Below are 233568 nucleotides of genomic sequence, written 5' to 3'. Positions count from 1 at the left end.
AGAGAATCTGACAGACTATAAATGAGAATGTTTTAATAAATTAAAAGACAATTCTTTTTTTTTTCTCAGGTGCAGCCTTGGTGGTGTTTAATAGTTTGAAGCATAGTAAAGTTGATACAACAATAAAATAAAAAGTTTGATGATAAAGTTGTTTTTAAGAATTCCTATTTGTCACTGATCATCCGGGAAATGCAAAGATGATGCTACTGGAAAACTTTAGGCCCTCTGGACACAGAGGTCCAAGGAATGCTGCCGCTATTTTCTAGGGAACTGATTGGTCAGTAGACAGTGATTTCAAACCTGCTGATCTTTAGTCTAACCCGCTCTGGAGCAGATAAGGTTTGCAGCATAAATTATACCCTAATAAGACGTGAACCCCCTTCATAGGACAGAAAACCCCGGGTTAACCCTGAAGCTACCAAGATAAGACAAAAAGCTGCTTCAGCCCTCAGGTCATTTACACCTATCAGTGACTGCCACTGAATCTGTAGGTCCAAGAGCTCTGGATTAAAAGTAAAACATGAGAAGAATTATTACAGTGTAAAGAGCAGAGGAGAAGAATGAGTTTTACATTTCCTAGTTTAAACTGAAAGGAGGAAAAGGTTAAATTGCATTAAAACAGCAGCATGTTCCTTTAACTGCCCCCCTTCGTTGCAGAAGCTCTAAAGCATTGTCTTCATTGCTAGACAGGCAGACTGTACCATCTATCAGGGGGTACAACTATATCATTCAGGCTTTTGTTTCACCAGTTATTTGCTTTTCACTTCTGTAATTTTGAGAATGTTACAGGTGAGCAAGGGAAAAACACACATATATTTCCCATTTATACCATTTGTGTTTTTACTATTTATATTTCCTCTACAATTTCTGTCAGTGTTTCACACACAACCATCATCTGGTTATTACTTTTTTGGTGCCTGCCGATAATACTTAGGTAATATATAATAATAGTAGGTATTTGTCTTTCACAACAGTTCACAACCTGTCAAGTTTAGTTTTTTTTAATGGTTTATTTGTATAAAATTTTGCTGGCCTTTGACTCTGCTGATGAATGTGTTAGGACCACTGAAATGGGACTGCCGACAAGAGGCCCAACCATAACCCCAAGTCTATGAAGTTTGGGAAATAACTTGAAATGCAGCAATTCTGATTTTCACGAACTATAACCCATTATCATTAAAATTTAAATTAATTCATTAAAAACAATTTCAAAGTGAAACATTTCACTTTATCTGAAATATATGATGTAAATATATGTAAAATATGTGAAAGTGTACTTTTTGAATTAAAGAAAAAAAAAGTTTTTCACAGTTGTATGATTTTTGAGGTGTTTTCCTGTTTATCAATCTTTGAATGAGCTTTAACAAAGCTGTCACTGTGTAACATATGATTAACTCTAAAATGATGAGTCTGTGATAGCTCAGCTGTCTGGATGTCTGCTCTTGTCTGAGTCATGACACTGCCCTTAGGTAGTGAGTGTTGCATCAGTCGCGGCTCAGCATGGGGCAGATTATAACGTGATTCGTGTAGACTTTGGAAAGTGCTAGAAGGCAATTGAAATTTGTGAATAAAAAGACACAGAGCTGCATTTTTTGGGAGTTAGTAGTGAAGATATGCATTGATTTACATTAGTTTTTATATAACAGTGAAGTGGATGCTGTTAAAACTATGTATAGATAAATATTATAGGATTAATGTTAACGGAACGCTTTACCTGCCTTCTTGACATATTTTAACCTTGTAACAAAAAAAGAAAAAACAAATCCAGTTCTTCCACTGCCTAACAAAACAAAATTGACCACTTTAAAGCAAACTTTAAAGCAGTTTGTTAATTATTTGATCCCATGCTGAATTTGTAAGTTTGGTCACTTACAAAAACAAAACAAAAGAATATAATCCACCCACTGTTATCATCTTCAATGCCCTGTACCAACATAGAGCAGAGCAGCTATCTGAACGCTACTCCAACAGAGGTCGATTATCTTGTTAATAATTTTACCTCCTCACTACGTACGACTCTGGATACTGTAGCTCCTGTGAAAACTAAGGCCTCAAATCAGAAGTCCCTGACTCCGTGGTATAATTCTCAAACACGTAGCCTAAAGCAGATAACTCGTAAGCTGGAGAGGAAATGGCGTGTCACAAATTTAGAGGATCATCATTTAGCCTGGAGAAATAGTTTGCTGCTTTATAAGAAAGCCCTCCGCAAAGCCAGAACATCTTACTATTCGTCACTGATTGAAGAAAATAAGAACAACCCCAGGTTTCTCTTCAGCACTGTAGCCAGGCTGACAAAAAGTCAGAGCTCTATCGAGCCAACCATCCCTTTAACGTTAACTAGTAATGACTTCATGAACTTCTTCACAAATAAAATTTTTATCATTAGAGAAAAAATTACCAATAATCATCCCACAGATGTAATATCATCTACAGCTACTTTTAGTACCATTGATGTTAAGTTAGACTCTTTTTCTCCAATTGATCTTTCTGAGTTAACTTCAATAATTAATTCCTCCAAACCATCAACGTGTCTTTTAGACCCCATTCCTACAAAACTGCTCAAAGAAGTCCTGCCATTAATTAATTCTTCAATCTTAAATATGATCAACTTATCTCTAATAATCGGCTATGTACCACAGGCCTTCAAGCTGGCTGTAGTTAAACCTTTACTTAAAAAGCCATCTCTAGACCCAGCTGTCTTAGCTAATTATAGGCCAATCTCCAACCTTCCTTTCATATCAAAAATCCTTGAAAGAGTAGTTGTCAAACAGCTAACAGATCATCTGCAGAGGAATGGCTTATCTGAAGAGTTTCAGTCAGGTTTCAGAGCTCATCACAGCACAGAAACAGCTTTAGTGAAGGTTACAAATGATCTTCTTATGGCCTCTGACAGTGGACTCATCTCTGTGCTTGTCCTGCTAGACCTTAGTGCAGCGTTTGATACTGTTGATCATAATATCCTATTAGAGCGATTAGAACATGCTGTAGGTATTACAGGTACTGTGCTGCAGTGGTTTGTATCATATCTATCTAATAGACTCCAATTTGTTCAAGTAAATGGAGAGTCCTCTTCACACACTAAGGTCAATTATGGTGTTCCACAGGGTTCAGTGCTAGGACCAATTCTATTTACATTATACATGCTTCCCCTAGGCAGCATCATTAGAAGACATAGCATAAATTTTCACTGCTATGCAGATGACACCCAGCTCTATCTATCCATGAAGCCAGGTAACACACACCAATTAGTTAAACTGCAGGAATGTCTTAAAGACATAAAGACCTGGATGGCCGCTAACTTTCTGCTTCTTAATTCAGATAAAACTGAGGTTATTGTACTCGGCCCTGAAAATCTTAGAAATATGGTATCTAACCAGATTCTTACTCTGGATGGCATTACCTTGGCCTCCAGTAACACTGTGAGGAACCTTGGAGTCATTTTTGACCAGGATATGTCCTTCAACGCACATATTAAACAAATATGTAAGACTGCTTTCTTCCATTTGCGCAACATCTCTAAAATTAGAAATATCCTGTCTCAGAGTGATGCTGAAAAACTAGTTCATGCATTTATTACTTCCAGGCTGGACTACTGTAATTCACTATTATCAGGATGTCCTAAAAACTCACTGAAAAGTCTTCAGCTAATCCAAAATGCTGCAGCAAGAGTACTGACAGGGACTAGAAAGAGAGAGCATATTTCTCCTGTATTGGCTTCCCTTCATTGGCTTCCTGTTAAATCCAGAATTGAATTTAAAATCCTGCTCCTCACATACAAGGTCTTAAATAATCAGGCCCCATCTTATCTTAATGACCTTGTAGTGCCATATCACCCTATTAGAGCACTTCGCTCTTGCTCTGCAGGCCTACTTGCTGTTCCTAGAGTATTTAAAAGTAGAATGGGAGGGAGAGCCTTCAGTTTTCAGGCCCCTCTTCTGTGGAACCAGCTTCCAGTTTGGATTCGGGAGACAGACACTATCTCTACTTTCAAGATTAGGCTTAAAACTTTCCTTTTTGCTAAAGCATATAGTTAGGGCTGGACCAGGTGACCCTGAATCCTCCCTTAGTTATGCTGCAATAGACATAGGCTGCCGGGGATTCCCATGATGCATTGAGTTTTTCCTTTCCAGTCACCTTTCTCACTCACTATGTGTTAATAGACCTCTCTGCATTGAATCATATCTGTTATTAATCTCTGTCTCTCTTCCACAGCATGTCTTTATCCTGTTTTCCTTCTCTCACCCCAACCGGTCGCAGCAGATGGCCGCCCCTCCCTGAGCCTGGTTCTGCCGGAGGTTTCTTCCTGTTAAAAGGGAGTTTTTCCTTCCCACTGTCGCCAAAGTGCTTGCTCATAGGGGGTCGTATGATTGTTGGGTTTTTCTCTGTATTTATTATTGTGCTATCTACTGTACAATATAAAGCGCCTTGAGGCGACTTTTGTTGTGATTTGGCGCTATATAAATAAAATTGAATTGAATTGAATTGAATTGAATTGAATTGAATCTAGTTTTGTGGTAGTTTCATTTTAATGGAGAGAGACAACACACATTACATAAAAGTTATAAATCAATTTGCGTGTCATTAAGTATAACTATTCGATCCCCTGCAGTCCAGCCAGAATTCTGTTTTTTTTGTTTTGTTTTTTTCCTCTGTCCCGTTTGGTTCTTTTGCCATCAGAATTATTGTCTAAAGGCGAAGAAAGATGCCCAACGGATTTACTTTACCAAATGGACCATCCCAGCCTTGCCGTAATGGTCCATTTGATTCACCTTTTATTGTTTATTTTATTTTCACTTGCTGAATACGGGACAGACTTGACTGGTGGAAAGAAAGGGGAGAAAGAAAGAGGGAAAGAAAAAAAACTGAGAAGAGGGACGGGGAAAAAGGGCAAAAAACAAAAACCAACAGAATAAGCAGACAAAAAATACATATATCGATCACCTGGATCACCTGTTGAGAAAGAAAAAAGAAAGCAAGCAGAAGAAAACAAGTAATAAACAACATCACAATGATATATGAGAATATAACACTAAATACTTAATATTAAACATTATTGTGCAGCACGTGAGATCGACAGCGCACAGTGTGCTTTGAGGTAGGAGCCAAAAAGGGTGTAGTTTGTGTGTGTGATCACCTGTGTGTACACCTGTGAGCATGGACACGCTTGTTTTTTTTTTTAAAAAGGTTCCTTCATGTAATGATCTGCTAGAGGGTGTGGGGGGCCACTGCCCCGTCCTCCAGGGCATGAAGCAGGTATGGAGGAGATCAAAGCTCCAGACATCCAGAGGCCCCCAGAACACAAGAGACCAAGGAAGACCAACAGAGGGGCAGCCGCGCCACTATCCCAGAAAGAGCTGAGGAGAGTCCCAGATGAGGGGTCGCTCAGCAGCCGCGGAGCAGAAGCCAGGGGGGGTTGCAGTGACGTGCCCGTGAGCTCCGCCGGCAGCCAGCTGCGCCTGAGTGACCGAGCCCCAGGCCGAGAGGCCGAAGGCACCCCACCCCCGAAGTGGCCTGAGCGAGCCCCAGGCTCCAGGCCCCGATAAGCAGCCGCCAAGGAGTGAGCCGGTGGGTACCTGGGCGCCCACCCCCGGACACAAAGAACCACCAACGCACCGATGTCTGAGGGTGTCCGCCACCGGCAGGGGAAGTGGTGGGGGGAGATAGGCCTCCAAACCTTGGAGGGCCTGATATGTCCCCAGAGAGGTGGCGTCTGATACCCAACCTGACATATAGACACAGACATACAGGCACACACAAATACAAACATCCATTCCCACCCTCATGCTCTCATATACAATTACTCAACACTCACCCAACGTGGAGACAGACATAGAGAGACACTGTACACACAATCACACTCCCCAAGCGTACTCTAAGCCCCGGGTCTAGGTACCCTTGCCCCTGGAGGGGGAAACTGCGCCCAGACCCAGGTGGTGTTACCCTTTTCCCTGCGGTGGGGAGAAGCAGACCGCCCCGACTCCGCAGCAGCAGGGAGGCCCCACATTCCAGACCCCAGTCGGACGGCCAACTCCTCCTCCTAGCCCCCCCGCTCCAGCAGGCCGCAGAGAACGGGGGTGTAGGAAGACTCCAAACCTCCCTCCACCCGCTCATATGTAGTGTTGATGTATGTGTGTTCTAAGGTGCATTTAAAACCCAGGAGGGCATGGAGCTACCTGCCAGAGAGCAGCAGGTAAGCGTATAGCCCCTCCTGCTAGCCCTCAATGTATACGTGTATTTAAAATTGAGAGGTGGGCAACGACGCCAGGGGTGAGGTGTACACCCTGATGGTAATTTGGATCCGTGTAGCATGCCCACCCCCAAGATCCTATATGTATGTGTAATGAGAGTGTGAGTAATGTGAATGTCTAAGTTGTGAGATAAAATTGAGGCGGAGGCAGCCAGAAGGGGACAGAGGGGGGGGATGCCTCCTCTGCACCCTGGTGACACACCCCTACCCTAAGGCCCTGCATGTGTGGGTGATTGTGGTGGAGCGGGAAGAGGGAGGCGGCTGGAGAGGGGGAGGGAAGGAAGGGAGGGGCAAGTGACCCCTCCCTGGGGCCAGCTCCCCCGCTGACCCCAGTAGGCACCCCCATACTCTGCGACCCGCCAGGGAAAGGGGGCCCAGGCCCGTCCGGACCGGGGCCCAGTGCAGCAGTGCCGCCCGGCCCCACAGAGCCCGGGACAGTCCACCCGACCCCACCACAGAGAAAACTGCACCCACCCCATCATCCACTCATCTTCCAGACTACACAAGACAATAGACGCCCAGGCTGAGATCTTCCTCCACCTCTCCTGTATCTCCCCCTCCTGCAGAGAGAGTTCCTGAGGAGAGGAAAGCTCCTGCAAGATGTGACAACCTCCCCCACCGGTTGAAGAGCCCCCCAGGTGGCTCGATGCACCGGCGGCACCCTGCGCCAGGGCCGGGCCCCCATACACCCACCCGCCCACAACCTCGGCAACACACCAACCAGGAGCCAAGCCCCTGAGGCCCGGCCAGGGCCCCAGCCCAGAGACGGAGCGCCCCCAGAACCTCACGCCCGTCCCGGACCCACCCAGGGGCAGCCAGGCTACCAGGTCAGTAACCCACGTCCGTCAGCACAGACCCTCCCCTAGCCCCGCTGCACGCAGCCACGAGGAAACCGTCACCTAAGAGCCAACAGAGCCCCTAATTGGCCATGACCGCTACCCCGGGTTGAGCCCCCCAAGCAAGATGCTCCCGGGGAACCCCCCGACGCCCTAAGCCTGTCCCTACCCCCACACCAATCACAACAGTGAAGGTGGGACCAAACTATGACCCCCCACCCCCACTAGGTGATGGAGCTGATCAAAGGAGCCCAGAGCAATTGATCTGATGTGGTGGCAGAGGCTGTATCAAGACTAATGTAATCTAATAGATAATTTCTATATTGGTTAGAATTGAGATTATTTTTATTTTTCCAGTTCATAAGGACTGTTTTCTTGGCTATGCATAGGGCAGTGAAAACCATATGGGCTATATTCTTTTCCGTAGTGACATTATCTAAGCTGCCCAACAAACATACTAAAGGCGAAGTTGGAATGTTACATTTCAGACACTTTGATAAGTCTTCACATATCTCACGCCAAAACTTCTGAACTGGTGGACAGAACCAAAGAGCGTGGATATAATTGTCCGGTGAATTGGTTTAACAGTGTGAGCAGTTGTTGGTAGACGTAAAGCCCATCTTGAACATCCGATGACCTGTATAGTGCACTCTATGTAGTATTTTGTATTGAATTAATTGAAGACTGGGATTTCTAATTAGATGAAAGGTTTTTAAGCAAATCTGAGACCAGAAGTTTTGGTCTAAGTTAACTGATAAATCCGCTTCCCATTTTGCAATAGGAAGTGATATTGATTCATCTATTTTAGAAAGCATTCTGTATATTTTGGATAGTAATTTGGGGGTTTTAAGAGTAAGAAATTGAACCACACTTGGTGGTGTTTGTAGTTCAACTTGACCCGGTTTAAATCTCTTTTTTACTATGGATTTAATTTGTTGATATTCTAAAAATCTTTTCTTGTTGATCCCATATTGTGTAACTAGTCTGTCAAATGAAATAAATTCTGTTCCTTCTAGTATATGTTCTAAATATTTGATTCCTTTACCACTCCAATCTGAAAAGTTTATCATATTATTGTTTTGTAATATGTCAGGGTTGTTCCAGATAGGTGTACGTTTGCATGGGATTAATGAGGACTCTGTCAACTTCAGAAACTCCCACCATGCTGTCAGAGAGGAGCTGATGTTGATGCTTTTGAAGCATTCATGTCGTTGGATGTTTGAGCTGATAAATGGTAGATCTGAAATCTCTAGATTATTGCAAAGTGCTTGTTCTACATCTAGCCAAGGTTCATCTAAGAGGGTATGTTTTTGCCATCCTGAGATAAACTGAAGCCTGTTGGCTAAGAAGTAGTGCTGAAAGTTAGGTAGATCTAATCCTCCTTTATCCTTGGTCTTTTGTAGTGTTTTTAAGCTTATACATGGGGGCTTATTTTTCCAAAGGAATTTGGACATATATGAATCTAGAGATCTGAACCAATCTTGCGGCGGTTTAGTTGGGATCATTGAGAATAAATAATTTATTTTTGGTAATACCATCATTTTTATAGCGGCAACCCTTCCCATGAGTGATATGGGTAGACATTTCCACCTAGCCAGATCACCTTCTACTTTCTTTAAAAGTGGAATATGGTTTAATTTAGTTAGATCTGCAAGCTTGGGAGAAACATTAATACCTAAATATTTTATATTTCCCGATTGCAGTGGAGTAGAAGAGGAATTATGGAAGGAGCAATTAATCGGAAGGACTGTAGATTTTGACCAGTTAATTGAGTAATCTGATATTCTTGCAAAAGATTTTATCAGTTCAATCACCCCAGAATTCTGGCTCCAACAGATTGGTTGTGTGCCCATCAGGCACTTACATTATAATCAATCAGTCAATCAATCAGTTGCAGACACTCCTGATCTCAACTCGTTATGTGTAGAAAGCATCTATCCTAGAAACAATTTGTTCCATTCCAACCTCTTCACCACCATGGGTAAAACTACAGAGCTGTCCAAGGACATGAGCGACAAGACTGGGGACCTGCACAAAGCTGTAAAAGCTACCAGACATTCAACAAGAAGCTTGGTGAGAAAATGACCACTGTTAGTACGATTATTCAGAAATAAAAGAAATGTAGAATGACCATTTGTGTCACTGTCCTGCATTGGTGACCAAGTGTTGATTTCATCATGGTTTATCACTGTTATTTTTAGCTCCCTAAGTTTTCTAGTATTCCTTGAATTCTAGTTCTTGGGTTGTGTTCCTGTGCCCCTCATGTTTAGTTTAGGTTTAGTTCTGTCTTCATGTTTATTTTCTTGTTCCCCAGTCAGTTGTGTCTCATGTCACTCCTGTCCCTGTGCTCCGTGTTCCCTCAGTATCAAGTCCGTTCCTCTGTGCCTGCCATGTGTTTCCTGTTTTACTTTGATAGTCCCTGTCCTGTGTTCAGTGTTTTGAGTTTTAGTCCCAGCTGTGTTTCCCCATCCTCTTGTTATGCTGTGTATTTTAGTCCTCAGTATTTAGTAGTTTAGTTCGAATTTCTAGTTCCTCGCTTTCAGGTTTTGTTTTCTGTATGAAGAATCATTTACAGTCAAAATAAAGCTGCTTTCTTTATCTCAGTCCTTCATTGTCCATGAGTCTTGCTTTTGGGTCCTACATCCTGCCTGCCACACAGCAAACCATGACAATTTGTCTGGAGATTTGTGCAAGACCTTGCCTCACGGGGTAATGATGATCATGAGATCAGCCCAAAACTGTGCCATTATGGACTGAAATGTTGAAGTGCTTGCAAGATCCCTCTTCTCAAAGGGGCACATGCACAGGCCTGTCTTAAGTTTTCCAGTAAACATCTAGACAAACATCTTTATCACTGCTAAAATATGAGAACCAATAAAACAAATATAATACGCAAAGCTGTCATTATTAATGTTTAAAGCGTGTTGTTTGATTTGATTGACACCTTTATTTGTCACCATGTCAAAAAATAAGTGTGGTTTGTGACATCTAACTCATCAGCAGGTGAGTGAGGTTGATGCAGCAGCATTCTGCTTTACAAGCAGCACCTGATATAAAAACGACTGAGCACACTGTTGCATTTCTTGAATTATATATTTATTATAACACGGCATTATAACATAGAATAGCTTTATTAATGGTGTATGTGTGAGGGAGAGAGACAGAGATGAAGAAAGAGAGCATCCTCTCAGCTGGTCCAGGTGAGTCTGAATCCTGAAGGCAGGGTGGAGTACTGGCCTTGGAAAACAACATAGACTTGGTGGGCAGTGGCTGTGAATGGAGCAATGTTGGTTTCCTGAACAAACAACACAGAAATAGAAGAAATTTACATTTTTATACTGAAACTATCAACAGTGACTCACTCTAAATAGCTAAGAAACAGGAAAAAAACAACACATTACCAATCGTAGTTACCAAAGTACAATGTCTGTGCTTTATTCTGACAAAGGATTCAAAGAAAACATTATATCTATATGGAAATGAACACAATAGAACTCTAAATACTGAAGAAAAAACCTGCATGAAATGGGAAATGGACCTGTCAAATTATATATTATTTTTGCATGACATAATAATCTATTGCAAAATGAATAGGTAAAGAAGTACACTAATTACCTTATACTACACACTCAATCTGAACTTTTTGTTATTTTAATTTTATAAACAGTACAGCTGCACAATGACTGTAACTAGCAAAACCACCTAAATATGAGACATTAGCTCAGTTTTGTGATTGTTAATATTCAAATTGTCAGAGTTAAAGAGGGAACAGCTGCAATCACAGCATTTTTTTTCAGTTGGTGAAAGATGGACTTTCAAAACGTGCTACTTTGGTGCAACATGTTTTGGGGTTTGAAAGTCACAGAGACACTGTGTTTTGAAAATATGTATCTTATTTGTTTTGATACTGTTATCCTGGTGCTTGCTGTTTTTTTGAATTTTAATAAATTTGTGATCTGGACAATATTAGCCATAATAAAGACTTGTCTTGTGTCAACTACAAGTCTCAGTCTGGGTCCTATCTCTCTGCATTTCATGACAGAATGATACAACCACATGATGGACCCAGTAAGTGGAGTGTTCAGTTATGAGGACTTTTTTACCCCAAGTAATCAATTTATAGCTTTTTCTGTTACAGATATAGTAAAACTACATTACCATTGAAAAATTTATGCCTAATAGTTTATTTCTACATTGTTAATACCCTGACCAGACTCACCTAACCTATTTTGTGAAGCCCTTATAATGCTCTTTAAATAATAGCATTATTATACCACACAGGTCCATAACAAAGACAACACCAGACACTAGATGTCAGAGGTTTGAATAGGACAGGTTTGACTTGTCTCTGTCTACTGAGCTTTTGATCACTCGTACCTAATCTGGAACGCTAAGTCCGTAAAATTTTTCTGACATATGCAATGCAGTAAAATGTATAAAAACCGTATTATGTCAAGATTACAATAATGCTCTTTAACATACCACACCACAGTAAGGTCCAACAAACTGTGAAGAGGTATCTGGGCCATCGTACAACTTCAAGAAGTTGTTCTGACAATCTCCAGGATCATCAATACTGATCTGGTTAAAGGTAATGGTCACAACACGGCCTCTTGGTGCCATGATGCTCCATTCACAATGGGTGTTATTGGGATAGGTTCCAGGGTAGTTTGGACTTGCGAATGAGCCTTGGTCTCCAAATAGAGTGCCACCACAACCTAGTTACAAAAAAGACAGGATGAACAGAGTGAACAATCTGTATTCCTTCATTACAAAAACTACTACTACTAAAAATATCTTATAGTTCCTAAATAGAGCAGGATTTAAAATTCTAAATACATGTTGACTTAAAAGCTTAAAGGAGGGATGTCAAATGTATAAAAGAGTAAAAGTAATAGTAAAAAATCCTGTTTAGTTGGTCATACCAACAAGAAAGAAATGACTTGTAAGCCCCTGATATTTTATAGGAACTGGTTAAAAATGATATTTTATTCAGTTCAGTTCAGACCTTGAGGGGAGGATGTCCATGTGGCATCAAAGCCATCACGAGAAAACGAAAAGTCACTTTTGAAGCGTAAGTAGAGTTGGTTGGATTGTGGGAAGACAGGGCTTGGCAGAGTGCTTCCACAGAACTTGCCAATCAGTGGTGAGTCTGCTGTACTGCCGTTACGGATCTGAGAGATGAAAATCATGGAAACGAGGATAAAACATATTACACACAGAATACGGTATCCAACCGACATTTACACTGAATCTGACACTTCTATAATATATGAAGGAATGAAGGAAATCATTGGAACAGCATGTTAGAATAGAATAGAATAGAATAGAATAGAATAGAAACTGTGCACCTCACACCCCCTTTCTTCTCCTTCTCCTCTTGCACTCAGTAGGAGATGCTCTGTATCTCATTGTGCATCTGATAGTGACAATAAAGGCATTCTTTTCTATTCTATTCTGTTCTATTCTATTCTAAATGACACATGGCACATGCAAGCATACACACACACATACACACACAGTTTCTGTGTCTCTGCATTAACATTGCTTGGTTTACCTCCAAATAGTCAAACTGACAGTCGCTATGGCTTTCCACATCAAAATTGTTAAAAAAGAAAGAGATGTAGTTGTTCTGTGGTGCGTTTAGGATGATGGTGCAATCCATGTTGTTGGGATATATGTCAGGCCAGCCTGGACTCTTCAGGTAGCCATATTCCTGCTCATATGTTCGGCTACAGCCTGAAAAACACAGAAACTACGTTAGAGTACTTATCAGAAACCAGATACAATTAGTATTCACAATATTCACCACTTCAATAAGTATGGATGATGCAGACAAGCAAGTACACATTTTAAAGTAATTTGAATTTTATTAATAATAAAAAAGGATGATTTGAATAGGGTATTTTGGGTCTATTTCTCCTTCCTTACTGGCAATTTGAAAAGTGAAGCTGAGGCCATTTCCTGTCACAAAGGTGTCGGATTTGAACTGCACATGCATTGTTCTGCCATAACTGTAAAAGTCTGGTAGATGACCATCTGATGGACAGAGCTTATGAGACTGCCCATAGTCTCCCTGAAAAACACAAGAATCTTATTAGAATGATACTAACGTCATATGTCAACATATTGGTACCGTAAGGCGGTTTCATACTGAACATGATCAAAGACACGCTGATGAAACCTTTTAGTTTTGGTTAATATATAAATGTCATGACAAAAAGTTCACACATTTCCCAAAATACATCAAAAGCTTAAAAGGGAGAGTTTTATGAATGTGTTACTATTGAGTAATTTTGGGTTGTTACACTGTATCCCAATCTGTACTTGCACTGAGGTTTAGGGATGTACAAACAATTTTATAAATAGTTTAACGTATTTCAATTATTAATTTCCACATGATCTATGCCTCTCTGCATTTGACTTTTGGTAGACAAAAATTATGATGATAAAATGTGGTCACAATTCCTCTTTTCTCAGACTGGCTTCCTGACTACTCAGTGCTTCTCAGCCTGGTCATCTGTGATTCTGTTCAGGTGGCACCGACTTTACTCAAGTAAAAGTCCTACATGACAGACATAGCAATAGCATAGCATACCAATAGAAATAGTTTTGATAATATGTGCTGTCAGAGCCACCTTCTTATTAGTGCACCTCCTTTCCACTGCATATTCAATTTTACAAGAGTTCATCTAATGCAAGTGACATTTACTAATTTCAAATTTTAAAAAGAGAAAAACTATTGGAGTAACTTCATCTTAAAGCTCTACAAAATGATAAGAGTGATAGTTGCTTAGGAGGTCCAGTCACCACCTTAGTATTAACGACACAGCACGTGTTGGTCTAGTCTCTGTCCGTACTCACCATAGGCCAGTCTTTCAACTCTAGATAGTTTGTAGAGCAGCTCTGGTCAGGCTGGAGGACAAAGGTCTGGATGGACATTTTGATGGTTTCTAGGGCTGGAGCATCCAGGATCCACCGACAGGAGGTGTAAGGAGGATATTCATTAGGGAAAAAGGGTGACGTCACGGTCTGGACAACAGATGTGGCATTCAGTGTCCCTCCACAAATTACTGAGGAAAGACAGACACAATTAGAAACAAAAACCCTCCAAAAATAGCCAGACTTATTCTGTAACAGTAGAAGAGCCATTCTCTAAAACATACAATATAGTCTGGAGTTTGGTTTTTTTGTGAACAAAGAGCGACAATAGCACCGTGCAGATGGTAGTAGTTTAAAGGAAGAGGCAAGTGGATGCCTTACATCACTCACAATGTTATTTGCCTTGCTCTACACACAGTGCTAATGCAAATCCCAACAACTTCCTGGCTATTGTTACTACCTTTCTAATTGGTGTCTTCTGTGCCACAGAAGTCTTTCCAAAGCAACAAATAATACAGAAAGCCAACACATTTTCAATGAATGTACAATGTGTAGCATTTTAGAATCCATCTTGAAAAATAAAAGTTACACAAAAAACATATTATTTGTTGTGTCTTGCTGCCCAAGAATTAGTTTTTCACTTCAAGATGATGAAAAAAGATGTATTTTTTCACAGAATGATCAAAACATTTCATGACCAGCGATGTGAGTTCAACTGGGCTGAAGGCTTTTGGCCTGAAGGTCTAGCTGACATTGCTTGCCAGATATTTTCTGAAAATCTAAAAACCAACACGATCGTACGCTCATGTCTTCAACCCAGCTGTGTCGGTGGCATAACAAACTTTAACAAATCACATTTTTTGTAACCTAGAATCCATGTATAGCTGCATGTATGTAAGGACCTGAGAGCCTCATCCATTGAAGATTGTGATGGATTAAAAAAAAGTGTCTCAGCCAGTCAGCCACCAGACACAATGCCAAATAAAAAAGAGGGCAGATAGATTTTGTACGTAAAATATTGTCTCATGTCTCTTCATGTGAAAATATGACTTTGAATGCAATGCAGTATCAAAATGTTTCTTACATGGTACTTCTCTGTAGGTAGCATTGAAGCCTCGCCTCTGTACCGAGCCATCAGTGACAAAGTGAACAGCCAAAAAGTTTCCACTTGATATGAAGGAAGCAGGGACAGAGGTTCCACAAAATGTCCCAAACAAAGGGAAGTTCATGTTGTCACCATCATAAACCTGAGAGAGATACAGATACAAATATTAATACAAGCTTGGCAGAAATACCAGATAATAGCAAGTTCATTTGGTCAGTGTATCTGGCCACAAGTGGAGTCAATTGATCCACTTGTGGCCAGATGTACTAACACACTGTGCCAGTGTAAACTGGGTTTTAGTATAAAAATAATACTGTTGATATTTGAACTCAAAAATTTTCAATGAATTAAATATCTGCCCTTAGTATACTTACTCTGACATAGTCATAGCGGCAGGTAGTCGAAGTCTCAAGTTCAAAGGAGTCAAAGGTCAGATTGACTGCCTTGTTGACAGGCATCTCAATGGTCCATAGGCAGTCCATCCATGGTTCATAGACACCATCTAGATTTGGATCTGGTGAACCAAACATGCCCATGGGCATGGAAAGGTATCCACCACATCCCTGTGCTGGACCTGCAAGTAATTTAAGCATGTCCACTTGTTTATTCTGGATAAAACAGCAACAATAGAACTTGTCCAATGTCTGGAAAGTTCAAACTAGTAATGTAAAAATAGATAATACTGCCTAGATAGTACTTGTAACAGTTGCTGCTGGGTACCCAGTCAGAATTCAAGACAGACTAATGTTATTGTTTTAGTTATCACCAGCCAACTGCATACAGTAATTGTACCTTAAATCAATTCCTACAAAGAGTGGACACATGCCCAGAAAGCACAAAAAACACCAACAACACACAATGCAAATCAAGAAAATGCTCAAGTTTACAAGTACATAAAATCTAAACATTCACTGTCCCTTTTCACTCAGTTGCACCGAAGTCAAATTCAGTCTTTAAGAGAAGGTTGTTTACAAAAATTGTCAGTGTATGAGAATGAAGAGTCATTATCAGCCAATTTTCATTCAAATTTACTCAGTGATCACTTACTTCAAGGGGATCTTTGGAAACTAGCCTGGACTGCTATTTAGGTGTTACCTCACATTTCAAGCAGGGTGAACAGCTGAGCTGATGATCTGTGGATTTCTGGGTATGTTGTGTGGTGGGTGAAAGTCTGTCTCTTAGTGAGAGAATCCTCCTCCCCTTTACATTGTATTTGACTGTCACCATTCTTTGACCCAAGGTGGGTTTGGTCCATGGATTGATACAACTGATGTCAAATTTTGGCTCCATGATCTAAAGCCTTAGGAAAACTGAGACTAGGCTTCCCTTTTCCCTGCCTTCAGCTGTGGAAAATCCACTGCAGCCTCAGATTTGCTTTTATTTGATTTGATTTATTTGATTTTTATTTGATTTTTGTTTTGTGTGACCTAATGTAGCGACTGTGGCCGCAGTCGCCCGCCACAATCAGAAGCTTGGTGGATGAATCCCTAGCTTCTCCAGACTAGGGTTAATGTCTTCTGGTTTTTTTTTTGTTTTTTGTTTTTTTTTTGTTTACAGGCCTCCCAAATACTGCACAGACTTTTTTAATGACCTCAGTGAACTGCTGTCTGTGATCTGTGTTGATTTCGACTGTGTAATTATTGTTGGGGATTTTAACATCCATGTGGACAACCCTCAGGACAAAGGGACTAAAGACCTGAGTAACACTCTGGGCAACTTTGGGCTGACTCAGCATGTAACAGAGGCCACACATAATAGAGGACACACTCTTGACCTACTGATCTCCAAGGGCCTGAGCATTTCAAAGGTTACTGTGTCTGATGTGGGCCTGTCTGATCATTACTGTGTTTTCTTTGAAAGTAAAATCTCAGCCCACACAAATATATCAACAGCAGTGATCACAAAACGGTGTATAACTGAACACAGTAGTGAGATCTTTAACCAGGTCTTCCCATTAACACCTGACCTATCCAGAGGTTCAGTCAATGAGCTCGTCACTAGCTTCAATGCTAAAATGTTAAATGTAATGGACACTATTGCTCCCATTAAGGTGAAGGTTATCTCTGGAAGGAAAAAGTCTCCATGGAGAAACTCCACACTGGTGAAAAATGAAAAAAGAGAGTGTAGGAAAGCTGAGCGCAGATGGAGAAAAACAAACCTCCAGGTTCATTATGACATCTATAAAGAGAAACTTCACAATTATAATTTACAACTGAGGAGTGCAAGGAGGTCCTACTTCTCTGACATCATCACCAAAAACAGTCATAATGCTCGGGTCTTATTTGCTACAGTTGACAGGCTAACAAACCCTCCTGTGTCAGTGGCAGCTGAACTTCATTCGACCATGGCCTGCAATGACTTTGCCAAATTCTTCACAGAAAAAATCCAAAAGATTAGACAAGCAATTGGTACATCAACAGCAGATCCAGGATATGTACTGTGTCCACCAAAAAACTGTTTAAACACCATCAAACAGTTTCACCCTATTAACAGCAAAGACCTGGAGGACATCTTAGGCCAACTGAACTCCTCCTCTTGCTGTTTAGATGTCCTGCCAACAAGTTTTTTCAAAAAGGTCTCAAAGACTTTGGAGTCAGACCTGTTACAGATCGTCAACTTTTCTTTAATGTCAGGTGTGTTTCCAGAATCACTAAAAACTGCTGTAATAAAACCTATACTGAAAAAGGACAATCTTGACAAGACACAAATGAATAACTACAGGCCGATCTCAAATCTCCCATTTTTAAGTAAGATCATTGAAAAAGCAGTTTCTCAACAGCTCAATTACTTCTTAACACAGAATAACTGCTATGATGCCTTCCAGTCAGGTTTTAGACAGAACCACAGCACTGAAACCGCTCTGACCAAAGTGTTTAATGACATATGTCTGAATACAGACAGTGGAAAAATGTCAGTATTAGTTTTACTGGATCTCAGTGCAGCATTTGATATAGTTGACCACAACATATTACTCAAACGACTGGAGAACTGGGCAGGTCTTTCAGGAACTGTACTAAACTGGTTCAAAACATACTTAGAAAACAGGAAATACTTTGTATCAATAGGTAACTTCACATCTGAGCAGACAAGTATCACATGTGGAGTTCCCCAAGGTTCCATCTTGGGACCCCTTCTGTTTAACATTTACATGCTCCCACTGGCACAGATTATTAAGAACAACAAAATAAACTATCATAGCTATGCAGATTACACACAAATATATATCACAATGTCACCAGGAGACCGAGGCCCTGTACAGGCTCTTGGTAAATGCATTGAGGAAATTAATGACTGGTTGTGCCACAATTTTCTCCAGCTAAACAAAAACAAAACTGAAGTAATAGTCTTTGGTGCCAAAGAAAAACGATTACAGGTCACCAGAGAACTTCAATCTATACACCTACAAACCACAAACCAGGCGAGAAATTTGGGTGTAGTGATGGATGCAGACCTTAACTTAGAAAAACACATTAAGACAATAACAAAATCAGCTTACTATCACCTCAAGAATATTTCAAGGATAAAAGATCTGATGTCTCAACAGTACCTGGAAAAACTAGTCCATGCATTCATCTTTAGTAGGCTTGATTACTGTAACAGCATCTTTACAGGTCTACCTAAAAAATCAGTCAGACAACTACAGCTCATTCAGAACTCTGCTGCTCGAGTCCTCACTAAGACCAAAAAAGTGGACCACATCAGTCCAGCTCTGAGGTCTTTACACTGGCTGCCTGTCCGTCAGAGGATAGACTTTAAAGTTCTGATGCTGGTCTATAAAGCTCTGAATGGTTTAGGACCAAAATACATCAGTGACCTCCTGACCCAGTATGAACCTTCCAGATCCCTCAGGTCATCTGGACCCGGTTTTTTATCAGTTCCCAGAGTCAGAACCAGACACGGAGAAGCTGCATTCAGCTTTTATGCTCCATATATCTGGAACAAACTCCCAGAAAGCCTCAGATCAGCTGAAACACTCAGTTTATTTAAATCCAGGTTGAAGACTCACCTGTTCTCAGCTGCTTTTGAATAAAGCACCAAATCCACACTTTTAAGCTTAAATTTCAAAACTTACATTTTAACTACTGATTTTATCTACTGTTCTGATTTTATCTACTGTTTTGATTTTTGATTTTATATACTGTTTTGTTTGTTTGTTTGTTTGTTTGTTTGTTTGCTTGTCTTAATCAATTTCAAATCATGCTTTTTATTTGTTTTTGTTTTTAATGTCTCTGTAAAGCACTTTGAATCACCTTGTTGTTGAATTGTGCTATATAAATAAACTTGCCTTGCCTTCTGTTGGGCAAGAGACTGAACCCTCACGTGCCCCTGATGCATCCATCGTGAATATGTATGTGAATGTTAGGGAAAGCTTAGGCATACAGTGTTGTATGAATCTGTGTGTGACTGAGTGAATGAGACTTGTAGCAGGAAGCACTTTGATTGCTCAACCCGAGTACAAAGGTACTATATAGTAAGTACCAGTCCTTTTACCATCTTGAAGTGCAGTCTTGTACCCCAAAGTTGGGGTTCCTATCAGCTCCAGCCATTTTTCCTTTACTTCCCTTTTTAAAGGAGTCTTTCTATCCACACACTCAGCTGAACAATTTTTTTTTCTGAATAAGCTCTAGAGACTGAATGTCCCAGGAGATCATCAGTTGTGCGGTGCAAGTGCATAGTTTTATGAATAAGTGGCGTTCACTTGTTCTTAAAATAAAATAAAAAAATACACTGTCATTACCACCTACCGAGCGTTTCACTGTAAGTAGCTCTCCAACCAATCCCATTCACTGTGTTATCTGTGCTGAAGACAATGAAGAGCTGATTTGTGGAGGAACGGAGATTGGGTGGGAGCACTGTGCCACAGAATTTCCCCAGCAAGGGTGACAGAGTGTCCGGTCCGTCATAAACTGCCACAGAGTCAAACTGACAGGAAGAAGATGCCTCCAGATGAAAGGTGTTAAACCTGTGGAAAAGAAACATTTCTTAAAGCCCAGAGTACAAGAGCACCAGTTCGTCCGGTTATCAGATGAAACCAGCTCAAGTCCTATGTATCCAAGGCTTTGCTTTTTTCAGAACGTTTTGTTCCCATTGTTGTGTGAAGGAGGTTCCACAGAAATATGTGGGAAAAAACGTTTTGAGTTGTTCTAGTTTTAAGACAATGCACTGATGTCATGTAATTTTTTAAGTAATCTTTTTAAAAAGTCAAAGCTAATTGAAAAACAACACTGCATTCAAGTTTTTCAAGACAATAAAATAATTTGTGAACAATATCAGGTCATTTGTGAAGTACTGCAGTCAGGTTAAAGCAGCCAGTGAAGTCAGTGAAGTCTTACTTAAGATCCACTACTCTATTTGCTTGGACCCATATGTGGTAGGTACAGTTGATGTTGTGGTGATAGTTGGTCATGGACAGCCCCGGACTGCTCACTGTACCCGCGGTGCTGTTAAAGAAACCACCACATGCTGTACATGCACACAAACACAAACACACACAGACACTTTAGATGTATGCATCTACTCCTCACACCACACCCTTTATAATAAATATAACTAACAATGCCAAATATAATGAAAATACAAAAAAGAAACAAACCAAAATAAAATCTGTCATTTAGTTTTTTCCCTTAAAACATTATATTGACATTGACTAATATGTATTTAACAAATTATCCTCCTTAGAGTAAAGAAGATAAACGCCAAAAAAGAAAAGTAGAACTGATTGAAAAGTTTGACAAAGTAACTAAATGGAAAAGTGGTTCATTACATAATTATAATAATTTTAATTAAAAATACTGGACTTTATTCCAATTTCATATATCTAAAATGTTCTTTGCCTTCCCATTCTTCAATTTTGTTTAAAACAAATGGTGATGGCTCATTAGGGTATAACAATAATTTGACTTTGAATTGCTTACGAATAGCTGTGTATTCTGCCATGAAGCCAGTGTCTGTAATCACAGAGTCAGAGTAGAAGTGGAGCAACATGGGGCCAAAGGTGGAGAAGCTCCCTGGGATGGTGGTACCACACAAAGTAGCAATAGGAATGCCACTTGTAGCAAGACTGTAGATCTTCAGGCCATCGTACAGACAGGTAGAATGTGCTAGACAACAGAGAGAGGGGGGAAATATTCAACAAACTACTGAATCTTATTAGATATTTTGCATGCAAATGTGTTAATTGTAACACTTACCTTCAACTTGAAATGTCTGAAAGGTCAGGATGACCACAGTCTTTTCTCCAGCATCTATGGTGTAGTTACAGTTGGCTCTGGGTGGGTAGTCTGCTGGATAATTTGGTGAAACCACACGGCCGCTGTCAGCTGTAAAGTTTGCACCGCATCCTAATGAAAAGAGCACAACAGACTTTCTTTGTATGCTGATAGAATGACCATGTCACTGCAAAAAAGATCTGCCGACCAACAAGTTAAAAAAGTAACTTTTAAAACCTGAAAAAAATAGCTTTTTATCCCTAATAAAACATATTGGGGGAAAAAGAGTGGCCTCCAGAAGAAGTTTTTAAAGGACTACAACCCTGGCTAAAGCAGACCAACCAGTCTGAGAGATTGGGGTAAAAGATGACCAAGTACCCGATAGTAACTGTAAGTGTCTCTGAGCTTCTGCTTTTCTTGTGGAGAGAGAAGAACCTTCCAAAAAGACAACAATTTCTGCAGCACTCCCCCAATCAGGCCTTCATGGTAGAGTGGCAAGGTGGAAGCCACTCCTCAGTAAAAGGCACATGAAGGACTCTCAGACCATGAGAAACTCCCTGGGGCAATGAAACAAAGACTCTCTGAATGTCAAACATCATGTCTGAAGGTAACCAAGAACGCCGCATCATCTGGCCAAAACCATCCCTACAGTGACGAATGGTGGTGGCAGAGTCATACCATGGGATGTTTTTCAGAAGCAAGAAACAAGAGAGAAAGATGAATGAAACAAAGTACAAAGACATCGTTGGTGATAAAAAATGGTGTAGTAAGCCCCTAGCATCATTATGAGGTGCCGTAAGGGACATTATTACTGAAACGCTCTCACACACACTACTGAAACGCTCTCACACACACTACTGAAATTTTACCTCTCACACACACTACTGAAATTTTACCTCTCACACACACTACTGAAATTTTACCTCTCACACACACTACTGAAACGCTCTCACACACACTACTGAAATTTTACCTCTCACACACACTACTGAAATTTTACCTCTCACACACACTACTGAAACGCTCTCACACACACTACTGAAATTTTACCTCTCACACACACTACTGAAATTTTACCTCTCACACACACTACTGAAACGCTCTCACACACACTACTGAAATTTTACCTCTCACACACACTACTGAAACGCTCTCACACACACTACTGAAACGCTCTCACACACACTACTGAAATTTTACCTCTCACACACACTACTGAAATGCTCTCACACACACTACTGAAATGCACTCACGCACTCCAATGAAACCAGAGGCATTTCCGCTGAACAGGAAGTTGTTTCCTGACAAGGAAACTGATGGAAAAAGTGGTATATTTCAAAACACTACAAGGATGTTTACTCAGCAACCTGCTAGTACAGCGGTCCCCAACCTTTTTTGCGCCACGTACCATTTATGGCCGACAATAATTTCATGGACCGGCCTTTAAGTTGTCTTGGATAAATACAATAAAATAAAACCAGTACCGCTACCAAAAAAAGATTTATTCATAACACGGGAAAAGACCCAGGGAAACCGAGTTAACAATATAAACGATATAAAAATAAAAAAACGATAAATACCCTGAAAACCATAAATTTCAAACTCAAGCCTCAACTCTTGCGACCCGGTACCAAACGACTCACAGACCGGTACTGGTCCAGGACCTGGGGGTTGGGGGCGGCTGTGCTTGTAGCCTAAGTGAAGCAGCCGCATTACTTAACAATATTTTAGCTTCCTTGAATCAAGGAATGGATTCAAGGTGCAACAGGGAATTCGGCAAGTATGTCCTGTTTCCCCTAAGCTTTTTATATTGGCAACTCAGTTGTTAACACTATTAATCAAAAATTCTAACGACATACAAGGAATATCAATTTTTAATAAAGACTTCAAAATAAGTCAATTCGCAGATGATGCATCTATTTTTTTTGAAAGATAAATACGTGGTAGAGAAAACTAAATTTTCTCTAAAGCTTCTCGTTTATCTCTCAGTATCAAAAAATGTGAACTACTCCCGATTCATACAAGCTCTGACTCCTCAATAGCTTTGGTTAGAGTTGAACCTAAAGTTAAATATATAGGGCTGATAATATCTAAAAAACCCAATTAGCAGAGAAGACACTAATATTTCTAACTGTATCATGGAGATGAAGAAATCACTTAGCCACTGGTTAACCAGAGACCTCGCTATTTTTGGCAGAAACATCCTATCTAAAGCTGAAGGCATCTCCAAATTGATTTATCCTTGTCACTCTCTATATATCTCCTCTAAAAACATTAATAAGGCTAACACAGTTATTTTCGAATTTTTGTGGAGGAATAAAACCCATTACATTGAAACATCTCAGCTTGTGAAGGAATACAATAAAGGTGGTATCAAAACTCCAGAATTAGAATTTATGGTTGGCACCCTTAGAATTAAATGGTTAAAATCTGAGATAATGAGATATACCCACAACTTCTCCCCATAATTAAACCTTATGGAATCATAGGGTAATAACACTTAATCAAAAATCAATTTTCAAGAGCGACTGGTTTAAACAAAAAGATTATATTCATAACAGATTTGTTGGATGATAACGGTGTCATTCTAAGTTACACAGACTTTTCAGAAAAATATTGTCTAAACTGTTCTCAAAGAGAATATAACAAATTTTGTGAACTGGTCCCACTGCCTCTGCTTCATTTGATTAAAATTTTTATGATATACAATAATTTCTCATCAGTGCTCCCAAATTTATTGCTAGGGCAATGTCAGCTGTTTGATAAAAATGCAATAATAAATTTATTAGTAGTTTCTTCAAAGACAAAATATTTCATAGTTACAACAGAATGGTTACATTGCATGGTTCTAATTTAGTTATTTCATATACACTGGATAAAGCATACTAAAAATTTATGAAATAGCCTATTCTACCTAAAGTTAAAGAAACACACTTTGAAGTAATAAACAAAATTAATCCTGTGGCAGAATTTTTAAAAAAGAGATTTGGTTTTGAGGTGGTTCTTTTTGTACTGATGAAAATGAAACCCTAGAACATCTTTTTTTCTATGCCCTATCACACAATGCATTTGGTGCAACTTAAAAAATTGGATTTCCCTAAATATTAATGATGTGCCACTATTTGAATTACATCATAGATTTTTTTATATGGATCATCTAGCATTGGGTGTCTCAGACATTATTAACATCATCATACTTTTGAGTAAATATTATATCCATTGTGCTAAATGGAGGAACGCTAAGCCTTCTCTCCCTGGTTTTATTAATGATTTTAAGATAATTTTTTCTTTGCTAAAAAGACAAAAAGCACATATGCCAAAAAAATTAACCAGGATAATGCCCGTCTGCTATTCTAAATTTTGACTTATGCTGAGGCTTATATATTGTTAAGTAATGCAGCTGTTTCACTTAGGCTACTAGCAGGTTGCTGAGTAGACATCTCTGTAGTGGTTTGTTTGAAATCTACCACTTTTTTCTTCAGTTTCCTTGTCAAGAAACAACTTCCTGTTCAACTGAAATGCCTTCCTGTTCAACTGAAATGCCTTCCTGTTCAACTGAAACGCCTTCCTGTTTAACTGAAACGCCTTCCTGTTTAACTGAAACGCCTTCCTGTTTAACTGAAATGCCTTGGTTTTTCAGTAGTGTGTGTGAGAGCGTTTCAGTAGTGTGTGTGAGAGCGTTTCAGTAGTGTGTGTGTGAGAGCGTTTCAGTAGTGTGTCTGAGAGCGTTTCAGTAGTGTGTGTGAGAGCGTTTCAGTAATAATGTCCCTTGCGGCACCTCATACATCATACTCAAAAAGAACTTGAAGCAGTAAATAGTGGGAAAGGAGCTTTAGCAAAGTATTTTGCAAAGGCTGTGAATACGTATGTACATGTTATATTTTTGTTTTGTTGTTTTTTGTTATTAGATGGACAATTCTGAAGTGAAAAATGAATTTATTTTGGAATTTTGGAATAAGGCTATAACATGACACAATTGTTCCTCATTGTCTTATGTTCAAGAAGGTGTGAATGCTGTAACACTGAGTAAAATACAAAAACTGTTTACAGTCTGCAAAACTGTAGAATCTGAGAGTATGAGAATCAAGTTTCTCAGATGTTCATGCAACTCCTACCACTTTCTTGTAAGACAACAATGAATGGCAACTACTTGTCAGAGGAACAGACCTTGAAGAAAGAGCAAAATACTTTTAGTTTGGAAAGTACTCTGAGACTATAGAGTGGCTTCGGGACAAGTCTCTGACTTCTTCTGACCAACTAAATCCCACAAAGTATGTGCATAGAGTGCAAAACATAATAATAAAATAAAACAATACATGTGTGTAAAGCTTCTAGAGCAGTCATTCCCAAAGTCAAGAGTGGGAATGGCTGCTTAGAAAAAACAAAACAAAGCAGAAAATGCCATGTGACTTATACTCTAGTCAAAATACAAGCGAAAGTGAAGTACTTCTTTGAAAATTTCTAATGCTACCTGGTCATATGCAAAGTGTTAAGGCCAATGTGTGTCCCAGCTGCACTAGGACACACATTTCAATATAAGAACAGTCAAAGTAATGAGTAATATCACAAACTAACCACCCCCTATCACCTGTTTTAATTCACTTTTTATATAAATAAATAAGTCTAAATAAATATGTGACTGTACATATTTCTGAATAATTTCAAACTGAATTTCTGTTATTACTGCAGCCCACCTGCAGCACCTTTGTGGTCCACCAGCCCACATTTTGGGTCACTGTTCTAAAGGCTTAACCGAGAATCTGCAATGGCTTCCAAATGGGCAAACGTGGAATTACTGGGTCTTCCCATGGAAGTTTCCAGAGATAAAATGGCATTTACATAGCAGTAGTAACATTTCTCCACCTTCATATTAGAAAAGATTAATTCTAAACTTATTTAGAAGAGGAAAATTCACCAAAGCGTGTGATATAATAGCCATTACAGCAAAGCTTTAACATGAAATTGTACTGGCTGTCTGGTTCTTACTGGTGTTGAAGGAGGCTGAGAAACCTTTGCCAGGGGCTCCAGTGGACTGGAATCGGCTTGTGATGATGTTATTTGGAGCAACTATGGACCCTGGAGCCACAGAGCCACAGCCTGTAGACAGCAGAGCCTCACTAATTTGACTGTGACCTGACCACACCTGCCGAAACATGCACAGTTTTAATCAGGTCCTGTTATGATAGCATTCTGCAGCCAATTTTATTTGAAAACAAAAAGGTGATTGGGAAAAAAATCAAAGCTAATGTTCTTCTGCAGTCAAAGGTCAGAAAGCAAATATACTTGATTAAAAAAGGAAGAAAGAAGCTAAAAAATGTTTGTTTTTTTTAAAACATACTACTAATTTGCTGCAGGATGACTTACAAAATAATTTTGGGTCTACACATAACTGCAGATATAGCCTATATAGCCTATTTTCATTAAATAACCGTATTCCATGCATTTTCTTGGCAACCGGTTAAACAAGAATAATGCATTAAGTGATTTATCCTTTGGCCACTAGTATACTCAAAGTCTTAGACAGAGATTTGATGATTTTAACCTTCTTTTTGTAATTCAACTAATTTATAGTAATGTTGTCTAATGATTTGAAATATATAAGTATGACATATAAGCCAAAAATAAATGAAAATGAATAAGCATCGTAGTTAGCTCTGTTAGCTCAAAGTAAGATGGATCTGAGTTTGCCTCCACCACCTGGGCAGGGCCTTTCTGTGTGGAGTTTGCATGTTATCCCCACGTCTGTGTGGGATCTCTCCGGGCAGTCTGGATTCCTCTTTCAGGCCAAAGACATTCAGTTAATGGGGTTAGGTTAATTGGTGATTCTAAATTGCCCATAGGTGTGAATATGAGTATGAATGGTTTCATTCTCTTTGTGTTAGCCCTGGGTCAGACTGACGCTCTCAGGGTGTTCTCTGCCTCCCACCCTATGGTAGCTGGGATAGCCACCAGTCCCCCTGTGACCCTGATAAGTGGAAAAGCATGAACGGATAAAAATGAAGACAAGAAATCACAAATTTCTAGTTGCGCTGCTTCTATTTTGTCTTCTTTTCCCTGCAATAAACGACCGCTGCTGGTGGGGCTCAGAGAGCTTTCTCTGCATGCAACTGCAGGTCAAATGAAAACGAGCTTAAGTATTGCATATTTCCAGATACAAAGTGTAATAGAATAAACGGAGACAAAACAGATTATGTCTTCTGGATATTAAGATTTTGTCATTTATTGTATAGTTTTCATTTATTGAGGTTTTCTTATTATTTTTGCACTGATGCCAAACAAAAACACAACCCCCTGCCCCCCTTCCAAACTCTTACTGTAGCGCTGCAGACTTTTGATGCCCTTCTTGACATAACCCATAAGGGACTTGTGTCTGACATGGAAGTAATAATAATAATACATATAATAATAATCTTATTATTAATATTATTACCTATGCCACTCAGTGGCACCACAGTGTCCTTGTTTACATATTCGCCTAATACATGAAAGACACAAATCCCTTTTAGGTTGAATTAAGACGGGCATCTGGAATAAAAATCTGCCAAAAAAAAAATACGAAGATGAATATTTCTGATATGAATATGAAGAAGAAGATTCGATAGGAATTTGATTATCCCTGCCCTAAATTAAAGCTTAATTTGAAATGAAAAAAGGGGAAAAAATCTCCTGCAAGGTGCAAGTGCTTATACCTTGATATAGCTGCTCTCACAGGTCCCGCCGCTGTCTGGAATTTCAAACTCACTGCTGAAGCTCATCTCAAGGTGATTTCCCTCATGGGCAATGATTTTCCAGGTACACTCCACATTGGCTGGGAAGTTCTGAGGATAGTTTGGAGACTTGATTGTTCCTGCATCAGCATGGATCACCCCTCCACATCCTGGAAGCACACAAAAATATTTGAGTACACGAGCACAAAGTGTATGTAAGACATTAAATAACTCAGAGGTCGTCCCATAGCTCTTCTGCTTATGAATAACCATACACTGAATACTCAGGAAAATATTTGTACACAAGGCTAAAAACCAATACTGAACAGTTATGACCTTCTGACATGTTGCATATAAAAAAATTATATAACTCAGTGTTCAAAGTGACAGCATCATATTGTATCATATTGTATTTAATCCTACATATTCAACTATGTCTTAGTTTAACTTCACTGAATTTAACTCAGATGTGAGATCCTGATAATACAATTGGAGTAAACATGGAATAGGCAACTGCAATGTATTAAGCATATTCATAAAATGTTTAATTAGGCAGTGCAGACCCACCTGAAGAATCAGAAGACCAGGAGGCCAAAAATCCTCCTTTGGACACACTATGATCAGCCAGGAAAACTATAGCCAGTTTGTTGGATCCTGACTGGATGGTTCCTGGGGAGGTGGTGCCACAGTACTGACCAATAATGGGAGAACCTGGGGATCCTCCATTGAAGATAGTGAGAGAATCCCAGCCACATGTGTTGTGTGACTCCAGGTTAAAGTAGGTGAAGGTTAGCTGCAGCATGGAAGAGAAATGGATATCAAGAAATCTGAAAAGTATAAGAGGCTCCTGGGTATCGTTAAACACCTCAGTCTGCACATGCAAACAGTAATCTCTACCTTGGCAGCTAAAATAAACAATAAATCAGATGTACATTTCAGTAGTGCTATTCAGAAGTGGCTAGCTTGAAACTGAAATCAGCTGAAATCAGTCATACACAAGTGACTGCTTGGTGAGGACTGCAAGAGATCCATGCACTAGAATACAAGTTTGCTTTCGAAACTGGATTCTGCTAGGGAGAGTCAATGTCATCTTTAACAATTTGTAGTGCAGAGGGAAACAAAGAGGAGTGGCTGTAATGTGACAGGTCACTTTCAATGCAGTGAAGCCACAAACTCTGCAACTGACAAGTTCAGTTAATCGTGTTACACCGAGTTAGCACTTCATCTTGGACAATAAATTAACGTATTGTACAATCAGGCCCTATCTTAACTTAAATACCTCATAGTACTGTATCACCCCGGTAGATTTGGGAGACAGACACCGTCTCTGCTTTTAAGATTACACTTAAAACTTTCCTTTTTGATAAGGCATATAGTTAGGGCTGGATCAGTTGAGTCTGAATCCTCCCTTAGTTTTGCTACAATAGACTTAGGTTGCTGGGACTTCCCATGATGCACTGAGCGCTTCTCTTTCTCTCACCCCTTCTCACATGTGTTTGTACACCTCTCTGCATTTAATATGATTATTAATCAATCTCTGGCTCTCTTTCACTGCATGTTTTTCTCCTGTCTTACGCCCCTCCCTGAGCCTGGTTCTGCTGGAGGTTTCTTCCTGTTAAAAGGGAGGTTTTCTTTCCACTGTCGCCAAAGTGCTCGCGTATAGGGGGCATTCAATTGTACACTGTAGTCCGCATAGCTGTTTTAATGTAGCAAGCCACTGTGCACACTTACTGTAATAGTGTGTCCCTCTGGAGCCTCAAGCAGCCAAGCACAGCGACTGGGGCTTGGATAGAGGTTAGGGTAATCAGGACTGGCTAACACCCCACCGTCACCTGTCTGCCAGCCTCCACATTCTAAGAGAAAAAAGAGAGAATGATGCATCAAAGGACAATGTTTATTTGCTACCTGATTGCTACATTAGCTAAATACTAGTCTCGAATTCAAAGAAATTGTGGCATAGGGTAACTAAGGTATTAGTGTGAGTCGTACCGGAAAACAAGTACTTAGCCTTGAAACCCAAGTCTCCGTTGGAGTTGTCTGTCTGGAAATGGACCCAGAGTTCTGGGGTAAAGACCACAATAGGAAGTATAAGAGCTGTCTGGCCACAAAACTTGCCCAGCAGCTCTCCATTTGAGTCACCTGCAAAAGGTGAGACATTGATTAGAAAGGACTAGACTAGATTTCATATACTTTTTCTTCCACTCTTGAACACACAACACAGATACATTGAGTTTTTAGGTTTTTTTTATCTGCTACAATAATAATAATAATATCATAATGCAAAGATTTATTTTGAAATCATAACGAAACCTGGAAACTCACAGCTGCATAATTTATTCACAAAAGAAACAAAAACTTTACTTTTGAGGTGGTGCCGGCAATTTTGCCTGGCCTAATCTATTTCAAATGGCAATAATGGTTAATTAAAAAATACAGAAATAAAAATGCTCTCTTACTAAATTCTATTTGTGTTACAACCAACTAGCTGTCTGCTAAGGCTTGGATTATTTCTTATAGCAATTTGCCAAACTGACTCTTTTAATAACGGCAGCACAGTGGTGTGGTGGTTAGCACTGTTAGCACCTCACAGCTAGAAAGTAGCGAGTTCTACTCCACCGTCTGACCGGGGCCTTTCTGTGTGGAGCTTGCATGTTCTCCCTACGTTTGCGTGGGTTTTCTCCGTGTACTCTGGCTTCCTCCCACAGTTTGAAGACATGCAATTAATGGGGTTAAGTGTGAATGATTGTCTGTCTCTATGTGCTAGCAATATGTCAGACAGGTTACCTGTCCAAGGTGTACCCTGCTTCACGCCCTATGGTAACTTGTAATAAGCTCAAGCCTCCAAGCTTATGTAATTAAAATAAAAATGCAGCTATAGACTTCATTGCACACATAATTTATACGTCATATTGGTCTGGTATCCTACTTAGGACTTACCTAAGCGGAACTGGAGATAGTCTGCTTCACAGGTTTGATGGTCCTCCAGGTGCAAGTCTTCTATCAACACCACAATAGAGGAGTTGATGTGCTGTGGGTTCTGAATCAGCCACTCACAGTTGATGTTGTTGCTGTAGTTGGACACCAGGTAGCCAGGAGAAGTGAAGTTGCCACCATCAGGGTTAGTCAGGATACCGCCACATTCTAGCAAAGTACAGATTAAAATAGCAGATTAGAGTAAATGTTAGAACACAATACGGAACAGCACTTCATTAAAACACAATGAAGTGTAGGTGGTTGAGACTATATAGAGTAACTGACTGACCTGTTACTGATTGGGAATGATACCTATTAATAATTATTAATAATTAATACTAAGGTACAGACAGGACAGGTAATTGGACAGAGTAATTGGATTCTTCAGCAATTACAAAAATATCATCCTCCAATAAGGAATAATCTTGTATGACTTTCATCTTTCTTTGGGTTCCAAAAGTCTTTTTTGTGGTTAAAGAGGTGTGACTACCTGCTGGTTCCTTTTATGTTTCCCGGCCTATCCACTTGCGGCTCATTACTCACAAGCTGACATAACACATCCTTCCTCACTCTCATTGCAGGTCATTTGACTAGCTAAGATCTACAGTCGCTCAGGCTTCCTAATAGTGGATTATGCTTCTTGCATTTTTCAGTTGGGCCTCTTATTCTCTCTGCTCAGATCCACCGCATGTGCACATGCTCCCTGGATTTACCTGCTGGATCAAAACAGCCTGTCCTGAGATCAGATACAAACTGTGCTTTGTGTGGAAACAGAGCTAGCTAGCATTAACAAATAGATCTGCTTCAGTTATCATCATAACAGAGTTTTCTGTTACTAACCACCTTGCCCAACATGTGTGATGTAGATAAGAAGATGGAATCCAGTTTTTTTCAGAAATATCGTCACAGGAGAGCCATTGCAAACATGTATCTATAGTAATGATACAATAGAGTATGAAATGTTTTAAATATTTTAAATATTTTAATCCACATAACACTGACAGGGAAGATTTTTCTGCAGAGTAATTAATTCTTGTTTTGAGAAATTATGTAGAATTTGCCAAAAAAAAAAAAATACAGTTTTTGTGTAGCGATGTCTTTTCATAGTGATTCATTGCTTCTTTTGGTAAAGGAATGTTTTAAAACAACCCTCTGCCAGGTAGCATTATCAGCTAATAGAAAGTCATTTTTGGCACTATCATCCAATAGAAATTAAATTGGACCATTTGAAAGAAGACGTGTTAACACCTGTCATCATATTCTCTATACCTACCACTTTATACTGGTCAGAGCACAAGCCATGGGGGGATCTAAAAATTGCTAAACACCAAGACCTCTGATTTAGACAAATACAACATGAAACTGCAGCAGAATACTTTTTGATAACAGAATGATGTTTTTGATATCTTACATCCCTGCATTAATAATACAAAATCATGTATAAATGTGGTTTCCTGCATTAACGTGTTTAAGAAACTGCCATGGATAAAAATGCATGGCTATTATGATTAAAGCAATGTGAATTATATTTTTCTGTAGATAATATTTTAGTTTTGCACGCAGGAGAATCTAACCTGCAGGCTCATCAGAGGAATACGTAGCCAAGAATCCACCACTGGACACCGCCGCATCAGTGCGGAACTCAACAGCCATGGTGTTGCCAGAGGATCGCACCTGAGTTCCAGCCGGTACTGTACCACAGAACCGTTGTAGGTGAGGGGCATCGACTGCCAATCCGTTCATTACCTGAAGGACATAAATTTATGCTTGATATGTGATTTTTCTTACATGCTCATCAAAAAGGTAATAAACTATATTTCAGTATTTTCAATTTCACAAAAAGAATTACACAGATAAACTTTTGTGCAAATTTTGATTTTTTTAATTTCATTTTTCAAGGGTTCTAGATGGCTATCAGAGATTCCACAGCATTTAAGGGGAATTAATTTGATTTGTGGTTCGAGCCAAGCGAAAGGGATGACGACTACTGGCAGAAAGGGACTCACATCAACATAGTCAAATACGCAGTATGTATCAGAACCTTCCAGTCTCAGGTCATTGATGGTGAGGGTAACCCTGCGGTCTGGTGACACTACCAGCTCCCAGCGACACACTCGGCTGTGTGGATACAAGTTGGGGTAATTGGGAGAGGAGATAGTTCCTGAGGGAGCATTCAGTTCACCTCCACATTCTGTGGGAAAAGAAAAAAAAGAGAGATTCAGCATAACAAATAATGTTGTAAATTAATTTCATGTATTTCTGTAAGCCAAAAACTAAATTAAGCATTTAACCTGTGTGTTCATCAGATATCGCCACAACCCATCATTGCCAGTGAGTTAGACTGGCTTTGAGTTTGAGGTCGCTAGAATGAAGAGTGGCTTAATTCTTTTTTGTCTCCTTTTGTTGCTTGGAAACAAAATCAAAAGGCACTATAACGAGGCAGATAATCAACCAGCCTGTATCTCCTGTTATCCAGTTTTTCTTTTTGCATTTGGTCAAAGTCGCAATTTCCAGGTTCCCTTTATGTCACTGTTTGTAGGTCAAGGTGTTTTATCTCCATCTTCATGTGAATCACTTTGTTATTTGGTTTATTATGAAAAAATGCTGTTTTCTTGAATGACTGACACTTTACAAATAAGATAAATTAAACATTGCAGTGATTATTCTCATCAGTATATTATTATATAATACACTGAACTTTATTACTTGAGAACAGAAACAGAAATTTAAGAAAAGAAATGTCAGATCTTACATATTGATGAACAGGATCTAAAGCTTGGACTTTAGCATCTCTGTGTGATAAAAACATTTGTATTTATTGTTCTTTTACAGGTCATTAAAAAAATAGAATATAAATAACTTATTAACTTTATGTTTTGTGTTTTCTCCATAATATTGTAACATACAGTGTAATGGTTTGTTAATATGCAGGACTATATCTGGCTTATTTATGACCTTTTGCTCACTGAAGAGCTGTCAAATACACAAATATGAAAGTATGAGAGCAAGTTCTAATAATGTTGACAACATTTTCTATCAAATGCTTTAATATACGTATGTCAATTTTTTATTGTACAATTTGGTTCTCATCCATGCAGTCATTCAAAATGAAAAGGAAAAAAACTGAACCTAATGAAACAATAGTTACCCACAAAAACAGGTCTCTATGATAATTATGACTATCGTGGTGATATTACTCAAAGATTTACTTCATGTGTAAATATGACGTACCATAATGATCATCCAGCAACTATTCCTTGTACTTTTCAAAATGTACCCACCTTCAACACTTGCTTCAAAGAACAGACGGAAGCCAGCTGCATTTCCACTGGTGTCACTGACAAACCGGACATAAGCAAAACTGTCAGACGTCTCCATGGGAGCAGGAAGGTTATTGCCACAATGTCGGCCCAGTAGGCGGCCTAAACAAACATTAGAAAGGATGCAGGAATATCTTGATCACCCCACTGTCTCAACATGAAACACAGACACATGTGTTGTGTGTAATTTACTTTCCTAAGTTCAAAACTGTTGGGACTATTGGGACAGAATGCAATTATTTGCAAATCTTATGAACAATCACAATAGAATATTTAAAACACATCAAATATTTTAACTGACAAAAATGTACCATTTAAGAAAAACATTAGCTAATTTCAAACTGAGAGCAAAACTTCTCAAAAGAATTGAGATGGGGCCATGTTTACCATTATGTAGGATCCCCTCTCCCTTTAAAAGGTTGCTGTACTTTTGGAAGAGGACCGCTATCGCATTTTACTTTCTTACACTACAAAGCTGTTGTAACAGATTCAGTATGCATTATCCATGTTAGCATTGTCTTGCCGAAATCTGCAAGGCCTTCATTGAAAAAAGCATCATTTGGATGGGAGCCTATACCATTCTACTTTTATATACCTTTTAGCATAGATGGCGCGTTTCCAGATGTACAATCTGCCAATTCCATAGGTACTACTGTATCCCTTTACTATCAGAAATGTGGGGTTTGAACTGATAACTGATAACAAGCCAGATGGCCCTTCTTTTTGTCCAGAGGATCCATAGTCCATGTTTCCCAAAAACCCCATCAAACTTTAATTTGCATAACCCTAGAGCAGTTTTACACTATTCCTCAGTCCATTTTAAGGCAGCGTTGGCCCAGAGAAAACTGTGACATTTCTGTATCATGTTCATATATGGCTTCAATTTTGCATGTCAGAGCTTTAACGAGCATTTGTAAAGGAAATAGATTTCTGCAAGTGTTCATGAACCTGTGCAGATTTTTTGCTGATTTGCGAACTTCTGTGCATCTTTACTTCTGGCCTCTCTAAGATGCTCTTTTTCCAAACAATCAATCAATCAATCAATTTCTTTATAAGTGCATTTACACAGGTTGACCAAAGTGCTGTACAAAGTTCAAACCAATTCAATTTTATTTATACAGTGCCAAATCACAACAACAGTCAATGTTTTTTATATTGTAAGGTAGACCCTACAATAATACCTACAGAGAAGAACCCAACGATCAAATGACCCCCTATGAGCAAGCACTTTGGCGACAGTTGGAAGGAAAAACTCCCTTTTAACAGGAAGAAACCTCCAGCAGAAGCAGGCTCAAAGTAAAACAAACACACACAAAAAGAACAAAACAAAACTCTGTCACAATTTAAAGCTAGGGGGGTCAAAATTTTGTTGCATTGCGTCGGAGAAGTCCTAATTTGAAGAGGCAGACTGTATATAAGTTTAGGTGCAGCAATCGCAAAGGCCCAGTCTACTCTGTGTTTCAGTCAGAAGCAACTTATCAGCAGACCTAAGAGTTCTATTTGGAGTATTTTTAGTTAAAAGAGCAGAGCGGTATGAAAGAGCTAATCCATTTAGAGACTTAAAAACAAGCTCTTAAGTCTTAAAATTAATTCTATAACGTACAGGAACCCAGTGTAAACGAGCCAAGTCAGGCCTCAGCATTCTGAACAAGCTGAAGATGAAAGAGCAGAGCCTGACTGATTCCAAAATAAAGACTATTAATCAAGCCTGTATGAAGTAAATGCAAGAATCACTTTCTCAAAGTCAGCAGATAACAAAATACTTTTAGTGTTTGCAACGGCCCTGAGCTTTTACAACAGAAGTTATTTGTTTCTCGAATGAAAAACTGCCATTGAAGTACTGTGCTAGTACTTTTCGTAAAATAATATATATTTTACTGGAACAAACACCTTAGTTCAAACATTTGATATGTTTTTATTTTCCAAGGGTTTATGGGTTTATGAGGTTTTTAAATTATATATATATAGGGGTTTGTTTGTTTTTTTACACAGCATCCCAACGTTTTCATAATTTGGGTTATAAAGTCAAATCAGATAAATACATTTACTTAAGAAAAAGAACTGAGAAGGAAGTCCAGTTTTAGAAAGTTGCGGACAGTAACACATTGAAAAGATTTCAACACAACAGACATTGTGATGGTGTAGAGAACGTATCTTGTTTTTTTTTATTACTTATGTTTTTACCTGAGGCGTTGTACTCTCTGATCTCCACATAGTCAGCAGAGCATCCATCAGTATTCTGCAAGCTGAAATTCCCATAGCTAAGAGTGAGGTAGTGTCCTGTGGGTCCCTCCAGGTACCACTCACAACTGGAGCTATCAGGATAGTTGGAGCCTGGGAAGCCTGGACTGTAGATCACACCCCTCTGACCTATGTAGGTACCTCCACATGTTGCTGTGAGGAATTTGAGTTACAGAATCAGAACAGGGCTTTGAAATAGGTCATTGTGGTTTTCTATTACCACTCTGCTACATAGTCAAAACCTCAAAGGTTACATCTCTATAATTATCCGAATCAATGTTTTAATGTGAATTTCAAATGGGATACAGTATTTTAAGACATAAACAAACAGCTAGGTCCAGTAATGCTTTGATACTGGCACAATTTCCCATAACTTTCCGTCTGTATGCCACAAGAATGCTGCCTCTGAAGGCACCTTACAACCAGACCTAGATAAAGACAATTATATTGCTAGTTGATCAAAAAATTGCCACGGCGGTCTTATGGTGAGACCGTCAGCTTACTGGTTTACAACTTCCAATCTAGACATTAATGAGAGAAGAACAGACACAGTCATGAGTTTCAGACTACATGATCATGATGATTCTTTACCTATGGAGTATTTTGCTTTGAATCCTTGGTGCGTGATGCTGGCGTCAGTACGAAACCTAAGCCACATGGAGGAACCTGTCGAATGCTGAGTAGATGGTCGGGTGTTGCCACAAAGACGGGAAATGATGTTATTGTTGGATGTTGAGCCATCACGCAGCTCCAAGTAGTCGTACATACAGCTGTTGAATAAATGGACAAAAACATGTTGTAAGCCCTGAAACTTGGGGCACGAATAAACGTGAAAGTGTTTTCAACTCTTCTAAGTGAAAGAGTTTCTAGATAGAGTTTACATATTGTGTTCTTCAAACACTAATAACACCACCAACCAATTTAGTAAGATTGTAATGTTTGTTTGTTCTTTAGTTTAGTTTCTTTTGTAAAAATATAGATAGGCTTAAATGTATTTACCAATAATCTTGGGATCAAACACAATAAAATGACAAAAATTACTATATTTACGTGGTAATAAGAAGGTATAAATACAACAACCTGAAGAGAAAATAAAAAGGTGTACCTGGAAGTGGGTTCAATGTAGAACTGATCCTCAAAGTCAATCTGGACAGCTTCCCCATTGGGCACAGTAATTACCCAGATACAGTCAATGTTCTGGGGGTAATTCTGTGGATAGTTCGGTGAAGTAATGTACCCTGGAGGATCATTATCATTCAGCTCAATGAAACCTCCACAACCTGTGGAGAAATAGAAGGATCAAGGTAAGAAACGTGACAGGTTTTCCAACATCTACGTAAATTCTAAAAGATAATATTCTGTGTTTTTTTTTAAACCTACTTCAGAAAAGGTTTGGATACCAGGAAAATTTGTACAAAACAAACAAAAATAAGTTAAAGATTTGCAATGGACACAGCTTGAACACAGTCAGCAAAAGCAAACTCTACCATGCAAAAATATACAAAGATCCAGAAACACATCTTTTCTGTTTAGGTTATTCAAGATAGTCTGAGGTAAAGGGCAAAAATGTCCTGTGGTTTGACAAACCAAAATCAAAAACAGATTTAGGAAATTATGGATATAATTATGGATATAATGCCAAATTAATGCTTAAACAATATATGCAAACTTTGGAGCAATATACTAAGACAATGATAAGCCTCATTCTATTTGTATTCTAACAGCAGAGCTTTATAGCACAAGGGTCCATTTGCTAAACTGGCCTGCATACAGTACAGACAACCTTATGACATTATGACTAGTATGAAACCAAAGAAAGAAAAGTATAAGTTATTTTTAACTCACCAAAAACCAAAGTTTTCAATATTTAATTTATTCTTCTTTTAATTAAATACGGACTTTTAAACCATGACATTTTGTTTTTATTGATATTTTACAGAGCAAACATTTTTGGAAACAGGCTGAAAACTGAAAAAGAGGGACCTATTACTTTTATATCCAACTCCAAAGTTTCTCCTGGACTTTACTACAGCAGCTTTGCATGACTTAAAGTTACAAAATAACCTTTGTCTTATGCTGGGCATTAACGTAGCTCCCCAATTAATCTTCTTTCTGAGCAAGCTATTTTACACCCACCCCCTTTAAGCCAACTTAGTTCCTTTTGCCTCTCGTAAGCATAAAACTCAAAACATTGTTCCTAAATTAGAGTTCTGTTGGCATCAAGTCCATGTTTCAACAGCACAACTCCAATTTCGAAACTTGTCAACCATGACTAAACGTCTAGAAATGATCGCTTTTCTGCACTGAAACATTTCCTGTGATATTGATGAAGTGAAGATTCTACCTTGACTGTGGGCTTCGAATACCAGCTTAAAGCCGGAGGCCTCATTACTGGCATCGGACACAAAGTGAATAAAGAGGTGGTTGTCAGTTGTCTGGAGGACAGATGGGGCGCTTGAACCACACAGCCGTCCTCCAAGTAATGGAGAAGAGCCATCTGGACCATTCCTGAGCTGTGGAGAAATGGAAAGATAACTGTGAATAATGATTGAAATAATTTACCAAAAGATCAGTGACTTCAGGAATTCCAACCAGGGCTCTGAAACAACAAAAAAAGACTTTCAGGAACCTTAGTACTCCCATCTACTGTTGTTGTTGTCACTGTATGGTTTATAGAATAAACTTAACCACAGCTTTTAAAAAACACCACAGTGTATCACAGTTTCTTCTGCAAACTTTTTTATTAATCAAACGCATTAATAAAAAAGTTACTGTCCTATCCAGTTGGTCCATTTCGACAGTGCACAGCAATCCAAACTGAGAATAGTTTGGAAGGATATAAATTTCCTCTTAACATGATTTATCTGTTAGTACATTAGAGAAGAAGTAACATAGCCACCATCTTTTGACATATGACGTTTTGCCCTATCGGGTAAACCTCACTTTGATAATGTGACGTTACATATGCTTACTTGTCTGATGTTCAAAAACATGCTTCGTCAAATATGAACTAAATGGGAAAATTTTCCAACAAATAAAATTTTCCTTCAACTTTCTTGGGGTTTTATGTGACTCTAAGAACGTGTTGAGATGCTCACTTTAATAATTTACTTCAATTTAAATTTGTTTCTTGTATGCTATTGTTTCACATTTTTGCACATTGCATTGTTTTTAGAATTGTTTTTTTGCAAAAAGAAACAAACAAACTTGTCAAATATAGCTAAGCCTGTTGCTGGTTTCACTTGACATCATCATGGTGTGACTTAAGTGGACAGTACATTTGATCAAACTATTCCCTGCACACTGTCCAGACTGGACTGAGACTGGATCAAACTGAATCGAGCTGAACAACACACAGTGAATTTCACTGATTTCTAGCACCTGTAAATGTTAATTCTTTAACAGCTTTAAACAGCTGTTAATTGCCAGTAATCACGTCAGTCTATGTGCATCCACAGGGCCAAAAATCTATTTTCTCACTTATAGCAATGTGGATTTTTTTTTTTTTTTCAAATTTTAATTTTTGCAGCTTTTGCTATCCATATGTTTACCTCCAGGTAATCCCCTGTACTGCATCCAGTTCCATAGCCTTGGATCTGAAAGGGGGTTTGGAAGGTGACAGAAATTCTAAAGCCAGGTGTCACCATCACGTGCCAGCTGCAATCCAAACCTGGCCGGTAATTCTGTGGGTAATTGGGACTGCTCATTACACCTCTGTCAACATGCAGGAGTCCACCACAACCTACAAAAAGAAAAAGTAACACATATAATTTCTCTTACTAGTATAATTATTGTTGTAGAGTAGTGGCAGTTTGTGTCTGGCAGTTAATATATTGATCATGAAAAATGACCTGAGAGGAAGTGTTTCTGCCCAGAACACCACAATGTGTCACAGAACATCACATGGATGTTAAATCTGGATTACCAAACACAATTCTCAAGTTAAGGGAGTTAGCAATAATTATTATATAGTATAATTATAATGTGACTTCTTGGACTGTCTTATGTTCAACAAGTGTGGATTTGTTTCTTATTTTTATGCCTTATATGAACTTTGGGGGTCCATCAAAAACATGTATAGAAAAGACTCGAAGGTTACGGTTACGGTAGTTTGACCTAAAAGTGTGACCAAAAACAAATGGGAGCCCATCTGTTTTAATGGGTTCACATGGACATACAGGAGAGAATGCTTCAAGCAGTTATGGTAGGTCCGCACACTGAAAGCTTGTTACAACTTACTTTATGTTGAAAGTAAATGACCTCTTTCTTCTGTCACAGCTGAGAACTGTGATTCTCATCAAGTTTGAAAACACCCTGTGGTTTCCGTTCTTTAAAAAAAGGACTACCACCTAATTTGCTTTTATGTCTTTTTAAGACTGAAGGGTGTAGTATTTCAGCGTTTTAGTGTTTTGTTTTGTTTTGATCTTATGGTTATATGTCGCGTAGTTTAGTAATTAACTGCTAATGTATCACCTTTTGAGTAGGAGGCATTAAAGCCTTGGCCACTGATGCTGCCGTCTGAGGAGAAATGGATATACATGGAGTCTCCTGTTGAGTGAAGAGATCCTGGATGATCCCGACCACACACATTGGCCAGCACAGGGGACTGACTGGTTGCACCTGGGAATAACCAAAACAAAGGACATTCTAAGCTGTCCAGAAGGCCAAACAAACTGACAACAGTCAGGTGGACATATAAATGCTCTCTACAAGTCCAGAGCACTGACTTTAGGGTCTTTCATGTTATCTGGTTTAAATAAGCATCTGCAGAAAATAATTTTTACTACCTTATATAAAAGAAAGCACTGCCATGCAAATACTTTATGTTTTTTAAGTGAAATGCAGATTTCAAATCACAAGATTTGGACAGTATATACAGGCATGTATGACATCACACAGAAAATAAAAATATTTCTGTGCCAATCATGTTTATAGTTGCACTGAATTGCACAATCAAGGTAATGTCCAGAGAAGTTCTAGCAGTTCATGAAACAAGCATCTCAAGTTGGATGTTGCAACGACATCATAAATTTCACAATGATCATTCCTCAAGGCAAAGAATTCTCAATTAGAAAGCTGCTGTTTTGATATATAGAATCCACACATAAATAATGATGGGAGAATTATCAAGAGATCTATAACAATACTGCACAGTATGTTATTAGATGCTGTTATTTGCCACAAATGAAACAAAATGAATAATATATATCATAATATAACATAACAACATTACTGTTGCATCACTTGCTGAAATTTTCATGAATGCATTTTTGTGCTTTAATATTTTTTTTTAAACACTTTATGTCATTTATACATAATTTAGCCTAAAGCATAAGACACACATTGTGGAATCTAAGCTCTCCATTACAAAAGCTGTCAGTTTTCCTCTTACTAGAATATTAAGTCTGAGGCTGTGGTCTGCCTCTAAACAAGAACATGAATTTTTCAACAATTCATTTTGGGAAAGCAAGGCAGGTGCCATCACAAGTTTTGGATATGTTACTATCAGACACCAAATCTTTCTATAAACGTCAACTTGAAGGTGTTAGATTATGTCATTTTTGGGGTGGGGGAATGTCACATTGAATTTCAAAGAAAACTGTTTTTAATATCTTTAAAAGCAGGGAAAACACAAATGGTCATTTCATCAGTTGAAATGGAATGACCTTAAAAATCCATCAGCACTATTATTCCTTAATGTTGGCTTTAATTACTTACCATCTCTGACAACAACGCTATCAAAGTAGCAGGTATGGCTGTCCTCTATGTCTAAAGACAAGATAGTAAGCTCTACAGTTGAGTCTGGAGAACGTATTAACCAGGTACACTCCTGATTAGGAGGGTAGTTTTCTGGCCAGCCAGGAGAATAGAGGAAGCCAGGAGTCTCTCCTGTCATTAGTATTCCACCGCATGCACCTGGCACACATACAGAAAAACAACAAGATGAAGGTTGTAGTTAACATTTCGGAAACACAGTGAGTAATGCCAGGCTCACACTGTGCGATTTTTTCAGTCGCGCGATTCAGCTCCTGCTCAAACTGTACGATTGACTCGCAGGGGTTAGAAGTTCACAGGTCACGATGCAGGGTCTCACACTATACGGCCCGATGCTCTGATGCGACCTGAGTGCTCACACTGTGCGTCCATAAAATGAAGGTTATAACAGAAAATCTGTCGCTCCCTCTCCCTCTCTGTCTTTCACTCACATAGACACGCACACCACCACCATCAACTTTGCTAAATTGCTAATGAAAAACATTGATCAGGCAGCTGTGATTGAGCAGCAATGTAAATCCAACTATTTTCACGGTTGTTGTGGTCCTGATAATTTTGTGAGGCCACATCGAAAAGGCTCGGGTGAGCTTGCCATAGTTCTACAAGTTGTGCCTCCATCGGATGTGTCCAGATCACACGCTGCACTCCCGTGCTGCGCCGTCTTTTTCGCTGACATTTGTGTTTGCGCGTGCGCAGTGCGAGAAGCTGCGGTGACACCCTCACGACGGTCGCGAGGATTTCAAACAGGTTTGAAATCCTCACGACCAAGCGATTGATGATCGGGAGCTGGTCGTGAGGTGTTAATCGCCTCTCGTTACCCCACGTATACTACACGATGCACGACGCACGATGAAGGCCAAAATCGGGCCGATCGCCAAAAAGGTCGCACCACTCAAAAATCGGCTCAAAATGGGCCAAAAATCGCACAGTGTGAGCCCGGCATAAGTCAGAGACCTGGGTATGATTTTGGACAGTGATTTCATTTTTGAAAATCATATTAATAAGGTCACCAGGACTGCTTTCTACCACTAAAAAAATACATTTCCTCAACTGACTTAGAGTCTGATAGCAGCAGTCCGGGTCTTTACATGTACACAGAAATGTGAACATCTTACCCAATACTGAAGTCACTACATTTGGAAAGAAAAGCATCTGGACTTCTTTAAGTTGCTTGAAGACGTTTCACCTCTCATCTGAGAAGCTTCTTCAGTTCTAGGGTCAAATGGTGGAGAGTCCCAGATTTGAGCCTGTGGGAGTGTCCCACAGGAAAAAAGCAAACTTGTCAAAAATAACATTAAGGCATCTGGGAAGGGATCTATAATCTAGTTTTGAGAGCCCTTCCAGACGCCTTAAAGCCCACTCACACCCTGGGCCATTTCACCTCAGGAAATCACATGATAGGGTGGGGTGAGCTTTCACAATGAGCTCACCCGAAACCTTGGCTGATTGTGACCTACACCCATCTTCACACCTTGGCTGGTGTGATTAGGTAGAGGCTCATTAGGGGGTCCATTGTCCCTCTTGAGGGGATACTCCCACAGGGCTCAAATCTGGCACGCTCCACCATATGACCCTAGAAGAAGCTTCTCGGATCTTCAAACAACTTAAAGAAGTCCAGATGCTTTTCTTTCCAAGCTCCTTAGACTAGGATGACCTGGATGACTGAGAACCTTCACAGACAAGTCACTACATTGCCTTTCAGTTCAATAAATAAGCGCAAATAATTAAGCACAAATAAATAAATAACTAAAAAATGCTATATAAATAAAAAATGCCATTGGCATTCTCTGTATTTAATTTGTTTGCCTAGTGTGTTTCCCTGCAGTATTCTCAGATATTCTACTTCAGCCACAGTAAAGGTTAGGTTTTTGTTTCCTCCCAGCTATGAGTCTGCATATGGGTCATGCATGGGTTTCTGTAACAGGGCTGCTGAGAAACTACTGTTTCTCACCTGGTGTGATGGTGGGTGGTGGTCCAGAGTTCTGAATAGCAGTCCATTCTAAAAGGAAACCTTTTCCTCCCAACACTGCATCTGACTTGAACTGCAGAGTGACAGTGCTTCCCAGACTTCTTACAGGAGGGGGCAGATTCAAACCACAGAATGTCCCAATAGGGTAGTAATGAATACTGGGACCATCAAATATCTGCAGAGACACAAGGATTGAGAATAGAAGCTGTGGTGAGGCGTGGTCGGTGGTGCCGTGGGGACGCACCTGACTTTCATGTGCGTTAAAACTACACAATGTATTTCCAGACACTTGGCACAATATTATAAAAATGTGACTGATATTGTTTGTAGATTGCAGTCTCTGAGCATTCACAATCTTACTTTCAGGTGGTCATAGTAGCAGTCATAAAGATCCTCGATGTCCATGTCCAAGAAGCGGATCTGGATGTAGCTGTCTCCATCTACAGTTATAGTCCAGTGGTAGTCAGCGTTATTGGGGTATGTCCTGGGATACAGTGGGGATGCTATCTGACCAGATTCCCCAGTCACCTCAACACCATACACTGTGGAGCAGTGACACAGAAAAAAGAAACATTTCTCATTATATCCTTTTTTATTGGTTACACAGAACATAACTCAGTGTAAATAGCTGGCTGAACTGACACTGACTTTCTTTGATGCACAACACACCTTACCTACAATGAGGTAATGACTACAACCCACATGTAAAGAAGGTTGAAACTGTATATATAACGTTCCATCTCTACACAGTCTCTTCACTAAAACTCGAGGTATAAAAAGCATAATCTCAAATATCTTATTAAAAATAATATGCTGGTTTTATTCTTTTCGTGACAAACATATTTAGGATCACAGACCAGTAATACCCTTATCCATCCCTAGTACTGACCTCAGGAGAAAAATTTGAGAACCTGAGAAAAATAACGATATAGAAGATGGCTGGTTAACTCTCTCATACACAGACACTCACAGTGTGAGAAGATGGCTCTGAATCCTGCTCCGCTAACTGAAGCGTCTGAGACGAACTTGACCCACATGATATGAGCAATGACAGAGGTGTAGTTGGAAGGAAGCGAGTTTCCACAGAAGCGATCGACTAGAGGCCCAGTGGCGTTGCCTTCTCTGATTTCCAGGTAGTCATTTTGACAATCAGTGTCTCCTTGGAGCTGAAATGTACTAAAACAAAACACAATAAGATTGTTTGTCATATTTACTAATATAGGTTCCTGTGTGTATAGAAAAGTCATAAATTAACAGAGGTACAAGAGTGAATTATCTAACTTTAGTTCATGTAACACACACCTAAGAAGAGGTGTAGTGCTATTTGTTTAAGTAGCAGAGTGTATCAGTTGTCATTTGTTTCTAAGGCTATTTTAGCACAGTGGGAAGTTTAAATTATTCTGCTGAATCATACATATAACATCACCATCCTTAAGGCCAGCATTGTGGAAATGGAGATGCACTCTCTGAAGGTGGTTACAGATAGCCAGATGTTGTCTAATATAAGGACATTGCTGGACAATACCTCCCACCCACTCCATAATGTGCTGGCCCGTCAGAGTGAGAGACTGAGATTACCCAAATGCACCACTGAACCACACAGAAAATCCACACAGAGAATGGTTGTGACTATCTCTTTACAATTTCCCTATCTTAAAGGATACACTGCATTTTGTTGTACACCCTTATCTGCACATCCTCTCAGAGAACATAACTGTCAGTATGATAAGAAGGGCACCTCAATTTCAGATTTATTTTATATTTCAGTTTTGCGTAATATATCAGGATATTTATACATTAGAGCTATTTATATTAATAAAGGTATTTTGTAATAGTTTGTAACAGATTGTATTACTTAATCAGCTCTCCACCCGAGTCTCAATCCTCAGGACCTCACACAGTTAAGCTTTTTCTAACAGGCAAGTTTAACCCCATATGATACTGATTCTTCTAACTTCCTCATTTATCTTAAGTGCCACAGTGTTTTCAGAGAGACACACTTGTAAAGCCTTTAGTTATTCTTATTATTTTTGTTAGGACATAAATGGTTGGGTGTGTTAATTTTTGAGACACTAATTTGTGCTCCTTTTAGCAGATGGTCCTTAAAAAAATATGTTCTAACTACTATCTAAAATGTTATAGTCAAACCTTTCATGGTAAATGATAAGGTCTTTATACATTGCTTTTCTACTCTACTGGAAGATGTTATACAACATTCATCCATTCATACAAGCACCTTTTTCTATACCTAATGACTCTATTATGATTCAGCTGAAAAACTATGTTGTAACTTACAACATAACCATAAGTCCGTAAGCCAGAAGTATAAATCAGGCATAAGTGCTTCCTATCTTACATTCACACACATTTATACTCATTAACACATCAGATAGCAACTTGGTATTCCTCTTTACTCATGCAGACTAGAGAAGCCAGAGATTGAACCACCAACCCTCTGATTAGTAGATGACCCCCTAAAGCCACTCCCACTGATAGGCAGTCAACTAGTAATGCCTGTCTGTGGAATACTGCTGATAGGAACTTATTTACAAGCTAACTCTGATAGATTTTTCCAAAGTCAAAAAAATCATGCTTAAATTGACTAACATAAACGAGAGCTGGATGCGGTTTCCTGGTGAACTGCGGATGGTCCACACACATTCCACATTAGGTGGATAAGCATCTGGATAGTTAGGACTGTTAAATGCACCAGTTTCCATCACAAGATCTCCTCCACAACCTGAGTAAAGGAAATAAAAAGAAAAAACTTGGATATCTTGTCTGTAAGAGTGTGTATGCATGATAGTAACATGATTTTTAATTGGTTTTGATCATTTCTTATTGTGTGTGGATATAAGCAGTGTGACCCAGTATGACTTACTAGAAGTGGAGCCCGAGTAGGTAGCTCTGAAACCCTTTCTGGAGTAGGACTGGTCAGAGATGAATTTGACTACCAAAGAGTTGCTGAAGGATGTCACTGGGTGAGGTATTTCAGATCCACAGTAGCGCCCTAACAAAAGACAACATTAAGTTGTAATTTTAACATAAACTTAATTTCAAAAATGTTACTTTTTTTCACTTGGCTATCATTGATCTGAATTGTCATAATTTTTCCAGAGAGAACACATCCATAAAACCTGTACTTATGTGGTATTATTTTGGGTGGTAGACTATTTGCTCCCTTATTGGGTCTGCTCATTTTTCTACTGCTAATTTGCACTGCTCCTGGTGGAATGCCATTCATTGTTGAAATTAAATAAAGATTGTATTTGAGCCAGTGCAATTAAATGCAACATATTACATTACAAGAATATGACAAGAATGGAGTGATAAACCGGGTGTATAAGGCATTGTCACAGAACGACACCAACCTTATGTGGAAACTGGACTGATAAAAAGGCACTGTGGTATGATACTCAATAAGATATTGTTTTCAGGATTCAGCACATCTCTTCTCTTATGATTAGAAAGGTTAGGCTTGGGCAAGCACCACCCTTCTAAATCTAACTCTTACCAAAACAGACAAGCAAAGACACATATAGTGAATAACTACCTATAGTAGGTGAATTGTAATTGTCTCCGTCTAAGAGCTCCAAGAAATCATGAGAACAATTGGCGAAGATCATCTCTAAGTCAAAGTCAGTGAATGAAAGGGTCACGTGGTTTACTGGGCACAAAAAGACAAGTCAGTGGTTATTGGAACAGTTTGCATCTCAGGTTTTCTATATGAAATATAAAAAAGAATGAAGTTTTCTAGTCTTCTTTAACTAAAGCAACTCACATGGTTCCTGTGCTCTAATGATCCAACTACAGTTCTGATTAGGTGGGTATTGTGCTGGATACCTTGGTGATGCAATGGCCCCACCATTATCATCTGTTACAATCGTTGCACCACAAGCTGTTGAAAACAAAAGTACATTGTCACCTGCACTCTGGCTTTGGCAACCAGAACATGGAGATCAAGCTGTTTGCAGCAGATAGGTTTTAGTCCAGCAGCTAAAAAGGAGGAAAACCGAACTGAAAACTGAAGCAGTCTTCTCTGATGTAGCAGGGACAGAGGCATGAGTGGACAAACCCATTACAGCAGACAAATTATATCAGTGTTCAAGTGCAAAGAGGTTAAAGAAGACTGACCCTCAGAGAAGCGAGCGCTGAACCCACGGTGGCTGCCACTGGAGTCTGACCTAAAGCGAACATAAATTGTGTTCTGGGTGGAAGTGAAGGGAGGAACACTGGAACCACACACACGACCAAGCAGAGGAGAAGATGAGGTTGGACCATCATGGATCTACAAATGGACAAGCATATGTTTTCAGTAAAACTGTGGTTGTGTTGGCACATAATAAATGAACAAACAAATCACTTTTCATGCATCTATTTTCATAAACTTTGAGCACAGAAAACACCTTCTTATTGACTGGGGTGCACATTAGTTCTTAGGTGACAGCTTAGTCAAACTACGCCATGATGCAAAATGCAAATATCTCATTACAAAAAAAGAATATTGATGGGTTTATGATTAATTGATACAAAAACTTCTTTTTTAACTGTATTTGCTTGCATACTCTGAGAAGTCCTGTAGAAGTCCTGCAAAAATATACTAAGTATACAGATATATATGGGGTGAAGGTAGCTGTAGCTCAGGTGGTAGAGCAGGTCACCTACTAACTGGACGCTTGGTGTTTCAGCCCCAGTCTGCATGCTAAATACCCTTGGGCAAGATACTAACCCTATGTTGCTCTCTGATGCATCCATCAGAGTATTAATGTGCGTAAATGTTAGATAGGAAGCACTTAGAAACAGTGTAGAAAAAACTGCTTGTGGAAGTGGAATTTAATCAGACTGAACATCTCTTAAGAGATAAAAAGACCACCCCACAGGGCAAGTTTATACATATCTCTTGTCTCCCTCCCTCAGAGCTAACTAAGGAGTGCAATTTGCTATTGATCAGCTAGACTTTGTATTACTTTACTTGTTGACTCTGACTTGTTTTTTTGTCTTACATGTATGCATGTTATATGTGATTTTATAATTTGTTATTTTATAATGGTTTGCATCAAATAAAATAAAAAATTCAGAAACAGCCTAATTGTCTTGAGTCACACCGAATGTAAGTGTATTGATTAATAAATCAGGCACAAGAATGAAAAGTTCACTGTGGACTTTCTTAGTTTGCTGGCTTTTCAAGCAGTGATAGTGCTTTTGCCTGTCTTTGCCTTGTCAGCCTTAGATACAGCACACAGCAACAACCAAACACAGCTGTTTTAATATTGCACCAATCAGTTGCTATTCAGTCACTTACAGCCACATAGTCAAAGTCACAGCTGCTGTGATATTCAATGTCCAGGTCTGTAAAGTTCAGAAAGACACGGTGGTTGGGATCCACGCTGATGACCCAGGAACAATCCACATTGTTTGGATAGCTGTTGGGATACAAAGGAGAATGGATTTCCCCTGAAGGAGCTGTGACTGGGCCTCCACAGCCTGCAAGAAGAAAGAGAGTTTATTAAAACCTACAGAGTACTGTATATATACATAAACTCTTAAGACTTTGTAATTTAAAATGGCAGAAAGATAACAGGTGGTGAATTGTCAGCAGTCAAAAACTATTGCAGTAGTGACAACTTCAATCCAGCTGAGACTACAACAGCTACATTTCTGTAAAATATTGCACCCAGCTACAAAGTCTATAATCAAACTGCAACACCCAAAGCGCTGATGCTGCATCCAGAAGAAGCATGCAGAGCTGTAAAAGCTGTATTTAATGATGCCTACCCACCTCCCTGGACTTCAGTCCAGCTTGCATTGAATCCTCGACCACTGACATAGGCATCAGATTTGAAGCGCACAGTGAGAAGGTTGCCAGTGCTGGAGACGTGCATTGGGGTGGATGTAGTGCTGCATAGCTTAGCCAGCTGTGGGGCTGACAAGTCTGGCCCTCCATAAACCTGAGGAGAAATGACATCAATTCAATAAATAATCAAATGAAAAAGAAATCAAGTCAACAATCAGGTCAATTTATTGCCTTCTGCCATGAACCCCAACCTATCACAATAGTTTCAGTCAGGGGCGTAATTTCCAGGGGGGTTAGGGGGGTTATGACCCCCCCCAATAATCAGATCCAACCAATATAACCCCCCCAATAAAATTAAGAATTATCTTGCATAAATAGGCTGTTGATTTTCTTTACTCATTTCAGGTATTACCAGCAAAATAGTTGCATGTTCAATCATCTGGGAATTTATCCAGATTTATTTATTTATTTAGACAGAGATCTTGACCCCCCCCCCCCAACATCGCCACAAAATTCCTCTTACTTTGGCTGTTTTGCTTCCACTACGATAAAATCACACTTCCTGCACAGCTCTCTCTCTCTCTCTCTCTCTCTCTCTCTCTCCCAGTGAACTGAGAGAACAGTTTCCCATCTCAAATCTCTGTTTTCTGCATTATTCACTAGCTTATTACACACCAGTCTACTGTTGTGTACAGTGCTGTCGGCCACTGTTTTTTTTTTTTTTTTTGTCATTCGGTGCTACATAAGTAAAACTCAATTTTAACAGAACTGATATTTAATTCAATTGAACTGAATTAAGATTATATAAGTTTTGTCATGAATTCAGCTTTTGGTATAGTTATGAACTGACTACTACTAAGCCAACATCTAGTAGAGAAAAACGTCTGTGTCTTACCTCCAGCACATCATAGTTGCAGTCTTGGTGGTACTCAACATCAAATTCATGGATGGTGATAGTTATACTGCTGCCAGCTGATGTGGTGATATACCATATACATTCTCTGTTATCTGGATATCTGTTAGGGTAGCCTGGGCTGCTGAAGGAGCCACTGGGACCAGAGAGATCCCCACCACAACCTGCAGGGACAAAGAAATCACTAAATCATGCATCAAATTAGTATTATTTTGTTTCAGTAATTATTTATACTAAACAACATTTTTAATAAAGAGATTTTCACAGCACTTTTGTCAGCAGAAGAAAGGAAGGTGAAGAGAAAGCATGAGAAAAGATGCAATAAAGCAAGCATTAACTCCTATCAAAACCAGAGATCAAAACCAACAGCCAGCTGACAAGTGTAGTATAAACTTAAAACTGCCTTTATAGTATACCATCAAAGAAAAAACTACCTCCACTACCTGCAAAAGTCACATCTTCTCTCTATATGTGTGACAATCTGAAGAGACAAAGGAGATGTAGTCCTCCAATTCTTTAATTTTCACTCGCTTTTGCAACTTTGTACTTTTGTGTTACTCACAGCAACAACTCTAACTCATTGTTAGTCCATTTAAAAAACTCAGTGCTTTTCCTCGACATTTTGCCGCGACGTTTCAAAGAGCCGGAAAGTAAATAAACGGCAGACAGAAATGAGGCAGGTCGAATCGTCTTGCGTTTCATGCATGCACAGTACTGGAACGTAAGTGTTTTCGGCCGTTTCAATGTGGACGCACAACTCTGTGAAAATGACTGAAAACGATAGTGTGGACGCAGAGCGTTTTCAGACGCCGTTTTCAAATCTATCCGGGCTAGTGTGGACGTAGCCTCAGTGTGTGGATGCACCTGTTCTTGGTATATGAGATGCAGTATTTCTGTTATTAGTCAGCGTTAAGTTACAATGGTCAGTTGTGCTGGAGAGTGTGCAGAGTGGTTGATTTACTGGTTGACATTCCTGCTCTCACTTACGGCCATGATCTCTGGATAGTGAAGGAAAAAATAAAATTGTGAAAACTGATAGATGAAATGAGGACGTCAGAGATCTTCCTTATTGATAAGGTGATAAGTTTGATCGGGAAGGACTCAGTGAAGAGTGAAAACTCCTCCGCATGTGGTGGTTTGGCCAACACACCAGAATGCCTTCTTGATGGCTTCAAGGTGAGGTGTGTTGACCTAGGAGGAGACCCCAGAGCAGATCCAGAACACGCTAGAGAGATTAGATCTCTGTGCTAAGTTAGTAGCACGTATTTAAAAATACAAAAATTCAATTTCATTTATTTATATAAATGTTTTAAAAACTATTTTAAATACTATAGTACACAGTATGTTTGTAATGGTTCTCTTGATACAAAAATTCAATTTCATTTATTTATATAAATGTTTTAAAAACTATTTTAAATACTATAGTACACAGTATGTTTGTAATGGTTCTCTTGATCTGGTCTGTAACAATCAAATATATTTCCCTCTTACCATTTTGGTACCACATCATCTGGAAGCCTGATGTCGAAACAGTTGAATCAGTTCTGAACACAATGTTGAGGGCTGAGCTTGTAGTGCTGCCGGCCGGGGGAGGAGTGTATCCACAGAATGTGCCAATCAGAGGCGCTTCTTGGTTGGGCCCATCATAGAGCTAGGGCAATGATATACGGAGAAAGCAGAAAGTATGCACTGAAAATGGGCAGAAATGCCATGGTAATTTGGGGCTTGCTACGATTTCTTTGAACTGTTCTTTTTCCAGTGTGGAATGATTGCACAGCATACATAATTAACTATGTTAAAAAATTGTTTGGCCGTTCTAGTGTATAGCGCAAAGTGGTCTGTGACCACAGTAAAGCATTCCCCTTCCAGTTGGCATCGCCGCCTTTCCAGGCCATACCAGAGTCAAACACTTCTCAGTGGCAGAATTCTTAAGTTCTGCCTACTCTATTCAGAATATCACTGCAATTCTCCAGTACTTCCTCTTTTCCAAACTCATGCTCCCAGGCCTTCATCACTGGCATCGGTGATGACCCCGGATGAATGGGGAGACCAGACAGGTCTTGAAAAGCAGTCTGACATACATCCTTTGCGTTGTAATTCATTCAGTGGTTCAGACAGTTGTGAAAAATTGGGAACAATCTGGTAGTATTAGCCAGCCATGCAAGGAAACCTTTGATCTCCTTTGATGTTAATTGGAAATGACACGATGTGACCAAGGAATATGAAATATGTTCTGAAAAGGTTGGAGTTTTTCATATTGACAGTCAGCTTGGCCTCCTGGAGCTTTTGGAATAGTGTGGGGATGCCCTCATGGTACTGTTCCCATGATGATGAATAGATGATTACGCCATCCAGATAATAGGTTATCTCCATCAGTTACTGGATGGTTACTGGTGCATAGACTGAAGGCTATGACCTTGATTTGATATAATCCTGCAGGAAAGGTTAAAAACAGTCTTATCTATTCTCCATCTCTAGTATCCAGTATCTATTGTCCATGTCAATAGTGGAGAAGACTATCAAGCCAGCCAGCGAGTCTAGCATTTCCTAAATGGTGGTCAAAGGGTGAGCATCTGTCTACATTACCACACACTGCTTTATGTAATTAACACAGAAACAGGGCTTCCTACTTTAGAGATGAGGGTCGCAGGTGATGCCCAAGCAGGTGAGAATAATTCAATGATGTTCGCCGCTGACATTTCCTCCACTAGCTCGTTCATTATTTTGAGTTTTGCTCAGACGACTCAGTGTTCAATGGGCACTTCACAGGTGACAAAGATTTAATGAGTTAGCAGATATAGAGGTGTAGAGAGAATTTGCTCCTTAACATCACAGATTTCCTCAGTCATACTGTGACATGTTATTACATGTGTGAAATAGCATCTGCCATTGAAGCCATTACACCTCAGATTTCCTTTAGCATCTCTGACAGGTAACATTTAAAAACAGGCAAATTTCCCATCGTTTTCTGGTTGTTATCCTGCTGCTCTCCTTAAACTCATGAACCATGCAGCTTAAGTTCTTATAACTTTTTGTAGGTCTGCCAAAAGTTGCACAATGACGATGTTTTATCAGTGAAGGAGGGAAAAAAAGATAATGTTAAAGTAAAAGTCATTTAAAGCAAATCATTAACTCACAAAATGTTGAAACTTATTTCAGCAGCCAATTTATAGATGTTTATTTTATTGGGATAGTTGCAAATTTTTGTAACTGTTATTTTTAGTTAATGTAACATAATAAAAAACAAAGGGGTCAGTTGTATATACAAGTATTTAAGTTTTTGTAAACAAATTGGATAGAAAAAATGCACAAAATCAAATTTTGTTTATTTACAAACATGCCTGGTGAGAGTTTTGAGTCATTCTTTCTTTTATTTCTTTTCTTTTATAATGTTGAGAGATGTGGATGTGTTACCTTAATGTAATCAAATGTACAAGCAGCAGAGGTGGCCTCTAGCTGGAAGGCTGTAAAGGTGTAGTTGACGGTATTTCCACCGCTGGCTTGGATTGTCCAGCTACACTGGCTATTGTCAGGATAGTTGTTGGGAAAGTTCAGTGACTCGATCACTCCTCTGTGTTTGCCAGAGATCAAAATACTATTGCATTCTGAAAAAAAGAAATAAGAAGATCACATATGGCATTCCTACTCCGATAAAAGGAAATTATTAAAAAGAATATGTGCAGGATCATCATTATCATTTGTTAGCCATCTTTACAAGAACAAGAAAGTTATGTAATAGCATATATAGCGAACTCAAGTATTTTAGTTATCACTGATGATGACTAATTTTGTCTGACTTTGTGGCCTGATGTTTTTATCCAACACTTCTATTATTTAAATTAGTGCTGTCAGCGTTAATCTCATTAAAATGACGTTAACGCCATAACCGCATTAACGCAGCAAATCTCCGTTAGCGAGTTAGCGTGGATCACCCCGTGCATGGGGCTGCACGGCACTAACGCATAAACAAGCTGATGCCGTGTTAATGCGGTTATGGCGTTAACGTCATTTTAACGAGATTAACGCTAAAAGCACTAATTTAAATACAATTTTGGCCATCTCTGGTAATATCTCATAAATTATCAGAATTGTTCCAAATCCTCGTAATTATTTAAATTCACAAACACAGATAATGTAAAGAAACAAAATATGTTTTCTTACGAGAAGTGTAGGAGGCAAGGAAGCCTCCTGCATTGACGCTGCTGTCTGTGCGGAGTTTGACGTAGAGCTCATTGCTGGAAGAGTTGATGGTACTTGGCAGGTCACTGCCACACAGCTTGGCCAGTTGTGGAGCACTGCTGCTGTTGCCATCATGTACCTAACAGAAACAAAATGAACCGAAGAAATAAAATTAACTAAAGAAAAACAATTTCAATAATTGAAATTTTTGAAAGCGGTAATTATGGTGTGTTATTTTCAACAGAGGGAGTAACAACTTGTTTACATTTGTGTATGAAAAAAACCCAAACAAAATCTAACAAAATATGTACTACTTTGTCATAATTACACCAACCTAAAATGCTGGCAGCCACCAGTGCTACCCCTCAGCCTCCTAGTAGATACACTCATGGTATCACTTTCAAAATCAATTTTCAGAAAACTTGACCTCTAACCTTTGACCTTGATGTCACTGAGATTCAAACTCATCCAAGATTTTTAGTTGCTACACCTATGGTATCAATTTGAAAATTCTAGTTGACTTCGTTCTTGCAGTTATTTTAGATTCTGAAATGTGCTTTAAAACTTCATTACCAGGATAGCTTTCTTCAGACTTGGGAATATCACCAAAATATGACCCTTCCTGACTTGTCATTATGCTGAAAAACTAATGTATTTATCTCTGGTAAAGTGGATCACTACAGTGCTCCCTTTGTTGGGCTTCCCCATAAAACTACAAATAGGCTGCAGGTTATCCTGAATTCTGTTTCAAGGTTATTAATGAAAACCAATGACAGAGAGCACATCAGTCCACTCTTAGCAGAGTTATACTGGCTTCTAGTACTCATTAGAATAAAAACTCCAAGAATGAACTAAACTTTGACTCCTTATTTCTCTCCTTTTTTCTCCAATCATGAACAATGTGGGCTGATAAAGCCTCTGGGCTGAGTATTGGCTTTCTCCGAGTCCTTTAGATCCCATTGACACCTCCAAGCAAGTTGTTTTATACCCTAAACTGAAAAAAAACCTACCTCAATCTAGCTTTGTAATGACTTTGTTGGTGTTTTCAAACACCAAGCTGAGTAGGCCTGCTACGCATCCATGTTTATCTACAGTTATGTACATTCATTAGAAAATGTTTGAATATGACCTAAAATGAAACGTTCATCTACTTTCAGACTTTAGTCTTGCATAACAATGCAACCATATGACTTATAGGTAGAATACTCACAGCCACATAATCATAATAACAGTTAGCATTAGATTCCAGATGGAAATCAGAGAAAGAGAGCAGGAGTTTGTTGCCCTGGTTGGTCCTAATGTTCCAGTAGCACTCAGCATTTGGGTGGTAGGGTAGCGGGTAGTTAGGAGAGGAGAATGCTCCAGATGCAGTTGTCAACGTCCCTCCACAGCCTTGGAACAAAGGATAAAATCAAACATGTAGATGAGAGAAAAAAAGACAGAAAGCACATTTTTATTTATTTATTTTTTTACATTTTACTGTTACAATCAAACTTCAAATGAAAAAGTACTGTTTTCTACATGCTGTAATTGTTGTACAGTAAAGGGTAAACATTTCTTGTTATTATTAAAGGTATGAAATAAAGTCTTGTGAAACATACCAACTGGTCAGCTGGCTTACACCTTAGATAAGAAGATAGAAGTATAGCTAGACAATTCCCTCATAAGCTTCAATCAGCAGGTGGACTGTGGAGAGGTTTCTTTCAGTGTTTCAGGTCCTCTTTACAAAAAACTATATAACCTATATATAGTTTGAGACATTGTGGATGTTGGGAGAATCCATAGGTCCCTCATCCTATTCATGTAACCCCTTCTGTCAGGGTTACTTGTGTAGTAGCATTCCAACAATGACCTATATATATAAAAAAAAAAATTCCCCACTCGCCCCTGTGGGCGGTTAATCCTTCAAGCTCGGGTCCTCGACCAGAGGCCTGGGAGCTTGAGGGTCCTGCGCAGTATCTTAGCTGTTCCTAGGACTGCGCTCTTCTGGACAGAGATCTCCGATGTTGTTCCCGGGATCTGCTGCAGCCACTCGCCTAGCTTGGGAGTCACTGCACCTAGTGCTCCGATTACCACTGGGACCACCGTCACCTTCACCCTCCACATCTTCTCGAGCTCTTCTCTGAGCCCTTGGTATTTCTCGAGCTTCTCGTGTTCCTTCTTCCTGATGTTGCTGTCATTCGGAACCGCTACATCAATCACTACGGCCGTCTTCTTCTGTTTGTCTATCACCACTATGTCCGGTTGGTTAGCCATCACCATTTTGTCCGTCTGTATCTGGAAGTCCCACAGGATCTTAGCTCGGTCATTCTCCATCACCCTTGGGGGCATCTCCCATTTTGACCTCGGGACTTCCAGGTTATACTCGGCACAGATGTTCCTGTACACTATGCCGGCCACTTGGTTATGGCGTTCCATGTATGCCCTGCCTGCTAGCATCTTGCACCCTGCTGTTATGTGCTGGATTGTCTCTGGGGCATCTTTACACAGCCTGCACCTGGGGTCTTGCCTGGTGTGATAGACCCCAGCCTCTATGGATCTTGTGCTCAGTGCTTGTTCCTGTGCTGCCATGATTAGTGCCTCCGTGCTGTCTTTCAGTCCAGCTTTGTCCAGCCACTGGTAGGATTTCTGGGTATCAGCCACCTCCGCTATCTGCCGGTGGTACATACCGTGCAGGGGCCTGTCCTTCCATGATGGTTCCTCGCCTTCCTCCTCTTTCTTGGGTTTCTGCTGCCTGAGGTATTCACTGAGTACGCTGTCAGTTAGGGCCATCTTCGTGATGTATTCGTGGATGCTCCTTGTCTCATCCTGGACTGTGGTGCTGACACTCACCAGTCCCCAGCCTCTTTCCTTCCGCTTAGCGTACAGCCTCAGGGTGCTGGACTTGGGGTGAAACCCTCCATGCATGGTAAGGAGCTTTCTTGTCTTTGTGGCTTCTATCTCCTCCTTTGGAGTCCGAACGACATTCCGATGTCATTGCTGTGTATCCTGGTGGTGTGGATCAGTGAATCGATGTCTCGTTCACTCTTGGCATACAGGTTGATGTCATCCATGTACAGGAGGTGGCTGACAACTGCTCCATTCCGTAGTCGGTATCCGTAGCCAGTCTTGTCAATGATCGCACTGAGGGGGTTAAGGCCTATGCAGAACAGCAGTGGGGACAGGGCATCTCCTTGGTAGATCCTGCACTTGATGGTGACTTGTGCTATGGGTTTGGAGTTGGCCTCTAGTGTTGTCCGCCACATCCCCATTGAGTTCCTGATGAAGGCTCTCAGGGTCCTGTTGATCTTGTACAATTCTAGGCATTCCAGGATCCAGGTGTGGGGCATTGAGTCATAGGCCTTCTTGTAATCAATCCAGGCAGTGCACAGGTTGGTCAGTCTGGTCTTGCAGTCTCGGCTGACTGCTCGGTCTACCAGTAGCTGGTGTTTTGCGCCTCTGGTATTCTTGCCAATCCCTTTCTGTGCCCCGCTCATGTATTGACCCATGTGCCTGTTCATCTTAGCCGCTATGATGCCTGACAGGAGCTTCCACGTGGTGCTGAGGCAGGTTATTGGTTGGTAGTTGGAGGGGACCGGCCCATTCTGGGGGTCCTTGAGGATCAGGACTGTCCGGCCTTCGGTTAGCCATTCTGGGTGTCTCTCGTCAACTAGCAGCTGGTTCATTTGTGCTGCCAGGCGCTCGTGAAGTGCAGTCAGCTTTTTCAGCCAGTAGGCGTGAACCATATCAGGGCCTGGTGCTGTCCAACTCTTCATACTGGAGACCCTTTCTTGGATATCTGCCACTGTGATGGTTACTGGACCCTGTTCAGGGAGGTCGCTGTGGTCTGCCCTCAGATCCACTAGCCACTGAGCATTGCTGTTATGGGTTGCGTCCTTCTCCCATATGCTCTTCCAGTATTGTTCTGTCTCCAGCCTTGGTGGTGCTGTTCTCACATTGTTCCCCTGCCACTGAGTGTACACCTTGGCTGGTTCCGTGGAGAACAGCTGGTTTATTCTCCTGCCTTCTATCTCTCTGGTGTACCTCTTCAAGCGGCTGGCCAAGGCTGTGAGTCTTTGCTTGGCAGTTTCCAAGGCCTCAGATATGGACAGCTTCCTGTACTTCTTAGGCACCTTCTTCATTGTGCCTTTCTGCAACTCCGATAGTTGGCTGACCTCCCTCCGTGCTACCTTGATTTTAGCCTCTAGCCTCCTTCTCCATGGAGGGTACTGCCCCTTGTGGCTGTTCAACTTGTAGCCAAGCATCTCACTGATCACTGCTGCCGTATTGTAGATCAGCTTGTTAGTCTCGGTAATCGTGGCTGTAGGTATCGTCCGTAGTGCTGCATTAACATCATCTAGCAGACCTTCTGAGGGTACTTCACGTAATCTTGGTAACCAGGTCCAGGTTTCAAGCTTGGCCATGATCCTATCTTTCAGGTCAGTTCCTCTCGCACTCAACGATCCTTCTCCTGTGATGATATCTCCCCCCTGACCAGGCATCCTGGCTCCCCCTTGCCGTAGCATTTATGTTGTACCTCATCAATCTCTAGCTGTGAGAGCAGTCCCTTCTTTCGAATGTTGGAACACTGAGCTACTAGTTGTTTCGCCGTCATTGTGGATGTTGGGTATCGAAGAATCCACAGGTCCCTCATCCTATTCATGTAACCCCTTCCGCCAGGGTTTCTTGCGTAGTAGCATTCCAACAACGCCCTGTTTTCGTCTCTTGTCCACCGATGCCTTCTTGTTCCAGTAGCCCACTTCTGTTCCAGTGTTCCAGTGCCCTGGTTCCTCAACACCTGACGCGGACCTTGTTGATCCGGGCGACGTCCGAGCCAGTATGCCTTCATATTTATCTGTCTCGCTCATGTCTGCGGTAGGCTCGCTTAGCATAGGGGGTCTAGCCTTAGGACCCTTACTGGATACAGACGCCCCAGGCGGGAATCGAACTTGCGATCCTCTGCTCCAAAGGCGTGTAGTCTAACCACTACCACTTTTACCTCACATTTAAACACACACACACACCCTGTTGAATGGACAGGGGCAACGCTGGATTTAGAATCCAGAATTATTCCCCAAGAATAATTCAACAGGGATTGGTCCACCAACCTTCAGATTGTTCTCCCACCTGAGCCAAAGCCACCCCAATCTGATTTATCTGTACTTTATTTAATTCATTAGCTCCATGTTCTTGTTTTTGTCAAGGTGCCTTTATTTTCAAAAATTTAATTGAGCCAAAAAAAAACCACCTTAACTGACATTTTGCAATCTAGAACAAATTATATATAATTATATACAAATTTAGATGATCTCATCCTTCTCAGGTTGTTAGAATGCATAATCGCATGCATCGAGATTTAAAGTATTTTAAAACACACATACACACTGCTCAGCCACAATATTGTAGATGAATGACACTATTCTAACAATTAAGGAAATACCTGATAAAGTATTATGTTTGATTTTTGGGGGTCAAGTTAACCAGTGTCACTTCAAGTAGGTGGTATAGGTCAATATGAAACACTGTATGCCAAAGCAAAACACTCTCCGGAACACAACTTTATGTAGGCATTAAATGGTACATAATAGGACCAGTAATACCTGCAATTCTGGAAATGCTCTCACCCAGTAGTTGTAATTATAATTTTTAAATTCACTTAGAAACTTGGCCTTGGCCATTTCTCTACTTCCAGATGGCTGCTAACCTTTGACATGTGTCACTGAAATAATAGGTAACTTACAGATGTTTGTCGCAAAAGTGCAGATGTCCTGGCAAAATGCATGAATTTGGTGGTATTATAATTTTAATTCTATTAGTATTATAGTATATTATGAAAATTAATTGTAGCCCATAATGTCAAAGACTTACTTAAAATTAAACTTGATAAAGAAAAAGCTGAAATAGTAAAAACTGGCATCACATATATTTGAACCTCACCAGTTTGTGTTCCGTCCCAGTGAGCCATGAATCCGGGACGAGTGACTGAGGTGTCAGATTTGAATCGAACCCACAAACGGTTGCTGTGCGACATCAGAACTGGAGGCCGCTGATTGGCACAGAACTTACCAATCAAGGGAGATGTCTCAAAGCCACCGTCCCTAGTTGAGACAGTGGAAGTTCAACATGTCAGTGGTCTGAGTAAAAAGTATTACGGATAAAACTGTACAGCAGTTTTCTTCCAAGTAGGCAGAAAATTTTTTCCTCACCTGATCTCCACAAAATCAAAGCTGCAAGAAGGATGGGGCCCCTCCAACTCAAAATCAGTGAAGTTCAGCATAATCTGCATATTGACGTCCACAATTATCTTGAAGATGCAGTCTCTGCTGTTGGGGTAATATTGTGGGTAGTTGGGTGAACTGAAAGACCCAGTAGGGGTGGTAAAAGTCTGGCCACAGTCTGTTGAGACAGAAAAGGGGGAAATAATGTTTTTAAAAAATTACAATCTGACTATAATATTATTTTTTGGATGAGGAAAAAGCAGCGAAGCATGGAAAAAGCCCTGCTCACTTTTCTGCAACCTAAAATGTCGTTTTCTTGATTAAATTCTAAAACTGATCTTGAAAACTGATGTAGTTAATTACATGTTTTCTCTATAACGATGTTTGTACAGGCAGACTGCATGACTAGGTGTCTGATTTTATACACTGTGACTGAAAACACCATGTCCATATACAGATGAGAAAAAAGTTATTAGTCCCCCTATGAAATTTATGTCAAGTTTTTTAAGTTCTTGTCAAATTTTTCCCTGTTCTTCTTTAATGCAGCACATCATTTTCATAAATTCTTTCTGTCTGATAAGATAAGATAAGATAAGATAAGATGACCTTTATTAGTCCCACAAGTGGGAAATTTGTTTTGTTACAGCAAAAGTGCAAGTTATGTAGCAGAAATTAGACAACACTAATTTCTGCACACAATAACAGAATTATTTTAGAAAATAAATTACCAGGGTCTGGATTCAAAGTCCACTGAAAAAGTGACTTTTATTGAGCCATAGCATAAAGCACTTCTGGGCAATGATGTGGTACAACTCTTTAATGCTTAAAGCTTGTAAAATCAAGTTAAAACTTTAAATTATCTCCAAATTTACACGTGGTATAAAAACATAAGGAGAGGCTGAGCTGTCACTTCAAAACATATTGTGCCAAAAAACACAAGAAATTAGTTTAGACTTTAAACTTACAGAAGTTATTTCACAAACCCTCACAAAGCAGGAAGTAGATGTACAATGTTATCACAGCATTTCAAGTGTCAAGAACTGGAGGGGGAAGTATCATCTGTAAATTAAAGAATAAGCTTGGCAGAGGTAGACAGCAATCAATTTCAAAGACTCCAGAACACTAATGAATGGTTTGGCCAAGTCAGGAATTGTAGTCTCAAATAAAGAAATGACTAGAACTCTTCACAGGAATGGACTGCAGGGTTGCAGATGAAGAAAAAGTCCAGTTTTAGAGACACCTTGAAGCCAGACTGAAGTATGCTCAGGAAACCTGGAGAAAGATGCTAGAAGTGTGTTCTTAGATTAGATGACACACAACTAGCTCTTTGAAGGAAGAAGGGAAAGGCGTGTTTCCCAAAGACCCCCGTCCCCACAGTAAAACACAATGGTAGGAGTATTATCAGTGTATCTGGAACTAGGAATCTCTTCAAGGTGGAAGGAATCGAGAAGAAACAAGGATATGTGACGAAAGAAAACCTCAGGCAGTCAACAGCAAACTGAGCCTGGGTCATCACTTTATCTTGATGCATGACAATGGTGCAGAACATACATTGGTATTCATAACGTACCACCCCCAGAAGACCAAAGTGAATTAAAAAAAAACCATCTGTGGGATGAACTGAAGACCCAGGTCAATGCCAGAAGCCTATAAAACTGGAGGTCTTGTGAAAAAAGAAAAATGGGCTGGGATTGCTCAAGAGATGTGTGTCAAAAGACTTTAGGCACTTATCCAACAAAAAAAGGGTACTATTTGCATTAGGAGGCTAATAATTTTGAACCTGGTAGTTTTTGATTTTGGGGAAATATTTTTTTTTATTTGTTTGCAAAACTTTTAATATGTCAATAAAAACTAGGATGTCTGGAAAAGCTGTGTTAAAAATTCTATGCTCTGTTTTGGGAAAGATAACCATGTACCTGTGCTGGCATTGATGGAGATATAGCTAGCAGAGAATCCTTCTGTGTTTAAACTTGAGTCAGACACAAATAGCAGGGTCAGCTGGTTGTCAGTACTCGTGATGGATGGAGGCACTGAGCGACCACAGTACCTGCACATACAAAATGCAACATGTAGACAAATTTATACATGTACCATGTACCAGCATGTACAAAACAATCCAAACCTTTACATTGTGCAAACCTAATTGCTTTGTAACTTAAATGTAGTTTGTATCATTCTACAAATCAGAATGAGAAGGATAAAAAAAATGTATTATAAAGTAACAAGCCTTTTTTAAAGCTGTAAAGTAAAAATACCAAAACAAAACAGCATTGTTATAGTAGCTGGATAATCAACACATCCATAACAATGCATGGAGTGACAAATCATACAAAGCATCCTTTGAAATTAAAGTTAGTTCAAAGACAACATAACAAATTATTATTATTCTTCTGGAAAAAGATATCCTCATTTTGATTTTTGTGGCATTGTGTTACTGAAAACATGAGGCCTTTACTGAAAGAGAAAGAAATATATATTCATCAAAAATCTTGTCTTACTTTCCTTTTATACAAAGATTTCCTTGAATTCTCCTCCTTCTCTTCTACAAAGGGTAATTTGTTGAGAACGAAATGATTTAAGGGCGGGATTGTCACGGTCCTTGGTTGGTGACCCAGTGGTTTAACTTTTTCTGTGTTTTTGTCATTTTGTATTATTATTTATGTTTTAGTCCTCTGTGTTAGTCTAGAGTTATTCTATTGGTGGTTCGATTTAGATTTGTTTATTGGATTTTCCCCCACGTCTTTGCCCTCTGTGTCTCCCTTGCTGTGTCTGTGTTTGTGCTTATGTGTGTACATGTGCCTTGTTTCCTCTCCTTGTGTTTCACTCCATCATGTTTATCTATGTTTCCCCAGCCCATCACGTCTGCCCTCTCTCTCTCTCTCTCTCTCCCTCATGTTCCCTTGCTCCCTCTAGTCTGCCACTCCTCCACTCCTGCTTCCTGTTTTATTGTGAAAGTCATGTGCCCATGTTCGGTGTGTCTAGTTAATTTGTGTCAGCTATTTTTCCCTGTGTGTCTCTCTGTGTGTTTAGTTTATCATTTCCCAGTATAGTTTTGTATCTTTTTGCCATTCAGCAATAAAGCTGTGTTCCTTTGAGTTTGAGTCTGCGATTGGGTCCTTTCCTGCCTGCACACAGCCACTCTGTGACATGGATTTAGAATAACACTAAAACACCAAAGGTTGAGATTGTTTTGGGAAGTGATTTGCCCACTGACACAAGCCTCTCAGTATTTTATATACGTTTTTGTAAATTATACTCAGTCAACCCATACTGGTGAGAATGTCCCACCACGCAACCTTCCCAGACTTTCGTTGCTAAAATGATTTTTTCCCCCAAAAAAACTTTTTATTCACATTTTACATAGCATCCCAACTTATGGTACCACTTTTGTGACTTTTTATTTGTCTCTATGTAAAAGAAAGAATGAATCAGGCTTACTTCTTTAAATTAACTGTGAAGCTAACAGTTTAGGTTAGTTGGGATGACTTCCAAGACCAATACCAACTTTTGCGAGTTCTCAAGTTAGTTTTTGCTGAATATTCTTGACAAGATGACCTTTTAACATTTTTAATAATTTTATTCCTCTTCTGTATAAATATGCAACAACTGTATGACTGTATGAATCATACAATCATCATCATTATCATTATAAAATCAACATGCACACTTGTGTACAAATGTTGATGCAAAGTGGTTGTTGAGTGCATATATGTGCAGTTGTGTGCGCATGGTGTCCATGTGTACCTTCCAATCTTGTTTCCGGTTTGCACTGTGCCGTTGTCGTAGACTTCCAGATAATCAAAGTTACAATTAGTATGGTACTCTATGTTGAATGACTCAAATGTCAGCCGAATCAGGTTGCCTGGGCTAACACTGATGTACCAGGTACAATTGGCACCATGGGGGTAGCTGCTGGGATGACCAGGGCTTGTAATGGTGCCAGAAGGACTGGTCAAGGTGTCACCACAGCCTGGAATATGGAAAAAAGCAAATTAGAGATCAACAGACTTTTGAGCTTGAGCTTTCAAAGCTTAAAGACAGGTCTGAATGGTGCTTAAACAATTGGAACTTAATGTCATGTAAAAAAAAAAAAAGCAGGTTTAAAAAGAGCAGGTGTGCTGCTGTGCCTTCTTTAAAGTTTTAAAGGTTTCTGCTAGCTGTTACTAAATATCAGACTGTATTAAAACACATATGCTGCACAAGTCAGTTTATCAGTTATCTTAAATGGGTTAACAGCAGTTTCAAATACACACTCGGTTATAATAAATTCATGAGCTTACATTACAATTAATAAAATTTTATCTTATTTACAGTGAATTAACTTGATTACAAAATTTCCACATTTCTGTCGGTATCTGTGTTTACTCACAGTCAATTCTTGTGGGGTTTTTGAGTGTGTTTCTTTTCAAAAAGGAAAGAAATATCATCCAGACAAACAAACAATATAATTTTTTTAAGCAAAAAAAAAAAACAAACGATACATTTTAAGAAAGATCAATTTAAAAACTGAGAAAAAACAAATCCTATAAAAGCCAAGAGATAAAACCAATAGTACTTAGCAAATTGCCATCATATCTGGTGATCTGCAAAATATTTGTCACTTATAAGAGTACTCAATGAGAAACACTGATACTTCTCTCACCCTCTATGGCAGAGTCATAGGCTGCTTCAAAGCCGTGGTTGGTGACAGAGGAGTCGGTAGTGAATTTGATGTACATAGATCGCTGAGTAGACTGAAGCCTGGGGGGAATCTCAGCACCACAAAATGTCCCCAGCAGAGGAGAGCTTGACGTGGCTCCATCCCTCACCTAGAAACAGGACAAAGCATATGCTCATATAACTGATCCACTGCCACGAGTTCAAGTATGAATAACGCACAAGCACTGTTACATTTATAGGTGAAATATAAAAGCATTAACTGCAACAGTTAAAAATGCCACCAAAGAGAACTACTCACATATATCCAACCCCCCCCCCCCCTAAAAAAACACCCACAAAACATAAAATCATTTAAAACAATTTATGGTACTGAGCTTTACACATGTGATGAGTTTTTGTTAGTGATAGCTGTAACCAGATGGAAATTTTTAACATTTAAGTTAAATACAGCTGTTTACATGAGAAAGGAAATTAAGGTAAGATGGTGTAATGGAGTAGGCAGTCTCAGCAGACCACAAAGTATTGATGTATGGAGTTAGATGTGGTCACTCACTAACCCTTAACCCATATCTGAAATCATTTAAACCAAAAAAAACCCCACCTACACCTGGAGAATGGAGAACGACACCCCACATGGGCCCCCAGAGGAATGGCCCACTCCCAGCTTAGGACTTCACCCTTCCACCACCTTCCCCAATGTGCTGCCCCTCCACCCGCTTAAACATGTCCCTCACACTAAACCAAGTGAGGTGTGAATTCAGGAGGCAACAGGTCCTGATGTAATGTGACAACCTGAAGGACAAGCTCCAGTACAGAGGTGGACCGTCATCTCACCATGTCACCATGACACAAGAACTGATGTGAAAATCGTCATGCAACACCCACAACAAAAGTGACGCGGCGAGCATAAAAACAGCCTAAGATGTCATCCCTATTAAGCCTAGATTATATTCCATTCCAGGTATTTAACAGTTAATCATTAATCACATTAATCACACCTTCATATCCATAAATCAGAATTTGAACCAGGATTTCCTCATAATTATTGCAATTATTGAAATGTTCATCTGTTTATATTTTTGTTTTGTGACTGAATGAAAATGTTTCTTGTGGTTTCCTCTGGATATGTTTTATTTGATGTAAAATAATATCAGTAATGTTACTCATCTATCACTTTTTATTGTCCGCAACATTTTCATTTCCTTAATGTTTTTATCACAGTGAAATAATATAAATAACCATAATAATAAAAAAGAAGAAGAACAATAGGAAAATAAAGAAGAAGCGGACAAATAATGAGGCTATTATTCTATTATATTTGAGATTGTTGTGTGTCGTACTCAGAGTACTGTTAAAATATCTAACTGTGAGAACTAATATAAAATTAATTTACCTCAACATAATCATATCGACAGGAGCCTCCCTCAACGTCAAATGACAGGAAGTCAAGGGTGACCACATAACCCTCTGGCTGGTTAATCACCCATTCACAGACCTTATTATGGGGATATGCATTGGGGTGGTAGGGAGAGTGAAACTGCCCACTCCCAGATAAAGTACCTCCACAAGCTGGAGAGAGGGAGATGTAATGTTTAGTCAGTGGCAAGTGGAGTTAATGTTGGAATGTAAATATACATAATTACACACACAAATATTTGATTTAGTAAGTCTGCATAAAATTTATGCTTTAAAAAAAATTTTAAAAAAATGATTCTCATGTCACTGTAAAATATTTTCCGTTAACTAATGGGACAACAAGGAAAGCAAAATTTGGCAATTATAGGCAAGGTATTATCCCTGCAGCTTTAATTCTAACTGCCAACTAAGAGAAATGTAAGTGGATATTCTTAAACAAAAATAGCATAAAATGTCATAAAATATACAAAATATCACACTACAAATCTCACCAACAGTATAGACAGCCCTAAATCCAGCTCGACTGACTGAGCTGTCAGACTTGAAGCGAATCCACAGGACGTTTGAGGATGAGAGAACAGGAGCTGGCAGGGTGTTTCCACAGTACTTCCCTATTAGAGGATCAGTCTCTGTTCTCCCATCACGGACCTGGAAAAAAAGGAGGTGGAACAAGAGGACAGAAGCTGGAATGTTAATCTGATAACAACTGTCTGGTGAGCAATGGTGTCTAAAGTGTTGTGAAAGAGTATTTACCCCGCCCTGATTTCTTATCTTTTGCGTATTTTTCACATTTACATGTTTCAGCAAGAAGTGCAGTCAAGCATTTGCAGTAACTGGCAATTGCTGTGGAGGAATTTTGGCCTACTCTTCTTTTAAATTGACTTTGATTAACCACATCTTTTGGAAAACTGAGTTCTATTTCACTTGCCACACCTCGACCTGATTACTACACACACAAGAGACGTTATGAATGAGCAAGTTACTTCTTTCAAGTCACGCACATTATAAGAGCTATACGAATTGGTGGATATTTGGTCTGTTCAGATGAGTCTGTATGAACTCCAGACGGACAGTCTCATCAAGCATCTGATTAAGATCTTCATGTAACAGTCCTCTTCACACACTAAGGTTAATTATGGAGTTCCACAGGGTTCAGTGCTAGGACCAATTCTGTTTACATTATACATGCTTCCCTTAGGCAGTATCATCAGAAGGCATAGGATACATTTCCACTGCTATGCAGATGACACCCAACTCCATCTATCCATGAAGCCAGATAACACACACCAATTAGTTAAACTGCAAGAATGTCTCAAAGACATAAAGACCTGGATGGCCGCTAACTTTCTGCTTCTAAATTCAGATCAAACTGAGGATATTATACTTGGCCTTGAAAATTTTAGAAAGATTCTTACTCTGGATGGCATTACCTTGGCCTCCAGTAACACTGTGAGGAATCATGGAGTGATTTTTGACCAGGACATGTCCTTCAATGCACATATTAAACAAATATGTAGGACTGCTTTCTTCCATTTGTGCAATATCTCTAAAATTAAAAATATCCTGTCTCAGACTCACACTGAAAAACTAGTTCATGCATTTATTGCTTCTAGGCTGGACTACTGCAATTCATTATTATCAGGATGTCCTAAAAACTCTCTAATCAGGCCCCATCTTATCTTAATGAACTTGTAGTACCATAACACCCCACTAGAGCACTTTGCTCTCGCACTGCAGGCTTACTTATTGTTCCTAGAGTGTTTAAAAGTAGAATGGGAGGCAGAGTTTTCAGTTTTCAGGCCCCTCTTCTGTGGAACCAGCTTCCAGTTCGGATTCAGGAGACAGACACTATCTCTACTTTTAAGATTAGGCTTCAAACTTTCCTTTTTGCTAAAGCATATAGTTAGGGCTGGATCAGGTGACCCTGAATCCTCCCTTAGTTATGCTGCAATAGGTGTAGACTGCCGGGGGATTCCCATAATGCACTGGGTGTTTCCTCTTCACTCACTATGTGTTAATAGACCTCTCTGCAGTGAATCATAGTTGTTATTAATCTCTGGCTCTCTTGCACAGCATGTCTTTTATCCTGTCTTCTTTCTTTCACCCCAACCGGTAGCGGCAGATGGCCCCGCCCCTCCCTGAGCCTGGTTTTGCAGGAGGTTTCTTCCTGTTAAAAGGGAGTTTTTCCTTCCAACTGTTGCCAAAGTTCTTGCTCATAGGGGGTCATATGATTGTTGGGTTTTTCTCTGTATGTATTATTGAAGGGTCTACCTTAGAATATAAAGCGCCTTGAGGCGACTGTTGTTGTGATTTGGCGCTATATAAATAAAACTGAATTGAACTGAATTGAATTAAATAACTTGAAGTTCATATGGACCAGTACAGAGTCCATGTATGTACAGATTTACTTGTGAATAAAAGTCAGATTATTAGTAAGCTCCCAGGCTGATCGTGGCTATCAATCATTTTCTCAAAATGATGTCTAAAAAAATCACTGCATTTGTTAAGTATGGTGAGATTTCTTTCCACATATCAAATTCTGAAAAAAAGAAGGACAAAATATTTGTCTGGGAGACATAAATAGGTCTTACCTCCACGTAGTCAAAAGCACAGCCACTGTGACTCTCAAGATCCATGTCAGTGAAGTTGAGGGCCACCTGCCCACCTTCTGGCAACCTGATCAAATAGATACACTGGCGGTTGTGGTTATAGTTGTTGGGCCAGTTGGGGGAAATAATGACCCCCTCACTGTCAGTGAATGTTCCACCGCAACCAGGGTCACCTAAGAAAAAACATGCACAAAGAGTTAGAAGCACAACACAATTCACAAAGCAGGATATTGACACTGCTAGGAATAATCAAACCAAGCTTCCAAGGATTGCATTGCACAGATAATACTGTTAATAAATATGATAATGATAATAATGACAACTGACAATTACAGCATTTATCCAAACTCTGTACAAATTGTAGGCACATAAAGCATATATTCAAAACATTGAATATATTTTTTAGGATATACAAAACATAAAGTGTTAGGAAAATCACCCTTATTGTTTTTTTCTAAAACAGGTCCAGATCCCATAAAAGATAGCACCCTTAACTATATGCAAGTGCAATATGAAACTAAGGGGGCCAAAACCCCCATCGGAATAATGCGTCTCATTCCCCTAAAAAGTACAACTGTAAGGATGTTTCTCAGTCCAGAACTGTTCTCTCTAGACTAAAATATTTCATTTCATTTTAAGTTCCATTATTTTTCCACTTTTAGCTACAACTTAGCTTAACATGAAACAAATAATTTTGACCAAATATAATTTAAAAAATGGACCAGAACTACAGCATGAAGGACACGAGATGGCAGCAGGAGAGCATACGACAGTCAATGATGCTATACTGTATCAGACGTAATACAATTACTAACAGGACAGTTGCAGTTGGTTAATTTTTGGGGAAAAAAAAGAAAACAGGGGATTTGCTAATTTCACAGACATGGACTGCTAAATAATTGCACTGATCAGCTGTTGTCCATTCAAGGCCTGATTATTTTCAGGATAGGGTCCAAAGTTCAATGTTGTCTTCCCTCTATTCCTCTGTTCTCACCGTTCTTCAGCCATTTCGCTTTAAAGCGCATTGCACAGCATGTGAAACTACTGTCACAGTATATAGCAAAGAAACAGACACCAAATTATTTTGCAGCTGGTATTACAGAGCAAATTTAGAATTAGGTTACATTTTTATCACGTCTTCATCTGGCCTTGCAAAGAAATCTCACTCTTCAAGAATGCACTCTTAAATCTCTGTGATGCAGCAGTAACTGAAGCGCAAAACATAAAACATGCTGTCTTTCTGCACAACAATTTGGCAGCAAATCTGGCCTTACAGTAAGTGCTAAAAATGGTTGCAAGCAATACATAAAAGGTACATATTTACAGTTTCTTCAAGATCTTAGGGATAAACATCAGGCTACAGTTTACTGTTTCTCTGTTTATATAAGCTAAATGAAAAGCATTTAATACAATTATATATCTCGCTTACAGTCACGGCCAAAATTACCGGCACCTCTGGAATTTTTACAGAAAATGCACCATTTCTCCCAGAGAATTGTTAAAATTACAAATGCTTTGGTATACACGTGATTATTTCCTTTATGTGTAGTGGATCAACACAAAAAAACAGAAGAAAAAGCCAAATTTGACAGTGTTTCACGCAAAACTCCAAAACTAACATTTGATTGCATGCCCTCAACCGCTTTCTATAACCATCAACAAGCTGGTTACTCCTCTCAGCTGGAATTTTCGACCACTCTTCTTTTCCAAACTGCTCAAGGTCTCTGAGATTTGAAGGGTGCCTTCTCCCAACAACAATTTTGAGATCTCTCCATGGTGTTCAATCATATTTAGATCCGGACTCATTGCTGGCTCCACCGCTTTGTCTTTGTCACTGCTTTTCTACCATTTCTGGGTGCTTTTAGAGGCGTATTTGGGGTCATTGTCCTGTTGGAAGACCCATGACCTCTGACGCAGACCCAGCTTTCTGACACTGGGCCCTACATTGTGCCGAAAATGTTTTGGTAGTCTTCAGATTTCATGATGCCTTGCACACAGCCAAGGTTTTTTTGGAGTTTTTAGAATTTTTGGAGTTTTGCATAAAACGCTGTCAAATTTGGCTTTTTTTCTCTGTATTTTGTGTTGATCCACTACACATAAAGGAAATAAACATGTGTATAACAAAACATTTGTAATTGTAACAATCTTGTAACAATCTTGTAACAAAGAAATGGTGCATTTTCTGGAAAAATTCCAGTGGTGCCGATAATTTTGGCCATGACTGTATACACTCAACCAGGAAAACTCAGTATGACTGGTTTCTTACTTGGTGATGTTGTGTATGTAATGTGGAAACCTCGGTCAGAGACAGAGAAGTCAGAGTGGAAGTGAATCCATGCTGCTGGGCCAGTGGTCTGTATGGGGGGTGGAGATGCAGTACTACAGTACTTTCCTAAAACTGGATCTTCGGATAGAAGGCCATCCCGAATCTATAGCATTAGGTGACACAAAACAATAGAGGAAAAACATAGTAGTAGTTTCAGCCAATGCACTTACCTCCTAAAATAGCAAACTGTAGCAAACACGAGTAAGACGGAATAATTTCAGTGTTTTCATTTCAGCAGTATGGCTGCATTTAGCCCCGCTTTACAGAGTAGATAGGTATGTGTCAGGTCTGAGTGTGGTCAAAAAGAGGACTGTCCCAGCAAATATGGACACACAACACAAAAACATGCTTTCAAAGTGAAATGGGTAATGTGCCATTTCTTACCTCTAGAAAGTCAAAGTCGCAGTTAGGATGATGTTCAAGACTTAGAGTCCCGAATGCAAAAGTAATGAGAAGGCCGGGGTCCACTGTTACTGTCCAGTAGCAGTCCCGACTAGGTGGGTAGTTTCCAGGATAACCAGGTGAATTAATGTTGCCATAGGGGGCAGTTAGTTCCTCTCCACACACTGAGATTAGAAATGGATTTAAAGGAATAAATAAACATTATTCATACAACTGTTGTTTTCTATTAACTTAACAGGAAAACATTGTTCATTTGCACACAATTTGCATATGGGTCATAAAATGTAAGTATGATCAAATAAATAAAACACAAGCTCCCATGCCTAACTCAGTAATAGAAACCAAGATCTCTCAAAATTAAAAATGAGACATTACTAACTGTAACGGACCAGATTTATTAACCCTCTGTGTCATATCAAACACGTCACTGGGTCTTAGCAGTCAGGATTTACTAAAAAGGCATAGCGTCAATTTTGCAACTGAAAGTAATTTGGGGGTATTATTGAACATGTATTTGTACGAATTTCAGTTATAGAGCACAAAATATTATTAGGAGAAAATTTAAAGGAATCACATAAATATGATTTTCTAAGGCCTGCAGCACACAAGTCACGACACTGAAAAAAGCAAATCTAATTTTGTGTGGTTCTAATAGGAGTGTTCATTTATTTGAAATGATAAGGACCGCAAGAAGAGGGGTGATGTAATGTAAATATGACACATACATACATTTAGCATCATATGGGCATTCATTTACAATATGGATGTCATTTTAAAAGACAGCACAGCATGTAAATGCTGTGCTTAGCTTTTTGGTTATCAACAACTAATTAAAAGTGTAACTTTGCTCATTTATGACCCACAAATTTGCACTGTTCTTAGCCATTACTGAAATGAACTGGCTGCGTATTCGTTATTTATTTATTTAAATGTATAAATTTGTTTTTTCATTTGTTGGCACATTTGATTGCAATTGCAACCTCATGCCAATTTTTTTTCCTGCTTCAAGCTTCAAAATATTTCAAATTTCAAAACCAAAACACTTGAACTGTACTGACCTGGGTCCTGAGACTGCCAAGCAACTGTGAAGCCACCGGCACTGACAGAGTGGTCAGAGCGAAACCAAAAGTACAGAGAATTATGGGAGCTGAAGAGCTCTGCAGGGCTATTTTGGCCACAGTATTTTCCGATCATGTAAGCTGAAGCACTCTCCCCGTCGTGAACCTGAAGGAAGTCAAAGTTGCAGTTGGCACTGTTCTCCAGATCAAAGAATGGAAAGGTAATGCGCAGGATCTAGAAGAAAAGACAGAAAATAAATGACTAATTAGTAAACATTAGTAAGGGCCAAAGATGTGTAAACATTTAACACATTTCACTGCACAGTCATATTAACTACCACCTCACAAACCCAAATCATGAAAATATGAAATAAAACAGAACAAAAAAAACAAAGAACCTTTTTTTTTGTCTAGAATTTCAATTTGAGAGGAACAGGAACACACCTTGTTTGCATCAGTGTGGATCACCCATGCACAGCTGACCTCGTGATCATATTCATCATGACCTGGGGTGTTAGGATAACTGAAGGAACCAGCAGGGCCAGTCAGGTACCCTCCACATACTGCAACACATATTTACACTGGTTTTTAACCTTTATCATCTTCCTTGTGAGAGAAGCTAGCTGTTGAAGTTTGAAATCATCTTTACTGGTTGGCGATTATGTTTCTTAAGCTTTAACCACACACCATTTTAAAGGACGTGTCATGTTAACGTAGTTTGAAGCGTAAGGCTACGATTTATCTGTGTAATAATAAAAACAAAATAATCCACTCTAGTTCTATTTCTGTAATACAAAGTGATTTTTGAGTCACTCGGCCACAGACAGATGATGAATAAATACATTTCTGCACTTTGCATCTTATTTTCTATGCTCTCAGCGTTTTCCTCTCCGTGTCACATTCACTCTCCTCTCCTCATCTGTTTTCAGTTTATCCACACCCTCTCAGCCCATCCTTCCCATTACCTTGCTGAGGAGTCTGACAGAACTCGCCAGTCCATTGGGTGGTACAAGTACACGTAAAACCATTAATGCCATCGGTACACGTTCCTCCATTCTGACAGGGATTGCTTGAGCATTCATTGATATTCTGGTCACAGTTCACGCCTTCCCAGCCAGAGTTGCAGTTGCAGATGTAGCCAGGATTTGAGGTGATGTCCTGTGGTAGCATAGGTTTTATGTTTGCAAACGGATTTGTCTTTGTTTTCATATCAAGGATTTAATAGGCATTCAAAGATTCATTCAGTAAATATAAAAACACATTTCAAATAAATATGACACAACAAAAAACAATTAAAAAAATCTCTCGTGGGACATTTTATTTCACTATTGATTCAGTCAGATTCAGAATTATTTATAAAGCGCAAATTTCCAAGAAAAATAAAAGTTTTAGGCCTAATCTCAAAAGTAAAAATAGACCGTCTGTCGCCCAAATGCAAAGTGCTAGCTAGAGGAGCCTGGTATCTGAAGGCTCTGGTTCACATTCTACTTTTAAAAACTCTAGGAACCCAAAATACAGTGCACCTGGAAAACATTCACACATTTTGTCATGTCACAGCCTTATTACAAAATCGATTCAATTTATTTATTGTTATATACTATCTATTCTTTTTATATGTTTAAAACTGTTTTCCAGGCTAAACAAAGATTTTCTAAATAAGAGCAACACCTTCTCCTCTCCAGGTTATGGATTGTCTGTTTTAAGGTGCATGTTTGTGATTAATACTAGACAGTCGAGCATCTCTCACTTTTTGCCTCCTTTATCAGAGGAGTCACAGTATCCAGAGAGGACGTAATGCTATTAAGAAAATAATCAACCTCTGTGCGATTAAAGTTTAGGCAGCTGCTCTGCACTGTGGTGGCATGTGGTCCTGAACAAGATCACTGCCTTAAACTTAGTTACATTCTCAGAAAGACAATTTATTCTGCAGTGCTGTATAGGCCATTATTATAAAAATAAATCCTGATCAAAAACAGAACCTGGTCTGACAAAAGAGGGTTTTCAGTTTCTATACCATATGTCAATATCCAGGGTGTGATTAGGACAATGAATGGGACCATTTACGTTTTGAAGAAGCCAATTGGGTATAATAAAATGCAGTGTTGAGACTGTCATTTTCAACATCTCCATGGATGATAAATCACCCAGAATAGTTATTTCACTTTTTTAATTTTCCAGTGACAAAGATTGCATCTTCTCCTCTGCATGTGCTTTGAGGATTCAGACTCAAGGACATGATTCATTTATTTATTTATTTATTTAAATCCTGTCCTGTCTGGCAGCTTCTGCAATCAGAATTATGATATGAATGCACTGTTGTGCCAAACACATTTTGCTTTTCCAAGACACATCTCAGTGATATCAGCAAGCCCATCCTGGCAGGAAAAGAAGCGAGGCCATAGATCGGGCACTCACGGCAAGGGGGTGGGAGTCCCAGAGAACCCCGCTAGAGCCCAGCCACCCTGGTGCAAGCTGAGATCAGGGTCTCAGGGCCCCAGCCACCCTACAAGGCAAGGCAGCCAAAGAGGACACAGACCCCAGAAGAGCTTCCCGGTCGGGAGACAGAACCCACCACCACAGGCAACCCAGGCACACCCATGTCACCCACCACCACCGACTGAGGCAGAGACCCAGATACTCCAAAAAGGCAACCGCAGTTCTCCAGTCTCCAGGGAGCCAACAGACCCCAGTAGTCCCAGAGATCGCCTGATGATTCATTTGAACTAGCATATTAATCCTGCTGTAACTAGGTCTGGGCAAAGCAGAGTGAATATGTTAATCATTTATGAAATAATTTACTAACAGGAACTTAGAAGTGAGAAACTTACTGTTAAATAGTTCACATTTAGTTGATTTACTGTTTGGTGCAGTTGAGAGCATTATTATAATATTCTTTTATTGTGAAATGTTCTACTTAGTTTTTGCTGATTTTTGGTTTGTTTTTGAGGGTCTGGGAACAAATAGTCTCTATGGAGATGGGGGGGTTGGGAATGACAGGAGGAGTGAAGCTACAGGGAGTCATATAAGACTCCCTGTAGCTTCCTGAAGTGTTCAATTCAATTCAATTCAATTTTATTTATACAGCGCCAAATCACAACAAAAGTCGCCTCAAGGCGCTTTATATTGTACAGTAGATCGCACAATAATAAATACAGAGAAAAACCCAACAATCATATCATATGACCCCCTATGAGCAAGCACTTTGGCGACAGTGGGAAGGAAAAACTCCCTTTTAACAGGAAGAAACCTCCGGCAGAACCAGGCTCAGGGAGGGGCGGCCATCTGCTGCGACCGGTTGGGGTGAAAGAAGGAAAACAGGATGAAAGACATGCTGTGGACGAGAGACAGAGATTAATAACAGATATGATTCGATGCAGAGAGGTCTATTAACACATAGTGAGTGAGAAGGTGACTGGAAAGGAAAAACTCAATGCATCATGGGAATCCCCGGCAGCCTACGTCTATTGCAGCATAACTAAGGGAGGATTCAGGGTCACCTGGTCCAGCCCTAACTATATGCTTTAGCAAAAAGGAAAGTTTTAAGCCTAATCTTAAAAGTAGAGATAGTGTCTGTCTCCCGAATCCAAACTGGAAGCTGGTTCCACAGAAGAGGGGCCTGAAAACTGAAGGCTCTCCCTCCCATTCTACTTTTAAATACTCTAGGAACAGCAAGTAAGCCTGCAGAGCGAGAGCGAAGTGCTCTAATAGGGTGATATGGTACTACAAGGTCATTAAGATAAGATGGGGCCTGATTATTTAAGACCTTGTAAGTGAGGAGCAGGATTTTGAATTCAATTCTGGATTTAACAGGAAGCCAATGAAGGGAAGCCAATACAGGAGAAATATGCTCTCTCTTTCTAGTCCCTGTCAGTACTCTTGCTGCAGCATTTTGGATTAACTGAAGACTTTTCAGCGAGTTTTTAGGACATCCTGATAATAACGAATTACAGTAGTCCAGCCTGGAAGTAATGAAGGCATGAACTAGTTTTTCAGCATCACTCTGAGACAGGATATTTCTAATTTTAGAGATGTTGCGCAAATGGAAGAAAGCGGTCTTACATATTTGTTTAATATGTGCCTTGAAGGACATGTCCTGGTCAAAAATGACTCCAAGGTTCCTCACAGCATTACTGGAGGCCAAGGTAATGCCATCCATAGTAAGGATCTGCTTAGATGCCATATTTCTAAGATTTTCAGGACCAAGTACAATAACCTCAGTTTTATCTGAATTAAGAAGCAGGAAGTTAGCGGCCATCCAGGTCTTTATGTCTTTAAGACATTCCTGCAGTTTAACTAATTGGTGTGTGTTACCTGGCTTCATGGATAGATAGAGCTGCGTATCATCTGCATAGCAGTGAAAATTTATGCTATGTCTTCTAATGATGCTGCCTAGGGGAAGCATGTATAATGTAAATAGAATTGGTCCTAGCACTGAACCCTGTGGAACACCATAATTGACCTTAGTGGGTGAAGAGGACTCTCCATTTACTTGAACAAATTGGAGTCTATTAGATAGATATGATACAAACCACTGCAGTGCAGTACCTGTAATACCTACAGCATGTTCTAATCGCTCTAATAAGATATTATGGTCAACAGTATCGAACGCAGCACTAAGGTCTAGCAGGACAAGCACAGAGATGAGTCCACTGTCAGAGGCCATAAGAAGATCATTTGTAACCTTCACTAAAGCTGTTTCTGTGCTGTGATGAGCTCTGAAACCTGACTGAAACTCTTCAAATAAGCCATTCCTCTGCAGATGATCTGTTAGCTGTTTGACAACTACTCTTTCAAGGATTTTTGATATGAAAGGAAGGTTGGATATTGGCCTATAATTAGCTAAGACAGCTGGGTCTAGAGATGGCTTTTTGAGTAAAGGTTTAACTACAGCCACCTTGAAGGCCTGTGGTACATAGCCGATTATTAGAGATAGATTGATCATATTTAGGATTGAAGAATTAATTAATGGCAGGACTTCTTTGAGCAGTTTTGTAGGAATGGGGTCTAAAAGACACGTTGATGGTTTAGAGGAAGTAATTATTGAAGTTAACTCAGAAAGATCAATTGGAGAAAAAGACTCTAACTTAACATCAATGGTACTAAAAGTAGCTGTAGATAATATTACATCTGTGGGATGATTATTGGTAATTTTTTCTCTAATGATAAAAATTTTATTTCTGAAGAAGTTCATGAAGTCATTACTAGTTAACGTTAAAGGGACTGTTGGCTCAGTAGAGCTCTGACTTTTTGTCAGCCTGGCTACAGTGCTGAAGAGAAACCTGGGGTTGTTCTTATTTTCTTCAATCAGTGACGAATAGTAAGATGTTCTGGCTTTGCGGAGGGCTTTCTTATAAAGCAACAAACTATTTCTCCAGGCTAAATGATGATCCTCTAAATTCGTGACACGCCATTTCCTCTCCAGCTTACGAGTTATCTGCTTTAGGCTACGTGTTTGAGAATTATACCACGGAGTCAGGTACTTCTGATTTGAGACTTTAGTTTTCACTGGAGCTACAGTATCCAGAGTCGTACGTAGTGAGGAGGTAAAATTATTAACAAGATAATCGACCTCTGTTGGAGTAGCGTTCAGGTAGCTGCCCTGCTCTATGTTGGTACAGGGCATTGAAGATGATAACAGTGGGTGGATTATATTCTTAAACTTAGTTACAGCACTTTCAGAAAGACATCTACTTTGATAAAGTCTACTCTCCACTGCTGTGTAATCAATTATTGTAAATGTAAATGTTATCAGGAAATGATCAGACAGCAGAGGGTTTTCAGGAAACACTGTTAAATGTTCAGTTTCTAAGCCATATGTTAAAACAAGCCAATTGAGTCTAATAACAGATTAAATGCCAATTTGAGGCTGTCATTTTTAGCATCTACATGGATGTTAAAATCACCCACAATAATTATTTTATCTGAGCTGAGCACTAAATCAGATAAAAAGTCTGAGAAATCAGAGAGAAACTCTGTGTAAGGCCCAGGTGGACGGTAGATGATAACAAATAAGACTGGTTTCTGAGTTTTACAGCTGGGGTGGACAAGGCTAAGCATCAGGCTTTCAAATGAATTAAAAGTCTGTCTTGGTCTTTCGTTAATTAATAGACTGGTGTGAAAAATTGCTGCCACACCGCCCCCTCGGCCTGTGCTTCGAGGTTTCTGGTAGTTAGAATGACTCGGGGGTGTTGATTCATTTAAACTAACATAATCATCCTGCTGCAACCAGGTTTCTGTAAGGCAGAGTAAATCGATTTGTTGGTCGATTATTAAGTCATGTACTAACAGAGACTTGGAGGAGAGAGACCTAATATTTAATAATCCACATTTCACTGTTTTACTCTTTGGTTCAGATGTGGATTCTGTATTGTTCTTTCTTTTTGATTTTTTATGTTTAAGTTTTTTATTGCTGGTTTTTGGTTTGTTTTTTGTCTGTTTGGGAGCTGACACAGTCTCAATGGAGATGGGTTTTTGGGGGGGTAGCAGGAGGAGAGAAGCTGCAGAGAGGCGTGTAAGACTGCAACTCTGCTTCCTGGTCCCAACTCTGGATAGTCAGATTTTGGGGGGTTTAATAAATTGGTCCATATTTCTAGAAATGAGAGCTGCTCCATCCAAAGTGGGATGGATGCCGTCTCTCCTAACAAGACCAGGTTTCCTCCAGAAGGTTTGCCAATTATCTATGAAGCCCACATCGTTTCTGGGACACCACTCAGACAGCCAGCAATTTAAGGAGAACATGCGGCTAAACATGTCACTCCTGGTCTGATTGGGGAGGGGACCAGAGAAAACTACAGAGTCCGACATTGTTTTGGCAAAGTTACACACCGATTCAATATTGATTTTAGTGACCTCCGATTGGCGTAACCGGGTGTCATTACTGCCGACGTGAATTATGATCTTACTGTATTTACGTTTACCCTTAGCCAGCAGTTTTAAATTTCCTTCAATGTCGCCTGCTCTGGCCCCTGGAAGGCAATTGACTATGGTTGCCGGTGTCTCTAGCTTCACATGTCTGAGAACAGAATCGCCAATTACCAGAGTTTGACCCCCGGCGGGTGTGTCGCCGAGTGGGGAAAAACGGTTAGACACATGAACAGGTTGGTGGTGTACCTGGGGCTTCTGTTTAAGACTATGCTTCCTCCTCACCGTCACCCAACCGCCCTCGTTCCCCAGCTGCTTGGGGTCTGCCGGGGAACAGCTAGCGGGGCCTACGCTATCTTCGGCTGCACCAGCTACAGGGGCCTGGCTAGCTACGGGTGAATGAAGGGTGCGAAGCCGAGTCTCCAATTCAGTAATCCTGGCCTCCAGAGCTGCAAATATGCTACATTTGTTACAGGTATCATTACTGCTAAAGGAGGCCGAGGAGTAACTAAACATCTGACACAATGAGCAGGAAAGTGCAACAGGGACAGGTGAAGTAGCCATGGTGCTAACGAGTCGGCTACGAGCTAAGCTAAGCTAGCGAAACAGTAAAGAGACAGTGAGTGAATACTTTGGCTATAAATTAGGTAGTGAGTACACAGAAAGGGTGATTCAGATGAAGCACGTTAAGATTATACTATAAAAAAGGGATGTATCAAAAGATTTCAATTAAATTGCTAAGCAGAAAAGCTACTCAGAAACACCACTGTGTTTGAGCAGGAACAGGAAGTGATACTCTACCACAAAGCGAGCGAAACACCAAGTGACAGCGCCACCCAAAGGTCAGTGTCAATGTGAATGAAAGCAGACAGAATTCTTTTCCTAATTTTTACTCCAGAATAGCACACATGCGCATGCACACACTCACCACACACTGCCCATTGACACAGGGGTTGTTGGTCTCACAGATGTTGCTGGTTTGGGTACAACCAGTTGGTCCATATCCATTGCCTATGTAGCCTGGTGGGCAGGTACAGACCGGGAGACTGGATCCTGGTGGACGCAAGAGATTTGAATAGAAAGGGGTTTGATCAGACTTGGTAACTACTGATGATGTTTGGGGAATCAGATGAGCAGATGCAAACATTGCTCTTAACTGAGCAAAATTTCAGGAAGAAGTACCAAAAGAAGAAATAAATAGTACTTATTTCCTACTTTCAGTAGTAAGTAGGTATTATTTGCTCATGCTTCATTCTTATTTGGTTGACATATAAAGCAATAAACCCATGCTTCTTTTTTCTTGTCTTTTGTTTATTCTTTGTTCATTTTTCTTACCAGGGCTGGAGCTGCAGGTGGCTAATGGGTAACAGCCTCCATTGTTAGTATCACAGATGTTAGACTGTGTGCATGTTTTCCCATCTCCTTCATAGCCTGCAAAAACAGAGGAGTTATCTGTGAGTTATCAGTGCAAATGACACTTTGTGCTCTCAGACTGTGGCTTTCACATCTGATGAGCCACAGTCAGTCAACCAGCTATTTGACAAAAATATTTCTATTTTTAACAGACAAGAGTTACAAAGAGTTTTACAGGCAGATACTCAACATGCAGTAATAAACAATTTTTCACAGCTATAATATTTACATTTTAAAGAATTAGAGTTTAAATATCTAGAGTTCCATTGCACTTTGGATTAAAAATGAAACTAAATTAGTTTTGTCTACACCACATATCTTGTAAATTTTTTCTCTTACAGCTACAGTATTGTGTACTTTGTACTATGTGTAACGATGTAAAAGAATGAATATGGTTTTGTTGTGGTTAAATTCCTGTTAAACTTGGGATCGCAACCATGGGTTTATTTTGAAAGATTTGATTTTAAAACTTTTATTTTGAAAATCCGCAGCGGAAGTCTGCTACTGGTAAACTGGTTTTCCCTAAGCTTATCCAGTGTTGCCAACTTAGCGACTTTGTCGCTATATTTAGCGAGTTTTCAGACCCCCTAGCGACTTTTTTTCGAGAAAAAAAAGTCGCTAAAAAAAGAAGTGAAAGCGCGTATCGCTTTTACTCTCAACAAGCAGCGGGTGCTATAACACAGTCAGTTCTTCTTTTACCCTTTTACTCTTATGCTGTTTTGTGGATCACAAGGTTTAAAACTACTTATAAACACACACACACACAAAGTAACTCCACCAGAGTGCCTATTTCGGGTCACTTTTGCCGGTCCAAGCCCGGGTAAAGGAGCAGGGTTGGAATTGTGACATTAAAAAAAACAATAATTGCTAAAAGAAATTTAATTTGTAGTTCTAAATAAACTCTAAATGCATTTAGGACGTTTTTTACTCACTTTATGTCTCTTCCACGATGTTATTTCTCTCTCCAACAACATAGGTTACAATTATATTAGCATGACCAATTATGCAAATTAGGTGATGATGTCATTTAGCGACTTTTAGGACAGCCAATAGCGATTTTCCTTACTGAGGAGTTGGCAACACTGAGCTTATCCCGTTAGTAGCAATGCAGCTTTTGCTGTGGTAAGTTGTTTCTCAGTCCGCCCTGACTGAACATGAGTTAAAAACATATTTGAAGATCCTCATTGAGGTTAACATGACAGTGCATTAACAGCATGAACTGCCATACAGTAGCATCTGAGTAGATTTCAGTTTTATGATCTTGTTTTGAAATTAATGGGTTATACGGTAGGGAAAAATGGACACGCTGAGCTAGCGGCTAACAGCTAGAGGAGACTGTCGTGTCTAATAATTTGAAACTTTTCTTGATAGTTTGGGCGGAATCCTGTTGCTGGAAACCCATGGTTATTCATGTCCCATGTTATTGCAGGTATGTGTATTTTGAAACATGTATTTGGTTGAGCTGCAGGCTAACTCTGTTTAAGAAATACTGCTTATTAAGTTTTGCCCAGTAGATGGCAGCATTGTTCCATTTAATATTGTACATGAAAGGAAATTTTGGCTTTGGTCTGGAAGTTTATTTATTTTCACATGAATGTGCATTTAAGTGAATTAATTTCTCTTTTTTTACCTAAACCACAATGCAGTAATATTTTTATTTTATTTTATGTTCCGTAATAAGTTTTGTTGCCATTTTATTTTTCAATCAATATTTGGTTTTTATTTATTTTGAGAAAACTAAGAGTTCCACTATACGATCATTAGCTTATCCGTTAGTAGCAATGAAGCTTTTGCTGTGTTTGGGCGGAATCCTGTTGCTGGAAACCCATGGTTATTCATGTCCCATGTTATTGCAGAGACCCACAAAAGGGGAATAAACCACGCCTGAGCTCTACCCATCTCGAGTCCAGAGAGTTTTACTCATACAGCACCGGACATAGAGACTGAGTTGGGGTTACATATGGTATGTTATGTAGTATCTTAGACCAGGTGCTGTCAGGCTATGTGGTGATTCAAAATGTTTTATTGAAAAGCGCAGCTTTTTACTTGGGTTAAGTACACCAGCAATTTCAGGGATTAAGTGGAGCCAAGCCGTAGAAGCTATAGGTCATCTTCCTGCACATATGCATGGCATTCAGTATTGTTCTCTGCTGAGTTACCTGGAGGACAGGGACCGCAGTGAAAAGAGCCCATAGTGTTCAAGCACTGAACCATTGGAGTAGTGGAGCAACCGCCATTATTGGTCAAACATTCATCCACATCCTGACAGCTATAACCATTTCCTTGCCAGCCTAAGACATGTCAGAGAAAATGAGAGGAAAAATCTTAAATCTATTTATATGCACAAATCTCAACAATTCATTAGCAAACTGGGATAGCATCAAGATGCAAAATGCTATTTAACTTTACAAGTTTTAAAACAAATCTTGGAACATCATTTCTAATTACTCGTAAAAATCTCATAAAAAACACATTTTACTGATAATAGCACATAATAAACATATTGAATGTTTAACTGAGACATTTTACTACTTCATGAAAAATATTAACTCAGTCTGAATTTAATGGCACATAACTCATAAAAGTTGCGATGTCATATGACTGTGTACAGGCAGAGTTTCTCAGAAGTAAAGATGGGCAGAGGCACACCAATCTGCCAAAAACCCCAAAACAAAACTGTGCCTATGAATTGTGGAAAATTTTCAGAATGTTCTTGAACTGAAAATTGTGAAGATTTTGAACATCTCATCATCTACATTACATATTATCATCAAAATCTTGCTGGAAAAATCTCTTTGTTCAAGGGACAGAGCTAAAAAGGTTATTCAGGGAATCAAGTTTTACTGCATTAAAAACAGGCATGATTCTGTCACAGGAATCACTGTATGAGCTCGGGAACACTTTCAGAAATAACTGTCTGTGAACACAGTTTGCTGTGCCATCCATAAATGCAGGTTATGCTCTGTTATGCAAAAAAAGAAATCCTGTAACGCAGTCGTCTTCTCTGAGTCAAAGCTCATTTGCAATGGACTTGGCTAAAGTAGAAAACTGTTCTGTGGTGCTAAATCAAACAGTACATCAAACAAACAAAAAATCCAACAAAGAAGATCTAGGCCTCTTGACAGGTAGAATCACAAACCAGAGAACAGTCCAGTATCTGCTATTCCCATTTTCCAGAAGTTTATGAACTGTTGTTAAAAGAAAGTGGAATGCTGCACAGTGGTAAAAATGTTTCAACTTTTTGAGACGTGTTGCTGCCATAAAATTACACATTTTTACATGAAATAGTAAAATGTCTTCATTCCATCCATTCATCCATTTCTGATATAGGATTGTAATAACCTGACAAGTGTTAACTGTAAATAAACCATAGTAAGTGACAACAAAAAAAACATCAAATGGCTCAATTAGTGCTTAACACTTGTGTAGTATAAAGCCATCACTGCAAAGAATAGTATTAAAAGCTAATGCTCTGAACAAATAGTTACACTAATTGTTTTAGCATCAACTGTCTCTCCTGTCTCCAAATGCTAATTTAGAACTGGCTATACTACGACTTGTTATGTTATTAAGCACTACCAGAGGGACAGGCTCCACAATAGAAGGATCCCTGGGTGTTGTAGCAAGGAACAGCTGGGTTGGTTGAACAAGGCTTGTTGGGAAGGTTACATTCATCAACATCAGCCACACACGCTGGGTTCCCAGCTGGAGCTTCCCACCCACTCTCACAAATGCACTGGTATTTAGGCTGTTAATTAGCAAAAGTCAGTGAGAACACTTAACAACAACAGACTGACAGATAGATAGATAGATAGATAGATAGATAGATAGATAGATAGATAGATAGATAGATAGATAGATAGATAGATAGATATCTTAGGGTAGGCGAGTAGTTACCTGTCCAGCTATGACTCGATCTGCATCAATGCATAAGCCATGTACACACAAGTCACTGCCTGCGTTCCTGCAGTCGTCATAACGCATCATACAGAGAGTCCCATGCCATTCTGGAGAACAGCTGCAACTGCATACAAAGAGGAACATGATCATATGGGGTATGTGTTTTCCTGACTGGGCATCAGGCTAAAACCTGAATGGTCAGATTCCACAAAACTGATCAGAAATGCTTACAGTGCAAAAGAATGACAACCCAAAATGCACTGAAAAAGCAATCCAAGACCTTTTCAAGGGAAATGGCCTAGTGAGTCACTTGATCTCTACCCAGTACAGCATGCTGTTAAGTTATTGAAGACAAGCAGTGACTGAAGGTGGCTGCTGTAAAGGCCTGGCAGAGCATCAGAAACAACTTTTGTTGATGTTCATGGGTTCTAGACTTTAGTCACTGGATTTCCATTCAAGTGTTTAAAAAAACGTAATTATTTCATTTCAAATTCACTGTCAAGGTGTACAGAGGTAGAATTACAAAAACTTTCTTTGTCCACTGTTTGTAAAGCTAGCTGTGTGTTACAAGGTAAGGACACACTATACTGGACCTCTGCTGTCTAATCATACATATACACAATACTAATACAAAGTGGGTACTATGAGTGCGTCTGGCATTCATACTTCACACTGCTTGATAAATAAACACTACTTTGTTTTTCTTACTGAATCCTAATGGCATCAAGGTTTCTTTAAAAAATGGAAATCCTTCAGGATGTGGAGGAGAAAGTCTTATGGATCAAAAGATAGATAAGAAAAGAAGACACGAGGAGACATAAGCCAGCATAATGTAAAGCACTCATAGAATTAGTAAGTAAAAAGAGGAAGGCATAAGACTTACGTGAATGATCCAGCAGTGTTGACACAGGTTGCCCCATTCTGACAGCCTTGTGACGTTCCTGAATAGACCTGACATTCATTTACATCTGTTGCACAGTTAGGACCCTAACACACAGACATACAAACAGAGAGAGAGAGAGAGCAAGAGAAAACATGGGTTTATCAAAATATAATGCAGGAAAACAAGCACCCAATGAAAAGGAACACAGTAAAGTCTTATAGTAAAATAGTACTGGGATTAAAAGTTTGAGGTTTCTGGGTATTATTTTATTTAGTAATATCACACCCATGTATTAATCCATCCATTCTCTTCTGCACATCCATATCAGGGTTGCAGACAGACAGCCATTCACCCTTCGCATTCACACCTAAGAGCAATTTAGAATAATCACTGAACCTAACCCCACTCACTGCATGTATTTGGAGCGTGCAGACATGCAGACACAGGGAGAACATGCAAACTCTACACAGAAACGTCCATTCACACGGTGGACTTGAACCAGGGACTTTTTTTTGCTGCGAGGCAACAGTCTTAACCACCGACTTTGGTATATGTCTACAATCCATACATACCAACCTGTAAAAGTTATGAAGAATATGAAGAACAATACTGAACTCACCGCCCAGTTGCCAGGACATATACAGTGATATGAGTTTAATAAGTTGAGACATGTTCCTCCATTCTGACAGGGATTACTGCTGCAAGACACCCTCTGGACTGTCTGCAAGGGGAAACGAGGGAAGACATGATATCTAAGATATGGTAAACAGATTAAGCCATGACCATCAACTTCAATAGAAGTTCTTGACTTTTTCTGACTCACCTCTTCAAGTGTAACCACTTTATTCTCAAGTGTTGAAACCTGAAAAGAAAGAAAAGAGGCAGTGTAATTATGTTTGATGACAATGGCTACATTTTTCATTATAAGCACTTCGTTTTACTGAATCAAAATTATTCATGGAACAATAAAAGGAATGAAGTGAACATAATGAAATAAGTAACATGAACAGTAGTAAATAAGTTAATGGCAATATTAAAAATGATTTTATTTACCACCAGGAACTATCTTTGTCCTACCTTGGTATCAAGCTGGTTTAGCTTGTTGGTGATATCAGGAGGGATGGCTCCTCCGTGAGATTTGATGTCGTCAATGTCATCTTTGTTGGTTTTAATCTGCATTTAGAAAGTCCATAACAGACGGTTCAGTGTTAAAAAGCTTTAAAGAAGGGATCTAAAACATGATTCTTTTTGTTAGTCATATTTCATTTGTGATTAAATTGATCAGATAAGAATAAAGTAAATGAGATACAAAAGAAACTATTCATATGTTTGCATTTTTAGATTAGCTCAATAAACTAGATATATTTTAGATTTTTAAATATTTTTGGTCTCCTGGCTGCCATTCAAATAAAAAGTTAACTTAAGAATTTACTTCCCATCATCCTGAAAATTATTTAAAAAAGGCTAAAGCTTTTATTTATGCAATAAAAGATTTCACCATCCTCCTAATGTACAGTCATATGAAATAAATACTGCATGAACATTTTTTGCAAACATTTACAATAATCATGTGTGTTTGTGTTTTTAGCCTTTTAAGGCCTACTCTGGACTTATACTAGAGTATATTTCAGATCTTCAGTGCCCTGTCATAATGTCAGGTCTTTAGCCAGGGCTCTTTTAATTTATTTTATACATGCATTTAATTTGCCTGTTTTTGAATTTATGCTGCCAGTCCCCTTTTGCCTTTATCGTTTCTTAAATGTTTTGGGGCTGCTTGTTTTCTACCTTGTCTTGTGAAGCACTTTGCAAATTTGTCTGTCGTTGTTTGTTGTTGCTTAGAAAAGTCTTTTACCAATTTAACTATATTATAGGGTTATTACACCTGTTTTTAGGTTTTACTTACGTATTTATTTTTATTAACTATAAAAACCTTGGGAGTAACAAAGGCTTGACATGCAGTCATGCTGCAGTTGACATGCAAATGTGTGAAAGTACTCTCCAGGAAGCAACATCATCTAATTATCAGAACATGTCTATTACTTTGAAAGAAGTTGTAATAGTAAAATGTGTCAACACATTAATATGACTGCCAAAAATGTATGAAACTTAAAGGGGAGATGATTATAAATCTGAGTATTGAGTATTAGTTTTCCAGGTATAGATAGGGTTCCTCCTGCAACGCTGATAAGGATAAGCATGGAGATTATAGCTGTGTGTCTGTCAGACTGTCTGTGTTTATTTATGTCATATATAAAATGATGAAGTGAAATAAATTGAAAATAAACAACGACATCTAGCCCACCTTCTGCCCAAGACCCAAGCATATCCGCACCCTAATTACAGTGGTCATAATACAGCATCATAATTTAGAAATCTTTGAGCTATAACTCAAAAATGTTCCTCCCCAAACATAAACAAAAAAAGCATTCATTTTATCTATATTAGGCTTAGCACCTACTCATGAAAGATTGTGAGTGTGTGCGCATGTATGACGGACTGCATTTAATGCCGTACAGCTGTAATCCTGGATCCACTGACTCAAATGTATCTAGCCCTGAGCTTTGGTCTTGCTTTGTTGGCTTCCTAACTTATTAATGATTCACAGTGTCATATGATGAGCAGCAGTGTTTGGTCGTTAAAAGGTGATGAGATGTTATAATCACATACTTCCAAAAGTCAGAGAGAATTTATTGAGTTGAGAAATCAGGAAAATTGCTTTACTGTTCCAGTACGGGTGGCAGTACAAACATTTGTTTAAACTACTAGATTGAAACAAAAGCACCAAGTAATTAGCGACTGGATAAGACAGTGAACTGTTATCTGTGTGGGAGCATACTTGTCTGCTAGGAATGGAAAAATTACATATTATAAACATTATTTGCGCTTTTCAAGCAATTTGTTATTTTTTATTCACTTTGTTAGGATGCCATTCACTAACAATGTGACATGACCTTTGCTTCTGTTTTTTGAGGCTGTCCCTGGGTGTTTCAAAATGTGGATGTTATATACCATCAGTGTTGGGGAGTAACGGAATACATGTACCGCCGTTACGTATTTAAAATACAAAATATGAGTAACTGTATTCCGTTACAGTTACCGTTTAAAAAGGTGGTATTTAGAATACAGTTACTTTGTTGAAATAAATGGATTACACTGCGGTACTTTCCTGTTTCATATTGTCGCGGGTCAGGACTGTTTGGGTTTTGTTTGACAGCTATGTTCTGTTGTTCCAGGCGGCAGCGTTACGGTTGCCATGGTTACAGGGTGACGCTCTCTCTCTGCGTGTTTCCTGGGTGAGAGAGCGCCTTTTTGTTGTTGTTGTTGTTGTGCTAAGCTAATAGGCAGAATGCTACTGCTCTAAAGAATGTAGCATCATGGGCAGTGTACTCCGTGCTGCAGGGAGAATGGACTGCCATACTCGTTATGTGTCTGTGAGCGCGAGGAGGGAGAAAAAGGCGAGTGGAAAAGTACGAGCTGTCATCGAGCAAAAACGGGAGCTGGAAGCATGTAAATATAATAATAACCACTGCAGCCAAGAAGAGTGCCTGATGAGCCCATTTGTAAGTAAGCTATTAAGACTCAACTGTACACTGTGTTCGTGTTTTCCTCCGAAACAATAAGTTCCGTTGGAGCAGCCTTTCAACGCCTTTCTCTGTCTCTCGCAAGCAAAGTTGACCCAGACAACAAAGTAAAGTTATTTTTCGGCTACGAGCCCAACACGGAACTCGTATTAGTCAGAGGTCCCTTTACTACGGTTCGGAGCCGCGGACCTTCAGTAACAGTAATAAATCACAGCAATAGTACATTCACGTAGTTGTAACATGATAATATATTAAGTAATCCAAAGTATTCAGAATACGTTACTGTCACTGAGTAACGTAACGGAATACGTTACAGAATACATTTTGGGGCATGTATTCTGTAATCTGTAGTGGAATACATTTTAAAAGTAACCTTCCCAACACTGTATACCATAACCATCACAATCGTTGTGCCTTAAGTCACTTACTATCATTGAAATGACCATTGCACGAAGGCAGTGATCTTGTGAAATAACAAAAGAAGAATATGTTCTCTCTAAGCTGCGCGCTTGCGCAATTGCGCACTGCTGGCACGGTCTCTGCGCACAGAAAATCTGCGTTGCGCACACACACACACAAAAAAAATCTAACCTGAATTGATTTTTTGCAATTCTGTTTTGCAGTGTTAGTCAGTAAGTGACTGGCTGCTCCCGTATGGGATTACAACGATGCCACCTTATCCCATAGTCCATAATGCGATTCACATTCGTATACACGCTGCTAATCAACGTCGTTGACAGGCTATGACAGCGTCCTTATGTGCAGACACCGGTGTTTTAACTAGCAAAGCGGCGTGGCTGATGTGGAGTGAAGCCACGTTAATGACAACGTGTACAACCATTGGAGATGTGAGCAGGACAGACGGAACAATTGACGGAAAAAGTGTGGACTTTATACCAATTTTTAAATTGTATTGATAGGCCACGTAAAACCAGAGTTATGATAAAAATATATGCAATGTTTGGTTTTCTTCCTGAATACTGTCGTTGTTTATATTTACTGCGGGAAGAAACGGTAAAAACGGCGTTTTATAAGGAAAGCACTTGAAAGCACTCTTCGCCTGTAAGCAAAAACAAAACCAAAAACCTCACCCTTTCCTATTGGTGGAAAAATGTACCATGTCGACCAATCAAAAAATGATATGGCAACATGGCATTTAGTTGTTTATGAAGAGGGAAGTTTTAGGAGTGATGGCGGTGTTTTGAGATGTGAGAGATTTGCGATGTTTAGCGCAAATCTTGTGTAGTTAGTGTGTAGTGTAGTCAATAGTTTTATTGTGTGCCAGAACAATGAGGCGACTGCTGAATGTTACAGGTGTTACAGGAGTGATACATCTCCTGTTGTCAGGCCTGCAGGTATCAGGCTGTTGTTCTCCTTTATCTCATAGTGGACAGAAATTATTTTTTGGAGTGGCACAAATAATTTGTGTGGCATCAAATTTTATGCAGAACACCTGATTGTTCTGTAAATAGTTTTAAATGTTTATTTAAAAAACTGCCTTGGCTGCATTTTTAGGTAAACAGCTGCAAAAAACTTTGTTGTTTGCATAACTCAGTTACTTTTTTGAAGAAGTAACTATATAATTAATTGCCCAACATTGGTCTTTATATACTGTATTTTGCAGACAGAGAGTTACAGGACTCTCTCCCAGACCACAGACTCATACTCATAATACAAGTCAGAGCTTTATAAAAAGAAAGAAAGAAAGAAAGTTATGTCTTCAAAATTTTTTTAAAAAAAGTTATTTTTTACTTCCAATAGTGTTAACATACTACACAGGTCATGAACAAGATTTTTTTTAATTTTCATTGTAAGTGGGCCAAAGCAGTTAATTAAAAGTAGTCTAACATAAATGCTGTAATCTGATTATTTTAATAAACCATGTAACTTGGATGGATTCGATGCTGGCGTGACCACATTTCACACGTCTGCTGTTGCTCACAGTGGTCCAAGGGACCGCTCAGGGAGTTTGTGTGTTCGCTCAGACACATGAAAAATTAAAGGGAACATTGTTTGCTAGTAAAAGAAAGCTTACTTGACTCAAAAGTTGGGTGAGGTCTTCATTTCCCACTATAACCCGGCCTGATGTTGAGGTCTGGAAACGGATTTCTTTATTGTCACCAGTTGTGAAGACAAGGTGACCATTATCTGACACCATGGAAGGCCTAAAGATTCAAATGTCCAAAATTTAATTTCATATTTAGGTCAGTAAAGGTAATGGTTAAAAAAATGGGGTCAACTTATACTATTACAAATACATTTATTCTCTTAGAATCAAAGCTTAAGACAAATGTGATCATCTGCATAACATGGCATCTTAATGACATGAAATATTCAAAGAAAAGCGTAAAAAAAAATTTTTTTTTATAAACACCAACTCACTGGTCATTGCTAATCTTCCTTTGGCTTCCTTGTTGCGCTGGGTCATTCAGCTCTCCTTGCAATCCCACCAGAAGGAATACAAGTGCGTAGTATAGCCGCAGTGTCCCTGCCATGGAAAATGGATGTGATGCATGAACACCCTCAGCAACTCTACTGGGGTTTTACATGCTGCCACACTCTAATGCTCACTGCCAAGACTTTGACCTGACAGTACAGCGATAAAGTACATCTCAATTTGCCCAAAATGGTTAACTATAGTTTATTTATTATGGTTTATTATGGTTTAACTATGGTTTATTGTTGAAAAAGAATGTCACTCACATGATTTTAAGAAATAAGTAACCCATTTCAGGTGACATTATGTGCATAGCATAAATTTGCAGATCTCAGACATGGTTAACGTTAAACAAAGACTGTTTTCATACAAGATTTTTATATCTTTATTAATGAACCTTCCACGTTTTGACCATGATTTAAATTATGGCAAATTCATTTAGAATTTTAAAACTCATATTACATGATTTGTGTTTATGAAAAAATGTTCCCACCTGAAACTCTCAGAGCCTTGGTTGATTTTGCCATAAAGATGCATCTCTTTATGTTTATAATATGAACATTGTCAAAGTTACAGGCATCTGAAGTACATTGGGTGGGTAAAGAGTTGTTGTTTTTTAATGTGTGCATTTTTTCCAACATTGTTGATGGGTCTGTCTAGCACAAACCCGCCGCTGGAACGAGAGAATTTTAATACAACAGCAAAAAGCAAGACACAAGTAGGCAAAGTTCTCATGCATGAGGGAGAGAACCGGACGAGTGCCGTTCCTTCGCTTGACTTCAGTTGCTCTCGTCTGCTCCCTCGTAACACTGCTCTTTTATTGAGGTTACATGAATATGCATAGGCTCATTAACATAGGTACACATGTGAACAAAGAGTACCGTCTGTGTGTATGTGTAGGTATGCGTGCGTGTCTGTGTGTAAGTATGCGTGCGTGTGTGTGTGTGTGTGTGTGGTCAGAATGTGACCCCATAAACGACTTCCCTAAACCTGCTGGTCTGAAAGTCCAGCAGTTCATCTAAACAAAAGGCACTTAGACTAAAACAGATATAAATGTGTTTGCTATACCATATATCAGTAAGAGAAGATACAACCTCTTCCCATGACCCTAGGATCTGAGTGTGTATGCCAGAACACTCTGGAATGCACACAAAGTCTTTGCAGACTACTAAGGATCACACACAATCGATTATACACCTCTAAGCATATATGGTTATATATTTCTAAGCATAAATGACAATCAACAATATAAGCCTGACAATTGTTAAGGGGGGCGGGGGGATTTCTGATAACTTACTGGACAAAATATCAAAGGCTCCATTCTGGGTACCTACAAATCAACAAATCATTGAGTAATTGTGATAGATGGCTGGCCAAAACATTTAATAGCATATGAAAAGCCTCCTTACATTTTGAAAGGCTCATCTAGCTGTGATTCATGTCAAAATACCTTTCCAATACTGTAACAACAGTAGTACAATGCAAAAAATGATGAGCCAATATTGGTAGTTACATAAAACATAATTCACATGAGTTTGACATGAGTGACTAAAACATTTGGACAGCTTCAACTTTGTGCACTCATTCCTTCCTCTATCTATCCATCTATCTATCTATATAAGAAAATATTACCAAAAAATATTCTGTTGTTCTTGTTATTGGAAAATGACAAGTGGTGCAGGAACTTTAAAGTAATTAATATTACTGCTGTATATGTTTAAGATTGAGCTCATTTGAAGTAATTTATATTGTCCAGCATCATATTCTATAGAGCAAATGTTTGTAGTGGCTTTCCTGAGAGAACCACGTCTATGAAATGGTGGTCATCAGCTCAGAAACACAGACCTACACCTCGATTTATTTAAATAATAAAATATATAAGTAACAACAAAATCCGCTGAATGAAAAGGCTTGAGCGGTGAGTGACATGGTTAACCGTCACTCTCTAATGAAAAGCTGGTTAAACATACTAGATTCAGTGCTGCTGAGACTGCACCTGTTCAACTTGCCTGATTTATTAGAACAGACATAGTGAGAGCTACTGCCTCAGGTCTTCCTTCAGTTTACCTGCGCAAAGCACTAGAAAAAAAGCTGCTGGCCTGTCAGCTTGCTCGACTCCGATCATTGTTAAGGACACACGGCATTACAGTCTCCAACGAGATTGAATCCGCCGACTGCGGCCACAAGATGGCGGTAATGTAACGTCCAGATGTTATTTGGCAAGGGAGGAGCTTCATGACAGGGCTGTCGGAGACTGAAGGAGAACTTACTTTTGTATGTTTTAGTTGATGTGCATTTTTAGATTTGACTGTACTAACCAAATGCATAAATTTATATACTATAGAACTAGGGCTGGGTATCGTCACTGATTTCTAGAATCGATTCGATTCCGATTCACAAGGTCCCGAATCGATTCGATCCTCAATTCAATTTGATTGGAATCGGGGAAATTTTGCCTCAGTCATCCATTCACATCCGCTTATGCTTTTCAGGGTCGCGGGGGGTGCTGGAGCCTATCCCAGCTGTCATAGGGCGAGAGGCGGGGTACAACCTGGACAGGTCGCCAGTCTGTCGCAGGGCTAACACACAGGGACAGACAACAATTCGCACTCACATTCACACCTATGGGCAATTTAGATTTTTCAATTAACCCATCCCCACCAAGTGCATGTCTTTGGACTGTGGGAGGAAGCCGGAGTACTCAGGAAGAACCCACGCAAACACGGGGAGAACATGCAAACTCCACACAGAAAGACCCCAGGCTGATGGTGGAATTGAACTCAGGACCTTGCTGTGAGGCAACAGTGCTATTATAATTCAGATCATGCATCAGTACATTTCCATATTTTTATATATATAAAAAGAAAGCTGACACTTGCGAGACTTTATCAAAGGTGTAAGCATCACAGCAGATGCCTTTGAGGATGAAACACAGAAAAACATGAAGGAAATTTTCCTGGCCTGGGATTTTATAAAAATATTCTGCAGTAGATCAAAAACGAAAGAAAACCATTAATCAACATATGAACAACAGCGCTTTGTGTTTACGTCTTTGTGCAGAATCCGTGTACCTGCTCTCATTTACTGTTTTAGCTGTTTGGTGGTTGTTGAAATTTTGTGAGGTTTAATCTGAGATTCTGGCGTTTTGGCCAAAATAAATTTATATTAAAAAATCAATTCAGGATTTTAATGAATCGATATCACGTTATCCAAGCTAGAATCGCTTTTAATCGATAAATCGATAATCAAAACCCACCCCTATATAGAAATGTAACAATACTCATAAAAAATAACAATAAATATTGTTAAATAAATTAATAGTTGAATAAATCTAGAGTAAATACTGTACAAAATGTGCTCTACAGTTTTTAGACTTATTTTTATTAGAAAATATATTGTGATGAGAAAAAAAAATCACACTGAAACAGATATACACATTACTTAAAACGCATGTGAGAGGCATTCATTTTAAATTGGTTAATGGTGATCACAAAAACTATTTTTGTGTTTTATGAATATTGAAAGAATGACCATTGATACAAAATCTCAACTATACATTCAGCTATACAGGGGCATTGTAATATAATCCAAACATGTACAAAAAGGGTGTCTTCCCCAGAAGTGCTAAGAGACCAACAGCTGCAGAAGTTTTGCCACCACAACAACATTGAGGCTGTTTCCCAGTAGTCTATATTGCTGAATGGTAGGGATCTTTTCTGGAAAGACTGCAAAAAAAAAACAGAAAAAAGTGATAAAGAAAACATATAAACACTGGGTCACGTTATTATTCATGGCTAAAAAAAAAAAGAAGAAACAGATAAAAAAAATAAATCAATAAAGTGAAATATATATTTCTGTCTACAAAGGGAGCCAATAGACATGGGAAACCACATGTTACTGTCTAGCACAGAATCATTTGTGAATTGCTTTGTGTATGTGCCGATGGACCTGTATTAAAAAAAATAATTAAACAACAAGCAAATACGAATACAATCCACTTCATGCAAAATAACATATGAATTACAAGTCTGTGTTTAACCATTGCAACACATTTCTGTATGTATGGGCCCAGGTGTTTTTATTAGGTTTTGAAAACCAATAACATTGTTTCATAGTTCAATTATGTTGTGTGGAACTGATCCTACAAGTGTATGTCAGGTTAAGCATATGATGCTTAATACATGTTTAATAATTCGATGTAACAAAAGCCCTCTTAACTTGCACAGAAAAGTAAGATGTTAGATGCAAATTATGTTTCATACTTGAAAACAGAGTCTGTTGTTAAACGAATGATAATTCTGCAGTAGACGCTATCTACGACGTATTCTTCCTAACAGCAGTAGTACCATGATAAGTGGCAAAAAAATAAAGCCACAATAAATGTATTGTGTATACAATTATATTTCTGACTTAACGTTGTTTGGTATTCAACATTGGAAGCAGAATAAAAAGATATTAAGATACAGTGGGAGAAATCTGCTGATCCCCTGCTGAATTTGAAGTTTGTTTGCTTACAAAGAAATGAGCAGTCTCTAACTTTAACGGTAGTTTCATTTTAATTGAGAGAGACAGACTAGCATGTGTATGTATATAAACCACACCTGTCTACTGAATCAGTTTCTTCCATTTCAATCTCTCCACCATTATGTGCAAGAACAAACAGTTGTCAAAGAACACCGGGGACAAGATTGTAGACCTGCACAAAGCTTGAATGGCATCTGAGAAGATGAAAATTGATTTTACTGCAATTACATGGAAATGAAAGTTATATAAAAAGACCATCAGTTGCTCTCAGTCTGGAGTTCCATACAAGATTTTGGCCCATGGGACGAGGATGATCATGAAGTATGTGGCTGAACTACAGAGAAGGAGCTTGTTAATGATCTGAAGGCAATTAGGACCACAGTCCCCAAGAACACCACTGGTCACCCACTACGCCGTAATGGACCGAAATCTTGCAGCGCCTGCAAGGTCCCCCTGCTTAAAGAAGGCAAATGTACAAGCCCGCTTGCTAACATTTAAATTATTCAGAGAAGGCTTGGGAGAAACTGCTATGGTCAGATGAAACCTAAAGGCTCTTGCATCATCTTGAGTGTTTGGAGGAAGAGAAATGATGAACACCATCACCAAACTCAAGCGCAGAGGTGTGAACGTTATGGTTTCGGGCTGTGTTTTTCTAAGTGGACAGGATGACTTTGCTGCTCTGAAAGCTAATGGACGGGGTCGAGAACCAGCTTCTGTCAGTCAGAACACTGAAGATGGGTCATGGGTGGGTCTTCCAGCATGACAATCACCCAAAATATACTGCCAAGGTAACAAAGAAGTGGTGAAAGAAGAACCACATTAAGGAGTGGCCTAGCCAGTCTCCAGACGTCTATCCTATAGGAAATCTGTGGAGGGAGCTTAAGCTTTGAGATGCCAAGCTACAGCCAAGAAACCTAAAAGATTTAGAGAGTTTCTGTAAAGATGATTGGATCAAAATCCCTCTTCAGATGTGTACAAACCAGGTGACCAACTACAAGAAACATCTCACCGCTGTACTTGCCAACAAGGGTTTTTCCACAGAATACTAAGTCATGTTATTCTTGAGAATTAAATGCTTATTTTACTCAATGACTGATTTATTGTATTAATTGGAAAACCACAGTCAATCCCCTAGATCATCATCTATACAATGCCAATATAACAAAATGTTAAGCATTTCATGACCTTTAAATAAATAGTTTAAAAAATTAAGTACTACTATAGATGATCACCTACAAAGACTAACATCTATCCATCTATGAAAGTAGATTTTGATAGCACAATGGTCATAAGAATTCTTAAAGACGCATAGTTCCAACAATGGACAGATTTATGACTTACTTAAATGTTGAGGGAATCCCATGAGGTTGGCTACTTCTCTGGGACTAAAATAACGAAGCTTCAGTTTTAACAGCCGCTGAAGTTTCTCCTCCTCAGAGCACTGGTCCAGACCCATAAAGACACTTTCAATCTGCACAGGACACAAAGCAAAAGCAAGCATAAGATTCTTTTCTTTCTCACATGGGGTTCCACACAAAGGAAAATGCAAAAATTATTTTTAAAAAAAGAATTAAATCCATTCATACAGCTTTCTGGGAAGGACCACCACAGTGATAAGACCAGTTTTATATTTAGCATACACAGATTTATCATGCAAATATCAGCATGGCATGGCTGCTATCGAGTATTTTTTGGTAACTGTAAAGTAAGATGATATTCACAAAACCAATGACAGTGGCGAATCTGTTGTGCATTTTGGAGTCCTTATATCTAGGATCTAGCATTATAAATTTGTATGAGTTTTGCTCAATTTTGCTCATTTAAAGATCGTAAAAAGCTTCTGGGCTTAATTGCTCAAGGACTTACTCTTAAATTTTGAGTTTAAAAATAGAGTTATTCACGGAATGTGAAAAAAACAAAACAAAAACAAAAACATCAGATGACACTGAGGGGTTAGAAGCCTGAAGGCAGGTAACTTTAGGTTTTACCCTGGGTTTGCTGTACTATGAAGGTGATTCAATTTATACCAAGGTATAAGGCAATTTACTCTAGAGATTAACATCTATAAAATCACTGCCTACTGACCAATCAAGTATCCAGAAAATAGCACCACCATTCCTGGAAGATTCCTTGGACCTCTGCAGGAAGAGTAGGAAAGTTCTGTCTAAAGGTTATGTGTTTCCCAAATGAGCATCAGCAATAAATATCGATTTTTAGGTGCAACTTTATTCTGAATCTGTTTTTTTTAAACAATTTAACAACTGTTTTATCGCTCTATGTGCATTAATATATGATTCTAAAACAGGACACCAACACTGTACTTGCTCAGCTAATATCCACTTTGCACATAGATTAAGCCTTTGGTTGATTTCTGAATGAAAAGTATATTGTTAGAACAACAAACTTTTCACCAAGTTTTTCTTACTGCTGAGAACTACAGCTACTAGAACACCAATCAATCAGATTCATTTTACTTCTTTGTGACAAACTAAAGCATTTTCCATATCTCAAGCTGTGGGGCAGTAAAAGTTTTAATGTTTAAGTGAATCCAGTTTAGAGTCTCAGAGCTCTAATGAGCAGTCATCAGCTTAGTAATAAATAGCACCACAGAGTGCATTTGGCTCTAAAGTAATTAACTGTGTGCTTACTCTTTAGCTTTTCTGCAGCATTAATCTATGATTTCTCTGGAATAGGTAGCATTCACAGAGATCGTTTTCTGTGGCTCCAAAGTCACTTTTACAAAAACCCAAACGTACCTTGGTTTCCATGCAACACTGCAATACTGAGCCTGTTCCCTGCACATACCGGCCATAGCTATGGATAAACAACATGAACAAAGTTAAATAACAAAATTACTCATTTTAATTTAATTTATACACTATATAGACACTGCAACGAAAATATATCAGACCACCTTAAAGATTTTATGCATACTGGTGGATTAACCATTGCACAAACACAAAAAATTATTTTGGTAACACACACACACACACACACACACACACACGCACACAAACACACATGCAGGTTGCCTTTTTGGTCAGTTTTACTCCAGTCATTGTACCTGAACATTTTTACAGGCCATTAACACCAAATTGTGAATCATGCAAGCATGAAAGAGTGCGTAACCCAAGGGATGGATGCTATGTCTACACATTACAGAAAACTTGGCAAAGAACCAATTTTTGTATCTTTAGGCGAGTCGTTATTAGCAGTCTATACTGCAAAATGCAAATTCTGTAAAAAAAAAAATGTACAAGTTTGAAAGGTAAGCAGCTGAACACTGGCCATATCTTGGCATTGTTTTCAGTGTATTCTTAAAAAGAAATTGGACAAGTGGAAGAAAAAAAGAAGTAGAGGCCCTAAAAAAAGAGAGAAATCGTGAACAGCAGATTCAAAAGTCATATCTACTCTTCTCTTCCTACCAACAGAATGTCAGTCTTAAGTTACGTGATAAGTTTGGAAAAATTTGGAATTTCACATTACTTTTTAGGAACACGCTCTGTGTGCAATGTCCTTAACTATGTTTTTCTGCCTAACTCTGTTTTTGTATACTGTATTTCCATGTATGCTCGCACATGTTTGAATAAATTGCTGCAGCTTTCCCATTTTCCTAGAGAAATATAAAGAAATGAATAGTGGCTCAAGATTTTTTCCACAATCAATTTTTTCACATTTTGCAAAACCTGTTTACTATTCATATTGTTTATTAAAAATAATGAAGGGAATGATGATAAGATGAAGAGAATTAATAAACCCACCCTTTAGTGAAGCAGACAGACCTCCTGCATGTGGGCTGAACAATGTCCAAGACTAGACCATATCGCAACAGTGTTTTAGGAGGAAGGAGATAAGGTTCCATGTTTACTTCCATTTGTGGTTCCAAGAATTCTTTGATCTGCTTAACAGACAAATTGCTGTTCTGACGAATCTTCCTCTGGGCTTCTGCTGTTGTCTCTAGCTTAAACAGGACATCAGTTCCTTCCTCTGGCTGGCTGGCACCTTGACAGGCAGGACTCAAAAATGTAGGATGCTCAGAAGAATCACTCTCAGCAAGATGTGGGAAGAAGTCTAAAATCTAAAATGAGAAACTTTCTATAAAATCTTACATACACAAATATATACAAATGAGCACTGTGGGGTCCTTAGTGGCCACTTAAAACTGCCTTAGATTACAATCCATAACCATATCTAACCATACGTTCATATAACACTTTATTCTACATAGTTTAAAAACTATATCTATCTCACATCCATGGCCAGTTTAGAATCACCAGTACATACATATGTTTGGACTGAGAGAAAACGCTGGAGTATATGGAAGAAACCCACCCAGGCACAGGGAGAACTCCAGACAGTTAGGAATAGGAGAACCCAACTAGAGCTCTAAACCTTCTTGATGTGCTAACCAATGCATACATAATCAAAATTATGAAATCTGCTGAGTATGCAAGGATTTCCAAATCATATGAGCCTGTGACATTTGTTGGTGATATCATCAAATTGTCAAAAAATGTACTTTAAATCTGGGTTTTCATATTTCGTTAACAAGCGAAAGATCTCAAGATGTTTCTAGGATGAGAAACAAATCTGCTAGAGGACAGGGAAGGTTGCAAGGAAGGGCAAAAAAATCTGTATGTTCAAAAAATCAAATGTGCCGAGCTACCAGCTGTAATGACCCAGTGCGAATAAGGGATATGTCGAAAATTCATGTGAAAAGTGAAGTTGTCCTTGGCTATTTAAAGTATCTGCCTCTTTCAGCCTCTTTGAAACAGTGTCTAAGACTGAGGTTCTATATATGAACACAGTGATTATTTAACAATAATATTTTCTTCAAGTCATTGAGTCACTGCGAATGTCCATGTGGCTCTTAAGTTCTTGTGATTCTGCTGACTCCTCTGGGGACAATGCATCAACTGTACATGTGGGCCAGGCAGCACACTTCATGTGGACATCAAAGAAGACTACGGGTCTCATTATATCTGCCGTGCGATGCTGGCAAACACGCCATACAACATTGAAAACAAAAAACAAAAAAACAAGCAATTTCTTTGCTTCTAGTTTTGTCTTCTTCTGCTCCTTTATCAGTACTGATGTAGAGGTTTTGTCTGAGAAGTGACACACAATACTGCTATGCCTACTGGCCCCATAACAGCAAACATACATGGATATGGCTGTGTGATGACAAAACTGCAACTGTTTAAAAATGTTTCCCAGATTAGATACTTTTTCCCCACGTGAAATCCTAATTTGAACCTGATTTTTTCCTTTGAGAGTTAGGCTAGGCTTAATCCATGTCTGGGAAACTGGTTGTTAAAGAGGTATAGTTGGCAGCGTCATACACAAGTGTGTAACTGCCATATACTCACTCATGTCAGTGGATACTGTAAGACCAACACAGTTCAAACAGTTCAAGACTTGAAAGAAATGCAAGATTAGAATAATTATTATATGACTGTGTTCTAAATGTTCTAGCAAATTGGTGGTATTTTAAAAATGACACGCCATTTTGATTTTATACAAAATGCTTGATTTGCATCGCCAGCTCCGTTTGACTTTTCCTCTGGTTATATGGGAAAATCCATATAACCATATTATCATTCGATAAGATCTGCTGCCAACGATTTCTAGTCTAGCTCTTGTGTAAATTGGCACATCAACAATTTTTACTAAGTGCTCTTTTTGAGAAAAATATTAATATTGAGGAATATTGTGCTGAATATAATTGTTACATAACATCTGTTTGAACATATTCATATTCAAAAAAACAAACAAACAAACAAAATAACAACTTTTTGTTACACATTGCACGATACCTCACCTTTGAAGGTGCCTGGGTGTTTAAATCTTCTGTGGAAATCTTTGCAATCAGAAAATAACGGAGTCTTGAATTTGGGATCCCAACCTGATTAATGAATATAACAGTGAAATGAGCACAAAGAAACATCTTATATTATCAGCAAACTTCAGTAATCTAATCAAGTCAGTAAGAGTTTGTCTTTCTTACACTTATGGGTGAGACCATGATTTCCTGGAAAGTATATCCACACTCCGTCAGCGTTTTCACCAAACGTGCCCTACAGAATTGAGTAAAATAGTTGTCTTTATTGTCTTCAATTGTGTATAGTTTTCACATTTGTATAATCATTAAAGTAATTTTTAGAATTAGAGACATAATTTCTACAGAAGTTATCAAAAAAAATGAATTTGTAAATTTGCTCACAAAGAATGAATATTCTGTCATTTTTCAGTAGTTTTCTTTTAATGAAGCTTTATTTTTAAAGTTTTTAAAGTAGTTTCGGGCTAATCTGATATGCATCTCATGCTCAGCAGCCCAGGAGTTGACATCTTGCATGGAGCTCCAGACGAGGGTGTTTAATAATCGTTTTGTATTTCTTCCAATTCAGATTAATCGCACCAACATTGGTCACCAAGCTTCTTGCTGTTAACTTGTGACACCATTCCAGCCTGTGCAGGTATGTATAATCTTCTGACATTATATACCAGCTTTTTGGTTCTGCCCATTGTGTTGGAGTGGTTGGAATGGAAGAACAACCTACACATACGTTGAAATCAGATGTATCTGTAATTGATTGATTGATTGATTTTAAGCTGTGTATTGAGCACACAGCCAGTTTGTGGGAGCCAGTATTCTAACCAGCTTGTAGGGGATCAAATATTTATTTAATTCAACGACTTGCAAATCAATTTGTAACTTTCATGTTTTTTCTCAATTGTTGGTTAATATTCTCTCTCACTCCATTAAAATCTCTGAACCATAAAAATTATTGACTGTTCTTTCTTTGTAAGTAAGCACACTTCCAAATTCAACAGAGACCAATCAATCGTGTCTGCATTTTTTATGACTTTTAGATTATCCAGAAGTAATCATGGTGTCCCATAAACATGATGTAATTTCAATCCCGCCCAGCCTCTTTTGATCATTTCTATAAGTATGTTTAGAGTTCAAAGAGCACAGGCTTTGTCAGAAACTGATCAAAAACAGGGTGAAAATAAATATTTCTTAACACCTCATGTTCTCTGAATAGATAAGTGCATGTGTGTGGATGTTCTTTTCATGCTGCACTTTGATTTAGGATATAAATGTGTTTGCTGAAATCAATATGGTGGTACATTTTGTGAAAACCCCCACACAACAACTGAAATATGACTGTATTATTCTACAATTACTCTATTGAGCAGTACTAGACTACTCTTGGATTTTTTGAAGATAGACAAAACATGGGTAGATTTCTAGACTCCCTGCTTACTGTCCATGTCCATGTTGCTTGCTAGTGACTTGCTGAGCTTTTAGGCCTTCATGTGCTTAGTGTGCCCAGTAATTACCTGGCAGAGGAGGTCTCAAAGCCTTTCACATTCTCCAGCAGGATGAAACGTGGTAGCCTCTGCAGCCTAATAACACAATGGCACATACACGTTAGGAACAAAGCATGGGGGAGTTTGCTGACAGAAATCAGTCTTATTACATATCCAACCACAGCTGGCATCAAGAGACCTTGGACCATTTACTAATCTGTGTTTGGAACTGCCATTTGATTTAATATATAAATAGTGCAGCCAACAAAATGGCCAGCCATGAACATGGACACAGAATTACATTGCTGCACAACTTCAGTGTGATGGAAAGAGCAAAATGACACAATGACAGTGACTTGAGTGTGTTTTGTGAAACAGCTGGCTCCCGGTAAATGGTCATGTATTAACTGAAGCCTAAAGTACTTTTGCAATGGTTAAGCTAGGCTTAATCCATGTCTGGAAAACTGGCTGTTAAAGAGGTATAGTTGGCAGCATCATGCACAAGTGTGTAACTGCCATACACTCACAAAATATCAGTGGATACTGTAAGAGCAGCCCTAAACATGCACGAGTTCAAGGCTTGAAAGAATTGTGTGACAGCAATGACGGAGCAATGCACTTTATTTCCAGTTGCTGCTCTCATCACACTCGGCTGCAGCTTTTCAGCCACAGGCACACACAACAACCACCACCTCACGTTTAATACAGGGGAGGCTTGATGAGCTGATCGACCTCAGGTGTGTCAGCCTCCCCTGCAGCCGCGCCACAAACCACGCCCCCCATCGCCCAACCTAGACCGAGGAGCCAGCACAAATGTAGCACAAATGTTTGACATCAATATTGCTTGATTTGAAGAAGGTTGGGGACCAGTTTCACTGACATTTTTACAACTAATAGATTTGAATGATTAAGACAGTTTTTGTTTTATTTTCTTAAAATTGATAGCTATCTATCTGATAATCTGAATGGCTACTACAAACAAACAATGTAGCTGTGTGTTATGACTGTTAAGCAAAATAAAAAATTAGTGTAGTTTTTCATTTCATTTAGGCTTCCAGAAGTTGACTGAAATTTTGGATCTTTCAGACCTTGGCAGAAGATCAAGGACGTAAAGGAAGCTCTTGGTTCTGGGGTCAGTAACGTCACCTTGAAGGCCTATCCTGCGGAGAAACAAACGAAACAAGGTGGAACAAGTTTTAAGTTGCTCAACAAAAGTGTTTTTTCTAGGCTGACTATATCAACCTGGTCCCTGTTTCAGTGTGTTACGCTGCACCTAAGACAGTTAAAATCCTGTTAGAGAGAAACTAGTCTCTGGGTTTTACAGTGGGCATCTGCTGGTAGGGAGAAATGTGTGAAATAGAGTGAAATACAACCAGTCAACCTTTATCCCCCTAAATTAAATTAAATTTTATACACATAAACTTAGGTTAGGGCAGTGGTTCCCAAACTCTTTTTGCTAGGCCCCCCTTTGTTTTACAAGAAAAATGTCCCCCCCCCCCCGCACGCACGCTCAAACACATCCTCCAACCACACACACCCATATTTTGCTCCATTGCAGTTTATTTCACACCTCAAACATTTAGTAAACCGTTAAGCAAATACAAGTAATCTGCAATAAATTACAGGTAGCAATAAAAAAAAAAAAAAAAACTCTTTTACGCTTTTACCCACACCTACACGGGTATTTTTGAAAACGCAGCTGTTTCTGTGCGTTTGGACCTTTCGTCCACACGTAAACGGCGTTTCGAATCACCGAAAACGGAGATTTTCTTAAAACTCCTTTTTTGCATTTACGTGTGCACAAGGAATACAGAGTTCGTCACGCAACGTCAAAGGTATGTGCCTTTTTTCACGTCACGCTGTGTGTTACGTTATTGTTTACGTGAGATGAATTGCAGAATGGCAGATAGTCAGATTAACAGTATTTTGTCTCTATCTTCAGGTTTTACACGCTTACATACACACGCAGTTACTGTTCCTCCATTTAGAAAGGCAGAGGCATCACGGTGTGATTATTTTACGTGCAGTTCTTTTTTCCTGTGTAATAATATTCAACATTGCTATCAATACATTTTTCAAAAAATGTCTCTCTGTGCAAAATGGGTTTAAAAACATAAACAACTGTGGGATACTGTTTGTCCGTGATTTGAACCGGGGGAACAAATCGTGGCAGGATCAGCCTGATGTTATTTGTATCCCACTATAACTTTACTGTATAAAGAGCTAACATCTCCAACATGTCAGGAGTAGTTAGTCATTACAACAAGTGTTTGTGAACTAAAAATCAAGAATGTGGGATCCTGTTTGTCCGTGATTTGGAGAGCCCAGCGCGTGCTCCCGACGCAGGGGAAACCAATTCTGCAGGGGAGACCTACCTTGGCACTTGTGCAGGTGAAGCCAAAGGGAAGATATGCTTCACCATATTTTCTAGTCTTTGGCTTGGAAGGAAGTTGGTTTGGAAACATATTCAGCGATGCTTCATCTCCTGCTTTGCATTTGTGTGGGAGCCCCGTGCTAGCAGTGTCCAAGCGTTGTTTTTTTTCTTCCCCTTTTCATACCGCGCCCCCCGCAATGGCTCTGCGCCCACACTTTGGGAAGGTCTGGGTTAGGGGGTGTCACCCGAATCTAAACCTTTGGGTTAAGCACGTTATCTTAATTTTGAACATCATGTAGTGATAGTGACTAAAAAAAGTCTATGCATCTGTCATTTACAGGCTGGAAGTGTTAATTCCTTTTTAAAGGAAGTAATCAACAGCTCTCTGAAAAATGGAAAAAACTCACTAAGAACACTACAGACAAAGCCCAAAAACAATGAAGTGAGCTTCAGTTTTATTTATATAGCGATAATACACAACAACAGCCTGATGACGATTATGCTCACTTGTGTTTTCTTTGTCAAATATTTAAGTTTGTTTGATGATCTGCAACATTTCACTGTGACAAACATGCAATTAAAACTCTAAATAAGGGAATTTGTCACCCGTTCGCACAGAAAAATTTTCATATTAAATATTTTATCATATTTATCTTCACAAAGACTCATTATGGTCTGTTGTATCTGACAATTAGTGAAAAGGTTGTTTTTATTGATCTATTTATATCTAAGTAATTAAATAGTCTTAAAAATTGCCTTTTTTACGATGCAGGCTTTGCACGATAGTTTAACTCTGAATAAGTGATCATGCTCATCACGTTAAAAAATATTCTTTTTTGTGAATTCCCATGATGGCAGGATTTAAACCAAAATTAACATTATATATAACATACTTCATTATTCACTTTTGGCAGTTAATTCATTTGTCTAACTGAGATTGCAAAATTTTGGATTTTAGTACATACAAAACACTGAAATCATACCTGGTAAAGGGCTGGCAAGGAGGACTCATCAATATCATATCAAAAGACAACTTGTTGAATTCATCTAACGTTATGCCCTAAAGTAAGAAAAGAAAAGGATTTTAATATGATTGATTGTTTGATCAGTCATGGACCAACGCTCCATGATCACTAACCTCAATAGTCTTGTTCCAGAGGGGAGTGTCGGGGAAGTTGTGCTTGTAGACTTGATTTGCTGTGGTGTTTATGTCAATGGCAGTTACAACTTGGGCAGGTATGCCACTCTCTGCAAAATGGATAAATAATAATAGTAATAATGAGTTGCACTGTATTACTTATTTCATTTTATTTTCGGGTCTACCTAAGGCTCTAGTTTATCATTCCACAGTTTAATTTCTCACCAGATTATTAAAAAAAAAAAAATCACACTGATGGTAAAGTTGGGATCTTGAAGATTGTTAATATCAACACTTCACCGAGTTCTTTTGATTCCTCAGAGCCATCCGATGGAAGACAAAACACTGCTCAGTAGACCATTTAACACTTTATTTCTCTTTCACATTACTTCTAGAAGGGAGATGCGTCCTGCATGACACGCCCCTGACAGTTTTATTACAAAAGCTCTCTCATTCTAGTCTAAACAACAGTGTCTCAGTAACTTTCCACTAGAGATGGTCCCCTCTTATTTACATTTTTCCCAGGCAAGTGTGAGTGAGAGTCTGCAGCTTTCTACTCCCAGTTTAATACTACACTATATAACTCTATAACACTTATTAATAAAAAAGCATAGCATTATTGAAGCACTGAAAAATTATTTATTCCCAACAAGATGCTTGTTTTTTTTAGATTCTACAGGTCAACAGATACTGCAGGCAAAAAAAGAAAGCAGGAGGGATTGCAATGACAGGTGACAACAGATGGTGTAGTCCTGGTTATGGCTGTTTACATCCCAGATTACCAACTCAACACTCTCATGACTCTTACACAGCCATGTGGTTTATTATTCCACCAGTGAAAAGAAAACCAAAAACATGATTACCAGTCCTCAGCAGACCCTATCACACCCCACAATCAGGTCCACTGTCTACTGGCAATCTGACTATTTAAATTATTAGGTGGTGTTCACAGGGTGCTAAAAAGGCTCTACATGATTCAGAGTCACAGAGTGGAATAGCAGGAGCACAATGGTGATACAATATTAGGCAGGTGAGTGTGAGAAAGAATGCATGCAAAGGTGCGTAGAGACCCATATTATTGAATGTTCAATGTGAGGTGCTCTACTGCAAAACTTTTGATTGCAAAAGCCTCTGTAACAAATGACTGATCATTAAATGAGGTGTGATCAGAAACGTCTGTGACTCTGTCTGCATGGCTGACATTCTCTTCAATGTCATCTCCTCCCCAAATTCCATGAACTGTGTTTGGTATGGTATGGTGGTCAGGCCATGTGGTGAGCGATACTTGTAACAATATTAAGGTTGTGGATCAATTATCAGTTCAACCCTGAGTCAAACAGCTGGATGTGGTGTTGGTGACAACATTTCGACCATGAGACTTTTCTACAGAATTCAGTTCTATGTCATTCTGTTCTTCCTACGCCACACGTCAGCAACAGTGCAGCCGCTGCTAGTGAGAGAGCCAAAATAGAATGGCACAGTAAACAGTCAGCAGTTTGGAGGCCGTTTCACGCCTGCTAAAACCAACAACTTTTTTTATGTATGTTTGCAAAAAGTTTTTAACTTAACCACAAACTGTGGTCAAAGTGAGTTAAAACAACTAGAATGCTCTGGCGATGACTCCTACCTTCTCTTAATCTGTGTTTGGTCACAGAAGCATGCTTATATAATGCAGAAGTTGGAGGAACGTTGATTTGATGTAAAATAAGTCCTTGTTACTATTACAATGACATAATGTGTTGCATTTAACTTGATTAGTATCATTTCATTTACCCGTCCCTGTCAGCTCCACCTGTGCTGTGAACTGGTGGAGAAAAGGAGAAAATAGGCTCAACCATAAATGACAGCAGTATGCAGCAGCCTGTTACTTTGAACTGCAAGGTTCAAATAAACACCAAAATATGTTTTTATTTATTTTGTGCCTGTTACTTATTATTTTACTAATCAATACCAATTTAGAAAATATATTCCTGCCTGTTAAGAAGCTAGAAAAATAACAATTAAATTGAGATTAATGCTACCTTTCTCATAAATGAAATATTCACCATTTCTTCCGCACAGAGAGGTCAAATAATGGATGTCCTACAGTCCATGTCATTTGTGCTAAACATCTTTATCAGTAGAACTGTTTGACAGTTTGACCCTTGTGGACATGCAACCCTGTGGATTTCCAAAAAGGGTATGCTCTTTCCACGCTTCTGACCTAATGGGATGTGGCCAGCCTCTTCCACTGAAAGCTGCTGTTGAGTCTTTGACTTGTGGTGACCTTCATGGTGATGAGAGGACGGTTGGGTCACTTTGATACAAAAATTGATGTTTGAACTCAGCACATGTAATGCAAATATCAACTGCTAACAAATCGATTGTTTGTGACTGGCACAAAAGTGATGTATTGCATTTGTCATGTATTTGTCTTCCTCAGCAGTTACCTTGTCTTGTTGACACATTGCTGATCAGCTTCCTCAAGAAAGCCCAAACAGTGCTGGCATAGTAAAGCACAGTACTTGAGGTTCTTCAGAAAAGAAATTCTGTTAAAAGCTGACTAAACAACAGTCTCCTTTTCCTCTGCAGTTTCTCTGAGCCTTAATGAACTTCTTCAGCTGATAAAGGTACTGTTTTGGGGTAGCATCAGATCTTATGGAGAGCAGAATCTTGTAACGGCAGTGAATCAGAAACTCATTGGAAAGGCTACTAATTGATATGAAGGACTGACAACAGTGTCTGGTCTCTGTCAATCTCTGTCTATGTGTCATATTTAATGTGCAATGTATTTGTTTATTTTGGTATGTAGACTTTAGTCAATAGGATCTATGAAGGGGTTATACATAAAATAAAGAACTGCCTGTTTTGTAAATATCTTTAAGATTCTGCATTATTGTACCTACATTATAATCAAGCAAGTTCTTTTTGGCGACTTTAAATCTCTTTATAGAACAGTTAATATATATAACTACTATATTTGTTGCAGTTCATGCAGCCCTTTTGGTCGGAGCTGTAGTAAGAACGCCTTTGTTTAATGTCGATGGCACTTTTTAACTGAAAAAATAAAGAGTGACTTAAATCCTGTGACAAGAATGTCGTTTGTGAAATGAGCCCTAGACAAAGGACAAAAAATATATATATTTCAAAGCTGACTTCTACACGTGTGACAGCATGATGTTTCCCACTGCGCACTCTTCTTTACGGTAAAGGCAGTTTTCCCATCCTATCAGGATTCCGATTCACTCAGTCATCATTTTCTTACTACTTTTTTCGGCTGACACGCCACAGCCAGCACAAGTCTTCAAGTAATATGTAAACTCAACCGAAACACGGGCCCGACTTTTGAGCGTTGCATGGCAGTAAAGACGCTGGCATGACAGTCCAACAGTGTTTCCGGATTCATGTTGAATAGACCAGTAAAATCAAAATAAACAAATCTTTGTATCCACCACAAATACGCTTACCCTTTAACGCATAATGCATTCCTCCAATGCCACTATACAGCTCGAGTACTCGTAGATTGTCCATGGCAAAATAAACTACCTCGGCGTGCTGATGCGGTGCATATTTCTTCTTCGTATTCAATAAAGGTTATCAGGCAACTAAAGAACACGGCACATTACCCCCACCTGCTGGTGTGGAATGTGGTACAGGTAGGGGCCCGATAGTTTATTTAACCTCGAGCTTCTCATATGCAAAATACAAATTATTCCTCAAAATAAATCAGAAATGACAACATGTACCAAATCCAAATGGACGATTTCTGAAAGAGCAAATCTCTGTTAATATTATATCCAAAATATTAATATTGATTGTGTTTGCTCCTATTTTCCCAGTATGAATTCACAACAGAGCACAATGTGACAATATAATACCTTTTTAACCACACAGAAACAGGAAAGGGCAGAATATCTGACCTTCTCAAAAAACTGACAAATGAAGCTTTATGTCCAAGCTTTATGTATTTTCAGGTAAAAAAAAAAAAAAAAAAAAATCTGCAAAATCTGCACATCTGCAAATCCTTGATTATAGCTCCTCTTGCATGCCTCCTTTGGCCTGTTTCCTCTAGATGCCTTATAGGAGTGATGTCAAATTAATTTGTCCCATCTTAATAAAAAGAAATCTATTAGCGATTTCTTCTTCAATAAATAAATGGAAAACAAACAAGAAACATACATGGAAAAATAAAACAAAATGGGAGAATAATAACAAATGTGAAATAAAATCGAATTAAATAGAAAATATCAATTTTTAGCTTACTTTTTTAAATTTTTGCTAGTACAAACTGGTAATTATATTATCTTTATTTCTACAGGTAGTCCCAGAGACTCGATGTCTCATTTACAAGGGAGACCTGTATATAACTATTATTAACTAATAATAATAGTAGTTATAACGGTAGTAGTATCCAGTATCATTTTTTTTTTAAACTATTTTTAAACTTTAGCCTCCTAAGACCCGAACTCTTCCACGGCATGCATTTTTATTTTCTCTTTGATATCTGGGCATATTGGGACCTGATGAATGTAAAAACAAAGAATCACCAGATTTTTATTTTATTTTTTTTTTTACCTGATTTTTGTTTCTAAGAAAAATGAGAGCCACATATGAGAATATTCGTTTAAAATTTCGATAGAACAGTAGCAGTATAATGTCCTCGTAAGTGGATATCAGGCCATTGTTGAGCAAAATTTAGTATTTTGCCCTAAATAACCCAAAATGTGATGTCCACATATGTGGACGGCAGGTCCTAGGAGGTTAAACAATGTTGCTAACAACATTGTTCACCGCTGCACTGAAGCCGAGGTGTGGCTGACCGCGTCTAGGAACAGGAAATGTCCTAGTATGGAATGGTAGTTCTCACATAAACTTCCGGTAGGGCGTGAGCTTGTAGCGACGGCTGTGTCAGGATTTTAAAAATCTAAAATTCCTTTTTGTTAAATTTTTTGTCGGTCTTTTCTTAACGGTAAGCCCATCTCGTATCAACACAACTGTCTTCCGTTTTTTGCGTTGCTAAATAGAAGAATTGTGAAGAGGCGGAGCTTCCCCTTTTAGCGTTGCAGTGTAGCTACAGATTACGAGTTTTCTAAACACGTCTGTATCTTTTGGATTTTCAGGAAAATATGTCCAAGTCTTTGAAGAAGATTGTGGAGGAGTCTCGAGATAAGAACCTTCCGGAGGTGGAGATGTGCGATAGGGGTATTTCGAACATGGTCGACATCCCAGGACTATGTAAGAAAAAGACCGTCTTCCATTTAACCTCGAAACTTTCTTAAGCCTGCTAACGTAACAGTCAAAGAACCCTAGAAATAACACAGAAGTTTCACACACAGAGAAGACTGCTTGGTGTTCCCACTCCTGACTAATATACATTGTTGAAAGCCATCTGCGACCGCTACTTCCAACTTTGGTATTCTAATAGCGTCATGTTTAAAGCGTGTGTACCGTTGTACAGTGACTATAATGTGATGTGAAAAGCTGTTGTTACTGGCCAAAACAGAATTATATATTCACTTAAAATAAGTAGTAACGAAATTATTTTTTGGTCAGGTGTTTGTTGTAATAACGCTTCTTGGAGATGAACGAGGAGGACGGGGCAGGCTGTTTTGGCTGTGTATGGTTCTTCCTCATGCTGCTGAGGCCGTTTGTTAAATGAATAGATCATTAAGTTTTCAGTATGTAAGTTTTCTACAGACTTAAATCATTCAGTCCAATTAGCAGAAGTATCAGTAGTAGAAGATTTGGAAGTTTTACATGGGCAGAAACCACATACTCATACTCTACTTTGTTGCTCAAATATGGCACCATTTAAGGGCAAATAATCAGAATCAGAAATACTTTATTAATCCTGAAGGAAATTATGGAATAAACAGGCTCTCTAATGATATCCTGACATTTATTGCCAAAAAGAATTGTTACAGCAAAGAAATTGGCCAAACAAATGTTCCCTTACTTTTTGCACCGAGTTCTTATACATAACTCTGTTTTGCTTCAGCAATAACTTTTCATATGTTCTGCATTGGTTCTCTCCGGGTTCTCCAGCTTCCTCCCACAGTACAAAGACATGCAGTTAGTGGGATTAAGTTAACTGATGATTCTAAATGGGCCCTAGGTGTGAGAGTCAGTGATCCCATGACAGCTGGGAGAGGCTGCAGAACCCCTCACGCCCCTCACTCCACACGAACAGGATAAGCAGAAGAGAATGAATGCATGTATAATATAAACATTTACCTACAAGTGGCTAGATGCAAAAGTACCGTGAGAGCAAGAATACATACATGCGGGCCCATGGAAAGACTTTGTATCAACATGCAGGCTCCTGACACTGCAGCCCATGAAAAATGAACTCGGTAACATTAACTGCCTGTCAGATTTAACTGCTTATTAGCTCAACCTCATTCCACATTGTTCCAACTTTGACTCCTGGTTATACAATGTATTATATATTTACTACTTGTATTCTGTGTTGGTGGTAACAGTGCATCAATATAACACACACTTATACCTTGTCATCTGTTACTGCTTTGTTGACTTGATATTCCTTGTCGTTTCAGTCACCCTGTCTAATGTCACTCAGCTGGTCCTCAGCCACAACAAGCTCACAGGTAACTTCTTATTTCTTTCTCTGCTCTCTCAGATATTAAGCTGTTTAACATCAAACAACCCTGTGAAGCTTGCCATCATTTTAACTATTGTCAGGCTTGATGTAACTGTTTTGGTTTTGGTTTTTGTTTTTTAAAGAAAAAAAATCTAAAGTAAAGCATATTGTAAAATAAATAGCCTGCAGGCGATGTTAAAAGGAAAGCAGTGGCATATTAGAATCAATAAAAAGTCCTATTCAAGTCAAACATCTGGACAGCATCAACTAACCATAATATCCTGTTATGTCAGTGGTAGGCCCAGTCTGCACATTCATACTGTTCTCTTTTCATCACTAAAGCTGGGATTTGAACTCATTTGTATCCCATTGTACATCTGTATAATGACAATAAAGGCATTCTATTCATTTGTGCAACAGGACAAGCAGTAACAGATTGAAGACTTGTAGTTTATAAATACAGTTGCGGTCAAAAGATTACATATACTGGGCATGAATATAGTGATGAGTTTTTGCAAACTTTTGACCACAACTGTAAATAAATTGATGGTGCCCTGAACCAATCCACCCTTCCTGGTATAACATTATCTGCCAGACAGAGATAGGAGCCCATCTCTCAGTCCTGTTAGATAGCATCACTGGGCAAGTGAAGTATGGCATGAATTTGAAGCAAGGTCATGTTGCTGTATATTGAGTAAACGGTAAACCCTGGTTGGAGCTTCAGATGGTGTAGACATATAAAGGAGTTCCACTGGACTACTTGTAGTGGTTCATATTGATTTATCATTTCCCATCCTTGTTTAACTAGCTCTGTTCTAAGAGCTGTTTGCATAAAATCCCCATACATACATAAATACACTTGATCTGCAGGATGTTTAACACCTGAAACAAAGACACCGTTTATGTCATAAATAGGGAACTGGAGGGGACTACTTTGTAATATCTAATGGCATTGAAGTCATGTGATTGTATTTTGCACCAGCAGAGGTCATCACAGGCTCACTACACACATTCACTAAGCTGTTTTTATACTGTTATGAAACTACATCTTGGGTTTTGGTTATTGTGTCTTGCTGATTGATGTTATGTTTATAAAATGATAATTTACATTTTTCATAAAAGCTAATTATGAGAAATATACACTAAATGTAAAACTACATGAAGAAGTAGGATGTGTGTGTGTCTGGTGTGTTACAAAGGTTTCCTAGGTTAACAGATCAAGGGATTTTCACCATAGAGTTTCTAAGCATTCCTATTTGCACACAATAACTGAATTATTTCAGAGAAAATAAGACCAGGATCAATATTATTAGTCGCCTAAAAAAACTGACCTTTTTATTGAGCCATAGCACAAACCACTGCTGTGCAGTGATATGCCTTAGCTCAAAGCTTGTAAAATCAAGGTAAAACTGAGAGTTGGCTTCCAATTTATACACATTATAAAAACTTCAGCAAAGGCTTGAGCTGTAAGCAAAACATTTCAAAAACTAGTGAGAGATGTTTCTAAAAGTCCCAAAAGATACAAATGAATGACTTGGCTAAGTTGTGAATTGTAGTTTCATAGAAGACAATCACTAGACTTTGCACATCATGGGCTAGGAGGCTACGGACCAATAAAAACTCTACTTGTGATATAGACTCAAATATGCTAAAGATGACCTGGAGAAAGATACTGGAAGCGCATCTTTTGGTCACTTTGAAGAAACACCTCAAGCAGTCAGCAGCAAAACTGAATCTGGAGACAATGCATTGCTGCTGGTGAATTTTGTTTCTTTTTAAAACGAGTAAAATCATGTAAGCATCCAAAATAAAACTAGGATGTTTGGTGAAGCTGTGTGAAAAATTTCTTTGCTCTGTTTCACAGCACTTCGGAAATACTTTTTACTCTAACAGTTACAGTACAGTGCAGTACTATAATATAAATGTACTGTTATAATTGTAATACTATAATTACTTTGTTTGCAAATGATTACACTGTTCACTTCAGTTTATTTCTATGTAGCACCCATTCACAACAGAAGTCATGTCAAGGTGGCTTTTATTGCAAAGTAAAGACTGTATTATAATAATAGAGGAAAGATGATCCTCTGTCTTAACACTTGTCTTAAAAACTTGACAGTCTATACTGTTTGTACTATTATATTGGATCATATTACCTTAGAACTCCAATGAAACGGTGACTGTCTCCTAACAGAAATGTTTTCTTTTCAGGATTCTGGTTTATATTGTTCTATACGTTTGAGTCTATCCCATTCTCACACCTGATCTTTCTGTGTCGTGATTTTTCAGACCATTTAAATGATAAATGATGAATACTACTGGCGTAAAGAAGGTATTGAAGACCTGCTGCACCAAATGTTTCTTTATATCGGTGTTTTTAAGCATGGCTGAAAAGGTTTTCTTGTTCAAATACACGAACATGCAAACTAATAATACAGTAGCTCTCCAACCATCCAAAGAGCCTATATGGAAATCAATATCATATATTGTACAAAAAGCCTCATAAATACTGTAGGTTTGTTCACATGGTTAGGAGGTTGTGGTATTTCATTGATTGAGGTCCTGTTAGTGGCCCACAGGAGGAATGAGAAGAGACTTCACTGACACTTACACACACCTTACTGTTTGCTGTCATATTATCACAAGCACTAATATGTGGTTTGCAAGACTGCCGAGTCCTCCTTCACTCGCATATACTCACACTTTCACGCGGGTCTTGTGTTTTTTCAGTTTGTATGTCTTCAGGTCATGTAAAACACTAGCTTATGAGTTAAAAAAACTAAAATAAGGTGATCTAATAATGCCAAAGAATGTACAGTATATCTTTCATTTAAGAAATAATTAGTTATTATATGGTTTACATTTCTTCCCCACAGCAGTGTAGAGGACATAATAAAAAGATATACACGCAGCACGGAAAATAAGTATTGATTACGTCACTAAATATGTTTCTAATTGGGCTATTGACATTAAAATTCCATCTAATCTACACATGCATAGAAATCAAACCATAGATGTCCATAAATTATGTGTCAAATCAAGAAATGACACAGGGAGAAAGTATTGCACACATGAAGAAAGGGGGGCGCAAAAAGGCATGGAAAGTCATGACACCAGCTGAAAACCATCAGTAATTAGAACGCAATCCTGCCACTTAGTGCAAATTAATATCAGCTGGTACAGTCCAAACTGATGGCCTATAAACGGGTGTCACACAAGAAACATCTCATGATGGGTAAAACCAATGAGAGCTCTCTCAAGACCTTACTGATCGCATTGGTTACAGAAGAATATCTAAACTGTATGCATGCTTACCATGCAAGACGACATTGTTGATGGAAAAGCATATTGAAACGCGTTTAAAATTTGCTCAACAATATTTAGATAAGCAAGGAGAATATAGTCTGGTCAGATAAGACCAAAATTGAATTTTTTGGATGCCATAATAAACACCATGTTCGGTGGTCAAAAGGCACTGCATATCACCCCATAAACACCATACCAACAGTAAAGTTTGGAGGTGGGAACATAATGGTGTCGGCCTGTTTTTCAGCGTAGGGCACTGGCACACTTCATGATATAAAGCAAAGGCATCATTCACACCTACTGGCTAAAGAAGATATGGCCGTCTGGCAGTACAAACGAATGAGCTGCTAATGAATGAGACGCACCTGCAATGGCTAACAGAAGGCCAGACAGTCCTGATCCTGAAGGATTCCCAAAAGGGAGCGGTCCCATCCAACTAGTGACCTCAGGCCTCACAGCAGCTAAGATGAGCAGGCACATGACTCAATACATGAGCAGGGCCCAGAAGGGAATTGGAAGATTCACCAGAGGGGTGAGCTTGTGATGCGCAATTTCTTAGTAGACAGAGTAATCACTCAAGACTGCAATACCACACTGACCAACCTGTGCACCACCTAGATTGTCTATACAAAGGCCTATGACTCAGGACCCTAACAGCTTTCATCAGAAAATCGATGAGGATGTGGCGAAAAACACTGGAGCCCAGCATAAAGCCGATTGCACAAGTCATCATCAAGTGTGGAATTTACCAAGGAGATAATCTGTCCCGAATGCTGTTCTGAATCGCCCTGAACATCTTCGGGTCCTGTGTTGTGTGGGGCAGCATCCCACCATCATCCCAATCTGCTCCTAACAACTATAGTTAATACACTTATTATAAATCTGATAGGTGAGCTTGTGCTAGGCTAATGCTGTGCATTAAAAGAAGCAAGAAAGGTGAAGTCCAATCCCACCCAGCGAGAGACCAGGGAGCAAAGGCTGAACCAAGAACCTACCATCCCCACCCAGTCCCACAATTCCACCCCAGTCTTTAGCCCACCGTAGCCCAAGACGGGCATACCTTTAAGATAAGCTACTTATATGTGGTCAATCTAACAAACAGTGGTAATTCCTTCATATATAATTTCTTACGAACTCTTTTGACCACATATAATCTTAAATTGGACTGAAACAATATTTACCTTACAGACACAGACTTTGTGTTTCGTATTAATGTTGTTTTTGTGGAAGGCTTGATCTGAATTCCACAGATTTATCTTCAATTATTTTTAAAATGTAGAAAGTAGATATTGCACATTTCAACTAGCAGGTTAAAAATACACACACACACGTTCACGCGCAAGTCCTATGAAGCCTATCAGTATGCCCAGACCTCACCTCTTTAACACTCATCCTCCTGGCAGCATTCATGTCAGGGCCTAGTTGGTTTACTCTTTTCTTCTAACTTGTCTGTGTTCAAATGTCCAGTCCACCGATCATCAGTAGAACTGTAAATAGTAGGGAAGAGTAAAACTGCCTCGTTTATACTCTTCAATCTTATATCAAGGTTGGTCAACACAGTGTTTAATCAAGTTGATGATGATGAACTGGTGATCAGAGTTGGGAAGGCGATGTTCTTGTCACAGTATGTATGTTTTTGTTGTAAACAACCTGGTAAATGGTGGGTGTGTAGGGTTAGTTAAAAAGTCAGTTGTCTCGGAACAAGGCCCGAGTTGCTGATGGTATCATCGCTGTAGAGATGGTACCTGTGTGATACCACACTATCAATATTTTCAGACGTCCAGGAGAAGTGTGTTTTTGTGCTAATGTTCCCAGTATGCTGGATATACTTATCATTTATTTTCCCTGTGTTGGTGTTTTCCAGCTGTCCCTGCTAACATCTCAGAACTGAAGAACCTGGAAGTTCTAAACATGTTCAACAACCAGATTGAAGAGCTTCCTACTCAGATCAGCAGCCTTCAGAAGCTGAAACACCTCAACCTTGGGTATGTGCTATTGTTACCTCGTTTACAATCGCCACCTACTCTTTATTGTTCCCTAGCTGTCCATGCTGGATATAGGTGGGAATGGCCAGAAACTCTACAATATGATATTGTCACAATACTTTGCTCATGATACAGTGTTATTTGGATTTTTAATATTTTGAAATATGTTAAGTACTGCAATACGATACACTGCAATTTGTCACATTTTTTCAACAGTGAATTATGCCCTCATAATTATCTTTCATTATCTGTTTTATCTAATAAGATAAAGTTATTTGATTTATGTTATTTTATTTGCTACACAGGGAGATTGTCAAGCATACCAACACTGTTACTAAAACTTACCATAAATGTTGCCGTAAGACGGAGTCAGACTGCTTTCAATTCAATTCAATTCAGTTCAGTTTTATTTATACAGCACCAAATCACAACAACAGTCGCCTCAAGGTGCTTTATATTGTAAGGTAGACCCTACAGTAATACATACAGAGAAAAACCCAACAATCATATGACCCCCTATGAGTTAGCACTTTGGCAACAGTGGGAAAGAAAAACTCCCTTTTAACAGGAAGAAACCTCCGGCAGAACCAGGCTCAGGGAGAGGCGGGGCCATCTGCTGCGACCGGTTGGGGTGAGAGAAGGAAAACAGGATAAAAGACATGCTGTGCAAGAGATACAGAGATTAATAACGAGTACGATTCAATGCAGAGAGATCTATTAACACATAGTGTGTGAAAAAGGTGACTGAAAAGGAAAAACCCAATGCATCATGGAGTCCTCCAGCAGCCTATGCCTATTGCAGCATAACTAAGGGAGGATTCAGGGTCACCTGATCCAGCCCTAACTATATGCTTTAGCAAAAAGGAAAGTTTTAAGCCTAATCTTAAAAGTAGAGATAGTGTCTGTCTGCCGAATCCAAACTGGAAGCTGGTTCCATAAAAGAGGGGGCTGAAAACTGAAGGCTCTCCCTCCTATTCTACTTTTAAATACTGTAGGAACAACAAGTAGGCCTGCAGTGTGAGAGCGAAGTGCTCTAATGGGGTGATACGATACTACAAGGTCATTAAGCTAAGATGGGGCCTGATTATTTAAGACCTTGTATGTGAGGAGCAGGATTTTGAATTCAATTCTGAATTTAACAGGAAGCCAATGAAGGGAAGCCAATACAGGAGAAATATGCTCTCTCTAATTTTAGAGATGTTGTGCAAATGGAAGAAAGCAGTCCTACATATTTGTTTTATATGTGCATTGAAGGACATATCCTGGTCAAAAATGACTCCAAGGTTCCTCACAGTGTTACTGGAGGCCAAGGTAATGCCACCCAGAGTAAGAATCTGGTTAGATACCATATTTCTAAGATTTTCAGGGCCAAGTACAATAACCTCAGTTTTATCTGAATTAAGGAGCAGAAAGTTAGCGGCCATCCAGGTCTTTATGTCTTTGATACATTCTTGCAGTTTAACTAATTGGTGTGTGTTATCTGGCTTCATAGATAGATAGAGCTGGGTGTCATCAGCATAGCAGTGAAAATGAAAATGTACACTATGTCTTCAGTCCATTAGCCTGCGATTAAATGGTGTCAAGATGGCTATTAAATGAAATCTTTTTCTGATTGTAAAGCAATTAACTGTCATAAATCATCAAGAATCAAATATCTCTAGATGTTTACATTTAACAGAAATTTGAATAAAACTCTTACATTTGTGCTCTGCAACCTTCCAATTCTAAAGCAATATCACCAGAGTGCAATTAGCTGGCAGCCAGTTGAGGCGAGTCGCCTCAAATCAAAAAGACTCATTCAGACTGATGACAACATGTTGGCAATCTGTATTTATAAATTAGACAGCAATCATTTTCAAACCTTTGACAACCTCGCGGAGAGCAATTGTACTCAGTCCAAGTCAGACTGTATCGTTTGAGGTAAGGTTGCTTGTGCAATAGAGGTGAGTGAGAAAAATTGATATGGCGCAGTATTGTGATATTTTGCATGGTGATATTGCATCGATCCAGAGACACTAAATATCAATATATTAATAAGTGAATCAAAATAAATAAATGAACAATAAAAAAATGAAAATATTGTGGAAGACTCTTCAACTAGCAGAAAGGCTCATCTCCTGCACCACTATACTGTGATAACTTCCATTTACAACTGCAGTACAATATTACTAGTATAATATGATTAACTACATGTTCAATTTCACTTGCCAGCACCCAGGGCTAATTACTGCCAGGTCTGTTTAATCACGATATCATCTAAATATAACCTAAAGCTAACACAGCATTTCACGAATCAACGTGTTTGATTCTTGTCATACCAAGAATCAAACACGTTGGTGATAGTGTTATGGTCCAGGGCTGCTTTGCTGCTTTTGACCTGGACAACTAGTCATAAGTGATGGAACCACAAATTATGCTCTCTACCAGAAAATAGGATGTCCAACCATCAGTTTGTACCCTGATGCTCAAGCACACTTTGGTTAAGTAGCAGGACAATAATGTAAAGGACATAAGCAAGTCTATTTTTGAATGGCTCAACAAAACTAAATGAAGGTTTTGGACTTTCAGTGCTTTGGTATGATAGGCCATTCATGTTTGAATGGGGAGATACTTTCTCAAACCAGTGTGTACACATTACTGTATAGAGTAAATTTATCTCTTTCCAGCTTTTTAAGTCTGTGCAACCTCAGGTTGCTCCAGCTTCGATTTGATTACAGCAATTTATCTAAATTGGTTCGTTTATTTGATGAGCAGTAAGTGAGTAAAAGAGCATGTGTTTGATGCTTAAACCTCAGCTCAAACACACAGCCTTTATGTGACTCTTTGCTGGGTTATCTCCAGTGATTTACAACACAAATAATACTCAAGAGTTTTCATTTATTGTTTTAGTGTTACAGAAAAACTACAAACTAATCTAATCAAAACTGCAGTTTCTGTGTCACAAATTGGAAGTGAATGTATGTGTATGTTTAGATATGAGTGCAGCCTCACACAGGCAGGATGTCAGTGACAGGAGGATTAGGAGAGGAGCCATGGTGTGTATTGATCCACAAACAAACATGATCTGGATAGTCTAAGCCTCAAACTACTATTCAGGCTGTGCATTCACTTTTCATTTTCTGTTTATTTTTTTGTTTTGTGAGTGTGCGTCTGTACGTGTGTGCGCATGTGTATGTGTGTCGCTGGACTTGCATTGATGTGATTGGACCTCGTAGGTTCGTAATTTCATTTGCCAAACACATAGAACTCAAATAGAACGGTTGTCCCTGTGACCTGTCAGCTCCTTCTACCTGAATATGTGCATAAACTCAGCTGGTGTCTCCTCCATTATCAAATCCTCCTTTTCTGTTAATCTGTCTGTTCACACCTTTTGTTTGTTTTGTTCCTATTTATTTGGCTACGATGTGCATGATAATCATCAAGGACAAGGCCCAAACAAAAAAACTCAGATTTGTACCATGTGAATCTGTAATTGTGGAAATGCAAGATCAAGAAGTATGGCCACATTTGAGATGATTTCTCATCTGTAAATTTAGAAATCATATTACAGTTACTAAGGTAGAGGATCAAAAGGGGGTCCATGCCCCTCGGGGATGCTCCCAATAGTGCTTAAATCTGGGAACTGAAGAAGCTTTTCAAATGAGAGAAACTTAAAGAAGTCCGGCCATCTTTCTTTTCAAGCTCCTTAGACTGTGTCCATATAGTGTAAGGAAAAAAAAACATGCCCCTTTTCTTCACATAGACTACGATCAGCTGGATTCAGTTTGTGCAGGGAGGAGGGAGATCTTGAAGTAGTCTATAAATATTGATGAGTTACGATTTGAAAGAGCTTTTATTATTGCTGCATGAAAACACAAGAACATGACAGTAAAATGCAAACTACAGGTTAAAAAAAACTATCCACTGCTGCTGATTCAACGTGGACTCTTTCCAAGCATCTGCAAAGACAGCATGTTAACAGTAGGCCAACAGTGAAGAATCCAGAAGAATGGTAAATCAGAGTGTATGCTGATCCCAATCAAACGGCCAATGTTTGATTTTCAACAGCCAACAAAAGCAGTAGCATTGTAGCCTCCATTCCTACCTGTACCTGTTTCTAAAGTAGAATAGCTATGGTGATTGCTGTGAAGTGTGTGTCCTATAGGGATGGGTATTGATAAGATTTTCACGATTCCGATTCCATTTTCGATTCTGTTTAACGATTCGATTCTTTATCGATTCTCTTATCGATTCTTTTTTTTTTTTTTTTTTTAAAAAGGAGAACACACAGGTCGATTAGCTTAGAACTTTGTTTTATATCTTCTCTTAGAACAGGATAGAAATTTAGGAGTAACCTGGCCTTACAAACCCAACAGTGAGATCTTAAGAGATCCTTAAGAGATCCAGCCTATGGCTCTTCAATGGGGTGTCACAGGGTCCCCGGGGAAAAAAATTGTAAATGTAAAATAATAAAATAAATATTCTTCTGTAGCAATAACAAAGTATAACATAAACTAGAAAGCGAAAATTTCAGAAGAAATTTTAAGTGTGCCTATGCCGCTGGTAAACAGTGTAGTTTGCCATTCATACAGCTACAGAGAGCAAAACTCAGCAGAGCAGCCATTCTCCACCATGAACTATGGTAAAAACAAACACCGCTCGCGCCTCACAGATGACAGCTTACAATTTTGGGTAAAGATGAAGTGACTTTGTACAGCCCCGATTTGCAGACGCTGTGCACATAGTTTCATGAGCAGAAGTCCCATTGTACCACGGCAGACCCGACAATGTTTGCATGAACACGCTTTGAAGCATTACGTTATGGACCACTTTTCACACATAGTTGGTGTACCCACACAGCCGGCTGTAGCTTTTCAACTCACAGCCTGACACACACCCAAAAAACAGCCGAGAGAGCACAGACTACGCCAGAGAGGCGTGATTGCAGATGCCGCTCAGGTGGGTCCACCTCCCCTGCAGCGGCACTGCAGACCACGCCCCGCCACACACATCAATCACGTAAAATAAATATTTATGCACTTTTGCATTCACTTTTTGTTTTTTGTTATTTTTACACAGTGTTCTGAATGATTAACAATGGTCTACAGCCAATCTTGTGTATTATTATACAAACTTTGGTTGTAAGATGCCCTACCTGGCCCCCTGGCAAAAGCTTTGCTAGATCCGCCCCTGCACAGTTACCAGCTGTCAGCTAAATAAAAAAGGAGCTTGGTGTTTATTTCTCTCAGAAATAGTTCATAACTTCCCTTCAACTCATTCATGTCACCTAAAAAAAAGGTAAACCTGTTTCTCCATCACCAGTTCAGCTCTGATGATTCGGTAAGGTCATCTCCTGGTTTCCACCAAACTACACCTAAACTCGGTTTATATCTGACCCAAATAGAGTGCAGTTCATAACTTCTTACCTGAAATTCAGTTCACCTCACGCTCTGACCGGCAGCCGCCTGCTTCTCCTGCCTTCGGTTTCCCTGATCCACGATCTACCACCGGTTGATCGGCGGTCGCCTCGCCGCCTCGTTCCCTGCATGCTCTGTCTGACACACACCGGTGGATAGCTGCCCTCGGTTGTAGCTCCGCGTCAGCGACCACCAAACAACTCAGTTATTTTTTCCACATCGACCAGCATCTGGACAATCCATCGCCTTTCACTGTTTGTACCGTTACTAAAAAAAAACCCTCATCGGCTCATAAAAACGAAAAATAAGTCCAGCTATGACCCTGAGTCAAAAAGACAGCCAGTTAGCTAGCTAGCTGTGTAGCTCTTTGCAGGCACCGAAACCATCAGAGCTAATATGGGATGTCTTGGTAACACGAGCACATATTTGAAGTTTACATCTGGCCAATCCACCACCTTTCACTGTTTATACCGTTACTAAAATGAATAAATAAATAAATCATTTATTTATTTAAAATAAGTCCAGCTGTGACCACGAGACTTTACGAAGGACCGGGTGTGAAACCAGAGTAAGCCGCTCTCACTGTCATCCAGGCCGGCTGTAGCTTGTTAGCAAAGCCGCGCTAGCCACACTAGCCAGCTAGCCTCAAGCAGAAACGACATCGTCAGAACATTGTCGCTAATATGGGATGTTTTGACAAAATGAGCAGATATTTGAAGTTTACACACCTATATTCTCGCCTGAAAATATCTTAAAAGTTTATTTTGTGACCTAGAAACAGTATTAAGAGGAAAATAAAAACTAAGTGATGGCCGCCATTGTTTGACGCGGCAGAGGCGTGCTATGAATTGTGGGATATTGAGTTTTCCACCAAGCATTACCGTAACTTTTGAATGATTTGCGCAACCTTAAAAATTCCAATGGCTCCTGAAAGCAGCGACGCTGTGCGCACCGTTGATATTGTCATCATTACGGTAATCCAAATAAGGGTAGACAGGCCGTACTACTCCCGGCATACCACTAGAGAGAGCCAACACACCACAAATGAAGTTTGAAATTTGTATCAGTGGGACCAAAAGATGGAGCCAACACACCACAAATGAAGTCTGTTTCTATGGCGCCAAAAGAAGAATCTTTCTAAATTTGCACTAAAATATTAATATTTAAAAAACTATAAAAGTCATAAACACCAAAAGTGTATACCATACTAGTCCAGCTCCAGCCGCACAAAATGATCTAAACTGTTTGGCAGAGAAGCGCGGGAAAATTTTCACTAAAATATTAATATTTAAAAAACTATAATAGTCATAAACACCAAAAGTCATAGCACACCATTCCTGATCCAGCCGCACAAAATGAGGTAACATATATGAAGCTTGTCTCAAAACTGCGAGGCGAGATTCGCTGCAAAATTTCAGGCGGAAACTGAAGAATAACTAGAAAAAGTTTGCATTTCCTGCGAAAATGCTGTGTGGATGCCTTAACGCTGAAGCTGTCTGCTGAAAAGCTGAAAAAGATGAAAAGTTGCAAAAAGTTGTATGGTGGTGGAAAAAAAAAGTCCCCCTGAGCAGGATTCGAACCTGGCCCTCCTGGGCTCAAGGCAGAGAATCATCACACTGTGCCAAACTCACTCTCACAAGGAAAGAGATGGAGAGACTGACAATTATGGTGGAATGAGCAGAAGCTGCTGAGAATTGTGCTGATAAGAGGTGAAAAGGCTGAAAATTTTGCAGAAAAGAGGTGAATCAGCAGAATTTCTGCAGAAAAGAGGCAAAGAAGCAGAAACTTGCACTGAAAAGAGATGAATCAGCAGAGTTTCTGCTGAAAAGAGTTTTTTTTCTGAAAACAGGCAAAAAAGCTGGAATTTGTGCTGAAAAGGGGTGAAAAAATGAAAATTTTCCTGAAAAGGGGTGAAGAAGCTAAAGTATACCAAATCAAAGTATTTCTGCCAAAACTTCCATATTGTGGTACTACTACATTACAACATGAATACGGATTAAAGATGAAAGAAACTGGCAACAAATTCCTCCGCTACAAACCAGTCTGATACCACTACTTTGCAGTGTTCACGTTTACTAAGGCACTACCCAAAAGGCGCCACAAGAGGGCACTCCAACACAAGAGATGACCTATGTACACTGATGCACTTAGTAACAGTCAGCCTCCTACTTTGCCACTACGTAAAACAGCGGAAATACAGTAGCAGAAATACAATGTTTTTGCAGAAACACTGTAATTTCACTCAAATACTATGAAATAGCAGTAATACTATGATTTGGCAGAAATACTATGTTTCAGTACAAATACTATGACAAAGCAGAAATACTATGACTTAGAAGTAATACTATAACAAAAGGGATTCCTCAAAATACTATGAAATTGCAGTAATTCTATGATTTGGCAGAAATACTGTACTTCGTACAAATACAATGCTTTGGTAAAAATACTATATTTTGATTTGAACTCTATGATTTGAAAAAGATGAAAGCATTGAAAAAGGTGAAAAGGCTGAAAATTTTGCAGAAAAGAGATGAATCAGCAGAATTTCTGCAGAAAAGCGGCAAAGAAGCAGAACGTTGCGCTGAAAAGAGGTGAATGAGCAGAATTTCTGCTGAAAAGAGGCAGAATTTCTGCTGAAAAGAGGCAGAAGGTTCTGTATGTAGAAAAAGAAACACGATGAACCATGTGTGAAATAAATAAAGAAATGAAATGAAAGAACAACCTGATTCTGCTCAAATTCACCAATCAGAGCTACTGCCTCTGTGTGCTTCATTAGGCTGGGTACTTGTATGTATTTCGGTCCATATTAGAAAAGCTGCTAAAATGATAAAACTTTGCAGAAATGTAATAAATGATCAATATAAATGACAGGTCTGTGATAGTGTATAAATTTGTAGTGAAAAAACAAATGTTGAAGCAAGGTGGGATTGAACCCAGGACCTTTGAGGTGCAGAGCCGTGTCATTACTGATTGCGAGCAGCTGAAAGACAGACATTTGGGCAGTCAGAAAATAGATCGCGGTGAGCGGCGAAAAGCGCCGTTTTTTGGAGTTACAAAACGTCGTGTAACTCAAAAACTAGGAGGGCTAGCAGCATAATTCTTGTACTGGGTGAATCAGCGGACTTTGGTGTATTTTGACTGCGTTTTTCATAGCTCTTTGTACCTCCGTCGCGGAGATATGACGAGAGAAGAAACGGCTTCATTTTCAGAGTGTGAGAACTGAGAGGAGGACAGATTTCCACCCCTCAAACAAACGTAATTTATGGCTCAACGGTAAGATGAATGTAAAAACTGCTTCCACTGTGAGTGTCAGGAGTGTCTGAAGATATATTGGCACAAGCCTCATGTCCTAACTTTGCTTTGTTAATGAGATATGGCGATTTAAAAATGCCTCCCGTTACAGAATTTCAGCTCTGAATTTCAAAACCTCCGTATAGACTTTGAATGGGGCTTTGTCAGACCTTGTGTCACTCCGAGGCAAATTGCGAAAAAACGGTAACTCTCACAATAAAGATAGTAACATTGTCTGAAAGCCAGCAAAAATACCTACGTTTTGATGTATAATTTGTGGGGGTTCAGTGGAAATTGAGCAAGTAGCAAGAAGTTGTTCGGACATGAAGCGAAAATTCAGAACAGACCAGCACTCACTCTGAGTTAATTGCATAGCAACCATAGCAACGCATGTATTTTCTGAAAAATCACAATTTTGCAACTGAAAACTTAAAGAGGTATAAAATTAAAACGGTAGAAGATCTGAAAAAGCTGAATCACACAGGAATAGCCCAATAATCTGAGAACATTTTAAAGTTTGAATGGAGTTTCTAGGTGAAAGTATGAGGAAGCAATTAAGTTTCAAAACCAAGCAAGTTTTAGCAGAATTGTGGAAGTTTTCCATTCATTTCAATGGGACAAATTAAAGGAAAAAAGTGTAATATTTTAAAAAGTATAATAGTAATAAACACCAAAAGTCATAGCAGTCGTTAGCAGAAAGAGCAGAACAGTTTAGAGTTTGAACTGAGAAAATCGGCTGAAAACTGAGGGAGTAGTTAAGTGCCGAAAAACGTACGGAAGCAACTTTAAGAATACTAAAGAATAAAGAGAAACAGGAACTCAATAGTGTGGATGCCTTTGAAGGCATCCACACAATAAAGAGAAACAGGAACTCAATAGTGTGGAAGCCCTTTAAGGGCATCCACACAATAACTAGAAAGGGAAAATTTCAGAAGAAATTTTATGTGTGCCTATGCCGCTGGTAATCAGTGTAGTTTGCCATTCATACAGCTACAGAGAGCAAAACTCAGCAGAGCAGCCATTCTCCACCATGAACTATGGTAAAAACAAACACCGCTCGCGCCTCACAGATGACAGCTTACAGTTTTGGGTAAAGATGAAGTGACTTCGTACAGCGCCGATTTGCAGACGCTGTGCACACAGGTTCATGAGCAGAAGTCCCATTGTACCACGGCAGATACGACAATGTTTGCATGAACACGCTTTGAAGCATTACGTTATGGACCACTTTTCACACATGGTTGGTGTACCCAAACAGCCGGCTGTAGCTTTTCAACTCACAGCCCGACACACACCCAAAAAACAGCCGACAGAGCACAGACTACGCCCGAGAGGCGTGATTGCAGGTGCCGCTCAGGTGGGTCCACCTCCCCTGCAGCGGCACTGCAGACCACGCCCCGACACACACATGAAACACGTAAAATAAATATTTATGCACTTTTGCATTCACTTTTTGGTTTTTGTTATTTTTACACAGTGTTCTGAATGATGAACAATGGTCTACAGCCAATCTTGTGTATTATTATACAAACTTTGGTTGTAAGATTCAGATAACTATTTAATAAAAGCTAAATATTTTATATGAGAGTAAGAAAGAAAAGTATATCTTTGTGTCCACCTTTCTCTGTTAATGCCTTACCTGGCCCCCCTGGCAAAAGCTTTGCTAGATCCGCCCCTGCACAGTTACCAGCTGTCAGCTACACAAAAAAAGGAGCTTGGTGTATATTTGTCTCTCAGAAACAGTTCATAACTTCCCTTCAACTCATTCATGTCACCTAAGGGTAAACCTGTTTCTCCATCACCTGTTCAGCTCTGATGATTCAGTAAGGACATCTGGTTTGGAACAGCCGTTTTTACAGCTGTGGCTGCAGCAAACATCAGCTGATACTAGAAATTAAAAGCAAATGAATTCTAACAACAGGTGATCAAGCTTAAACATGCTGCTGTTGTTTAGCGCGATAAACAAACAAGAGAGAAAAGCCGATCATTGATCAGTTTCATGACTGAAGTTTCAACAGGCGAGAGAATGACAGGGGAGGCTGTCATAAAGTTCAACATCGGTAACATCGGTAACTTAGCGCGCACACAGCTGTATACAAACTCCCTCGTGCTAGCTAGCACGCAGTACAAGTTATTGTAAGTGATTGAAAAAGTCAGCACAACGAAAATAAACTACACCTAAACTCGGTTTATATCTGACCCAAATAGAGTGCAGGTCATAACTTCTTACCTGAAATTCAGTTCACCTCACGCTCCTGCCTTCGCTTTCCCTGATCCATGATTGACCACCGCGTTAGCAATCGCCTGCCCGGCCTCATATGTCTCGTTGGCGGCATGTCCTTTCTGTCACACACCGGTGGGTAGCTGCCCTCTGTTGTAGCTCCACCACCAAACAACTCAGTTATTTTTTCCACATCCAGCTGTAACTCCGATTCTATGCGAGCATTTGGAAGAGACCGGGGAGGTGAAACGACAGAGAGAGTCCCCTCGCTATCCATTTGCAGCCAAGTGCGGCAGCTAGCTAGGTAGCCGGCTAGCTGTCAGGCAGGACCGACGTAGTCAGAGCACTGTCGCTAAATATGGGATGTCTTGATAAAACAAGCAGATATTTGAAGTTTACACACCTACATTCTCGCCTGAAAATATCTTAAAAGCTTATTTTGTGACCTAGAAACAAGAATAAAAGACATATAAAACGAAGTGGTGGCCGCCATTGTTCACTCTGTAGAGGCGTGCTATGAATTGTGGGATATTGAGTTTTCCACCAAGCATTACCGTAACTTTTGAATGATTTGCGCAACCTTAAAAATTCCAATGGCTCCTGAAAGCAGCGACGCTGTGCGCACCGTTGAAATTGTCATCATTACGGTAATCCAAACAAGGGTACACAGGCTGTACCACTCCCGGCATACCACTAGAGAGAGCCAACACACCACAAATGAAGTCTGTTTATTTGGCGCCAAAAGATGAATTGGCCTAAATTTGCACTAAAATATTAATATTTAAAAAACTATAAAAGTCATGAACACCAAAAGTCATGACATAATAGTCCAGCTCCAGCCGCACAAAATGATCTAACATATGTAACCCTAATGTCAAAACTGTTCGGCAGAGGAGCGCGGGAAAATTTTCACTAAAATATTAATATTTAAAAAACTATAAAATTCATAAAGACCAAAAGTCATAGCACACCATTCCAGATCCGGCCGCACAAAATGAGGTAACATATATGAAGCTTTTCTCAAAACTGCGGGGCGAGATTCGCTGCAAAATTTCAGGCGGAAAAAGGAAAATAATAATAAGAATAATAAATCCGAGGAATAGTAATATGTGTGCCTCTTGTCATAGGCACACATAATAAATCCGACGAATAGTAATATGTGTGCCTCTTGGCATAGGCACACATAATAATAATAATAATAAGAATAATAAATCCGACGAATAGTAATATGTGTGCCTCTTGGCATAGGCACACATAATAATAATAATAATAATAATAATAATAATAATAATAAATCCGAGGAATAGTAATATGTGTGCCTCTTGGCATAGGCACACATAATAAATCCGACGAATAGTAATATGTGTGCCTCTTGGCATAGGCACACATAATAATAATAATAACTAGAAAAATTTGCATTTCCTGCGAAAATGCAGTGTGGATGCTGGAACGCTGAAGCTGTCTGCTGAAACTAGCTGAAAAAGCTGAAAAGTTGCAGAAATTGTAAAAACTTTGCAGAAGCAAAGAAACTTTGCAGAAGCAAAGGAACTTTGCTAAAATGTAGTAACTTAGCACAACTTTAATATCTTAGAGGAAAGATTATACTTGGCAGAAATGCTCTATTTAGCACAAATCTCATAAAATAGCAGAAAAAGGTATGATTTAGCAGAAATGCTGTATTTAGCACAAATCTCCTACAATAGCAGAAAAAGTATGATTTAGCAGAAATGCTCTATTCAGCACAAATCTCATAAAATAGCAGAAAAAGTATGATTTAGCAGAAATGCTGTATTTATCACAAATCTCATAAAATAGCAGAGAAAGTATGATTTAGCAGAAATGCTGTATTTATCACAAATCTCATAAAATAGCAGAAAAAGTATGATTTAGCAGAAATGCTCTATTCAGGACAAATCTCATAAAATAGCAGAAAAAGTATGATTTAGCAGAAATGCTGTATTTAGCACAAATTACATTTGAGGGACCCTAAGCATGTTCAGCATTTGTTCAGCTGTCCATTTTGCTCTCTCTCTCTCTCTGTGACACACACACACACACACACACACACACACACACAGAGAGAGAGAGAGAAAATCAAGTTTCTAGGTCAATCCAGCAGCCTGGGAGCTGCTAAATTTGAATCCACCAATCAGAGAGGCTCTGTGCTTTTTCCCGCCAAAACAGGTGCACCTGTTTTTACACACATGCAGCACAGAGACAGACTGGATTTGTGCTGTCTATTTCTCACAGTCAGGAATCCCCTCAAACAAATGGCCATTATTTCCTAACCGTAGGGGCTAGAACGGTCATTCTTACACCGTTTTGTTCAGAAGAGATGGGGGAATCTTCACGTGTTGACAATTTATCATTAAAATATGAATTATTAAAGATATTTGACTGTAATGCACCATAACTGAGTAGAGGTGAAGCAAAAACTGCCTTGACCTGCCCTCAAACAACACTTTCTAACTCTAAATCTATTTGGAGTATCGATATCATTCTTTCACCGTAAGAGACAGCAGGCTTTGGTGAACATGCATGGAAATTTTCAGGTCTCTGTGGAAATCCAACAAAAAGTTATGACGAGAGAAAAAAGTGGTTCAATGTGTCAGGCCTCAGATATGATTGGCTGGTTGGGAAGTCATGCAGGCCCTGATATGTGAATTTGAATATTATAGTCCTCACAGAGGATTAACTCCCTGGGGAGCTGGCAGAAATATATAGAAATACTATGATTACCCAGAAATACTGCATTTAGTAGAAATACTATGTTTTAGCACAAATACTATAAAATGGCAGAAATAGTATAATTAAGCAAAAATACTCTATTAAGTACAAGTCCTATAAAATAGCAGAAAAAGTATGATTTAGCAGAAATGCTGTATTTAGCACAAATCTCATAAAATAGCAGAAAAAGTATGATTTAGCAGAAATGCTCTATTTAGCACAAATCTCATAAAAAAGCAGAAAAAGTATGATTTTGCAGAAATGCTGTATTTAGCACAAATCTCATGAAATAGCAGAAATAGTATGATTGAGCAGAACTGCTGTATTTAGCACAAATCTCATAAAATAGCAGAAAAAGTATGATTTCGCAGAAATGCTGTAATTAGCACAAATCTCATAAAAAAGTAAAAATAGTATGATTTAGCTGAAATGCTCTATTTAGCACAAATCTTATAAAATAGCAGAAATAGTATGATTTAGCAGAAATTCTGTATTTAGCACAAATCTCATAAAATAGCAGAAATAGTATGATTTAGCAGAAATGCTATATAGTGAAATTTGTGCTGAAAAAGGGTGAAAAAATGAAAATTTTGCTGAAAAGGGGTGAAGAAGCTAAAGTATACCAAATCCAAGTATGTGTGCCAAAACATAGTATTTCTGCCATATTGTGATATTTGTGCCACAAAAGTTACTACATTACAACATGAATACGGATTAAAGATGAAAGAAACTGGCAACAAATTCCTCCACTACAAACCAGTCTGATACCACTTCTTTGCAGTGTTCACGTTTACTAAGGCACTACCCAAAAGGCGCCACAAGAGGGCACTCCAACACAAGAGATGACCTATGTACACTGATGCACTTAGTAACAGTCAGCCTCTGGCAGAAATAATGTGATTTAGTAGTAATACTATAACATAACAGATATACTGTGATGTTGCAGACATAGTATGTTTTTGCACTACTCATTTATAGTGAAAAAAAAATAGCAATATAAATTACAGGTCTGTGATAGTGTATAAATTTGTAGTGAAAAAGAAATGTTGACCAAGGTGGGCCTGAACCCACGACCTTTGAGCTGCAGAGCCGAGTCATTACTGATTGCGCCACCTGGGAAGGGGGGCGGGCGGCTGAAAAACTAAGACATTAGCAATCAGAAATAGATCGCGGTGACAGGCGAAAAGTGCCGTTCTTTGTACCTCCGTCGCCGAGAGATGACGAGAGAAGAAACGGCTTCATTTTCAGAGTTTGAAGACTGAGAGAAGGACAGATTTCCATTAGGAAAGCTGCTAAAATCATAAAAGTTTGCAGAATTGTAATGAATAAACAATATCAATTACTTGTCTGTGATAGTGCATTAATTTGTAGGGGGGAAAAAAACGATGACCAAGGTGGAGTTGAACCGACGATCTTCGGCCTGCCGACCGATGTCATTACCAGCTGCGCCACTGGGAAGCAGAGCAGTGGTTTAGAAAACGGGAAGATGAACTGTCAGAATTAGATCGCGGTGAGGCGTAAAACGCCTTTTTTTGGAGTTACAAAACGTTGTGTAACTCAAAAACTAGGAGGGCTAGCAGCATAATTCTTCTACTGGGTGAATCAGCGGACCTTGGTGTACTTTGACTGCGATTTTCATTGCTCTTTGTACCTCCGTCGCGGAGATATGACGAGAGAAGGAACGGCTTCATTTTCAGACTTTGAAAAGTGAAATGGGAGGACAGATTTCCACCCCTCAAACAAACATAATTTATGGCTCAACAGTAAGATGACTGTAAAAACTTCTCCACTTTGATTCAACAGAAATACTATTATGGAGGAGTAATACTTTAACATGGGAGAAATATTGATACAGACACACAAACATACACAGAGCCTAAAGGGAGCAGTGGCTGTTAAAAGTCTGGGCTTGGTATATCTAGGTCAGCTAAATTGGCTGCACCTGCTGTAATCAGCCCTTACACACACAGACACAGAGAGCTATGGGTTTTCTTCAGTGTATTTCTCACATTCAGGATTCCCCTCGAACAAATGGCCATAATTTCCCAACCGTAGGGGCTACAACGCTCATTGTGACACCGTTTTGTTCAGAAGAGATGGGGGAATCTGCAGGTCTTCTTAATTCAGAGATAGAATATACATTTTTGAAGATATATGACTTGTAATACACTGTAACTGAGTAGAGGCAAAGCAAAACTGCCTTGACTTGCCCTCAAACAACATTTTGTAACTCTAAATCTATTTGGAGTATCGATATCATTCTTTCACCGTAAGACACAGCAGGCTTTGGTGAACAGTCAGGAAATTTTCAGGTCTCAGGTCTAACATTTTTTTGTTCAGAAGAGATGGGGGAATCGTCAAGTGTTTTCTTTCTTTTTTTTTTTTTTTTTTTTAAATATGAATAATTAATAATAATAATAATAATAATGCATTGGATTTATATAGTGCTTTTCAAGGCACCCAAAGCGCTTTACAATGACATTATTCATTCACGCTCACATTCATACACTGGTGGAGGCAAGCTACGGTTGTAGCCACAGCTGCCCAGGGGCAGACTGACAGAAGCGTGGCTTCCATATCGCGCCATTGGCCCCTCTGGCCAACACCAGTAGGCGGTAGGGTAAAGTGTCTTGCCCAAGGACACAACGACCAGGACAGAGGGGCCGGGGATCGAACCGGCGACCTTCCGGTTACAGGTGCCCTATGATTTAGCAGAACTGCTGTATTTAGCACAAATCTCATAAAATAGAAGAAAAAGTATGATTTAGCAGAAATGCTGTATTTAGCACAAATCTCATAAAAAAGCAGAAAAAGTATGATTTAGCAGAAATGCTGTATTTAGCACAAATCTCACAAAATAGCAGAAAAAGTATGATTTAGCAGAACTGCTGTATTTAGCACAAATGCTGAAACATAGCAGTAGTGCTATTACTTAGCACAATGGTAATAACTGAAATAGAAAAATTGGAAAAGCAAATGGACAGCTGAACAAATGCTGAACATGCTAAGGGTCCCTCAAATGTGATTGTTAAATGAAAATACATCTGTAAAAAAAAGTATAACAGTCACACAATCACAAAGATGGACAAATATAGAAACACACAAGCACAGAGAGGCACACACAGGATCAAATTCAGTCAACCAGTCTAAATATATTGAATTTAAATCATACAATAAGATGCTCCCATAAAAAGGCTCTCTCTCTCTCTCTCTCTCTGTGTCAAACACACACACACACACACACACACACACACACACAGGGAGAGAAAACCAAGTTTCTAGGTCAGTCAAGCAGCCTGGGAGCTGCTAAATTTGAATCCACCAATCAGAGAGGCTCTGTGCTTTTTCCCGCCAAAACAGGTGCACCTCTTTTTACACACACGCAGCACAGAGACAGGATTTCTGCAGTCTATTTCTCATAGTCAGGACTCCCCTCAAACAAATGGCTATAATTTCCTAACCGTAGGGGCTAGAACGGTCATTCTTACACCGTTTTGTTCAGAAGAGATGGGGGAATCTTAATGTGTTGACAATTTATCATTAAAATATGAATTATTAAAGATATTTGACTTCTAATGCACCATAACTGAGTAGAGGCAAAGCGAAAACTGCATTGACTTGCCCTCAAACAACGCTTTCTAACTCAAAATCTATTTGGAGTATCGATATCATTCTTTCACCGTAAGAGACAGCAGGCTTTGGTGAACAATCCTGGAAATTTTCAGGTCTCTGTGTAAATCCAAAAAAAAGATATGACGAGAGAAAAAAGTGCCTCATTTCCAGAGTTTGAAATCTGAAGAAATCTGAGCGAGGGACAAATTTCCTACCCTCAAACAAACCCAATTCATGGCGAAATGGTAATAGATGAGAAACAAATTCTTGAATTGTGAGCGTCAGGAGTGTCTGAAGATATACTGGGACAAGCCTCATGTCTTAACTTTGCTTCGTTCGGAAGATATGACGATTCGAAAATGCCTCTCATTACAGAAATCAAGCGGTGATTTTAAACGAACGCTCCATTGACTTTCTATGGGGATTTTTGAGACTTTGTGTTGCTCTGAGGAGATTTGCCAAAATTCTATAAGTCCCACAACAATGATAGTGACATTTTCTGAAAGCCAGCAAAAATACCTACGTTTTGATGTATAATTTGTGTGGGTTGAGCGAAAAGCAAGCGAGCAGCAAGAAGTTGTTCGGACATGAAGAGAAGACTGCAAAACTTACAGTGGCTCACTGAAAGCCAAGTGCATAGCAACCATAACAACGCATGTATTTTCTGAAAAATCATAATTTTGCAACTCAAAACTAAAAGAGGGATAAGATGAAAACGGTAACAGATATGAAAAAGCTGAATCATATAGCCCAATAATTTGTGAACATTTTTAAGTTTGAATGGAGTTTCTAGGTGAAAGTATGAGGAAATAGTTAAGTTTCAAAAACAAGCAAGTTTTGGCAGAATTTCTGAAGATTTCCATTCATTTCAATGGGACAAAAAATTGCATAAAAAGCTTAATATTTTAAAAAGTATAATAGCAGAAAATACCAAAAGTCATAGCACCCATCTCCAGAAATAGCAGAATATTTTAAAATTTGAACGGCGAAAATAGCACAAAAATTGTGGAAGTAGTTAAAGTCCAAAAAACGTAAGAAAAAAAGCAACTTGAAGAATAAAGTATAAAGTATAAAGAACTAGAAAAATTTGCATTTCCTGCGAAAATGCTGTGTGGATGCCTTAACGCTGAAGCTGTCTGCTGAAAAGCTGAAAAAGATGAAAAGTTGCAAAAAGTTGGTGGTGAAAAAAAAAATGTTGCCCTGAGCAGGATTCGAACCTGGCCCTCCTAGTCTCAAGGCAGCCACTCAGCTCACTGAGCCAAACTCATTCTCACAAAGAGGAGGTGGAGAGATGGACAATTCTGCTGAAATGAGCAGAAGCTGCTGAGAATTGTGCTGATAAGAGGCAAAAAGGATGACAATTTTGCAGAAAAGAGGTGAATCAGCAGAATTTCTGCTGAAAAGAGGTAAAGAAGCAGAAAGTTGCGCTGAAAAGAGATGAATCAGCAGAATTTCTGCTCAAAAGAGTTTTTCCTGAGAACAGCTGAGATTTGTGCTAATAAGAGGTGAAAAGGCTGAAAATTTTGCAGAAGAGGTGAATAAGCAGAATTTGGGCTGAAAAGAGTTCTGCACAACTTTTGAGCTGAAGCTGGCTCAGGCTGAAGGTAAAGAAGCAGAAAGTTGCGCTGAAAAGAGGTGAATGAGCAGAATTTCTGCTGAAAAGAGGCAGAAGGTGCTGTATGTAGAAAAAGAAACACTGTTGAACCATGTGTGAAATAAATAAAGAAATGAAATGAAAGAACAACCTGGTTCTGCTCAAATTCACCAATCAGAGGTACTGCCTCTGTCTGCTTCATCAGGCTGTGTACTTGTTTCTGCCATGGAGCGTTAACAAGAATCTGAGGTCCATATTAGAAAAGCTGCTAAAATCATAAAACTTTGCAGAATTGTAATAAATTAGCAAAATAAATTACAGGTCTGTGATAGTGTATAAATTTGTAGTGAAAAAAAAATGATGAACAAGGTGGGATTGAACCCACGACCTTTGAGCTGCAGAGCCGTGTCATTACTGATTGCGCCACCTGGAAAGGAGGCGGGCGGCTGAAAGAAAGAGACTTGGGTAGTCAGAAAATAGATCGCGGTGAGCGGCGAAAAACGCCGTTTTTTGGAGTTACAAAACGTCGTGTAACTCAAAAACTAGGAGGGCTAGCAGCATAATTCTTGTACTGGGTGAATCAGCGGACTTTGGTGTATTTTGACTGCGATTTTCATAGCTCTTTGTACCTCCGTCGCGGAGATATGACGAGAGAAGAAACGGCTTCATTTCCACAGTTTGAAGACTGAGAGAAGGACAGATTTCCACCCCTCAAACAAACGTAATTCATTGCTCAACGGTAAGATAATTGTAAAAACTGATTCCACTGTGAGTGTCAGCAGTGTCTGAAGATATATTGGCACAAGCCTCATGTCCTAACTTTGTTTTGTTAAAGAGATGTGACGATTTGAAAATCCCTCTCATTAGAGAATTTCAGCTCTGAATTTCAAAACCTCCACATAGGCTTTGAATGGGGATTTGTCACACCTTGTGTCACTTCGAGGCAAATTGCGAAAAAACGGTAAATCTCACAATAAAGATAGTAACATTGTCTGAAAGCCAGCAAAAATACCTACGTTTTGATGTATAATTTGTGGAGGTTGAGTGGAAATTGAGCGAGTAGCAAGAAGTTGTTCAGACATGAAGAGAAAATTCAGAACAGACCAGCACACACTCTGAGTTAATTGCATAGCAACCATAGCAACGCATGTATTTTCTGAAAAATCACAATTTTGCAACTGAAAACTTAAAGAGGTATAAAATGAAAACCGTAGAAGATCTGAAAAAGCTGAATCACACAGGAATAGCCCAATAATCTGAGAACATTTTAAAATTCGAATGGAGTTTCTAGGTGAAAGTATGAGGAAGCAGTTAAGTTTCAAAACCAATCAAGTTTTAGCAGAACTGTGGAGGTTTTCCATTCATTTCAATGGGACAAATTAAAGGAAAAAAGTGTAATATTTTAAAAAGTATAATAGTAATAAACACCAAAAGTCATAGCAGTCGTTAGCAGAAAGAGCAGAACAGTTTAGAGTTTGAACTGAGAAAATCGGCTGAAAACTGAGGGAGTAGTTAAGTGCCGAAAAACGTACGGAAGCAACTTTAAGAATACTAGAAAATTTGCATTTCCTGCGAAAATGCTGTGTGGATGCCTTAACGCTGAAGCTGTCTGCTGAAAAGCTGAAAAAGCTGAAAAGTTGCAAAAAGTTGCATGGTGGTAAAAAAAAAAAAAAACCACCACCCTGAGCAGGATTCGAACCTGGCCCTCCTGGATTCAAAGCAGCTACTCAGCTCACTGACCCAAACTCATTCTTGCAAAGAAGAGGTGGACAGACTGACAATTCTGCTGAAATGAGCAGAAGCTGCTGAGAATTGTGCTGATAAGAGGTGAAAAGGCTGTAAATTTTGCAGAAAAGAGGTGAATCAGCAGAATTTCTGCAGAAAAGTGGCAAAGAAGCAGAAAGTTGCGCTAAAAAGAGGTGAATCAGCAGAGTTTCTGCTGAAAAGAGGGTTTTTTTTTTCTGAAAACAGCCAAAAAACCTGGAATTTGTGCTGAAAAGGGGTGAAAAAAATGAAAACTTTGCTGAAAAAGGGTGAAGAAGCTAAAGTATACCAAATCAAAGTATTTGTGCCAAAACATAGTATTTCTGCCATATTGTGGTAGTTGTGCAACAAAAGTTACTACATTACAACATGAATACGGATTAAAGATGAAAGAAACTGGCAACAAATTCCTCCACTGCAAACCAGTCTGATACCACTGTGCAGTGTTCACGTTTTCTAAGGCACTACCCAAAAGGCACCACAAGAGGGCACTCCACCACAAGAGATGACCTATGTACACTGATGCACTTAGTAACAGTCAGCCTCCTACTTTGCCACTACGTAATACAGCGGAAATACAGTAGCAGAAATACAATGTTTTTGCAGAAACACTGTAATTTCACTCAAATAATATGAAATAGCAGTAATACTATGATTTGGCAGAAATACTATGTTTCAGTACAAATACTATGACAAAGCAGAAATACTATGGCTTAGAAGTAATACTATAACAAAAGGGATTCCTCAAAATACTATGAAATTGCAGTAATTCTATGATTTGGCAGAAATACTGTACTTCGTACAAATACAATGCTTTGGTAAAAATACTATATTTTGATTTGAACTCTATGATTTAAAAAAGATGAAAGCATTGAAAAAGGTGAAAAGGCTGAAAATTTTGCAGAAAAGAGATGAATCAGCAGAATTTCTGCAGAAAAGACGCAAAGAAGCAGAACGTTGCACTGAAAGAGGTGAATGAGCAGAATTTCTGCTGAAAAGAGGCAAAGAAGCAGAACGTTGCACTGAAAGAGGTGAATGAGCAGAATTTCTGCTGAAAAGAGGCAGAATTTCTGCTGAAAAGAGGCAGAAGGTTCTGTATGTAGAAAAAGAAACACAATGAACCATGTGTGAAATAAATAAAGAAATGAAATGAAAGAACAACCTGATTCTGCTCAAATTCACCAATCAGAGCTACTGCCTCTGTCTGCTTCATTAGGCTGGGTACTTGTATGTATTTCGGTCCATATTAGAAAAGCTGCTAAAATGATAAAACTTTGCAGAATTGTAATAAATGATCAATATAAATGACAGGTCTGTGATAGTGTTTAAATTTGTAATGAAAAAAAAATGTTGAAGCAAGCTGGGATTGAACCCACGACCTTTGAGCTGCAGAGCCGTGTCATTACTGATTGCGCCACCTGGCAAGGGGGCGGGCGGCTGAAAAACAAGTAGATCAGCAATCAGAAATAGATCGCGGTGACAGGCGAAAAGCGCCGTTTTTGGGAGTTACAAAACGTCGTGTAACTCAAAAACTAGGAGGGCTAGTAGAATAATTCTTGTACTGGGTGAATCAGCGGACTTTGGTGTATTTTGACTGCGATTTTCATAGCTTTTTGTACCTCCGTCGCGGAGATATGACGAGAGAAGAAACGGCTTCATTTTCAGAGTGTGAGAACTGAGAGGAGGACAGATTTCCACCCCTCAAACAAACGTAATTTATGGCTCAACGGTAAGATGAATGTAAAAACTGCTTCCACTGTGAGTGTCAGGAGTGTCTGAAGATATATTGGCACAAGCCTCATGTCCTAACTTTGCTTTGTTCATTAGATGTGACGATTTGAAAATGCCTCCTGTTACAGAATTTCAGCTCTGAATTTCAAAACCTCCCCATAGAGTTTGAATGGGACGTAACCAGCCCATGTGTCACTTCGAGGCGAATTGCGAAAAAACGGTGAATCTCACAATAAAGATAGTGACATTGTCTGAAAGCCAGCAAAAATACCTACATTTTGATGTATAATTTGTGGGGGTTGAGTGGAAATTGAGCGAGTAGCAAGAAGTTGTTCGGACATGAAGAGAAAATTCAGAACAGACCAGCACACACTCTGAGTTAATTGCATAGCAACCATAGCAACGCATGTATTTTCTGAAAAATCACAATTTTGCAACTGAAAACTTAAAGAGGTATAAAATTAAAACCGTAGAAGATCTGAAAAAGCTGAATCACACAGGAATAGCCCAATAATCTGAGAACATTTTAAAGTTTGAATGGAGTTTCTAGGTGAAAGTATGAGGAAGCAGTTAAGTTTCAAAACCAAGCAAGTTTTAGCAGAATTGTGGAAGTTTCCCATTCATTTCAATGGGACAAATTAAAGGAAAAAAGTGTAATATTTTAAAAAGTATAACAGTAATAAACACCAAAAGTCATAGCTGGAATTAGCAGAAAGAGCAGAACAGTTTAGAGTTTGAACTGAGAAAATCGGCTGAAAACTGAGGGAGTAGTTAAGTGCCAAAAAACGGGGTAGCAACTAGATTATGGTGGAATAAAGAATAAAGAGAAACAGGAACTCAATAGTGTGGATGCCTCAGGCATCCACACAATTAAAGAATAAAGAGAAACAGGAACTCAATAGTGTGGATGCCTTTGAAGGCATCCACACAATAAAGAGAAACAGGAACTCAATAGTGTGGATGCATAAAGCATCCACACAATAAAGAGAAACAGGAACTCAATAGTGTGGATGCATAAAGCATCCACACAACTAGAAAAAATTGCATTTCCTGCGAAAATGCTGTGTGGATGACTTAACGCTGAAGCTGTCTGCTGAAAAAGCTGAAAAGTTGCATGGTGGTGGAAAAAAAACAGTGCCCTGAGCAGGATTTGAACCTGGCCCTCCTAGTCTAAAGGCAGCTACTCATCTCACTGTCCCAAACTCATTCTCTAAAAGAAGAGGTGGAGAGACGGACAATTCTGCTGAAATGAGAAGAAGCTGCTGAGAATTGTGCTGATAAGAGGAGAAAAGGCTGAAAATTTTGCAGAAAAGAGGTGAATCAGCAGAATTTCTGCTGAAAAGAGGTAAAGAAGCAGAAAGTTGCGCTGAAAAGAGATGAATCAGCAGAATTTCTGCTCAAAAGTGTATTTTCTGAAAACAGCTGAGATTTGTGCTGATAAGAGGTGAAAAGGCTGAAAATTTTGCAGAAGAGGTGAATAAGCAGAATTTGGGCTGAAAAGAGGTGCAAATTCTGCTGAAAAGTGTTCAATCAGCAGAATTTCTGCTGAAAAGAGTTCTGCAGAACTCTTTTCAGAATTCTGTTATAAAAGATGTTTTTGCTGAAAATAGTTGAAAAAGCTGGGATTTGTGCTGAAAAGTGGTGAAAAAAACTGAAAATTTTGCTGAAAAGGGGTGAAAAAGCTGAAATTGAGTTTAAAAAGTTTAACTGTTAACTGAAATTTTTTTTGCCACAAGCGGGATTTGAACCCGGGCCTCCCAGTCTGAGAACGGCTGCTCATCTCACTGAGCTAAAACACAGCATAGCCCGGCGAGCAGAAATGAGTGACCACATTGATAATGTGTTCCATTCATTTCAATGGGCAAAAATATTGCATAAAAAATTCAATATCTCAAAAAGTATAGAAGTTATGGGCACCAAAAGTCATAGCACACATTAGCAGAAAAAGCAGAATTTTTTAAAGTTTGAACGGTGAAAATCGGCTGAAAGCTGAGGGAGTAGTTAAACGGCAAAGAACGGAGCAACTAGAAGAATAAAGATAAAGAATAAAGAGAAACAGGAAAACAATAGTGTGGATGCCTTGAGGCATCCACACAATAATAATAACTAGAAAGCGAAAATTTCAGAAGAAATTTTAAGTGTGCCTATGCCGCTGGTAAACAGTGTAGTTTGCCATTCATACAGCTACAGAGAGCAAAACTCAGCAGAGCAGCCATTCTCCACCATGAACTATGGTAAAAACAAACACCGCTCGCGCCTCACAGATGACAGCTTACAATTTTGGGTAAAGATGAAGTGACTTTGTACAGCCCCGATTTGCAGACGCTGTGCACATAGTTTCATGAGCAGAAGTCCCATTGTACCACGGCAGACCCGACAATGTTTGCATGAACACGCTTTGAAGCATTACGTTATGGACCACTTTTCACACATAGTTGGTGTACCCACACAGCCGGCTGTAGCTTTTCAACTCACAGCCTGACACACACCCAAAAAACAGCCGAGAGAGCACAGACTACGCCAGAGAGGCGTGATTGCAGATGCCGCTCAGGTGGGTCCACCTCCCCTGCAGCGGCACTGCAGACCACGCCCCGCCACACACATCAATCACGTAAAATAAATATTTATGCACTTTTGCATTCACTTTTTGTTTTTTGTTATTTTTACACAGTGTTCTGAATGATTAACAATGGTCTACAGCCAATCTTGTGTATTATTATACAAACTTTGGTTGTAAGATGCCCTACCTGGCCCCCTGGCAAAAGCTTTGCTAGATCCGCCCCTGCACAGTTACCAGCTGTCAGCTAAATAAAAAAGGAGCTTGGTGTTTATTTCTCTCAGAAATAGTTCATAACTTCCCTTCAACTCATTCATGTCACCTAAAAAAAAGGTAAACCTGTTTCTCCATCACCAGTTCAGCTCTGATGATTCGGTAAGGTCATCTCCTGGTTTCCACCAGCCGCTTCTACAGCTGTGGCTCCAGCAAACATCAGCTGATACTAGAAATTAAAATCAAATGAATTCTAACAACAGCTGATCAAGCTTAAACGTGCTGCTGTTGTTTAGCGCAATAAACAAACAAGAGAGAAAAGCCGATCATTGATCAGTTTCATGACTGAAGTTTGAACAGGCGAGAGAATGACAGGGGAGGCTGTCATAAAGTTCAACATCAGTAACTTAGCGCGCACACAGCTGTATAGAAACTCCGTCGTGCTAGCTAGCACGCAGTACGAGTTATTATAACTGATTGTAAAAAGTCAGCACAACGAAAATAAACTACACCTAAACTCGGTTTATATCTGACCCAAATAGAGTGCAGTTCATAACTTCTTACCTGAAATTCAGTTCACCTCACGCTCTGACCGGCAGCCGCCTGCTTCTCCTGCCTTCGGTTTCCCTGATCCACGATCTACCACCGGTCGATCGGCGGTCGCCTCGCCGCCTCTTATGTCTCGTTCCCTGCATGCTCTGTCTGACACACACCGGTGGATAGCTGCCCTCGGTTGTAGCTCCGTGTCAGCGACCACCAAACAACTCAGTTATTTTTTCCACATCGACCAGCATCTGGACAATCCACCGCCTTTCACTGTTTGTACCGTTACTAAAAAAAAACCCTCATCAGCTCATAAAAACGAAAAATAAGTCCAGCTATGACCCTGAGTCAAAAAGACAGCCAGTTAGCTAGCTAGCTGTCTAGCTCTTTGCAGGCACCGAAACCATCAGAGCTAATATGGGATGTCTTGGTAACACGAGCAGATATTTGAAGTTTACATCTGGCCAATCCACCACCTTTCACTGTTTATACCGTTACTAAAATGAATAAATAAATAAATCATCGGTCCATTTAAACGAAAAATAAGTCCAGCTGTGACCACGAGACTTTACGAAGGACCGGGTGTGAAACCAGAGTAAGCCGCTCTCACTGTCATTCAGGCCGGCTGTAGCTTGTTAGCAAAGCCGCGCTAGCCACACTAGCCAGCTAGCCTCAAGCAGAAACGACATCGTCAGAACATTGTCGCTAATATGGGATGTTTTGACAAAACGAGCAGATATTTGAAGTTTACACACCTATATTCTCGCCTGAAAATATCTTAAAAGTTTATTTTGTGACCTAGAAACAGTATTAAGAGGAAAATAAAAACTAAGTGATGGCCGCCATTGTTTGACTCGGCAGAGGCGTGCTATGAATTGTGGGATATTGAGTTTTCCACCAAGCATTACCGTAACTTTTGAATGATTTGCGCAACCTTAAAAATTCCAATGGCTCCTGAAAGCAGCGACGCTGTGCGCACCGTTGATATTGTTATCATTACGGTAATCCAAATAAGGGTAGACAGGCCGTACTACTCCCGGCATACCACTAGAGAGAGCCAACACACCACAAATGAAGTTTGAAATTTGTATCAGTGGGACCAAAAGATGGAGCCAACACACCACAAATGAAGTCTGTTTCTATGGCACCAAAAGAAGAATCTTTCTAAATTTGCACTAAAATATTAATATTTAAAAAACTATAAAAGTCATAAACACCAAAAGTGTATACCATACTAGTCCAGCTCCAGCCGCACAAAATGATCTAACATATGTAACCCTATTGTCAAAACTGTTTGGCAGAGAAGCGCGGGAAAATTTTCACTAAAATATTAACATTTAAAAAACTATAATAGTCATAAACACCAAAAGTCATAGCACACCATTCCTGATCCAGCCGCACAAAATGAGGTAACATATATGAAGCTTGTCTCAAAACTGCGAGGCGAGATTCGCTGCAAAATTTCAGGCGGAAACTGAAGAATAATAATAATAATAAATCCGACGAATAGTAATATGTGTGCCTCTTGGCATAGGCACACATAATAATAATAAATCCGACGAATAGTAATATGTGTGCCTCTTGGCATAGGCACACATAATAACTAGAAAGCGAAATTTTCAGAAGAAATTTTAAGTGTGCCTATGCCGCTGGTAAACAGTGTAGTTTGCCATTCATACAGCTACAGAGAGCAAAACTCAGCAGAGCAGCCATTCTCCACCATGAACTATGGTAAAAACAAACACCGCTCGCACCTCACAGATGACAGCTTACAATTTTGGGTAAAGATGAAGTGACTTTGTACAGCCCCGATTTGCAGACGCTGTGCACATAGTTTCATGAGCAGAAGTCCCATTGTACCACGGCAGACCCGACAATGTTTGCATGAACACGCTTTGAAGCATTACGTTATGGACCACTTTTCACACATAGTTGGTGTACCCACACAGCCGGCTGTAGCTTTTCAACTCACAGCCTGACACATACCCAAAAAACAGCCGAGAGAGCACAGACTACGCCAGAGAGGCGTGATTGCAGATGCCGCTCAGGTGGGTCCACCTCCCCTGCAGCGGCACTGCAGACCACGCCCCGCCACACACATCAATCACGTAAAATAAATATTTATGCACTTTTGCATTCACTTTTTGTTTTTTGTTATTTTTACACAGTGTTCTGAATGATTAACAATGGTCTACAGACAATCTTGTGTATTATTATACAAACTTTGGTTGTAAGATGCCCTACCTGGCCCCCTGGCAAAAGCTTTGCTAGATCCGCCCCTGCACAGTTACCAGCTGTCAGCTAAATAAAAAAGGAGCTTGGTGTTTATTTCTCTCAGAAACAGTTCATAACTTCCCTTCAACTCATTCATGTCACCTAAAAAAAAGGTAAACCTGTTTCTCCATCACCAGTTCAGCTCTGATGATTCGGTAAGGTCATCTCCTGGTTTCCACCAGCCGCTTCTACAGCTGTGGCTCCAGCAAACATCAGCTGATACTAGAAATTAAAATCAAATGAATTCTAACAACAGCTGATCAAGCTTAAACGTGCTGCTGTTGTTTAGCGCGATAAACAAACGAGAGAAAAGCCGATCATTGATCAGTTTCATGACTGAAGTTTGAACAGGCGAGAGAATGACAGGGGAGGCTGTCATAAAGTTCAACATCAGTAACTTAGCGCGCACACAGCTGTATAGAAACTCCGTCGTGATAGCTAGCACGCAGTACAAGTTATTATAACTGATTGTAAAAAGTCAGCACAACGAAAATAAACTACACCTAAACTCGGTTTATATCTGACCCAAATAGAGTGCAGTTCATAACTTCTTACCTGAAATTCAGTTCACCTCACGCTCTGACCGGCAGCCGCCTGCTTCTCCTGCCTTCGGTTTCCCTGATCCACGATCTACCACCGGTTGATCGGCGGTCGCCTCGCCGCCTCGTTCCCTGCATGCTCTGTCTGACACACACCGGTGGATAGCTGCCCTCGGTTGTAGCTCCGTGTCAGCGACCACCAAACAACTCAGTTATTTTTTCCACATCGACCAGCATCTGGACAATCCACCGCCTTTCACTGTTTGTACCGTTACTAAAAAAAAACCCCTCATCGGCTCATAAAAACGAAAAATAAGTCCAGCTATGACCCTGAGTCAAAAAGACAGCCAGTTAGCTAGCTAGCTGTCTAGCTCTTTGCAGGCACCGAAACCATCAGAGCTAATATGGGATGTCTTGGTAACACGAGCACATATTTGAAGTTTACATCTGGCCAATCCACCACCTTTCACTGTTTATACCGTTACTAAAATGAATAAATAAATAAATCATTTATTTATTTAAAATAAGTCCAGCTGTGACCACGAGACTTTACGAAGGACCGGGTGTGAAACCAGAGTAAGCCGCTCTCACTGTCATCCAGGCCGGCTGTAGCTTGTTAGCAAAGCCGCGCTAGCCACACTAGCCAGCTAGCCTCAAGCAGAAACGACATCGTCAGAACATTGTCGCTAATATGGGATGTTTTGACAAAATGAGCAGATATTTGAAGTTTACACACCTATATTCTCGCCTGAAAATATCTTAAAAGTTTATTTTGTGACCTAGAAACAGTATTAAGAGGAAAATAAAAACTAAGTGATGGCCGCCATTGTTTGACTCGGCAGAGGCGTGCTATGAATTGTGGGATATTGAGTTTTCCACCAAGCATTACCGTAACTTTTGAATGATTTGCGCAACCTTAAAAATTCCAATGGCTCCTGAAAGCAGCGACGCTGTGCGCACCGTTGATATTGTCATCATTACGGTAATCCAAATAAGGGTAGACAGGCCGTACTACTCCCGGCATACCACTAGAGAGAGCCAACACACCACAAATGAAGTTTGAAATTTGTATCAGTGGGACCAAAAGATGGAGCCAACACACCACAAATGAAGTCTGTTTCTATGGCGCCAAAAGAAGAATCTTTCTAAATTTGCACTAAAATATTAATATTTAAAAAACTATAAAAGTCATAAACACCAAAAGTGTATACCGTACTAGTCCAGCTCCAGCCGCACAAAATGATCTAACATATGTAACCCTATTGTCAAAACTGTTTGGCAGAGAAGCGCGGGAAAATTTTCACTAAAATATTAATATTTAAAAACTATAATAGTCATAAACACCAAAAGTCATAGCACACCATTCCTGATCCAGCCGCACAAAATGAGGTAACATATATGAAGCTTGTCTCAAAACTGCGAGGCGAGATTCGCTGCAAAATTTCAGGCGGAAACTGAAGAATAATAATAATAATAATAAATCCGACGAATAGTAATATGTGTGCCTCTTGGCATAGGCACACATAATAATAATAAATCCGACGAATAGTAATATGTGTGCCTCTTGGCATAGGCACACATAATTATTCTGTAGCAATTACACAAGAATATCCAGTAATGTCCCTGCCTACAATTAAACACATTCACTTACCGAAAATCGGGGGCATCTGCTGTGGCAAATGGGTGCAAGCCTTTTACCACAAACTTAGTCACTACTCGGTGACATTCGTCTATCCTGGCCTGAAAGGAGACGCTACCGGTAGACTGCAGCGAGAACTGCCAGCATCTGAGCCAGCCAGACTCTGTCTGTCTCTCTCATCATGGTCACCTAAATGCACAGTAATGGCAGGTTTTGTAATAAGGCAGATCGCGCTAACATAATATGCACTGTTAGTTGATTATTTACCTGCCGCATTAACAGGAGAGGACGTACAAACCTTACCGCTGCTGCTGGGTTGAGATTCACGAGTCCGGAGCGGAATTAAAAACACGACATTCATTTAAGGTCATCGCGTGTTTTGTGAGCAAATGCTTTTGCATATTCGTAGTGTTTCCTCCCTTGAATGAAATATCTACTTTGCAAGTATTGCAAGTTGCCCTGTTGTCTTCCGTTCTCGTAAAGTATAACCAAACTTTTTAGCGTTTGAGCCGCCATGTTTCCTGCCAGGTAAATGACGCTCCACAACATGGTGACGTCATTCGGGCTGGAATCGATAAGGGAATCGTTTGCAAAAACGGCAAACAATTCCAAGGAATTGAAACAGTGGGAACCGGTTCTCAACAAGAACCGGTTTTCAATACCCATCCCTTGTGTCCTATTTAGGTTGGGGATCTGTGATGCATCAGAGCTTGATGAATGGAATATTTAAGCTTAAAATCTTTAATTCTGGCAGAACATGGCTTAGAGTGGAGCAGCCATATTAACCAAAATAGTAACCAATTATTACATTTTGTAGCAGTCACCTGATCCAGCTCTAGTTATATGCTTTAGCAAAAAGCAAAGTTTTAAGAAGTTTCTTAGATGTAGAAAGGGTATCTGACTCCTGGTCAAGGTGCAACTTTCAAAGGGACATTTAACAAAATGTTAGTAGGTGGTATGTATACTTTTGCCTGATACTGTGTGTGAGCAACTTGGGGTTAATATCTTGCCCGAGGATAATTGGCATGCAGACTGGAGGAGCCAGGGATCGAACCACCAACCTTCCCAAAGGTCCCAAAGATGAGGATTCTATATTAATTTTCAGCCTTGTCCCTTGCACACACAGATTTGACATTTTTCAGATTTCAACATTCTTTTGATGTTATGACAAACCATAGTTAATGAGATATTCAAATTCTTCACAGTTTTGGAAATGATGCACAATAAGTAATTTGTACTCAATCATTGCCTAAATTTGAAACAGAAACTGCGAACAGCTGAAGTTGGTGTATTGTTTTTATGAAATGCATGATATGGGTTTTGTGTTTGTTTTTTGGAGAACAGGATGAACCGCCTGAGTACCTTGCCCCGAGGATTTGGGTCATTGCCTGCTCTGGAGGTGTTGGACCTCACCTATAACAACCTGAACCAGAACTGTCTGCCTGGGAACTTCTTTTACCTCAGTTAGTGTGCATGAAGACACACACACACACACACACGTGTGTGTGTATTTATATCCTTGTGGGGACATCTCATTGACATAATGCTTTCCCTAGCCGCTTACCTAACCCTAACCATCAAAAATGAATGCCTAACCCTGACCCTTACCCTAAACCTAACTATAACCTAATTGTAACCCTGACACTAAAACCACAGTTCTTCAAACTCCTGGGGACCAAAATCCCAGTCCCCACGAGGGCTGTTTGTCCCCACAACTATAGTGAACTACCAATTTTTGGTCCCCATTAATACCCGTCCACACACACACACACAAAAGTTCAAAATCATAGATTCTGCCCAAAAGAATTTCCAAAGTCTCAAAGAGTTATAGAATTATTTTAGTTTATCCCATTCTTGTGGCAGTGAAGCTATATTCAGTTCAATTCAGTTTTATTCATATAGCGCCAAATCACAACTACAGTCGCCTCAAGGTGCTTTATATTGTAAGGTAGACCCTACAATAATACAGCCTATGGGGCCAAAATTGCGAACCTGTCGCAGATTGCACGGATGGACGGGTTCTTGTTTTGTTAAGCTTTTTAATATTTTGCCTTCCATAAACAACTAGGTGCCTAATTTGGAGACTTTGGAAATTCACCCTGTCTCTTGCTAACTTAAGTTGATGATGTTGCTGAGTTTGCTCTTGATTGATTAGACTGTTGTATTGTTCTCCACCATCATCGCACATGGATAAAAAGTAACAGGGATCTCTGTTTTCCAGCAACTCTGCGAGCTCTTTATTTGAGTGATAATGACTTTGAGGTCCTTCCAGCTGACATTGGGAAGCTGACGAAGCTGCAAATAGTAAGTCAATATGAATAAAAGTCTTGGAATATTCAAGTCCCATTTGAATTTTGAATCAATCTAAGCATGTGATCTTGTATAATAAGTGAATGTATCCTCTTTTTGCTTCGTGTATTTTTTCTTTTTAGTTGAGTCTTAGAGATAATGATCTGATCTCGCTGCCTAAGGAGATTGGGGATTTAGCTCATCTCAAAGAGCTTCACATCCAGGGCAACAGACTGACCGTTCTGCCCCCGGAACTTGGTACTGCCCACATACAAACAACTCTTTAGAGAATAGCATATTGATTTACTGTATGTGTATTTCCTGGAGACTTTGTCTGCTGACCGATACTGAAATCCTGACCTCTTAGCCTAACCCAAACTTAACGCAGACCTAATCAAAGTCTTTTTTCCTAAAACTGAATGCTTTACATTATGGGGACTGGCTCTTTGCCCTAATAACGTATTATTAAATCATCACTGTGATCCAAATACATTCATCTGTTAAAACTGAGTGTTTATGTTTAAAATAGAAATCTGGTGAGAAAAGCTGTGTTCTTTGTCATCACATTTCCTTTTTAAAGGGTCTTAAGCATATATAAAGGCAAGAGCTGAGTTTCTCTACCAACTGAATAAATCTGGGTGGGTGAACTGTTAGAGCAGTACTGTACTCTTCCTAATTAGCACTGCAATTCCCATGCTCAAAGCCCTCAACCTGATGGCTCTGAAGCTGTATAGCAAGCTGCATCTAACTTTGTAAATGTGATTAGTTTGCAGAATACAAGATAAACATCAGACATATGAGAAAATGCTTCAATGGCATGTTTGTATGTCCCCTTGTCTACAGGTAATCTGGATCTGACTGGTCCTAAGCAGGTGTTTAAAGCAGAGAATAATCCTTGGGTTACTCCCATTGCAGACCAGTTCCAGCTAGGAGTCTCCCATGTTTTTGAATATGTTCGTTCCGAAACCTATAAATAGTAAGTATTACGAGTTACACACACACAAATGTATATGTTTATCTGCAATGCTTGCATTCTTTGTCACAGCAAAAGCAAGTAGAGGTTGCTCTCAGCAGTGGTTCTTGTCTTGAATTGAAATTGAATGCTACAATCTCAGTATCGTGAGAAATGCTTGCATGCGATTTGAAGTGTCTAGTACAGCTATGTGTGCCTTAGAGCACACAGGTATATATATATATATATATATATATATATATATATATCGATATATAGATATATATATATATGAAGGGTACTTTGGCGGAGAAGAAAGTTAGAGTCTGTACTGGAAAGCAGAAGACTGCTATTAATTCTTTGTTCCAAGCAGCAGGAGATGCTGCAAATCCTCTGTGTGAATGCTTCAAACTGCTGCTCTGAGGCATGCTCTGGAACTGATCCCTGCACTGTGTGGCTGTGGGCGAGAGAGACAAAAAGACCATGTCTCAAACAAATTCCATTCCACTTTATGTTTGCATACTTCTATGAGATTTTATATAGCACCGTGAAGATATAGAGTAGTGCATACAAATGTCACACTTTGTCCGATTTGAACTCTTTTTTTTTTCTTTTTACCCACACACAAAATATTTTTCTGCAGCACTTAAATGTCTTGATTTTTATTATTTTATTATTTTAATTATTTTTAATATGCATTTTAAAGTCATTACTAGTGAACTAATTACCAAAAGACCAATCAAGAAGGCTGACAGTGGAAATACAAACATAGTGGTCTCCAGTAAAAATGAAACAAGAAGACACGCAAGATGCAGGGCTTGAAAATGTAAAGCGTTTGCCGTTGCCATCGTATGTTGTATCCATTGTAATATCTGATCAACATACTGACCTATCATTTCACTGGACCATGATCTCCCCATCAGTACAAGATGTAGACTCCAGTGTGCAGATAGTTTTAGATAATGTGTCAAGCGTTATCTTTCCCTCAAAAGCATCAATGGGAACTCAGAGAATGTGTTTGTTTTTTTGTTTTTGTTTTGTGTTTTTAGATTGAAGTAATCCATTAGTTCAATGGCCTTTGAGCAGCTTTTTATTCTTTTGGTGCAGTCAAACAAAGGTGTGTGTTGGAATGTGTTAGACAAGATAAGTAAACATCATGGGTATGTTGAGTTTGCCTCAGATCTATGTGGTACTCTAAAAAGGCAGAAATGTGGGTGTCTAGAGTATAAAATATAATGCCTCATATAGTGTTCATGTTAATGTGGAAATGGCCTTAGAACACACTTTTTCTGTGGCGAATTTCTTGAGGGATCTCTCTGTATTTGGTAGAATACATTTCTCTGATCAGACCACTCACCATGATACACCGTGATATGTAATGCTCCACTATCGGGACGACATAACCTTCCATACAGACTCATGGTTACTGACTCAGTGTTGAAAGTTACATAATTCCTTCTAGTCCTCAGAGGATAGCCCTTTTCCTCCTTTTTTCCATGTTTTTTTAATATGACACTATCATTCTTAGCTTGGGACAGTTTTTCATACAGATTTTTTGATGGCATTATTTATGGTGCAACAAAATCCTAATTTAAAATGACAAAACATTTTGAGTCTAATGTTGGCTGTAACAGTTCTGCTTTAATTGCAGAGCTGCATCCTTACAATGCCCGTAATTATATTTCTTAACTGATGATTTTGATATATGTTGTATCTTTTTCAGATACCACATACATGGTTGCATCTGAAAAGTCCTTCTGTTCAAGATCATGATTATCCCTCAGTTTTTATAAACTAAAGAAAGAAACATGGGTTTTAAGCCTTTTTTGACCAGGATTAAAATCTTTTGCATTATACGGAAATTATGCATTATAACCATTTATCACTGCGACAGAAAGTGGGACGGCTGCCTTCAGCCGTCAACGAGCTGTCTAATTTAAACATCGTATCAAGCTGAGTTTACAGTTCTTATGCATTTTTTAATGTAGCATTGGTTCTGTAGCTTTACTGTTGATTTTCGCAGTGTAAAACAAACGGTGGTGGACGGGAGCAGCAACATAGTGAACTTTTCTTCGTTAGAGCTTGTTGATCCGTCTTAGAGCTAGTTGATTATTAAATCAATGACAGGATCACAAAGTGGGTGAAACAACAGAACAGATAACAACAGAACACAGATAACAACAGAAAACACAGCAGCAGCTTCCCTGTTGACATTCTAAATGACATTAGATGACATTTTAAATTCTAACTCCTTCCACTTGGCTTTATAGCCTCTGTTACACCAATGCAGTACAGGGATCAATTGTTCAGCATAATAATAGTTTCTCAGGCATGGAGGTGCCATTCCCTCTGTCTCTTTCTTTGGATTCATTTAGTTCTAAAGGAATACATGGCTAATGCCCTCATGAAATTCTTTAAAAAGAAAATGTGTATATTTTAAAAAAGTTATTACAGTATTCTCATCGATGTAGCAGGAGTACAGCAACTGCAGTAGTTTCAGATATTTTCTTTTTCCCTCTCTGAACTAACTTTAATAGTTCCAAACCAAACATATCTATTTGACCCCCATCCCTACATAACTCTTCAAAGAAGTCTTACCATTATTTAATGATGTGATTTTAAATCTATGCATCCATCCATCTTCTTCTGCTTATCTGGGGCCAGGTCACGGGGGCAGCAGCCTAAGCTGAGGAGCCCAGACTTCCCTCTGCCCGGCCACTCCCTCCAGCGTGTCCCGGGTCTACCCCAGGGCCTCACTTCACCAAGGAGGCATCCTTGTTAGATGCCCGAACCACCTCAACTGGCTTATTTCGATAAGGAGGAGTAGTGGCTCTACTCTGATCTGTAAGGGAGGAGCCAGCCACCCTTTAGATAAAGTTTATTTCTGCCGCTTGTATCTGCTATCTCCTTTCGGTCACTTCCCAAAGCTCGTGACCATAGGTGAGGGTAGGGATGTAGATCGACCATAAATCGAGACTTTTACGCTTTCCTCCCAATCATGCCCCTCCAGGTCTCACTGTCGTTCCCCATATGAGTGCAAGACCACAGGGTCCCCAGGTATAGCACCCTACCTTGGGATTCCAAGAAGGTCAGGTACTCTAAACTGTCGTTCAGCGCATAAGCGTCCGACCTGAAGGTGCAGGGAACAAACCTTCTCGTGCACCGGGAAGAACTCAGAAGATCTACTAAGATACCCATCCCAGCCCGCCGCCTCTCACCAAGAGCAACTCCAGAATAAGACAGACTCCAGCCCCTCTCCAGCAGATTGGTTCCGCAGCCCAAGCCATGCTACATCCCATACCTACATCTAGTCGGTACTCCTCAACCCCACACACTTGCTCAGGCCTCTTCCTTCCGCCAGAGATGTCCGCCAGGTTCTCCTCCACTGGCTGCTGCCCAGCACATACACACCCCGACCCCTGCAGTGCCTCCTGCAGGTGGTGGGCCTATGTCCTTTTTTCTGGCTTTGCCCGGTCGGGCCCCTTGGACTAAGGCCCGGCCACCAGATGCTCCAACACAGGCACCCTCCCCAGGCCTGGCTTCAAGGCGGGGCCCTGTTAACTATCCCAAGCAGGTTGAACTGTTCCCTTGGTCTTTCATTCACAGCAATTTTTGTATCACTCTTTGTCTGGTCCCTCACCCAGGACCAATTTGCTATAGGAGACCCTACGAGCAGTCGAAAGCCCCCCGCCAACATAGCTCCTGGGATTCCTGGGAATCAAAAAACTAAATGTGATCAGTTTATCTTTAATTAACAAGGTACATAGGCTGTTATAATTGCACCTTTTTTTGAGCCAGCCATCTTAGCTAAGTATTAACTGATTTACTAAATTTCCTTGCTGAAAAGTAACTGTAGTAATAGATATAAAACAAAATTGTCAAGCTGTTGTAGGAATGGTTCATTTAGGAATTATTTGGAGTTCATCAAGGCACAAATGGTACTAGTAAAGTAATAATAATGATCTTTTTGTGGCTTCAGAGTGATCTTATCTCTGTGCTTGTCCTCCAAGACTTCAATGCAGCATTTGACAACACTATTCACATTTAATACTATTTTAACTTTACAGATTAGAATATGTTGTTGCTATTAAAATAATGTACTGTGCAGCTTTGGATTTTGAAATTCATACTAGGTGCATCTACTAAAAAGTGCAGATGAGTTCAGCCTCAACGTCAAAATCTGAGGTTAAGTTATTAGAATGTCTTTTGAATGCAATTAACTAAAGAAGAAGATACCATGCGTGCATCTACAAAAAATTCTTTTTCCAATCCTTTGACATTGAGGTCCAGGTCAGGGGCCAAGTTTTCTAAAAATGTTGTGAACACGATAAATCGAGAAAGATGGTATCGAAGATTTTTAAAACGTTACCATAGGTGCGTCTACTAGTATCCTGAAGAGTACCACTGTATTTGTCATAAAAACAAGTGAGACAAATCAGACTTTCTATCAGATAAAGATGCAAAGGTATGGGTTGTATTACTTCACTCTCCAGTAGCACTGAGGATTCTTGGTGTAATTTTGACAAGGATATTTTTTTCACTTCACACTTTAAACAAATGTGAAGGACTGCCTTCTTTTATCTGTATTGCTCATTGGTGACATTCTGTCTCGGGAGTGATGCTGAGGAACTGGTTTGTGTGTTGGTTACTTCTAGTCTATCCATCCATCCATCCATCCATCCATCTTCTTCTGCTTTATCCGGGGCCGGGTCGCGGGGGCAGCAGCCTAAGCAGAGAAGCACAGACCTCCCTCTCCCCAGCCACCTCCCTCCTCTAGCTTATCCGGGGGAACACCAAGGCGTCCCCAGGCCAGCCAAGAGATATAATCTCTCCAGCGTGTCCTGGGTCTGCCCCGGGGCCTCCTCCCTGTGGGACATGCCCGGAACACCTCACCCAGGAGGCGCCCAGGAGGCATCCTTGTCAGATGCCCGAACCACCTCAGCTGGCTCCTTTCGATGTGGAGGAGCAGCGGCTCTACTCTGAGCCCCTCCCAGATGGCTGAACTTCTCACCCTATCTCTAAGGGAGAGGCCAGCTACCCTTCGGAGGAAGCTCATTTCCGCCGCTTGTATCCGCGATCTCGTTCTTTCGGTCACTACCCACAGCTCATGGCCATAGGTGAGGGTAGGGACGTAGATCGACCGGTAGATTGAGAGCTTTGCTTTTACTCTCAGCTCTCTCTTCAGCTTGATCTCCTCCACTTGGGGCAGGAACTCATCCCCGACCTGGAGTGGGCACTCCACCCTTTTCTGGCTGAGAACCATGGCCTCAGATTTGAAGGTGCTGATCCTTATTACCGCTGCTTCACACTCGGCTGCGAACCGTTCCAGTGCGAGCTGGAGGCCATCACCCGATGAAGCCAACAGGACCACATCATCCGCAAAAAGCAGAGATGAGATTCTGAGGTCACCGAAGTGAAAGCCCTCCCCCACTTGGCTGCGCCTAGAAATCCTGTCCATAAAAATATGAACAGAATCGGTGACAAAGGGCAGCCCTGGCAGAGCCCATTACCCACCGGGAATGAGTCCGACTTATTGCTGGCAATGCGAACCAAGCTCTTGCAACGGTTGTATAGGGATCGAATGGCTCATAGCAATGGGCCAGACACCCCATACTCCTGTAGCACCTCCCACAGGACACCCCGAGGGACACGGTCGAATGCCTTCTCCAAGTCTACAAAACACATGTAGACTGGTTGGGCAAACTCCCATGCACCATCAAGTATCCTTGAGAGGATAAAGAGCTGGTCCAGTGTTCTGTGACCAGGATGGAAAACCGCATTGTTCCTCCTGTATCTGAGGTTCGACTAGTGGACGAACTCTCCTTTCCAGCACCCTGGCATAGACTTTCCCAGTGAGGCTGAGGAGTGTGATCCTCCTGTAGTTGGAACACACCCTCCGGTCCCCCTTCTTAAAAATGGGGAGCACCACCCCGGTCTGCCAGTCCAGGGGTACTGCCCCTGATCTCCACGCAACATTGTAGAGGCGTGTCAGCCAGGACAGCCCTACAATGTCCAGAGCCTTCAGGAACTCGGGGCGGACCTCATCCACACCAGGGGTTCTGCAACCAAGGAGTTGTTTAACTGCCTCAGTGACCTCGCCCCCAGAAATTGGTGGGTCATCCCCCTCACTCCCAGACTCTGCTTCCTCCTCGGAAGACGTGTCAGTGGGATTAAGGAGGTCCTCGAAGTATTCCTTCCACCACCCGAAAATTTTCTCAGTCGAAGTCAGCAGCGCTCCGCCAGCACTATACACAGCACCGCTTTCCCCTCCTGAGACGCCTGACGGTTTGCCAGAATCTCTTCGAGGCAGTCCGAAAGTCTTTTTCCATGGCCTCGCCGAACTCCTTCCACACCCGAGTTTTTGCTTCAGCCACTGCCCGAGCCGCATTCCGCTTGGCCTGTTGGTACCTGTCAGCTGCCTCCGAAGTCCCACAGGCTAACCAAGCCCAATAGGACTCCTTCTTCAGCCTGGTGGCTCCCTTCATCTCTGGTGTCCACCATTTGGTTCGGGGGTTACCACCACGACAGGCACCAACCACCTTGCGGCGGCAGCTCAATGCAGCAGCTTCGGCAATGGAGATGCTGAACATGGTCCATTCGGACTCAATGTCCCCAGTCTCCCTCGGAATGCTGTTGAAGCTCTGCTGGAGGTGTCCGTTGAAGATCTCACGGACTGGGGCCTCTGCTAGGTGTTCCCAGCACACCCTCACTACGCGTTTAGGTGCACTGGGTCTGTCCAGTGTCCTCCCCCGCCACCTGATCCAACTCACCACCAGGTGGTGATCAGTTGACAGCTCAGCCCTTCTCTTTACCCGAGTGTCCAGAACATATGGTCGCAGGTCTGGTGATACGATTACAAAATCGATCATCGGCCTGTGGCCTAGAGCGTCCTGGTGCCATGTGCACTTATGGACACTCTTATGTTCGAACAAAGTGTTTGTTATGGCCAAACTGTGATTTGCACAGAAGTCCAATATCAAAACACCACTCGGGTTCAGATCAGGGAGGCCGTTCCTCCCAATCACACCCGTCCAGGTCTCGCTGTCGTTACACACGTGAGCATTCAAGTCTCCCAGTAGGACAACAGAGTCTCCAGGTGGAGCACCTTCCAGCACCCCACCCAGGGACTCTAAGAAGGCTGGGTACTCTGAACTGCCACTCGGCGCATAAGCGCAGATGACAGTCAGTCCGGCCCTAAGGCGCAGGGAACAAACCCTCTCATCCACCGGGAAGAACCCCAACGTACAGGCAGCAAGCCGAGGGGATATTAGAATACCCACCCCAGCCCGCTCAATCTCACCAGGGGCAACTCCAGACTGAGACAGAGTCCAGCCCCTCTCCAGGAGACTGGTTCCAGAGCCCAAGCCATGCGTAGCGGTGAGCCCGACTATATCTAGCTGGTACCTCTTAACCTCACGCACTAACTCAGGCGCCTTCCCCACCAGAGAGGTGACATTCCATGTCCCAATTGCCAGTCTTGGTAGCCGGGGATGAGTCCGCCAGGTCCTCCGCTCCTGGCCGCCGCCCGGCACACAATGCACCCGACCCTTACGGCACCTCCTGCGGGTGGTGGGCCTGCGGGAGGATGGGCCCATGTCCCCTTTTCGGGCTGTGCCCATGGCGCTCGCCCTCGGGCACCCTCCCCGGGCCTGGCTCCATCCCTCGATGTTTTCCTCATAAGGGTCTTCTGAATCGCTCTTTGTCTGGTCCCTCACCCAGGACATATTTGCCATGGGAGACCCTACCAGGGGGCAGAAGCCCCCAGACAACATAGCCCCTGGGATCCCTGGGACACACAAACCCCTCCACCACGATAAGGTAGCGATTCACAGAGGGGTACTTCTAGTCTAGACTATAATAATTTTTTATGTGAACTGACAACACGCTGCAAGAGCATGATAGGGACTAGAAAGATCATATTTATCCTATTTTGACTTTTCTTCACTTACTACCTGAATTTACTTTAGCCCTCTGGGGTCCAGGGTATAATTGGCCGTTTTTGACTACTTTTGATTTTACCTCTATATTTCACCTTTAAAAACTGTTCATCTTGCCTTGTTTGGTATCATTATTTTCAGCACAACCTGAAATATCTGAAATTTTAGTTATTTTTTCATTTTGGCATACTATATTAGCACAATTGCCACATGTTGCCATATCATTTTTTTGATTGGCTGATATGGTAAACTTTAACACCAATAGGGAAGGGGTGTTTTTTCTTTTTCTTTTTTCACTCACAAGCAGAGAGTGTTTGCTAGCACAGTTCGTAGAAAACGCCGTTTTTACCGTTCTTTCCATTCTTCCCGCTGTAAACACCACTGTTTTGTTCAGAAAAAAACATTGCGTGTATTTTTTTTATCATAACTCTGGTTTTACGTGGCCCATCGACACAATTCAAAAACTGGTATATAGTTTGAAGTCCATACTCTCGACCAAAGTTGAAATGGAGACTCAGAGTCGCTGCATCTTGTAGCTGTGTCGTCTTAAATTGGTCATGTGATTTTGACGCGCCGGCGCGTCCGTCGACCCCAGAGGGTTAATATTTGTGGTATGCGGTTGACCCTCCATGAACCTGCTCCAGGTTTTTTCCTGTTAAAAGGGAGTTCTCCCTTCCCACCATTGCCAAACACTTATTGTCTGATTGTTTGTGAAAGTCTGCAGTGTGAATTGGGCCTTATAAAAAAAGATATGTTCATCAAGCCAACTTTTAAAAACATCACGAGCATTAATAACAGAGCACAGCTTACGGTTCAATACAAACAAACAAAATATTCATAAATTTCAGTTTTTTAAAATATCCACCATAAAACATTTGTGGTGGATTGCATTGTTGCAGTTTTTCCTGGACTATAACTAAAATGTGTGGCGTTATAATTCAGCTCTGCCAGCCAAGAACACTCGGGTTGTATTTTAGGATAAGCAGTTGCATATCATGATTACATGTATCGGTCAGGGTGGATGATGGAGCATTTACCTGCACTATATAGTCGACTCCAACTCTGTCTATGCAATCAATCACTGTCACTGCTGAAGTCAGCATTCATAAAAGCAACATATGCATAATTTATCTATCACTCCCATCTGTACACCTGCAGACAAACCAAAAGCTCATCCACAACAAAACAATTTCTTCTTTAAAAAAGCTTAAACAAGGAACCTGGAGCCTTGCATAAGGCGTGCAAGTTGTGGCCTTGTAATTAATCCAGACCAACGCAAAAGCTTTTTACCATTCGGCTTGAGTTGCTTCCCTTTCAATTGAAGTCAAGGTGAAAAAAGAAGTCAATTAGACGGCTTTATGTTTGTGAAGATGTTTCACCTCTCGTGATTTATCCCAAGTGAAAAATCACATTTTTGATACTCTGTAACAGATCCAGTTGGCATCACAGAGTTGCAAGTACTGGGGGATGTATGGGACTTGCAGAAAGTGATTTTAAAAAAGGCATCTTCACTGAAAATGATTCTTAGATACATAATATGATGACCTTTATTGGAGGGGGGAAAAATAGACACATTTAATTAATGTAAGGATTTTTAATTTTATTGGATCATTTTCATAATTTTTTGATCACTTTTAATACAGCAAATATTGCACTAACACTACAGCCACACTAAGGAAAACAGTTGTTCGAGGTCACAGTGCAGTCAACATTTTTGCAACCTTTTGCTATAAATCTTTGTCTTTGAAATGGTTGCTTCACTAACAGGGATCATTTCTTTGACAACTTGCAGTCAGTTGCTCTTTTCAAAGAGATTTCGTTACCTAAAGACCGTGAAATAACTGACAGTCATTCTGCTGTATGTTTGACGTCAGTTAAACAAAAATTCATAAGAACTACTTACATTTGAGTTCAGCTATCACCTCAAAGATTTTAAACAGAATTTCTTTCACAGACCACTTTGCTTTTGTATATGAATAAAAGCAATATATAATTAGTCCCTTATTGCAAAAACACAAAGTGCAGAGTGAATTGGACTCATTGTCACAGACTGACTCCAGTTGATTGCAAAGCTTTGCCAATCTGCCTGGGAGGGATCGTATTTGGTCCATGTATTGTCGTTATTGTCGTGAGTCGTTCAACGCCTAACCACATGCTGCTGGAAGCGGATGAAGTATGCATTTGACGAATGCTGATTGGTTGACTGGTGAACTGGAATAGGGAAGGGAGTTACGGTGACAGAGTTCACCAGAAATTTGAAAACTGTGAGAAAAAAAAGATAAAACTTCAAAGATCAAAAACTACAGTATAAAAAACACAGACCGTTGCTGCAGTAGAAACCTTTTGTTGTTTTTAATGGTCTTTTGTTATAACTTCAATCTTATCTGTGGTTGGCTGGCGGATCTACAGCAAAGCAAGAGTGACCCACAGACCGGTTATACCACATACTTTGTACAGTGACAATAAATTCTGCTTAAGCCATAACTTATGTTAGTTTTGGTAAGCGGTGTTTATGTCAGAGGTCATTGTGTTAACATAAGGATTTTATGAGTGTGATTGTTAACTAATCCTTCCATTGGTCTGATAACAAAAACAGAGAAAAATGTATGAAAATAGATTTATTGGGGATTAAACTATAATAAAAAAATGCTGAACATTTAGCTCATTTCATACAACATGCTGATCCAGTATCGACATTCAGAGGCTAAGTGACTAAACTTTGAAAAAATACCACATTATTGATAACTGTTTATTTTCAGTTAAGTCTTCAGTTACTCCTTATGTGATGAACAAGGTCTACGCTGGTCTCAGCATCTGAACAAGCTTAACTCCACTCATGGCTGGTTTTCAGTTTGCTGTCCCAACGTACCACACTCTGTGAAAGACACAATATGAATAGACTGTGAAAATAAGTAAATAAGAAATATGTATTACTGTAAAACAGCACAACAGAGAAAGAGAAGAAGGACACACATGCACACACTCACATCTAGCAGCAGCCTCTCTTTTGACAGGTGTTAATTTCTTCACAGCTTTATTTACACCTGACTAAATGTCCTTCCTCTTCAAATCGTGTCAACACACTCACACATATACACACGCACGCGCACACACACACACACACACACACACACACACACACACACACACACACACACATCTGTCCACACCTCCAGTTTCTGTCTAATGAAAATAGAAAGAGTATCTGGCTGTTATCATCTTATTGCTGTGGTGGGAAAAATCATTTTAAATATTTAAAAAAAATCTTTCTTTCTATCATTCTCAAAAATAATGTTTTCTTGAAAGTTGAGTCTCTGAAATATTTTTAAAAATGCAGACTATACATAGATTAATTTAAATAAAGTACAGTTGTGGTCAAAAGTTTACATACACTTGTAAAGAATATAATATGGCTTTCTTGAGTGTCCCGTTATTTCTACAACTCTGATTTTTCTCTGATAGAGTGATTGGAACAGACGCTTCTTTGTCACAAAAACATTCATGAAGTTTGGTTCTTTTATTACTTTTGACCACAACTGTATATGTATACCTGTTTAGATGTATTCTCTTCTTCTGTGTCAGATGCGTTTGTCCTACTCCACATGTAGTAGCTGGCTTAGCAGAAGTGGGGACCTAAGCTTTAGTATCATTAGTAACAAATTAAATTCCCATTAGAGTTGTTACCGTGTCCAAACAGACCTCATTCTATGCTCTCTTAGGCTGTCATTTCATCCCTCAATAGATGCATTTAACCACAACAGTCTAAACGGATGTTTTCAGTCCTTTGTCTCATATTCGTTCTGGAAACTGGTTGATCCATAAAAGTCACCCTGTACAGCCGCCTATGTCTGCTTATCCATCAAGCTCCCAAAGGCATATTGAAATGACCAATGCAGTCATATTCCATCTGGCCGAAGATGTGTATCGAATGGCTTCAGGAAAATGGTAAACACATTCAACAAAAGATATGTTATCGCCTAGCGCAATCAATTTTATCTAAAGTGCCAAAAATTGCACTTCTGGACTTGAGCTTTTTGAATAAACACTTTATTATCTGCAAAGATTAATTTTAAATATATATATAAGGATTGTTTTACATAATTGTAGCACAGAGTAAAGTAGTACAATGTTGATTTCATTTTTGTGTTAAGTTTTGGCACATTTTTGAATTTTTTTTCTAAGAGAGCCACTGAATTTGGGTGAATAAAGATGAGCAGTTTTATTTTGGTGCAAATATTTGAACTCTAATGTGGTACAATGATAGGATGCCACTTTGCAACAAGTCCAGTCCTGAAATCAGTCAGAGCTTCAAAACTTCAAAGTGAAAGAAATTTAAAAGCAGCAGAAATAAAGGTTATACCCATTGCTTTCTGTAGAACAGAACGCTTACTGAGTAGTCACAGTATGTCTGTAGCAGAAGTAGTATAGGTGAATGTAAATTCAGTACTGTCACCAAACACTTTTTCATGGAAAAAGAAGTTGCTGAACAAGTTTCTAAGTTTGCCGGATTAAAGAAAAGAGTCATATTTGTAATAAATGCTGCTAAGAGTGAAGGAGTGAGCTCATATATATTTTTCATTTTAGAAAAAGATGTATTCAAATATCCAAATTAACCTGCAAAATGCATAAATATGAATAGATGCACATTTGTATGTAGTTCTATTTCATTTCATTCCTAATTTTGTAAATGCCACATTTTGTAAATGTGAGGAATTTAGTAAATGGGCCCATGCCCAATCTGGTTAAAAACCGATGAGTGTAGAAGGGTAGCAGAAGATATCCACTATGATTGTGCATGTGTAACAAAGGTAAAAGATTTGTTACTGATTTAATTTATGGTTACTAAAGTAGTACTCACATGCACTACATATCTGTCAGAAGACTGGTGGGTCAGCAGGAAATGTAACTAATGATAAAGGCAAAGAACTTTTCCACCATTGGCTAAAAACCTTAGTTGTTTCTCATGAATCTTAGTTAGGAACTTTCTACTCCTTTCCTCTGCCTTTTAGTCCCCCTCTGCATTTCCCTTTTCTTATCTTCACTGCAGCTCCTCCTTTCTACAAACATTACTTGACTGTAAATGATACTACGTAATTGCTCGGCAACTCTGTTGAAGATGAGGAGGCTGCAAGAGGAACGACTCCATCAGATCAATGGCCTTTGGCCTTCATGCACATTTATCATACACGCATATATTCACATAGATATTTTTAACTTTTTAACACACACACACACACGCACGAAAAAGAAAATCAAATACCAACTTTTATTCTCTTTGCACACGCAGACACACATACAGAACTTTGCTGTGATTAATTAAGCCGTGTGGAATAGCAGAACTCTATAAAGACATCATCAGGAAACTGAATCCATTCGCCTCTTTTCTTCTGATTTTAATTGGCCCTAACAGTTCATCACTGGAGCTATACATGAAAACACACACACACAGAAATACACACACTTAAAATAAATAGGAAATCTTTATCTTGACCTCTAGCTAGAACTGTTTTGCTCTTGATTGCTTGCATTGGTCATGTGCCTGTACAACTGGTTTAATATCTGGTTCCAGCCTGCTCAGCACAAGAGCAAGAGAGATAGGAAAGGAATAGGTAGGAGCTGAGACTACATGTCTGCCGCTTGTATTTACATGCCATAGATTTTAAGATTTAAAAAAAAAACAATGGGAAGAAGTTCTTGTAACTCTGCAAATATCAGATGGCATAGTAATAAGAATGATATAGGGGTAACAATCTAAAACGAGAAGCAAATGAATGTAGGGGCATAGGACACAACATGTGTATCCATTGTGCAAACACTGTCCCCAAGACATTATAGGTTGCACAGTGTCGCAAGAAATTGAAAGAATGGGGGGGCGGGGGGGTAGTAAGAATTATTCGGATTATAAATTCAAAATAAAAAATAAATTAATAAAATGGCACTACCAGAAAATAACAAATGTTAAAACTAATATATTTGATTTTTTTAAAATGCTTTTTTGCTTCCTTGTACATGATCAGGTCTATTAGAGGTGGACCTGTACAGCACAATATAATTAATTGCTCCCTAGAGTTTCTCAGTGGTATTACAATTGGCTCTTCTGTCCCAACGATGGGCGTCGCACCACACCACATGACTTTGCAGTTTTTTTGTTGTTGTATTTTTAGCTCAGCTCCCTATCAACAATTAGCAAATCACACATGATGCTAAGCTAGTGAAGAAGCAAAAATATTCGCTAAAGAGGTAAAGTGCATTTTTTTTCTTGGTCTTTCCTTGTTTGTTTTTTGATATTGGATATATCCATCCATCCATCCAGTTTCTTCGCTTATGGCAGGGATAGCTCAGTAGGTAGAGTGGTGGCCCCATGATTGGAAGGTCAGGGGTTTGAATCCACTACCCTGAGGTACCCCTGAGCAAGGTACCGTTCCTACATACTGCTCCCCAGGTGCCCAGTGGCTGCCCACTGCTTCACTGAGTGAATGGGTTAAATACAGAGAGGGATTTCCCCACGGGGACAATAAAGTATACATTATTTACATTATTATTATTTATTTATCCTGATCCGGGTTGCGGGGCCAGCTGCATAAGCAGAGAAGCCAAGAAATCCCCTCTTCCCAGCCATTTCCTCTAGCCTTTCCAGAGGAACACCAAGGAGTTCGTAGGCCAGCGGAGAGATATAATCTCTCCAGTGTGTGCTGGGTCTGCCCCGGTGCCTCCTCCCGGTGGGACATGCAAGAAACACCTCACCCAGGAGGCGCCCAGGGTGCATCTTTGTCAGATGCCCGAACCACCTCAACTGGCTTCTTTCAATTCAATTCAATTCAATTTTATTTATATAGCGCCAAATCATAACAAAAGTCGCCTCAAGGCGCTTTATATTGTACAGTAGATACAGAGAAAAGCCCAACAATCATATGACCCCCTATGAGCAAGAACTTTGGCAACAGTGGGAAGGAAAAACTCCCTTTTAACAGGAAGAAACCTCTGGCAGAACCAGGCTCAGGGAGGGGCGGCCATCTGCTGCGACCGGTTGGGGTGGGAGAAGGAAAACAGGATAAAGACATGCTGTGGAAGAGAGACAGAGATTAATAACATATATGATTCAATGCAGAGAGGTCTATTAACACATAGTGAGTGAGAAAGGTGACTGGAAAGGAAAAACTCAATGCATCATGGGAATCTCCGGCAGCCTACGTCTATTGCAGCATAACTAAGGGAGGATTCAGGGTCACCTGGTCCAGCCCTAACTATATGCTTTAGCAAAAAGGAAAGTTTTAAGCCTAATCTTAAAAGTAGAGATAGTGTCTGTCTCCTGAATCCAAACTGGAAGCTGGTTCCACAGAAGAGGGGCCTTAAAGCTGAAGGCTCTGCCTCCTATTCTACTTTTAAATACTCTAGGAACAACAAGTAGGCCTGCAGTGTGAGAGCGAAGTGCTCTAATGGGGTGATACGATACTACAAGGTCATTAAGATAAGATGGGGCCTGATTATTTAAGACCTTGTATGTGAGGAGCAGGATTTTGAATTCAATTCTGGATTTAACAGGAAGCCAATGAAGGGAAGCCAAAACAGGAGAAATATGCTCTCTCTTTCTAGTCCCTGTCAGTACTCTTGCTGCAGCATTTTGGATTAACTGAAGGCTTTTCAGCGAGTTTTTTGGACATCCTGATAATAACGAATTGCAGTAGTCCAGCCTGGAAGTAATAAATGCATGAACTAGTTTTTCAGACAGGATATTTCTAACTTTAGAGATGTTGCGCAAATGGAAGAAAGCAGTCTTACATATTTGTTTAATATGTGCGTTGAAGGACATGTCCTGGTCAAAAATGACTCCAAGGTTCCTCACAGCGTTACTGGAGGCCAAAGTAATGCCATCCAGAGTAAGAATCTGGTTAGACACCATATTTCTAAGACTTTCAGGGCCGAGTACAATAACCTCAGTTTGATCTGAATTAAGAAGCAGAAAGTTAGCGGCCATCCAGTTCTTTATGTCTTTAAGACATTCCTGCAGTTTAACTGCGATCGTGGCTCAAGAGTTAAGAGTTCGCCTTGTAATCGGAAGGTTGCCGGTTCGAGCCCTGGCTTGGACAGTCTCGGTCGTTGCGTCCTTGGGCAAGACACTTCACCCGTTGCCTACTGGTGGTGGTCAGAGGGACCGGTGGCGCCAGTGTCCGGCAGCCTCGCCTCTGTCAGTGCGCCCCAGGGTGGCTGTGGCTACAACGTAGCTTGCCATCACCAGTGTGTGAATGTGTGTGTGAATGGGTGGATGACTGGATATGTAAAGCGCTTTGGGGTCCTTAGGGACTAGTAAAAGCGCTATATAAATACAGGCCATTTACCAACTAATATGTGTGTGTTATCTGGCTTCATGGATAGATAGAGCTGCGTGTCATCTGCATAGCAGTGAAAATGTATGCTATGTGTTCTAATGATACTGCCTAGGGGAAGCATGTATAATGTAAACAGAATTGGTCCTAGCACCGAACCCTGTGGATCACCATAATTGACCTTAGTGGGTGAAGAGGACTCTCCATTTACATGTACAAATTGGAGTCTATTAGATAGATATGATACAAACCACTGCAGTGCAGCACCTGTAATGCCTACAGCATGTTCTAATCGCTCTAATAGGATATTATGGTCAACAGTATCAAACGCTGCACTAAGGTCTAGCAGGACAAGCACAGAGATGAGTCCACTGTCAGAGGCCATAAGAAGATCATTTGTAACCTTCACTAAAGCTGTTTCTGTGCTGTGAACCTGACTGAAACTCTTCAAATAAGCCATTCCTCTGCAGATGATCTGTTAGCTGTTTGACAACTACTCTTTCAAGGATTTTTGATATGAAAGGAAGGTTGGAGATTGGCCTATAATTAGCTAAGACAGCTGGGTCTAGAGATGCTTTTTGAGTAAAGGTTTAACTACAGCCAGCTTGAAGGCCTGTGGTACATAGCCGATTATTAGAGATAGGTTGATCATATTTAAGATTGAAGAATTAATTAATGGCAGGACTTCTTTGAGCAGTTTTGTAGGAATGGGGTCTAAAAGACACGTTGATGGTTTGGAGGAAGTAATTATTGAAGTTAACTCAGAAAGATCAATTGGAGAAAAAGAGTCTAAATGAATATCAATGGTACTAAAAGTAGCTGTAGATAATATTACATCTGTGGGATGATTATTGATAATTTTTTCTCTAATGATTAAAATTTTATTTGTGAAGAAGTTCATGAAGTCATTACTAGTTAACGTTAAAGGGATGGTTGGCTCGATAGAGCTCTGACTGTTTGTCAGCCTGGCTACAGTGCTGAAGAGAAACCTGGGGTTGTTCTTATTTTCTTCAATCAGTGACGAATAGTAAGATGTTCTGGCTTTGCGGAGGGCTTTCTTATAAAGCAGCAAACTATTTCTCCAGGCTAAATGATGATCCTCTAAATTTGTGACACGCCATTTCCTCTCCAGCTTACGAGTTATCTGCTTTAGGCTACGTGTTTGAGAATTATACCACGGAGTCAGGTACTTCTGATTTGAGGCCTTAGTTTTCACAGGAGCTACAGTATCCAGAGTCGTACGTAGTGAGGAGGTAAAATTATTAACAAGATAATCGACCTCTGTTGGAGTAGCGTTCAGGTAGCTGCTCTGCTCTGTGTTGGTACAGGGCATTGAAGATGATAACAGTGGGTGGATTATATTCTTAAACTTAGTTACAGCGCTTTCAGAAAAACATCTACTGTGATAAAGTCTACTCCCCACTGCTGTGTAATCAATTATTGTAAATGTAAATGTTATCAGGAAATGATCAGACAGGAGAGGGTTTTCAGGAAACATTGTTAAATGTTCAGTTTCTATGCCATATGTTAACACAAGATCTAGAGTGTGATTAAAGTGGTGGGTGGGTTCTTTTACATTTTGAGAAAAGCCAATTGAGTCTAATAACAGATTAAATGCCATATTGAGGCTGTCATTTTTAGCATCTACATGGATGTTAAAATCACCCACAATAATTATTTTATCTGAGCTGAGCACTAAATCAGATAAAAAGTCTGAGAAATCAGAGAGAAACTCTGTGTAAGACCCAAGTGGACGATATATGATAACAAGTAAGACTGGTTTCTGAGTTTTACAGCTGGGGTGGACAAGGCTAAGCATCAGGCTTTCAAATGAATTAAAAGTCTGTCTTGGTCTTTCGTTAATTAATAGGCTGGTGTGAAAAATTGCTGCCACACCCCCCCCTCGGCCTGTGCTTCGAGATTTCTGGTAGTTAGAATGACTCGAGGGTGTTGATTCATTTAAACTAACATAATCATCCGGCTGCAACCAGGTTTCTGTAAGGCAGAGTAAATCGATTTGTTGATCAATTATTAAGTCGTGTACTAACAGAGACTTGGAGGAGAGAGACCTAATATTTAATAATCCACATTTCACTGTTTTACTCTTTGGTTCAGATGTTGATACTGTATTGTTCTTTCTTTGTGATTTTTTATGTTTAAGTTGTTTGTTGCTGGTTTTTAGTTTGTTTTTTGTCTTTCTGGGAGCTGATACAGTCTCAATGGAGATGGGTTTTTGGGGGGGTAGCAGGAGGAGAGAAGCTGCAGAGAGGCGTGTAAGACTGCAACTCTGCTTCCTGGTCCCAACTCTGGATAGTCATATTTTGGGGGGTTTAATAAATTTGTCCATATTTCTAGAACTGAGAACTGCTCCATCCAAAGTGGGATGGATGCCGTCTCTCCTAACAAGACGAGGTTTCCTCCAGAAGGTTTGCCAATTATCTATGAAGCCCACATCGTTTCTGGGACACCACTCAGACAGCCAGCAATTTAAGGAGAACATGCGGCTAAACATGTCACTCCTGGTCTGATTGGGGAGGGGACCAGAGAAAACTACAGAGTCCGACATTGTTTTGGCAAAGTTACACACCGATTCAATATTGATTTTAGTGACCTCCGATTGGCGTAACCGGGTGTCATTACTGCCGACGTGAATTATGATTTTACTGTATTTACGTTTACCCTTAGCCAGCAGTTTTACATTTCCTTCAATGTCGCCTGCTCTGGCCCCTGGAAGACGATTGACTATGGTTGCAGGTGTCTCTAGCTTCACATGTCTGAGAACAGAATCACCAATTACCAGAGTTTGACCCCCGGCAGGTGTGTCGCCGAGTGGGGAAAAACGGTTAGACACATGAACAGGTTGGTGGTGTACCTGGGGCTTCTGTTTAAGACTATGCTTCCTCCTCACCGTCACCCAGCCTCCCTCGTTCCCCAGCTGCTTGGGGTCTGCCGGGGAACAGCTAGCGGGGCCTACGCTATCTTCGGCTGCACCAGCTACAGGGGCCTGGCTAGCTACGGGTGAATGAAGGGTGCGAAGCCGAGTCTCCAATTCAGTAATCCTGGCCTCCAGAGCTACAAATATGCTACATTTGTTACAAGTATCATTACAGCTAAAGGAGGCCGAGGAGTAACTAAACATCTGACACAATGAGCAGGAAAGTGCAGGAGGGACAGGTGAAGTAGCCATGCTGCTAGCGAGTCGGCTACGAGCTAAGCTAGCAAAACAGTACAGACACAGTGAGTGAATACTTTGGCTATAAATTAGGTAGTGAGTACACAGAAAGTGTGCTTCGGATGAAGCACGTGAAGATTATACTATGAGAAAAGAATGTATTTTAAAGTTGTTAATTAAATTGCTAAGCAGATAAGCTACTCAGAAACACCACTGTGTTTGAGCAGGAACAGGAAGTGATACTCTGCCGCAGAGCGAGCGAACACCTTTCATTGTGGAGGATCAGCAGCTCTACTCTGAGCACCTCCCAGATGGCCAAACTCCTCACCCTGTCTCTAAGGGAGAAGTCAGCCAACCTTCAGAGAAAGCTGATTTCCACCACTTGTATCCACGATCTCATTCTTTTGCTACTACCCAAAGCTCATTACAATAGGTGAAGGTAGGGACATGGACCAACCAGTAAATTGAGAGCTTTGCTTTTACGCTCAGCTCTCTCTTTACCACGACGGACCGGTACAGGATCCACACCGCTGCAGCCACAGCACCATTCCATCTGTCAGTCTCCCACTCCCCTCTCCCGTCACTCGTGAACAAGACCCCGAGATACTTAAACTCCTCCACTTGGGGCAGGAACTCATCCCTGATCTGGAGTGGCACTCCACCTGAGGCCATGGCTGAGGACCATGGCCTCAGATTTGGAGGTGCTGATTCTCATTCCCACCACTTCACACTCGGCTGCGAATGCCTCCAGTGCGAGCTGTAGGCCGTCACCTGATGAAGCCAACAGAGCCACATCATCTGCGAAAAGCAGAGATGAGATTCTCGGACCACCCAAGTGGAAGCCTTCCGCCACTTGGCTACACCTAGAAATTCTCTCCATAAAAATTATGAACAGAATCCCTGACAAAATTCCTTTCAAAGGAATTTAACTACAGTGGTCCTTCGTTTATCGCGGGTGTTATGTTCTAAAAATAACCCGCGATAGGTGAAATCCGCAAAGTAGCCAACTACAAACTTTATACACTTTTCTCAGACAGGCATGAACAGTTTCACATTTTTCTCTCTTGTTTAAACGCTCTCAAAGTTCAAACCTTCGTAGAAAAATAAGTCCAGTATTATAGATTGAAACCAAAGGCACCCACAGTTGCCTTTGATGGTGCAAAAACGTTTAATCGACATTGTTGTATTTGTTGGGGAGAAAACTTACAAACATACAGTACAGCACTTCAGAGTCACACTGCTAGCGATCGAAGATTTATGTAAATTTGACAAGCTGAACGCATTCTGTACTGTACAAGACCGCGGCACGAGATTGATTGACAGTCGTCTACAGCCGATCAGGACGCAGAAAACAATGCGCTGCAGAAAACAAAAAACATGTAAAATTGCACACAAGAAATCAGCGAAACAGCGAGGCCGCCAAAAGTGAACCGCGTTATAGCGAGGGACCACTGTACTAGTTGAGCACTTTGCTCTCAGATTGCAGTCTTACTTGTGAATTTGTTTTGTTTATAAAAGTTGAATGGGAGGCAGAGCCTTCAGCTGTCATGCTCCTGTCCTGTGGAACCATGTCCCAGTTTGTTTTGTATGTATCATCCAGGTAAGGAAATCCCCCCAAAAAGTTGATTCCCTTCATCTGAACGTAGCATTTTCAGTGGGAGAAATGTTACGCCACTAATTTAGGAAGTCACTCATTTCTTCGATAATTAATGAAGAAACTCACATCACAGGCTATTGATTGCCAGTGGTGTTCGTTTCAGTCATTATGCAAGTGTCTTCTTTATAAGGTTGGCAAAACCTGCAGTCAGCTGAGAATCAATCAGCTGACTGAAGACGCTACGTCCAGATGAACAGAATCAACTTTTTGGGGGCATGCCCCAGTTTGAATTTGTGAGACAGTCTTTCTGTCTGATTTGAAGATTAGGTATTAAACCTCACCAACATAGGTTTAGGAATGGATCAGGTGAACTTAAACCATTGCATAGTTATGCTGCAAGGCAGCTGGTAGCAATAGCCAGCTCTGCATCCCTGTTTCCTCTCCCTCTGCCGTCTGCATCGCTTGCTGTTCCAGACAATAACCCACAAAGCACCCAGCTGGGTGGGATGCTGTCAGTCCAATCCCAAGTCAGGGTTCAGGCTGATGTCTATTAGTTCGACGACTGTATGTGATCAGCGCATTAGGTGCACAGTAGTTAGGGACACTGTGCTGCTGCATACATCTGTATGCGCCGCTATCTTGTTTCCATCAAGATGGCGGCAATAAATGCTTAATTTACTGCTGGGCTGCATATGAGAGAATTTACTTTTAAAAACCGTTAAAATGTGGAAGTTGTCTTTGAGCTTCCTGGGAGTTTCCAGGTTCAGGACAGTGAAAATAAAAGAGACAAAACATAAAAGAGATGACGCCCGTGGCCTTCATCCCACACTAAAACATGATTTGAAAGAACTGTGATGACAGGAAATAAATGCACAAAATTAAATTACACATGCAGAATGCAGAATTAATTTTGAGGTTTTTTTTTAATAAAACAAATATTGCATCACTCCACACAGGATGAATAGCAGCGTTGTCAAATGCAAATTAGCAAATGACTTGTACTAGTTGCTATTGTCTGCTGTGTTTCAGGTATCATACACACACCACAGCGTGTATGCTACACTATCTGGAGAATTAAAGTGGCACATTATTACAACTGTGATCTCACCATTTTGTGAGGCCTGCAGTTCCCCTCAGTGTGATTGTCACTTCAGATGTCTGCTAGTCTGTGTGATCCTTAGACATGTAGAGAAGTCATGACCCCTGCAGGTCCACATGGATATGGAGGTAGAACTGAAGAAGGTTCTGCAACCTACACGTGGTGGAGATGTTATTTAGTATCTGTGATAGTGACAGTAAAAATTAAAGCTGTTCTGAGTTTGTACTACACTCTGCATAGCATAAAATGTAGTAAAAAATAAATAAACAAAAAAGTGTTGCTATATTTAGCAAAGGCAAACTGCATATCAAAAAAGATAATCAGAACAGATTATCTAGCATGTTACATTTTGGTTGGTGTAGTTAGATATTTGGTTTCTGATTGTCAAGTATTGTTAATAAAAAATATAGACCATTTAAACACTCTTCATTTTAGAACAAGCACAGATTACCTTTATATGGGTTTTTTTTTCTATAGGTTAAATCTTCATTAATAAATCCTACACATTTTTGTATCATCATGCTAATTGGTGTGCCTTATAGTAAGTTTTTATTCCAGTTGCAGAAAACACAGATCAGTCTTTGTGGCTGTTTTTTGTCGTTTTTGGTTTTGTTTTTATATGTAGATTTTAGATCATTTTCTGGCTGCTACAGGATATTCAGCAGTAGCAGCATGCTTGACATGAACCTCAAGACATGCGATGGACTTTTTTTTGTTATTATTTTGCATGATTAAAAACAATACAGTAAAGTGATTTGCATTTGAAATTGTATTTTATTTAATGGCATGGATAATGCTTTTCAGATATGCATCAGAGGGAAGCATTATTAAAGTAATTAGCTTTAATTAATTGCATTTAGTACTGTCAGGGTGGGTGTGCCAGTAGCGCCATAAAACTTAGATTAGCTGTTTGTTCTAATATGACAGCATATTTGGGGCAATGTACATTTTTATTTGAGGTGGTATCTCATTGGCAGTATGGTCACTACAGCCGCTCACCCTAACTCTATTTAACTTAACATAGGTGTGACTTAAAAAAAATTAAAATTAAAAAGCATTAATGAAAACTGGATCCTAGCATCAATAAGGCTGCATTATTATTCTGTCTTAACACTCATTTAATTTTTCCTTTATGACATACTGATCATTTCTCTCTACTCCCGCTCCCCCTCTTCCCTTTTATCCATGAGCCTCTCATCCATCAATGCTTGGTACCCATAATTATGCGAATACTGCTTGTTTTGACAACACCAAGTGTGCTGCATTGGCTGTCCACATATTGACTTAATGAATAATCACTTTTGTTGAAAGGAGCATATTCAATCAGTTACCACAGTCCTGAGCTCCTTCAAGCAGCTCTATTGTGTTCATTACAATAGCTGTTTCCACTGTCTTTTTTCACATACTGACAAAATTGTAATCATCTTTGTAAAGGATTTAGATCTTTTTAAAACATTATACAATTTAATTTTATTAAATAGATAAACACCTTTTTTTACATTAAGACAAAAGCACAAAACTTAAAATCAGTTTAGAAGAGACATTTATTTGAGATAACACAAGAATATTCCCGTTTTTTCTTAATTGTTATGAGATATTAATAGTTCTTCTGATCTCCTGACTTATTAACATTATTGCAATGCTTAAGAGCAAAGGAGGCCTGTTAACAACACCTTTCCACACCAGTTAGAGGTCGTCCTATGTTGAGGGTATGGGCAAATCAATTACTCAAAGAGCCTTACAATGGAACATTACAAAAGGCAACCAAGATATTCATCCCAGTGATGAGTGAAATGAAAGTATATTTGATGGACCGGCAAGGCTGCACCTAGCCTCTTACCCAGTCTCTCCCTGATGGGTTGATGGGTGGGCTGATATTGGGGGGGCAGCTAAAAGTACACTATTTTAAAATAGTAGCCCTTGTACTTCATTTTCCTTTTTGGACATACCGATAAACTCTGTCAACAACCACGTGAAAGTGTACCATACCTTTCTCCATCTAAGAGCTTGGATAGCCTAAAGCCGCCCACATCGAACAAGTGGTTAAGAGGATTGATGGACAGACAAAGTAGCAATTAGAGTGGTTAACAAGGAAATTTTGTTGAAGTTACTATAAAACTTCTTCTTTTTTAATGATGTCCAGTTGATTTAACATTGCCAGTGTAAACCTGAGGTATTTTGGTATACTTTTATTCTACACTCCTAAGCAGTATCTGTAACCTGCATCAACACCTATCACCAGTAGTTACCTATCACCACCAGTAGAATCAGTAGTTAACCAAAGCATGCTATCGAACTATGGAAGGAAGCCAGGGTACACAGTGGAAACAAGGATTAGAGATTTACATCTAGAACCTTCTTTCTGTGATGCAGCAGCACTAAGTATTATACCATAGTTCACCTTGTTTCCACTGAAAGGTAGATCTAGGTCCACAATTCCATGAATTCTGTTAAAGCAACAAATACAGTATTGCTTTAATCCCCATGCTTTTGACTTGATGACCTTGACCTTTTGAGCTGTTGGTCACAACATATGTTCGTTTTTTGTTTTTGTTTTTTTGCCATATAAATGAAGAGTCATGAAACGTTGAGATCACGCCTCATATTTGGTCATAATCCAGAGAGTATACACAATATATAGCTGTGTTTACAGACTAAATTACAATTATTAAAGGATCATAGAGGGATTAGAATTCATCCTCAAATTAACATGAGTGAACCATGTTTAACAGTAATCCATCCTGGTGATGTTGACATAATTCAGCCTGGACAAAAGCTGAGGAGCAATAGTGAGACAGTACCATCCCTAGAGCTCTGTTTACATGGTAAAAACTGTCAACTGCCCCTATGCCTGGCTGATTCCAGACACTCCCAGGAGGTTCCTGGCACCTGCCCCTGCCCCATTATCTCCTCTGGGATGGCCCTAGTGGGCAAGAAGCTCTGCAAAGCACAAGGATCCTACTTTGTCTCAACTTGTCTCTCTGTCTGATATGTATCCCTGCAGACCCTAAATGGTGATGTGGTTTCTCCAAACAGGCAGGCTTTTTAAAGTAGGGAAATGTTAAATAGGTATCTCTTTAGCCTTACACCGCACTTTATTGATCAGAAATACTCGCACTCACAACTGTGTGCATCTGAGATACTTAAGTGTACATATACTGACCTTCCAATTAGTGAGCAACTCACTCCTTTTGAGCTGTTGCTGCACATGGCTAAAACCCAGCTGATTTTGTAATACTACATCTAGCTAGAGAGTTGCTGTTGTACTGTTTCCAAAGGTAAATGGGTTTTGCATGAGTTAAGGCAAAATGCCCATGGAAAGCAAACACTCATGTTAAAATGAAAAAGAGTTGCCTACTGCTATTCCTCCACTGGGTGTATCTCCGTCTGTCCCACTCCTCTCTGTTCTGGCCTGTGTGTCTCTCTGCCCAGGGCTACAGTTGCTTTGATGGGCAGCATGGGAGGGGGTTGGCATATTTAATTCCCAGATGAGAGGTTTGACATGGGATGGAGGCAGGGTGAAGAAAACGAGACACTTCAATCATAGACTGACAGTTTTCACTATTGTGGATTTGTATACGCACATTCTTAGGGTGTGTATGTGTGTGCGTGTGCATGTGCAGCATTAGCTGTAGAAATTCAGTGACATGCTTAAGCTTTTCTAGTGTCTTCAATGTCTTGTTTTGAAGTATGTATTTTAGTTTTCTGCATGCATTGTCTTTTTAGGACCATAAATAAAAGCTATCTGTTCTAGCAATCTGTTCTTAAAAAATTTAATAATGATAATAATAATAATGATAATAATAATTATAACAACAACAATAAAGCACTTTGAGGGTCTCGAAAAGCGCTATATAAATGCAATCCATTATAATAATAATAATTATAATAATAATAATAATGGGGCCCTTGCACCCCAGGGCTCAGGGCTTTATGTACCCATTCACATGGGTGTCAATTAGAAAATGTATGCATGACACCTAATTTTAAATTTTATGAGTTGAATTTTTAAAATTTGCAGTGGTGCACTACAACAAAAGCTACACAGTTTAGCATGGCTGAGGTCTGTAGTTCAGCCTGACCAAATTTAAAGTTGAACCCTTTAAAGTTCCCATTTTCACCACTAGAGCAGTAGATTGCAGCCTAGTGAGAGGAAAAACAGTGTAATCAACAGTGTACCACTGTGCCCCACAATGGCTGCAGCCAGCAGGTTTCCATTACTGTTTGGACTGGATCCTCCTGGAGTTTTTCCCCTATCCGTAGAAAGCTGTTTACTCACTGTTTACCTCAGCTATCAATGCCGGGTGAGAAGCACCAAGTTCTGTTTAGGCTATAAGACTTCTGACCGGTGACAGCAATATAGCGATATCAATACAGTGATAGAAAATTGCTCCCAGCATGACCTGGAAACACCTTCAAATACACCATTCCTCTTCGTCAAATTAAGTCTTGCCACAAGAACTCTGTGTTGCTTGGTAGACCACAATAAATTGCTTGTTGGCACAATACCAGCCTTAATTTAGCTGAAATTATGAATGTTATCTAATAACCAAATAAAAATGGTGAAATTTAGCTTTGATGACTTCTCAGTCCCAGTCTTGTTACATTCTTGCTTGCCAGGTATTTCCCCATGCTCCATTTCTATGTAATCTGATTTTAGAAACATGAACTTTGTGGTTAATTTATAAGTTTTGTATCAGGACTTATGGTGAGGCCATATCACAGAAGAGCATGGGTGGGCCCTTAATGTCTATTGACATGGTCCCTGGGATGATTAACGGACAAAAACAGTGGATAGCGGTGCATAGCCCATTAAGCTTGATCTTAAATCATTCACAGAAAACCTTGGCTAAAAGAGGACTACAAATGTCCGTTATTTAACTATGATTATTCTAGGTAATTTCTTGTGGTGTGAGTTTTTCATTAGTATTCAGGGATTTGTATTTAAAATGACTTGTATTTATACGTATAGAAGGAAATCATGGGTGGCTTCCTTTAAATGTTCAGGTCATCTGCTTTCATAACCGCATCTCAGTGTATGCAAGCAAACTCTTCAGCATTGACCCTCCAGTTTTTGAAGTTTGAATGCCTACAGTCACCCTGTTCACAGACCACCCAAGAGAAAAGCCTGACAGTTGCATAGACTCATCTCATTCAAACCAAACTAACAAATGAAGGGATCTCTGTACGTCTGTCTGACATTCTGTCTAGCCTATCTGTGTAGCCTATCACTACAACCGTTCATTCAATTCTATTCAGACTTCAAAGGTGTGTTACTAAAGATGAAAGAAGTGTGTGGATATTACGCTCCTCTGTGACCTCATTAAAATCTCAGCAGTTTGGAAGTTTTTTATATAAACCTCAGATGACGGTGACATCTCCCTTTGCCGATGCCAACAAAGGACAGTGTAAATAATGGCTATTGCAGAAACTGTTGGGAAATGCGATCTGATAGTGAGACAAGCTCTTATAGATACACAATTTATGTTTCTGCTGTCTAATAATGGCATTTGGTCATAAAAAGCTAGACCATATTTGTAACGCATCATTGTTTTATTACGCTTTTTCTGGTATATCCATGCATGATAGAAATTGATCACTTTTGGAAACACAAATTATTGTTAAAATATATTTTGTACTAAATGTACTAATTCAATTTAGAGGTACAAAACAGTTTAAAAGAAACCGGATTTATGTGCACTACACTGTACATCGTTTTAATTGTTTATCCAAAATAACAACAGCTAAGGAAAGAAACTGTTGTCTTGATATCAATCGCAGAGACAACAGACACTCTGTGACTTTGGTGGCACTTTGACCTGGACCCATTTCCTGCTGCATCTAGAAATTCCATTACATCCCATAAGTCACTCCAGGTCCTCTTAACTATAGCTATTCATCTATTTGGCAGTGTTGAAATGCACATGTGTGCAAGGTTGCCTTGGGTCAGGAGATACAAGTAGAAGAGCATTAGATACCAGTTGGCTGGAAAAGGGAGAAATTTACTGAGGCTTCGTAACAGCTACAGCTAGAGTAAAACAACTGACACCAGATAAAGGAAAATAGAAATAGTTGATGTTTAGAATAGGACAGTTACTAGTTGGAATACTAACGCATTTTTAAGAAGTCCTTTGCATTATTCGTTTTTCCACAAAGGGATATACTCATTATGTACACCCTTCACCCCAATTTCCATGTCCCATACCCGATTCAGTTGTACATGGTTCCCTCATCTAAGCATTGTCTAATCATAGAAGAGGATAAAGGGTGAATTCCTTGTCTCATTTCACAAGGAATGAGGAAATGAACAGTTTATACTCTTACCTGAAATAATGTCTAAACACAGATAATTGAATAATTACAACATTTTTGTTTGGCTGTAGCTTTACAGCCATTGCTGGCCTGTGTGCACATGATGATCTCTGCTGTTGAAGGCAGAATTTCAACCCTGGATTCCTTTTCCTACTTGTACTGTTTTGTACAATAAAATACAACCGTATTTTGAATACTTTTTAAAATTTTTAGCCTAGAAGAGAGAAAAACAACACGTTTATCTGTGGAAACATCCTGCAGTGAAGAGCAGAGAACTCTTTTCCAGTCCGATGAGCTCTCTTGCTTCTGTGCAAAGATGAGACCCATGGGACGGCAAAGGTGGCAAGTGGGGTGAGAGGAGCATGTATGTGTATGTGGTGGTGTGTGTGTGTAACTTACACTAAAAGGTATACTGTAATAATATGGACAATCAATACTGAACACAACAACTGTGTGTTCACTGTTGATGATTTTCTTGATTTTCGTGTTACACTTAAATTGTCGGGCTGGGTGTGGTTCAGACTGGGTTATCTACCACTCAGAAGATTTGTTGTTTGACCCCTGGCCCCTCCTCTCTATGTATCAAAGTATCCTTAGGCAAGATACTGAACCCTGAGTTGCCCCGATCCATCTGTCAGAGTATGTTTGAATTTTAGATAAAAATGCTTAAAAGGTATAGATAAATGCACCACCTGAATGTTTGTATGATTGGGTGAATGAGACTTGTAGTAGAAAGTGCTTTGAGAGCTCAAATTCAGTAGAAAGCCAGTATATCAGTATGAGTTTTCATACCTTTTCTTTTGTGCATACCCCTTTAAAACACAGGTTATTAGGGAGACTTGTTTTACACCATGTAGCATTTTGAGAAGTCATTTTCACAGAGCTTTCACAGTACAGATGTCTTTGAGTTATTGCTCAGCTTAGTCAAATTATCTCTCATTGTATTTTTATGAAGACAAGGCTACTTTTTAATGGAAGTTAATTCACAAATCCTAGTAATGCATAAAAAATTTCCTTGTACCTGTAATTATTCTGACTCATTATGTGTAACAGAGCACTATCCGGGGCCAGTAAAATTCACATTTTTTGGTTGACTTTTACATGATCTTTTCTGAAAAACATTTGTGCAGCTTTTTGTATGTAATCATAAATATGTACCTTGATATTGAATGTGTCTTCCCTCCTCTTTTCCTCTCCCCAGTCTTTATGGCAGACACATGCAGGCCAACCCAGAACCACCCAAAAAGAACAACGATAAGAGTAAGAAAATCAGCCGCAAACCACTGGCTGCCAAAAACAAGTGAAGAAGAAATAAGAGGATGGAAAATCAACACTTATTTAGCAGCCAGATTCACTGCATGTGCCTTTTGTGCTCCTTTTTTTGTTAAAAATCTGTGTTGCAGTTGAATATATGAAGAGTGTTTCTGCATACAATGTGTCATTTGGACTTGTTAACTGTCAGAGTCTCTGTATTTGTGATTTGTTACTTACAGGAGCTGGACATGTTACAATTGATCAAGATTGCAAAAATGCGCAAATTGATTTAAGTACAAAAACAAATTACTGTAATGTTATCTTTTAGGAAAAAAGGATTTGCTATATACCAAAGGAAAAAACTGAATTAGGATGATTCTACTTTTGTGTGAAAAGAGCTTTTAGGTATTTCAGAAACATTGTTAGGAGAGTTCAGATACACATGGTCTGTTACTTTCAAACCTTCCTATTTAATTATTATAATCTAGCGTAATATTATGGTGCATATAAAAAATGCATTAGCAGCTTATTTAGATGTTGTCATACATTTCGATACATTTGTTTTTATTCGTGCCTAAACTACGGAAACCGGTTAAGCCATTGTCAGTATATATATCACGTTGCCTGTTGTTTACCAATTCCTTGTTCTGAAGCATCATTTTTTTTTCTGTAGCCATCTTCATCTTTGGAAAAATGACATGACCTGCAAAGGAGATCTAACTATGAAACTGAGAGACACTGCAATCATGCATGCCTGCCCAAAATCACCCCCTGATTTATCATGCTTTTTGACAGTATTAGGGACCATAATGTACAAAATTAACACCATGTTATTAGACTTGAAATTAACGATTATTAGTGTTAAAGGAAATGTTTGCTGAGGATATCTATCAAGTGATCAGAATGATCATGTTTATGATCTGGCTTCTCTTTGCAATCTGAGGACCTGATGTCCATTAGAAGGAATACAGATTTAGAGCATAACTTTTTAGCCTTGGAATTATCGTCCATCCACCTATGGTGAAATCTGCCATTAACTGTATTCATTCCACTAATAAGAAGAATTTCAAATGAACATGAAATATTGTGTTGGAATCCCTCTGTGCTTTCCGTTTCACGTTTTCTCGCACATTCTGTTTTTCAGTGCCAAATATTTCACGATCTTTCTTAATGTGTGAATGTAATCCATGTTAAGCTTTTATGCCAGTTCAAAACATGCTGGTCATTAATTGTACTCACTGCATTTCAGCATTTGCAAATAAAAAAGGGTACTTTTGTATTTTTCATTTTAGATTTGAGTACTCTACTTCCTACAAAATACAGTGGAGGTGCAGATTTCTTTGCATGTATTTCTTTCTAGAAACAGCAACGGCAATTCAGATAAAGGAAACCAGCTGAAAAAGAATCAGTGTTTTTGATGCAAAAGTAAAATCTTTTTGCCTGTCTTCTGAATGTGACCTGTTGAATTGTTTTCATTTAATTTCATTTATTTATATAGCGCCAAATCACAACAGCAGATATAAAATGCTTTATATCGAAAGGTAAAGACCCTACTATAATAGATAAAATTTCCCAACAGTCAGATGACTGTCTAGGAGCTACAGTGGGAAGTAAAAACACCCTTTTAACAGGAAGAATTCTGTTAAAAACTTTGGGACTCCAGCAAATCAGGCCGAGACCTGAAATCTCTCCGGCTACTCCGGCTTCCTCCCACATTCCAAAGACATGCAGTTTAGTGGGGAAAGGTTAATTGGAAACTCTAAATTGCCCATAGGTGTGAATGTGAGTGCAAATGGTTATCTGTTTCTATATGTTAGCCCTGCGACAGACTGGCAACCTGTCCAAGGTGTACCCTGCCTCTAAAGTAAAGGTAAGTGAAGAAGAAATGGGTGGGAATCCCCCAGCAGCCTAGGCTTATTGCAGCCTAAGGGTTCAGCATCATCATATCCAGCCCTAACTTAAGGAAATTTTCAGCCTAATCTAAAGGTAGAGATAGTGTCTGTCTCCCAAATCCAAACAGCGACCTGGTTCCACAGAAAAGGGCCTTGAAAGCTGAAGGTTCTGCTTCTCATTCTACTTTTAAATACTGTAGGAACCTCAAGTAATCCTGCAGTCTGAGAGTGAAGTGCTCTATTGAAGTTACCATATTGATATGGTAACTTGAGGCCTTTAAGGTAAAGTGGTGCCTAATTATTGAAGACTTTGTATGTGAGGAGATTTTAAATTTGATTCTGGAATTAACAGAAATCCAATAAAAAGAAGCCAGTATGAGACAAATGTGCCATTTCTTTACTCTTGTTGCAGAATTTTGGATCAACTGAAGGCTTTTCAGGGAGTTTTTAGAACAACCTGATAACAATAATAATGAATTACACTAGTCATGCCAAGAGGTAATAATTGCATGAAGTAGGTTTTTAGCATGACTCGGAGACAGAAGTTTGTAAATTTAGACATCTTGCAGCTGGTCATGGAAGTCACCTAGGTATGAAGACAGCTTCTACAAACATTTGTCAAAAAATGGCTCACTCTGAGGAGCTCAGGAAGTTCCAACTTGGTACTTTGATAGGATGCCACCTGTGCAAGAAGTCCAGTCGTGAAGTTTCCTCACTATTATAGTTTCTACAGTCACCTGTTAGTAATAAAACAAAGTGGAAGCAATGTTGCCTTAAGATAAGCTCAACAACAGCTTCCAAGGCGAAGTAGTTGCATCCAAGCCTTACTTCACCGAGTGCAATTCAAAGCTACAGATGCAGTGCTGTAGAGCACGCTGTGTCTGAAAGTTAAAGCAGTGGAGATGTGTTCTCCAGAGTTACACTCTTCTGTCCAGCAATCTGATGAGCTAGTCTGGGTTTAGAGGTTGCAGTAACTGCAAGCAAGTTAGTTTTTCATCCAACATCAAAAGTTCCCATAAAGACAGCTTTAAATTGGTAAATTGGAAAATGGTATAGGTGCAAACACCTATGTAGTAAGAATGGGGACTCCAAGATTCTTCACACTGATACTGGAGGGAAAGGTAATGCCATCCACACTAAGTATCTAAATAGACAACATGTTTCTAATATTTTTAAGAAAACTACAATAACCTAATTTTTCTTTTTTTATCTAACTTTAGAAGCATAGAAATTAGAGGTAATCCAAGCATTAAGGCATTCATTATTGACGTGTCACCTGATTTTCATGGGTATCGTCTGCATAATAATGAAAATGCATACTATGGCTTATAATAATACTGCCTAAGGAAGCATGTATATATATGTATATATTAGGGGTGCAACGATACACAAAATTCACGGTTCGGTTCGATACTTTGGTGTCACGGTTCGATATTTTTTCGATACAAAAAAATGTTCATGCCTTTTTAATTTGTCATTTTTTAAAATTATAAATATATATTTTAACTCAAAAGTACAGTTTTTAAATTTAATGTTGCTGAAACAACAAAGTAATAAATCTATCTGATCGAGAAATCACTCATCTTTGGAAAAAGAGAGTTAATTACAGAGAAATGGCTCTTTCCAAAATAAAAGCTATACTATAGCTTCTTCTGGGCTATATTCTCAGCAGCATATTAAACATATCAGGTCCCCATAAGGAGAATCATGTGCTAACGGCTGTCTAAATGACAGGGGTAAAGTTTGTAGCATGCGTGCTTGTTGTTTTTGTCTGCTTCCACTTGTCTTCGCACTAGGATGATGTCGGAGTAAATGTGCAGTCATATTCGTTGTGTTCCCACTAGTGCTGTCAGCGTTAATCTCGTTGAAATGACGTTAACGCCACAACACGGCAAATCTCCGTTGACGAGCTACCGCGGATCACCCCGTGCGTGGGGCTGGACGGCGTCAACACGTTAACAAGCTAACTGCGCTAACGCACTAGTTCCCACCAATGTAATTGAGCATTGCATGGCACATCCGACATACTGTTTTACTTTTGTCCATGACACGCTTACCTTCAGGGTCATACTTCACATAAAAACCAAAATAGTTCCAAACGCCAGATCTGAATGAGGGTGGGGGAGGTTCAATTTGCCATGTTGCAACTAGCTTAACTTCTGTCTCACTAGCTTGCGCTGCGCTCAGTGGATCTGCGCTCGACAGTGCAGCCTAGGCGGAGTAGTTGAACGCAGATCCACTGAGCTCTCAACACAGACAGCATCGTCAGAAGAAAAGTTGATAAAATAAATTAAAAATTTTGTATTGTTCGATACACATGCGTACCGAACCGAAAGCACTGTATCGAACGGTTCAATATCGATACGAGTATTGTTGCACCCCTAGTATATATGTATGTGTGTATGTATGTAAATAGAATTGGCCCTAGCATGGAAGCCAGTGGAATTTTATAGGTCAGTGTTTTTAAGTTTTTATGTTTCAGTGGTTAGCTTTAAATTACAAAAGCAAGAATTTAGTCAGGGGTCCCTCCTGAATCTGTCCTTGGTTCACTACTCTTTAACTTTAAATACTCTTCCTGGGTATGATAATAAAATTACCTTTTTGTTCTCACAGCCTTACAATTAATAAGTGTGTATTCATGATCATTTGTGTTTTACCTTCTTTTGTTTTCATTGTAAACCTACACAGGTTGTTTCTGTTTTTATCTTGTCTTTTAAGCACATTGAGTTTAACTACAATGTGATGTAGTACTACAATGAAAATGTGCTATATAAATAAAAACCGCGGGGACTGTCTGTGGTCCTGTAGCTAAACAACTGTTCCTTGGAAAAATCTGATGACTCAGGTGGGCCCAAGGACTCAACCTAAGAAGGGCAGTATTATCATAAACTACTTTGCCATATAAACCTGAATAACACAAAACATTATTTACCATCCATTATAATCTCACACATTCCTGTGTGAATGAAATTATTGATGTTGTTTTAATTGACATCTCTTTATTATTATTTTTTTTGCAGGTATGTATTAAAATCATATCATATGCATCTTCCTCAAGTAGATTGGATCACCAAAGATAGGTAAGGCAGCCATTACCCTTTCAAAACAGTTTTTACAAGCATTATATAAAAAAATATAATTCTTGTTTATAACATAAGGAATTAACAGTAAACTAAAAGGTAGTTCGTGTTTTGTCACCCTACTTTACATATATTAAGACAGTGACAAATGGTAAAAAGATATACATAGTGATTTGCAAAAGTCTAGACCAACTGTCATTTCCTTATACCAAGTTGATGTACTGTCCTGGTTCTTGTTCTGCAGGCCTCGATCTCCTAAGGCAGCTCATTATTAAGAGCGAATCCAATTATAAGTGGAAAAAAGGTAGAAACTGGATCCAGGACAGAAACAACCGTGTTTCACTGTTGGCTTTTTGTTCTTATGTAAACACAAAGAGAAAGATTGCATGTGTGTCCTCACTACAATAGGGATTTGTGCTGGTGCGTGTAACTGTAGCCTATGATTTAAATTTGTTAACTGGTAATTATTTGACAATGCATTTCAGGTCAGTTTATGAAGTAAAGAAAAAGTAATGTATTGAGTGGTCTAATGAACTACTTTCTACAGGAAGTAATTTAGTATTACTTTTAAGTAATGTATTTCTTTTGTTGATTAATGACCACAACACTGTACATGTATGACATCCAGCTGTATGAGTAGGAATGAGCAATGTGATTTATATATATATATATATGTGTGTGTGTGTGTGTGTGTGTGTGTGTGTGTGTGTGCGTGCGTGCGTGCGTGTGTGTGTGTATGTCTGTCTGTATATGTCTGAAATGAAAAATACAAAAAGAAAAATTGACAGTTCCCAATAGTGCATTATTACTATTCCTCAAATTTGTAAAACTGAAGATTTGTTACTAAGGATGTGTTACAGACATATATCCTAAAGCCCACTCTATTTACAATCATTTCTCCTGCATCTCATTTGGTGGATGTTGTACCAGTTTTGCCCTTACTTCATCTCAATTCATCTCACACTTTTCCAAGGATACAACAGTCCCAGGCTTACTAAAGCCAATTGATTTTCACAAGGTGATTTATAGGTGGCGTGCACGTTAGGGCAGACTTGATTGTATAAGGGAGGCTGCAGAGTGCCACTTTAATGAGGATGGTGACACAGGGTTGAGAAGTAAGCACCCAGCTTACCACAGGATGAACCACGATTATATAGCTGCTGTTTTTCTTTAGCCTAACAACCAAAGGTACAAAACATGTTCTGATACAGTTAGGTTCATAAATATTTGGACAGTGACACACTTTTTGCATTGCTTCCTCTTGTACATCATCGCAGCGCACAAAAAAAACTAAAACTAAAACGATGCCACCTTATCCCATAGTCCAGCTAATAATGCGATTCACATTCGTATATACGCAGCTAATCAACGTCGTTGACAGGCTATGACAGCGTCCTTATGTGCCGACACCGGTGTTTTAGCTAGCAAAGCGGCGTGGCTGATGTGGAGTGAAGTACAACCATTGGAGATGTGAGCAGGACAGACGGAACAATTGACGGAAAAAGTGTGGACTTTATACCAGTTTTTAAATTGTGTTGATAGGCCACGTAAAACCAGAGTTATGATAAAAATATATGCAATGTATATATGCAATCTTCCTGAATACTATTGTTGTTTATATTTAAACAGTAAAAACGGCATTTTATAAGGAAAGCGCTTGAAAGCACTCTCCACCTGTGAGCAAAAGCAAAACCAAGAAAACCCCCCACCATTTCCTATTGGTCGAAAAATGTACCATGTCGACCAATCAAAAAATGATATGGCAACATGGCATTTAGAGGTTTAGGAAGAGGGAAGTTTTAGGAGTGACGGCGGTGTTTTGAGATGTGAGAGATTTGCAACGTTTAGCACAAATCTTGTGTAGTTAGTGTGTAATGTAGTCAATAGTTTTGTTGTGTGTGTCAGAACAATGAGGCGACTGCTGAATGTTACAGGTATTACAGGAGTGATGCATCTCCTGTTGTCAGGCCTGCAGGTATCAGGCTGTTATTCTCCTTTATCTCATAGTGGACAGAAATTGTTTTTTGGAGTGGCACAAATAATTTGTGTGGCATCAAATTTGATGCAGCTGACTGCATCAAATTTGCATCATTCAACAGCTGCATCATTCAACAGCTGATTGTTCTGTAAATAGTTTTAAATTGTTTATTTAAAAAACTGCCTTGGCTGCATTTTTAGGTAAACCGCTGCAAAAAACTTCGTTGTTTGCATAACTCAGTTTCTTTTTTGAAGAAGTAACTATATAAATAATTGCCCAACATTGGTCATTATATATATAGGGGTGGGTTTTTATAATCGATTTATCGATTAAAATCGATTCTGGCTTGGATAACGTGAAATCGATTCATTAAAATCCTGAATCGATTTTTTAATATAAATTTATTTTGCCCGAAATGCCAGAATCTCAGGTGAAACCTCACAAAATTTCAACAACCACCAAACAGCTAAGACAATAAATGAGAGCAGGTACACGGATTCTGCACAAGGACGTAAACACACAGCGCGGACCCGCGGATCAGAATCAGTGAGATGTCGCCTTTCTCACCTGACGGCACGGACACTGTCGGGGCTGAAAGCCGACAGCTCGCTGGTTCTGATCTGTCGGCGGGTCCGTGCTTTGTGTTCACGCCCTTTTTGCGCTGATTCTAAAGCTGTTAGTTTTATCTCTCTCCAAACAATATTGACCGAACCAGCAGCAAAAGAAGATCCAAACTACGCTTCACATAAACATCGTCATGAATTCACTCTGACTTTTACTGTTTTGCTTCCACCACGATAGAATGCACAGCTCTCTCTCTCTCTCTCTCTCTCTCTCTCTCTCTCTGTACTTCAAGAACAGTTTCCCGTCTAAAAATCTGTTTTCTGCATTATTCGCTTGCTTGTTACGCACAAGTCTACTGCTCTTACAGCGCAGTCGGCCGCTGTTTGCTTTCCTTTTACTTACTTCCGAAAAGAAAACCTAATTTCTGCCGTTCAATACTGAACAAATTTAAACTTTTTAAAATTATGCAAAATGCAAAACGCTTAGCCGTGTCTCTAATAAAACCGCTGTAACGTCAGAGGTAACGTCATATGTTGATTAATGGTTTTCTTTCGTTTTTGATGTACTGCAGAATATTTTTATAAAATCCCAGGCCAGGAAAACCACCTTCATGTTTTTCTGTTTTATCTTCAGCTACTTTGACACAAAGGCATCTGCTGTGACGCTTACACCTTTGATAAAGTCTTGCGTGTTTCAGCTTCCTTTTTATAGATACAAAAATATGTAAATGTACTGATCTGAATTATAATATTTCTGACTGTCAAAATTTCCCAGATTCAAATCGAATTGAATCGAATCGAATCGTGGATCAAATCGATTCGGGACCTTGTGAATCGGAAACGAATCGATTCTAGAAATCAGTGACGATACCCAGCCCTAATTATATACTGTATTCTGCAGACAGAGAGTTACAGGACTCTCTCCCAGACCACAGACTCACACTCATAATACAAGTCACAGCTTTATAAAAAAAAAACGAAAGAAAAGAAAGTTGTGTTTTCAAAATTGGAGTTCAAGTTATTTTTTACTTCCAATAGTGTTAACATACTACACAGGTCATGAACAAGATTTTTTTTTAAATTTTCATTGTAAGTGGGCTAAAGCAGTTAATTAAAAGTAGTCTAACATAAATGCTGTAATTTGATTATTTTAATAAACCATGTAACTTGGATGGATTCGATGCTGGCGTGACCACAGTGCACACGTCTGCTGTTGCTCACAGTGGTCCAAGGGACCACTCAGGGAGTTTGTGTGTTCGCTCAGACACATGAAAAATTAGGTGTGACAAAGTGGATGAGCAGTTGCAATGCTCTCCATTTGTCCCATATGTGTTGACCTTTTTTTTGCACATTATACACATTATTCTGTTTCTATTTATTTGCTATGATTTGCTATTTGTCAAGTAACATTGCTGCACTCACTATCCCGGGTTTGTTTGTGTAAGCGTTCTGTTGCCGGCAAATCAAACATTCTGCAAATTAAGGCAAATACTCAGGTACATGTTTCTTTATATTTTATTATGTTACAGATTAAGTCATTTGTTCATACTTACTTTGTTCTGTCTTTTCAGTCTTCATGAGGGTCAGGTGTGGGGAAATGCCTGCCTGGCATTTCCTCATTTTAAAGTCCTGATGATGTCACACATGACATCAGCAGGTCAAACCAAGTGGAGGGGTTTCTTTGTCAATAGAAACGCTTCCTTTTGTTTGTGTTAAGGTTTAAAGGGATTTGTTGAATGTTTTTCTTTTCATTAACACTGCCATTTAGTTGTGTAAATGTGCATATTAGAAGTGTGAAGAGGTTTTGTGTCTTTTTAATCATCTGTGTAGAGTTTTAGATCCCTCAGTTTGAGTGAGTGGTACTGGCTGGGCTAAGCGAAGGGAAATTGATGGCCCTATTTAAAGCCAGTCTCTACCAGATTCAAGAGAGGAGGAGATGGTCATATCGAGATTGAGATTTGGACATACTGGTTTGAATGCTACATTATTCTTGATTGGGAAACATGATATGGGGAAATGTGCCTTCTGTGGAGACACAGAAACTATAGAGCATGTGATATTACACTGTCAGAAATATCAGGTGGAGAGGAGACAATTATCCCAAAACCTTATTAATATGAAAATGAAAGTGGATCTGGTTGACCTATTGCAAAAGGATTCTGGAAGTAAGAGTTACCAGGCTTTATTTCAGTTTTTTAAAGCAGGTAGAGTGTTTAAAAAGCTTTGAGGTTTTTTTTTTGTTTTTTTGTTTTTTCTGGGGGGGGGGGTCATTCCAGTCCACACTCCATACTAGTGGTGGTGGTAATGCACCAATCAGTTGTTTGCCAACCGCCAATAACAGTTAAGAAGAAGAAGATTCAAGAGAGAGGAGAGGTGAGCTGTGTTACCAGATCCATGGTCTGTTGAGTTTTGTTAATTGAGTTACTTTGGGGGAAGTTTTGTTAAGTTACACATTAAATTAAGCTCACTGTAAATAAATTGCTCACCTAGGAAAACCTGAAATGTCTGCGTAGTGTGCTTCCCTACCACCTTCCTTGACGTTCGAGTCTGACTACTTCACAAGAGGGAACATTGATCAAGACGTGATTGAATTGCAGACTTAATGAGCTTTAACAAAAGGATTGCAATTGTTTAGAAATTACAGACATTTTCTGAATTATATGGTCCCCAGTTTATAGGGAGTGAAAAATAATTGGACAATTGACTAAGAAGACATATCATGGCCAGGTGAGGTGTTTCACCTTGCTATGCCATTCCACATTAAACAGATAAAAGACTTAGAACTGTCCCTTTGCTCACTGGAACTCTCAATATAAGGTCCAAAACGAATGTCATCATAAAGCAAAAAAACCTATCAGAGAAAAACCAAAAATTATAATGGTCAAATCAACAACCTGGTGGATTTTTAAAAAGGAAAAATGCACTGACCAGTGTAACCAGGTGGTTACAGTAAAGGTTCCTGAAAAGTTAATTCAATATTTTTATTAGCCCCCCTTAAATTAAAGCTGAAACTTGGGACTTCAATTTAATGTTCATTATACCAATATTTACATGTCAGGAATTTGCCATATTAAAGAAGACTTGGAACTCTCAACTAATGATCATTAGGTCATTTATTCTTAAGACACTTCAACTTTATTCAACAATCATATTCACAAACTTGGACATGTCCATTTTATAAAATATTAGCTAATTTTGAATTTGATGCCAGCAACATTTCTCCAAAAGTTGGGATAGAGGCAACAAAAGGCTGGAAAAGTAAGTGATACTAAAAAGAAACAGCTGGAGGAACATTTGGCAACTAATCAGGCTAACTGAAAACTGGTCGGCATAACTGGTATAAAAAGAGCATCTTAGGGAGACAGTGTTTCTTAGAAATAAATTTGAGTAGAGATTCGTTAATTTGCAAAAAGCTGTCTACAGACTGTGGAACAATTTAAAATGAACGTTCGGCATAAGATTGTATCGTCAAAAGATTTTGAGAATCTGCTGAAATCTGTGTTCAAGGGACAAGGCAGAAAATCAGTGTTGGATGGCTGTCATCTTCAGGCCCTTAAAAACAGGCATGACTCTGTCAAAGAAATCACTGTAAGGGCCCAGGAGCACTGTCTGAAAACAGTTTGTCAACTCAAGTGATGAACTGTAACAGTCACAGCCATCAGGTAATGAGACAACGGTAATGGTATAATGAGTTGCCTGGAAAATTATTCCTGACAACTCTTTGGAACCAACAGCTGGGTGTTTACTTCCCCATTGGAAGTGTCACAACTCAATTGAAAAATTCTGTCCCACTCATTGCAAAATAGGGTTGTGTTTGTACTGGGTCACTGCATACCATTTGGCCATCATCTCAATGTCAACATTTGCTTGAGGGCAAACTCCAGTGGAAAATTTCTCGTCTGTTTCCACGGCCCTCACGTACCTTGATCCTTGCATCCATGGGAAGAGGAGCCAGTTAAATATTGCCTTCGGTGTGCTGCTAGCCTGAGGCTGCAATAGGTCCTGCTGCCTCAAGTCCACCACTGCCTGCTTCTGATGCATAGCTGCCAGCTCTTCCATCTTTTAAACCAAGGTTGGCACCAGCTGTACAGGCTGTGGGTCTGACAGCCTCGTGCATGTTGGGAGGCATTTAGCACCAGTGTAGCAAGTTACGATGTCATCTATAAAACTTTGGGACTCCAGCAAACCAGGCCGAGACCTATTATCTACAGGGTGGGCCATTTATATGGATACACCGTAATAACATGGGAATGGTTGGTGATATTAAAGTCCTGTTTGTGGCACATTAGTATATGTGAGGGGCAAACTCCTCAAGATGGGTGGTGACCATGGTGGCCATTTAGAAGTCGGCCATCTTAGATACAACTTTTGTTTTTTCAATAGGAAGAGGGCCATGTGACACATCAAACTTATTGGTAATGTCACAAGAAAAACAATGGTGTGCTTGGTTTCAACGTAACTTTATTCTTCCATGAGTTATTTACAAGTTTCTGACCACTTATAAAATGTGTTCAATGTGCTGCCCATTGTGTTGGATTGTCAATGCAACCCTCTTCTCCCACTCTTCACACACTGATAGCAACACTGCAGGAGAAATGCCAGCACAGGCATCCAGTATCTGTAGTTTCAGGTGCTGCACATCTCGTATCTTCACACCATAGACAATTGCCTTCAGATGACCCCAAAGATAAAAGTCTAAGGGGGTCAGATCGGGTGACCTTGGGGGCCATTCAACTGTCCCACGACGACCAATCCACTTTCCAGGAAACTGTTCATCTAGGAATGCTCGGACCTGGCACCCATAATGTGGTGGTGCACCATCTTGCTGGAAAAACTCAGGGAACGTGCCAGCTTCAGTGCATAAAGAGGGAAACACATCATCATGTAGCAATTTCAAATATCCTGTGGCCTTGAGGTTTCCATTGATGAAGAATGGACCCACTATCGTTGTACCCCATATACCACACCAAACCATCACTTTTGTTGTTCCAACAGTCTTGGAGGGATCCATCCAATGTGGGTTAGTGTCAGACCAATAGCGGTAGTTTTGTTTGTTAATTTCACCATTCACATAAAAGTTTGCCTCATCACTGAACAAAATCTTCTGTGTGAACTGAGGGTCCTGTTCCAATTTTTGTTTTGCCCATTCTGCAAATTCTGTGCGCCGATCTGGGTCATCCTCGTTGAGATAGAATAGAATAGAATAGAATAGAATAGAATAATCCTTTAATTGTCCCACAAGGGGAAATTTGGTTGTATCAGCAGCAAAAACACACATATACAAACAGAGCAGGACACAGAACAGAAGCACAATTTTTACATATTTACATCATGGACAATAGTTACCAGAGCAGAGTACTGTACAGTTGTTTAAATTAGCGTACACATAGTGTGCAAACGGAGCAGGATACTGAAAGATGTTTAAATAGTCAAGAATATTTAGAATAATTAGAAAAGTGCAGATTGTTTATTGTACCTGTGCATTAAAAAGTAGACATGTAACTTCCAATAAGTTGTATATATAAGCTGAGAAAAGTAATGTGCAAGTTATAACAGTAGAAGTTGTTACAGCGCTGATGTTGACATCTGTGTTTGTTGGGAGCAGTTCTGATTGTACAGTCTGACAGCTGCAGGGAGGAAGGACCGGCGGAAACGCTCCTTCATGCATCTAGGATGCAGCAGTCTGTCACTGAAGCAGCTCTGCAGTTCAGCAACATTTACATGCATGGGGTGGGAGACTCTGTCCATCAGAGATGTTATTTTGGCCAGAGTCCTTCTGTCTCCTACCACCTGCACTGGGTCCAGGGTGCATCCCAGAACAGAGCTGGCCTTCCTGATGAGTTTATCCAACCTCTTCCTCTCAGCTGCCGATAAACCGCTGCTCCAACATACCACACTGTAAAAAATGACAGATGCCACCACAGAGTCATAGAAGGTCTTTAAAAGCGCTCCCTGTACTCCAAATGACCTCAGCCGCCTCAGCATGTAGAGTCTGCTCTGACCCTTCCTGTAAAGAGCATCAGTGTTGTGGCTCCAGTCCAGTTTATTATTCAGGTGAACACCCAGGTACCTATAAGAGTCCACTATCTCAATGTCCACTCCCTGGATGTTCACCGGTGTCAGTGTGGTGGGTCTGCGTCTCCGGAAGTCCACCACCAACTCCTTGGTTTTTCCGGCGTTGATCAGCAGGTGATTCTGCTGACACCAGTCCACAAAGTCCAGAGTCCACTGTCTGTACTCCGAGTCGTCCTCACCTGTGATGAGGCCGACTATGGCAGAGTCGTCAGAGAACTTCTGTAGGTGGCAGCGTGGGGAGTTGATGGAGAAGTCTGCAGTGTAGAGGGTGAAGAGGAACGGTGCCAGCACAGTTCCCTGTGGGGCCCCCGTACTGCAGACCAGCGTGTCAGAGACACAGCCCTGTGACCTCACATACTGTGGACGTTCTGTGAGGTAGTCCAGTATCCACTGGGACATGTGGTGGTCCACTCCCGATAGCTCCAGCTTGTCCCTCAGAAGTCGTGGCTGGATGGTGTTGAAAGCACTGGAGAAATCAAAGAACATGATCCTCACAGTGCTTCCAGGCTTCTCCAGGTGAGTCAGAGCTCGGTGCAGGAGGTAGATGATGGCGTCCTCCACCCCGATGCCAGACTGGTAAGCAAACTGCAGCGGATCCAATGAAGACCTCACCAGGGGGCGCAGATGGTTTAGAACCAACCTCTCGAGGGTCTTCATCAGATGCGATGTCAGGGCTACCGGCCTGTAGCTGCTGATGTCCTTGGGATGGGAGGTCTTTGGTACCGGTACCACACAGGAGGTCTTCCACAGCTGTGGTACTTTCCCCAGTGACAGGCTCAGGTTGAACAGATAACCTAGGATGCCACACAGTTCATCTGCGCAGCACCTCAGGAGTCTGGAGCTGACGCCATCTGGACCTGCAGCCTTACGCAACTTGATCTTGCGAAGCTCGTTCCTCACTTGAAGTGCTGAGATGGAGAGAGGGGGTTTTGGGGGAGGGGTGTGTATGTTGGAGTCCACAGAAGCCGGGGGTGGGTGTAATGACTGGGAGCTGGGAGGTGTGAAGCTGAGAGGTGTGAAGTCCTGAGATGAAGGACAGGCAGTCCCTGAAGATGAAGGAGATTGCAGCAGGGGGGACGATGCTGTGGGAGGGGTGGGTGGTTGATCAAACCTATTAAAATATTTATTTAGGTCATTCACCCACCCCAAGTCTCCTGCAGCCTGGGGGGTTGGTTTTTGTCCTGAGATTGTCTTCAGGCTGTTCCAAACCCCTCTGATGTTGTCCTGTTGCAGCTGCTCTTCCATCTTCCTCCTGTAGTTTTCCTTTCCTTGCCTTATCTTCCATTTCAGCTTCTTCTGAACAACTCTCAGCTCCTGTTTGTCTCCAGATCTAAAGACTCTCTTCTTCTCCTTGAGGAGAGCCTTAATTTCAGGATTTATCCATGGCTTGTTGTTAGAAAAACACCGTACCTTTTTGATGGGTACGGTGTTGTCCACACAGAAGTTCATGTAATCCGTAATGCAGTCTGTGATGCTGTTGAGGTCATCTTCCAGGGGGCTGCAGAGGTTGTCCCACACAGTAGAACGGAAACAGTCCCTCAGGGCCTCTTCAGTCTCTGCCGACCATTTCCTTACTGTGCGTTTCACTACTGGTTCTCTGTGTACTAGAGGTTTATACACAGGCTGGAGATGAACCAGATTGTGATCTGAGCCCCCAAGGGGAGGGAGAGGTGATGAGCTGTATGCCTCCTTGGTGTTGGCATACAATAAGTCCAATGTTTTATTGTCTCTGGTGTGGCAGGTAACATACTGGGTGAAGGTGGGGAGAGTGGAGGACAGGGAGATGTGATTAAAGTCCCCAGAGATCAGGAAAAGGGCCTGAGGGTGCTGTGTTTGGAGTCTGCTGGTTACAGTGTGCAGGACCTCACAGGCTGCTGCAGCGCTAGCAGAGGGCGGGACATACACAGCTATCATAATCACGTGTGTAAACTCTCGCGGTAGATAGTACGGTCTCATGCTAACCGCTAGCAGCTCAATGTCCTTACAGCATAGCGTCTCTTTGATAGATAAATGCCCAGAGTTACACCATCTATCGTTCACAAACACAGCCAGACCCCCTCCTCTCTTCTTACCACTCTCCGTTGTTCTGTCGGCCCGGATCAGATGAAAACCATCCATGTTTACATGTGAGTCCGGAGTTAGCGCAGTTAGCCACGACTCTGTGAAGCACATCAGGCTGCACTCCCTGTAGCTCCTCTGATGTCGGGTAAGGGCTGCCAGTTCGTCTACTTTATTGGGGAGAGATCTCACATTCCCCATAATAATAGATGGAATCGCTGGCCGGTACCTCCTAACTTTACTGCGACGCCCGATCCCGGCCCGAGTACCGCGTCTCTTCCTCCTCACTTCACGGGGGATGTTAGCTTGCTCGGCGGTAGGCATGGCAGCGGATGCTCCGAGGGCTAACAGCTGATCCCTGCTGTAAACAATGGGAGGTCGGACCTCCACGCGCTCTCCGGACAAAGACGCCGTAAAAAATGTGATAAAGAATACCATTGTCCATAGAATTCTGAGCTCCATTGTGGGGGACAGCACTCCACAATAGAAAAACAAAAACAAAAAACACAAAAACAACAGAGGAACATATATTAAAGAGAAAAAGGGACTCGGTCAGGTCGGAGCTGCTGATACTGGCTGCCAGCTCGGAGCGGCGCCGGAAGTGATGCTGCAGTAGCTGGAGTTTGTAAGGGTGCCATTTGTGAGTAGCTAATATCCGCTGAAGGGATATTCGACTAATGCCACTCTCCAGTGACATGCGGCGAGTGCTATGCTGTGGGCTCTTGCTGAATGAAGCTAGGACAGCCACTGATGTTTCTTCATTAGTGACAGTTTTCTTGCGTCCACATTTTGGCAAATCCAACACTGAACCAGTTTCACGAAACTCAGCAGTTTGCTGACTGTAGCATGGGAGTTGGGTGGTCTCGTAGGGTGTCTTGCATTGAAATCTGCTGCAATGACCCGGTTACTGCGTTCACCAGATATCAACACAATTTTGATCCGCTCCTCACATGTTAACCTCTTCGACATGTCAATGGCTGTGAACAAAGAGAAACTTGTAAATAACTCATGAAAGAATAAAGTTACGTTGAAACCAAGCACACTATTGTTTTTCTTGTGACATTACCAATAAGTTTGATGTGTCACATGGCCCTCTTCCTATTGAAAAAACAAAAGTTGTATCCAAGATGGCCGACTTCTAAATGGCCACCATTGTCACCACCCATCTTGAGGAGTTTGCCCGCTCAGATATACTAATGTGCCACAAACCGGTGTATCCATATAAATGGCCCACCCTGTACAAATAGAGGAAACCTGAAACTGTGGTGAACCTTTTCAGGAGTGGTACCAAATCTTATTCAGAGTGCATCAACAACTCGTTCAGGAGGTCACAAAAGAACCCAGAACAACATTTACACAACTACTGGCCTCCCTTTTTTTCTGTTTAGGTCAATGTTCAACATTCAACAGTTAGAAAGCAACTGGGCAAAAAGGGCATCCATGGAAAATTTCTAAGGCAAAAACCACTGGTGACCAAAATAACACAAAGGTTTTTCCCATATTTGCAAGTGAACATTTTAATGATGAATCACAATTTCAATCACTATCAGAATACTTCATTAATCCCTAGGTTAATTATTATGCTCTCTACCAAAAAATCCTGAAGGAGAATGTTCTGGCTCTGAAGCTCAAGTGCACTTCAGTTATGCAGCAAGACAATGGTCAGAAACATACCAGCAAATCCATCTCTGTATGTTTCAAAATGGATGTTTTTGGAGAGACCTTGTCAAATTGAACTGAGAAATAAGATGTAATAATGTGGTAATTTTCAAGTTATTAGAGCTCAGTTACCAAAGTAATAACTTATCAATATCAAAGTAATATCATGGTAGCAAAAAAAAACTGGCTAAAGTTGGCAGTTGATGCCCAACTTCTTCTTTGTCTTTATCCAGGAATAGAAATAGAAATTGCAGAATCCCAGTAGGTAGTAGTCTGCCACCTATCTATTATAACAGAGGCTAACAGTTGAAAATTGAGCCTATCCTATTTGAAACTTCACATTGTTTTCTGTGGTACTTTCTCAACACATCTCCATCACACAAAAGGACAGTAAGTTATGCCCTTACTCCAGTATCCCAAGATTCTTGTTTGTGTTGGCCAGAAATAACTCTTCTTTTTGCTTAAGGAATGGTGTCCACAAATGCAAGACCTTAACCCAGTTAAACTTTCTGCCTTGAAGGCTTCATATCTAGTAGCTAATACTATTACCAAGGGGGGGAAATGCCATTAGATATTGGAGAGAAATAAAGGACATATGCCTGGAAGCTGCAGCTGCTAAAGCTGGGCAAGGTGCAAACTGATAAGGCAGCTGAAAATGTTTTGAAGTTTTTACTAGGTCCATCCTTATGATATACAATTTATGTTTATGTGTTCACAGATGTGGAAATGAGGCTTTCTTGTCTATGTGTAGTGCATCAAGATGACTTGCAAGAAGATTTATTGTTTGCCTTAACATCACTATAGAGAAAATATTTAAAGCAACTGAAATTATGAACTAAAGCTTTGAATTTGGTTTTTGTGTTTATACCAATGGCCTTCTGCAGTGAGAAGCCACTTATCTGGCTTGACTGCAGAGAAGCTGAACACAATACTGTGAGGCCACCACTTTTACATTCCTCACAAAATGGTGGCCAGTAAAAAACAATCACTGGGACAAATTAAGGTTACTTTGAAGTTATTAAAGCAATAATTAATTTTAATTGTTTTTTCATCAACACATACTTAGTGTGGGACTAGGTTTTCAGCTTTTACCACTGCCATACAAAAGGTGTCACACCAGATTGTAGGGGCTGAAATACACTATATGAAGGAACCCAAATCTGTCTCAAGGTGGAGAATGAAGTCCTGGACTTGAAACAGAGCTTAGTCAAAGATTTGATCTTGATGTGGTCATATCTTTGAACCACATTACCTGGACAGTTTTGTGGGCTGTGGAAATAAGCCAGGGATTTGAAACCAGTATCTTAATTATTGTGCCACTGTGCTGGCACACATACTGAGTGACCGCTCTTCAGTACCAAGGACAGTGCTTGTGTTAACCACTGTTCATAATAGTTTTATTTTTATCCATTCCCGATTGCCAGTCTTGGTAGCTGAGGATTGGTCTGCCAGGAACTCCGCTCCTGGCCGCCACCCTGCGCACAATGCACTCGACCCCTACGACGCCTCCTGTAAGTGGTGGGCCTGCAGGAGGATGGGCCCATGTCCCCTTTTCGGGCTGTGCCCGGCCGGGCCCCATGGACAAAGGCCTGGCCACCAGACGCTTGCTCTTGGACCAATTTGCAATGGGAAATCCTACCAGGGGGCAGAAACCACCGGAAAGCATAGCCCCTAGGATCCCTGGGACACACAAACCCCTCCACCACGATAAGGTAGCGATTCACAGAGGAGGTAAACCATGAAAGTTCCTTTTTATAATTGTCATTGAAGCAGAAATTAGCTTGATGCAGAAGTGGAAACACACATTAAATCTGCTAAATATCTGCTATAAATGACAAATGAAATGGTTTAAACTCCTTGAATTTAAATGTCTAAATGTAATAAAATAGAAATGAAAATATAATTATAATAAACATTAAATTAAAAATTAAATTTTTATTTGTTCATTGTCTCAATTATATAGAGACACTTTCCAATAATCATGTGCCTGGTGTCTATGTAGATGATTTATATATATCTGACTGATGAGTTTCTGTGAAGAGTATATAAGGGTGAAACAGGAAAGAGACTGAAACAAGACTGAAAATGCCCATCCAATGATTCTCTGTTGCCTTCACAGGTTACTTTCAAAAAATCTAGAAGTGGAATTTTGGAAGCCTAATAAAGACAGAGAAGAGAAGCTAGTTTGATTTTAACTGCAAAATACCATCATTACCTCTATGTCATATGATCCACAAGACAGCTGATTGAGTTCAAGATATACATTTGGGTGTGAATAGTAGAAACATGTGTGAAGAGGCACTTCTGAGTTGCTGCTGCAAATATCTATAGATCTCTTGACTGCACAGTTCCGTAATCAAGGGGAAGTTGAAAAGCTCAGTGGGCAAGACTGTTTAGAAGGAGGAATTGAGCAACGGAATCATTGGGGAAGGCAGTCCAGAAGTGAAAAAGAATTGAGAGTTGTGAGGAATGGATAAAATTATGTGGAAGCAGAATTTACAGGAGGCAGGGCAGACTGGCAAGGCAGTTCTGTAGACACTCAAAGCAACAGGCACAAATGGTGCAAATCATGGAAAACATCATTAGATTGTTTAATCATTTTACAATCAGTCCAGTTTCACGATTAATTTTTAAATGCCATTGCACATATTTATTTAATCTAACATTGCACAGCAGCAGATAACATACAGTGGTGTGACAAAGTATTTGCCCCCGTCCTGATTTCTTATTTTTTGTATGTTTGTCACACCTTAAATGTTTTAAATCATCAAATAAATGTAAATATTCGACAACGATAACACAGGTGAACACAAAGCGCAGTTTCTTTAATGAAGGTGTTCATTATCAAGGGGAAAGAATTCCAAACCTCCATGGGCTTGTGTGAAAAAGTGATTGCCGGCCCGTTATAACATAAATTAACTGTGCTGTATCACATCTTTGGAAAGCTGATTTCAATTTCTCTAGCCACACCCAGGCCTGGTTACTGCCACACCTGTTCTCAATCAACAAGTCACTAAAACTAATTCATTTACTATTCAACAAAGAACCCAAATCTGTCTCAAAATGGAGAATGAAGCCCAGACTTCCCTCTGGTGAGACAGCGCTTAGTCAAAGATTTGACTCAGGAAAAGTGGTTGTTAAGAGCTAAACTACTTTTATTAATGCTATCTGTATAAACTAGTGTGTACTGAATGAAGACCAATCCCCAAAACATTTGACAGAAGACTCCTTTCTAATCTAGCTGACATTACTGGGTATCCTGGAAAAATATGTGTAACAAAGAAATTGTTATTCAAGAAATGTAATCATTGTTCCAAAATTGCAACCAGACAGCTGATGCATGCAAAACATTCTGATTCTAACTATGTCAGCTGCCCAAAAGATATCCACAGAGGACAGAAAATCTAGCTACAAAATGTTATGATCCAAAAGAGGTTGCTGTATATGCACACCAATATTTTAGATATATGCTATATATCATCCATGCATCTTCTTGTGCTGGAGACTATCCCAGCTGCTCCTGGAGTGGACTCTGGACAGGTTGCCAGTCTGACGCAGTTAGAATCGCCATCTACCCAGAGGTAATTGGAGAGAGCACGATTTGAACCCAGGACCTTCTTGTGCTGTACCACTATGTTGGCTATATACTAAAAACCATGTTCTGCATTTTAGACTTTGATTGGAATGATCACCAAGGCCAGTGCTTATTTACTCCAAATTTTGACCCTAGCGTCTAAATGTGGGACCAGCTTAATTAATGTGGTTTGTTGAGCCTGTCCAAATTGAAGTTCACTGTTCTTAGATGACTGAAGTGGCACCTAGTGTGGACTTTTATGACTCATCTGCTTAAAGGTTTGATGTGTTATGCATTCACAGATGCTTTTCTACATACCTTGTTGTAACAAGTCATTATTTCAGTAACTTTTGCCTTCCTATCAGCTTGATGCAGTCTGTCCATTTTCTGTAAACCCTACAGATGACTGTGCGGGAAAATCCCAGTAGATCAACAATTTGTGAAATACTCAGATCAGCCCTCTGGCACCAACAACCATGCCATGTTCAAAGTCACTTAAATCCCCTTTCTTCCTCATTTTGATGCTCAGTTTGCACTTCAGCAGGTTGTCTCTAAATGCACTGAGCTGCTGCCATGTGATAGGCTGATTAGGTATTTGTGTTAACAAGCAGGTAAACAGACGTGGCTTGTGAGTGTATGTGATACACTTGATTCTGTACGTGACAACATGAGTGCAGAAAAAAAAATTCTACTGAATTTTATGTCTATAAAGTCCCTTCATAATTCATACATTTTTATAATAAATGTATCAATGCAATTATCAGTTTTACTTAAGAAGTTAAATTAGTTTAAATTGCTTAAATGTTTAAATGATTACATTATAGTTGACTACTAAATATCAAAAACGTAAAAGTATAAAAATATGAAAATGTAAAAAATATTCACATGATATAAATCTGCTATAAGGTAGGTTAAATAAGTCTACAAAAGAACTTCTTTTGATTTTAAATCATGATTAAATGTTTCTGACATTAAGATCTCCCCAAACTTCGATTTATTACATTCTGTTATCCATATGAATGAATTTATATGAATTTTGTGTTCAGCAACTTAAATTGAATGTTTATTAAGATGGCAAATATAGACTATTTCTTTCTCAAGCTTGTACAGCTGCTGTTTCATTCTCTGGGTTATGGAGGAAGATTAATGACTAGATAAAATTCATGAAATTTTCAGAGCAGACTAAACAGAAGGCAAATGACAAATCTCTGCATTACATTTGATCTAGAAAGAAAAATCGGACATTTCTTTTCTTTAAACAACCTTCCCTATTCCTATTGGATAACAGAACATCTCCCCCCTCCCCGGCGCTTCTGCGTGGACTCTTGGAGCACCCTGCAGACGCTTTAACTGATCCTGATTCACCTTCAGTTTGAGGTCTGTGGATCAAAAAGGAGCAGACCTCGTATCTCTCTTGGACAGCGTGTTGGAGATGCTAAATCAAACGGTTTGGGAAATCGCAGACTTCTAAATGGACCAACTTTCTGAGAGACTTGAATAATCAGTGCATCAGCAAAGTGTGGAGAGGGGAGAGGTGAGGATACAGAGGGGAGGGGGGCTGTACTTTAAAAGTTAATTAACATTAGCAAAAAAGTGTAGCTGTGCTACATTTTTTTTTCTTTAAAAGGGTCTGCTACCTAGCCAGCAAAATTTCACCTAAAAGCAGACAACAGGATCGTCCTGCGCTGACGCGGCTGGTCGGCAGGAAGCGGCTGGTGGCAGCGGGGGTCCTGGGGGTCGTTATGGTACTGGTTTTGGTCATTCTCATCCCGGTTCTAGTCAGCTCAGCGGGGACAGCTGCACACTACGAGATGCTCGGTACTTGTAGGATGGTGTGTGACCCATACGGCACCAAATCTCCAACCAGCACTGCCACAGCCGATACCGTGCGCGACAACAGCCTAATGCAGTCTTTACCCACTTTTATCCAAGGTCCGAAAGGAGAACCGGGCCGTCCGGGTAAGGTAGGGCCAAAGGGATTGCCAGGTGAACAGGGACCACCCGGTCCAGCCGGCCCACCTGGTGAAAGAGGTGAACCCGGCAGACCCGGTTTACCGGGACCTCCGGGACCGAGCGGTGCTGCCAGTGCTATTAGCGCGGCCACCTACAGCACCGTACCCAAGATTGCGTTTTACGCAGGGCTGAAAAAACAGCACGAGGGTTACGAAGTACTCAAGTTTGACGACGTGGTGACCAACCTGGGAAACCACTATGACCCGACCACCGGAAAGTTCACGTGTTCCATCCCTGGGATTTATTTCTTCGCTTACCACGTCCTGATGCGCGGAGGGGACGGCACAAGCATGTGGGCTGATCTGTGCAAAAACAATCAGGTAAAACAAACGGCACGTAGAAGCAAAGATTTAAAGCAAACTCTGCAGTTCCACGAGGTTTCCATTGTTAGGTGTGCGTGTCCACAGTATCTGACTTTAATTTAACACGTCACATTTTGTTAGGTACATTTGATACGTCTCTGGACTATCTATAAGTTAGCAGCCAGATATATACTGATATAAAAACATTTAAAAGTTCTTGACAGCAATTGAAGTAAAAAGCCGTTCCTATTGATAGACCTGCAGTATGCAAATAACAGGTGAACAGGCGTGCTGTCAGTCAATCTAACAGAGAAACAGTGGGACTAAACGAAGGGGAGTCTGTGGTTTTTGGTGAAACCGCAAGGCAGTGATGCTTAGGCTGAGCAATGCATTTCTACGAGAGGCAAAATACAGTGTTGGCCACCTAATAGGACAGAAGAGAAGATGACACTAAGTAATATTTATGCTAAGTGCAATGGTTAGAGAAACAATAAAGAATTCGACCGGATCTTTGTACATCTAGCTTCTCTTTGAAATGCTTTTTTGACTGATTAAATGAGAACAAGAGTGTTTTTTATCATCCAGTAGCCACATATATTTAGGAGTACAAACAAACCCACACAACTTTACCAGTGTACTTTATAATGATATTTAGACAAGTCTAATATTCAAACTGGCTAGTGAGTTCTATTTCAAACAATAGAGTGCCATGGTATTTGTGCATTTGATTAATTTTAGCTGTTTAGGTAGTAAGATATGTAACCGTAGTTTGTTTAAGCTGTAAAACTTCTACATGTTAGCAAAATAAATCACTAAAGAATATACATAATAATAGATTTTGCACTCACTTTCCAACATCTCAAGTAATATGGATTCCAAATCCACGGCCTGAATAAAGGAAATAAGAAAGGAAAACGAAATATGCGACAATAATTTACCCCAAAAGTACATCACATAAAGGTATTTTATGATACAACAACAACAATAATAAAAGTAAAAAAATAATAATGACAATAACAATAATAATAATTACAGACCCAGTGAACTACAGAAGCCATTTACTGCCTCTGTTTCATCTGGTATGTGTTTGTTCCATCACAGTGTCCTGCCCTCTGTGCGTCTCTGTAGTGATCAGGCTGTCAGCGATAGATCTAATCTGTGGGGCAAACCAGTGTTGCAGCACCGCTCCACCAAGCACATCTCTTCTGCCTGTCAGCCTACTACTGTAATACTGCTGCAAAGCACAAGGAATACAGCAAACATCTTTGGGATTAATGCAGTAGAACTGCACACCATGACAAATCAGATGCTGAAATACATATTTCAATTAGGGTTACTGGTATTGGGATTTTTAACCATATATTCAGAGTGTCATGGAGGAAAATAAGCAAGACCTGCTGAAGCGATTGTTACGATTATTTCTAAAATATTGTCAAAAACAAATATACTTATGAAAAAAATTAAATCAGCCTTATCAAGTAATTTTGTCTCTGGAAGGTACTACAACTCTTTGAGACATATTTTAGATTGAAAAGGAAATTCTGAGGAGACTGTTCAAAAACTCAAACATGATTTATCTTCAAAATGTAAAGTGGCCTTACATCTTACATATAACTATGTGTGTTAATTGTGGACTGCATAGTGTGTAGACTGTCAAGTAAAGGTGAAGCTCTCCGGTTCTTGATTTTCTCAGATTCTGCAACGCATCCGTCTTTGCCTCTTCCTCCATATGCTGGCTCTATCAGGCTATGAAAAAAATTCTTAGATATCATTTGCTAAATACTGATGAAACCACTCCATATTTTAAGCCAACTTATTAAAAAAAAGATAGAGTTAAGATTTATCATATCCTAAGTTCTGTGGCATTCTGTGCACTAATCCTGGTCTGAGTTTCAAGTTTGTTTTTTACATTTATGATTTGAGACAATTTAAGTTCACTGCACATGTGTCATCCCACTAAGTCAGTTAATTTAGAAGAAAAGTAAGTAAGTAAAGTTTATTTATATAGCACTTTTCACAGACATATGTCACAAAGTGCTTTACAAAAAAGGTAACAAAACACAATACACAATACAATATAGTCATAAATACATCATAAAAACCCTGGTCTAATTAAATGCTTTTTGAAATAAAATTTTTTTAGCTGTTTTTTGAAGTTCTCCACCGAGTCCAGACACCGTAGAAATAGTCCACAGTCTGGGTGCAACAGTATGAGAAGCAGAATTAAAATGTGAGTGCATTTCATTGTTCTCTGTAAGATTAAATTATTATTTTTAAATTTTCTGTTGTTGCCTTTTCTTTCAATATGACTTTTATATCACTGAATAATAAAACAAGCTTTAAAAAAGTAAATTGACACCTAACAGTAACCACAAATAAAAGAGATGTTACAGTGATAGTCGTAAACCGATTATTAATGTTTATGTACTTTTCTTTAATTCTATGCTGTTTTATAGTACATTCGGTATTCCATACAATAATAATCAGGCCCATCTTATCTTAAAGACCTCATATGTATCACCCCAAAAGAACCCGCTTTCAGACTGCTGGTTTAATTGTGGTTCATAAGGTATTTAAAAGTAGGATGGGAGGCATCCAGCTTCCAGCTCTGAGACACCTTCTTTATTTTTAAGATTAGGCTTAAAACTTTCCTTTTTGCTAAAGAATATAGTTAGGGCCGGATCAGATGACACTGAATCCTCCCTTAGTTACACTGCAATAAGTCTATCCTACTGGGGGCTTCTCGTGAGGTACTGAGTGTTTCCTCTTCACTGAACTTTATCACTCACTATGTTTTTGTACACCTCTCTGCATTTAATCATAAATTATTATTAATCTCTGGATCTCTTCCACAGCATGTCTGTCCTGTCTTTCTCCCGTCACCCCCAACTAGTTGTGGCAGATGGCTGCCTCTCCCTGAGCCTGGTTTTGCTGGAGGTTTCTTCCTGTTAAAAGGGAGTTTTTCTTCCCACTGTCACCAAAGTGCTTGCTCAACGGGAGTCATATCATTGTTGGGTTCTTCTCTGTATGTATTATTGTAGGATCTTTACCTTACAATATAAAGCACCTTGAGGCGACTGTTGTGTGATTTGGTACACAAATAAAATTGAATAGAATTATTCTATATTACAGATCTATCCATGTGTTTGGACTGTGTGAGAAAGGTGGAGTACCCAGAAAGAACATTTCGATCCCACAACCTTCTCAGTGCTAACCACTGTACCGCCTTCTGAGTTTAGATAGATATTTTAAATGTTCTAAACTTTTTACTTTATATGAATGCTCAAAGGGATTTTTTTCTACAAGTAATATTCAGACACACACCTTCAAACAGTTCTGTACTCTATGTATTTAAGGGCTTAATTATTATGCGACAGCAGTGAATCCAGTGGGAGCAATTTGGGGCCCTGTAACAAGCAGAATAAACTAGCCAGCTGTCCACCAGCTTAGAATACAGGACCGTTTTGCCATAAGGTGATAAGCAATAACAACTGTAGCATCTTGCTGCCCACACTACTTGTAACGCTGACGTTATACAATATATATACAAAACCTTTTATTCTTCTCCTCAAATAACACAACCATACTTTACCTGTTGTAATGCTGAACAGCCAACAAATACAGTAAACCTGTATGGTTAAGGTAATATCGAAGGAACTAAATCCACTCATTTTATATTCATAACAATAATAGTAATGATTAAAAGGAAACCACACTGACTCATAGAAGACAGGATGTCAGCATTGAGTTCAGATGTATGTGGAAATAATCTCATCTTCTAGTAGTTTTCTAGACTAATGAATACAAAATAAATAAATAAATAAATAAAAATAAATACTACTTGCTGGAACTGCACTAGGCCATGCTGCGTTGAAGTTGCTATTTTTTGCTGTTTTCAAGTACATAAAAAATATTTTTCACTGAAGGGTTTTGTGATGCGCTTTCATACTATCTTAATACTATCTAAATCTGCTCTAACCACAGCCATCTCATAGAGATTAAAATTTTAATGGATTCCTCCTTTAGCCGCACTCCCTCAGTTTTCCAAGTTATGCAAAACAATAATTCGAATGTACACTCTACAACGACTCCACTAGTGTGGCCTTTTGCCCTTCACCATCCCGGTCTTTTGAAACTGTGACATATTTATTCAAATGAGAGATGTGAAGTCAGTAAGCTAATGCTAACAGTAGATAGCTGTGTTATTAAGGTGCATTCTTTAATCTCTATGCTATTAATTAAAAATCTAGTCAAAGTTAGTGAAGAACATTTTGCATCTTTTAGTATCACTGCAGGCTAAACAAGCAGAGGTTTGACTAGCTGGTGGACTCTGCATTCATATTGTAATGAGTTGTCACTCACAAAGTTGCCTAAAGCATACACAATTTCATTGTAATATTTTAATTTGATTGGGACCTTAATTTACAAATTGTACATTATTTTGTATTATTTTGTATTCAACAACAGATACTTCTTAATCAGGAATTTATCCACTTACCTCATTTTCTCTCAGACGCAATCAGAATTTTATTTTGCAATGAGAGGTGCGTTCCTCTGGGTATTCAAATGGACACAGCTTTTAATCACTCTCTGGTGGCTCCATGCATATGTTACATACTGCACACTCCAGTGGGACACGTTTGTTTGTCCAAAAATATGTCTAAAAGTAAGAGCTAAGAAGAAAAAACAAATTGGCCTAATATTAGTGACCACAACATATAAAGAGGATGCAAACAATTTGCAGAAAACACACCTCTGTAGTACTTCAGAAGTACTGTTTAAATATTAACTATTCACAAAACATTTGTGACTATTTATTATGCTGAATCTCCACCACAGCTGAAAAAGCTTTAAGGAATGATTAAAGCAATATTGTTGGCATACTTGGACAAAATGTTCACTTTTGATCATTACTGTAGAATTTATCTCTAATGTCATTGCAATTCAAAGTAAGAGTCCAGTGAATTCAGCTGAAAAGCTAAGCTCCATGTTTTCAGCAAAAGAAACTTCTAATTGTGCATGTGGAGCCTTGAGAAATCTTTAAATGTGACCTGCTCTATTCTGGATGGAAATAGCTGGACTATCTGCAAAATAGAATCAGCATGGACTAGACTAACTGTGTATATTAAAATTAAGGCCGTAAAGCTGTGGAATATTATTTTGGAAAGATTAAAGTATATGCAGTGCATACAGACTTATATACATTTATTTACTGCTTTTTCTAGTATTACAATGTACACTGCACAGGTAACCCAGCATATTTGTAAAGCAGTAAGAGTGTTTAAGTGTCTAGTCACACATTTAAATATCACTTTATTTGGCAGGACTTTATAATAATGTCACACTATTAAGTATTATTCAGGTATTAGCAAGTGCTTACTTCATCATTTATATAGCATTACTCCTCCGTAGTATGCCATTTATAAATACAGATATATGATTCTAACTATGATCATGTAGATGTGATGTAATAGCAGTGATAGCAGTGGTTAAGAGTGACATATGTCTGTTTTTATAAATGACATACTAGGGAGAAGAAGTGATATATATAATTGATTGAGTACTTGCTAATACCTTACTAATGCTTAATAGTGTGACAATATTATATAATGTTATGTTATATAAAGTGTTACCCTTTATTCTACGCCCTTATGTACTTTACTTTTCACTCTATAGCCATACAATATAACAACACCCACCACACACCATGAATGTCTGTTCTGTTATATCCTTCTGTTTTGTGCCATTGATCACATTTTGGACTAAGAAAACAGATGGATTGACAGAGTAAATGGCAAGGAGAATGGATCTTATATAGCGCTTTTCTACACTGAGGACTCAAAGCGCTTTTATACAACTTGCCTCAGTTGCCCATTGACACAAGCACTTCTTTTTTCTATGCTCTTTCTATGTAAGTGCTTTCTGTCTAATATTCACACACATTCTGATGGATGCACTGGAGAGGAACTTGGGTTAGTATCTTACCCAAGGATATTTGGCATGCAGACTGGAGGGATCAAACCAGAGAGGAGCAAAGGAGGCTATCTATGTCCACTGTGTATGACCATTGTTGAAGTGAGGTCATGGTTTACAGCACCAGCTGTCAGTCACCAACAATTGAATCCCGAGATCCCTTCCCAGGAATTTCAACTCTCACTTACTAGTAGCCTCAGGTGGCCTCAATAGCTCACACAATGGTGGGGTGGGGTAATGTCTCACAGAATATTTACCTGTTGGCTCAGGTGATGGGAATGACACATCTTTTTTTCACACATGCCTCATGTGAGGACATGGTCAAGTTGTAGGTTACCAAGTAAATGGTTAATAACCCTCACTAATACCTCGACTGGGACAGTCCAGACAAGTGGTTTACTACCTGGCGCTCTCCACCAGTTCTTCTATACCCGAAGAAGCCTCATGGAGAGGTGAGAGAGGTAAAAAGTGTTCAAAAAACCTAAAGTAAACCAGCTGCCTTCTTTTCAAGTTCTCAGGACTACCATGACCCAGATAACTAAGAACCACACAGACATAGAGGAAAGGAGTTTAACTAGAGTTACTCCTCTGTTTTTTGCTTCTCTATCAATAAGTCTTCTTGTACTGTCTTTGTGGATACCTATTTGCACAAGAGTAGTCAGTGATGATGGAGTTATGAATGGACAAAATTTATTTTGATAAAAAAATGCAGGCTAAAGGATCAAAATGAGCTTAGACACGAGCTGTGGCACAGGCAAATGTTCTATTATGCCATCTATTACCCACTGACTTAACTGCTTGTCCACAGGACAACACACCGGACAGGAGACTGCCAGACTAAAACAGGAAAAACACACTAAAGGGCAGACTGAATAAATACAGGGAACAGAGGGAAGAAACAGAGAGGACTAGAGAGCTAGGGATGAAGAGAGCAAGAGAGTGAGGGACAGAGAGGGTGAGAGAGCAAGGGACAGAGAGGGTGAGAGAGCAAGGGACAGACAGGGTGAGAGAGCAAGAGACAGAGGGCGAGAGAGCGAGGGACAGAGAGGGTGAGAGAGCGAGGGACAGAGAAGGCGAGAGAGTGAGGGACGGAGAGGGTGACAGGCACACATTTCATAACAGTATGTCTTTCAGAAAGTGCTATAATTACTAATCAATTACTTACTGAGAATACTTTCTCAGGTCTTACTCTTGGTGGCCTGTGGTTGGCCTGGATCTCCCTGGATCCAGGATCCAGATCCACATAGATTGCGGCTTCCCATCCTCATTTTCAAGTACATTTTGTGACAAAGTCAAGAAAGGTTAGAAATTGTGGTATATGTGTACATATACCACAATTTCTAACCTTTCTTTTTATTTCAGAAACTCTTAAAAGAACAGTTTTCAAAAAGTTAACTAATCTAAGGAGCTTGGAAAGAAAAGCGACTTGACTTATTTAAGTTTCTTGAAAACGTTTCACCTCTCATTTCAGAAGCTTCAGTTCTAAGACCAAATCGCGGATTCCCAGATATTTAAGCCCTAGTGGGAGTTGTCCCGTAAGAGGGTTGTTGATCATGTGCCTCATCAGATAAGCCAAGGTGTGAAAAAGCTTCTCGGACAAGAGGTAGTCTTCGAGAAACTTAAAAAAGTCCAGTCGCGTTTCTTTCCAAGCTCCTTAGATTACAATGACCTGGATGACTGAGAACCTACACAGATAAACAGTTACCGTATTGTTTATCGGATTATAAGGATTATAATAACCGGATTATAAGGCACCTTGTCGATAAACCGTTTTGTTTTCATACATAAGGCGCACCAGATTATAAGGTGTATTAAGCGAAACAAAACAGTCAGATAAGTCAAACTTTGCTCAACTCATTCTTTTTGCTTCCTCCACTTCCGTACCATTGATTCATTAATGTTGAATTCTCTCGGAGCTGCTCTATTCCCATGTTGTTGCAGTATATTAATGACTAACCTCGTATTGTGGATGGATTATCTCAGTTGTTCTCCTGACTGAAGTTTGGTCCATTTACAGCAGCGGTCCCCAACCTTTTTTGCGCCACGGACCGGTTTATGCCCGACAATATTTTCACGGACCGGTCTTTAAGGTGTCGCGGATAAATACAACAAAATAAAACTAGTACCGGTACCGAAAAAAAGAAGATTTATTCATAACACACGTGAAAAGACCCAAGAAAACCGAGTTAACGATAAAAACGATAACAAAATAACGCTAAAAACCGATAAAAACCCTGAAAACCATACATTTCACACCTGAGCCTCAACTCTCGCGGCCCGGTACCAAACGACTCACGGACCGGTACCGGTCCGAGGCCCGGGGGTTGGGGACCGCTGGTTTACAGCATCCTGCATTTGTCCCTAACCATCGGGAACCCTCACGTTAACTTTTACTGAGTGGAAAAAAGTTAGCGTTCATCCTCTAGCTTCACTGTGTTTATATTATGCTAACATAGCTAGCAATCAGGTAGCACATTATTATATACCAGCTAACCCAACTTCAGTAACCCTACAAAAGTCACTGCTGTTTAGTTTTCTGTCTTCATTTATGTTGGAAGTGATAGCAGAGCTGTACGTTTTAATTTTTTCAGAAATCTCTCAGTCAGAACATGGTAAATGATGTTTAGGTGGAAACTAGCACGCTAACTTCCTGCTAACTTCTAACTCTATTAAATGTAATAAATTCTGATTTCATGGATGCCTGGATGTTAAACTTAATTGTTACATCTGGTAAAACAGCAAACCTGATCATTTTATTAAAGATGAAAGAATTTAGACAGTTTTTAGCTCTCAGTGATGCCGCAGTGTTCGTTTGACTTTGGGACCTGAAGCGGAGTTTGGACCCAGATTCCTCCATGAGACTCCTGACTACGGTAGCCGTAATGCTCCAACAATCCATCAAGTGCTCCGGCTTCATAGCTTACTAAAGTAGTACTAAAACATTTTTTGACAGATTTTTGAGCACTGTGTACCACATAAAATCGGTTCGAGGTTGGTAAGCACAACCAGAATTTATACATAATACAGATTGTAAGGGGCACTGTCGATTTTTGAGAAAATTAAAGGATTTTAAGTCCGAAAAATACGGTAACTAATTAATTTGTTAGGATCCTGTGTTTTGGACCCAGTGCTTTGTGTTTGTAATTCCTTCACCTTGTCTGTCTGGTCTCTCTGTTTTGTCTCCGTGTCTATCACGCTGTCAAGTTTGCATGTCCTAGTTGCAGTATTGGCATTAATTATTTTTTCAGCTCACAAACAGGGGTGTCAGCAGCATTCAGAAGAAGCATACAGAACCACAACAACCAGGCACCTCTTTCTCATAATGGTCTCCAGCCTTGTTACATGGTGGTATGTATGTAACAAGGCTGTATGGTATTGTTGGTCACTCTGGCACAAACAGCACACCGAAGCTGATCCCTGAGCTGGGGGTTCAGTTAATGGCTGATTTCAGCTTATGGCTGAAATCAGATTTTTCACTCCTTCTCTTCCTCTCAGAAGATTGGACAAGAAAAAAAAAGTAAACCCAGCTCACACGAGACAAAAGACTAACAAAATAAAATAAATAACAAAAACAACACAAAGCATAAGAAGAACTCAAAACCGTGAGGCTAACACCATGCATGTATTACTTCTAGGCTGGATTATTGTAATTCATTAATATCAGACTGCTTAAAATGCTCCCTGAAAAGTCTTCAGTTGAAAAGTTGATCCAGAATATTGCAGCAAGAGTAACAACTAGGACTAGAACAGCAGCCCATATTTTCCCATAACTCCTGAGTCCCGATCATTGTCTCCCTGTTGAGTTCAGAACTGAATTCAACATCCTTCTCCTTACATACAAATCTTGAATAATAAAAATATGTCAAAGCCTAAAGTAAATCTACGGCTATATTTCAACTAGAAGTTTCACTAATTCATAAAACTTAGTGATGGTAAACTTAAACACCCATATTGATGATAAGTTATTATAGCGCAAGCTCAAGTTCATGACTTATTTCATTGCTGCCAACCATATTAAAAAAAAAAATAGAATTGGAGGAGGAGCCTTCACCTGGTGGAACTAACAGTTTGGGTTTACGATACAGGACCTCTCTACTTTTAACACTTGGGGCTGAGCATAGCCCTGAAAGCAATAACAGCACCTCTTCTAAAGTTATTCACAATATTTTTGAGCACAATTAAAATGAAATATCGAACACTGTAAGTATTAGGATGTGTCTTGCAGAATTCTACTGAAATAATACAATCAGTGCGATTTAAATTCTTCAGTATTGTTTGCCAACTTTACCAGAGCTTCTGCTTCTATGGTGTCATAATGGGACCTTTTAAATGTGGCCATCTCTGTCTTGTCTTTTGGATGTTTATCTCTTCTTCACCTTTCCTGCTCTTTTGGTGTCTTTTGGTATCAATCTGCTGCAATTTTAATCTTCACTGCTCTCTCATCCCCTTCTCTCTCCTTTCCTGGGTATAAAAACAATGCAGTAGGCATGTGCCAATTAATTCCTATTCAATCCTCAATTTTGTATGTGATGATGAGATATTTAGTGACATCTGCCTTCACAGCCACATCACTGTTGTAGAAAAATAATTTGAGCATTGAAACCCAACTGATTTTCTGAGATTTATTGAAAGAAAGTTAAAACCTTTGCAAAGGGATCAATACAGCATGAACAGTGTTCATACCAGCATTGACAAAAAGGCAAAATTGTAACAGCTCCTTTATAACTGTCTTGTTGATACAATCTTTGTCTGTTCGCTGGTTAAGAGTGAAGTGCTCACTGTCATGTCAGCACCAGCTTGGTAATGAAGTGTGTCATGGCCTTGAGCAAAGCTTACAGTCTTCATACAAAAGACAATTTGTGCAAAATATACATTAGGTGAAATAAATTTTCCATGACAATCACCTCTGTTTTTGTAAATTTATATTTTCCTTTTCACTTTTCAGTATACTGTTTTGGAGTAATTATTCTCCTTCCACTGTCATTGTGACTACATTTTAATATTTAATATTTAGTGTGTGAATGTGTGTGTGAATGGGTGGATGACTGAATGTAGTGTAAAGCGCTTTGGGGTGCTTAGGGACTAAGTAAAGCGCCATACAAATACAGGCCATTTACCATTGAATTTATTTCACACAAAGAATTCTATGAATTGTCTTTAAATGTCCACTAGAGTTCATTAATCCACAGTCAGTGTTGGGTGTAAGGCCTTCCAAAGTAATGTGTTAATACATCTTTCAGTTATACAGGGAATAAACCCAGTAATTACATTAAAGGTACAATTATATCATTACCTGCGTTTCAAAGGCTTTTTAGTTACAAGCACACATGGTGGATAGAAAGGGGAAAAAAAGAACTCAAACTGACTTTTGTTTTTTTCTTTCTGTCTGGTTGGGCTACAATCAGCCAATGTCAGTTCACGTACCAAGAAGAGGAAAATAGCAGAACAGTTTTTGATTGGATATTAGTTGTAGTTTTATTGTGGAATGCAAACTTTGTATAGGATAATAGGAACTGCAAAATACTGCTAACACAACTTTAACTCTTTGGAAGCATGTGCACAGACAGCAAGTTCACGCAAAGGTAGTCAAGAACCCAAAATGATGTGAAAGCTGAGTGAATTAGACCCCATTGCAGCAGCCAGACCATGAACTTGACTTGCAATGATGAGCAGTCAGGCTTGCAGCATTTTGGCCTCAGGGCACCAGTCGTTTAAAAGGTAATGCTTCTCTTTTGTTGCTGATTACTTCTTTAACAGACAGAAAATTAGATATATTGTTGTTGTGTATTTAAAGACAAAAATCAGGGTGTGTATGTGGGTGAAAGAGAGCGAGATAGGGGAAAGTGTGTGTAAGGGGGAGGAGGGAGAGGGTGAGACATGGCTCGTGTTATTTTGAGGAAATTAAGAGAAATTACATTTCAGTAGCAAGATGTGCTTTTTTTATTTTTCTTCTGAATTTTCCTGGTAATGGAATGTATTACATTTGTGGTGAATTTCACTTGATATCCGTTGAATATTCCTGGAAAATATTATAAACGATTATTTGGGGGGAAAAAAACTCATGGAGCATAATTTATTGGATTGTAAAATTTCCTTAATAAATAACATACAATTCTAATTGTACTGAACAAAGTCAATTAACCTCCTACGACCCGAACTCTTCCACGGCATGCATTTTTAATTTCTCTTTGATATTTGGGCATAGAATTACCAGATTTTTTTTTTTACCCAATTTTTTTTATAAGAAAAATGAGAGCCACATATGAGGATATTCATTTAAAATTTTGATAGAACAGTGGCAGTATAATGTCCTCGTAAGTGGATATCAGATCCTTGTAGAGCAAAATTGAGTCTTTTGGTCTAAATAACCCAAAATGTGATGTCCACATATGTGGACGCCAGGTCCAGGAAGTTAAATAAGACAAGATTGAAAATTCATAAAAAAAACCCAATCATCCTTGATAGTTGACATGAAATTCTCACATTCCTATACACTGTGTGCTGAGTTTCATCTCAAACGTCTGCACTTTTCGTTGAGAAAAAAAAGGACAATTCTGCTCAAACTGAACAAAGTTAATGAAGTATAATAACACCCATATCAAAAATAAAAAATTTATTACGAATCATCCTTGATAGTTAACATGAGATTCTGCCCCAGATTCCTCTTCTGACTCTGCTCTACATGTGTGCAGTTTAATCTCAAACCACTGCAAAATCTCCCAGAAAATGCAGACACCAGATTTCAGAAATTCATAAAATATCATCCCTGATGTTCCTCATTTTATCCAAAATGCCATCCAAAAACGTGTTCTCGGTCAGCAGTGGTTTTCCCCTTGGAACCTGTCCTGACCGTAGACCATACCTGCAGTTCTTCAGATGTTGTTCTGGGTTCTTTTGTGATCTGGATTAGTTGTCGGTATGTTCTTGGAGTAATTTTGGTAGGCTGCCACTCCCGGGAAAGTTAACTACTGTTCCCTGTTTTCTCCATTGTGTATAAGATATAACATGGCATCAGTCAGATTTGGATTTCTGTTTTGATTTTAAAACCATCAGTTCAAAACAAGATCTAAAAAGTGCAGGCCTTACAGTTAGTAACCCTAACTATAAGGCCTGCACTTTTTTCAGTTAGGGTTAGTGGTCGTGATTATACCACAAAATTGGGGAAAAAATTTCATAGGAGAGGTTCTACTGATCTTTTTGATGAGCAGAGCCTGTTTCAGTTTAAGTGTTGTTTTCAATAAATTGCATACTCAAAAAATGTTATGTCTCACTCCCATTTCTTCTTCTTCCATGTCGAAGCTCTACTTGGAAGCTTGTTAAGATCCAACCATGCAAAATATGATTTTTTTTTTTGCCATTTTTCAAGTGGTCTTAAACTTTTAATCATAATTGTATTTACTGGTCTAACTGCTAACTGTTAGAGCAAAGTGGACATCTAATGAGGTGTTGTGGGTCCAGGTAAGATCGGCAGGGGTGTCAGTGCCCAGAAACCTGAAGCTGTAGACAGATCCCACCCGTTTTCCATATATAATAAGAGGGGAGTGGACCAATCTGTGTCTCCTGAAGTCCATTATGAGTTCTTTTCTTTTATGGATGCTCAGCTTCAGGTTATTTTCTGAGCACCAGTGGGACAAGTTCTCTACCTCCGCCCTGTACTGAGGCGACTGTTGTTGTGATTTGGCACTATATAAATAAAATTGAATTGAACTGAATTGAATAGATGAGTCCAGCTGTATGCCATACTATATGTACTATATTATAATGACATGATTTCTTGGAATAGCTAGGGCCTATCCTCAAATTATCCACAGGTACCACAACACATGGGGTTGACTGTTCTATTGTTTTAAAGCCAGTAGCTCCCTCTAATTCTTTTGAGCTTTTATGCTCACTTAATATGTATGCTTCTCTATTTTTTCTTTTTCTTATTACTCATGTTGTTGACATACATCTTTTTACACAATCACATTACAGGGGACCTGCATCCATTTTTGGGACAAACTAAAATTCCTCTTAATGCAAATCATTACATTTACACATTACATTTTGAAATAAGACTTGATTAAAATCAGGGGTAGACAAATAGTAGTAAGTCTCTGAAATATAATGTAAGTCCTTTTATTGTCCTCATGATGAAACACAACTCTGTCTGTTTGTGTGTGTATCTGCATTTCACGTATTTCTGTAGGTACGTGCCAGTGCCATAGCCCAGGATGCAGACCAGAACTACGACTATGCCAGTAACAGTGCTGTTCTGCATCTAGAGCCAGGAGATGAGGTCTACATTAAACTAGATGGAGGAAAAGCTCACGGAGGCAACAATAACAAGTACAGCACGTTCTCTGGATTCATTATCTACGCTGATTAAACTACAATTACTACATTTTTGCTTTCAATTATTGGCCTTCTGGCTCAGCGCTTCCACAAATCATCCTCTTCAAATGTTTTTTTTTTTTTTTTTTTAACTTTTGTGGAGAAACCAAGAGAAAGCTGCATAATGTATTTCCTATGTTTTGCTATTCTCATGATACTTGTTGAAAGCATCTCTCGACAGGAAAATTAATTGCTTAACTTGTCAAATTGAAAACACTTGAAAACATTTCCTGTCTGTATACTATCATGTCATAATTAACACTGACATGTTTGTTCCAATAGTAGAACTTGTGGGGTAATGGTGGTTAGCTTGGGGGTGGAGGGCGTTTCAGGGGTTGGAGGTTTGAAGACAATTCTGTCATGAATCTGACATCATCACAGGCAGCATGTCAACAAATCCAGCAAACATTTAAATCAACAAAGAAAATCTAAGTAAATGTGGAAAAGAGGAAATCAAATATAAACATGACATTAAGAGAGTTGTTTGTGAAAACAACAACTAAGGCCAGTTAAGTCTGCTGATGCAAAATGTTTTGATTTGATTGTTTGTTTTTTTGGTTTTACAAGTTGGAACCATTTAATTGTTTATATCTAAAAAATAAAAGCAATTTAATGGAAAAATGAAATGGTATATACAGCACAATCAGAAAAAATATGAATGCAAATGTTTTTGCTCCATATACAGAAGAATAGTAGTTTGTGTTTCACTCCTAGTCACCTTAAAACTCATGTTTGTCATGTTATTTCCCATTTTTGGACCCAATATAATGTAAAACTCAGTTAAAAATATACTATCTGATATACCTGGCGATGTTTTAGAGCATTATATTTGGAGTTGGAGGAAATGTTGATGTATAAATGTAGGATTGCATTTACTGGAAGACTTTTGACTCAAAACTTCATGTCATGTCCAAGTCTCTCCAGTCTAATTAGGAGGTCAGTTTGATGTCTCTGCACCTAGCATAGATCAGTTCTGTCCTTACAGTCTATACACAAGCTAAAAGCCAGTGGAAATTATTTTTTTGTTTTTTGTAATTTTAACAGCAGTTTGTATGACTGCTATTGCTTGTCTGGTGTAGGTGCAGTGACTATGCACAAACTCTGTAAGGTTTTGCAATTTCTGAACAGTTTTAACAGTGTACAACTGATTAGTCTACAAATGAAGATGACCGAGACAGCGCAGGCAAATGTTCACAATTATATGTTTATGCATTTTGTCTTTTTCAAAGAGATGCTGGTACTGATTAGTCAAATAACAGATGGTAAAATGTTATAGAAAGTGCTGGTCACACATGATCTCGATACTTTATATTAAAAAGTATGTAGACTACAACATATTTTAATGGGTTGTTGGCTGACATATGGACTTGTGTTCGTACCAGCAGAAATAATTGCTTGACAACCGTAATCTTATCAAAGAATTGTATTAAAAACTGGCGATATTAGAGGTTCTTTACATTGAATAAAGTTTAAATTAAAGGCGTAATCATGACTGAGTCCCTTGAATATGTATAAAATCTTTTTGTAAATTGCTTTAATATCCTTTCACACTACATTACTGGCATGATAGCCTTAATGAAATTATGGAGTAGACCTTCTCACCAAGAAAGCCTAATTCACACAGAAGGTTTTGCTCTGCATATGCTTAAGGGGACCTAGAATAATTGTTATTCTGTGTGTCAATTTCTTGTTCTTTTTTTTTTTGGTTTGGCTTTTTTTTGCACCAAAGTTTTTTTTAAAAACACAGTGAAAGTAAATTTAAAAAAAAAAAATCACAAACTGCAGGTTTGCAGGTAAATGTATGCTGGCATACTTGACCCATCAATGTTCAGCCTGCAAGCAGGGAGTTTTCGGGTGGTTGCGAATCTCCCTGGAACTTCCTCTTTTGGCTTTAGAGGAAACGTAGGGTGCCCTGGTAGCCATGTTTGCTAAGTCTTAGTCAGTCAGTTCTCATTCCCAGGGCATCAGGCAGCTGTGATACAACTGCACCTGTGAAGGACCCTGATGCATTACATTTCAATAAAGAGAGAATTTGGAAGAAAAGATTAAACACGAAAAACTGTGACTGGTCAATCAAGAGTCTAATTTTTTTTTTTTTACGAACTGCCCTGAGATGAGGTGGAACTGGAAAGGAAGAAGATGCATGGTACATTATCTAAAAGTCGGCATAAACAGATCAAAATGAAATTCAGAAACAGTGCATAAGGAGTTGCTAAAGACAAACAAACGTGTAATTTGGAGATGTCGGCAATCTAACAAAACAGTAGCTGACACCCTGGAATAGAAATGCATCAGTGCTTGTCTTATCATAGCCTCACCAAAGCTGCATCTTTCTCAATCAAATTAAGATTTTCTGGTCTACCAACTAATATCATAGCCATAAGTGCTGAACACAACTTATCATGGCCTATTTTATAACAAAACCTTTGTATTTATATAGCATGTAAACAAGTGTCATACATACCTACAAATATTAATATGGTGTTATCAGCATCAGTGGTATCCAAGTATTTAAAAACTGTCATTTCCTGTGCCTTTGTCCAAGATCACTTTTCTTTCTCGTGCAGTTTTTACAGTCCCTGAAGTTAGTACAAATGTGAGGGCATACTGCTCATATGGTATATTTGAACTGCAATGTGAACTGGAACTACTATGCAGACATAAAAAATGACAACAATACGGTGTCATGCAAGGACTGTCTGAAAATGTTGCTCATACTGGAATCTTCTGTAAATGCTGTATTGATATAATATGTTCTTTGTTTTCTGGAAGAGTGTAGATGAAATGAGATGCTTAGTTAATCCTCTTATTAATTCAATAATTACTGATTGTAAAGTCATAGCCTGACCATTGTATTGGTGTGAAAGGCATATGTGTGGTAGATAAAGTGTGTGCAATATTATGAAAACTTTGCACACTCCTCCTGTCTTACAACAGTCCCCTGTGTAGTATTACTTCAAAAATATCTCAATAAAATGGATAGAAATAACACTGTGTCTGTGTGTGAATTTCAAAGTATTTGAGATATCACTATTATATGTTTGCCAGTATGTCAGAGCCCTGTAGACATAAAACATATGTTGAAACATAACTGTCTTTATAGGTCAAATCCTATTCTTCATCAAAAGCCAAGGCCGTGCATTTAGTGAGAGTCCCCGGGCTTGGCCACCTATGCTACCCCATGCTGACTTTACCCAGCTTAACAAGGTCCACATCAGCTGTTGAGAGAACACATCTTTAGAACATACTGAATGAAAGTGGGCTACTGGAACAAGGTACACATGGACAAGGACTGACAATATGGAATTGATGGAGCGTTACTTGAACTTCCATTTTCCAACATAATGGAGTGGCTCTACCTGCAGCAAACAAAAAACTTCTTAAATAGCAACTGGCAGCCCTTTATACCCATCTGCTGATAAGCCACATCCTCCTCATAATCTACCATGGGTGTTCCCACACTTTACCAACAAGACCATTCGCCATTTTATATATATCATTTTATAGTTAAATCTATCTATAACACTTTTTTTTGACATATAAAACAAATAACCCTACAAATCCCAAATGACACCTAGGAAAACCCCAAGCATTTCCCTCACTCAACTCCAAGAACGGTATTCAGACCTGCAGGGACACATTAGCTTGAACACTCTGAGAGGACAGAAAGGAAGGAGAGGGAGAAAAGAGGTGAGTGGTTGCTACACTATAAATCATCATCCACAATTCACAATAACTGCACAAATACAGTCACACTTATCTAAACCACAACAATCAATCACATTTGCAGCTAATATTCTTATTTTTTTTCCTACAGCATCTGTTCCACCATACACCCGAGTAGCTGCTCAAGTACCTGGAAGAGAGAATTAAAAAATCATTACAATTTTCACTAAATAATTGATAAATATTTGAGTTCAAGGAGGTTGGTTGCCCAATATGATGTTTGTTGGTTAATTTGGATGTCATAGTTGAATAGGAATTACAACAAGATTGAGGATCTAGAAATGGCCAATCACAGGCTCACAACTCTGGTCACTTGGCTGTAGTGATATATGAGAAAAGTGCAAGATAATAAATGGACTGCTCTTCAAAGGTCCACCCAGGGTGTACTCTCTGCTAAAATGAAACAATGATACAACAGCAGCCCCACCCAGATCTAATACTAGAATGGCAATACTAGAAAAAACCTCTGTGAAAAAAAATGCCAGGTGGCTGACTTAAGAGCAGACCACAACTTCCCAAGTTGTGGTTTAATGACCCTGTCATTAAATTCTCATTTAATGACAGGGTCTGTCAAACACCCTGTCATTAAATGAGAATTTGCTAAAAATGTGAGCTGATTTTACTTGACACCAAAAAAAAACATGAAAAAATATTTGCAATCTAATAGGGTTCAAAGTATTTATAACTAGGTTTAAATGGATTTTTCTTGAACATATATCAGAAATAAATTTGTCATTTGAAAATAAAAAACATAAAATAATGAGGGTTGGACCTGTGACAATAAGAGGCCCTGGATGAAGGAGGGCAGCCATCAGTTTCAATCATTTGTGCTGACTGGAAAGTGAAGAGAGAAAAAAAGAATTTTGAACATTTCAGGCAGAAACATAAATCCGTTTTTACACAACTTATTGAGATTCAGACTCTAATGACACTGATCTCATTCTTTATGGTCCAGGCAACTTACCATAGCACCTTTTCTAAAGCGCAGCCTGCGGTGAAGGGCGATGAAGGAGACTGTTGATATCCATGTTCACACCTCTGCTAGTTATCCAGATGGAGGCCTGGGGTCTGACTTACAGCACAGCAGCACAAAAGCCAGCAAACACCAATCACAGGTTTATAGGGGAGAATGGGTTAAGATTAGCCTGTGGGTAAGCTGAAACAATTTCACCTTAAACTTAGTTATTTTCCTTTTTCATTAAGTTGTGTTGTTGCCTGTCAAACTTTTTTCTGGCATCACACATGTTGTTAATTTCACATCAAAAGCTGTTTATCTCAGTAAAGCTTTATCGTGTATTTTGATCAAGTAAAACCAAACTGCACATAGACTCTGTTATATCTTGGTGTACCATATAAAGGAAAAAAAATCATTAGTTGACCTCGTTGTGTTTAGAGATTTCTGGGCTTTTCACTTTAGTCAGTGGGTTTATTTAAATGCAAAAGATGTGCAATTTTAAAAACTGAGCTAAAAGGAAAAGTTGTAAGAAGAGTTAATAAATAAAGTGAAGTAATTATACCATAATGTATAAATAACACGAGTTTAGTGGCAGAACCAGTCAGATCACACACACCTGAGGTTATCACCATTTGGCCAGAGGTGTGCCACTTCCCTTTAATATTTGATCTAAAAAGATTTCAAATGCAGCACCACAACATGCTGTCAATTAGAATAAATAAAATATTCTGCAACAGTAGATTCTATCATGTCAGCCTAAGAAAGCAGTCTGTGTTGATGCCTGATTGTTTCATTCAACTTTTCTGAGGAGGTCTCATCTGTAATGTGTCACCCCAGGGTGGCTGTGCCTCAGGAGAGGTCTGTCTACCAGTCAGAAGGTCACCAGATGCTCAGTGGTTCTGTATCTGCATGTACATGCAAGTACACCAAATACTCAGTTGCTGTAATTAGAGTGCGAGTAATAATATGATGTTAGATAAAAGCCATAGCCATAAGAAAAATCATGTCCTTGTAGGAATATATGTTTAGGTGAATTAGGCTCAGAGGAATGTTCAAATAGTATAGGATAGGATCAAAAAAAGCATCAGCCATTTACCCTCATTTACCATCATCTTTACAAATCTCTAGACAGAGAAGGAGACAGAGAAGGAGACAAACAGACTTTTGGACTTTGGGAATTCATACATATGTAAAAAAATGACTCTGTAAAGCATTTTACAGCAACCTATTTTTGCAGCTTTTAGCGTTAACACTAATCACTTTATGTTACCCAGTGGCTTCCTCATCAGCTGCAATGCCAATGATGTAACAATGTAACATTTCCTCACAGATGCCCTGCATATCTACGCTTTGTAGCAGTAGGTCACGAGTAACAGACCTGCTACATGATTGCACTTCAAGAAATTGAAACATGACTTTGCAGATCTCATCTTTGTACAGACTGGTCATGTGATTGTCACTCAGTAGTAATATTTGTCAGATGTTTCTTGTGAGGCTCTTGTCAGTCGTGATGTACCCTCAGTTAGCAACTGGGTTTTATTAAACCTTAAAGCCAGGGGCTTTGTTTGCAATTTATAAAGTCCTACAACTGTTAGCTAATAACTTCACCCTTTCATCATGCTATGGCTGTAGCTAGGGATGCAACGATACCAATTTTTTCAAACCGATACGATACCGATACTTGGATCTGAGTACTTGCCGATACTGAGTACAAAAACCGATACTTCTACCACACACAAGTTAAACTTAACCAGTAGTAAAGAAACGACCCCAGACAACTCTTTAACACAAACGAAACGTTTACTGAACGTAAGGGCAGAGACAAATACTGTACAACACATCCCTTTTTTAAACTCAAATGATATTCCAAATCCTCTTCTCCCCAGTAAGAGCACAAAAGTCTGACTTACAGTTCAGCTGATCGGTAGGTCGCCGTTCACCAGTCCCACACTAAATCCACTCCCTGCGGACCCGATGCTGTCTCTGCTACAGCGCGTTAGCCAGTCACTGTCCAGCTCTCCGACAGTCCATAGCGGTCCGGGCTAGCCTTTAGCCTCGGCGGTCGTAGCTGGAAACACAGTTTTCCACGGTGGTGCGACCGTTGAAACAAAAAGTCACTTCGCCCACACTCTGTTGCGAAGCTCTCACACGGTTAGCTTTCTAGTCACACACTCTTTTGTGCTAGTTAACCTCAGTAAAACTAGCCGAGTCTCTCACTTTGGTTCAGCTAACCTCGTGCATCTCTCCATGCCGTTCTCTTCTCCCCCTCCATTGCAACAGATACACAAGTCCCGTTTTATGCTACCTTCACGGGCCTTCAGAAAATTAGAACTCTGAACAATATTTTAACTCCCTTCAGTTACATACCATAAAATAATACTTTTATGATTAACATAACAGTTTGATTGCTCTAATTACCTGTATTTACCTTGTGACATATTACAGGGCAAATTACATTCAGGGTACAGTTACATCACATAACGTCAACTGTGAACACCTTATGTTACCGTGGCATTTAAGTCCATGGGAATTATGAGTGTCTACTCCCAAATTCCCATCCGGGCTACATTAGTATCGGTTCATGGTATCGGTTGACTTTTACGAGTATGAGTACACACACATTTTACAGTATCGGCCCCGATACCCAATACCAGTATCGGTATCGGTGCATCCCTAGCTGTAGCCATTTACTCTTTCTGACATACTGAGAAAACCACCAGTGTGACTTTTCAAAATTTTATTTGAAATGGGTTTAAAGAATAGGTTTGGACTGAGCTAGATTTTGGAACAACTTTCTAGAAAACATCAGAACCAGTGGTGTAACATATTCTACCAAATCAATAGGCAAACTCCGTTTTATTTAAAAAACAAATTCCTTCACTTATGCTGTATTTATATTGTGTTTTTAATGGTTTCATCAGTTCCCTTACTTGTAATCTCGCAATCATACTTGCATCTTCAAACATCTGATGACATGATGGGAAAAGAGAAGAGAGAAAAGAAGAGCACTGAGCGATGATGAACAACAAACAGGGTAAAGCACAGACTATGCAGGAATAGTAGGAGTGGCTGTAACATGCAAAATATCCTTGGGCAAGATACTAACCCCAAGTTGCTCTCTGGTGCATCCATTGGAGTATGAATGTGTGTGAATGTTAGCTAGAAAGCACTTGAAAGCATAGAAGAAAGCGCTTGTGTGAATGTGGCATGTTGTATGTTGCTTTGAGTGCTCCGGGTAGTAGAAAAGCACTATATAAGAATCAGTCTATTTACCATTTAGACTGGGACATGCAGTCATATATCCACTTTGATTTTTTCAACAATACTGTATGAATGTGTTCACTTTGTACATGAGCTACAAAGGATTTGTGGCATTTTAGAATCCATCAGTTAAATGAACTTCCATCTGCCTGTGCTCTCTCAAAGGCTCGAGATTTTGTACTCGGCTGGGACACTGATGTATGTGACATATCTTCCTGAAAAAGGGATCTTGAATAGTGATGTGTCGGTCGCGAACGAAATGGCTCTTAGAGCCGGATCGCGAGCCGTGGTTTTTTTTTTCTTTCTCTCACCCTCTCTCTCGCACTTTTTTTCCGCTTCACTCCGCACGCGAGCCTTGTGCTTTGCGCTGGGAAGAGGGGGGAGGGGCGGTAGTTACACTCGCAGTAGCACAGGAACAGAGCGGGAGGGAGAGAGAGAGAAAGAGAGCCAGGGACAACAACGTCACATTAGAAAGGTATAGTAATCATCCACAACTATTTTCAGTAGGGATGCACCGATACCGATACTGGTATCGGGTATCAGGGCCGATACTGTAAAATGTGTGTGCACTCATACTCGTAAAAGTTAACCGATACCATGAACCGATACTAATGTAGCCCGGATGGGAATTTGGGAGTAGATACTCATAATTCCCATGGACTTAAATGCCACGGTAACATAAGGTGTTCACAGTTGACGTTATGTGATGTAACTGTACCCTGAATGTAATTTGCCCTGTAATATGTCACAAGGTAAATACAGGTAATTAGAGCAATCAAACTGTTATGTTAATCATAAAAGTATTATTTTATGGTATGTAACTCTGAAGGGAGTTAAAATATTGTTCAGAGTTCTAATTTTCTGGAGGCCCGTGAAGGTAGCATAAAACGGGACTTGTGTATCTGTTGCAATGGAGGAGGAGAAGAGAACGGCATGGAGAGATGCACGACGTTAGCTGAACCAAAGTGAGAGACTCGGCTAGTTTTACTGAGGTTAACTAGCACAAAAGAGTGTGTGACTAGAAAGCTAACCGTGTGAGAGCTTCGCAACAGAGTGTGGGCGAAGTGACTTTTTGTTTCAACGGTCGCACCACCGTGGAAAACTGTGTTTCCAGCTATGACCGCCGAGGCTAAAGGCTAGCCCGGACTGCTTGGCTGCGCCACGGAGGCAGCCACTATGGACTGTCGGAGAGCTGGACAGTGACTGGCTAACGCGCTGTAGCAGAGACAGCATCGGGTCCGCAGGGAGTGGATTTAGTGTGGGACTGGTGAACGGCGACCTACCGATCAGCTGAACTGTAAGTCAGACTTTTGTGCTCTTACTGGGGAGAAGAGGATTTTTCTCCATCGTCCGGTGTGAGCAGCAAACAGGCCTGCAACAAGTGTGAATGTGAGTGTGTGTGGGGCCCATGTGTGAATATTGTGTGTTTAGTGGATTTATATAACGTGTTTTGGAGTGTATATTAGTGAGTCACTTACCAAAAGGTGATAACATAAGTTGGGTTGTTTAATATAATTTCAAAGGGAATTATTTCATTTATACAGTGTATTTCATTTGGTTAAGGAATTGGAATATCATTTGAGTTTAAAAAAGGGATGTGTTGTACAGTATTTGTCTCTGCCCTTACGTTCAGTAAACGTTTCGTTTGTGTTAAAGAGTTGTCTGGGGTCGTTTCTTTACTACTGGTTAAGTTTAACTTGTGTGTGGTAGAAGTATCGGTTTTTGTACTCAGTATCGGCAAGTACTCAGATCCAAGTATCGGTATCGTATCGGTTTGAAAAAATTGGTATCGTTGCATCCCTAATTTTCAGTTGCGGATGATAAAGGATTCAGAAAGTTTATTCATGCAGGCCCATATGACAGAGAATATGCGTGTTCTTTTTGTTTTCATATTGTAATTTATATTTAATTTTGTTGTGGTTTGCAGTGTTTTGTGTTGTTTCACTTTAAATTTGTTTAAAAGGAAAAAGCTGAAAATTTAAATAGTTAAAAGTTGAAATGTGAATAGTTGGTTTTTTTATTATATGATTTATTTATTACATTTTATGTGGAGTGAATAAATAAAAGTATATTTACGGTGGCTCCTAGAGACAAAGCACGTACAAACTCCAAAACACGTACAAACTCCAAAACACGTACAAAACACCACAGAAGTGCTCCAGAATGCTAGGCGCAGTGTTGAGCTTTTGTTACCTAGTGGCTACACAAGCCAGCAAGTACCAACGACAGGATTTGGTGTGTGGTAGTAACAGGTAAACGAACATTTTTTTTTAAAAATTATTTGAATATATATGAGTGCTTGTGTATAAATACACAAACAATACACATATGCTTTCAATTGTGTAATTTAAGTGATCTAGGAAGCTCTGTTTTGGAAGTTCAGTTAACGCTAGAAATGTGTTTTGGAGTTTGTACATGTTTTGTCTCTAGGGGCCACCGTATATATTTATATATAAACATATATAAATAAAACCACTTTTTTTTTTTTTACATTAGTAATTCCTTTTGTGCATTATTTTATATTATTGTTAATAATAAATTATTTAAAGCAACAAAACAACCTGAAGAGCCGGTTCGGAGCCGAAAGAGTCGGCTCTTTTTAGTGAGCCGAGCCGAAAGAGCTGGTTTTCTAAAAAGAGCCGGAAATCCCATCACTAATCTTGATGAACAATGGTCAGAAAGCAAAAGCACAAAATATGTAACTGGATGCAGAAGGCTAACTAGCTTTTCTTGAAATCACAAGAACTATTAGTAAAACACATTTTCACAGCATGAAAATGGGAAACACTGTAGATGAATATGGTCGTAGAAAAGTTTCAGTTATAGCAAATATTTTTAACATATATTTTGCTTATATATATATATATATATATATATATATATATATATATATATATATATATATAAAGCATATATTTGAAATCTGTAACCCCTCCTGTGTTGCATCTTTTTTAAAGGTTGTCCTGTCTTTATTATAATATGGTTAAATCAGTTTGCAGATGTAAACTTTCTTGGCACAAACAATTTATCAGTGACTGGTCTTTTAATTATTATGTTAAGCTATGTGCCCTAAGAAAAAAGCTGTTTACAGCACATACCATAAACAGACAGAAAACAAAAAGCTAAATTGAAATCAGTTTTCACACCTAACAAACTCAATCAGCTAAAACTTTTTTATTTATTTGTTTATTTATTTTTAATATTGAAGGAGCTTCTGTCAATGAGAATATAAGCCTAATACTCAAGATGTGAAACTAGAGACTCAACCAACCATAGTTGATTGTCCTCTAGGGCCTAGAGCAGGTAACACTGAAGAAACTCAAAGTGCAGGCTAGGAATAAACATACATTTCATAAAATTCTTATCATCTCGGCAGTAACGACACCTGGTTGTGTCAATAGGTTTTCAAAATTAATACTGAGTCGGTGTGTAACTTTATCAAACAAGTCGGACTCTGTAGTTGTCACTTATCCACTCCTCAGTTGGATGAGTAATGCCATGTTTAGCCGCATGTTCTCCCTTAATTGCTATCTGTCTGTGGGGTGTCCAAAAATGATGTGGGCTTTATAGATGACTGGGAAACTCTCTGGGAAAAACCTGGTCTTGTTAGGAGAGTTGGCATCCATCCCACTTTGGAAGCGGCAGCTCTCATTTCTAGAAATCTGGCCAAATTCATCAAGCCCCCCAAATGTGATTATCCAGAGTTGGGTCCTGGAAGTAGAGCAGCAGTATTACATGCCTCTCTGCAGCTAATGACATGAGCTAGATGTGTATGAGGTTGTTAGTAAAGGTCCTCCTTATTTCATAATGTAGTTTATGGATAATATAGGCAGTTTTTATATGCATATTTTGTGTGGCCTCGTCCAAAGTGAGGACCATCTATAAAGAAAACATCTATAAAAAGTCTTATTAAACTTTTCAAGAAAAGGGTTAGTTTCAACCTTCCTCTGATTTGTAGTCAGTTAGCTTTACTCAGATAAGCCAATCCAGGAGCTCTAAATTGCTCCTGAATTAAACAAATAAGTTAGGTTGTTTGGTGCTGTGCTTTCACACAGGTGAACTCAGGTAAATGATGAAAGAAAAGGGCATAGTCTCCTCTTCCTCTGAGCAGCTCCTCAGGATTAGAAGGTGAAATATAAGCATGGGTCTTCTTAATCATATGGTATTTTCATGTTACCAGCCTGTATAAAACAGGGATGTTATTGCATTAAATCAATAAATACCAGTATTCAATGGCTATTCATTTAAAATGAATTATCAAAATACTTCTCTAACACATTAATAAATCTATACTTTAATGCAATGCTATTTTAGTGCTGCAGTTTTCACAGAGTATCATATCTTTTTATATCTTATATATTGTGACTTTTTGAGCTTTTATTTAATCATCAGTTATGCTTGTAAAACATCAGCCATATATATTTTAACATGGATTTTATGTGTGTTTAGCTTTAACCTCCTAAGACCCAAACTCTTCCACAACATGCATTTTTAATTTCTTTGATATTTGGGTTGATTGGGGCTCGATGTATGTAAAAACAAAGAATTACCAGATTTTTTTTTTTTACCTTATTTTTGTTTTGAAGAAAAATAAGAGCCACATATGAGGATATTCGTTTAAAATTTTGATAGAACAGTAGCAGTATAATGTCCTCGTAAGTGGATATCAGGCCCTTGTAGAGCATAATTGAGTATTTTGGTCTAAATAACCCAAAATGTGATGTCCACATATGTGGACGCCAGGTCCTAGGAGGATAAAGTGAATTCTAGTGAATAATAGCACATTATCATACATCAGTTTACTTGGTACATCTAGCCTCATAATTTTAAGTGCAGGTGTGGAGGAGTGGTTTTAGACATACTACAAAGTATAATAGGCACTGATGGTGCATTGCAAGGCAGCACCTGCAGCTGTACACTAACACAGAACAAA

General features: G+C 39.5%; 4 protein-coding genes across 5 annotated transcripts; 2 read left to right on the top strand and 2 right to left on the bottom strand.

The window, feature by feature from the left end:
* Window positions 1-10194: 10194 nt before the first annotated feature.
* cubn (cubilin (intrinsic factor-cobalamin receptor)) lies at window positions 10195-92950 on the bottom strand. The gene is made up of 67 exons (XM_063483247.1): window positions 92838-92950; window positions 92491-92620; window positions 87952-88047; window positions 87698-87736; window positions 87494-87595; window positions 86875-86978; window positions 85989-86115; window positions 85671-85839; window positions 84251-84382; window positions 82014-82109; window positions 81607-81731; window positions 74783-74975; window positions 74262-74380; window positions 73818-74052; window positions 72742-72923; window positions 72298-72460; window positions 70014-70204; window positions 67914-68070; window positions 67400-67575; window positions 65990-66155; window positions 65092-65317; window positions 63264-63394; window positions 61336-61525; window positions 61067-61227; window positions 56361-56542; window positions 55133-55289; window positions 54386-54576; window positions 52463-52622; window positions 50954-51135; window positions 50044-50212; window positions 49567-49748; window positions 48399-48552; window positions 48046-48162; window positions 47818-47931; window positions 47146-47274; window positions 46872-47004; window positions 45235-45440; window positions 44625-44806; window positions 44247-44439; window positions 42239-42436; window positions 40994-41140; window positions 40072-40262; window positions 38865-39033; window positions 37626-37800; window positions 37112-37290; window positions 36464-36673; window positions 34241-34381; window positions 32966-33150; window positions 32534-32705; window positions 30924-31127; window positions 29976-30125; window positions 29718-29839; window positions 28554-28779; window positions 27969-28156; window positions 26266-26422; window positions 21262-21411; window positions 20986-21171; window positions 20404-20533; window positions 19816-20033; window positions 15445-15644; window positions 15050-15212; window positions 13948-14156; window positions 13015-13159; window positions 12641-12822; window positions 12092-12257; window positions 11566-11801; window positions 10195-10378 (listed from the first exon to the last, which is right to left on the bottom strand). The coding sequence occupies exons 1-67, from the start codon at window positions 92948-92950 to the stop codon at window positions 10271-10273; spliced, it is 10881 nt and encodes a 3626-aa protein (XP_063339317.1). The 3' UTR covers window positions 10195-10270.
* Window positions 92951-96315: 3365 nt separating this feature from the next.
* trdmt1 (tRNA aspartic acid methyltransferase 1) lies at window positions 96316-111790 on the bottom strand. 2 transcript variants are annotated; one of them, XM_063483627.1, is made up of 11 exons: window positions 111692-111790; window positions 108246-108355; window positions 108091-108167; window positions 105822-105893; window positions 104764-104829; window positions 103424-103493; window positions 103238-103321; window positions 101178-101494; window positions 100173-100230; window positions 98758-98887; window positions 96316-96617 (listed from the first exon to the last, which is right to left on the bottom strand). In XM_063483627.1, exons 1-11 carry the CDS (start codon window positions 111753-111755, stop codon window positions 96517-96519), a joined length of 1149 nt encoding a protein of 382 aa, XP_063339697.1. In that variant the 5' UTR covers window positions 111756-111790; the 3' UTR covers window positions 96316-96516. The 2 variants fall into 2 exon arrangements, with proteins under 2 accessions (XP_063339697.1, XP_063339698.1); XM_063483628.1 differs by lacking the exon at window positions 96316-96617 and adding an exon at window positions 99502-99554 and having other exon boundaries at window positions 98787-98887.
* A 1307-nt stretch (window positions 111791-113097) lies between these two features.
* Window positions 113098-184510, top strand: rsu1 (Ras suppressor protein 1). The gene is made up of 9 exons (XM_063483505.1): window positions 113098-113193; window positions 113345-113459; window positions 114782-114832; window positions 119996-120116; window positions 151562-151680; window positions 152439-152521; window positions 152650-152764; window positions 153350-153482; window positions 183101-184510. Exons 2-9 carry the CDS (start codon window positions 113351-113353, stop codon window positions 183201-183203), a joined length of 834 nt encoding a protein of 277 aa, XP_063339575.1. The 5' UTR covers window positions 113098-113193; window positions 113345-113350; the 3' UTR covers window positions 183204-184510.
* Window positions 184511-205687: 21177 nt separating this feature from the next.
* On the top strand, window positions 205688-220724 carry c1ql3a (complement component 1, q subcomponent-like 3a). Its single transcript, XM_063483799.2, has 2 exons — window positions 205688-206365; window positions 220509-220724. The coding sequence occupies exons 1-2, from the start codon at window positions 205775-205777 to the stop codon at window positions 220686-220688; spliced, it is 771 nt and encodes a 256-aa protein (XP_063339869.1). The 5' UTR covers window positions 205688-205774; the 3' UTR covers window positions 220689-220724.
* The last annotated feature ends 12844 nt before the right edge of the window (window positions 220725-233568 follow it).

The sequence above is a fragment of the Pelmatolapia mariae genome, linkage group LG9 (assembly GCF_036321145.2).
Source record: "Pelmatolapia mariae isolate MD_Pm_ZW linkage group LG9, Pm_UMD_F_2, whole genome shotgun sequence".
Lineage (NCBI taxonomy): Eukaryota > Metazoa > Chordata > Actinopteri > Cichliformes > Cichlidae > Pelmatolapia > Pelmatolapia mariae.
Note: the sequence above shows the minus strand (reverse complement) of the source record. Positions and strands in the feature narration are given on the sequence as shown.

Bases quoted from the DNA above. Each gene is read 5' to 3' on its own strand.
- cubn (XM_063483247.1), bottom strand. From the start codon at position 92,950: ATGGCAGGGACACTGCGGCTATACTACGCACTTGTATTCCTTCTGGTG. The intron at 31,128-32,533 runs GTTAGATTCTCC...GTACTTTGCTAG, and splicing joins TTCCTCTGATGAGCCTGCAG to AATGTGGCGGTATCCTGACT. The intron at 29,840-29,975 runs GTACGACTCACA...TTTTTCTCTTAG, and splicing joins GGCTAAGTACTTGTTTTCCG to AATGTGGAGGCTGGCAGACA.
- trdmt1 (XM_063483627.1), bottom strand. From the start codon at position 111,755: ATGGACAATCTACGAGTACTCGAGCTGTATAGTGGCATTGGAGGAATG. The intron at 101,495-103,237 runs GTGAGGTATCGT...TTCTCATTTTAG, and splicing joins ACACCCAGGCACCTTCAAAG to ATTTTAGACTTCTTCCCACA. The intron at 100,231-101,177 runs GTGGGTTTATTA...GTTTATCCATAG, and splicing joins TCTGTCTGCTTCACTAAAGG to CTATGGCCGGTATGTGCAGG.
- rsu1 (XM_063483505.1), top strand. From the start codon at position 113,351: ATGTCCAAGTCTTTGAAGAAGATTGTGGAGGAGTCTCGAGATAAGAAC. The intron at 114,833-119,995 runs GTAACTTCTTAT...GGTGTTTTCCAG, and splicing joins CAGCCACAACAAGCTCACAG to CTGTCCCTGCTAACATCTCA. The intron at 120,117-151,561 runs GTATGTGCTATT...TTTGGAGAACAG, and splicing joins CTGAAACACCTCAACCTTGG to GATGAACCGCCTGAGTACCT.
- c1ql3a (XM_063483799.2), top strand. From the start codon at position 205,775: ATGGTACTGGTTTTGGTCATTCTCATCCCGGTTCTAGTCAGCTCAGCG. The intron at 206,366-220,508 runs GTAAAACAAACG...GTATTTCTGTAG, and splicing joins ATCTGTGCAAAAACAATCAG to GTACGTGCCAGTGCCATAGC.